General features: G+C 39.9%; 11 protein-coding genes and 2 long non-coding RNA genes across 16 annotated transcripts in view; 9 read left to right on the top strand and 4 right to left on the bottom strand.

The window, feature by feature from the left end:
* Positions 1-17434: 17434 nt before the first annotated feature.
* Positions 17435-47561, top strand: LOC119771331 (inactive rhomboid protein 2-like). 2 transcript variants are annotated; one of them, XM_038267200.1, is made up of 17 exons: positions 17435-17606; positions 21725-21876; positions 23883-24066; positions 24145-24366; positions 26913-27035; positions 27123-27232; positions 27426-27641; positions 29111-29222; positions 30963-31037; positions 31504-31665; positions 32693-32778; positions 34130-34193; positions 34327-34421; positions 37676-37751; positions 37837-37937; positions 38183-38336; positions 46189-47561. In XM_038267200.1, exons 1-17 carry the CDS (start codon positions 17472-17474, stop codon positions 46618-46620), a joined length of 2499 nt encoding a protein of 832 aa, XP_038123128.1. In that variant the 5' UTR covers positions 17435-17471; the 3' UTR covers positions 46621-47561. The 2 variants fall into 2 exon arrangements, with proteins under 2 accessions (XP_038123128.1, XP_038123127.1); XM_038267199.1 differs by having other exon boundaries at positions 27423-27641; positions 46189-47560.
* Positions 47562-57496: 9935 nt separating this feature from the next.
* On the bottom strand, positions 57497-65414 carry aanat1 (arylalkylamine N-acetyltransferase 1). Its single transcript, XM_038267194.1, has 3 exons — positions 65114-65414; positions 61092-61246; positions 57497-58021 (listed from the first exon to the last, which is right to left on the bottom strand). The coding sequence occupies exons 1-3, from the start codon at positions 65256-65258 to the stop codon at positions 57716-57718; spliced, it is 606 nt and encodes a 201-aa protein (XP_038123122.1). The 5' UTR covers positions 65259-65414; the 3' UTR covers positions 57497-57715.
* Positions 65415-71202: 5788 nt separating this feature from the next.
* Positions 71203-176526, top strand: LOC119771316 ((E3-independent) E2 ubiquitin-conjugating enzyme UBE2O). Of its 3 annotated transcripts, none has more exons than XM_038267185.1 (23): positions 71203-71769; positions 101045-101104; positions 103414-103524; positions 105060-105157; positions 105294-105357; positions 107063-107206; positions 108143-108252; positions 108369-108519; positions 111257-111317; positions 111412-111568; positions 115386-115541; positions 116314-116468; positions 120021-120133; positions 120200-120328; positions 122076-122165; positions 122246-122555; positions 125183-125538; positions 125622-125802; positions 127595-127731; positions 127926-128129; positions 128215-128272; positions 132242-133022; positions 176451-176526. In XM_038267185.1, the coding sequence occupies exons 1-23, from the start codon at positions 71332-71334 to the stop codon at positions 176509-176511; spliced, it is 4125 nt and encodes a 1374-aa protein (XP_038123113.1). In that variant the 5' UTR covers positions 71203-71331; the 3' UTR covers positions 176512-176526. The 3 variants fall into 3 exon arrangements, with proteins under 3 accessions (XP_038123113.1, XP_038123114.1, XP_038123115.1); XM_038267186.1 differs by lacking the exon at positions 176451-176526 and adding an exon at positions 133204-134762 and having other exon boundaries at positions 71204-71769; XM_038267187.1 differs by lacking the exon at positions 176451-176526 and having other exon boundaries at positions 71204-71769; positions 132242-134762.
* LOC119771318 (sphingosine kinase 1-like) lies at positions 138240-224252 on the bottom strand. Its single transcript, XM_038267188.1, has 5 exons — positions 223721-224252; positions 188277-188426; positions 162550-162644; positions 156861-156976; positions 138240-140741 (listed from the first exon to the last, which is right to left on the bottom strand). Exons 1-5 carry the CDS (start codon positions 224139-224141, stop codon positions 139892-139894), a joined length of 1632 nt encoding a protein of 543 aa, XP_038123116.1. The 5' UTR covers positions 224142-224252; the 3' UTR covers positions 138240-139891.
* A 10374-nt stretch (positions 224253-234626) lies between these two features.
* Positions 234627-235052, top strand: LOC119771322 (histone H4). Its single transcript, XM_038267193.1, has one exon. The coding sequence runs from the start codon at positions 234738-234740 to the stop codon at positions 235047-235049; it is 312 nt and encodes a 103-aa protein (XP_038123121.1). The 5' UTR covers positions 234627-234737; the 3' UTR covers positions 235050-235052.
* A 1178-nt stretch (positions 235053-236230) lies between these two features.
* LOC119771321 (histone H2B-like) lies at positions 236231-236746 on the top strand. The gene has a single exon (XM_038267192.1). The coding sequence runs from the start codon at positions 236273-236275 to the stop codon at positions 236645-236647; it is 375 nt and encodes a 124-aa protein (XP_038123120.1). The 5' UTR covers positions 236231-236272; the 3' UTR covers positions 236648-236746.
* Positions 236747-240358: 3612 nt separating this feature from the next.
* LOC119771320 (histone H1-like) lies at positions 240359-241088 on the top strand. The gene has a single exon (XM_038267190.1). It carries the CDS (start codon positions 240418-240420, stop codon positions 241033-241035), a length of 618 nt encoding a protein of 205 aa, XP_038123118.1. The 5' UTR covers positions 240359-240417; the 3' UTR covers positions 241036-241088.
* A 3743-nt stretch (positions 241089-244831) lies between these two features.
* Positions 244832-248843, top strand: LOC119771327. The gene is made up of 6 exons (XM_038267196.1): positions 244832-245164; positions 247275-247397; positions 247466-247738; positions 247836-248514; positions 248633-248780; positions 248837-248843. Exons 1-6 carry the CDS (start codon positions 245123-245125, stop codon positions 248841-248843), a joined length of 1272 nt encoding a protein of 423 aa, XP_038123124.1. The 5' UTR covers positions 244832-245122.
* Positions 248844-251773: 2930 nt separating this feature from the next.
* On the top strand, positions 251774-252197 carry LOC119771326. The gene is made up of 3 exons (XR_005279137.1): positions 251774-251821; positions 251927-252045; positions 252138-252197. It is a non-coding gene; the product is annotated as an uncharacterized LOC119771326 (long non-coding RNA).
* A 3776-nt stretch (positions 252198-255973) lies between these two features.
* Positions 255974-256656, top strand: LOC119771324 (histone H3). The gene has a single exon (XM_038267195.1). The coding sequence runs from the start codon at positions 256155-256157 to the stop codon at positions 256563-256565; it is 411 nt and encodes a 136-aa protein (XP_038123123.1). The 5' UTR covers positions 255974-256154; the 3' UTR covers positions 256566-256656.
* Positions 256657-257627: 971 nt separating this feature from the next.
* On the top strand, positions 257628-258292 carry LOC119771330 (histone H2A-like). Its single transcript, XM_038267198.1, has one exon. The coding sequence runs from the start codon at positions 257648-257650 to the stop codon at positions 258029-258031; it is 384 nt and encodes a 127-aa protein (XP_038123126.1). The 5' UTR covers positions 257628-257647; the 3' UTR covers positions 258032-258292.
* A 2702-nt stretch (positions 258293-260994) lies between these two features.
* Positions 260995-261525, bottom strand: LOC119771328 (histone H2B-like). Its single transcript, XM_038267197.1, has one exon. The coding sequence runs from the start codon at positions 261484-261486 to the stop codon at positions 261112-261114; it is 375 nt and encodes a 124-aa protein (XP_038123125.1). The 5' UTR covers positions 261487-261525; the 3' UTR covers positions 260995-261111.
* Positions 261526-279054: 17529 nt separating this feature from the next.
* The window catches only part of LOC119771332, an 18687-nt gene continuing 9383 nt past the window's right edge, over positions 279055-288358 (bottom strand). The window contains exons 2-4 of the long non-coding RNA XR_005279138.1: positions 282024-282101; positions 279578-279627; positions 279055-279454 (exon numbers count right to left, since the gene is read on the bottom strand). This is a non-coding gene — a long non-coding RNA (uncharacterized LOC119771332). The remainder of the gene's footprint in view (positions 279455-279577; positions 279628-282023; positions 282102-288358) is intronic.

Genomic DNA, 288358 nt, shown 5'->3' with positions numbered 1-288358 from the left:
TTTTTTTTGACCAGGGCTTAAGTGCTGTTTCTGAACATAGATTATAGATATAGATATTTCCCATTGCTGCTATCAAGGGGAGATCATTGCTGGTTCATTCAGTCTCCTTCCCCTTTCCTGTGTAGGCGGAGTCACACATCTCCAACAGTGGATTTATTTGTGCTGCTTTGTAATAGTTATGTTTAGGAGGGAAAAGCCTCCCTTACTTTTACTCAAATGTAACATTTTAAATCTAGTCCCTTGCCAAATAAATCTTAGTTTGTCAATTTCTTGGAACATAGATTTTGCTGTTTCTGCTGGTAGTGTCTGAAAAAAGTATAGTGGTTTTGGCAACATCATCATTTTTATAATAAACACATTTTTTCCCCGCGAAATTGTTCAACGTAGTTGATCGTTGCTTTATTCACTTGATATATATTTGTGTATCATCAGATAATGTCAGACTGAGCTTTGCTGCTAGTTTCTTCTGCAGTTGCGTAATCAGAAAGCATGCATACAGTTTGAGGAAACGGCCACTCTCGTTTCTAAATGTTTAAAAAGACAGAATCTGTTTGGGTTAAAGTTCATCCTGGCTGCCAATATTACAGTTCCAGCTTCTGTTGTACAATTAATTGATTAACTTTAGGTCCAAGAATAATGTAAAAAAAATATGCAGTTGGATACAAATTTAATATAATTTTACACGTTTTGAGTAATTAAGCGCTCTGCCAGTAACTCTGAGGATGCAGAAACATTAACTGAGGTATGCACTGTAAAAATTCTCCAAATATCTGTTTGTTTTGCCAAAGATAACTTTTTGTGTTGCAGCTTCCAGCCTATTTATGAAACGGCCTATTTTGTCCTGCTCGTGGTGCAGAAAACAGCTAAAAAATAAATAGATATTTAAAATGACTCAGTTTGAAAAAGGCTACATTGATAAAGCTGCAGGAAACCCCTCCTATCAGTTCAGTTCACATCTGATTATCTGTAAACACCAGATGGAACTCTGAGGACCAAATCATCAATAAATCAGATCAATATAGAGAAGAGGAAAGTAACCTTTAACCTCATCGTTCAGTAAACTCCTCCCAAACAAAGATCCCTGGTAGAATTGAGATGCTCATCTTTGTGATCGTGTGAACCAAGTAGGACAGTGTTTTAGTGCTTTACTGCGGCACAGCAACAATCAGAATCAGAATAACTTTATTAATCGCTTGTGGGAAATATTTTCATTCAGTGCAACCGTTTACAGAAGAGAAAAAAATAAGATTCTAAGTAAAACAATAGAGCAAAATAAAATATAATAAGGCAAATCAAATAGATAAAATTACATACAACCCTTCGCAGATAAACACTGTAAAAACAGATATAAGAATGAAATAAGGTAGGTTCACATTATATACCATCAACTGTATTTACAATGCTGCTCAGCACCTAAATTACTATTATTGCACATGACCGGGTTATTGGGCATAGGGAAGTAATGAAATAAATACACAAGTAGTAATGGAATAAAATGACTGTCGGAGAGATTTTCTATTCAGTTTATTTCTATAGCGCAAATTCACAACACATGTCATCTAAAGACACTTTAGAGTTCACCAGATCATCCAGTCAGATTGGTTGAAAGTTTTCTATCTAAGGAAAACCAGCTGATTGCATCGACTCATTGACTCTTCAGCAATCCCTCACACTAAGCATGCTTGTAGCGACAGTGGAGAGGAAAAACTCCCTTTGAACAGGAAGAAACCTCCAGCAGAACCAGGCTCAGTGTGAGCGGCCATCTGCTGAGGCCCACTGGGGTTCAAGGAGACAGAAGCAGAGATAGAAAATGCAGCTGTAAAAGGCGGCTCTGTCCAGGAAACACAGCCAGGCAGACGAGCTCCGAGCCAGCTCCCATGTCAGAGGGTGAAGAGAGCACATCCAGTTAGTCACAGTCAGAGAAACAGGACTACACTGGAAAACAGGCAGCATCTATAAACAAAGGTGTTGATGGCAGCAGCACAGCTGATATTTCAGCCAAACAGGAGAGATTAACTCTACAGTTTGATTGCAACATGCAGGAATAACTTCCTGTGACGCAGCATGGTGAAATGAGTGCTTCTGATCAAGATGCTTCTGTGGGTGACCAGCACATCATGAAGAGGATGTGCAGAATTGCTCAGCATGAATGGATTCAGATTGCTGCCTTTCTGTGCCTTTCTTGCTCTTTCCCACCGTCCATGTTGGGGTTCTCTTGGGGTCTCCAGCCTACGTTTTTTAAAAACGTAGTAATCTTAGTAACTGAACCAAGGAGAAGATGGAAATATATTTTTATCAATAAGTTCTGATGTAACAAATATTTACCTCAAATGACTGATCAGCTGCTGGTGTCCTGAATTCAGCCTTAAGCCTAATTTATACCTCGAAACCAGGTGCATAGGTGTCACGGTGAATGCCGAGACGTTCCCGCCCCCTCCGCAGACACTCTGCTGCACCTCTCCCAAATTGTAGGTGACCATGTCGCAGACAGAAGGCCTCTGATTGGTCAAATCTACATCCGTTCTACACTATGCGTATTTCTTGTTTGGTTCCTTACCGGCTTTTTTTTTTTTGTATGACCGCCATTGTGGAAAATGACTAATGAAAAAGGACCAGCTTGAAGAGCGAGGTGCGCAAGAACACTGGGACCCTTTTCCCACCTGGATCCCTGCTCTTTTTCACCATCATGTCCCTCCATTGTCGGGCAAACTTGCCCCCACTTCCTCACTGCCTCGGCCGTATCTAGACCCACAGCTAGTTCATGATAGTCCCTCTGGCATTGTGGCATGGAATAACATAGCGCAGACCACGCTTTGAGCATAAATTAAAAATGTCTGCATCATACCTGCAACAAGCTACTGCGACACACTGCTGCGGGAGGATAACCAGCCCTTTAGCATCACATCTTTCTCTCTATGTCTGGATGGCATGAACCATTGCTAATACCAGCTGACCAGGGGTGGAACGGTTCACAAAATCCTCCGTTCAGTTCACGGTTTCGTGTTCACTGTTTTCGGTTCGGTATATGTTGATTGTTAGCCTGACATGTTGGTCATGTTGCTGTTAGCATAAACAAAACGTGTTGCACAATGCTCGCACACTGTTGCACTTTTATCCACAACTTTCTTTCCGCCGTCATCGTAGGTCACTCTAAATGCAAAGTGGTCCCATTCAGCAGACCTATAAAGTGCTGCTGGCGCGTCTTCCAACTCCTGTTCTTTCCTACTCGCCATACCCACACAATTCTCCACAACAACTGATTTTTTTTTGCTACACCCGGCTACGCTGCTTCGCTTCTTCTTCTTCTTGTTTACTACTGGTGGTTGGCTTTTGTCGCAGTACCGCCACCTTCTGCTCTGGAGTGTACACTCTTTGCCTATGAGAAAAAGGAGCAGCGCATGAACCGAACGCAACACGCGAACTGAACCGAGACAGTCGAACCGAACGGTTCGGACGGTTTTCATAAACCGTTCCATCCCTACAGCTGAAATGATACGGTACGGACAACTTGCCTGATTACGACACATTCATTAAAACCTCGGTCCATCGCTGGTCTGCGGCTAACTCTGTGCTGTTTAATACAGCAGAGTGTAATATCATAAGACGACATTACGCTTTCATCGCCTCGTTCAGTTGCTCCAGTGGATTGAAACATGTTTAATTTCCCCTTTTTTACGTTTTTTAAATTCACATCACATTTAGATGCGAGCAAAGCTGATGTAGCTTACAGTAGCACCTTTAACATGTGAGTGGGTGGATGGCTGAATGTTGTGTAAAGTTCTTCGAAGTCCTTAGAAGTACGAACCATTTACTGTACAATCTGGTATATTTTTCAAGTTAAATTAGAAAGCCTTAGAAAGCCTCAGTTCAATGGATCTTTATAAGAAAGTGTTTTCTTCTCATCAGAGCTAGTCAATAAAATCCACTCCTATTCTCTCCCTTATTTCTTCTCTTGAGAGGAAATATGATATGCTGGGGGATTGCGTTTTAGTGGCAAATTGACCACAAAGCCTTGAGGGATCAAGGTAAATGGTGAACAAATGGGTCTGACTGTTGATATTGAATATTCATGGCAGTCTGCCGCTGATTCTTTAATGCGCCGTCTCAGAATAGTCTTTTGTCCTCAGCTGTTGTGAACAGGAACAGCTGTAGCCATTGTAGCCAACAAACAAACAGTACCTCATGTTTTCACCTTCCAAATGTACTTATATCTACGACAGTTAAATACTCTTTCAAGTAAAAACAGAAATGGGATAAGTGGGGGAAAAAAAACTGAACTTGGCAGTTTCAGATACTTTGTTTTTCCTCCACACAGAAAGCAGTAAGAGCGTGCTCCTTACTGCTTTGAAGGCGGATGGTGTTCATCTATTCCCTTGGTTCAGATGTGTGAAGAATCCTAAAAATACACACCAAGTGAAAGAAAGTTGTTTTCTGCACAAAGAGCACTTGTTCATATCTGCTTTAATATTTAATGCATTTGTGTTTTTATCCACATTCACTTTCATGCTCCTGGGTTTTTTGAACAATACTTTTAATCTTAAACTGACCAAACTCGATTGAATCCTTATAAGCCTTTCTCTAGTTTGTTTGAGGTATTATCCTGGCTTTAGAATAACGTGGAAGTCGCTCAATCACCTGGATATATGTTCATGGTCAGGTTCTCCCACGTCAGCAGGAGCGGCCGACCAAAACCTGGCTGCATACACTTATGGGAACCATGTGACATCACCACCCACAGGAGGATGAATTAGCATCCATGGTTGTACACTGTTTGAAACTTAAATATGCTCTTTGTCACATGAGTCATAACAACCTGGAAAATCCTTTGATATATCTCAAAATAAGCGGATATTAGGCTCAAAACTTACAGTATTGTTTTAGCACATAAAAAAAAAATTGTTCTAAGACAACAAAAAAGGTTCATCTGCACCTTATGGACCAAAAACATTCTTTTGAGGACCAGAATGTTCACATTTTGGACAAAGAAGACAGGTGGTTTGAGAGGGGCGTGAAGGAAGTAATCTATGTTTAGAAAGAAAAACCAACCTTAAACACTTGCCCAAAGGGCAAGTGACTTTCGCTTTTCATTTGCCCAGAAACAGTTTTTACTTGCCCAGTATAATGTTTGATAAATGTAGTTCCTAATATTAATTTTTGTATATATATCAATGAAACATGTTTGTTTTTTAAATGTTTTTTGTAATTCAGTATTTTTTAAGTTTCCAGGTTCCTGGTGTGTATCTGCATGCGTCAAATAATGAACTCAAGCCTACATTACCGTGTTAACATGCTTTTCAATCCTTCCTGCACATTCTTTTCAAACTAAACTTTGCTTTAAACTGTTGTGTGCTTGGAAAAATAGAAATTATATTGTTTAAAATCAAAAAAAAAATTTGACAGGATAAATCACAAGACAGAAGTCAACGTCACAAATGAATAACTATTATTTTAGAGTCACGGTATGTTTATACAAGATAATACTATTGTGACTTTTCTAGAGAATCATTATCCATAGTTATTTTATACAGGGTTTCCACAGTCTCACATCATTTCAGAATTCCCTGACCTTTAACTGACTCAGGCCCCGTCCACACGAAGTCAAAACGAACACGAAACGCTGATATTTTCCAAAACGTTTGCCGTAAAGACGGAGACGTAAAATAAATGTGATCGTCCACACGAATGCATGAAAACGCTGCAAAATGTATGCCAGGCCTGTAAGTGGCGCTGTGGTGCCAAAGCAAAAATAAGCGACGAAATGTTGGGCATGCGCACTAACATTTATACATGTTTGCCCTGCGGGCCCATTTTCGTGGTTAAGTCAAATTCAGGTGCTGAACTATGTCGTCGATATTGCTCTGTTCTTCCTGGAGATATTCCAGAAGAAGAAGATTCTGTTGTAAGCCCGACAGCAGGGTGAGTAGCATTAGCAGCAACGGCGCCATCGTTGTTGTGATGTGTCGCGCATGCGTGTTTAGAGGCGACGCTATGACGCATGCGTGTAAAAAAATATATGCGGTTAGAGCGTAAAGATGGAAACGCGAAAACGGCGTTTCAGAATCTTCCCACTCTGAAGGCTGAATAAAAAAAAGATCGTTTACAGACCCCCGAAACGCCGGCTTCGTGTGGATGAGAGGCTGGTTTGGTGAAAAATTTGTGCGTTTAGGCCAGGGTTCGTCTTCGTGTGGACGGGGCCTCAGGATTAGTTTTCCCTGACAAAATAAATGCAGCCGTTTGTCGGTTTGGTAACTACATCAAAATTACCACTAGGTGGACAAAAATCACGCCATCTGGTGGAAAATCACCCGGCTTTTTCAAATCAAGCGAGAATGTGTACAAAACAACAAAAATGGCGCCGGCAACGCTTGTGGGTCGTTTTCATCGAATGTCGGTGATTTTAAAGTAATTTTGAGTGATAAAAATTTTTTTTTTTGCCATCATTGCACTTGCCCGACGGGCAAATGCAATGAAAGTTGTACTCTCCCAACAATAAAAACTACTTGCCCTGGGAGATCGGGCGATGGTTAACATCGAGCCCTGCCCCCTATCAGAGACATAGACAGGTATGGGACATCGCACGCTAACAAAGAAGCCAAACAACCCCCATTAAGAAGGGGCAGAGCCATTCGTCCGGTTCAGTTTGCATGTTTTCTAAGCAGAAACAAGGCTTTGGTTTTGGTCCACTCTATAAAGCCTCGAACTCGAAGCTCTTTCTGACATTTTGAATTGAAAAAACTTCCTTTCAAACTTGGAAACAAAGTCCAGTGAATTTTTTTTATTTTATTTTTATTTACATTTTTTGGAATAAAAAGACACATAGAAGCAGTTTTTAATTTAGCTTCTGTTGGAAGGTAAATTAAAAACTGCGCAGAAGTACAGTTCCTATTTTACGGTATTTAGGTTGTAAATTGCAAACACAATTATTATCTGCATTTCTAAAGATTATCTTAACATTAGTTGTCATTAAAATAAAAGAAAATCAGCCCGCTGTGACATTGGTCCTGCAGAAACATCTTCAGGAAGTAGTTTACCAGTAAGTCTGCATCATCCATGTCAGAATTGGTTCCTGTTTTGTTTTTTCCTTTCAGGGTTTTTAGCAGTTGAGAAACTTCCTCAAAGACAAATAAAGTCACAGCAGTTGAATTTGCTCAGTAGGACGAAAGTGGAAGAAGAAGTGGAAGTATTGGCTGCTAACTGAACCTCTCTGACCTTTTCTTGACACATATAAGGGCTTAAAATTACTTTATTCAATGGCTGTGAATACAACAGTATTTTTATTTAATGTAACTTCTCCTATTCCTGTTATATTATTGTTTTCTAAAGAATAAGAGGGATATTTTAACTGTTATAGGAGTTTAAAAGTACATGATAGGCTGCTGTTTCTCTTTTTAGGCGTATTAAAGCTGTAATGTGTTTTTAGAGAGCTTTCATCTCAGCCAAACAGTTTGAGGGTAAATATTTTAACTGCCTCCCTAGAGAAGGGGAAGTCTCATGATTATTATCTGAATTATCTGAGAAATACAACAGTGTATAAAAGTATGCCATTAGTCAGGAGTGGCTTTGTCTATCAAGCTCTAGACAAAGATCAATAAGAGTTTATCTAAGAAGCGGCAAAAAGAAAGCCGTGGTAGAATTAGGCATGAGTTGATTATGGTTTCCAAGGCTTTTAAACTGTAATAAAAAGGCCTTTATGTTACAAAACTATCAGTGGAAACTTACAGGAAGTTTTTTATTTGTAGTGTCATTTAATCAAATAGTTTTACTAAATTTATTTAATTTCCAAATTTTTGGAAAAATTAGAAACATGCAGAATTTGCGATGATGTTGGTTTGGTGAGGACCAGGGCTGATTTGTACGGACGGTTTAATAATCACCAGGCCACCTGACCGTATGCACGTGGCAAACTGCTTTTTTTTTAGTCATGGTGGCCAAACGAGGCTTAAAACTATATTCACTCCTTACAGCTTTCTTCCTTTTCCTTCCGTTTCAGATCATCAAATAAAAGCTTGATGCCAGACAGACAGCTTATGCTAAAAACATTAATGATTGAAATGATTATTGTATTTATAAGTGGAGTATGCCATCCGTAGCATTGTGGCCCAATGTTACAAAATAAATAAATAAGGCATTTTAACATAAGAGGATTAGGGCCACTAAAAAGAAAAAAAAAAAGTTTACTGATTTTTTTTAATTTTATTTCAGTTTAACATAGGAAAAAAGTCAGAATTCTGACTTTAGTCTCAGAATTCTGACTTTAGTCTCAGAATTCTGACTTTAATCTCAGAATTCTGACTTTAATCTCAGAATTCTGACTTTAGTCTCAGAATTCTGACTTTAATCTCAGAATTCTGACTTTAGTCTCAGAATTCTGACTTTATTCTCAGAATTCTGACTTTAGTCTCAGAATTCTGACTTTAATCTCAGAATTCTGACTTTAATCTCAGAATTCTCACTTTAATCTCAGAAATCTGACTTTAATCTCAGAATTCTGTCTTTTTTTCTCAGAATTCTAACTTTAATCTCAGAATTCTGACTTTAATCTCAGAATTCTGACTTTAGTCTCAGAATTCTGACTTTAGTCTCAGAATTCTGACTTTAATCTCAGAATTCTGACTTTAATCTCAGAATTCTGACTTTAGTCTCAGAATTCTGACTTTAATCTCAGAATTCTGACTTTAGTCTCAGAATTCTGACTTTAATCTCAGAATTCTGACTTTAGTCTCAGAATTATGACTTTAATCTCAGAATTCTAACTTTAATCTCAGAATTCTGACTTTAATCTCAGAATTCTCACTTTAATCTCAGAATTCTCACTTTAATCTCAGAATTCTCACTTTAATCTCAGAATTCTGACTTTAGTCTCAGAATTCTGACTTTAGTCTCAGAATTCTGACTTTAATCTCAGAATTCTGACTTTAGTCTCAGAATTCTGACTTTAGTCTCAGAATTCTGACTTTAATCTCAGAATTCTAACTTTAATCTCAGAATTCTGACTTTAATCTCAGAATTCTCACTTTAATCTCAGAAATCTGACTTTAATCTCAGAATTCTGTCTTTTTTTCTCAGAATTCTAACTTTAATCTCAGAATTCTGACTTTAATCTCAGAATTCTGACTTTAGTCTCAGAATTCTGACTTTAGTCTCAGAATTCTGACTTTAATCTCAGAATTCTGACTTTAGTCTCAGAATTCTGACTTTAGTCTCAGAATTCTGACTTTAATCTCAGAATTCTAACTTTAATCTCAGAATTCTGACTTTAATCTCAGAATTCTGACTTTAATCTCAGAATTCTCACTTTAATCTCAGAAATCTGACTTTAATCTCAGAATTCTGTCTTTTTTTCTCAGAATTCTGACTTTAATCTCAGAATTCTGACTTTAATCTCAGAATTCTGACTTTAATCTCAGAATTCTCACTTTAATCTCAGAAATCTGACTTTAACCTCAGAATTTTGTCTTTTTTTCTCAGAATTCTAACTTTAATCTCAGAATTCTGACTTTAATCTCAGAATTCTGACTTTAATCTCAGAATTCTGACTTTAATCTCAGAAATCTGACTTTAATCTCAGAATTCTGTCTTTTTTTCTCAGAATTCTGACTTTAATCTCAGAATTCTGACTTTAATCTCAGAATTCTGACTTTAATCTCAGAATTCTGACTTTAATCTCAGAATTCTCACTTTAATCTCAGAAATCTGACTTTAACCTCAGAATTTTGTCTTTTTTTCTCAGAATTCTAACTTTAATCTCAGAATTCTGACTTTAATCTCAGAATTCTGACTTTAATCTCAGAATTCTAACTTTAATCTCAGAATTCTGACTTTAATCTCAGAATTCTGTCTTTTTTTCTCAGAATTCTGACTTTTTTCTTTGAATTCTGACAGCTAACAAACATGTTAGCATCAAGCCGTAGCCATGTCTGTTTTAGAGACTAGTTCTCTTGTTTTAATCACCAACTGCTCCTCCATTAATGAGGGGACCCCTCGGGCACGTAAAAAGTTGCCTAATTCCGTCATTTTCCACCGATGTGTCACTGGCCACCTCAAACAACTCACATCTTTGTCAGTGAAGCTGAGTGCTCCACATCTCTTCCTTCATGGTGCCCATCTACAGTAAAATCCAAAATTCTGAGATTAAAGTCAGAGTTCTGAGAAAAAAGTCAGAATTCCCATATTAAACTGAAATAAAATTTAAAAATCTGTTAACTTTTTATTTTCAGTGGCCCTAATCCTCTGCCGTACATTTTCCATTAAAGAATATGTAGAGAAATTTTGAGGTAGATTAATTCACTTTTTTTTTTTTGGACTCTTTGGTTAAGACGAAAAACCCACGACGAAAAACTGATTTGATTTTAAACACAACAAATACAAAATTAAACAACAACAAATTAAAAAAAAGTAAAATTCTCCGCCCAAGTTGTCAGTCTTTGTATTTTTCATTTTGTTTCAGATAAACAAATAACTAACGATAAAAAAACTATAATGTCTCATAGCAGAACAACTAGAAAAGAGGAACCTACTGTATTCCCACTGAACAAACCTTTATGACAAGCATGTTTACCTTACTGGGTTTTAGCAGGCTGCACAGGTGGTTAATATTACCTGAACTTTATCACCACGCTTCCATTGTTTTAGCTTAACAACTTTACAGTCTGATGCTGTTTATGGATGTGCACCTCTATGTAGTGAGACACAGACTGCTGCTAAACAGTTTCCTCTGTTTTCACTGCGCTCTAAATGAGAGGCGGCCATATTAGAGTCCATCCTTGGAGCTAGACTCTCCCACACAGCGTGCTGTTCTTGGCAGGCGTCCTCGTTACATTCCTTAGAGCTCAGATTTCCAAGTATAAAGAAAATGAAAAAAAATGCTGCCTAATATATGATATTAAGTCTCTAAATCTGTAAGATTAGAGAGTTTTTTCGAAATTTTAAGAGCAAATAAACTGTGGCTGAAAGAAAAACTCGTAAGATCCAGATGCACATTTAAAAAAAGTTAAAAAAAAAACCAAAACAATCCACTGGACTTTGTTTCCAAGTTAGAAGCTATTTAGAAGAAGACAGGTGGTTTGAGAGGGGCATGAAGGAAGCCATTTATATTAAGAAAGAAAAACCAACCTTAAACGGTGGGGGAGGGGACTTCAAAAACCTACAGTGCAGCAATTGAGTTAATCCCTTTCTGCTATCATCGCAAATGGTAAATGTCCTGTACTTATATAGCGCTTTACACTACATTCATTCACCCATTCATGCACACACTGATGGTGGCAAGCTACAATGTAGCCACAGCTCCCCTGGGGCTCACTGACAGAAGCGAGGCTGCCGTACACTGGCGTACCTCTGACCACCATCAGTAGACAATTCAATTCAATTTTCAATTCAGTTTATTTATATAGCGCCAAATTCACAACATGTCATCTCAAGGCACTTTACAGTTCAACCAGATCATCCACTCAGATTGATTCAGTTTTCTATCTAAGGAAAACCAGCTGATTGCATCGACTCATTGACTCAAATACAATCCCTCACACTAAGCATGCTTGTAGCGACAGTGGAGAGGAAAAACTCCCTTTGAACAGGAAGAAACCTCCAGCAGAACCTGGCTCAGTGTGAGCGGCCATCTGCTGAGGCCGACTGGGTCAGGTGAAGTGTCTTGCCCAGGGACACGACGAAAATGAAAGTCGGAGTCGGGGCTTGAACCGTCAATCCTTCGATTACAGGGCAAACTCCAACACCCAACGCCACTGTCGCCCTAAGGGACAGAAGGGACAGAAGACCTCGGCTATTCAGGCAGCCCAAAAATTTAACGACCCCCCTATCAGAGACATAGACAGGTATGGGGCATCGCAGGCTGACAAAGAAGCCAAACGACCCCCATTCCAGAGGGGGGGACCCGTTCATTCGTTTCTATTTGCATGTTTTCTGAACAAAAACAAGGCTTTGTTGGGCTGCTGGATAAAACCTGATACTAAACGCTATTTCTGACATTTTGAATTGAAAAACTTCCTGGATTGGAAGCGAAACGTCTTCAAACTTGGAAACAAAGTCCAGTAGATTGATTTTTTTTTTTTTTACTTTTTTTGGAATAACTATGACCTGGATTACTGAGAAACTTCCCCAGCAGGTGGAGATTTCTTTGGATCACTGAGAAATGAAAGACACTAAAGAACAACCTGTATCTATAGACCAAAAACAGTCATCAGGAGTTTTTAGGTTTGTTGTATTTATTATTTAGGAATGAAAAATCAGAATATAGTTTTGACTATAGACCAGTGTCATTTGTGTCTGTGTTCTGTTATTTAACTCAGCTCTCTATGCTGGTTTCTATCGGTTTTAGAAAAATAAAAACATCCAAGCGTGATGGTTCTGTTTATACTAACTATACTGAAGGAGTCTTCACTCCCTCTTCAGATCCTCCACTTTAGCACTCTCAAGTTTTCCTTTGTGGATCCTAACAGCCGCCTATCTGGTGTCTGCACAGATGAACTGTGGTCGGCAGCAGTCTGCCACTCCGGCGGCCTGTCCATTAGCCACATTCCTTCTATTTCATTATCTAAGTGGGTGGGGAGATGCCCCCCCCCCCCCCCCCCCCCCCCCTCCTAACCGCAGCCTGGATTTCCTGTAACCTCCTCTCTGCCTGCTTGGGCCTTGAATTATTGTGCACTCTATGTGAGAATAAATGGTGACCGAATTGAAATGTGCACCATTGCGACTGTAAACCATCGTAGAAATGTGGTTTTTGAGTCACGGGTCATAGTAAATGTCAGGGACATTCTGCCATTCCTGGGCTCGGTGATGGCAGCCGGTCGATGTGCTGAACCGGTGTCGGGTTTCTGTGCTGCTGGCGTTGCTGTCACAGACACGCTGGCATTGATTTCAGAAACCGCTGAAAGCTTTGCAGGACCGCAATGAGCTCCTTTGGCAAAGCTTGAAATCTGGTGGCTTCATGTTTGCTTTTGCTTTGATTTTTATTTTATTTTCTTACTGAGAGCCTTTCATCACCATCTGAGCTCCAGGATTAGACCAATTATTTTTTTATCCTGATTTCTAGTCTGAAAGAAGAAATTTCGGTTTTATAATTCATCTCGCACTATTAGATCACTAAGTAAGGAATTACTTTAAATGTGTTCTTATTTTAGCATCGTGTTTATATCATCTGATTTGATAAATGTGGGATTATCAGGAATTATCCTGCAGGATAATTTTTTGTAATAATGTATAAACAGATTTATTTTAAGTTGTTTACATGAGATCTATCCTCAGTGGAAATTCATTAATCAGTTAGTTTGTAATCACATGATCCCAGCCCCTTTATTCACTCTGATCTGTGATTGGCCGTTCAAACACAAAGATCGACCTGTACGTCCGTTTCCATTTGCATGTTTTCTAATCAAAAACAAGGCGTTGTTGGGCTGCTGTATAAAACCTGGAACTAAACTCTATTTCTGACATTTTGAATTGAAAAAGCTTCCTGGATGGAAGAGAAACGTCTTCAAACTTGGAATCAAAGCGCAGTGGATTGATTTTTTACTTTTTTTTTGGAATGATTATTTGGGTCAATCGTTTTTTCCTCTTCATGTTTTGATCATAGTGAACACAGAAGCACCTCACCCTAACTGGTATGTACATGTGAAGGGAACGACTCGGCCTTCCTGTTGTGTGTTTTTCATTCTTAGTTGGTTATTTGCTTTAGGGATGCACGATATTGGGATTTTGGCCGATATCCGATATGCCGATATTTTAAAACTCATGTAGCCAATAACCGATATCGATACCGATGTTAAAGCTGGACAAAAATAAGTAGTCATTGAAAATAGCAGTTTTGTTATCCATTTCTGACACTTTGAAAAATAATATACTCAAATATATTTTCATATGCTGATATCAAATAGATTTTTAAAAACGCTGCATCGATTTATTTTACTTTCAAAATCTCGTGAAATTTCATCGTTCTGTTACAAACTCTCGTGATATTTTGCAAATTCTTGTGAGATTTTGTTAGTAAAATAGATCGATACCGCGTCAATATATCAACATATAAAAATATGGCAACATTTGATGAATTTTCGGGGGATTTTGTAGCATAACGATGACATATAGCAATATTTCATTAGTTAAAGAGATTGATATGGTGTTTTTAAATGGCAATATATCAGCATATGAAGATATTGGGATATTTTAATGTATCAATATTTTTTCCCTCGTCTTTAGAAGTTTTTAAGTCTGTAAAAAAGAAGTTTTTCAGGAAGAAGTAGCAGTATTTATTATAATTTTTTTTAAACTTTAGAAACTCAGAAGCTGATCAAATATTGGGTTAAATATCGGTGGGGTGGCCGATGTCCGATATTCAGTTTTAAGGCCGATACCGATAGGGGGCCGATTATATCGTGCATCCCTAATTTGCTTAAAGGAATAGTACACCCAAAACATGATTAGCCTTCATTTTCTACTCACCCCCATGCTGAACAACACTCTGGAGTACTTTTTTGATATCTCAAATGCATCTGGAGATCTGGGAGGCTTCTTGCTGTCTGCTGACATTCAAATAATGGAGGTCTATGGTGACCGAGACAGAAAGGTCCATAAAAGTCCACAAAAAAAGTGTCAATATTCCTCCATACTGCTCGTCCAATGTATTCCAAGTGTCCTGAGTGGGTAGCGTCCATAATTTACTCGAAACGAAGTCATTTAGAATGTATTTAGAGCATAAACAGTAGTGTATAGGATTTCCTGAAAGTGCGCACATGCGCGTTCACGACGCTACGGAAGCCGGCAGACCAAACCAGATGAAAGTGCGCATTCAGCGTCTGCTCTGCCGATAATGCAAGCGTAGAAGAAGAAATGTGCTGTTTACCTGTGCAAAGAAAGAAACAACGAAAGAAAAATGTCTGAGGACTTCAGTGTTGAGGAAGAGCATGAGTTCTTTGCCGAGCTGAATGCGCTGGTTTGGTCTGCCGGCTTCCGTAGCGTTGTGATCGCGCATGTGCGCGCTTTCAGGAAATCCTATACACTACTGTTTATGCTCTAAAAACATTCTAAATGACTTCGTTTCGAGTAAATTATGGACGCTACCCACTCAGGACACTTGGAATACATTGGACGAGCAGTAGGGAGGAATATTGACACGTTTTTTGTGGACTTTTATGGACCTTTCTGCCTCGGGCGCCATAGACCTCCATTATTTGAATGTCAGCAGACAGCAAGAAGCCTCTCAGATCTCCAGATGCATTTGAGATATCAAAAAAGTACTCCAGAGTGTTGTTCAGCATGGGGGTGAGTAGAAAATGAAGGCTAATCATGTTTTGGGTGTACTATTCCTTTAATTACCGGCTTTTTACCGGCTCCTTATTCCTACCTTAGCAGAATTCCTAAGATAAACAGAGTAGTTTTCTTTTCCAGGTGTTATGAGTAGATTGAGGATGACGCCATTCGTTGCCTGCATTATGAGCTCATTTTGGTTGGTTAAATATTCCTCTTGTTTTGTGGATGTTTGTTGTAGGTTATGTGTTTAACAGAGTTTAAAGGCCAAAAGACACGAGGATCCAGTTTTCGATCCATTCTGTCAGAAAATGGTTTCATTATTAGAATAGGTCGAAGTACACTGGCCGGGTTGACCTCTTGACCTTCTCAGCAGGTGTGTCTATTGTTTGGAAAATGTTCAGCAGTTTGACTGAAATCTGTTTGGTCAGACTGAAAGAGAGAAGTAGTGGCACAGGAAAACACATCTGCTTTGAGGGAAATGCAAAAACCAAAAACTCTGAACCTTAAACTCTACAGGTTGTTCCCCATATAGGTTTGTATGTAGCAAGCAGGCCAGACTTGGATGTAATTAATCAATAAAACATTTCATCAAATGGCTCCTTAATCACGTTTGGTAATCAGGGTTACAGAAAAAAGAAAGTGAAACAGTAAAATCTTTGAGCTTTCAGAGCAACATCTCCTGCTTTATCTTAAGCCGGGCATACTTGATACGCGATATTTTCAATTGTAAATCGCAGGATTTAAAAGTTCACAGATCACGATGTAAGTTCTAATACATCGGCCTGACGTTCTGGTGTGATCTACCTGCTCACACTGTACGTCTAAAAACTACGTCTGACTCAGTGCCTAGAAATGGCGCTGGTCGGACTCGTGAATCTGGAAGAAGAAGAAATTTAAATTGAATTCAGTTTATTTCTATAGCACCAATTCACAACACATGTCATCTCAAGGCACTTTCCAGTTCACCAGATCATCCAGTCAGATTGATTCAAAGTTTTCTATCTAAGGAAAACCAGCTGATTGCATCGACTCATTGACTCTTCAGCAATCCCTCACACTAAGCATGCTTGTAGTAACATTGGAGAAGAAAAACTCCCTTTGAACAGGAAGAAACCTCCAGCAGAACCAGGCTCAGTGTGAGCGGCCATCTGCTGAGGCCGACTGGGGTTCAAGGAGACGGAAGCAGACATAGAAAAAGCAATCCCTTGTTTGCACATGCGCAGTGCTCGAGTTTCTTGTAAATCGGCTCGTAGTCCTGCTTCTACAGCAGGATTTAACCATAAACACCTCACAACGGTCGACTGAACTTCAAAGACGTTTGATTTTCTCTTAACCTCACGATTCCTGATCGGGAGTTGGTCGTTAGAGGCTGATCGCCCCTCGTTACCCACCGGTACACTACATGACGCACCATGAGGCCGAAACTTGGTCCGACTGAAAAATTCCTTGGACGACTGGAAAAATCTGCCCAAAAAGGCGAAAAATCGTGCGGTGTCCTAACCTGACTCCGCCAGATGGATATGCGGAGCAAACCTTCCGTAGAAGTAATTTTGGGAAGGGGCGAAAATACTGGTTAGCTGATTGGCCTATGTTGGTGATAGACGGGCCAAATAAACCTATCAGATCAACGAAGCATATGACGTACTAACAGAGCGACAACGAAGAGGAGCCAATTGATAGATCAAACTCTTGCCGAAACCAGTCGGGAGAAGAGCAAAAACATCTTTTCCTCTGAGAAAAGCCTCCAGAGCAGTGTTTTGCTCTTCTTTCAGTGAAGAAATACTCTGTTATTCCGATAAAACTTGCTCGATAGCCACGCTAACGCTAGTTTCATCGGCTGAAGCCGCCATGTTCTTTAGACTGAACTGTCGCGCTTCTCGTTGCGTCACACCTCAACCCGCCTCAAAGCCAACGCTGATTGGACGTTCGTTTGGTGAACGGCTCCAAATTTTCTTTAACGGAGAGTCTCCAGACTGATCTGCGAGTGAAACCTTGAAAGCTCGCGAGATCAGGATGGTCTCACGAGGCTAACAGTGAACGCCTGGCTTTAAATGCTAAATGCTTGTTTATGTTGGTGGAATATCTGGAATAGATTGTTTTGTTTAAATTCTCGCATAAATTCTCGCTCTTATTCTCCTGAAACTATAAAGATGTTCAACAGTAGAACATTTTAACCAAATTAACTTTTTATTTTCTAATTGCAGCACTTTGATAGGATGGACTCTCAGGGCGGGGAGGAACCTTCAAACGGAGAACAGAAGGACAGTCGTCTAAAGAGCAAGAAACCCCCCAGCCTTAAGATAGCTATTCCTCCCTCCAACGAAACCATGACCAGTGATCCCGCCACACAGGTAGGCTCACTCATTACAGGACCACTTGACACCGTTTGTTAAAAAAATCCCTAATGATTTTTAAACATTTGCAAGAAGCACCGTGTTAATAAAGTATTTTCAAAAGGGAAGATTTTTTTTGATGCCTTGAATATTTCAGCTATCCCAGATCCGAATCGCCGAAAATCTACGTAATAACGGTACTGAAAATACTTATTTATACACTTAAAGGCATACTATGCAACATTTTTCTGTTAATTAATGTGTTCCATAATGTTTTGGATGATTAAATGAGTCATTTCAGGTTGAACAAAGGTTTTCTCGGCCGCCCTGGTGGTCTGTAGGGGAAATACCGTACTTGCAATTGTAGGAGCCCTCGGCCCGCACCCACAGGCTCAGAAGTCTCCTGCATCACGAGAGTCGGTCTTGCTTTACGGCGAGAACTGCTACACGCCCCCAGTGAAAGGCATGCTCGTTGCTAGCACAGTGGCGATATTTGTGCAGTTATCATGGCGGAACCAGCGAGAATTTTCAAACTCGAAAATTGGAACAAAATAGTCACTTACCGCAGTAGACATGGTGATTCGTTGCGTTCGCCTGTCTGCTAAGCTCAAAACAACCACGCCTGGCTTGACGGCGAAACCAGGAGAACAGCTGAGCATATTTACGACAGTGCACTTTTACTTTCGCCCTCTGGGGGGAGCCTCGCTGGAAAATCAACACCGGTTGCATAGTGTACCTTTAAAACATTAAAGAATGCTAAAATACACTGTATAAAAAAAAATAAAAAAAAGAAGAAATGGAAACGTTTTACATTCACTCCATTGTATTGCGTCACATCATCATTAGACATGCTCAGAGCATTCACAGTAACGTCCAAAAGGCTATTTATTAAATGTTTTGCTTTTTCTCACTATTAGAATATGCAATATTTATGCAAATACAAAAATATTTGAAAGGAACCCCCTGCTGGAAAAAGACAAAGGAATAAAAAAAAGTAAGAATACTAAGTATTGCCTCCCTGGAAGTTATTCTGTTCACGCATGCTCAGGACGGATTGTGCTTCCGGGACGGATCGGGTAGTGACAGCAGCAAACACATTCAGGGAATATCTTGGTTCGTACAGGTTCAAAACACCAAGTTTCTAAAAATTTATGAGAATTTCAAGAAAGAAAGGTAAGAAAGGCAGAGCGAATTCCTTAAATATTCAAATGTAAGAAGAACAGTCTCTATTTTTAAAGATTCTTGTTCAAAATAAGAAAATAACTGTTTGCTACTAGTTTTTAAAGCAGTTTACCAACCAATGACTTCACAAATACTTTAATAAAGTTCAGCACGATCTGGGCGAAATCTCCACTGATTAACTGGGCCTTTTGGTAGCTGACAAAGTTCAGCACAATAGAATAGAAAAAATCCCTTTATTGTCCCACAATGGGCAAATTCTGGTGTTTACAGCAGCAAAAAGATGTTAGAAAAAATGGTCACACAAATGTGGTCCTTAGAAAAATGTTTAAGATTAACATTATAGTGAATAGTTAAAAAATAAACAATACTGTACTGTAAAGAGTTTTAACAATTTAAAAACTGTGAACCTGGAGCATAAATAACCAATATGCAGCTATGGCCATTTTTACAGTAATGGATATTTGAAAATGGCAGCAACATTAGAGACGAGCAAAATGATCGCAGCGTGTTATTTAACTGAGGGCCCTGTCGCACCGTGCCGATTGAGCCAGCGTCTGCCTGGCGTCCCAGAATCTCCTAAAACGCTGGCATACGCTGAACTTTCTATGTATTTTTTTTTTTTTCAATTTTGGGCGTATACATAGAGTATTCATACCGAGTCCAGAACTTATGTCCAGCAACAGCCTAACTTATGCATAAAGCAAGGCAGCATTATGAAGCATCAGTTAAAGCTTCTCCCCTCAGGCCCATCCCTGTTCCTGAGGGGAGCAGCGATGTGACGTGCATATAATGAAGTTTTTGATCTCATTATTAACCTAACTGCTGTTTACTGTCCACAAAAACAAAAAAAAACAAAAAAGAAAGAAAGAGAGAGAGGTTTGCAATCACAGCAGATTCAGCATCATGTCTGCTAGGAAGTGTGTTGGTGGTGGGCGTGAACGCAGGGAGGATCCATCACTCACCTTCTCTCTCACCCTATGATGGGGATGAAGTCTGGAGGAGAACTGACGGTTTCCTCTTGTGAACCCCCTTTATACCAAAACGCTGCCAATACGCCATTATACAGTAGCTGGAAGTTAGAAACGCGTTCAGCGCTCGTCTGGAACACGTCAGATACCTTGATATGCGTTGGAGAGAAGTTCTGGATAAGTTAGGCATCAGTTATCAGGGATTGACGTCAAGGATTTTTACCACTTGCACAAAGGGCAAGTGACTTTCACATTTAATTTGCCCAGAAACAACTTTTACTTGCCCAGTATAATGTTTGATAAATATAGCTCCTAATATAGGCTTTTCCAAATCACGAACCTTTTTCAAATCACGCGAGAATGTGTACAAAACAACAAAAATGGCGCCGGCAACGCTTCTGGGTCGTTTTCATTGAATGTCTGTGATTTTTAGTAATTTTGTGTGATAAATTTTTTTTTGCGATCATTGCACTTGCCCGGCGGGCAAATGCAGTGAAATTTGTACTCTCCCAACAATAGAAACTACTTGCCCCGGGCGATCAGGCGATGGTTAACATCGAGCCCTGGTTATGAACAAGTTACTCAGAGGTTTTGGATAAGCTAGACGACACAACTTATGAGGAACTGACACTGTGTCATCGATCGGATAACTGACCTGTTACTTATGGCCCATGTATGGCATACGATGGCACACTTCGGGAAATTTTTAGCATGTTCAAAGTTTCTCAACCTACTTGCCGTATGTCAACGTGTGCCAGCGTTTTTCTGCGTGCTCATAACTTACACTAAACGTGTCCATAACTTATCCAACCTATTCCAGTGTTTGTGCCAGATTTTTCGTACATCAGGCACACGCTGGTCTAAATGTTCAAGGTGTGTCAGGAGCTTGACTAAGATGGAAACTGCAAGAGACCAAAACTGCTAATGTTGAGAAATGGCAAAGTGGTGAAATATCCGTCCAACTTAAAATCATTGTGGTGGAAATGCAAACAAAAAAAAAGATGAAAAAAAATCCCTTACTCATTCACTAAGTTCATATAAATAGGAGGATGCTGCTGGATTTATCTGTATGTGGCTCCAGGTGCAGGACGCCAAACTTTAGAAACACTTCAAGACATGCCACAAAGTAAAAGGTCCTCACTTTACTAGTAAAATGTGGTAAAAACGTCCTCACTGTCCAGTAAGTACAAGCACACATGCACGAACGCACACACAGGAGCTAAACAAAGGAAAACATTTCAGAATGAAGGCGGAAAAACCCCGGTTTCTCTGTAGGTGACATTTGTCTTCCCAAATATCTGCTTCTTTTTAAACGCTACTTCCCTCCATGCACTATGATGCTGCTTCTCAGTATGCAGGGTCAGCAGACCAGAAAGGACACCAACTATGGGCTGTTTAAAACTCCACATTTTATGCTTCTTTAACCTTAACTTGTGTTGTGCTCGTTCAGAACGGCACATTTTAAAGCTCTCTGGCAGTTAATGAGCAGAGGAGGGCTAATTTTATCCCTCTGGGCGCCACGAACAGAACACAAGCAACAGCTTTCAGCTACACAAAGCAGTGGGTGGATCAGGGTTCAATCGAGCAAGCTGCACTTGAACGACTTCCTAAAGTAGTGCAGTTAAAACGCAAATGTAATGTGAAGTCATGCATGTGCTTTAAACTCGTATTGTTGATTTGCTGCATTGCTCGTCACGGCATAGGGTTTATCTGCATGACCTTGAAACTCTCCGTAATCATTAGTAATCATAGGTTGATTGAAAGAGCCAGTTCATGAAGAATCAAACCATTTTTTATCCCTCAGATTTTTTTATTGCGCAGATTTTAGTTTTCTAATTATGTGGTGAAATCTCTGATTTGATTTAGTACGGTAAATATTAAGATTTTTATTTCATCGTTATGTTTACAATTGTGACATGGTGAGATTTTTCCTTCAGAAACCTCCAACCTGTGTTGACCCCTTATTGCATCCTTTCTGTCTGTCAGCCTCTTCGGCCGTCGCTGAAGAAGAGCGCGAGCGCCCGGGGTCCTGGTTCAACATCCGACAGCATGGCTGGAGGCGAAGATGGCAACTTTTCAGCCAGAGAGAGAAGGCCCAAGTTTGGAAGACAAACGTCTTTATCCCAAAGCATCCGAAAGTAAGTAAGCCGCTGCTGGGGGCCTTAAAAAGCATTAACATTAACGCTCAGCATTCAGAGAAATCTTTCCAAAAATAAAAAAAATGTAGCCCATAGAGCTGAATTGTTATTAAATCCGTTGGTTTTGTAGCTGGTAATTATACACCACCTAAAAACTGGACATTATGACTTTTCCTTATTTTTCTATAACAGGTCATTCATCTACAGATTAATTAGACTGATTTGAGATAAACTGCTCAATTGATTTATTTTGTCCCATTTAATGGGACGTGCATTGCAGCAAGAAGGTTCTGGGTTCGATTCCCGGCCCAGGGTCTTTCTGCATGGGGTTTGCATGTTCTCCCTGTGCATGTGTGGGTTCTCTCCAGGTACTCTGGCTTCCTGCCACAGTCCCAACCTTGTCCTGTTTGTCTCTGTGTTGCCCTGCGATGGACTGGTGACATGTTCAGGGATGGATTTCCCCTTACAGATAATGACAAATACAATTACTGTAATACATCATTAAAGAAACATGCTTGATACAGAACTGTGAGCTGATTGTCACGTATGTTTGATAAAAATTTATTAATTAGCTTCTAATTAATTAGATCATAGTAGCTTCCCCTCATCTATTCCTGTTTGGCTGTGACTCCATCCTGGAGAGAAATGTTAGCAGTGCTGCTGCCATCAACACTTTTGTTTATAGATGTTGAAGATTGGCCTGTTTTTCAGTGTAGTCCTGTTTCTCTGGGAGCTCGTCTGCCTGACTGTGTGTTTCCTGGACGGGGCCGCCTTTTACAGTCATTTTTTCTATGTCTGGCTCTGTCTCCTTGAACCCCAGTGGGCCTCAGCAGATGGCCGCTCACACTGAGCCTGGTTCTGCTGGAGGTTTCTTCCTGTTCAAAGTAGGGCTGTTGTAAATGGATATTTTAGTAATCGAGTAATCTATTGATTATTCTTACGATTAATCGAGTAATCGGATAAAAAAAATTTATAAAATAAACTATTGGCAAATCTTAAGTCCTGCATAATTTCTCAGTTCCACCCTCACATACAATTTACACTACACCCGGTTAAGTAACCGCTATGTTTAGATGTAACGTTAGCAAAATAATGTGCCTCAATTTACATCTATAACATGGCAGATTATCATACAACGTAGTTAGCAAAGAGAACATAAACGTTACCTGTTGGCAACCGTGTACGAGTTGGATGCATGTAGCGGGTGTTTTCTCTTCAGATGCTGCAACATTGATGTCGTGCTGTTGTGGTACGCCAATTCTGCTTTGCAGTGGATGCATTGCGCTGTGTTGTCCTTTCTGTTTAGCCTAAAATGTTCCCAAACTTTGGACATTTTTTGTCGCTTTCGGGGTTCTCCTTCTGAGCATTCTCCGGTTCCCTCCATAGCTACAAACTTAGCACAAGCGCTCCAGGCGCTAACGGAAGTGGTAGCGTTGTGCAACACAAAAACCCTCCAGCTAGACCAGTGTGCTGCGTATTTAACAGCATTGCTTATTACAATACAATAAATTTAGCGAAGCTTCGAGGCAGATAAATTTCCTCGAGGATTTTTTGTAATCGAATTACTCGAGTTACTCGATTAATCGTTTCAGCCCTAGTTCAAAGGGAGTTTTTCCTCTCCACTGTCGCTAAACGCATGCTTAGTGTGAGGGATTGCTGAAGAGTCAATGAGTCGATGCAATCAGCTGGTTTGAATCAGTATGACTGGATGATCCGGTGAACTGGAAAGTGACTCGGGATGACGTGTTGTGAATTGGCACTATAGAAATAAACTGAATAGAATTGAATATACTCTTAATAAACTGCAGCTACAAGCTATCAGCAGTATATCCATCTATCAGCTGCTAGATCAGGATGAACAGTTTAAGCTTAACAGGAGTGATGGGAAGCCTTGTTTGTTCACATGTAGTCGGCTCCTTTCAGCCAGCTGACTGACTGTGCTCAGGAACAGGTGGTTCATCAGTAAAAAGATAATTATTATATTTGTTCTCTGTTGTGCTCCTCAGAAATGCCGCTGAGTGGTTCGGCGTTGGTGAGGACTGTGAGACGAAGCAGCAGGTATGGCACAGGAAGAGCCTGCGCCACTGCAGTCAGCGCTACGGCAGGCTAAAGGCCCAGTACAGGGAACCAGAGACGGCCTCCACACTGGACCAGAATCCAGACTCTCCGGCCACCAGCAGGCTGCCAAGGGTAGGCCGGCTTTCATCACCTGGATAGACTCAAACAGGACTTTTTTGGGTTTAAAGCTATTTCTGTGTTCTCATTTAGATCGTTGACCCCCTGGCACGAGGCAGGGCTTTCCGTTACCCAGACGAGATGGACGGTGGTTTACCCAGAACCCCTCACACAACCCACGGGGGGCCCTTCACGCCCGGAGTCGCCTCACTGAGCTCCTTCACCAGCCAGCGCTCCGGATACAGCCGCTTCCCCAGACGGAAGAGGGAGTCTGTGGCCCGGATGAGCATCAGAGCTGCTTCCAACCTGCTGAGGGTGAGCCATCCAGCTCAGGGGTGGGCGATATATCGGATACACTCGATGTATCTAAAGTTTTCCCACGCACAATAGTTAAAATGACTCTATCGCAGCCATCAAATACAAATTCACATAACATTTAGCCGTCTGCATCTATTTCACTGAGAATTTTTCCCCCCACACACTTTAAATGCTTCATAAGCCCCTCCTCCAAACATTGTCATTTTCCGTGTTGCACGGATGCACGCTACAGCAACCAGTAAACAAAATATGGCAACATCAGGTGTTTCAACTGAACAATATCACAGTGGATTTAACGGCGATGATGTCAAAGTAAAGGCGCTGATTTGTAAGGCGTGCCACTAAAAAACAAATTTAAATTAAATAACATAAATATAATTTATTCCACCACCTAAAAAGAAATCCGCTGCACAATGAAGAATGTTGTAAGCCGATGGCGTCGGCGTCGTTGTTTGAAAAAGCGATCCCAGGGAAATCAGACGCTATTTATTATGTTATTTAAATGTTTTTGTTAGACGCACTAATACATGTGATGTGATGAGGTCTTGTTCAAAGGTTTTGCAGGAGTTCTCTAAACTTTGCAGCGTTCTAAAGTTTATAACTCTTCTATTAAATTCCCAGCACGTAAAGATCAGTGCTAAAAGTCTGGAGATGCTCTGATAATGCTCTAGTTTTAGGAAAGTATTTCCAGTTTTGTTCTAGTAATTTTGGGTCAATTTCTGTTTTCATCCTGCAGTTTTTTTTTTTTATTATGCACAAAAAAGCCCTTTTTTATTTAGCATTTTAATTACAGGGTTCCAGCGGGTCCTTGAAAAGTCTTAAAAGGCATTGAATTCTTCAAAATAAAACTAAGGCCTTAATTGGTATTAAAATGTCTTAAATCAGTCTTTCGTAGGTCTTAATTTTTAAAACATCATAAATAGGATTATTTTTATTACGATTTATTTTTGTAATCTAAATAAAACATTAAAATTGACAATTTTTTTTTGTTTTTTTATTTGAAAAAAACGGCTCTCCATCATTGGTTCCGTCCCGATAGCGGAACCAATAAAGCGTTGTTGCGGCCGGGACATTTGGGAGATGCACCATTAACTTTTTGTCTGGAAAATATGAGCAAGTGTAAATGGAACCAAAATTGTCTCCAGCCAAGAGTTTTCTCCATGGCTAAAACCAGGGAACATACATGAGGCTCAGTGGATTTAGTGCAAGAAGTCATTCAAGCTCAGAACGATGGGAATTCTTCGGTGGCCCTGAAGTGCAAACTAAAACTACAAATCTAAAAGTGCAACTACATTAAGGAAAACACAATTACATTAGCCTACCGGAAAAGGCAGGTACCAGTGGGAAACATGAGACATCACTGATTGGACGACGGCGCCGTTTGACCCTTGAACCGGAAGTTGTGTGGTCTGAACAGTCCAGCTTCTTTTAAGTGTGTCTTCAGTGTACGCAAACTAACTGAAATTTCGTGATTAGTCTTGAGCATATCCAGTATCACCTCGTACGTGTGTCCTGATTCAAAATATTCCTGGATAACGGCAGCTATGTTTGGGGCGCCGACAATATCCATGTTTTCAAACGCAGGCAGAATGACTTCCGGTTCAAGGGTCAAACGGCGCCGTCGTCCAATCAGCGATGTCTCATGTTTCCCACTGGTACCTACCTTTTCCGGTAGGTTAATGTAATTGTGTTTTCCTTAATGTAGTTGCGCTTTTAGATTTGTAGTTGCAGTTTGCACTTCAGGGCCACCGTAGAATTAAGGCAGTGGAGTCGCACATGCGAAGCACGAAACACAAAGCGTCAAAATGGAGTTACAGAGAAACAGCCGGTATTTCTCAGTTTAGTTCCACCCTTGTCTCTGCAACGCCTCCACTTATCACCAAATCAAACATACTAAGAAAACCATACAAAGAAAAATAGCTGCAAAAAAGACTTAGCACTGGTTATGTTGGGGCTTTAAAACTGATTTGTTTTGTTCCCTGCTAAAACAAAGTTTGTGAATTCAGTTAAATAATTGTTCAAATATATCTGTCATTTGTGTGTTTTTAGCTTTCTGTATGGGAAGCTTTTCAACATTTGAAACATTAGTGCAGTGGTTTATGTTAAAATAAACCTTTGGGTTAAGTTGTCGCAAGCAGGTTTTTCTGGTGTTTCTTGAGAATTTGGTCTTAAATTTTTCTTTTAAGTGGCATTAAAAAGTCTTAAAAAGTCTTGAATTTAACTTGCCTTATGCTGTAGGAACCCTGATTTAATATTGCGTGTTTTTGCTTTTTTTTTCCTGTTGCATTGCTGGGATCTTGTTAAAGGTCTAATACTGACACCCAAAGGCAGAATGTGGCAGAATTATTAGTGAAAAGCTTTTAGTTGGTTAAAATGAAATAAAATTACATTTAAAACCAAAAGTTATGTGTATCGCAATATAGCCCAAATATATGGTGATAATATCGCCCAGCCCTGCTAAGCTTTGTCTCTTCTCTCTCACCTACGACACGAGCTCCTTCCTTATACCAGAAGAAAGCATCAGTGCTTTGCTTTTCCTTTAGGGCCGTAGTGGGTTGGCAGGCTCTGTTCGCAGCGTCCCCAGGAGGAGCTTCATGAGGCCCAGCTGGATGGAGGAGGACACTGTAGACTCAGGAGACATGTCTTCCTCACTTTTCTTCAGCAAGGTCAGCCGCCACCATCCCCTCTGCCACATCAAGCAGCCTCTGTAAGCGACGCAGAGCTTCTTTAACTTCCTGGTTTTGGATGTGTAGGTCGATGCTCATGAGGAGATGTACTCCATGGCTGACGACGTGTTTGAATCCCCTCCCATGTCGGCCTCTCTTGCGTCCAACGAGCAGCTGGACCAGAAGTTCCTCAGCCTGTGAGTCAGTCAGCTGTTTTTGTTTGTACAGCATAAATAAATAAATAGAGATTTTCAAACCCTCAACAGTTTAAGGTAAAAAATAAAACCTGCATTTTGAAAGTCAATCATTTGTATGGATTATATCTTTTTTTTTTTTTTTTTTTTACTAAGGCTTATAAGCCACCTTTACACTGTTTCTGTCCATCAGCAGTAAGGACGAAGCAAGGATGAAGACCCCCACCCCAGTGCCTGAAAAGGCCCCCCCTCACCGCGGCCGACGCATCGCTTCTCAAGTCAAGCATTTTGCGTTTGACAAAAAGAAGCGACACTATGGCATGGGCGTGGTGGGGAAGTGGTTGAACCGAAACTACCGACGCAGCCTTAGCAGCAACGTCCAGAAGCAGCTGGACGACTTCCAGAGCAAAAGGTCAGATCTTAATTTTAATTTCAGATTAATTGCATTACATGAATGATTAATAAGATGTTTGAAACAAAAAAAAACACAGACTTAAGCTACGTTCACGCTGCAGCCTGAAGTGACCCAAATCCCACTTTTTTGCCCATGTGTGACCTGGATCTGATCTTTTTAATGACAGTCTGAACAACACAGTGTGTTTTTTCCAGTGTGACCCAGGCCACTTGGCTCTGGGGTCCCGAATCCGAATCTGATCTTTTCAAATGCGAACTGTGTCTGAACGGCCAGGTCGCATTCATCAGACCTGATCGCCATTAGTAACCCACATAGGTCACTATTCTGCTTCTTGCTACACAGAAGTGGCAAGAAAAACAAACACCATGGCGGACGAGGATGCGGAGAGCAGTAGTTTTTTTTAACCATCTTGAAAAGATTGAGTTTTTAAGGTTTGGAAAGATCGCTAGATGTTCTCTAACAAGCATGACATCCATGTTTACTTTCATAAAGACGAAGCCCGCTGGCTTGTAACATCATTGCATCCTCTACTGTGAATGCGGGACACTTAAGTTGTATGAATGCAGTTAAAAAAGGAGATCACTTACAGGTCCCATACATTTGGAAATGCGAACGGCAAGATAAAAAAATCGGATTTCAAAAAGATATCGGAATCGAGCATCAAGGCCTGCAGTGTGAACGCATCCATAGACAATATTGGAGGCAATGCTGGAAAGGAGAAGCTAGAAATTAAGAATCTCATATTTAGAAATTGGAAAAATTGTAACGGCATCACTAGAGCACTAACTGGAAAAAAGGTTTATAAAAAAGTGAGAAATTACTTGAAACAAGTTAGCATGCCAATAAAATGAGTATTTAAGTACTAAAAATAAGTTAAAGATTTGTTTTTTGTTTTAAACTGTTATAAATTTTCTTATTGTGCACCTGGCAGCACTGCAATAAGAGATTTCAAATCTACTCCTTCTAAAATCAAGGAATATTAAATAATTTTAATAAAAATTAAGTTAGATTCTCAGTTTTTCAGTGAGACAATGTTGTTTTAAAGTAGTTATTTATATATTATAAAGTATGTTGCTGTGGCATCTAGGGAACACTAAAAGTTAAAGAGAATAGAAGAATAGAAGTGACATATTGAAAAATAAAAGGATTATATATTAAAAAGCATAAAATGATAAGTTTAGTTCAATCATGTCTCTATAATATGTATATTTAAAGATTTAAAAAAAAAAATCATATCTTAATCAGTTAGAATTTTTAAATCTTGTTTTTGTAAAAAAAAAAAAAAAAATCAGCCTTAAATAAACTAAAGCCTTAAATCTTTGTCCAGTGTGTTTGTTAAAGTTCAGTTATTTCCTCCTGAAATGTGAAACGACCCGTCAGCTTGTTGTCAGCTTGTTGTCAGCTTGTTGTCGCTCATTACAGTTGATTAAAAGTGATTAAAGCTGTTTTTTCTTGTGTGTTTTCAGGCCCTACTTTACCTACTGGATAACATTTGTCCACATACTCATCACGCTGCTGTCCTGCTGCACCTATGGTTTTGCCCCTGTGGGGTTTTCACAGCACTCCAAAACAGAACTGGTGGGTGAATCTTTAACCTCTAGTTGTCCTGTAGAGCTTTTACTCAGACGTCTCCCTTTGTGTTGAACTACAGGTGCTGGTCATAAAATTAGAATATCATGAAAAAGTAGATTGATTTCAGTAATTCCATTTAAAAAGTGAAACTTGTATATTATATTCATACATTACATACAAACTCATATATTTCAGATGTTTATTTTGTTTAATTTTGAAGATTACAAATGACAACAAATGAAAATCTCAAATTCATCATATCAGAAAATTAGAATATTGTGAAAAGGTTCAAAATTGATGGCCCCTGGTTCCACACTCTAATCAGCTAATTAACTCAAACCACCTGCAAAAGCCTTTAAATGGTCTTTCAGTCTAGTTCTATAGGCTACACAATCATGGGGAAGACTGCTGACTTGACAGTTGTCCAAAAGACGACCATCGACACCTTGCACAAGGAGGGCAAGACACAAAAGGTCATCGCTAAAGAGGCTGGCTGTTCACAGAGCTCAGTGTCCAAGCACATTAATAGAGAGGCGAAGGGAAGGAAAAGATGTGGTCGAAAAAAGTGTACAAGCAAGAGAGATAACCGCACCCTGGAGAGGATTGTGAAACAAAACCCATTCAAAAATGTGGGGGAGATTCACAAAGAGTGGACTGCAGCTGGAGTGAGTGCTTCAAGAACCACCACACACAGACGTATGAAAGACATGGGTTTCTGCTGTCGCATTCCTTGTGTCAAGCCACTCTTGAACCACAGACAGCGTCAGAAGCGTCTTGCCTGGGCTAAAGAGAAACAGGACTGGACTGCTGGTGAGTGGTCCAAAGTCATGTTCTCTGATGAAAGTAAATTTTGCATTTCCTTTGGAAATCAAGGTCCCAGAGTCTGGAGGAAAAGAAGAGAGGCACTTCATCCACGTTGCTTGAAGTCCAGTGTAAAGTTTCCACAGTCAGTGATGGTTTGGGGTGCCATGTCATCTGCTGGTGTTGGTCCATTGTGTTTTCTGAGGTCCAGGGTCAACGCAGCCACATACCAGGAAGTTTTAGAGCACTTCATGCTTCCTGCAGCTGACCAACTTTTTGGAGATGCAGATTTCATTTTCCAACAGGACTTGGCACCTGCACACAGTGCCAAAGCTACCAGTACCTGGTTGAAGGACCATGGTATCCCTGTTCTTAATTGGCCAGCAAACTCTCCTGACCTTAACCCCATAGAAAATCTATGGGGTATTGTGAAGAAGAAGATGCAATACACCAGACCCAACAATTCAGAAGAGCTAAAAGCCCCTATTAGAGCAACCTGGGCTATCATAACACCTGAGCAGTGCCACAGACTGATCGACTCCATGCCACGCCGCATTGCTGCAGTAATACAGGCCAAAGGAGGCCCAACTAAATACTGAGTGCTGTACATGCTCATACTTTTCATGTTCATACTTTTCAGTTGGCCAACATTTCTATAAATCCTTTGTTTTTATTGGTCTTCAGTAATATTCTAATTTTCTGATATGATGAATTTGAGATTTTCATTTGTTGTCATTTGTAATCATCAAAATTAAACAAAATAAACATCTGAAATATATGAGTTTGTATGTAATGTATGAATATAATATACAAGTTTCACTTTTTAAATGGAATTACTGAAATCAATCTACTTTTTCATGATATTCTAATTTTATGACCAGCACCTGTACAACCAAACCTTTCCATCCCCCCTGGTTAACTGTGCCTCTCTGCCGCCCTCTGTAGGTACTAAAGAACAAAGGCATTTATGAAAGTGTGAAGTTTATCCAACAAGAGAACTTCTGGATCGGACCGAGCTCTGTGAGTCTGCCTCGCCAGCGCTGCGTTAGATGGAGGCCTGAAGTCGTCGCTGATGATACGAATTTTAGCACTGAGAAATATTACAATGCTTGAAAATGCTCCGGTTGCATTAGTTTGCTTTGCATCTTTAAAACTGTTTAAACCTCACTTACATACCCCTTATAAATATTTAGGTTTATAAACTACAAAATGTAATTGCCAGAATCAGCATTAATGTTTATTTTTTTCATTAATTCCTTCTAGAAGCACTTTTGTTATTTTTCTTAATATATTCGGGAAAGTTGGCATTTCTTATTACATTGACATTCATTTTATCCATCAAAATATCCATATTTTTTAAATGTTACAAAGGTAATGAGGTCTTGTCCTTGATTCCAATAATACTATTGGCTTAAAGTTTTGACCCTCTGAAGGGTTAAAGCTTTTTCTGACTCTGAATCTAATTATTATCCCTTCTATCTTCCAGGAGGCTCTAATCCACCTCGGGGCCAAGTTCTCTCCATGTATCCGACGGGACGTGCAGATAGTCGCTATGATCCAGAAAGACAAAGATCTGGAAAGAGAGTCTGGTTGTTGCATTCAGAATGACGACTCTGGATGTGTGCAAACCCTCAGTAGCGACTGCTCGGTAGTTTATCTTCCTCAAAAATCCTCCCTGTTTCAGACAAACTAACATGCAGCTTCAGAGGTAGAAAAACTACCTGCACTGATGTATGGCTCTACTGTTAGGATTGGTTGATTAATTATTAACTGGAGTAAAGAGACTCTAATTCATGCCTGTAGCTTATAGAGCAGTAGTTATACTAGCGTTGTAAAAATAATCTGTAAACATTTTGCATTTAAGATGAAAATCTTTTTCATCTGTCAATCTGCTCTTTCCAGAACTCCACACATGGAAGTATTTTAGTTTCTCCTGGTTTAATTTTGTAGAAATTCTTCTTTAACGAGCCTTTGGCTATCCGACTTTTAATTTAAAAAATAAGCGACAGATTAATCGATTAAATAATCGTTAGTTGCAGCCCTAGTGTGTTTACTGTGCAGCTATCGAATATTACATTATATTTATTTGTTTCGAGGCTCTAAACTCGTCAGAACATTAGTCCTGAGGGAGGGAGGCGATGATGCAGGAATATGGCAGAAAAGTTAAAGTTAAATATTTCTTATTTTCAACATCGTCGTATAACAATCTTCGCCACAGTTAGATTCATTACCTCATTGTCGTCCATCGGTCACAGCCACCGGACATAGAAATGTAGTCCAATCTGACTGCAGGTGACCTGGAGATCAGGATTTACCAAGCTTTGGTCTTCACCATGCTGGTCCTCATGGGAAATGCCGTCTTCTTCAGGCAAAACAAGGAGTGGCGGCGTAGTGGTTAGCGCATGGGGCTTGGAATCCTGAGGTTGTGAGTTTGAAACCCACTCCCACAGACTTCCACTCTGGGTCCAAAAACCCTTAACCCCACACTGCTCCCCAAGCGCTGCACAATAGCAGCCCACTGCTACCCAGGAGGTTTAAAAAGATTCTTCCAGGCATTTAGGTCTAAATGTTGGTTGATTGATTGCGAACACATAAATATCAGAATCAGTCCACAGATAAACGTTGTGTGTAGAATTCCTTGTTATCCTGTTAAACGTTGACATTTTTTCATACAGGAAACACTGGCCACCTTTCAGAAATGGACCAATGAGAGTGTGGACATCAACAGGTCTTCTGGGTCCGTGTGTCACCAGGATCCAAGGTGAGGACAGGAGACGTCGTCCCGCAGAATCACTAAATACTCAGTAAAGTTACAGGGTGCCATTTGTAAAGTTGGGCAGCCAAAAACAAAAAGCAATTTTTTTTTTTTTTTTTATTAAGCCTGTTTTAAGGGAACAATAAGAGGGTAATTTTTTTCACTTTATCATTCATTAATTTATAAAAATCAAAGTTCCAAACTCACTATTTAGATTGTCATTTAAAAATGACTAAAAATGTCTGCAAGCTAAATATTTATTTTCCAAAATAAAAACATAGTTTGTTAAATAAATAATTTGTGTGTAGGAAATACTTAATTTGCAAATTAAATATTAAGCTAGCACCAAGCTAACTAAATACTTATCTAGCTTGGTGCTAGCTAAATATTTAATTTGCAAATTAAATATGAAGCTAGCCCCAAGCTAACTAAATACTTATCTAGCTTGGTGCTAGCTAAATACTTAATTTGCAAATTAAATATTAAGCTAGCGCCAAGCTAACAAAATACTTATCTAGCTTGGTGCTATCTAAATACTTAATTTGCAAATTAAATATTAAGCTAGCACCAAGCTAACTAAATACTTATCTACCTTGGTGCTAGCTAAATACTTAATTTGCAAATTAAATATTAAGCTAGCACCAAGCTAACTAAATACTTATCTAGCTTGGTGCTAGCTAAATACTTAATTTGCAAATTAAATATTAAGCTAGCACCAAGCTAACTAAATACTTATCTAGCTGGGTGCTAGCTAAATACTTAATTTGCAAATTAAATATTAAGCTAGCACCAAGCTAACTAAATACTTATCTACCTTGGTGCTAGCTAAATACTTAATTTGCAAATTAAATATTTAGCTAGCACCAAGCTAACTAAATACTTATCTAGCTTGGTGCTAGCTAAATACTTAATTTGCGAATTAGATATTAAGCTAGCGCCAAGCTAACTAAATACTTATCTAGCTTAGTGCCAGCTAAATACTTAATTTGCAAATTAAATATTAAGCTAGCACCCAGCTAACTAAATACTTATCTAGCTGGGTGCTAGCTAAATATTTAATTTGCAAATTAAATATCTATGTTGTTTAATAAACATCTAGTGTGGAGCAAATTTTTTATAAAAAAAAAAACAACAAAAAAACTAAATATTTAGTTTGAAGCTAAACATTTATTTAGCAACAAACTAAATATTTAGTTTAGAAAATAAATATTTAGCTTGCTTACAAATTTTTTAACTGACTAAATATTTAGTTTGGAACTTTTCTCTTAAAACACGCTAAACAAGCATAAATATTGCTCCTATTTGTTCACTGCCTAACTTTTGTCTCTTGTCACTGTGTTTTTTATCTGCTGATTAGAGTGTGTGAAGAGCCAGCCTCCCAGTCGCCTCATACGTGGCCAGATGACATCACCCAGTGGCCGGTGAGCAGACATGCTACTAGTTTCTACTCTCCCCTAATTTATTATTGTTCAATGTTTGATTTGAATCCAGTTATTTGCTTCTTGAGTGCTTCAGAGGACACACTAAACAGTTTGTGATCACATCCTTTGGCAGGTCTGCACATTACCCAGGACGTGGAACAGCACAGGCTACAGACACATGGACTGTACTATTAAAGGGCGGCCCTGCTGCATAGGCACCAAGGGCAGGTGGGAATGATTTGCAGAAATACTTTTTGTTCTTTATTCATTTAGTCACTTGACTACCCCACTGTTGCTGCGACATGTGGAGTAGAAACAGAATCCCGGATGTCAGGGGTAACGGTACAGCTATTCTTACCAAACAACACAGTATCTGGTACCATCCTGTGGGTTCAGTATATATAATAAACACAGAGGGCCGGATCTATCAAAGGTTTGCGTGTATAAAAACGTGAGCTATTTTACTGTGCACGCTAAAAAATGTACAAACTGATCTATCAACAGCGTGCTAAAAGGATTTGGTCTTTAAAACGTGCTAAATAGCGCCTCTTATCCATTTAGTACTTTTTCTGCAATGAATATGCAATATGGTGCGTTTACACGCAAAAGTGCGTCTTGTGGGAGGAGAACATGTAAATATATTAATTTAGCACTCGCAAAGTGATTTATCAAACCTGAAAGCAATTTTGCTAACGGTATCTGACTCTATATTTAACACGTTTCAAAAGAAGGTGCAAATGGTCTGTATGCGTAATTGCGCACACATGGCAGCGGTTATTGTCACAAGAAGGAGACATGGAAATGAAGCAAGGAGACGCAGAGAACGCATTTTTTCACTCCATGTGAATGTTTTTGGAATGAACGAGGAAACGATCATCAAAACATGTCGTTTATCCAGCATTGCCATTTTGGAGCTGCTGGGGGAACTCTGAATGGATTTGGAGCCAGCCACAAGGAGGACCCACGCAATACCAGATATCACAAAACTCCTTGCAACATTGCACTTTTTTGCATCTGGGTCATTCCAGCGTACGGTTGCAGCGAGAGCTGGGATCTCCCAATCTCGTTTTTCAGAAGTGCTGTCTGAAGTTCTAAATGCCATGTCGCCCTGACGCCCTACCGGAGAACCCCGACCTCTGCGCCTGTGGAGCAACATGCCAATGCTGCGGGGATGCGTACGCACAGTCATCTCATCCACAGTCACTTCTTGTGAGCCATTTCGTATGTGCATTTTTCTACAGGCCAATACAAAACACCTGTTTTTTTTTTTTTTTTTTTTTTTTACTGCAGTGAAGTAGAAATTCAGCCACATACCACCTTAGGGAATAAAGGTTGCCAAAGTTTTTATATATATATATATATATATATATATATATTAGAGATGTCCCGATCCAGGTTTTTGTACTTCCGATCCGATACCGATATTGTTTTTGGACTTCCAATCCGATACCGATACTGGCCGAAACCAGCCTATCCGAGCATGTATTTAAGTTTAAGTTAAAGTATTTAGCCTTAGTTGTAAGACTCATGTTGAAAAGGGTTTTAGTACTCTTGATAACATCTAGCCAGCTAAATTAGGTGAGATTGAATAAAACACACTGCTTGGTAACAACAAACTCACCTGTTTATTAAGAGATAAACACAAACTGGACAAAATTATGAATAGCAATCTGAAATTGCACAGTGAGCAGTAAAACCGTAAATAGTTAAAGGTGCAAGTATTACTGTAAGTTTTATTAAAAATGCAAAACAGACAAGAGTGGAAAATATTCTATTAACTTAGAATCAGGACTCTACTCTTGAAAAAAGACAGTGCTTTAAAAAAATCAGTGCAAATAATAGTTACACAAAAATGCCTTATACTCCCCAATGTCCTCCACACCTAGTCTCCATCTACACATCGTGCAGGATAAAATAATCCCACACGGCTGACATTTTCTCAGCTATCTTCCAATTCACCTGTTTTAATGGTTAGGCCGGGAGACAGACCCAAAAAGACCTGTGGGTGTTTGGAAGGTATTCTGGAAAATACGGACCGGATTCGGGGAACATTGGTGCAAAATAGTGGAATGGATTGTTTCAATCGGCGAAACTGGAAAATACGGACCGGATTTTTTTTTTTTTTAAACTGGATCGGCATTTTAACATGCTTTGCCGATACGCATTTTTTTGCCAATATCGGCGTCCGATCCAATACGTGGATCGGATCAGGACAAACCTAAAATATATATATATATATTATTATTATTTTTTTTTTTTGAGGGGTGGGGGTGTCACTGTAAGATTTAAATTTCTTAATGCACTAGTTTGTACAAACTACGAACTACTTTGCCGCAAACCACAAAACGCGCAAAACCATCATTTAAATAGGGTGTCTCCAACAGTTTTGCACCTGCCACCAGTTACGCAATCACTCTTGTTAAATCACCCGCAAACCATGGTTCAGCCCTTCGCGCAAAATTCCAGTTTGCGAGCACAAATTACTGCACGCAAAGTTGGATCTTGATAAATCCGGCCCATACTGTAGTAGACATTCAGTTTCCCCACTTTCCTTGATGGCTCCTTGGCTGGTCCACTACAATTAATTTTTAAACATCAGTCTTTGTACTAAAATATTATTTCTGTCATGATTTGTGGACATTAAGATCTAAAGAGAAGCATCGTCTCCTGGTCAGATCCTATAATTCAGTGAAAGGGTGGAGTTGGCAGGAAGTTGGAGGGGATTTTGCTAGGAGTCTATTCAATTTATTTCTATAGCGCTAATTCCCAACACGTCCTCTCGAGGCACTTAACAGTTCACCAGATCATCCAGTCAAATTGATTCTATTTTCTATCTAAGCTGACTACCAGCTGATTGCATGGACTCATTGACTCTTCAGCAATCCCTCACACCAAGCATGCTTGTAGCGACAGTGGAGAAGAAAAACTCCCTTTGAACAGGAAGAAACCTCCAGCAGAACCAGGCTCAGTGTGAGCGGCCATCTGCTGAGGCCCACTGTGATTCGCAGTCGCAGGGAAACAAGGAAACAAAATATTCTCTTTGCATTTAACCTCAGTGGGCTTCCATTGTGCGTCGCTGCAGGGGCAGCGTGGGGTTTGCTCAGGGACACAGGGTGGCAGTCTGTCGGTGTGGGGCCTGAACTCAGAACCTCTTGATTCCAAGCTCTATGTCCTAACCTCTAGGCCGCCACTTCCCAAAGAAGGCATTAGCGTGAAGGGTGTTTCCTAACGACCCACACTGGCAGCTTATTCCCCCCAGCGGGACGGTTGCCTTACCACTCTAGCTAGCCAGCTGCTGATTCAATCAAAACTGATATCCAGTCAGCTGGTTCTGTTTCTCTCGATCATCTCGACAAACCGGAAAACAAACCAGACGTTAAAAACGGAAATCTGCACCCAGCTGATCTGTGTTTTGTTGTTTTTTTTGGGTGGTGTCTGTTTGTACCTTTATAACTCTACCATCTTGTCTGTCCCTGCTCTAGATGTGAGATCACCACCAGAGAGTACTGCGATTTCATGCATGGTTACTTCCATGAGGAGGCCACTCTCTGCTCACAGGTAGTCTCAGTGTGTTTGCATTTGGACCGTTTCTCTGCAGGTTTTGATGTAACTCTGAGTTTCTAATCTCTCTGTTCTGACCCAGGTCCACTGTCTGGATGATGTCTGCGGTTTGCTGCCCTTCCTAAATCCAGAGGTTCCTGATCAGCTCTACCGACTGTGGCTATCCCTCTTCCTCCATGCTGGGTGAGACCACCAATATCTCTATTTAGATACATGCTTAAAGAGTTATTTAACTATATGCAACTAAAGCATGAGTTTTATTGATTTCAATAAATTATAACTTGGATTCAGACCAAATAAGGAGGAAAGCAGTTAGCTCATGTGAGCAACATAATACTCAGAGCTGATATGGAGCGGTTTAGCTCTTTAAAATGAACGAGTGAACAGAGGCAATGAGCTTAACTTCCTCCCTGTGTTTGTATGTTAAGGCTCCTTCACTGTGTGGTGTCAGTGGTGTTCCAGATGACCATACTGAGAGACCTGGAGAAGTTGGCAGGATGGGCGCGTATCTCCATCATCTACATCTTCAGTGGCATCACCGGTAACCTCGCCTCCGCCTTATTCCTGCCCTACAGAGCAGAGGTAAGTTCACGCACAGGCTAACAGTTAAAGGCGTTTTCAGCATTATATCTCTCCCCTTCCAGATTCCTGCTAAGTTTGTTCTCTTGTTACACTTAATTGGTTCAGATCATGAAACTAATTTTGATATCAGACAAAAAAGATAATCTGAGTAAATGAAATGAATGGTTTTCACATCCTGATCCTATTAATTGGTTAAGAAAAAGGCTTTCCAAACATGTAAGTGACTTGAGCCGTTTCTCAATTCAAGAACTCAAGTTTGGACTCGTGTTCTCACCAAGTACGTTCTTGAAAAGAACATAAAGTATGGATATCAGCACATTCATCTGGAGCTGCATCTCACCTCCTGTTATTAATAGTCTCTAAATCAGGGGTCTTCATCGTTTTCCAGGCCAAGGACCCCAAACTGATGGCGAGATGGAGCGGAGACCCCCTAATTATATATATTGTATGAAATAATGTTCTATCAAACTGGTCCTATAGTCACTCTATTACAGATGGAGTAATGTAACTAAAGTAATCCCTCCCTGGGATTATTAAAGTATTTCTGATTCCTGGTTGATGGGACAGGTGTTGTGAATGAAACGGTGCCCAGCTTGAAAAAGCTCCTGTGTGTCTCTGAATGTGAGCATTGATGACTGAAAGACATCTTCTGCCTCCATTTATCTGTTTAATAAAACATTTCAATTGGTGGAAAAAAAAAAATAAATAAATATATATATATATATATATATATATATATATATATATATATATATATATACATATAAAATGTGTCTGTGCCACCAACACCAAGTAAAATTCGTTGTAAGTGCAAACTTGGCAAAAAACTTGATTCTGATTCTAACAATGAACCTTTGCACAAGGATAGATCAGAAGACCAGAAGACCTCGCCTATTGAGCCAGGCGAACAATTTCCTTTAATGTCCCCCCCTTTATTTAGTGGGGGAATAATAATGAACACAGTCAGATAAACACAAATCAAAAGAACATTTTGCCAAATAAAACAAAGAAGTCTCCATCAGAGCCAGAGGTCCTTCACATATGGCTATGCATAGAGAGGGCTGCTGCAGACGGGCTAACGTTAGCCTCAGAAGAGCGCTGGTTGCCACGGTCCTGACAACTTCGGAAATTTGTTTTTAAACTTACACATTAAATCGGTAAATGGACCATATAATGACACTTAAAAGTATAATGTAACATAACAACAGCAACAGAAAAGAGTTCTCTGTTCTCCGTTCTCTGCCTTCTGTTCTTGGGAATTGGAACAGTACTAGTGCTGAGAATGATGACGTTTCACGAGCACACGAGAACGCACAAGTACGCATATTGAGAAACGGCCATAGACAGGTAAGGGGCAGGCTAAGAAAAGAAACCAAACCACTCACATTCCAAAGGGCTGGGCCAGTTCATCTGTTTCAGTCTGCAGGTTTCTAAGCCTAAACAAGACTTTGTTGGGCTACCGTATAAAACCTCAAGCTCAACACTATTTCTGACATTTGAGTTAAAAAAAGTTCCTGGATGGGAAGAGAAGCATCTTCAAACTTGGAAACAAAGTCCAATGGATTTTTTTTTTTTTTTTACTTTTTTGGAATAGTTGAAAAAAAAAATGTTATTTCACGCAACTCATCATGCATATTATTATCATCTCACCTGATTAAATTCAAAAAATGCTCATTGCCACAATAATTGTAGCTACAAACAAAAACAACATAATTGAACATTACAATGTCATGTTGTATTAGTTTGGTCATGCGGCAATGATTGCGATGCAGCTCCGGATTGTAGGTGTTTAACTGAAGCAAAGAAGCAGCGTCACCACTGTGGCTTTTTTTCCCCAAGTTTGATGGTAATTATAATCCATAATGGTAATTTTAATGGTGGATATTGATCATTGCAAATCAGAGAAGATAACCCCCCCCCGAACCCTTCATTACAGGGTTCCTACGGGTCCTTAAAAAGTCTTAAAAGGCATTGAATTCTTCAAAATAAAACTAAGGCCTTAATTGGTATTAAAATGTCTTAAATCAGTCTTTCGTAGGTCTTAATTTTTAAAACATCATAAATAGGATTATTTTTTTTATTTTTTTTTTGTAATCTAAATAAAACATTAAAATTGACAATTTTAATGCTTCGCACATGCGAAGCACGAAACACAAAGCGTCAAAATGGAGTTACAGAGAAACAGCCGGTATTTCTCCGTTTAGTTCCACCCTTGTCTCTGCAACGCCTCCACTTATCACCAAATCAAACATACAAAGAAAAATAGCTGCAAAAAAGACTTTTTGTTTGTGAATTTAGTTAAATAATTGTTCAAATATATCTGTCATTTGTGTGTTTTTAGCTTTCTTCCTGTATGGGAAGCTTTTCAACATTTGAAACATTAGTGCAGTGGTTTATGTTAAAATAAACCTTTGGGTTAAGTTGTCGCAAGCAGGTTTTTCTTGTGTTTCTTGTGAATTTGGTCTTCAATTTTTATTTCAAGTGGCATTAAAAAGTCTTAAAAAGTCTTGAATTTAACTTGCCTTATGCTGTAGGAACCCAAGTAACAAATATTTTAGGATTTCAGGTTAATCCTCCTCCAAATCGTCCCGTCAGGTGAGCTGATAGAAAGGGGAAGCCTTCCTCTTTGCACACGAGATTAAAGTGTGAGAGAAAGTGATCAGCTGTAGCCATGTTCACCATGTTCACCAGTGGCTGACTTCTCTGCACGGGTAAATCAAGTCTTAATTACCAGGTTTATACACATATGAGGTTGGAAAGACCACTTTCCTTATTAGGAGATTAGCCTAATGCCTTTTTGTGGGTTAACAGAGGCCACAGTACTTGATGAATGGGATTACTTATACTCTGTTTAAATAAACACAATCGTAGCACAGCTCAGACTTGTCTGGTGCTCCCCTATGGTCCAACAAATTAACCCCAAGACTTGCCTGAAAAATATTATTTCTCAGGCCGTTTCTAGTCATGATGTCAAATTAGAAGGAAGCTTGTTGTTTTATATCATAGTGATCTCTGTAACATGGAGGGGCGTGCTGGCGTGGGACGTACCGTGACATAAGGGGCCAGAAACATCGGCCTCCAGCCTCCACCCATCTCTGATCATCCCACGGGTCTTTAAATACCAGGAATAACCAGAGGAAGCACACGACACATGCCGCTCAATCCACTTAAAGAGGTGCTTTAGGTGGATTATACCGTAAGCAGTAAGTCATGGAGCCCTCATAGCTTGTGGAAAAATGACCCAAACAGCAACACATGAGAGTAAATCTGTTGCATGGCGGATCTGCAGCTTATCGCCATTCAGGAAAGTTAGATTTTCCAAGATATAGAACCTGAAACAGATGAAAGGATTCCCTCATCCCTGCAGCAGTAGCATTAGATCCTTTTAAATTTGAAGTATTAAACTCGTAACATTTCCTGGGATTCCTTGTTTTTTTCTACTTCAAACTACAGTAAACAAAACTTTAAAAATATCAGGAATTAAGTCAATTTGATCCCAACTAAATAACAGTATCACTGAATTATAAATCCTTTTTTGTAAGCAATGACTAAGTTATTATTTCTATTGCTCTGGAATGGACACTAACTGCCTTTCCCAAAAGTTATTAATGCTAAAGTCATGATGCTAACAAGTTTGAGCTTAGAAGCATTTAGAAAATGTCACATATGGCGGTGATTTCTGTTCATCACAGGAAGTTCTGAGTCATTCGATGCTCTGGTTTGATAAGTGATGAAAACATGTTGAGCTGCGGTGAATGGAAACAGGGAGATTATGGGCATGAGTTGCCAAAAGGAATTAGAATGAAGAGGACGTGGCGTTCGTCTGGTTAGCGTTGGTTGGTTACAGTTATACTCTGCACCGCCTTAGAAACGGCTAATCCAACAGCAGGTTTTATCCTTCCAGTCACAACCAGCGATGGTCAGGCGTTAAAGGAAGGAATAATTAATGGATCTTTATTTATACTTAAAATTAATATGTTTACGGTGATCTAATGATTTTAGTGTTAATCAGTAAAAAATAAAAGGAATCATTTTCGTCACGATCACAGAGTCTTTGAGCGGCCATTTCTCAATATGGGTACTTGTGCGTTCTCGTGCGTTCATGAAGAATCATCATCCTCAGCACTAGTACTGTTCAAATTCATAAGAGCAGCAGACCGAGAACGGACAAAGTCCCCTGATGTTGTTCTCGCCCCTCCCTCTTTACCCAGCATGCATCAGAGCAGACCTGTCCCTCCCCCGATTGACAGCTGTCCCAGAATGCACTGCGGCAGCAGAATTTTAAAAAAAATTCCGAAGTTGAGAGGACCGTGGCAACCAGATAGCCTCCGAGGCTAACGGCAGCCTGGGCTAATGTTAGCCTGTCTGCAGCAGCCCTCTCTCTGCATAGCAGTGTGCGAAGGACCGCTGACTCCGATGGCCATATTTCTGTTTTATTTGGCAAAATGTTCATTTAATTTGTGTTTATCCGACTGTGTTCATTATTATTCCCCCGCTAAATCGAAAAAGTAATAATTATTATTATTTAGAGACCAATAATAACAGGTGAAATGCAGCTCCAGACGAGCTGAGCGTGTGGTGATGTCATCAGTACGCTTCTGTTCCAACTGACCCATATTTATGCTGCGTAATCCCGTTCTCCAAAAGTCCAGACTTAACTGTGTTCTTCTCAAGAACATACTTGGCGAGGACACAAGTCCGTACTCACAGTCTTGTGAATTGAGAAACGGCCAGTGTAACACCTCATTCCTGACATCTTCCGGCCGGTGCGGTTATGCTAGCGCCATCCTCCACTGGAGTGACCCCCTCCTTCTCCTCTGAATGCATATTTTTATACTCAACCCTTTCACTGAATTACAGGGTCCGACCAGGAGATGGCGCTTCTCTTTTAGATCTTAATGTCTACAAACCATGAACATAGGAAGAATATTTTAGTGCAAAGATTTATCTTTAAAGAAGGAACTGTAGGGGACCAGCCAACCCATTAAGGAAAGTGGGGAAATTATGAATGGCTACTAAAGTACACACCAACATGCTTCTGCGGTCATTGGGTGGGTCAGAGTTGGACAAAAGGCTGAGTTCAGAGAGCTGGTGAACTGCTTTGTGACATGATGTGGAAACAATCATTTGGTACCACTTGTAAAACATCAGAGATTATTGTAGATTTTAGTAGGATCCCTGACTAGAGGTTAACCTGCCGCAGCTCAGAATCATAAAGGAAGAATAATAGTTCCTCTCTAAGTAGTTTAGGAAAGAGCGTCTCTCTTTCCCTGCTCCTGTTAAAGGAAAAGCTCTGTGTTTACACCTTGAAGCTTTCTGTCCCCATTTCTTTTTCCTGGAAAGAAATCACACGGGACAAACTCTTTAAATAACGCTTCATAGCGTATATGTATTAAATAACAGGGCCTCATAGTTTCCATTCCAGCGTAAAAGTGACCTTTGCCTGCGGTGACTGGACCATGTTGTCTCGTCTGTCTGGGCTGTGTGGGCGGAGTAACGTGCTCTTTTCCTGGTTACTGGTGTTGAATGTGTTCAAGGATTACCCATCTAAATAGCCAGCTAAACAGGCCGTGGCTTCAAACTCAGCACTGACGTCACTTTAATCTGCTCACCTTTCCTGCTCGACCCAAACTGCAGCTCTATCCAATTACTCCACACTGGAACTGTAGCCATTAACCTGCAAATTCAAGTTTTATCAATAATAATACAGATTAAACTATCTTCATTTCAGAAATTAATCTCATAATCTACAAATCTGTAAACATTTATTCTGAATTATTGATTTTTCTTTTTGGCAAGTATGAAAGTCCTTTTAAAAAAGATTTTTATCTTTTTTGGGGTGAATTTTGTTTAACAAAATATTTGCATTTGGAAGATGAACACTTCAATTGAAAGTTATAAAAAAAATGAATAAATCTATTCTTAACATGAAGAAATAACCCATAGGAGGGATGTACCAGAGTACTAGGAGTAGTGAGGAGCACTTCATCTACCTGATCGATTGGTTTTGAACTGTTGACTGTTGAATCCCAGGATTCCCGCGGGTCCTTAAAAAGTCTTAAAAGGCATTAAATTCTTCAAAATAAAACTAAGGCCTTAATTGGTATTAAAATGTCTTAAATCAGTCTTTCGTAGGTCTTAATTTTTAAAACATCATAAATAGGATTATTTTTTATCATGATTATTTTTGTAATCTAAATAAAACATTAAAATTGACCTTTTTTTTTTTATTAAAAAAAATAACAGCTCGCTATTATTGGTTCCGTCCCGATAGCGGAACCAATAAAGCGTTGTTGCGGCCGGGACATTTGGGAGATGCACCGTTAACTTTATGTCTGGAAAATATGAGCAAGTGTAAATGGAACCAAAATTGTCTCCAGCCAAGAGTTTTCTCCACGGCTAAAACCAGGGAACATACATGAGGCTCAGTGGATTTAGTGCAAGAAGTCATTCAAGCTCAGAAAGATGGGAATTAAGGCAGTGGAGTCGCACATGCGAAGCACGAAACCCAAAGCGTCAAAATGGTGTTACAGAGAAACAGCCGGTATTTCTCAGTTTAGTTCCACCCTTGTCTCTGCAACGCCTCCACTTATCACCAAATCAAACATACTAAGAAAACCATACAAAGAAAAATAGCTGCAAAAAAGACTTAGCACTGGTTATGTTGGGGCTTTAAAACTGATTTGTTTTGTTCCCTGCTAAAACAAAGTTTGTGAATTCAGTTAAATAATTGTTAAATTATATCTGTCATTTGTGTGTTTTTAGCTTTCTTCCTGTATGGGAAGCTTTTCAACATTTGAAACATTAGTGCAGTGGTTTATGTTAAAATAAACCTTTGGGTTAAGTTGTCGCAAGCAGGTTTTTCTTGTGTTTCTTGTGAATTTGGTCTTAAATTTTTATTTCAAGTGGCATTAAAAAGTCTTAAAAAGTCTTGAATTTAACTTGCCTTATGCTGTAGGAACCCTGATCTATGTTAAGAAAGAAAGACCAACCTTAAACAGAGGGGGTGGACCGTTTAAGGTTGCAGCAATAGAGTTGATTCCTTCCTGCTATCATTGCAACCCCAAAGCCTTTACAGGGGAACAGAAGACCTCACCCTTTTTAGCCAGGCCAACAATTCCCTTTAACGACCCCCCTTTCAGAGACATAGACAGGTATGGAGCATTGCAGGCCATAGGGATTGACCCGTTCGTCCATTTGAATTTGTTTTCTAAGCAAAAACAAGGCTTTGTTGGGCTGCTGTATAAAACCTCTAACTCGGCGCTATTTCTGACATTTTGAATTGAAAATTCTTCCTCGATGGGAACCGAAACATCTTCAGACTTCCAAACAAAGTCCAGTGGATTGTTTTTAACTTTTTTTAAATGATTTTAAAGTCCATTCTCTGAGCTACAGTGAGCCATTGGAAGGACTTCAGAACCGGGCAGATGTGCTCTACTTTCTTAGTTCTAGTGAGAACTCTGGCGGCAATGTTTTAAATCAGCTCTGCTGTCTGAAGGACTTTTTAGCCAAACCTGTAAAGACGCTGCTGCAGTGATCTGTTCTACTAAAGATAAATGCGTGAATGACCTTTTCTAGATCCTGCTTGGACATTAGTCCTGGAGATGACACCAAGATGGCAGCCGTAATCAGTGGATTCTAGCTGTAGTAGCTGAAGGTACTATAGGGAAGGAAGAAGTTCTCCTATAGTGAACGGAATATTTTTTAAACATCTTTGTTTTTTCTGTTTTAAATGTCTGTCTGGTTCTAATAATATTTTGTTTTTTGATAGAGCCATGGTATGATGTCAGAGAAGCTGCTAAATGCTAATCCTGTATCTCTCTTAACTCTTCCCTCATGGTTCCCCCGTCAGGTGGGTCCGGCCGGCTCCCAGTTCGGACTCCTCGCTTGCCTCTTCGTTGAGCTTTTCCAAGGTTGGCAGATGCTGGAAAAGCCATGGAAGGCCTTCCTCAAACTCCTGGGCATCGTGTTCTTCCTCTTCCTGTGCGGCCTTCTCCCTTGGATCGACAACATCGCCCACATCTTCGGCTTCATCGGCGGCCTGCTGCTTTCCTTCGCCTTCCTGCCCTACGTCACCTTCGGGACCTTTGACAAATACCGCAAGCGGATCCTCATCGTGGTCTCGTTGCTCGCCTACGTGGGGCTCTTCTCCTCTCTCATCGTTTGGTTTTATATTTACCCCATTAACCTCCACTGGCTGGAGCATCTCACCTGCCTCCCCTTCACAAGCAAGTTTTGTGAAAAGTATGACATAGACCACAACATCAACGACGTGGTGCACTAACCTCCCGGTGGTGAGATAGTTGGCTTCCAGGTCTAAGCATCTGACAATCAGTTTTATCTTGTAAATAAAACTGGAAGCTTCTCCTGTCTGCCCATTAAAACTCGTTCAGACGTTCCAGTCCTCAGGGAGGAGGCACGATCGGGGTTTTTTATTTGTTCAGCACCAACCAAACCTCCTGGAATCAGTAGAGAAGATGGCTGCACCTCTGGCCGGCAGTCGTTGTTGTCCCTTTGAGTCTCCAGGCAATAAAATCACCTCGGTGAGGAGCTGACTGTTAAAAGATGTTAAACAAACAAGCACCTTCCTATAAGTTCGTCTTTTTTCACAGTATTTGGTGTCAACACTACAAAAGCAGGGAGCTGTTCTTCTTAGTCCTTTAAATACAGTTTGTTTTATTTCTCTATTGGATGATTAATGCTCTGCTGGTGTCCAAAGGTAAAGCTACGTTCAGACCGCAAGCAGCAGAAGCAGCAAAAACACACGTGCTGCTTTATTTTTGATCCTTTAGTTCTGACGCGCGGCTGAAGCATCTTTGCTATTGTAGCTGCTCGGTGGAAAAAGTGGGTCTGATGCGTGTTGGGCGGAGCTACCCAATCCTTTCTTCGACTGGAATAATGGCAGCTATATTTGCGGTCATCAGTCGGTAGAAAGTAGTGTTGTGCCAATCCCATTTTTTGGCCCCAATACAGATACCGATACCATCTGTTTGGAACTGATGTGTGTGAACTGAATACTACTTGGATGTAAAATAATTGCCATCATGGCTTCATGTCAAGCTGCTGCCTACCTTTGTGAAGCAGGAAAAAGACTAAAACAAAGTGAATCCAGTAGAACCTTTTATTGCCTACCTGGAATGGGTGACAATAGTTAAATAAACTTTAGGCTCTCTAAATGGTATCGATGCCCTATTTGTTGGTACTCACCGCTACCGATACCATTTTAGTGCTGGATCGGGGCCCAGCCCGATACTGGTATCTGTATTGGTGCAACACTGTTAACTGACGATATTTCCACCTGAAAACATCGTCAGTTGAGAGATTACCATCCTGCCTTCCAATTTTGTTTCACTTTCGGAGCCGCTCAGACCCCCGTACACCGGCTGTGCGCTGTTACTGGGAATCCCGTTCAACAGCAGCCTCTGGCCCGGTCGCTTCTTTGCGGTTTTCTGCTACACCTCACAGCGGCTAGATGTAGATGTTAACGTTTTTTATGTACGTAATCCAAAATGCAGATACCAGGATAATTAAATCTAACATGTTTTTCCTGCAGATTTGGACATTTTAAGGTAATTTAGGCGTTAATAAACAGTTTTAGAGGAGTGATCATAGCGCTCTGCATCAGCAGTGCTGTGTCCGACTCCCTGCCAGCTCCCAGATCAGCTTCTCTGATCAGCGCTCATAGGGCGCTGCTTTAGCTGCTCAGACGCGCTGCGGGACATTTCGCTGCGCCTTGATGCACGTCAACCATTGACTTCACATGTAAACCAGCTGCTTCTGCTGCTTTAGCTGTTAACGTAGTATTAGAACTTATTCCATTTTTAGATGTTTTCTTTTATCGGCTAAAGTTAAAAAATCTAAATCTGCAGCCAAGCTGTACATAATACAAATTATATTTTTTTTACAGTGTTTGATCTGTAAACCTGCTTTTTCACCTTTTCAACCACTTAGATTAGGTAGGGAGCTCGTTAAAGTATTCACATCCCTCACGGTATTGCACACACACTCAGAGATCAAACAAAAGGGAATGTATAGTTTTGATAAATAAAAAGCCATTTATCTTCAGAGTTCCTTTAATTTATAAATAATCTGTTATTTTATTGTAAATATAAATTCTGATGTGAACCAGCAGAGAGGCGAAGTTTCGGCCCAATGGGAACCACGGTGGTGGTAGCATCATGCTACGGGAATGCATTAGTTATAAAAGGAAATGAGAAGAAGGTTAGGATTTGATGCTGAGGTGGATGGAGGTTCGCGTTTAATCAGGTTTGTTTTTTTGCATGAAACCAAAAATTTAAAACAAAACTAAAAAACAGTTGTTTCGACTAAGTAGCAAGAAATTTTTATTAATTATCTTGTCTTTGCTTTTACAATAAATAAGTCAATTCGGAAGTGCGTACAAAGCCAAAAACCACCTGTTACCACCCACGGCCTTTGTTGGAAATTTTGTTTTTTGAAACAGAAGGCAGCAAAATTATTATTGTTATTTTCTTTTGTTTGCCGTAAACGGAAATGAGCTCACTCCTTTATCATATCGAGACCCGGGAGTTCTCTCTGCCCCGCATACATCCTGTCTTATACACGAATCCAACACAACATAAATTAATTTCATTTTTACTAAAACTTTACATTTAGTTTTGTAATGATTAAAAACACAGTAAATTTCAAGAAGTTTGCTTCTAATCCTGCTGACGGCCACTTTACCGAAACGGGAGATAAGCTGTTTCAACCTGATCTCCATGGCAACGGTTGACATCACTTAATTCTAAGTGTATTGAGTAATGTTAACCAGAACATCACTCAATCCACTTCGGAACAAAACTATTAGTTTTTCCATTTTCAGTTAGTGTAAAAAAAATTAAAATAGGGCTCAGGATCCGCATTGCATTGTGGGACGTGGTGGCCATATTGAGGGCTACGCGAACGTAAACATAGCTCTGATACAACGTTGTTGTTGAAAGAAGAGACGTAGAATTAGAGAGAAAGAAAAAGTTAAAATCCCGAAAAGGATCTGGAATTTACCGGGACACATTGAATAGAGAAGCCAGGGACCGGTATGTTGACAAAATCAGCATTATTAATAATTTGGATCCATATGAAGTTCCAAACAATGAGTGGAGCCCCGATGAGTGAGCGCCTACACTTCAAAACAGTTCCAAAGCTACAAGTCCTTGGAGTCACATGTGCAGTTCATGAATGGATGGGTTCATCCCACACTCTCAATGACATCGGGATACTGTGGAAAGTTATGTTCGGTCGTCTTACAGCCGCGATCCAAGCTAGCCGAAGACTCTTTATCTCTGACACTTGGTCTCCATGGTTACGCCTCCAGGCAGGAAAGCGGTGGAAAGTTAACCCATTTTCCATGTTGTTCCCATGGCGATCATGTGTTGAGCTGTTACAGCCCACAATACAGCAACAGTTTACCATGGTTGAAATCAAGTGAAGGTGAAATTAATCAAATTAAAACACGGCTGAGAGGGAGTACAGTACGTGGTAGTCATAGGCAGTAGCATGAGCAGCGGTAAAGGAGGCCTTCAAGATGGCTGCCACGCAAAGTGCCTATGTCATGACGACCAAGCCCTATAAAAAATCGGATGTTTTTTTCTCATTTTGGTTGTTTGGTTTCAAACAAAAACAAATTCCCTGAACAAACAGAGACCAGGGAGGCTTCTGGATGAAAACCTGAACCTGAGACGAAGCAGGAGGAAACCTAAACATACCAATAGAATGGCCTAGTCAAAGTCCAGACCTAAATCCCATTAAGAATCTGCATCAAACCTGGAAAACTGATATCCAGAGACTTTCTAGCAGCAAAAAGTTTCTTCTATAAAGTCACAGCACACTAAGTTACTCCACCCGTTGTTTTCTTTTTAAGAAACGTTGAAAACGTTTCACTCTTAAACACATAGAGCACATCGAAAAAATAAAAAAACACTGCAAACTAACGCTGAAACTTCAGGTTGTATGAATGCTTTGGCAGAGCTTTAAAACGACACTAAAACCGGCTGCATCCTTCTGTATCATCCTGAGTGGGAAACGGAGATATGGTAGAGATAAAAATGTTAAAGGGAACAACGTTTCACGTTTTACTCTAAATATGCAGCTGATAGATGGAGTCTGAAACCACTTGCTGCCTTAAACCTACAGAGAAGCCTCACTCTGCCTTTGGATCAGATTAGTGCTTTTAAAGTCAGACCTATCTGTGACCGTCCCTCTGGAAAAATTATCTAGAAATAAGTAAAAAAATCTTAAATTAAGTATATTTACCCTTGAATTGAATAGGTAAATCAGAAGATCTGCCAATGGAATGAGTATTTTACTCTTAAAATAAGATTTTTACATAAAATGCACTTAAATAAGACAATGCAACTGGGTTTTCTTATTTTAAATGTATATTGTCTTGTTCTATTGGCAAAGTGTCTCTTTTACCGTCTCAATTCAAGAACAAATGCACTTATTTTAAGAAAAAATTACTTATATAGATTTTGATTTTTTCCAGTGCAGAACTTTAGGCTATTTTTACCAGAGGTGTCTAAGGTAATAATATTCATTACTCAAGTAGAAGTATGAATACTACTGTTTAAAAACACTAGTAGAAGTTAGAGTATGAATTTCAGCTTTTCACTGCAGTAAAAGTGTCATTTTTAAAACTACTTAAAGTATAAAATTTAAAGTAATGCATGAAAAAACACAAATGCTTTAAACCTTATGCTGGTTACTGCGCTACCCTGTTATAGGAATGTGTTTCTACAATTCTGGATGATAATTTCCTTACATTTAAGTTTCTTAGTTTTATAACTAATGGCAACAGTGTCAAAGTCAACTTTGCATAATATTGAAAAACAATTTATTTTGGTATGTGGTGAACAACAAGTTGGGGCAGCACCGAGTCCAACCACAAAGAAGTGAATGGTCTGGATGAAACTAATTCAATTCAGTTTATTTCTATAGCGCTAAAACAAGATCGGAACTTTGAATCAGATTGATTCAAAGTTTTCTATCTAATTAAAACCAGTTGATTGCATCGACTCATTGACTCTTCAGCAATCCCTCACACTAAGCATGCTTGTAGCGACAGTGGAGAGGAAAAACTCCCTTTGAACAGGAGGAAACCTCCAGCAGAACCAGGCTCAGTGTGAGCGGCCATCTGCTGAGGCCCACTGGGGTTCAAGGAGACAGAAGCAGACATAGAAAAAGAAGCATAGATACAAACACAGCTGTAAAAGGCGGCCCCGTCCAGGAAACACACAGCCAGAGAGACGAGCTCCGAGCCAGCTCCCATGTCAGAGGATGAAGAGAAAACATCCAGTTAGTCACAGTCAGAGAAACAGGACTACACTGGAAATGTAACTTTTTTTAATACCATAAGGCCATAATGAAAATAAACTTTAATGAAACAAAACTAATGAGTCTATTTTTAAAATGTAAGGAGTAGGAAGTAAAAAGTTGTCAAAAACTTAATCACTTTAGTAAAGTATTGATTTCTACTTAAGTAATGAAGTATTTGTACTTTATTTGACACCTCTGGATTTTTAGCTTAGCTTTTCAATGCTGCTAACTGTTTTCCCCATCGTCCCGGTCCAGAATCAAATCTTTGTTGTTTTAATCTAAGTTTTATGGTCTAAGTTTTAAAGGCTTTCTTATTTTTGTTCCAGCTTCTTTGTTTGATCCTTGTTGCTTTTTCAACCGCTCCCTGACAATGTGAGCAGGGTTAACCCAACAACCCTGACCAGTCAAACATTTCAAACAGCATCGGACTGTTTTTGTTGTTTCTTTTAGGTACTAGTCAGCCTGTAGTTGCTTGAAAAGCCCTGGTTATGTGTGGAGGATTATGTGGGCGTAATTAGTGAGATTACAGAGGCTGGTGAGGCTGACTCACTGATCATCTGGTAACGATAAACCTGGTGAAAGTGGATTTTTTATCTTCCTGTGCCTTTTTCATATCAGAGCTGGTGAGATGGTTCATGTTAACCGTCATGCAAGCAGCAGCTCCACTGCTCAGTCTGTTGGGACCAAATCATTCATATTGTTTTTAATATTTATTAGAGGGGGGGGGAGGGTCTATTAAACCTAAGGTGATGGCTGTGCTACTATTGTTTTTTTCACTTTTATTAAATATGTTTAAAAATGTTGATTGAAAGGAAGCCATGTTGAAATAAACACCAATTAATGTACTTGTCCTTTTTTTTGTCATTTTCTTTAAAATCAGTAACTAAACATCTGTTTAAAATAAATATTTACGGTTTGTTTTAGGAAACTGCTTCCTCCAAAAGTACTGACCTGTTGCAGGGTTTCCCGGGGTCATTAAAAATCATTAAAAGTCACAAAATTATACATTATTATACATTAAATGTGATTATCAAGGCATTTAAAATGCTTTATTAAAAAAAATAAATAAAAACAATTTAGTCAGATATATTATATGGTGCTATATTTGTGTGAAACTGCTCGTTAAGCCATATCTTTAGAAAAGAAGCTCAAAAAAGCTAGAGAATGGGGGGGAAATACAAATTTCAACAAAAGTTGCTGAAAAACGAGGAATTGGGGACATGGCTGCAGCCTAGAGCATTAAATTAGTCGCTCATTCCTGTATAAACTCTGTGTTAAATCTCTCAGATTACAAAGATTAAAGATTCAGATAAATGGGAAACAAAATAATTTGCACATATTAGTTTGAATTTGTATCATTTTTTGCATATTGGGCATTTGTGCATTTTATTACCCATTTTCTGTTCACTAAATGCGATTGTTTAGATCGGGTCATGAACAGCTCATTGCATTATGAAATTTTATATATATTTTATTATCAGCAAAAGTTCCCAAATTAAACTCCAAGTTTAGTTCTATAAATGAATATTAATTTAGAACGGTAAAAATATGCAGTTTTTAAAAAGCAGAGTTGAATTTCAGCAGCCGGACTGCAGCCCGATAACTGGCTTCAAATTAAGAACTAAAAACGAAACTGTTTTCCAGATAAACTATAAATTGTCCCTTTAAGGTTACCTGAGTGAAGTTGGCCCCCCCACCTTCTTCAAATCAGACAAAATTAGTGTCAAACGTTTGTGCAGCAAAAATTTTTGTTTGTACCGCTTTCATTTTAAAGATATAAAGAAATGTATCTAGAGGTCATCAAAGGTCAACCAGCCCCCCCCACTTTCTTTAAATCTTCAAATCCAAAGCAGCACAAACGAAAATTTTTGCTGCACAAACGGAGCTGAGTTAATTGACACCCATTTCGTCTGATTTGAAGAAGGTGGGGGGACTGGTTGACCTTTGATGACCTCTAGAAATATATCTTTAAAACGATAGCGGCACAAACGACAATTTTTGCTGCACAAACGTTTGACACTAATTTTGTCTGATTTGAAGAAGGTGGGGGGGCCAACTTCACTCAGGTTTTAAGGTTCTATCTTCACGTTATTATGCAAATGTCGACATTTATGTGTATACTTGTTCCTAAAGTGGTCTTAGTGCTGCCCTCTATGTGTTAAAAGTTGCAACTGCTATTTTTTATTTATTTTTTCCTATTGTTTAGAAATTGTAAAGCTCAGTCCATCTCTATTGGTGCCTTCCATTTGTCTTCAGAAGTCTGAATTACCAACTTAAAAATCGCATATGTCATCTGAAAATGCCTAGAATGTGAAAATTAAAAGTCGGTGCAACAGGTTGTCACCTGACTTCTGCATTCAAGATTAGGGGTGTGGGAAAAAAATCGTTTTGGCGATATATCGAGAATTTTGAATGCCTGATATAATATCGATCTTTAAGTTCCTAGTATTGATTTTTGAACAAAAACTGTTTTATCTAAAACAATGAGAGAAAATGGGCCATCTCTTCACCGCCACTTTAGCAGATAGAGCCGTTTTGCTGTGCGGCGCGGCGCCGTTTCTGTAGCCAAGGCGGCCAAAAGTGGAAAACATGGACCGACTCGAACCCCAAAACATCATGGATACCAAAAAAAAAAGTAAATGATCGATATCTTCTGATGCACATATAGAGCACTTGTGATATTTCAATATCATGATAATTTTGCATCGTAACCCAAGTTGTGACACGTATCGTATCAGAACAGCCATGCCAATACTCACCCCTATTTAATATGGCATCACACTGGTCAGCAGTCAAACTTTCCTACTTTGAGCGCTTGCAGCAGTTCTTTATTGGGTGTAGCGTCTAGTTATTCCGGTTCTACTAAATGTGTTTATCTGATGATTTGTTTTAATGCTGTTTAAATTATGCCGTGTTTAGACGTGTTTTTGTCATTATTTTAACATGGAGAATGCAAGGGTCTGCAACAGGGGTCACCAACACGGCGCCCGCGGGCTCCAAGCAGCCTTCGGGGACCACATGGGATTCCCTAAGTGGCCGAGTTCTTCTGTTCAGGGCTAAAACAATCAGATTAATAGATTATTTAAATAATTTAGTCATCAATTAACGGTAAACTGGAGTACAGAGGCTATAAAATGTGTCTTTAGCTGACAGACCTACCCAATAAGAGCAGGAATTATACAAAAGTTGTGAAAAATATGTAGATAATTTGTATTTAAGATAAAAATATTTTTTATCTGTCAATCTGCTCTATCCAGAGGATATAAGTTTCAGTTTGATTGGTTTAACGTTGCAAAAAGTCTTCTTCAAGGAACCTTTACTGTCAGATTACAAATTGATTAATCTAAAAAATTATCAACAGATCAATCAATTTGCAAAATAATCGTTGGCTGCAGCTCTCGTTCCATTTCATTCTCTCATTCTTCTTTTTTAATCATTTATAGAGCATTTTAAAACCACAATATCTGATAGAAAATTAGAAATTACCTAAAAAAATATATATGTATGTGTATATATATATATATATATATATATATATATATATATATATATGTGTGTGTGTGTGTGTGTGTGTGTTTATGAAGATTAATTGACCTCCCGTTCAAAGGTAAGTATTGGTACCCCTACCATGACTCAGCACCAATGAAGTAGATGTGAGCATTAAAAAGGTGAGTCACCCATGGTCTACAAGCTAAAAACTGGAAAACTCTTACCTCAGAGATTACGTTACTGTAATGAGCTACATTTGAATTCTGAGGATGATGGATTAGAACGTTAGTCAGAGTTCTGCCTTCGTTAATTTTACCTCAGAGATGGAGGTTGGAGACAAAAGCGTTCCAGTCGTCGACCCAATCCACCTCTGAACGGTTCAGAGAATAAGAAGGTTTTTGAGTATTTTCATTTTAATATTGGTGATGTAATGAAGTCGGGGTTTTTTCTCTAAATAAATGTAACTAAAGAATAAGTCATTTTAGAATAAATCAACATAAAAAAGAATAAATTAATATAACGTGTGGGGGGGGCATATTTAAAGACAAAAATGGTTGGGGTGATGAAATTAATCAGCATGCTGTATTTTTTATAGATTTTTTTTTCTATTAAAAGAAATTAAGATGAAAAACACAGAAACCCTAAAAACAAAAGCCTTTTTTTCCTGAAATAAATACATTTTATAACGAAAAAACTTTAAACCTTTGAGGTTTTCTGAGGCAAATTTGGTGAAAACCTGTTGTTTTTTTTTTACCTCTCTTCATCCAAACTGCACAGTTTATACGTTAAAAAACAGCATCACTCCGATCATAGTCATAATGAATCTCACTACATTCAAAACTTCATTACTTTGGTAAAATATTTGTGTGCTTACTGTAACGTTACCATTTAAAAAATCTGGACAGATTTATAAAAAAAGTCTTAACATAAATCAATCTTATATTGCAGCTGATTTCACTGTGAAAACTTTATTCTATGGGAAAATAATGACCAGACTTCCCTGTGGTTGAACAGTTAGTAAGCCCAAACAAAGCATTAATAATACATTTAAAAAGCGTTTATTTTATACATCACAGGCTGCTGGTAAAGATTCTCAGTCATCCAGGTCATTCCACAAAAGTAAAAAACAAAAAAAAAACAATCCGTCTATGTTAAGTAAGAAAAAACAAGTTTGATGCTGTGGCTGAAAAAAATTTCCTTATTTGTCAAAACGATGCTAAAGTATAACTTCACATGATGCTCCACATTCCTCATTTTAGGGAAGAAATTGCCTCTTGTAAGAGTCGTCATAAAATACAACTTTATTCTCGTAATTTTATGACTTCATTATTTTTTTATATGTTGTTTTTTAGCCCTATATATGTAATGCACTCAAAGGCATCTCTCTAAATATCTATAGATATAAATATCAGTGTGTCATAGTTCTATTGTGTTTTTGACAATAGAAAGGCATTCAATAAGTATGTGTTTGATCTTATTTTGGGAAAATACAAAAACCTAACGAAAGTGTTTGGGTGGAGTAACAGTAGGTCCACACTGAAAAAAATCTAAATTTAGATAAGCCATTTTTTACTTAAAATAAGTGCATTTGTTCTTGAATTAAGGAGGTAAAAGAGACATTTTGCTAATGGAACAAGACAATTTACACTTAAAATAAGAAAACACAGTTGCATTGTCTTATTTCAAGTGCATATTATCTAAATATCTTATTTTAAGAGTAGAATTACTCATTCCATTGGCAAATTATCTAATTTAACTACTCAAATTAAGGGTAAATACACCTAATTTAAGAAATTTTAACTTCTTTCTAGATTGTTTTTGCAGTGCATCAGCCCCCACCCTTAGAGCGCCCCCACCAGTTTTCATTACAAAGTTACACCCTTGTATGGTAGAATGTGCAAAGGAATAAATGTTGAATATGATGTTTTCTAAAAATATATTAAACAAAATGTTGACAAATATGCTCAATTATTGGTGTTGAATTACTATAAACTATTTTATACTTTCGGAATAATTGGTTTAAAGGGGTGGAAATCGGTTTCATTATTTCACAATATATTAATGTTGTTAATTTCCAAATGTAATAGATGAGCTTCTGTTTCTTTTGAGGTTTTTCACCTATATGACTGGAAGGCTATGGTGACCATCATGGAAAACTAAGGATGGATCAGCTAAACTGGAGGCTCTTAGAGTGAAATCCAGTGAAGATCCATAGTAGAGATTATCCCTTTCAAATGGAGAATCACACAAAACCTGACAAAGAGCCTCTTAAGACCTGATTTAAAGATTAAAATAGCAACAGCTGATGCAAAATAAGGAGTGCATGGAAGGCAAACAGTCAGCTTATAATTTATTAATCGTCCAGCATTTTCTAAATCGGATGTCAGAAGTTCCTGGATGCGTTTCAGTCGTAGACCTGCTGCCCAAAGGTTGCTGAAAAATGGCGGACAGCTCCGTGTTTCCCGCCCTGTAGCTGCCTGCCCAGCGTGTTTCACCCAGAGGTCAGCCTCGTCCCTGTAACGCCACCTCCTCCTGTGTCTGCGGAGGAGCCTCTTCCTTCAGCAGCCGCTGTTGCGTCGCATGAAGGCGTGGCCCCTGACCAGATAGAACATCTCGTTGAAGCAGAGGGGTCCCACGGTGATCTCGCTGGGGCCCAGCATCTTGAACCCTGACTTCTGGTAGAAAGGAACCAGGAAGTCCTCACACATGAGGATGGCGCGTCGCACGTAGGGCAGGCAGCGGAGGTACTGCAGATAACGCCACATCAGGATGGAGCCTTTGCCCTGCTGCCTGAAGGTCCGGTGGACGGCCAGGACGTGGATGTGGACCGTGGTTCCATGAGGTTTATGGAGCGTCAGGGCATCCTGGAGGAAAGAGAGCAACAGAACAGGATTTGAACCCCCCCATAGCCGTTATAGCAAAGATTTAAAGTTAAAAAACATCTCAGATAGGAACCTTTAAGGTTCTTCTCACAGTCCCCTTTTCTTCCCTTCTATTTAACTATATTTCTGACTGTTTTTATGAAAATAAACTGTCAGCTCTGTTTCCAGTCTTTTCCTTTGTAGCAACATCTCTAAACCAGTCATTGCTTCCCTACCATCATCATTGCTGTGATCTCCATCTACTGCAGGGGTCTGCAACCTGCAGATCCAGAACCACAAGCGACTCTTTATCAGAGCTAAAAATTGTAAAGAACCAAGTAATGTTTTTAAATTTAGTACAACAAAAACCAGTTTTAGAAGCTTTAGCAGTTTTTGAAAGAATAGTTGCTTTGAATTTCTGCAGCAAAAATACATTGAAAGAAACAAAAATTAGCTTAGAAGTTATGATTGTTTTACATTATTGTCACCAGATACCAACATCTGGAAAATTCACATGTCCTCTTTAGAGCAAATTGCAAACGAAATGTTGGTCCTTTTGGTTATAATAAGCATCATCTACTGATAACTGTCGATTCATTAATATTTTCTAACATTTCATTTTTATCCACAGAAAAAAATGTATTTAAATGAATGAAGCTCTTTTATTTTTGTTCTTTCCTTCTCAGTATATTGATGTATGCTATGTACTCTCTAAAAATGTTTTTTTTTCTCAGCTAGTTTGTCTCACTTGCAAGGCCACCAAATGTCTGAGTGGAAGATGGTTATAGACAAGACATACCTTTTTCCCATAACAAAATCACATACTTTTTCAAGGTAACTATTTAACCAAAGTGTCTGTTATTGTTTTGACTCTGCCTTAAAAGTAAGGAAGCAACTTTGTCTAGGTTAGAACCTGGCAGACCATCATGCTGTGAATGTGAATGTCTTGTTCTCCTTTACTTTGCAAAGTAAATAAAGTGCTGACTGACTAAATCCATCGATCTCCTTTATTTAACAAAAATTTTTTTCACACAAGCACTTTTACCTGTTGTTCTGATGTCACTACAACGTGAGGTGTATTTATTCCAAGGCTTTATCAATCCGTACCTGTCCAGGTAGAAACCTTTGAGTGAACTGCCAGGAAGCCACTCTTCCCTGCTGCTCCTCTCTGTGGCTGATAAGAAACCAGGTGGACTCCATCTTCCTAGCCATGCAGGTACAGTACCGCCTGTTTTTCAGTGTAGTCCTGTTTCTTTGACTGACTGGCTGGACTGTTTCTTCTTGTTAAAAGGGAGTTTTTCCTCTCCACTGTCGCTACAAGCATGCTTAGTGTGATTGATCGCCTTCAAGTCAATGAGTCGATGCAATCAACTGGTTTTCCTCAGATAGAAAACTTTGAATCAATCTGACTGGATGATCTGGTGAACTGGAAAGTTCCTTGAGATGACATGATGTGAATTGGAGCTATAGAAATAAACTGAATTGTAATTGTAATTTCTGCAGCTCTAATTGACTTATATTCATAACTGGAATGGCTCTTTGGGTTTTAAAGGTTGCAGACCCCTGATCTACTTCATCCTCATTACTTCATGTAACATGATAAGGCTCAGGTTTGAGGCATATATGAGCATAATATCTTACTTAGTCCATCTCTTTACATGAAATTATAATGGCTTCTATGCACCACTTCACTACTTCCTGAAGGCAGCTTTTGTGTTTCCTGTCTTTTTCTACTGGATTAACTGATTAATCCAAGTGTGCCTGACCTCAGTAACCGTGTCTAGAAACACCTGGATTAATCAATTAATCCAGTGAGGAAAGACAGGAAACACAAGGATTGCCTTCAGGAAGCAGTGAAGTCGTGCATAGAGCCCATTTATGTCAGAGGATGACAAAACTTTTAAAGGAAAAGTCCGCTCACATTCAGAATACAAACTTCTGAAAGTTCTTTAAATCTGAAATTATTCCATCCTGTTCAATAAATGATCAGCGTTTTTAATTCAGAGTAATTTTCATGTGAATGTGCTTTACTGGAGGCATCCATGTTTGTCAAAGAACACTACTGCCACCTACTGGTTAGTGACGTCACGGTGCGGTATCGGCTGTTGATCAAGTCCCAGTGCTGTATCTGGTGTTTGTCACAACGCGCTATTATCCAAGTCATCTTGAAAACATTCTTCTTCCAAATGTTGGCTACATATTACGGGTTTTTTCTCTGGCCAGAAGTTCGATGGCAAATCCTCCCTCTTCAAGTTGGCGATCCAACGACCAACCCGTCCGTGGAGGATCAGGAATCAGAAAGGTGGAATAACTCTTTTTTTCACTTTTACCCGATGTATTCCAGCATCCAGCTGCCATGCACGTGGGCATTGTCAGTTTCACTATAGCTCTGGTGAATTTCAATGGTGAAGTTTCAATTGATTGCAGATGTGTCTAGTAGTTCCCATTGATTTAGCTTGTAAAGCGGGGAGAATGGCGCCAGGCTTACCGCACCGTGACGTCACTGCTGGAAGATGGCAGGAGGGAGGGGCTACTATATTTGGGCAAAAATGGCCGCTCCCAGACTCAGTGATCGCCATCAATATAATGTTTTTTTTTACTGATTAACACTAAATTCAATAAATTATAGCGAATGTATTACGCAGTTTTATTTATAAATAATGATCCATTGATTATTCCTTTCTGACTGGACTTTAACTTTAACCTTAAAGGTCATTACTACAATTTTTTTCAAAAATGATTTGTTCTTATAAACATAATATACATCCACATAACATCTAGAGTGTTGCAGAATAACAGTATTAAATTTGGTGTTTCTATATGTTGACGTGTCCAATGTATATAAATAATTATATTACATAAATAGTTGAAATAAAAGTGTGAAGATAAAAATGTGACATAGTTTTAAGAAACCTTTCAATGATGGTTTATATATTCATAATATATTAATAATATATTTAGCTTTGCATTGGACCACTGGTCCGTCTACAGCCGCCCGTCCTCCTGCCTTTAGGAGTCAATCAGCCAGAGGTTGCCAACCGGCTCCCTGCAGGTTGCTCTGCTTTTCTCTCACCATTGTGAGCCTCTCCTGGTCCCACAGAGAGCCGATGATGAAAGCCACCAGGCGTCCCTCCTCAAACCAGCCGAGGGAGAGCTCAGGGCACAGCGTGAGGAAGTGACGCACCTTGTCCAGGTGGAGAGGACACTCTCCGGACACCGAGATGAAAGCTGAGAGTGGAGACAAGGGAAAAGTCAATATAACAGAATAGAATCACTTCTTACATGAGAGGAAAATGGAAAATTGCCTTTGATTCACCAAAACGTACAAAAAAAACAAAAAAAACAATCCCCATTATAATTCTAGGCTACATAGAGGTGCAAAGATGTTAAAAGGAAAGGTTTAACATCTAAAACAATAAAAAACTTTAAGGACAAAAAAAAAAGAAAAAGAAAGTTTTTCATTAGAAACATTGATTCAGTAAGATAGATTTAATGGTTTGTTTTGCTGTTAATTATTCAATATTTCAAATTGGAAAAAATAGCATTGGCAGTTTAACAAAAACTCAAAAGAATGAGTTATATTTCAGCGATAGTTATTATCTACAAAATCACAGCGTATGCGTTTTTCTGTTACAACAGAAATATCAAAGATAACAGAAAAAAATTCAAGCTTCTCATTTGAGGGATAAAAGTTAACAAAATGACTTTTAAACATTTTAAATTTAGTCTAAAAAGGACGACCATGTCATCAGATGCGATGTTCCTTAGCAACGGGGCTGCCTCAGGCTAAGTTTGCTAGCATGTTTGACTTAAGCATTAGCAATGTGGCTAATCAGGCTTATTTCTTACTGAATTGATAGAACTCAAACACTTCAGCCTAACTGTTCCCGCAAAATAACGCACACCTGTGAAAACTAAGCTAACTGAGCTAACAACTCTCAATCAACTGTACTTTTTTTTGTTTTTTTTTTACTTAGAGGAAATCCAAAAAAATCTCTGAAGGGGGATCGTTAGGGGCAAAAACAACCCCTAACGACTCCCCTTTCAGAGGCTTAGCCCAGTATCAGGTAGGGATGCACGATATTGGGATTTTGGCCGATATGCCGATATTTTAAAACTCATGTAGCCGATAACCGATATCGATACCGATGTTAAAGCTGGACAAAAATAAGTAGTCATTGAAAATAGCAGTTTTGTTATCCATTTCTGAAAAACAATATACTCAAATATATTTTCATATGCTGATATCAAATTGATTTTTAAAAACGCGGTATCGATCTATTTTACTTTCAAAATCTCATGAAATTTCATCGTTCTGTTACAAACTCTCGTGATAATTTGCAAATTCTTGTGAGATTTTGTTAGTAAAATAGATCGATACCGCGTCAATATATCAACATATAAAAATATGGCAACATTTCGTGAATTTCCGGGGGATTTCGTAGCATATGATGACATATAGCAATATTTCATTAGTAAAAGAGATTGATATGGTGTTTTTAAATGGCAATATATCAGCATATGAAGATATTGGGATATTTTAATGGATCAATATTTTTTCCCTCGTCTTTAGAAGTTTTTAAGTCTGTAAAAAAGAAGTTTTTGAGGAAGAAGAAGAAGTAGTATTTTTTTTTTTTTTTAGACTTTAGAAACTCAGAAGCTTAGATTAGATTAGATGAGCTTTATTGATCTCACAGCAGAGAAATTCACTCATCACATATTGGCATAGAAGTCAAAGAAGGTGCAAACAAGGAGGAAAAAGGTGCATTAAGAATAAACAAACATACAGTATATCAAGGTATATACAGTATATCAAGATAAATAAGGATTAAGGTGCAAGTGTACATGTATCACACACAATGAAAAACTAAATAAAAATAAGAAATAAAGAAATAAAAAATAAAAGTACAATCCGGATGGCTTACATACAGGTGGATTTACTTTTACGTTAAAGTGTAGTAGGTAAGGAACTACGGTGAGGTAGTGGTATGACTATTCTATGTACCTCCTGTTCTTCAGCTTCAATTTGCTTGTTTTCTGAGCCAAAACAAGTTTTTGGGGGCTACTATATAAAGCCTCGAACTCAACGCTAATTCTGGCATTTTGAATTGAAAAAGCTTCCTGAATGGGAAGAGAAACGTCTTCAAACTTGGAAACAAAGTCCAGTGGATTGTTACTTTTTTTTTTTTTTTTACATTTTTAGAATGACTCTGACCTGGATGACTGAGAATCTGCACCAGCATTTAGAGGAAACCTGCAGTTACAGTACAAACTTAGTCCAGACACCAAACTTGGAAATGTTCCGTTGTTTTTTTTGTTTTCTTTTGTTGCGATTTTCATGATTGCTTTTCATATTTTGAAACCTTCTGCACCTGCAATAAAACGTTGTGAACTGCTACTTTAGAATATGGAGCACTATTGTAAAGTAAAAATAATAATAATAATAATAATAATTTAACTGTAGCCCAATATTCTATTTAATATAATTTTGAATTTATATTGTTCTAATATAGGGTGACCATATAGATGTCTGTGGCATGCACTCACTTAACATAGACCTACGTAATCCAACAATAACATGATATCTACAGTTGATTTATTAAAAATGCTTTTCAGTAAAAGTCAACAGCAATAACTCCAATAACAAATGATAATTTAATTCAAAATGTATTTATTAAAAATGCTTAACAATTCCTGTAATGAATGAATAGCACAATGAAAGAAAAAATGTCTTATCTAAACACTTACCAATAAAAGTTAACAATAACTCTCAACTCTCAATAACAGATGATACTCAGCCTCAGCAATGAACGAAATACTGCCTGTTCTGTAGGCTATTGGAAAAAATTAATTAACAAATAATATAACAAAAATATCAATAGACTATCTTTACTTTCGGTGTCCAGGTGGCTTTTCAGATCCCTTGCACCGCCATTGGACACCGAGACATATGTGCCTGCTTTGCACACTGTGCACAAGGCATTCCATTAATCTCGACCCGCTCTGAAAGCGGGGAAACTCTTCATAAATCGTCGGTAAACATACATTTGCGCTTTTGCATGTTGTTGGCGTACTGACAGCCACGCTATCTATATTCTGATTAAGAACAGGGCTGCCCGCACTGACGCGGCTCAGGGATTACGTCAAACGCAGCGCCGTGCGCAGTTAGCCTGACGTAGTCCTACTCAATTCTAGTCAGAATGAGTCTGATGCTGCTCCATAGAGCTGTGATTATGGGGCGTGTTTCGAACGAACCAGGAAAAAAAATGACTGCACTCAATTGGATAGACCTACAACCAATAAGAGCAACGGAGTGCGTGACGTATGTTAAGCGACGCATAGTTGTTGTCAACAAAAATCAAAGCGTGCAGTTGCACGCCTAGAATAAGAAGATGAGCCTTGATCGCGTTTCTCTGTTCCTCTTTTAAAATTAATTTGCTGTCGATATCTTCTAGAACAGACCTAATAGCAGAATCTACTCACCTCAACTCTCCGGCAGCAGCCATTGTTGTTGTCACCCAAGTGCGCTTTGGTCACGTGGTTGATTACGTTACTGTTGATCATCTGTCGATCATCGTATAAAGCCCGCCCTGACAATTTGATTGGATCGCCAGAGAGTGGGCGATCATACTCGCGCTACTGTTGAGCAATGCCAGACCGAACTTCCCGACCTCAAACCTTGTGGGCGGGACTAAGTTCGGAATGGCGCCCAGGCTAGTGCGCAGTGCCCTAGTGCCTGTAAATGTATTGGTCCAATTAAGGTAATTTAAAAATCAGGACATTTTTGCTCACTTTCTAAAAAAAACCCGGGACGCCCGGGACAGGACGTGAAATACGGATATGTCCCGGGAAATATGGACGTTTGGTCACCCTATTCTAATAAGACATTTTAATTTTATTTTAATTAAATCTAATTGAATAGAAATTTCACTTCATGCTGTTATATTGATATATTTGAATCCCTTGCCTTGTTTTTTTATTAAATGCTTTTCTTTGCCCATGTAAACTCCTTGGCCCCCTCTTGGCCCCCTTGTACATTTGGTCCAGAACCGCCAGTGTATCAAGCTGTTGCTCTCCGGGTTTAAACCTCCTTACCTTCTCTCTCTATCTCGAACACGCTGATGGCATCCTCCGGGCTGAGGGAGCGGAACTCGCTGGCCGGCAGCGTGTGGCGGCGGCCCCGCGGGGAGCGCACCTGGTGCGGCGGCTTCATGAACGGCGCAGCGCTCAGTGCGGACATCCTTCCTCCAGAACCCACCCAGATCAGGACGCGCTGACACCGATGCCTCCTCTGATTGCTCTTGGTTGAAGTTTTTTCGTCTCCACCCTTGGAAAAAATGATCTTCTCAGACAGACAACCCCACGCGCCACAGGACGCCGCGTAAAGACTGAGCTGGACGCGGCGCGTGGGGAGGATTTATAGCAGCGCGCAGAGGCGGCTGTCTGTAATCCCCGGCTGAGTTGGAAGCCCAAAGCCTCCTTTCCCGTTGGGCAGTTGGAACAGTAAACATATTTACCCGGGAATGAGTGTAGAAGGATCCCTGTCACGCAGGGCCGGTTCTAGCCCTTTGGTTGCCCTAGGCGAGATTGAGTTTTGCGCCCCCCCCCCTCACTTTTGCCGTGCGAAATACCAGTACTGTTTTCAGCATCTGTTTAGTGCTTCATTGAGTTGTGTTTACAGTTCCACAAAGAGTGCTGTGCGGTGAATTGCGCCTACAGTTGTGCAAAGTGTGTGTTACAAAATTGCAAATTGAGTGCAAAGCAGTGTTTGTTCTTTTAGTTTTGTGAACTCATTGAGTGGATTTGCTATAAGTATTAATAGTTTTAGAAATTGTGCTATAAGAATCAAGGTTGTGTTTAAGCATTCAGAAAAAACTGTAACTTAGCATGGAGTGATGCATAGACAAATACCAGAATAGGTTTCAGTACCTTTTCTTTTTTATTATTTTAAATAATTTATTACACACTCAAAGTTAGGACTGTGCAAAAACACTTTTAACCATCTGTAAGGACACTTAGGTAAAGTATAACTAAAAAACTGGATTGAATCATTGAATGAATTTATTTCAGACAATTAACAAATTTAACACACATTAAACAAATATTAAATAAATCAATTTCAGAAATTACCAAATAACAATAAAAAATAATAAATTTAAGAAATTCTTCAACCAAGGACTACATAAAAAAGTAATTGATAAATATTAAATTAAATTTTCTGTTCCAGTTCAATTAAATAATTTGAACATAAATAGAAATGAGATAAACAAAATTTTCCTCTAAATAAAATATATCAGGTATATTTACCATGATTTCTGACATTGATTAGTGATTAAAGAAAGGATTAACCCTCTACAAACAAAAGTGCTTTTATGAATACCATTACAAAATTAAATGTTTGAAGTTGTTGTTTTTTTTGTTGTTCACATATTCTATGATGAACAGCCATAACTTCATATATTTTGATGATTATTTGTACATCCCTTTTGAATACTCAATGCAGATAATCACTACAAAATATTTTATTTATATTAGTATCTTCTACCCATTCTCAAGCTAATAATATAGCACATAATTCTGCTGCATATATATACTGAGGAAAAAAATTATGTCAACATTAGGGATGGGGATCGTTAATATTTATTGATATCGATACCTTTATCGATACTCCTTATCGATCCGAGTCTTTATTATTATTATTTATACCACTATCGATACTTTTCTGTTATTTGGTGGAAAGACGATGCAACAAAATTTTTTTAACAGAACTGGTATTGCTTCTATTGCTTAACACGTGAGCATAACAAAAACGTTTCTAGCCTTCAATAAACATGGCTAATGTAATAGGCCACTTTGAAATGACATAAAACTAACTAGAATATATTTTCACAATTGTTTGTTAATGTATTGTCTACTGTCACTTTTCATCATGTTTTTAGTGATTAGGAAAATATTTAACAAATAAATAATTGTATTTTAAATTAAATGTAATTTTTAATAAATGTTGGCATCAGTAGTTTAATTATATATAGAGCAATATACAACTGTATTACTCGTTTCTCGCCAAAAACAAAATTTCCCGTTTTCTTTACGTTACACTTGAACGCATCATGATAACCTAATTGTCATTTTACTGAGCCAATCTGAACACATCATCACGCAGCACGTCTGAAACTTTATTTACTTTTCAAGCTAACTAGCTTCTTTGCTTTCGATTACAAGACGTATTTCACAATTACTATTTTTAACTGACCGGACAAGCTACAAAGTCTGTGTGCGCGCTTACCAGTGGTACTCTGAGTGGATGATGAAGACGGGCCCGACTGCGGTGGCAGGAGGAGGAGGAGGAGTCTTTTCCGTTCAGCCATTCTCGAGTCGCGAGCTAAGTTAAGTGCAAGACTTCACTTGTTTTACTTTTAATATCTGTTTGCTTACAATTTCATTCCAAAATATTGGTGTACATGCTGCAGTGATTGACGTCACGACTTCCGGGTTGGAGGGCGCTTGAAAAGTAATCAGAATCTTTTCCGATTTTCTCTTAAATGTGAAAAAATAAATAAAAAAAACGGTGGTATATTTATTTGTTCATATTTTGCTATTTATATATACGTAAGGTTAAGTCAAACTGACGGACGCTTCATAACCGGTTTAATTCGCTTTTTTTTCTAATTCTATGATTAATGGGAAGTAAGCCTAAGGGCGACGCTAGAGGGCGCCCCCAACACATTTGTCGCCCTAGGCAATTGCCTAGCTGGCCTATAGCAATCGCCGGCCCTGCTGTCACGCATATATCATCAGATTTAGATTCCTGGATCATGTGTTAGAGGATAAACAAGCTTCCTTATCCATTAAAGTTATTCCTTTCAGTTGCAGCATGAAAGCATAACATTAATCCCACTTTAATAATCTATCAAACTAATAAACTTCATTTCCCCAGATAGTTTCTGTGACACAAACAGGTCTGATTTCTCTCTGCATGTCTTGGTTAATTGGACTTAAGGACATGATCTTTTTTTCTGGAGACTTTCAGTCAGCTGAGTGTTGCTCTTTTTATCCCGGTTTATGTTCATTTCCCTGCTTAATTTTCCAGTCTGGTAAGAGGATTACAGGAAGTGTAGGAGTTTGTTTGTCATCTCATCAGCGCTCAAGCTGCAGCACTAAAGGCACTGAACTTTATTTATGTGACAAATCCACAGCATAAGGTTAGAAGCAGGAGTAATTCCTAATGTGACACAAACACCATAAAAACATTCACACCGACTCATTGAAGAAATAAAAACATCAAAACGTAATCTTGAATTGAACTGAACTAATTTTATCATTTAAAGGAAAAGTCCGCTCATATTCAGAAGTCAAGCTTCAGAAAGTACTTTAAATATGAAATTATTCCATCCTGTTCAATAAATGTTTTTAATTCAGAGTAATTTTCATGTGAATGTGCTTTACTGGAGGCATCCATGTGTAACCGGTTCCCTTCTGCGTTGTGCTGGTTATTGGTAATTAGTCAGGCCGTGACTCGGTTTGGCTTTCTTCGATTTATTCTGACGAAAACATTAAAGAGAAAAGCAATCGTTTTACAAGCTGCCCGCTCCAAGTCCTCTCCCGCAGGACAACATGACAAAAGGGGCGATCATGTCTCACAACATTAAACAAAATAAACCTTCTTTACACAACATACCTGACGAAAACATTAAAGAGAAAAGCAATCATTTCACAAGCTGCCCGCTCCCAGTCCTACACAAACAAAAATACATAACAGAAATTAACTTAATAAATCTATAAATAAACTGGAAGTATTTAGATAGGAAATAAATAGGACACACCTCTCCCGCAGGACAACATGACAAAAGGGGAGGGCCTAAGGGACGCAAACATTTTAAAGACAAAACCATAAAAGAAGAAATAAAAAGGAGGGGCTACCGTTCTTAAACTAACACGTTCAAAACAATGACAGCTTTTCGGTCAGGTAGAGAACAATACAAACAACCAAAAAAAGAAGACATTTTGTGTAATTATAACAACAACCAGGTTATATTCAGAATTCAAACTTCTGAAAGTCCTTTAGATATAAAATTATTCCATCCTGTTCAATAAATGATCAGTGTTTTTAATTCAGAGTAATTTTCATGTGAATGTGCTTTACTGGAGGCATCCATGTTTGTCAAAGAACACTACTGCCACCTACTGGTCTGTGACGTCGCGGTGCGGTATCGGCTGTTGATCAAGTCCCAGTGCTGTATCTGGTGTTTGTCACAACGCGCTATTATCCAAGTCATCTTGAAAACATTCTTCTTCCAAATGTTGGCTACATATTACGGGTTTTTTCTCTGGCCAGAAGTTCGATGGCAAATCCTCCCTCTTCAAGTTGGCGATCCAACGACCAACCCGTCCGTGGAGGATCAGGAATCAGAAAGGTGGCATAACTCTTTTTTTTTCACATTTACCCGATGTATTCCAGCATCCAGCTGCCATGCACGTGGGCATTGTCAGTTTCACTATAGCTCTGGTGAATTTCAATGGTGAAGTCCTCTGGAAATCTTCAATAACTGTTGTTGATTGCAGATGTGTCTAGTAGTTCCCATTGATTTTGCTTGTAAAGCGGGGAGAATGGTGCTAGGCTTACCGCACCATGATCGCAAGAAAATTATTATTTTTATTTTTTTACTAACACTAAATTCATTAAATCACTGTAAACATTTTAGTTTTAGGTATAAATAATGATCCATTGATTATTCCTTTCTGACCGAATTTGTCCTTTAAAGCATTTAAGTCTAAATATTTAATTTTTTAGAATTACATCGTGTGGAATTAACACTATCCAGCTGGTATAAGTCTGTGTATATTATTTATTTTCGGGTTTTGTTGGGATTTCTTCTCCAAATTTAATAACCAACTGATGATCGGAGAAAAATATGTCAAGTGTCCCAGAAAAGTCAGCCAGGTTTTAGCAAATTGGATCAGAAAGGAGAGCATGGCCAGTTTTCACTTTAGCTTCAAGCATTTGCTATCCTGAGGCGAGTGAATATTACATCATCTCACACTAAATAATGATGCATTGATTATTCCTCGCTGACCAGGACTTTAACTTTAAATGATTTAGGCAGAGAGGATTTCCAAAGATTATTAAGAGAATAAGGAACTAAGAAAAAATGTATTTCAAGACTTTTTTTTCTTCAGTTGTGACAAATTGTTATAGTTCATATTGTATATTTTTTATGGGTTACTATAGCAGATGCTGCTCAAAGGATAAAAGTGTTTTCCACCTTCTTTTTATCTTGCTCCAAACAATAAAACATTTTAGCCATTTTTCTGATGCATTTAAAAAAAAAAAATATTTCTTCCCTGTAGCGCACAGATTGTTTACATTGCAACCGGTGTAACTAGGGAGTACCAATATGGTGGCCGGTGGCTTCACTCCACCCTGTACAACCAACAGGCGATCAGCACCGCCATTTTGGTACTCCCTAGTTAAGCATGTATTTATAACATTGCTGTGGTAATTACATCTTACATATAATTTTAAGGTTTTATATAAAGACTGAATTGCAAGCACATGTCTCTTAATTATATTGTATTTTTTTATTTGCTTATTGTGTATGCATGATGCCATATAATTTTATTCTGTGTCTGTGCATTAGCCTTTAGATAATTCCCCAGAGCTTCGGTTTCTACACTAACAAAATCAAATCAATTGGTAAAATAACAGGAAACACCAAATTCATATTTTGCTTTTTGCTCTTAGTTACAACAATAATCTGATAATTTAAAAAAACTATACATACATGTATGAACACGCAGACACTGATTGAAATTACCTGTGAAACATCTCCCTACAGCTGAAAAACTGCTTGTTTTTACGGAAGAGGATTTAGGCCACCGAAAAATTAAAAAATGTAACTGATTTTTTAAATTTTATTTCAGTTTAATATGAAAAAAAGTCAGAATTCTGACTTATTTCCATATTAAACTGAAATAATATTTAAAAATCAGTTCATTTTTTTTTTATTTCTTCAGTGGCCCTAATCCTCTTCCGTATGTTTTGGAGCCAAATGTTTCACATGTAGGCATTTTTTCTCAGTGGGAGTACCAGCATGGCGGACGATGGCTTCCAGTGAATAAATAGAGATCAATTGTGTTTAAGGGCGCTCCCTGGTGGCCGTACAGGGATACTGCGTGATGACGCCCTAACAGCCACAGACTACGTCTCCCTCCGTAGCTACGTAAACACGTGCACCTCGCTGCTTCCAGTTTCAGCCTTTTCATCTCCACCGTCATCCTCGCGCTCCTTACATCTCTTCTTGACAGCAGCAGCGATGGCAGACTCTGTAGCATCGGATGCAGCGGCAGCTACGGACCAAACAGCCGCGGCATCCTCACCGACACACGGCCTTTCTCCCGCACCGAGCCCGGGATCCGAGCCTCCATCCATGGCTCTGTCTCCCACGGCCAACGGCTCCCAGCGGCTGTTGTTCTCCCACGACCTGGTATCGGGGCGGTATCGCGGCTCGGTCCGGTATGGCGTCGTACGGATGATCCACGGAGAGGAGGATTTTAACTCTGATTCGGACGTCGATGATGGCGGAGGGAGAGGCGGCGGCGGAGGAGGTGGTGGAGGAGGAGGAGGAGGACGAGCGCCGGGCGGTTCGGACACTGAGAGTGCCGTGGACACCCCGAGCCGGCCTCTCGGTAGGGGATTTGTCCGCGTGCAGTGGTACCCTGAAGGAGCCAAGCAGGACATCCGAGAGACAAAGGTACCACCTGCAGCAGCTTTTTCTGGCAGCGGGGGCTGTCGCAGCCTGACCCCTAATGTCGCTCATTATTCTGGGTGTTTCTGGAGGAGATAAAACAGTCAGTCAGGAACCAGGCTCCTTTAATCCATCTGCCTGTAACTACAAACCTAGCTCGCTAATTGGCTAACACACTAGCTAGCTAGCAGCGTAGCTCTCTGTCTCGCGCCTCAGCTGCTTCTGGAAGCACATCAATTAAACACAGCGAACCGCGTCCAGCTAATAGATCCACACTCATTGATCAGCTCATCATTGTCCCTCCGCTGGGTGTGACCAGGCTCAGGGGGGGGGGGGGGGGGGGGGGGGGGCTGCCTCCTGGACAGGGGCGGTTCTAGACGAACTTTATCAGGGGGCTGAAGCGTATTTTCATGGAGGCACAGAAAAGCATGAAACATACAAATCAGATTTGTATATATTAAGAGAGCTGCATGACGTAACATTTCCATTCAAATAGGTTTAATTAAAGTTGTAGGGAAGCAGCTTTTTGGTGTCAAAACCCGATCCGTCCCGGAAGCGCTGTTCTGCGCATGCGCCATCAGCTCATTTGCCTATCCAGATATACATCCGGGTCACCCTTGATTTTACTTTGTTAAAAATACCTAAATGACGTTTTCCTTCACCAAAGATAGTGAAGGTACTAAAAAATAATATGTTAAAGGTTAACTATGTATTTCCTGAGAAAACAAATGCCTTAAAATCCTGTTTTATCACCCGTCTCTGTGCAATCTGCACCGGAAATGGGAGCCTACGCTACTTCCGGTGGCTAACGTTTTCGGCTTTAGATCTAAACATAAATCTAGTCTGTTTGAGTTGTATGTTTTCGTTTGGTGTTATTATTATGGTATATAGTGCGTAATCTAAAAAAAGAAACAACTAAAATGCAGATAAATATGGTTTAATCATATTTTGCCGGACTGCTCTGAGCATGACTGATGATGACGTCAGAGAAGCAGTTTAACAAAGAAAATGTAAAAAGCCTAATAATTCCCTGACATAAGTCCTAAAGCATTTTTTAAAGATGTGTATTAGCATTATTTGGTGAGTTAAAGATAGAAATAAGTAGCTTTAGGACCATAATTACATTATCTGTTTGAGCAGGACGGATCCCATAGCTATATAAATGTCTAAATTTAAGTTAAAATTACAGTTTTCTATAAAATCAGAATTAGAAGAAAAAAAACCCTGAAATTCAGCTGTAAAAATCAGAGTATTTTGTTTTTATTTGTTAAAAAAAAAACATTTAGGAGATAAAAACTGGGATCCAATCTCAATAGCACTGAAGCTATCACTTAATTGTTTTAAATAATTAGTAAACCAGAAATTGTAATAGAAAATGAATTAAATAGATCCAAAGGATGCATCAGTAACCATGTCTGCTCCAGCGCATATCATCATTAGAATTTCTTTGAGTATTATGTCTTCAGTACAGGGGCCAGGACATGATCTACAGGGGCACCGGCCCCCATTGGCCCGGTGGGGTGGGGCCGTTGTTTTTAATGGCGACACAGAACAAAAATAACAATGATAAAGACCTGGTTATATCTCAGTGTTTGTATCTAATCAGGCTCGCGTATGGAAGCGAGAGAGGATCGCTTTCGAGAGGATTCGACTTAAAATAAGTGCAATAATCTGTCAATGCAGTGAGGCATTTGCACTTTGCAAGACTTCTTGAAATCATGACAGATATTCTCATAACAAAAAGTATATAAATCTCAAAACAGGATCTAACATTTGAGGGAATTCCATTATGTCGATGGATATAATCGTATGATTTATTGTGTATGACACAGCAAAAAGTAATCTAAAATGTAAAAACTCCTCAAAATGAGCGGGTAAATAAGATGTTATGCCAAAGAAAATAGCATTTTTCCCTCAAAATAAGATAATTGCATATAAACTACTTGAAATAAGTAGAGGGATTTTCTTTTTTATTGTATATTGAAAAGATCTTGTCTTACACACCCGTTCAAATTGATGCAAAATATACCCTTTTTTTTTCAAGAAAATTGACTTGTATGTCAATTTTTTGTAGTGTATGGTTTAAGTACAGGGGCCAGGAGGGGTGCTGGCCCCTGTTGGCCCCTGCCTAGAACCGTCTATGCTCCTGGACAGTCCTGGACAAACGCACAGAAACCGAGCCTCCATCAGAACCGATGTTGACATCAAACATTGATTGCTGGTGGAGGGCTGTTGACAGAAAACAATATGGCTGTTTACATATCTATATGGTAAACAAACATGACCCAGATTCACTAATGGTCACCAATCTGGAAAGCAGTTGACCTCCATGTTGCTTCCAGTCATTGACTTTAATTTTAAGGCTATGATTGTGTTGCCGTTCCAGATCTGCTGTCATGATTGAAAAGAGCAGTTCCTGTTGAACCCGTTTCAGGTGGTGCATTGTCCTCCTGCTTAATTAAGAAATGGGGAAGCACCTGCTTCTAGTCTGTTCATCAGCTTTTCTCATGCTCTCCTAAGCTATAATGAGAGGTCATCAGGTCCAGTGGAAATGTGTGTGGAAAATCCAAGCAGCCTGCTCTCATCTTCTGGATGGGACCAGGAGAAAGAAGCCTCTCATGGTGCTGCTTTGCAGCGTTATTGTTAGTTTGGAGCTGAATGAGTAAAGTTCTGGTTGCTCATTCAGTCAGAACAAAGGTTTTCCAGAGTTACTTCAACAATAACGTTCAGACACCCCATGACCTGAAAAAGGCTGTCATCAAAACCTTCTCTGTGCAGTTATGAGCGTATATTGTTCGTCTTTACATTTTCGCTTTAACAATTAGTCTTTTAATGCTTCTGGATCTTTTTATTTCAGCCTTTAAAGGAAAAGCCTGCTTCATATTCAGAATTCAATCATCTAAAAGTACTTTAAATATGAAATTATTACATACTGTTCCATAAATAAATGTTTTTAATTAATAGTAATTTTCATTTGAATGTGCTTTACTGGAGGCATCTATGTTTGTAAAGAACACTACTGCCACCTACCTAAGTAAGTTACCTCTGGAAGTTCATCAAGCGAATGATAAGAGTGTGTGAAGCAGTAATCAAAGCAAAAGGTGGCTACTCTGAAGAACCTAGAATATAAGACATATTTCATTTGTTTCACACTTTTTTGTTAACTATATAAATCCATGTGATAATTCATAGTTTTGGTGCCTTCAGTGTGAATCTACAGTTTCAGTCATGAAAATAAAGAAAAACTCTTTAAATGAGAAGGTGTAAAGAAAATTTCCTGATTTTACACATATTTTATAAAACACCTGAACTGACTGTTATTTTTTTTCTTTCTTTTTTCTGTCTTAATGTTGGCAGTGGGCTTTAGGCTGCCCTGCAAGGCTTTAAACCTGGGTTTAACCAGAGACTAAGCCATTCTCAAGCACATATCAAGGAGCTCATTTTGAGCCTGGATCCAGATTTATTGTTGATTCTGTTCATGGTGGAGAATCCTGCTTCACAGCAGCAGGTTGAGCCAAACATCCTCTAAATGTGCAGGGTCATCTTTGAGCACGCCATTTCACTTTTCTTTCACCAGTTCACCGCAGTTCTTCCAGCAGTCCACACTTTCTCTGCTCTCTTTTTCTCATCGTCTTCTCCTTCTTTCCCATCGACTGGCTTGCTATATATATATATAAAGCTATATGTCTCAGACAATGTGGAAGAACAGAGTAGATGGTGCCAGTGGCTCCTTCAATAGAAGATAAGCCCCTACATGAGATGTACCACTGAACAATAATCGAAGTGGCAGATATCAGGAAATCCTGCCTTTATTGTGACACACTTGAATAAAACTTGTGAAACCAGTTAGCTAAAGGTGGATCCTCCTTGGTAACTGCTTTGAGTTTCAGTATAAATCCAGCTGTTCTCTGTAGAGCCATTGAAACACAAATATGTCAGAGAAGGTAGGTTGAAGTCCAGTATAATAAAGGGTTAATTTTTTAAAAGACCCACCCTCTCCACTTAAAAAAAAGAATACACGTGTGAGAGAGTGAACAAGCCAATTTCTCCTCGTGCACGCTCTGTTTAGAAGTTGCTGTTCTCATAGCTCGTACAAGCTTACTGTGCCTTAATGTCCACAGTATAGATCAGGGATTATATAGTGGACTTTATAGCAAACTCTGTTAACTGGCCGTTCGGACAAATGATCACTTCCCCATTGGTCCACTGTCCCTGGTGCCTGCGCCATCTTTGTTATTAGTTGCCGCTATCAGCGGCAGCCTATGGCGACAGTGGGCTGCTGTGACAGTAAATCCCATAATGCTTTGCGTCCTGGGATATATCTGCCTCTTCTGAAGCTTTTCTTTTCTTCTCATACACTTCGTAGACACTTTTTCTCCCTCGGACGTTTTCAAAGAACCACGGTGAGAAAGGTGAGCTTCAACGACTGTCTGAAACAGTCACTCACCACAGATACACGCCTGAAAGTTCGCATGCGCGGAAAAAGATAGCTAACGGTAGTAGCACGTAGGATGGCCTTACGTAAACATCACCAGAATGATTGACAGTTAGGATTGACACAATCATCCAGCATATGCTCAGTTTCTGCCCAAATATTTTCCTTTTGTTGTGGATGTTTGTAACGTGGATAATTAGGATCATCCATGGTTTGTTACAACTATGTTTGTTCTTTGCTTCCAAACTCAGCATCTCTTCATCCAAGCCTGAGATTAGAATTTTTTTTTTTTAATTATGAGAGGCGCTCTTTGGCGTTTTAACTGGATTTGATTAAAATTTTAAGGCTCTTAGTATAAAATAAATATTTTGATTGAGATGAGAAATCTGCTTCCTGGTATGTAGAAGTAATAATAGTTTACATCCAATCGTTTAATTAAACATTCTTAGTTTTTGGGAATAGGTATATAAGCTCATGAATGAGCCTGGAGTGGCTTAGTCTCCGGTTAAACCCAGGTTTAAAGCCTTGCAGGGCAGCCTAAAGCCCACTGCCAACATTAAGACAGAAAAAACAAAAACTCAGTTCAGGTGTTTTATAAAATATGTGAATCAGGAAATTGTTTATATACCAAACTGAATGATTGTTGTTCTCTACTTCAAAAAACACTTTAGATTTTAAAATGGAAAAATAATTTTTTTATTTACAAATTCAATGTCTAACATGGATGCATTAAAACCTCATTTTATTTCAGTGTTAAATTCAGTTTAAAGTAACAGATTATATTTAAAAATGTCTCCAGACCTTTACTGGTTGATTTTCTTTATTCGGACCCCGCTGATTTTTAATTAGTTACCCCTAGTCTACATACTTGTGCTTTGTGCAAAATAAAATGTTGATAAAATCACAATAATGGTTTAAAATAATTGCATTTTTTATTGTTAAACCCTATTTTTGATTTGACTTTGACGATTCGACCGATCATTTTTTTGTTGGTCAGAAGCTGAACCGGTTGGGAACCATGTATTTTTCATGGTTTTGTTGTATTGACTGAAAGTTTAGGATGCATATCGTTTAGAAGCACATCAGAAATCTGCACACATTTAACTTGAATCCTTTCAGCATAGATCTTTCCACTCAGTTGGCCATTTTATTGACTAGTTGTTTTCTATTTGAGAAAAACAAGCTGGCTGATTTTAAGCTTTATCTCTAGTTTACAGACAAGCTAGGAACACAATGCCTGACTGATTGAACCACCACACTCTCTGAAGGTTCGCTTATAATGATATAAACACTAAAAACACGTTGGCTGTGATATGGTGGAAAAATGGGCGTATGATGATGTTCCAGCTCATTAGAAAGCAAACAGACTCCTATTAGACCTACAGAAAGTGTTCATTCATAAACATGGCAGTGAAGACGGAGAGAGAGACTTTTAGCAGTTTGGAGATCAAGGTTCTGCTGACTGAGAGCTGAGCAGCAGAATGAACTATGCAGTGAAAGCCAAGCAGTGGAATCAATCACCAGAGCTGGAAATTACGTGGCTGCACTATTATACATGTAAAAATAAAATAAAATAAAAAATTTGATCTGAAAACAGTCAATGATGGGGGCTAGAGGAGCAAAGTATGATGTAAATGCTTAATATGATTTTGCCAACAAACATGATGCATCATTCTGAAAAATCTCCTTCAATACGCTCACACATGTTTACTTTACTTCCCCAGACCACGTCTGTCATCTCTCTCTCTCATGCTTAAACATAAAAATGTTTATGATAAAATCCTAAATCGATGAGCTCAGATGGATCCAAACCTTCCAAATTTTATGTAATAATGAAGCCAAAGAGATGCCATGGAGTCATATAAATGCAAATCCTATCGTCTTAATTTCTTTTTTTCTTTTCCAGATTTTATTAATTCAATTCAATTCAGTTTATTTCTATAGCACCAATTCAAAACACGTCATCTTAAAGGATCTTATTATATGCAACGTTTTCCACCTAAGGAAAACCAGTTGATTGCATCGACTCATTGATTCGAAAGCAACGAGTCAATGCACACTAAGCATGCTTGTAGCGACAGTGGAAAGGAAAAAAAACCCTTTTAAAAGGAAGATACCTCCAGCAGAACCGGTCTCAGTGTGAGCGGCCATCTGCTGAGGCCCACTGGGGTTCAAGGAGACAGAAGCAGAGATAGAAAAAGCAGCTGTAAAAGGCGGCCCCTTCCAGGAAACACACAGCCAGGCAGTCAGAGAAACAGGACCACATTGAAAAAACGGGCCGATCTTCAACATCTAGAAACAAAGGTGTTGATGGCAGCAGCACAGCTAATATTTCTCTCCAGGATGGAGTCACAGCCAAACAGGAACAGACCAGATGAAGCTACTATGAGAAAAAGCAGAGAGAGCAGAACGTTAGAGATTGAACTAACAGATTCTGCAGAGTGGGAGAATAGAGATAGAATGATGAAAAAGGGGTTCCTATCACCATCTATACCGCAAAAAAGAATTTTTTCCCACACCCCTAGTTGTCATGCGAATTTGTACTCAATGGTTGCGATGGAGCCATTTTAACTATTCCGCATGGGGAAACTCGAGATACATCGAATATGTTCGATAAATATCGCCCACCCCTAATGGTGAAGCCTGTCAGACCGGCAGGATCTTAATCTCCGACTCTAATTTCGCTTTATTTACATGGAAATAAGTTAGAACACATCATTTGCAGGAATTTATTAATTAAAGAAACTGTTAAGAGCTTGTAATTGTGTTGCAGTTTCTCACAGATTTTTTTTTTCCATAAGTAAAATTGAAGGGAAATCTCTTGTTACCTTTTGTTCCTCTGGGTTGTATGTCCTGCGAATGTGGTTAGCGTAACTATGGAAATAAACTTTGCTTCTAGGTTGTAGCAAATAAGACATGACTGCCGGCTGGGATCAGTCGTCTGTGCACAACTTTCGATCACTTCTGCTCCAACATCTTCAGCAGTTTTTAATAACCAAGGCCTGTTCAGTTATATAACATGAGTTGGTGGGTTTAGAAACTGGGACACCTGAAAGGAGCACCGACTTAATAATGTTAGAAAAACAAATTACTGCAATTATGCTGGATGATTTTATTTTCCCAGCACCTGGGATGTGTGTCGCAATGCAGGTAAAAAAAAAAAAATAAATTTATACGGAGAGATTATTTTGGGATTATATTTTACCCACAGAGTAGAGATGAGTTTAGTCTTTTCTCCAGCTGAGAACATAAAACTGATCAACGTATTGTTTAATTACCTTTCTTTCTTTTTTTTAAATACCTGACCTTTGTGAACTGATTGTAAGTAAGCGTTATTGTATTACAGTTGGGCGATGTAAATATGTGTTTCTGTCACTTTAAGGTTCTTTGAAGCTGGAAGGAAATGTTTGCAGGGTTTGAATGGTGACGTTTTCTGAGCTGTGCGTAGTTTGCAGCTCAATTAGGGGTGTTACACTGTATAAAATGTCTGAGTTTTCTTTTTCTCACTGTTATTTTGTAGAAATGGTTTGTTATGGAATAATTGAAATATTCACTTGTGCTTTTAGCAGCATTCTCTTTATTTTCAGTATTACGTTAAAATAAGAAATATCCTTTTTTTATATTGGTCAATATTAGGGCTGGGTAAAAAAATCGATGCATTTTTGCAAAATCAATGTCCAGGGAATGAGATCGATTCATTTTATAGTGTCCCACGTGACGTTCACATTTAAATTAGCAGGAAAGATGCGCTCAAGATGACTTCAAGCCAGACAGCTGCAAATATAGCCAATAGGTTGACTGAAGATATAAAAAAATTGGGGGCTGACCAGAAAACCCCCTGTAGCTGTTACAGACAACGCTGCAAATATGGATTGTGCATTGAAGATAATGCAGCTCATGCATGTCTGCTGTGTCACGTCTGTTTGCTAGAGTGAGGCTTCACTTTTTCACTTTTCACAAACAAGTTTGCACTTTTGAGACAGTTTTATTCAAATCTCATGTTTAAACTGTCTGATTTACAAGTTTGCACTTTGTGTTTAATGTGACAGGAAAAAACAAAATACATGAGTATTTTGAAACAGTTGGACTACTTTCATTATTGTAAAAACAGATCAAATCGAAATTAATCGATTTAGAACCCTATAGCCTCATTTACACTACCCTTGAAAAACCGTGCCGAGACCGGTCCGAGCTCAGTAACTGAGATAACTTATCGAGTGTAAATGGAAAGCAAACTGAACCGAGCTAGACACAACCGGACCGAGCTAACTGCAGACCAGTTCCAGAGGTGGGCTCGGCTCGGTTTTTCCCTGGCTCGGTTCTCTGGTAACAAGAGCGCATGAGCAGAACGCGTCAACTCTGTCTGGCTGCACATCCCGATTCACACTCCATTCCACTAGTTGGCGGTAATGTCGCTCCTGAAACAGAAGAAGAAGAATGACTTCTTCTTCAACTATAAACAACAATCGAAATCTTCTCCAAACAACGTTTTAAATAATGGCATTTTAAATAATAAACACCCGAAGTACAGCAATAATAATCAAGCATAACTTTCTGAATGTGACGAGCACCGCCATTTTGATTTGCTTGATTCCCTCCTTCTTCGTCTTCTTCTTCTTGTGTTTTATGGCGGTTGGCAAACAATTTTTGTTGCATTACTGCCACCAACTGCTTGATTTCCTCCTTCAATACTGGCAGTAATACCGCAGATCATCACTAGGAGGCAATGAACCGAGATAGCATGATGTGTAAACGGTCGTCAGAACCGAGCTCAGCCTGGTTAACTGATCCAAGCTCGGATCGGTCTCGGCATGGATCGGTTAGTGTAAATGGGGCTTATGAATCAAAATCGAATCGATTCAGGACTTTGGTGAAAATACCCAGCCCTATGTTGCTTTGCTCTCATGTTCTGTGCTATAAATAAGGAAAAAAAGCTTAAGTTGATCTAACCTGCAAGGGTTAACTGGAAATCTATGGGAGTGGATGCAGCTAGAGCCCAACCCTTCCACTTCCCCAACTATTATCCCCAGATATCCCCAAATATTTTTGATTGATGCCTTATATTGAAGCGTGGTCTGCACTGTTATTCCACGCCACAATGCAAGGGGGACAATCAGGGACTAGCTGTGGGTTTAGATATGGTCGAGGTGGTGAGGAAGTGGCGGGCAAATTGTGCTTCAAAGGAGGGACATGAGGGTGAAAAAAGTGGGGATCCAGGTGGAAAAAGGCTCCCAGCGTTCTCACGCACCTAGTCCAACTTTACGAGTCATTTTCCACAGTGGCGGTCATACAAACAAAACAAGCTGATAAGGTATCAAACAGGAAATACACATCGTGTAGAGAGGATGTAGATTTGATCAATCAGAGACCTCCTGTCCTACCTACAATTTGGGAGAGGTGCAGCAGAGTGTCTGCGGAAGGGGCGGGGCTTATCTGCATTCACTGTGACACACGTGCAGATGACCTGAGCATAAGCCTGCCTTCACTGTGTGCTGCTGTGCGTGGGGCTGCACCAGTCTTGTCTCCTCAGGTTAATTGATTTTCTGGTCTTGTGAGTGAGGACGAGTCCAGATCAGCGGACTCGTCCTCTGTGGAGGCAGCAGCTTTCGTCCGGTTGGGGCGGCTAGAAGTTGAGGAGAGTACGGTGATAAAGATGACAAGGAAGGTCACAGCGTGTCTGAGTGCTGCCAACTCCACCGCAGACAGAAATTTGTTGATGGCAAAGGTTATTGAGAGACGGGTGGAATAAATGAGGGAAAACGACTCGGACAGCAGGTTCTGTAAATGCCTTCAACTTCCTAAAACTGGATAAATGTAACATGTTGGATTAAAGATGAATAAATCCTGACTGAATCAGCCCGGCTGTGTTTGGAACCAGATGGCTGTTATGGTAATGTGCTGGTTTCTGCCACTTCAAATGGTATCATGCCACCTTCTGTTCCCTGTATGATTTAAATTCTCATCAGCTTTTGCTTTGTTTCCTATTAATGAAAACAGAGACTTGCATTCTTTTCTATTGCTTTCTGTTGTGATTTGTTGGCCTTCCATACAGTCCAAAGCTCTAACAGATTTCTCTGGTTTCTGTATTGTTTAGAAACTAACACACATCTCTTTCTGTAACCCAAAATGTCTGATCTTTCAGAAGCAGATGGGGTTATTTTGTGTTGAAATTAGAGATTATATCTCTGATTTCCCAGTTCTGAGGTCAATGGAAGACTGTGATGGCGTTGTCTCCCTTTTTTAAAGCTACAGTGTGTAATTTTCAGCGACCTCTAACGTCCAGACTGCAGACTGCAGCAAAATGAACGTCTCCCCCCCACCGCTTCTCCCCCCCAACAGTACGGCAAGCGTTAGGGGACAAAATGTCTTCCACGACGTCGGAATCACCTACCTTCTCAAGTGATGAGGTTTGTTTACATAGATAATTTTACAGATAGTATTTCATTAGTCTGGGTATAGATTTCATGTAGACTTAAGATAATAAATATACCCGTTATTTTTTCTACATCGTTGTGACGTTTTGGTGAGCTGCTTTGCATGGTGATATAAACAGACGAAGGAATTGTAGTCATTAGTTTAACAGCAAGATTGTGTTCGCTGGAAGAATATATATTCCCCGTTTACAGAGTCTAAGTCTTGTTTGTGGCACGGGGGTTACAAGGCGAGGAAGAGGGCGAGGGCAGAGAGGCCGGGGTGGGCGTGCAGCTAGGGCCAGGCGAGGGAGGGGAGCCAGCGGGGTGAGAGCAGAGGAAGAAAGGCTTGAAGATCTCCAAAGGAGCCGGAGAGAAGTAACCGAGGTATATATCCAGAAAATTATTTTACAGAAAATTACTGAATCATTACCTGTGAAACGTCAGGGACGTTGCTGAATAAGTATACTGGAGAGTAACAGCATCATCACGCAGCATGTTATTGTTTTAGACAGGTCTGAGCATTCTGTACTCCAAAAACTGCAGTGATATTAGACAATTGTGTGTGTAGGATTAATTACCTGTCCAAGAGAAAACTGGCAACTTGAGCGTCACTTTGAAAACCTTTTTCCTCCATCAGTGACTTCCATCGTGTAAATGCCGTGCCAATGTTGATCCGTGTTTTTTGTCGTTTCTTGTCACGCTTGCGTTTATTCTCGTCGTGTTTCCGCTTCTTAGATGACGGGGGTTCGGTGCCCGCCGCTTTTCGTTGTGATACAGAGTAGGCATGATCCTCCATTCGTCTGATGTTTGGCCACACAGTGCCAAACAGTTTGCAAAGTCACTCACGCCTGCCGCCTTGTTCACCTTTCTTGTTACTGAGGCGCAGTATACCTGCTTCTTCTTCTTCTTTGGTTTCAGGCAGACTAAACGCTTCTCAGGCATAATACTGCCATCTACTGTTCAGTACCGTCTCAGTTAATCTCTCTCAACTTGCCGTAGTTATTTTCGAGCGTAATGGGCGATCTCGCAATCGCTAGTTTGTTGCCTCTGCGCTTGCCGTAGCACAAAGATGTCAGCCTCCATGGCTGCGAGACCCGCTCCTATGTAATTATAAATAACGAATTCTAAGGCAACGCAAATATTATGGTTAAATGGCTGAGCTCATAGGTGATGATAAATAACATGTATAATATATTAAATTTCTGACTTTATATCCCTGTAATTATTACACACTGTAGCTTTAAAGCGATTCCTGTAACGTTTGCTGATTTAACACCCTCATTTTCAGAGTTGTCTGCATAAACTGGTTGATTCAGGTTTTACTCGGACATAAAAATACCTGAAATGTTTGATTGAGAGTGGAGACTGAGCTGCTTTTATTGTATTTTAACATGTTTCCAAAACCACACATTGGCAGCTTCAGGAGGGTTTTACAGTCTTTCAGACAAATGCATATTGCTATGGTTTTGCTTAGAAAATATATTTTACTTATTCAAAAGCACTATTTGCTTTTTTCCCCATGTTTGAATTTAATCCAGAGGCTCTTTGTTCTCTAAATGAGTGCCGTATAATAACAGAGCTTGTGCCTATTTTTTTTCTCCTGCATTGAAGTTTGCAGGTGCTTCAGGTGGATTGACAGACGTTATAATCTGGGACACGAGGCTGCTTCCAAGGCGAGCCTCTAAGCGTTCTGGAACAAAAAAAAACCTGGTTAGCGGTTTTAAACAAGTGCCAGGAAGCTCAGAAACACAATCAGATATACATACAATTTTAGCACACAGTTTTCTCTCCATTTAACTGTAATCATCATGTTATCTAAAAGCAAAACCAGAAGAAGTGAAGTCCTACCTACTGTATGCAGGCCATCATTCATTTATTACAGTATTGTGGCCCCACACTTGGTGACTCTGATTCCCAGGGGGGCCCACGCCCCGCTTTGGGAACCCCTTCAGGGCTCGATCATCTACCGATCTCCCGGGGCAAGTAGTTTTGTTGGGAGAGTACAAATTTCGGGCAAATGCAATGATCGCAAAAGAAAATTATTTATCACTCCAAATTACTTTAAAATCACAGACATTCGCTGAAAACGACCCACAAGCGTTGCCGGCGCCATCTTTGTTGTTTTGTACACATTCTTGCGTGATTTGAAAAAGCAGCGTGATTTTCCGCTAGATGGCGTGATTTTTCTCTCCTTGGGGAGAGAATTCTGCAGAGCAGCAGCTGGATGATGAATTAATCTATACTATAATACACGCTAGATTAAAAATGATCAGTCAGGGATTAGGAAAATAATTGTATGCACACAGTGTAAATATTTCTATCATATGGCAGTCTTCTGTACAGTGATGCAGGTCATACATTAAAAAATGTTCATTAAATTTTTCTCTTAGACATTGGAGTGGTGCATTTAAATGTTATAGAGCTAAACATGTTAAATTGGTGAGTAGTAGTAGTGTAAGTTTTTAAACTGTCAAGTTTTTTTTTGTTTTTTTAACATTACAATTTATATTTTTCCAAGCACACAACAGTTTAAAGCAAAGTTTAGTTAGAAAAGAATGTGGACAAGACTAAAGTGTGTCTGAAACAGAAGCAGTGGGCCCTTCTGTCACACGTTACATCTGGAAAACTTTAAACCGTGTAAAAACATAATGAAAATAATTAATTTCGTCACTACAAAATGGCCGTTGTGAGCCTTTGTTGTTTAGCTTTAGAAGCGTCAAGATGGGAAACCTGCCAGTATGTGTCCTGCTATACTGTCATCAGAGGCCGTAAAGGTTTATAAGGGTGTCCAGGCAATAACCAATGTACACTGGGGGGGGTGGCTGGAAGCAGATTGGCCCCAGAACCTCAGGGTCATTCTACACGGTTCCAATAGAAAAATTAACGAGCACAACATTCATTTTTTTTTCTAAATAAGGACAAACTATACTTTCCTACAGCCTTTACTAATAAATGGACGCATATATTTAAACATCCGTTTAGATAAAAGGCACAGTGAACATTTTCTAGCTACTTTTATCAATAATCATTCTGCATAAAATTAATATTAACAAGTACTAATATCTACATAAATTGATGAAGTTCTTATTAAAATAGTCATTTATCTATGATTTCACTGAAGATTTCTAGATGACTTGCAGAGACGCATTATTAAACCATATAGCACAAAATCTAGTTCTGAAAAGAGCATGATTTCTGTACTTATCATCTTTAATGTTAGTATATTGATGTCAGAATTAATCAGTGTTTTTGTTGTCATGTAATTGTTAATGTATGAAAAACCATCTTATTAGAAGGATAAAAATGGTTGGGGTGGCCATGGCCCCCCATCTAGCTCCGCCCCTGATTGTTGTATCTTTTACTGACCAACTCTGTTTTTAAGCTTGTGATATGAGTAAACTGATGTACACATGTGCAGAATGTCACAGTATTTGCATATCAAGGTTTGTTTGAGGTCCGTTTCAGTCGGCATGTGCGTTTATCTCCAGTGTAACTCAGGTAAACGCTCCTAAATGATCTATTCTCACTTAATGGTTACCGTTCTTCTAAAGTGATCCTCAGTTATGTTTTTTGTGTTGTTATTACGGTGGCTTATGAAAGCAGCCAATCAGAATCCCCTAATTCTCTTACTGCTGGACCTGCAGGACTGAACTAAAACATACCCAACATTGAGTGCTAATGAGTGCAGGCAGACATGAAGGAACAGTAAAACTCTGCTCTCCTTTTGTCCTCCTTTTTCGACTTAGTCGCACCAGTTTTATCCTCCTGTTTGTATCGCCCTCATTATGCACTGCACCCTCCGTCTTGTCCTTCAGTTAGTTGATCAGATGCTGAGCCAGGATGACGCAGGAGTCACTGGAGGTGAGGAAGTTGTTGAGGTGAAGGTGTGATCTGAAACACGCCGAATATTAACATCTGAAACTACTTGTTTTGGATTCAGCACTTTTAGAAAGTGGATTAACTTGTGTAAAATATAAACCCTCTGCTTTTTCTCAGTTTTACACTTTACTCAACACTTTCCTGTTATTTCTTAAAGGCAACCAAAACCAGTTTAACATTTTATTTCCCCTTGTTTCTTTCCCTACAACCGTCAGCCTTTGTTGGGCTCCTGTATAAAACCTGGAACTCAACGCTATTTCTGACATATTGAATTGAAAAAGCTTCCTGGATGGGAAGAGAAACGTCTTCAAACTTGGAAACAAAGTCCAGTGGATTGTTTTTTTTTTAGTAATGATTATGACCTGGATGACTGAGAACCTTCCCCAGCATGGTCTGTCTCTATTTTACGGAGCCCCCTATGGGAAATGGGAAATTTTTTTTTCTTTTGCGTTCCCTCGCGAAAGTATTGCGTTACCTCGCAAAACCTTTTGCGAAAGTTTTGCGTTCCCTTTTGCAAATTAGAAAGATATTCACAGATTCGGACTTCTGCAAATGGTAAAACAACAGCAAAACATTGCAAATAAAAATCAATAACTCCACTGCCATAAAGCGCAGAGACTCCAAAACAACCACACACATCAAGGGGCTCTTGGTGATCGCACTACAACAGCTGGTTTGGAAAAATACACCTTATTTTTAAGCATTTTGTTATTATTAAGCATTAATATCATCCTATTCTGATCAATAACTCTAAGACTGTACAGTGCAGAGACTCCAAAATCGCCACAAAAACCAAGGAACTTCTGATGATCATACTACAACAGCTGTTTTGGAAAAAGACAACTTTGCTTATTTTTTAGATTTTTTATTGTTATTAAACATTAATATCATCCTGTTTTGACCAATAGCTCTGTGTTTATACAGTGCATACACTCAAAAATCGCCACACAAACCAAGGAACTTCTGATCATACTACAACAGCTGTTTTGGAAAAAATACACCTTTTTATAACTTTTTGTGAATGAAATACACAGAGATGCTAGGCAGATGGGAGTTCTTTATGAAGTAAAATAGGATGATATTGATGCTTAATAAAAAAAAAAAAAAAAAAAAGTAACGGTGCATTTTTCCAAACCAGCTGTTGTATTGCGATCACCAAGAGCCCCTTGGTGTGTGTGGTGATTTTGGAGTCTCTGCACTTTATGGTAGTGGAGTTATTGATTTTTATTTGCAACGTTTTGCTGTTGTTTTACCATTTGCAGACGGTCCCTAACCACTGGCCTGCCCGCTGTCTGTGCATAGAGATCAATGTAATACATCCAGCTCGGAGAACAGCTTGTTTTTCTCGAAAATAACGCTTTTTGATTCTTGTAATACGTAGTCTGTGCTATCGGGACATGAAAGAGGCGCCATTTGTGTTTAAACAACGAGAGTTATTGATCCGGGAAGTCAGAATCTGTGAATATCTTTCTAACTTGACCGAAGTAAGGTTTTGCGTTCTCACGCAAAAGGTTTTGCGTGGGAACGCGAAACTTTCGCAAAAGGTTTTGTGAGGTAACGCAAAATTTTCCGAGGGAACGCAAAAGGAAAAAAAAATCCCCCATGTCCCCTAGGGGGCCCTGTACTATTTGGATGTTTGTGGGACCTTTTCTTGCCAGAACTTCAGCAACAAAGCGTCTTACTTTTTCACCAGTGTTGACAGTGAGCGGAGAGTCCATCTACCCTCCGAAACGAGCTACTGTGACGTTAGGCCTGATCCTGCAAAAATGAGCTTTTACCATTTTGAAAGCATCCGGTTGCAAAAAACTAAAACAAAACAAAAACTCTATTCATTTATATTTATTCAAAAGTCTATGCATTACTAAAATAATTTGTAGCCTGCTTGCTGTATTTACTCTGGTTGTCTGATCTAAAACGGTGTGACCAAAAGTAAAAATAGGAGAAATATGTAAAGCTTCAATCGTTTTATTTTTTTTTAGCAATGCCTCTATGCTGTGTTCAGTTCCCATTTCCATTGTTGCAGAGCTTAGCACCATCATTAACTGTAATCACATTACAGATTTAGTCACCCTACACCACTGAGGTTTGATCCATCTAAAGCTGTTATTACATCCACACCCATCAAACATGGTGATGCTCTCTGCTTCGTCAGATGAATGTCTGGCATTAGGTTGTGAAAATGTCCACACCAACCGGATTATCAGAATCAGCAGTTCTTCTATTTAGCAAACTCTTCTAAGTTTGCAATCAACCTGCCATGACTTAGCTTAGACTTCTGGCCAACCTGCATTGATAAATGGATATAAAAATTGACATAATGGTTTCAAATGTGCATAAATATAAAATTAATGCTATGCACAGAATTTTAAAATATCTATTTATGAATTAAAAAAAGCCGTAACAGCTTATTCGAGCCATTAGTCCTTGTAATTAGAGATGCACTGATCCGACGCCTGCATTAGATATTTGCTCTAATATTGACTAACTAGCTGGATCAGATATATGATGAATGATGCCGATTAAGCATTTAGTCTTTTTTTTTTGCTTAATATCATACTTGGAAATTCAATTATTTTATATATATTCTATGTTTGCAGTGTTGTTACAGCATACCTCAGAGCAGCACGCACTGCAGCTAGTGATGACTAAGGCTACGTTCACAATGCAGCCTGAAGTGGCCCAAATCCGTTTTTTTTTTTTTTTTTTTTTTTTTGCCCACATGCGACCTGGATCTGATCTTTTCATGGCAGTCTGAACAACACAGATCCAATTTTTTCCAGTGCGACCCAGGACCGCTTGGCTCTGTGGTCCTGAACCCGATACGAATCTGATATTTACAAATGCGACCTGTGTGTGAACGGCCAGGTCGCATTAATCCGTCCTGAATGCCATTAGTACCCGACATAGGTCACTATTCTGGGTCTTGCTATGAAGAAGCAGAAAGAAAAAGAACAAACATGGTTGATGATGATGCAGAGAGCAGCATTTATTTATGTTTAACCATCTTGAGAAGATTGTGTTTTTATGGAAAGATCGCTAGACGCTCTTCCGCATCCATCCAACTTTACTTCCGTAAACACAGAGCATGCTGGCCTGTGATGTCATTGCGTCCTCTACTGCGCACGCGGGACACTTGCGTTGTATGACTGCAGTTCACAGAGGAGATCACATACAAGTCACATATATTTGGAAATGTGAACGGCAACGCAAAAAAAAAAAAAAAATCGGATTTCACAAAAAAATCTGAATTTAACGTCAAGGCCTGTGGTCTGAACGTAGCCTAAAGCCACGTTGCAGAGGCAGCAGAAGTGGCTAGCTTACATGCAAAGTCAATGGTTGACGTGCATCAAGTCGCAGCCAAAGGTCCCGCAGCATGTCTGAGCAACTGAGGCGCCAAAAGTCCTTCAGAAGGAGCAGCTGCTGGAGTTGGAAAAATTGAACTTTTGCTGCTCGAGGCGCCAGATTAACCAATCAGAGAAGCTGATCTGGGAGCTGGCAGGCAGACAGACACAGCACTGCTGATGCAGAGTGCTATGATCACTCCTCTGAAACTGTTACGTATGTTATATTTTATTATTCTGGTTCCTTCAGTTTGGATTATGTACGTGAAAAACGTCTTCCAGCCGCTGCAAACCGTAGCGGAAAACCGCGAAGAGGCGACTGGGCCAGAGGCTGTTGTTGATCGGGATTTTAACACCGCCAGTGTATGGGGGTCTGGGATAATATGGGGGTCTGGAATAATATTTGAAAGCAGGATGATAATCTGGATGAACTGACTGAACAGACGATGTTTTCAGGTGAACTTTCTCACTTAAAAACATATTCAAATTACTTTTTACCCACTTGTAACCGCAAATATAGCGAAGCCGCTTTCTGCCGTTGAGCACAGGAGCAGCAGAAGCATCTGGACGCACTTTGGTGGACGCATCAAACTGAAGCAGCTTCCATTACTTGCAGTCTGAACGTAGCATTATTCATTATAATAAGCCCAGCTAGGGCTGTTGTAAACGAATATTTTAGTAATCGAGTAATCTATCGATTATTCCTACGATTAATCGAGTAATCGGATAAAAAAAATTTATAAAATAAACTATTGGCAAATCTGCAATAACACCAGTTAGTCCAGATCAGTCCAATATCTCCTTTTTGAGCATCCCTAACAGTTAAATGTTTGTAGTTTAGAAAGTTTACTTGTAACAGTAGTTTGCTTTAACCTGAAGAAAAGTTATAAGATATTAAATGATATTCAAATAATAAAGTGGCTGGCTCACAAATATGCTTATAAAAATGTCTATACTCCAACTTTTAGTTTATGTATTTATCTTCAGTGAGTAATACACATACACGTAAAAGAACTAAGTAAACATTTATCATTTATGTGTGAGTTTTGAGGATGCTTTAATTAAAAGCATTATTTTTAACCATCACAGAAAAATCTAAATGCAGTGAAATGTTTTTTTATGTATTGGAAAACAGAATGTAATCTATATGTTAGGAAAAAAATAAACTTACTCAAAATGTAAAGGTTTGAGTTTGTACAGAGTTCTGCAGCCTTAACTAGTCATGATAAAATGCAAAAATGTTGCTATTTTTATTAAGACGATGCTATTATTTATTCTTGATTGCTTAGGTATAAACAAATATAGAATTACTACAAAAAATATTAATCAAAAATTTCTAATTCATACATAACAGTAGCGAGAAGAAAAGACTGTAACTTTTCAGGATGGAAAGACACCAATAAATAAATGCTTTTCAGCTTATGCCTGTAATCTGTTGCTGCATATTTTTATTATCAAACTTACATTAAGTCCTGCATAATTTCTCTCAGTTCCACCCTCACATACAATTTACACTACACCCGGTTAAGTAACCGCTATGTTTAGATGTAACGTTAGCAAAATAATGTGCCTCAATTTATCATCTATAACATGGCAGATTATCACACAACGTAGTTAGCAAAGAGAACATAAACGTTACCTGTTAGCAACCGTGTACGAGTTGGATGCATGTAGCGGGTGTTTTCTCTTCAGATGCTGCAACATTGATGTTGTGCTGTTGTGGTACGCCAATTCTGCTTTGCAGTGGATGCATTGCGCTGTGTTGTCCTTTCTGTTTAGCCTAAAATGTTCCCAAACTTTTGACATTTTTTGTCGCTTTCGGGGTTCTCCTTCTGAGCATTCTCCGGTTCCCTCCATAGCTACAAACTTAGCACAAGCGCTCCAGGCGCTAACGGAAGTGGTAGCGTTGTGCAACACAAAAACCCTCCGGCTAGACCAGTGTGCTGCGTATTTAACAGCATTGCTTATTACAATACAATAAATTTAGCGAAGCTTCGAGGCAGATAAATTTCCTCGAGGATTTTTTGTAATCGAGTTACTCGAGTTACTCGATGAATCGTTTCAGCCCTAAGCCCAGCGACTCTCTCGATTTTATGCGCAATTGTTACAGGCAAAGAAAGGAAAGGGTAGCTCCGGCCAACCTGTATCAGACCCACTTTTCGACCATGTAGCAAAGATGCTAAAGCCACACGTCGGAACTAAACTTGTCTAAACTCATCAAAAATGAAGCGGCATGTGCGTTTTTGCTGCTTCTGCTGCGTGCGGTCTGAACGTAGAATAAGCCTTCTGGTAAATTCTCTCTAGTTCAGCCTGTATTATCTGCTATAGAGTAGGGATGCACGATATAATCGGCCCCCTATCGGTATCGGCCTTAAAACGGAATATCGGACATCGGCCACCCCACCGATATTTAACTCGATATTTGATCAGCTTCTGAGTTTCTAAAGTCTAAAAAAAAAACTACTACTACTACTTCTTCTTCTTCCTCAAAAACTTCTTTTTTACAGACTTAAAAACTTCTAAAGACGAGGGAAAAAATATTGATCCATTAAAATATCCCAATATCTTCCTATGCTGATATATTGCCATTTAAAAACACCATATCAATCTCTTTTACTAATGAAATATTGCTATATGTCATCGTTATGCTACGAAATCCCCCGAAAATTCACAAAATTTTGCCATATTTTTATGTCGATATATTGACGCGGTATCGATCTATTTTACTAACAAAATCTCACAAGAATTTGCAAAATATCACGAGAGTTTGTTACAGAACGATGAAATTTCACGAGATTTTGAAAGTAAAATAGATCGATACCGCGTTTTTAAAAATCTATTTGATATCAGCATATGAAAATATATTTGAGTATAAAGTGTCAGAAATGGATAACAAAACTGCTATTTTCAATGACGACTTATTTTTGTCCAGCTTTAACATCGGTATCGATATCGGTTATCGGCTACATGAGTTTTAAAATATCGGCATATCGGATATCGGCCAAAATCCCAATATCGTGCATCCCTACTATAGAGTGATGTTAGCAGCTCTTATTTACTGTAAATCTGGAATGATGTCACAACATGTCTCCTCTTCATCATTGGTTCACCTTTCAAACTGTTTTATCTGTTTTATTGTTGTGCTGCTTCTTTATTCCATGTTCTCCATCTCCTCCCATGTTCATGCCTTCTCTTATGTTTCCATTTTACCCCGCTTCCTTATTTAGTACCTTCCCCACTCATCCCCTCTCTCTAACCCTCTCAGTCCATATTCAGCACCTTCCTCCCCACTCAGCGTTCCACTCTTCAGTTGTCCAGTTCCTTCGATAATGGATCCCGGTCCTCCCAACACACCAGATTCTGCAGCGACTTGCCCTCATTCCTGCATCCTATGATGCTCCCTTTTACCTCTGCAGTATCAGTCCTGCCCATTTGGGAGCCCTACCCAGTTGCACCCCCTCCCAAACCTCTCTTCCTGTCACTACCATCTACTGCACTTGCTGCACTCTTGTCTATTTCTGGCTCTTGCTTTTCTTCTTTCCTCTCCCTCTCCGTCTCCCTCCTGGGATCCGTCGTGATCTCCCACTTGTTGGACAGGCAGCTGCCTCATCTTAACCTCGATCTGTGCTCGCCTTCTTCCCGTCAGACTCCTCCGACCCCTCCCTATCACCTTATCTCTTTCTATCGTCACAATCATGTTCCTTAAATGTATTGCTTGTCTCATTTCCATCTATGTCGGACGCCTGATTGTGTTCATCCAGCCTATTTATATTTTATCGTTCTTCTTTCTATCCTCTGATCCCTGGAGCTTTGGTGTCTTTCAGAATTTGCTGCATTTTTCCTTATTTTTGATGTCAGGTTTTCTAGTGGTTGTGCTTCCTTCTCCTATTACAGTCAAGAGATTGCCCAGTAATAGACAGTCTCTGCATTAGTCCTCTCGTCATTTCCCTTTGGACTTGCAGGATAAAAGGCCTTGTGCCTGCTCTCTCTTTAATAGAGCTCAGCATCCTTCCTGTGCGGTCCAATCAATAGGCTTCAGTCGGACTGCAGGAGGCTGAGAGGCATTCCTCCGAGATTTCTGACTCACATTTATGGCAACATCAACCCCGGCAGAAAGACGTCCTCTCTGATTGGATATTGGTGAAAAAGCAGCAGGGGGGTCGCATGATGTTGGTTCTGCTGTAATGAGACAAACACAAAAATGGTTCAGTTTGGTGCTGAGGTTTATCCACCCCCATTATGGCTCTGTACAGGGGCGGATTTAGGAAATTTGGGGCCCTAGGCAAAGACGGGCAGGGGACCCTCTGAATTGAGAAGACGACACATAATCAGCAATCAGCTGGTTTTTCTTTGATAGAAAACTTTGAATCAATCTGACCGGATGATGTGATAAACTACAACGCCGGGCGTACACTGTGATTTTTTTTTTTTCATTCATTGCACGCAGCTGCTGTATGACTAAACTGCATGATTTAGTCGCACGGTGTGAGTTCACAGCTCACGTTTATGTTCGACCCAACGTTCTCATGCGATCTACCTGCTCACACTGTATGACTAAAAAGCAGGTCGGACTCGGCTCCGCAGTGAGATGGAGCTGCTCTGACTCGTCTATCTGGAAGCCAAACAAGGGGAATATAAAGCTCACTAGAGTGAAACACGCTGCCTTGGCAATTGTGCAATTTTGTGCTGAAAGCCAGTGGCGGCTGGTGAAAAATATTTTTGGTGGGGCTGATATAGCCTAGTGTATGTCTCCAACTAATCCGGAATAAGAATTCAAATAAACAATTGGACAATACATACAATTTAACAGTAATGATTGAATTTACTATATAATAACTAACAGTGATGATTTGGGTCACTGTGACGGGGTTCTTTGGCCTCCAAGAATCCAGTCTCAGTCGGGTTACCGGTGTTGGTGATTTATTGTGCTCAAAAACTCAAAACAGGGTGCAAAAGAAACTAAACATATACAAGATCCTCTGGGCCTCAGCCTCCCTCCAGTTACCAGCAATGGAACAAAGAAACAGAAAACAAAAATTGCTGCTTTTCTTCCCACAGCCCTCATTAAATAGTTTAAGCCCCTCACATCAGGCTCTCTTATTTCTGATTTCTTCTCATGAATCAGTTTTGTCCATATATTACCTCCACAAACAATTGATGTACAAAAACAAATAATTTTTACAACTTAATTCTTTTACACAGATTCATTGACTTATTCAATTACACCAAACTGGGTTTGAACCCAGCAAAGACGCAGCCAGACGGAAGATGACAAGTCCCCATAGCATAAACATGTACACACCCACACCCCCCACACACCCACACACACACACACGGCTAACCCCACTGAAATATTAAGTGTGCACCCTCAATATGCCAGCAGGTAACCAGGAACAGCTTGTGTGTTTTAAGTTCATGGAGCTACTGGGCTCAGCGCGAGTGTATTGGTCCTCACAAGCACAGTATAACAGGAATGTGTGTGTGTGGCGCGCAAAGTTAGAGAGGTTGTTTTAAGTGACGAGGTGGATTCGTCACAGTCACAATAACCATGACATGAAATTTTCATATCCTACAACAGGGATGTTCTTCTGGCAAACGGGTAGATAAATAAGGATCTCACCGAATTTGGTGGAAGCTGCATCTCGGTCGTTACATTCGCCATCTTCCCTCTAATTGTCTGCACCTGCGCTTGGGTTCAGAAGCCTGTTTAAGCGCAGTATTTTCAGCGCCCCAAGACCATAAAGTTCCGAGACGCTGATTGGCCATTAAATTCACCTAGCAATAGTACATGATTGACAGATTCTCTGCAAATGTGGGGCTGTCTGGTCAGCGCCCCCAGAACAGAGACGGTAAGAGTCTGTCTGTGGAAATCCACAAATTAATGACAGTAGATAGGGAAATGTAGTTTATATAATTTGTTTTGCTTATAGGTACACAGTCTAGAGAGTAAAACTGACATTTATGAGTTAATTTGTAAAAATATATTTTACGTTTCTCTCTTCTTATCAGGGGGGGCGGTGCCCCCGCGCCCCCTATGGGCCGGCCGCCACTGCTGAAAGCCCTAAAAAGAAAAGGCGACGACGTATTTGGAAAAAAGACATGGCTGCGCAAACGTAGCTACTATGGTCTGTCAATTTACAGACAGAACTGCATTTCACTCATTGCATCCCAGCCAGGCTGCTGTGTTTACAGAAGAATCCTTGTTTATGCATGTGCACTGAGCGATTTGCCCACGACGTCGGGAGAAAATCAAACATGATTTTTTTTAATGTTACGATTCCTGATGGGGAGGTGGTCGTGAGAGGCTGATCACCCCTCGTTACCCCCTGTACACTACACCACGCCAGATCAAGTTGAAAGTCGGGCAGGATCGAAATATTCTCGAACAACTGGATAATCGCACTGAAAATGTACGCCTGGCTTAAAGTGCCTTGAGATGACACGTGTTGTGAATTGGTGCTATAGAAATAAACTGAATTGAATCTCACAATAGAGAAATTAATTATCTGCCTTGGGCTGCTACTGTGCAGCGCCCGGGGAGCAATCAGGGTTCTTGCTCAGAGAGCCACAGTGGAGGTCTGTGGGAGTGGGTTTCAAACTCACAACCTCAGGATTCAAAGCCCTATGCCCTAACTACTAGGCCCCCAGTGCTGGTTCTAGACCAAATGCAGCATGGGGCCAGCGTATTTTCATGGGGGCAAAGAAAAGCTTGAAATAAAAAACAGGCCAAGGGATTCAAATATATTAGTATAGCTGTGAAAGATGTGAAGTTTCTATTCAAGGTCTGTTTAGGTTTCATTACAATTCTATGTATTATTAGGTCAATATTCATTCATAATTTAGGAATATTACTTATTTTGACTAAATTTAAGTTAAATTGCCTTTTTCTATAAAATCTGAATTAGAACTCAAGAAAAACTGATAAATTCAGCTGTAAAAATTTGAGTATTTTTTTAAATTTGTTTTGAAAAAACAAACATTTAGCAGATGAAAACTGGGATCCTATCTGAATCCCACTGAAGCTATCACCTTATTGTTTTTAAAAAATTAAACAGAATAATAATAAAAATAAAATAAAATAGAAATAGATCCAAAGGACCATAACGGGGGCCAGGACATTATCTACAGAGGCACTGGTCCCCGTTGACCCTGTCTAGAACCGCCCATGCCAATGCCCTAAAAGTTAACCCTTTCCTGGGCCGTATAATGATCCTAGACAAACTAGTCAGGGAGGGGGGGGGGGGGGGGGGGGTGTCGGATTAGAGAGACTGTAGTATGGGACTGGCATCCTCTATCAGTAACTGCCTAATCTTATTCCACCTTGATCTTAATTGAGAACAAATACCAAAGTATCTTTAATTCAGGAGGAAAAAAAGAAAAGCACAGATGGTTAACGATGACACCATAAACTTGATTATTGGGAGGTGTGTGGATATATACAGCTTGTGTCCTTAAAATGTCTGTTTGATCCGCCTTATTTTCTTGTCTTCATGGCTCAGATTTCTTTACACTCTGAAGAAGAAAGTGGATGATGGGGGGGGGGGGGGCATGGTTAAAAACCCATCTGAGCAAACAGGCGTGGTTTCAGGCTGCAGTTTGCTGCAGTCTCTCCTCATTGTGCTGCACCTGAATAACGACTCGACTAAATTAGGCTGGGAAGTGGAGGCGAATCCTGGCTGCTATCGATTCCTGTAATCAATCTGAGCCCTTCTGTGCTATCAGTTTGGATGGAGAGGCAGCCAGGCAAGTCTTCATCTCAAAGACAAGATAAGATGTAGTTCTGCTTCCACCTGCCAGAGGCCACTGTTTCCTTGCTGCCCTCATTATTGTACTAGATTGGTTTAAAGAGCTGTGGCGTAAAAATGTTGATGTCTGCTCTTAGCCTCACAGGCTCCAAACGAAGGTCATGAGAGATGAGAACGAGTTACAGAGCCTCCTTCATGGCATGAAGGGGAGGACTGATGTTTTGAGGAGATCCATCTGACCAGTGAAAAATATATTAACCTAACAGGGATGGCCCTGATGAACTCAAGTTGTTTTCCCTCCAAATGTTCGTGTGTGAGAAAGTTCTTTATGTATGGGTGGGATAGTTCCAAGGGAGGGTGTGTATGTGTTGGAAGTTTCTGTTTAAATGCATGTAATGAAGTTGCCTCAGTAAGAGCTATTTTTCTATTTGTGGACATGAAATAAGTTTGAACATTCTCTTGCAAGAAATGCCTTTGTCAGGTTCTCCAAACCTTCACAGAGCCAGAGCAAACAGTTGTTTGGTTATCATTCTGTTGTCTGGATCTAACCTCGTCTTTACCTGCCGTTCATTGTCTTCTACCTTGACATGAAGTCGTCATCGGTAGCCAGCTTCTATTCATCCTCAAGTTTAGGGGTGTGGGAAATAATCGTTTTGGCGATATATCGTGATATTCGGCTGCCCAATATAATATTAATCTTTCACTTCTTAGTATCGATTTTCAAAAAAAAAAAGGTAACATAAAACATTGCTGGGAAAATGGGCTACCTCTGCACCACCACTCTGGCAGAAAGCGCTGTGGAGCTCTTTAACTGTGCGTGCAGCACCAAATCTGTATATTTGAGGCAATCACAGTGGAAGAAAACCCCAAACAACATGGATAATAATACCTAATCAATATTTTCTGATGAAAATATACAGCACTTGCTGTTTTATCTCATCATTTGATTTTGATAGCTGGGGAAAATATGGCAATATATAGTGATACTGCAATATCGTGATAATATCGTATCCTGACCCAAGTATCGCGACAGGTATCGAATTGCAACACTCATGCCAATACTCACCTCTACTCAAGTTATCAGGACACGTAATGCGACTCTGCATTTGCTGCCTCACATCAAGTTACACCAAGACACAAGAAGGGATGCATGATCTAGGAAGTTTTGTGAATTTTAGTGGATCCTCTACCCCAGGCCTGGGAACCTGAGGGTTCTGCCAGTATCTTTGCTTTTCGTAGAACTGCTCTCTTCTGGACCGAGATGTCTGATGTATTTCCACTCCTCCAGTTTGAGGGTCACTGCACCGAGGGCCTCAATGACCACGGCTTCCACTGATGCCTTGACCTTCCAGGTTTTCTCCAGCTCTTCTCTGAGCCCCTGGTATTTCTCTAGTTCCTCATGTTGCAGTCACTTGGTATCGCTATGGCAACCACAACAGCTTTCCTCTGCTTTTTGTCCACCACCACAATGTCCGGTTGGTTTGCCATCACTATCCGGTCCGTCTGTATCTAGAAGTCCCACAGGATCTTGGCTCGGTCTTTCTCTACCACCTTTGGATTTTTTCCCACTGTGACCTTGGGGTTTCCAGCCCATACTCTGCACTGATGTTCCTGTACACTATTGTAGCCTCTTGGTTATGGCTCCATGTAAGCTTTCCCTGCCAGCATCTTGCACCCTGCAGTTATGTGCTGGAGGAAATTTTTTTCTGGCATTGAAGTCGTTTATAGAAGAGAGAAAAATAAGATTGTAAGAACAAATAAGATATAAGAATAAAAGGAGATAAGAGTGACGTGTGTGTGTGTGTTACCTAAATAATGAGTAAATAAATAAAAGTAAGTAAAGTCTTTGAACAGGTTCCTCAAGGAACTCGGCCTCCCTGATTCATAAAAGGGTTAATAAAGGTCAGATGGTGAAGAACAAAAGTTTTTAAAGCTGATTTCTAACCTCGGATCATTTTATTTACACGAGATAACCGAACTACAGCGGTTTCTTAAATATTTAGTCATAATGTCAGGTGACTATATTGAACGGCCTTTTTAGGGCTTTGATTAAATCCAGCTAAATCGTTGTCTCTTTAACAGGTTAATAAGAAGTGCTGCGGCCTACATTGTTCAGAGGCCTAATGATTTCTCTATCAGGCCGCTCTTGACTCTTAAAGAGGGGCTGTGAAGGTGAGGAAATGTGTTACTATAGAGGCGCACTGCAGCATGATGCACTGAAAGAATATTAATGAAGCAGAGCTGCGAGTGTTGGATGTTCTGTCTGCTCAAAGCTGTGGACGGGCCGCTTTACGTGTTTGGTAGAGTGTGTGTACCGAGGCATAAAGCAGCGGAGACAACAGAAAGTCGTCTGTCGTTCAACAGATTACAAGGGAACACGGCGACTGATCGATCGGGTCCTCTATGCACACCCACACTCCTATTCTTCTGTTCAGGAGGCGGTGGGATCTGGTTACAGTGACGAATCAGAGATGCTGCAACAACCCAGGAGTGTGTCTGTTCACATTTGCAGTTCTTTTCAAATATTTAGTTGAAAATGGGGAAATCTACAAAACAACCTGACATCTTTGCTGCACTAACTAATGTTTCCTATAGAGATCTTTAACATAGGCAAAATAAATAAAAGACCCTAACCTAGTTCAGTTCAGTTCAGTAGCTTTTATTTGTCCCAGTATGGGCAATTTTGTCCAGTAGTAGTACACCTTTCACACACATGTTCACATTTCACAAATCACAGATAAAAAATAAAAGATGACACTACCACTTCTGGTCGCTGCGTGCGCATGCGCCCTCCCTAGACTAAGGCTACATTCACACTGCAAGCCTTTATGCTCAGTTCTGATTTTTTGGTGAAACTCTTCTGCGTGGTCGTTCACATTTCCAAATATGTGCGACTTGTATGTGATCTCCTTTGTGAACTTCATTCATGCAGCTTATGTGTCCTGCATGTGGGGTAAAGGACGCAATGACATCACGAGCAAGCGTGCTCTGTGTTTACGGAAATAAAAATGGATGGTAGTGCTGGAGCGCATCAAGTGATCTTTCATTTCTTTTGCAACTTCAGCCGCTGCATTAAAGGAAAACTTACCTGGAACCTATGGCCCACTGAGGCATACCCTGGCATACCTGGAGACGTACTTGCCGTATGTCAATGTGCTCCTGTACTTCAGCGTGCTCATAACTTATACAAAATGTACCCTTAACTTATCCAACATATGGCAGCGTTTGTGCCAGATTTTTCGTACATCAGGCACACGCTGGTCTAAATCGTCAAGGTGTGTCTTAGAGGTCATGTAATCCCTGATCCTGTATGTTGTGATGATGTGATGAATCGCATTGGCCCTGCTGTCGTCATCGATGAGTGGATATATTTATACAGAACCTACAGGGAATTTGATCAAAGTTTATCTGTAGCTGTTTTGAGGAAATACTGATCAGGTACTTTCCTGGCTTTGCTCTCTCTTCCAGCTGAAACTTGAAGACCGATCTATTGTCATCAGAGACATTGTGCGAAGGAGCAATTCTGCTGTAAGTGAAATTTATATTCTCTCCTTTCTTCTATTCTATATTTTTTTCCTGTTATTTCCTTTATATTTTGCAGCTGTTTCATTGTTCAGAGCTGTGCTCTATCTTCTGCATGACTTGAATATAATTGGAACAAGATGTTTCCTTAGGAGCAAAGAGAGGCTCTTTATTTTGCTCATGTTTAAGTCATTCTGAAAATAAAAACGGCACTAAGCTTTAAAATGGCCTTTAAGTTTAATTTTCACCTTAGTTTTTACTGCAGTTAAGCGGTTACTGCACCTAATTGTATATCAGTTCATGATGCACATGACGTATTATATAACAAAAACTGAAAAATGCAGAAGAGTCTGCTGGAAAACAGGATCAATTACAGACTGATTGGGGGAATCACACAGATCATCCCAGAGAATGTGTGATTCATTTTAATTTAGTTTATACACTATAAGAGATTTAATCCAATAATAGTTTTCTGCCTGAGGAAACCCAGCTGATTGCAGTCAGTGACTGACTTTGCAGGATGAGCATCATAACGACAGCAGATGATGCACCTGCATTCAAGGAGACGTAAAGAAAGAAACGGCGATACTAAAGGCAACTGTCAACCAGCTCCACAGGCGGCTCCCATGTCAGAGGATGAAGAGAGCACATCCAGTTAGTCACAGTCAGAGAAACAGGACTACACTGAAAAAAATGGCCGATCTCCAGCATCTAGAAACAAAGGTGCTGATGGCAGCAGCACAGCTGATATTTCTCTCCAGGATGGAGTCACAGCCAAACAGGAACAGACCAGATGAAGCTACTATGAGAAAAAGCAGAGAGAGGATAAAGAATTATGCAAAGTGAGAGAATAGAGATAGAATGAAGCAGAATGATGAAAAAGGGGTCCCTATGTCCTCCAGCAGTCTAAGCCTATAGCAGCATAACTATAGAGATAGCTCAGGATAACCTGAGCCACTCTAACTAGAAGCTTTATCAAAAAGGAAAGTTTTAAGCCTAGCCTTAAAAGTAGACAGGGTGTCTGCCTCACGGACTAAGGCCCCGTCCACACGAAGTCAAAACGAACACGAAACGCTGATATTTTCCAAAACGTTTGCCGTAAAGACGGAGACGTAAAATAAATGTGAGCGTCCACACGAATGCATGAAAACGCTGCAAAATGTATGCCAGGCCTGTAAGTGGCGCTGTGGTGCCAAAGCAAAAATAAGCGACGAAATGTTGGGCATGCGCACTAATATTTATACATGGTTGCCCTGCGGGTCCATTTTCGTGGTTAAGTCAAATTCAGGTGCTGAACTATGTGGTCGATATTGCTCTGTTCTTCCTGGAGATATTCCAGAAGATCCCCGAAACGCCGGCTTCGTGTGGATGAGAGGCTGGTTTGGTGAAAAATTTGTGTGTTTAGGCCAGGGTTTGACTTCGTGTGGACGGGGCCTAAAACTGGTAGTTGGTTCCACAGGAGAGGAGCCTGATAACTAAAAGATCTGCCTCCCATTCTACTTTTAGAAATTCTAGGAACCACTAATAAACCTGCAGATTGAGAGCGAAGTGCTCTGTTAGGAACATAAGGAACAATCAGATCTCTGATATCAGATGGAGCTTGGCCATTTAAGGCTTTATATGTGAGAAGGAAGTAATTTAGTAATCGATTTATCATTAACTGGAGAATAGAGACTGTAATACATGTCTTAAGCTGACAGAGCGTCCCACTTAAAGCAGTAATTATACCACAATTGTAGAAAAATATATAAACATTTTGCATTTACAATTTAAATATTTATTTTTATATCAATCTTCTATTTTCCTAACCCCTCAAGTGTGGAAAACTTTTAGTTTCACCTGGTTCAATTTAGAAAAAAATCTAATTTATTATTATAAAATGCGTCGTTTACATTCCAGTTTTATTTTGTTTTTGTCTTTTTAAAGCTATTTTTAACAACATCGGAGGAATTTTATAAATTTAACAAAAGTCCTGCTTGTTTTTCTTGGCTTTTAATTTGTTAATATTGATATTGAAAGTCGAGTCAATGAGTCGATGCAATCAGCTGGTTTTTCTTATATAGAAAACTTTGAACCAATATGACTGGATGATCTAGTTGAATTGTCTCTTTAAAGTGGCATGACGTGTTGTTAGTTGGCCCAGTACAAATAAAATAATTTGAAATAATTTTGAATCAACCCAAAATAAGAAATGTATCACCCAGCCCGAGCTGTGGAGCTTTATGGACCTGCTGGATTATTTTATCTCCTTAAAAGCAAAGGGCCTTTATCAGATTTAACTGTGAAATAATTTATGTCTGTTTTTTCTGCTATAGGACAACCAGTGTGGGATTGTGACCAACATAGATATCGAGTGTGCTGTGAAGTTTGTGGGAACAAATTGTGTGCTTTATCCAGTCAACAGCAAAGACCTGCTGCACATCTGGGTAAGAGCGCTAACTTTGCTTTGCAGCTCGGTCACCTTTATACTTTATCTAGTTTATTTTATCTTAGTGCATCACCTTGATTACTGTTGAGTAAAGGCTGGTTTATACAGGTTTCCCGCGGGTCCTTAAAAAGTCTTAAAAGGCATTGAATTCTTCAAAATAAAACTAAGGCCTTAATTGGTATTAAAATGTCTTAAATCAGTCTTTCGTTGGTCTTAATTTTTAAAACATCATAAATAGGATTATTTTTATTACGATTTATTTTTGTAATCTAAATAAAACATTAAAATTGATATATATTTTTTTATTATTAAAAAAAAAATGGCTCGCCATTATTGGTTCCGTCCCGATAGCGGAACCAATAAAAGCGTTGTTGCGGCCGGGACATTTGGGAGATGCACATGTGAAGCACGAAACACAAAGCGTCAAAATGGAGTTACAGAGAAACAGCCGGTATTTCTCCGTTTAGTTCCACCCTTGTCTCTGCAACGCCTCCACTTATCACCAAATCAAACATACTAAGAAAACGATACAAAGAAAAATAGCTGCAAAAAAGACTTAGCACTGGTTATGTTGGGGCTTTAAAACTGATTTGTTTTGTTCCCTGCTAAAACTAAGTTTGTGAATTCAGTTAAATAATTGTTCAAATATATCTGTCATTTGTGTGTTTTTAGCTTTCTTCCTGTATGGGAAGCTTTTCAATATTTGAAACATTAGTGCAGTGGTTTATGTTAAAATAAACCTTTGGGTAAAGTTGTTGCAAGCGGGTTTTTCTTGTGTTTCTTGTGAATTTGGTCTTAAATTTTTATTTCAAGTGGCATTAAAAAGTCTTAAAAAGTCTTGAATTTAACTTGCCTTATGCTGTAGGAACTCTGTTATACTCAGAAACCAGGTCGTCTGCGTGTGTCGCAGTTAACGCAGATATGCCCCGCCCCCGCCCCAGACACTCTGCTGCTCCTCTCCAAAAATGTAGGTGACCGCAGACAGGAGGCGTCTGATTGGTCAAATCTACATCCGCTCTACACTATGCGTATTTCCTGTTTGCTACCTTACCGGCTTTTTTTGTTTGTATGACCGCCATTTTGGAAAACGTTTCATAAAAAGGACCAGCTAGAAGAGCGAGGTGCGTGAGAACGCTAGGTCCCTTTTTCCACTTGGATCCCCGCTCTTTTTTTCGCCCTCATGTCCCTCCATTGTCACGCAACCTTGCCCCCAATTTTCACCGCCTCGGCCGTATCCGTTTTGGCGTGGAATAACATAGCGCAGAGCACCCTTTGAGCATAAATTAAAAATATCTGCGACAAGCTCACTGTGACACACTGCTGCGGGAGGATAACCAGCCTTTTAGATTGGCTGCTGTAAAAGAAGTTTATGACGAAACTTTTGATTGTTCTAAAAAAATGTAGCCGTCTGTCTCTAAATGTAATCAAGTGGTGTTTGTGGCAGATCTGGTCTGCAGCCTCCTCATTGTTCTCTGTTGGTTCCAAGGAAATGTTTGCCGAAGATGTAAAACTGTCTGTTTGTGTTTCTCTCAGTCTTTTATGTACGGCGACTACATCGCCTACGACTTCTGGCTCGGCAAAGTCTACGACCTGACCAATCACATCATCCTCAAGCTTTCTAACGGAGCCAGGTGGGCTGTCCCTGTGTGCATGAGTGTGGCGTACAGCTGTCTCTGATGACGTGTGGGAAGTGAAGTCTTGATTTATTCTGTAAGTCCCACATCAGTTCAACATCATCCTACTGTCCTGCTGTCTTTCTCCCTCCAGATGCTCCATGAGTGTGGAGGACGGTGCCAAGCTTTATGATGTCTGTCCACATGTCAGTGACTCGGTATGTAGCCTCTCTGTCACCTTAGCTTTTATTTAAGAGTAAATGTTTTATCTCGGAGGAGCTGATCCACAACTATTCAATTCAATTCAGTCTATTTCTATAGCGCCGATTCACATCACATGTCATCTCAAGGCACTTTAGTTCACCAGATCACACAGTCAGATTGATTCAAAGTTTTCTATCTAATGAAAACCAGCTGATTGCATCGACTCATTGACTCTTCAGCAATCCCTCACACTAAGCATGCTTGTAGCGACAGTAGAGAGGAAAAACTCCCTTTTAAAAGGAAGAAACCTCCAGCAGAACCAGGCTCAGTGTGAGCGGCCATCTGCTGAGGCCCACTGGGGTTCAAGGAGACAGAAGCAGAGATGGAAAAAGAAGCAGAAATTCAAAAGGCAACTGTCAACCAGCTCCACAGGCGGCCCCGTCCAGGAAACACACAGCCAGGCAGACGAGCTCCGAGCCAGCTCCCATGTCGGAGGATGAAGAGAGCACATCCAGTTAGTCACAGTCAGAGAAACAGGACTATTGTAGGTTTTTTGAAAGCTGAAATCTGAGTCCACCCCCTCTGTTTAAGGTTGTTTTTTCTTTCTTAACATAGGTGGCTTCCTTCACACCCCTCTCTAACCACCTATTTTCTTTGTCCAAAATGTGAACATTCTGGTCCTCTAAAGAATGTCCTTTGTCCATAAGGTGTAGATATATCCCAGAGTCTTGTACCTAGGAGGGTGCTCTTCTGTGTTGGGTCATGCGTCTGTCGAGAGGTTGTTTGGATTCTCCAATATAAAGATCAGAGGATTCCTCACTGCAGTGAGCTGCAGACACCACTCCGCTCAAATTTGAGTGAATGCAAATGTGCCCCTGCCCTTGATGCAGACACTCTGCTGCACCTCTCCAAAGTTATCGGTGACCGCAGAAAGCAGGCCTCTGATTGGTCAAATCTACATCCTCTCTACTCTATGCGTATTTCCTATTTGGTTCCTTACCAGCTTGTTTTTTTTTTGTATGGCCGCCATTGAGGAAAACGGCTGGTGAAGATGGAGCAGCTAGAAGAGCGAGGTGCATGAGAACGCTCGGACCCTTTTTCCACCTGGATTTACCCTCTTTTTCGCCCTCATGTCCCTCATTTGTCACACAAACTTGCACCTTGCATTTTTTTTCCAATTCCTCACCGCCTCGGCCGTATCTAGACCCGCAGCTAGTTTGTAATTGTCTCTCTTGCGTTGTGGCGTGGAATAACAGCGCAGACCACGCTTCGATATTGGGCATAAATCTGAAATATCAGTGACGAGGTCACTGCGACACACTGCTGCGGGACGATAACCAGCCCTTAAAGGTGCTGTTAGCGCTACAGTATTTAATGAGGCCTATAGCAGGATGTAAAAAGGTTAGTTTCTAAAAACACTTCAAGGTTTTTAATCCTTAGAGCCATGTCCTCTGGTCGGATGAGCATAAAGGAAATAGTTTGACCATAATGAGCATCAACATGTTTAGAGGAAACGACAGGAAGCTTTGAAGTGAGAAATGCAAAGAAGAGCGCATCTCACTGGCAGCAGCTTCACTTGATTTAATTTTTTTTTAAGGATTGTTTATTTTAAGATTTTCTGCCAATGTGTTTTTGATTCAAACTGAATCATTTTGTTCAGGAATTATCAATAAATGAAAAGTTTCTTCCCTTCCTGCGGCCATGTTGCTGCTTTTTCAGGGTTTGTTCTACGACGAGGAGTACGGCTTCTACCCCGGTCAGGTCCTGATCGGTCCGGCTAAAGTCTTCTCCAATGTGCAGTGGCTGTCGGGGGTCAAACCTGTCCTGAGCAGGAAGTGCAAGTTCAAGGTAGTGGTGGAAGAGGTGAGAGGATTCTCAGAATCTGAATTATTAGTTCATTATTCTAAAGTCGTATGGAAGTCATATTTAAATGACAAATCATTCTTGCTTAAACATGTATATAAATGTACTCTTTATCAGATGATATTGTCCCAAATGTTAGAGAATTTCTATTTTATTCAGGCTAGGTAGTTATATGTCAGCTTGTACACGTAAATTCTGCCAATCATATCAACGGTCATCTGTCAATCAAATTCTTTCAGTCGTAGCATCTTGATTCATATGTCGCAGCTAATATACGCAACGGTTGAAATCAGAATCCTTTCCTTTCCCATTGAGTTCCGTCCCAGTGTTCACGGGGATGGACGTCTGTGTCTTCGGCAGGCGTAGAGCTAACAGAACTGGCAGCGTTGCGAGGCGAGGGCTCAAACATGGACGGCTGGAAGCCTTCTACACCAAACCAAGCTTCTGCCGCCCTGGCGTCCTCTTCCACAACATCTTCGTCCCCGCTTTCCTCCTCTAAATAAAAAATGGATGACGGAGGAGACTCATCCACGACCTCCGACACTAAACTCTCCTCCTCTTTCATGTTTCCGCTGTCCATAGCGTTCCTTGACAGCGTCGTTTCTAAGTCACCAATTTAGTGCTACTTTGTCCCAATGGAATTTCCCATTGGGAACCTGCTAGCACTAAGCTGCTAACTGGTTAGCAAAATGCTTACGAGACACCAGCTACAATCAAACTTGCTTGCGAACCTTCCACCACACAATAATCGACCAATCATATTCACTTTATTCACTCGTGTAAAGTCGGGCACCACTTTGGAGAATTCGGAAATGCAACGGTTAGAACAGCCGCTTCCCTACAACTTTAAATAAGTTTTTGTGAGCTGTACTTCCTCATAGTTTTGCATGTTATATTGTGTAAATCCTTACTTCGGGAGTCTTGTGCTTCTCTCAGGTGAAGGTGGTGGAGCTGAAAGTGACGTGGATCACTAAGAGCTATTCTCCTAAAGGCTCTGACAGCGTATATCCACCCCCCTCCACCATCACACAGGAAAATCTTCACAGGTCAGTCAGTCCTCTTCAGACAGCTTGTGTGTCCCCCTCCTTCCTCCCTTATGCTAGGGTACTGTCTCATTTGATGCCGTCTCGCTTTAGCAAAGCATTTTCTCTGTTGGCTGCAGGGTAAGGCGCCTGGGCTACTACGACCACACCCAGAGGGAGCTGGGAGAAAGGGCTCTGTACATCATTCCTGCCAAAAGCAGCGACACTTCCATGGCCTGCGACGTTCCTGATGGCGTCCCTTTCCTACCAGAGGACCCAGTTGCCAGCAAGGTGTGGTTCAGTATTTACTTATTTGATCTTTTCTTTGGCTAAACATACACCACCATAAAAATCCCCAGACAAAAAAATGACCTGTTGGTTTGAAGAGATGATCCAATTAGGCAGGTTGATCTGTGATAACTAGTATAACCTTAATGTTATCAGGCTATAAAACTCTTCTCTTTTAGGCCTTATTAGGGTTTAATAGATAATTGTTGTAGAATATTTAAGCCCTTGAGCCTGCTGGGTTCGGTACCAGGCCCAGCTGATAACAGCTGATGTTTGTCCATTTATAGAAATGGCCAAAACACAGTCACACGGTGTTTCATCCACACACCTTTCAGATGGGGCTTTAACTTTTCTAAAACATGTGTTTTTTTAATTTTTTATTTTACAAATATTTTGTTTTATAGCTGTGTAAACAAATAAAATGAGATTCAAAATTCCACCTGACATGTGTGACTCCGCCCCCTAATGGCCGGCATCATCAGAAACTAGAGGCTCAGACCTTTTCAAGCAGGGGTCAGAGGTCATTGTGCGACCATTTCAGGTGATGTAACTGGAATGCGTTACATAAGCTTGCTCTTTTATTCTTATTTTCTATTCAGTTGGGTGATATTATCGGTAAATTTCAATGAAACAACGGCTAAATCTTAGCAGCAAAGGCTTTTTCTTATGCAGAAGGTCTGCAAAAATGTAATATATTGATGACCTGAAATGTAAACTCACTGAATTTAGAAAAAAAAAACTATAGGATATAATAATTTCTTTATCATTTTATTTACTAATCTTACCTTAAAGTAACCCATAAAATAAAAAAACAAAACATATTATACTTGACCATATAGTTTACTGAGACAATATTTGTGAGAGACCAAAAATGACCCAGTGTATCAAAATATGTAAAAACTGATATAATAAAGGTGATTCAAAAAGTCATGTCTAATAAATCATTATGAAAAGGAATTTAAATAATTAGGGATGTCCTGATCCAATATTATCGGATATTGGTCCGATATTTGCCAAAAAACCAATATTGGATTTTATCCACCGACATCTTAAATCTCTGATTTTTTCTTTATAATATAAAAACTCTGCTTCTGTTAGGTTTCTGTTACTCATTGGTTAATTTTACAGAAGTCAGTTGTTTTCGTACCATTTGATGTTGATTTGTGTTTCCTGTTTTTAGTAATATTAATTTATCAAGCCTTTTCTAACATTCTACAGTATAAAATAGGGATGGAACGGTTTATGAAAACCGTCCAAACCGTTCGGTTCGACTGTCTCGGTTCGGTTCGCGTGTGTTTCGTTCGGTTCATGCGCTGCTCCTTTTTCTCATAGGCGAAGCGTTTACACTCCAGAGCAGAAGGTGGCGGTACTGCGACCAAAGCCAACCACCAGTAGTAAACAAGAAGAAGAAGCGAAGCAGCGTAGCCGGGTGTAGCAGAAAAAAATCAGTTGTTGTGGAGAATTGTGTGGGTATGGCGAGTGGGAAAGAACAGGAGTTGGAAGACGCGCCAGCAGCACTTTATAGGTCTGCTGTATGGGACCACTTTGCATTTAGAGTGACCTACGATGACGGCGGAAAGAAAGCTGTGGATAAAAGTGCAACAGTGTGCAAGCATTGTGCAACACGTTTTGTTTATGCTAACAGCCACATGACCAACATGTCATGCTAACCCCAAAATCCCTCATACTCCGTCAGCGCTCCGCCCCGCTGCGCTCCAGACCGGCTGCTCAGAGCAAAGCCTACAGCCTCCACTGTGGCTCCCGTCCGCTCCGCTCTGAGTTCCTCGAAGATCGTAGAGGGCATGCGCCAGATGATTCAATTCAAAGCAGCAAAATATACGGAAATGATCCAGGGTTTCCGTGGATCATTAAAAATAATTACAATTCATTAATTTTTTTGGATTTTTTCATAAATATTTTTATTTTTCGGTGTAACAATTAACATATACCGAACCGAACCGAAAACCGTGACCACGAAACCGTGAACTGAACCGCTGATTTTGTGAACCGTTCCACCCCTAGTATATAATAAGTCATAAAAGCCGGTGTGGTTCATGCTAATATCGTATCGGGTCAATGTCGGTATCGGAAATGAAAAAGTAGTGTTGGGACGTCCCTAACCCTTTATAGGGTTACTTTGAAAATCCAAATTTCAAGCCAATAGTGTTATTTGAATCCAGGACAAGACCTTATTACCTTTGTAACATCAAAAAAATATGGATATTTTGATGAAAACAATTTATTTAAAAGTAATAACAAGAAACACCAACTTGCCCGAAAATATTAAGAAAGATAAAAAAAAAAGTGCTTCTATAAGAGATACATGAAAAACACTCAAAAACAGTAACTTGACATAAAAAGAGTAAAAAAACTCACATATTAAAGCAAGTTTTTAACAATTGTAATAATAATTTTCTTTACTTTTTGGGTTGGTTGTTGGGGATAAAATTGTCAACGGTGATCCAAATATAGAGCATCTCATTGCAGAGCAGATTTAACTGAAATAAAAGTTTTTTAATTGTTCTGTTTCTTTTAGGCCAAAGTTTGATTACTTGAACAGAACTACTGTAAAGTCAAAGCTCCATCCTGAATTTAGAAAACGCTGTTAAAACATCCATTAGATGGAGAACTTTCCTGAAACTCTGATCCCAAATGATTCAGTGTTTACTGATTTCACCCCAGCCGTCGATTAAAGGATTTGTTTGGCTAGTTTTCAGACTCTCTCTGTATTCCTCTGCAGCAGCTAAAATGGGTTTTCAAAAAGGAGCCTGGAAGGATGGCGGACCGCGGCGATTTACGAGGTATCCAGCAGCTCTGTTCCACTCTGCAGAGAAAACCATCAAACATCTAGAGACGAGTCACTGAGTCCTAACAGTGCCTCTTGCTTTCCACCAGGTGAGCTCAAAACAGAGCAGACAGACCAGCCTCATCTCAACAACGGCCCTTTGATGGCGGCGCAGAACCCCGGGGACAAGAACGCCGACGAGGGCACGGCTGAACACGTAGAGCAGGATGCAGATGACGAAGGGGCAGAGGATACCGATGACACCAGGTTCAGATTCTCCTCTTAAGGGTTCAAACTTGAAATTATTTTTAAAACATAGATATAGATTTATTTTCTTTTTTTTTTTTAGGGGTTATTCCCTGATTCTATCCTTGTTCATCGGAAAAGTAAAAAGTAAAAAGGAATTAATTTTACCAGGACATAAAAATAATGGTAGCAGCTTTGATTCAAATAACATTTATTTTTTCTAATTCGGTAGATTTGCAGTGGGTGAGGAAAAGTCTTTATCAAGTGGAACAATTAAGACATTTTAAAGGGGATGTAAGCAGCAGACGGGGAAATAATTTAAAGTTATTATTAGTAGTGATTAAAAATGCAAGTTATTGATTAATTTATCTAAAGTGGTTTGATGTCATTGACTAATGACTGACTTCTTTTTTCTCTTGTATCATAACATGAAAGTTATAAATAATTTTTCTTACAAAATGTTGAAATAAGAAATGAATAGAACATTATTTTTTTAACAATTTATTGTGCCGTCTGTACTATATGCTGACTTAATACACTAAATGTGTTGTATTACAAATTCCTAAACTAAAACTAATCTGTATAAATGAAAACAGGAACTTTGTGGATTACTGCATTAAAAAAAGGTGAATGAAAAATTGGAAACACTAATGATCTCCAGTGTACAGAGAAGTAAAACCATAATTAAGACATAGTATGTGGGTTAGGGTTTCACTTTGATTTGATGAAGTGGACGCTAGCTGTGACATAGCCATTTGGTATAAGGGTAACAAGAGGGGCGAAGTTACCATTAGACAATTCTAGGCAGTTGTCTAGGGCCCCAAGTTCCTGGGGGCCCCATAAAACCCTGTTTACATGTATGGCTAATACAACTATTCCTTATTTGTGCACATTAATTATGTTTCTCGTAAAAATCCTTTGGCTAAAATGCCATCAGAACGCTGATAATATTAAGTGTAAGTCTCAGCCCCCCCTTCAGTGTCCACCATATTGGATCAGTCCATTTGCTGCACATGTTCAGAAAGGTCCAAACAGACAGCAGCAAACCATTTGAAAACAAACCATGCAAAGAGCAGTGTTGCCAACTTAGCGCTTTAGTCGCTATATTTAGCCACTTTTCAGACCCCTCTAGCACGTTGATTTCTAAAAAGCTCCTAGCGCCAAATCTAGCGACTTTTTTCTGCTACTGGAGACTTTGGAGACAACATCTAAAAGCAGCGAACTCGATTGGTAACCCCGCCTCCTGCTCTCCTCTATCTTGTCTGTTAACCCATTTAGGCCTAAAACGCCTGGAAAAAACACCTTAAAAACCTATGGCCGATTTTAAAAAATACCCCTAAAACCTGAAGTTTTTCTGTAAATTCAGCAACTGTGTCAACGCCTAAATTATTGATATCTCAGCTTCTGTAGCAGATAGAACTCAAAATATATTTTATCTTTGAAATTCTTCCAAAAAAAAAATGTGAAAAGCAGTAATCAAAAAAAAAAAATTCAACCTTTTATTTTTTCCATATGTGATCATGTCTTCATTGAGAATGTGCAATATAAAACGTTTTCAAAATAAAGAACAAACATTACATAAATAACTATCTGATGATTACTTATTAACAGTATTATTATGCATAATAATGCATATGTCTGTGTTATAAATTGCATACAACCTACCTCCAGATGGCCACAAATCTGTCCCGGGACATATTTTGGGGGAACTGCGTCCTGAAGAGAGGTTTACATACACAGCCCAATAAATGTCTTCATCTCCGTCACAGTCACGGGTGACCACTTTGCCATCTTTGCTCTTGTTGGAGTTTGGTTTGTTTGGTCACTGTACCTATTCGTCTCGGTAACAAGATGCATCCAAAGTTCTTCATTAAAAATATGCTCAAATGCCTGCAGCGGTGTGGCGTCTGCAGGCAAATCAACTTTCACTCCAGGTGTGCGGTTGAAAACACTCCGTGCATTGCGGTGGTAGTTCGATTGGTTCAGCGCGTTCAAAGTCATCATTTTCATCTATACCGTCATCAAAGCCGACACACTCCTCAAAATCACTGCCTTCCGACAACTCTTCTCTGTCAAACTCCTCCATCTTTGCTTGAAAAAAACTTCTTTCTTCTTGCTTGACTTATATGCTCTCCCGGCGTCAATGGTAGAATGACGCAACAGCACCCCCGGCTTGAATGGTAGAAATGCGGTAATGCTTTCCCGGCCTAAATGGGTTAAAAGGTCAGCTGAGTACAAAACATAGAGAGGAAACAAGAAGAGAGGGACAAAACGTATGCAAAATGCGTGGTCTTCTCAATTCAGAGGCCCCCCTGCCTGTCTTTGCCTAGGGCTCCAAATTTACTAAATCCTCCCCTTGAGTTAACATTACAACTTTGATTGTTTATATTTATAAAAAAAACCCACATAAAGTTAATTCCTTGTTGCCATTAAATTGCATAAATAATTGAGGGTTTCTGAAACGATTCATGTTTCTGCTCCAGCAGAATACCAGTGAACATTCAGGGTATGGAACTCTCCACTTAAAAAAAATAAAATAAATGCGCGTGTGAGAGCGTGCACAAGCCCATTTGTTTTTGTGCGCTGTTTAAAAGTAGAGACTGACATTTTTTCGGGAATCCCACGGGTCCCTGGATTCCCGTGGGATGGGAGTCAGTATTAGTAACGATCACGTGATTGGGACGGTACAGGATTAAACATTAACGGGAGCAGACGGGAGCGGGAGCAAACCAATAGTAACTAAAAAAAACTAGGATAGATGCCAAAAAATAAAATAAAATAGAAAGAAAAAAAATCCAGTACTGGCGCCGCCATTTTGCAGTTTTTTTCCTTGAAGCCTACACTATAATGCGAGTCAAAAGAACTACACGACCCAAAAACCAACAGTGCTTCCGCTCTTTTTCACCCGTGCTCAAAACAAGAATGGGAGTGGTGCGGGAGCGGGAGTCATTCTGAATGGGAGTGGGAGTAATTTCACCAGGAGTGGGACGGGACAGGATTTAGATTTCTACTCTGGCCCGGGATCGGGACGGGACACAATTTTTTTTCTGTGGGAGTGGGACGGGACAGGAGTGAAATCCACTCCCGTGTCAGTCTCTGTTTAAAAGTTGCTGTTCTCATAGCTCATACAAGTTTACTGTGCCTGAACATCCATCCTAACCCCTAAATTCCTCCATCACTGTATACAGCAGGGACTATGTAGTGGACTTTATAGCAAACTCAGCTAACTAACCATTCAGACAGATGATCGCTGCTTTCTGCTGCTTTGGTCACATAACTCCTCCCCCACTGTGCGGTGCCTGCGCCATCTTTTTTATTAGTTGTCGCTGTCTGGTAGCGGCAGCCTATGGCGACAGCGGGCTGCTGTGACAGCAAATCCCATAATGCTTTACACCCCTAACGAGGACTTAGGTAAACATATCACCAGAATGATTGACAATTAGGAGGACCACTTATTTAGATGATCCACTTGGAAATAAAAGATCGTCCTCTATACCTCTCAGAATAAACAGTGGTGCCCTCTAGTGGATGGGAGAAGCATTACAACACTGAAAGAAATTCCTTTAAAGCGGATGTTAAAAGTTAATCAAATGAACCATCATCTTATTTCTCAGTTTGTGTCACAGATTCGTTTTTAATAAGTGATCGCTTCTACTTTAGAGAATGTCCAGCAAAACTTTTTTTCCCCCTCTAAAATAGTGAATCTAGATAAAATAGATCATCAGCAGTGAAGTAGGGACTGTTCTGCTTATTTTCATCAAGCTCACAAATTTTTTGTGTTTAAGTATAAGGATTTGAAGATTTGAGGTTTAACCACTTGTCTGCACCCTGGCTGCAGCTCTCTAACGTCATCAGCCAGCTCCACCGCTTCCTCCCAGAGCGGCGGCCTGGGAACCAACCGCAAGAAGAGCATCCCGCTCTCCATCCGCAACCTGAAGAGGAAGCACAAAAAGAAGAGGACCAAATTCTCCCGCGAGGTCAAGATCGGAGACCGGTGGGTTACAGTGGATCTTTATCCTCAACTTTATTTCTCTGGCCACAGTTGGGATCCCATCCAGGCAGAAACAGGATGGAGGCAGTTTGGTTACATTACTGATGCAAAGAAGAGGTTTTGGTTATTTGAAATTTGAGAAAATGTGGAATCTGGAAATGAGAAAAAATGTTGTGATGAATAAAAAAAATAAAAAAAGGTTTTAAGAGTAACTTAGCTGGTATTATTTCCCCATTTCTCTTTTATAAGAAAGATACTGAAACTGAGACATTGATCTCATATTTATGAGATAAGCTGTCTGATTATTTTTCTTTGGTGAATGCAATATGCTTCCATATAAAACAGCCAAGTTACAATTAAAAACCTTTTTTAGAGAGGTTTTTCAAAGGTTTATATCTGGATTGATTTGTTTTCTCCATATTTTCATGTAGAAATGGAAATATGAGAACACTTGGAACAATAATGGAACAAAATTCATTTGATAAACCAGCCAATCTCTGGGTTCTGGTGTTGAGTCGCTAAAATGAAAGCACTTAACAAAAGAAACCCAGGTTTTTGTTACGATTTTTTTGTTAGGATGATGATGATGATGCTGTAGCAGTAATCGGCCTGATGTTGATGTCTGAACACGCAGGGTTAAATGTCAAGTGGCTACAGTGCGTTCTTACTGGCAGCATTCCTCACTGTATGGCGACGTTTCAGGAGGAGTGAGGATGATCAAAGCTTATTGGATGTTTTCAAAGCCAACCTCTTTGCTTCTTTCTTGTTGCGTCAGGGTGGCGGTGGAAGTTGTATTGACGAAGACCACAGCCGACGTGATGTGGAAGGACGGGCGGGTGGAGCGAGGGATCAGGTCAAACGACCTCATCCCCATTCAGCACCTGGACAGCCACGAGTTTTGCCCCGGAGACTTTGTGGTGGACAAACGACGTGAGTTTGATTTCTCTTCCTCACAAACTTTTGATTTTCTGCTTTACTGCTTTTGATTTCGGTTCATTTTTCCGACTGTCAGTCTGTCAGGGGCTGGAATGGTCACAGCGAGGTAAAGAGACAAGGAACCTCAATGTTTGAGGGACATATGCAATCTTTGTGGATCAGTGGTGGAAAAAAAGATGATATATTTGGAGATTAAGAGGAAAATGAGTAAATCGAGTTTTGCTGGTGCTGACATCTAACCATCAAACAATATTCATTAAAAGGTTAGCAAGGAATAATCAATGGATCATTATTGATACCTAAAACTAATACTTAACCCTATAATACCAAATGTATCATATTTGATACATACGGTTTCTGAAATATTTTGCGTCTGACACCTTTTGCATAATTTAATGGTAAATACTTTGCTTAAAATCCTATTGTACACAATCAGATATACGTGATAACAGCCAGCAGAAGACTACACAAAAAAATAATCTTGACTTATTGCATAGTAATAAATTATTAATATCAAAAATATATTTCTGTTTTTTCTTTTTACATATTTTGTTAAAAGGCCAAATAAGGAATTCAAGCAAAAAAAAAAAAAAAGGAATTTTCTGTTTTGTTTTATTCTTGGATCGGGCTTCAAAGGGTTAATAATATGATGAATGAAATGAGAGCTGTTCTAAACGAAATTTCTTTTTCTTTACACTTTTGTATACAAAATGACCAAATAAATCTGTCTATTACCCCATTTACACTACCCTTGAAAAACCGTGACGAGACCGGTCCGAGCTCAGTAACTGAGATAACTTATCGTGTGTAAATGGAAAGCAAACTGAACTGAACCGAGCTAGACACAACCGGACCGAGCTAACTGCAGACCAGTTCCAGAGGTGGGCTCGGCTCGGTTTTTCCCTGGCTCGGTTCTCTGGTAACAAGAGCGCATGAGCAGAACGCGTCATCTCCGTCTGGCTGCACATCCCGATTCACACTCCATTCCAGTAGTTGGCGGTAATGCCGCTCCGGAAGTTGCTTGTCAACAGCACAAAACAGAAGAAGAAGAACAACTATAAACAACAGTCGAAATCTTCTCCACGCAACATTTGGATTTGCTTGATTCCCTCCATCTTCTTTGTCTTCTTCTTCTTGTGTTGCTGCTTGATTTCCTCCTTCAATACTGGCAGTAATACCGCAGATCGTCACTAGGAGTCAAGGAACCGAGATAGCGTGATGTGTAAACGGTCGTCAGAACCGAGCTCAGCCTGGTTAACTGATCCGAGCTCGGACCGGTCTCGGCATGGATCGGTTTTTCAAGGGTAGTGGAAATGGGGTATAAGTCTAAGATCCAGATTCTAGATCTAGGTGTCTGCAACCTGCGGCTCTAGAGTCTCAAGTGGCTCTTTGGAGCCTCTGCAATGGCTCTTAAAGGAGAAGTCCAGTCAGCAAGGAATGATCAATGGATCATTATTTATACCTAAAACTAATACGTTCAAGGTGATTTAATGAATTTAGCGTTAATCTGTAAAAAATAAAAATAAAAACAATAATTTTCATCGCCATCACTGAGTCTGGGAGCGGCCATTTTTGCCCAAATATAGTAACCCCTCCCTCCTGCCATCTTCCAGCAGTGATGTCACGGTGCGGTAAGCCTAGCGCCATTCTCCCCGCTTTACAAGCTAAATCAATGGGAACTATTAGACACATCTGCAATCAACAGTGGTGTCAAAAGTTTACACATTTGTTACTTCAGTAGAAGTATAGATCCTGCAGCTTAAAAAAGCTCTGGTAAAAGTAAAAGTCTCAACTTGACCTCTTTACTCAAGTAAAAGTGAAAAAGTATGTGCTCCAAAAACTACTTAAAGTATAAAAGTATAAAGTAACCTTTAAGAAAAAGGCCAGATGCCACTATATGGATTGAAAGCACAATTTTTCCACTACTTCAAAAATTTCTTTGAGATAGGGCCAAGGATGAGGGAGGTCTTGTTGGTCTCCGTCTCCCGATACGCTCTCGCCTGTGTCCAACCTTCCAGACATTTAGACATGTTTTTCTGAATCCCACATTGTAGCATGGCATAGACAATTCACGTTAGCAGTTTGAAGAACACCTGCTTGCTTCTGATGATTTCCTTTAGCTAACCAATGAGTGTTTGCGTTCTATGACTCATCCAATCACACTAGTTTTCACTAGAAGTGGATGGAGCCAATGATCTGCATTGGATGGAGCACATGACGGGAAATATATATTTAGAAACATTAAACCTGGGGTAACTAATAAAAAATCAGTGGGGTCCGATTAAAGAAAATCAACCAGTAAATGTCAGGAGACATTTTTAATGATCTGTTACTTTAAATAGAATTTAACATTCAAATAAAATGACGTGTTTATGCATTCATGTTACACTGAATAAAAAAAAAAAAGATGAAAAAATAAAAATAGAAATTGCCAAATATTGCATCCTGTTCTATCTGAGAGGAGTTTACACTGTATGACTGTATTCCTGTATATCCATCACTAGTTAAAAGACAAGATTCAGCAAATGCAAATTCTGCCCTGTAAAACAATGACAGCGCAATTGTCCCTGTACGATCCGAAGCTCCAAATTAAGCTTTTAAACAGGCTTTTGAAAAACTTTGATAATTTGCTGCTGTTATATTATAGATTTTTTAGAATAAAAAGCTAGCAGATGTGAATAATCAAAAAATAACAGAAACACAATTATAGAGCATTCAGTATTATAAGAAAGCCTAGACTGTTTCTGAATAATTACATTATTTTATGAGTTCTGTTCCGTTTTTGTCTCTTTCCTTGTAAGTCTGAAATGTCCCATGCTCCTGAATGCACCATAGCTGTCTGACGCTCGCGAATGCATCACACTGGTCTGTGTAGATGCGCGTTTGATTTTCAGCTGAAGACAAAGCTTTGCAGTTTTAAAACCCACGTCGGCTAATCGCTGTTTATTGTTGTGTGTGAATAACAAGAGATTACAACAAATAAATCAGCTTTACCTCGGACAAAATCTTTGGATTTAATGTTGTTCATAACATCGCAGTCCACTAATCTGTGACCTGTGCTTTAAACCGAAGCCAAGAGTAACGAGTAACGTTTGTTTTAAAAATGTAAGGAATAGAAAGTAAAGATACATGTGTGAAAATGTAATGAGTAGAAGTCAAAAGTAGGAGAAAAAATAAGTTATGGAGTAAAGTATAGATACCTAAAAAGTGTACAGTACAGTAGCATTTGTACTTCGTTACTTGACACCTGTGGCAATCAACAACAATTATTGAAGATTTCCAGAGGACTTCACCATTGAAATTCACCAGAGCTATAGTGAAACTGACAATGCCCACGTGCATGGCAGCTGGATGCTGGAATACATCGGGTAAAAGTGAAACTGCCACCTACTGGGCTGAAGCGTCGTCATTGGGTTATGTTAATTTAGGGATCTGGTCATAGTTAAGACGCCACCTCGCTGCTGAGACCTCCTTATAGGTTGTGATGTTAGAGCGTATTAAAGAGGTCTTATTGTCCGTTTTTATTCCTCTGCTCCATCTCCTCAGCCCAAGCCCTGCAGGATCCAGGAGTCTACGGCGTGATCCAGTCCGGTGATCACAAGGGAAGGACGTGCGTCGTTAGGTGGATCAAGCTGAACACCACGGGCGACGATGTGGAGGTGGGTCAGAGCTAACATCGCTGCTAAATCCTCTAGAAACATAGAAGTAAACATTTTTACTCTCAGGTTATCGGTGTGGAGGAGGACGTCAGCGTTTACGACATCGCCGATCATCCAGATTTCCATTTTCGCACGGCAGACATCGTCATCAGGATATGGAACTCTGAGAACGGACAGAACGACTGTGAGAATGAGGTAAACCTGTTTCTGAACATCACACAGTTAAGGAGAAAGGAAAAACCCAACAGTACCAGAGGCGCACTGGTTAGAACTGAATCCAGTGAAACTAAGCTCAGCATGTTTGAACAAGATTTAATCATTTAGCATTTAGCGAAGCTACGCCCATTCAAGAGTTTTGGGCTCAAGAGATACTAAAGAAAAAAAAAGTGGGACCTTTTCTCTTTAGTTTACTTTCTCTTTCCATATTAAGATAAACACTTCTCATTTTAAAAATGACAGTTTGAGTCTGGAGGAGGAATGAGGAAAATAAACACCTCCTCCTGTGTGAACTTTGAAGTCGCTGATGGTGGTTTTAGGCAGCTATCAAAGTTCCTTTAAGCCAAGCAGACACTGTTCGGGTGTTTGCCATTTTATGGCCGATTCTCCAGTTGTGAAAGAATTTCTCGATGGGGCGACTTTCAGCCCGATCGTGCGTTGTGTAGTATACAGTGAGTAACCTCTGCTTTGTTTTTAAAACATATAAATATAAAAAATATAACAGCGAATGTCTGGGGGACAGTGATTGGCCTACATGTTCTGAATGCTGGCGTACCATAAATGACAAATTACGAACAGTTTAGTTTGGGCCTTCAAGTCGTTGCCCATAGGAAGACGTTCCTTGGATATAACCTAACAGAATATCTTCAGAACGGCTCCATATGACACAAAACTAATATGGGTGAGTAGAACATGATGGAATAACGTAAAATCAAGGGGGCAATGTAAAAAAAATCGGTGTTCCCCTTTAAATACAGTAACGAAGTATTTGTACTTTGTTACTTGACACCTCTGGCAGCAGCACAGCAGATATTTTTCTCCAGGATGGAGTCACAGCCAAACGGGGAGAGACGAGGCAACTATGAGGAAAAGCAGAACGATAGAGATTTAATTAACAGATTCTGCAGCGTGGGAGAATAGAGACAACAGATTAATGGAGGCAGAAGCTGGCCTTCAGTCAATAAAACACATGCAGCGACACTCTTTCAATCTGGGCACCGTTTCATTCACAACACCTGTCCCATCAACCAGGAATCAGAAATACTTTAATAATCCCAGGGAGAAATTACTTTAGTTACATTACTCCATCAGTAATAGAGTGACTATAGGAGCAGTTTGATAGAACACTATTTCATACTATATATATAAAATAAGGGGGTCCCTGCTACAGCTCGCCATCAGTTTGGGGGTCCCTGGCCTGGAAAACGTTGAGGACCGCTGTTGTACGGTTTGAGCTGTTGCTGCGTGAAACGATTGAAAATATCCTACAGTGTATGGCCTGCCTTCCTAATGCTGGTGCTAATCATCAAAACTAACAAAACTAAAGGCATGGAAATCATCCCATGTCTAAAGGATCTAACACACAAAATAAATCTGAAATAAATTACTTCATTCCCATAAGTCCCTAAAAATCCTAGAAAGTTTTTGAATTTCAAATATTTAATGTCGAGGCCTTGAAAGATTTTGAAAAAAAACGACCATAAAACAACATCCATCCTTGAAAGTCCTTGTAAGTTTTGGGGTTTATTTAGGTTTGATATTTAATGTAGCAGAAGTAAATGCTAACACGCATGGTAACTAGTTCTTTGAGGAAACTAGTTCTGGAAAGTCCTTGAAAGTGCTTGAATTTAATGGTACCAAAGATGGACTTTTAGACAATGAGTCTTAGTTTCAGTGATGGTGTGTCTGAAAGCATTGACTGTTCTGTACTTAACCCCGCCCCCAGACGTCAGTGGGCCAGGTGTCCCGGGTGGATGTGAGCAGTAAAGTGGAGGTTGTTTGGGCCGACAACTCGAAAACCATCGTCCTCCCGCAAGTAAATATTCCCAACTCAAACCTGCTTTTAATGAATAACCTGTTGGAGCCGTGCTTACAGTCCACCGCCCGCTTTCACAGCACCTCTACAATGTGGAGTCTGAGATCGAGGAGACGGACTACGACTCGGTGGAGGAGACGAGCAGCGTCCTGTCCACAGAGGAGTGGGAGGACGAGAGCGACAGCTGGGAGACGGACAACGGCGTGACCACCGAGGACGACAGCCACGCCAACAACTTGGACGCCACCGTCACGGCGACGCCGACCCCCACGCCCACCGGGTCCTCGGTGTTCATCATCCCACCACAGGAGGGAGGCAAGGCCGACGTGACGAGTCCCACCCCCAGAGAGGAGGGGGAGGCGTCTGTGGCCTGTCCTGCTTCTGGAGGAGGTGATCATAGATGGTGTTTAAACAGAGCCTGTCCTCTACATAGTGCTGGGTTCAATGCTGAGACTTTAGTTTGTTTCTGTTGATCTGTATCGCAAGTTAAATTTAGGTCTGGACTTTGACTAGGCTATTCAGACATTTTTTAAATGCTTTGATGTAAACCTTAGGAAGCTCTGGCTGTTTGTTTAGGGTTCTGGCTGACCTTTAGCCCACCCATCTTCCTGGTTTCCTAATTAAACTCATACATGATACAGACATATTGCTGACTTGACATCTTTTTGCAAATTCAATCATTTTAATCAAATTTATAGACAAATTACAATTTCAATTTCTACAGGTCATTAAAAATCATTAACACTAATTTGTTATCATTTTTTTTTTTAAATAATGCCTTAATTGGCATTGAAATTCATTAAATGTGACTATTGTGGCATTTAAAATGCTTTATTTAAAAAAAACAAAGCCAAAAACAATTCCGTCAGATAATTTATATCGTGATGTATTCGCTCTAACTTCTTCCGGTTGATCGTAAAGCCGTATGTTCAGTAAAGAAGCTCGAATCCTCGCTGGGGAGGAGAAAAATAACATAAGCTGCCAGTGTGGGTCCTTAAGCAAGACACTTTATGCTAATGCCGACCTCATACGATGATGAGAGACAAACAAGGTCTGCGTCAGCTACTGGAACGCTTTCATTACGGTTTGTGTAATTTCCCAAAATAAGCTCAAACATATATTTATTGAATGCTTTTCTATTGTTGAGAACACAAGAGAACTATAATAAACTGATATTTATATTTATAGATAGTTTAGAGAGATGCCTTTTAGTGCATGTTTTATATATAGGGTCCAAAAACATTTAGCTCCACATGTCTAACCAACGGAGTTTTCGGTGGCATCTCTGATTTTTTTTTTTTTTTTACCAAACTGTCTATTAAACGTCAAAGTAGCTGCTGGTTAATATTCACTGAGTGCTGCTGTTTGCCTCTCCTTCATCCACATAGCTGCTTTGTACGCAGTGAAATACGAACACAATTCAGATGTCTCAAAGCGACAGATCCAATGATGTCAGATCAAGAGGCGGGACATGGGAGCAGCGGGAGAGAGAGGAAAAAAACCCGGACTGAAAACACTCTGGAAAAAAGTTAGCTGCACCCAACTGCTACCTTTGGCTCAGACTGGGAACGATTTTCAGCCCTGGCATTTTTCCATCTACACCGGCCCACTTATGGACCAAAGTCTATTGATCGCTTAGGCAATAAATCTAAAGAAAAACATTTTTTACCTATAGACGGCCATCCTGAACAGATTGGGAAACATCACAACCTGGCAACAATGCAGTTAAGACGGGAAATGTTAGGCTTTATATTCAATACCCCATCATGGACTGCAACATATTTCTGCAAAATATTCTAACATAAATTCGCCAAATATAAGAGGAACATCGTAGTTTGGTTTAAAGAAAGCATTTTAGTTTTATTATAATTTAGTTTGGTGCAAGGATTTTACTGTTTGAAGAAATAGAAAATTACACCATAAGCCAACCGTCACAAGGAAGGGCTATATAGACCAGGGGTGGAACGGTTCACAAAATCCACGGTTCGGTTCACGGTTTCTTGGTCACGGTTTTCGGTTCGGTATATGTTGATTGTTAGCCTGACATGTTGGTCGTGTTGCTGTTAGCATAAACAAAACATGTTGCACAATGCTTGCACACTGTTGCACTTTTATCCACAACTTTCTTTCCGCCGTCATCGTAGGTCACTCTAAATGCAAAGTGGTCCCATACAGCAGACCTATAAAGTGCTGCTGGTGCGTCTTCCAACTCCTGTTCTTTCCCACTCGCCATACCCACACAATTCTCCACAACAACTGATTTTTTTCTGCTACACCCGGCTACGCTGCTTCGCTTCTTCTTCTTCTTGTTTACTACTGGTGGTTGGCTTTGGTCGCAGTACCGCCACCTTCTGCTCTGGAGTGTAAACACTTCGCCTATGAGAAAAAGGAGCAGCGCATGAACCGAACGCAACACACGCGAATCGAACCGAGACGGTCGAACCGAACGGTTTGGACGGTTTTCATAAACCGTTCCATCCCTAATATATATTGCATGCATCATTTAGGTCGTTAAAATTGGATTACTTCTTGAGCTCCTTGAGTCATTTACTGTCACAGGTAGGAGTGTTGGGGCTGGTATGATTTAAGGAGGACTGGCCCTCGCACGCTGAAATTGGGACCGGCCCACCGGGCATTTACTTTGCCTTTGGCTAAAGTAAATGAGCGGAAAGGAAAGAGGAAATTATTGGCGGGGAGATGTCCGCACCCGTCCTTCAGAAAGTTATGCCTGTGAGTGGGACGGTTTAATGTTGTTCTGCCAGAGGCCGTCAGGGACACTAAACCGGAAAGTTAAAGCTCTACTGACCCAATTAGCTCATGGTTACCAACATCTGTGGGATATAAAGCTCTGCTTGTGGGTATAAACAGTAAGAAGTAATTTTAGCTGCATAAAGTGGCTGCAGATCCTAACATTTTCTGCTCTTTGTAAGTTCAGTAAAACATAATAAAAGAATCAACAGATTAATTCCAACATGTGGAAAAGCAGACGACCTAAATCTTCTTCTCTCTGCCTGCAGGTTCTGCTCCAGGAGGAACGGTGAACGGAGCAGAGAAGCCCAGCAAGGACGGCGCCCCTCGAGGCTTCAGAGAGCTTAAAGAGGCACTGAAGATCCTGGAGAGCTTAAAGAACATGACTGTGGAGCAGCTGTGGACGGGCGGCTTGCCGACCTCCCCGACGGCGGCCGAGCCAGCCTCCGCCGCCAACGTAGATAGCTCGGTGACGCCAGCGGCTCCCGAAAAACCCACCAAGGAAAAACGCTTCCTGGACGACATCAAAAAGCTGCATGAAAACCTGAGGAGGACGCTGGAGGACGTGGCTATCGTGGAGGAGGAGAAGATGGAGGCCGTGGGCAGCGGAGGCGGGGGAAGCGAGGTGAGCGTTGGCAGCGTGGTCGCTGACGCCCGTCATGATGTCATCTGTTGGTTGGAGGTGTTTAAGCTTCTGTTGCTTCTCAGGCTGAGAGAAGTGGAGAAGAAAAGCCGCAGCAGGAGCCACAGACACCAGTGGGGGGGCAGGAGTGGCCCAGTGAGCGTCTGAGTGACACACCAGTGCTGTGCCAGCAGAGCGGAGGGAAGCCTGGAGTGACGTTCACCAGCGCCAAGGGAGAAGTGTTCTCAGTGCTGGAGTGGGCACCGGGTGAGAGACGCACAGGAACCAGAACTGCTCCGTCATAGAGCTGCTTCCCTTTCATCTGCTGTAGGAGTTAGAAAGTATTCAACCAATTTCAATATTCAGACCGTCGCAGCTGCCATGAATTTAATGAAAGTTGCTGTAAAGCTCCACCTTAAATGTGTTTTATCTCTATTCTGTGACACGCCCAGCTGCCTGTGTGATTAGATTAATGTGCGATTCCAGCTAAAAGGAAGAGTTATATTCAGAATTCTGAAAGTACTTTAAATATGAAATTATTACACACTGTTCAATAAATGATGTTTTTAATTAAGAGGAAGTTTCATTTAAATGTGCTTTACTGGAGGCGGACAAACATGGACTTTACAGTCACGCGATAATTCCGTAAAAGTTCAAAAAATATCCACTGGACTTGGTTTCCAAGATTTGAATACGTTTCGCCAGGAAGCTTTCTCGATTCAAATGTCTGAATCCGCAGTGAGTTTGAGTCTTATATAGACAAAGCCTTGTATCGATTGGAAACATGCAAATTAGGGATGACGGTTTTTGAAAACCGTCAGAACCGTTCGGTTCGACTGTCTCGGTTCGGTTCGCGTGTGTTGCGTTCGGTTCATGCGCTGCTCCTTTTTCTCATAGGCGAAGCGTTTACACTCCAGAGCAGAAGGTGGCGGTATTGCGACCAAAGCCAACCACCAGTGGTAAACAAGAAGAAGAAGCGAAGCAGCGTAGCCGGGTGTAGCAGAAAAAAATCAGTTGTTGTGGAGAATTGTGTGGGTATGGCAAGTGGGAAAGAACAGGAGTTGGAAGACGCGCCAGCAGCACTTTATAGGTCTGCTGTATGGGACCACTTTGCATTTAGAGCGACCTACGATGACGGCGGAAAGAAAGCTGGGGATAAAAACAGTGTGCAAGCATTGTGCAACATGTTTTCTTTATGCTAACAGCAACACGACCAACAAGTCAGGCTAACAATCAACATATACCGAACCGAAAACCGTGGATTTTGTGAACCGTTCCACCCCTGATGCAAATGGTAACCTGGTAAATGGTAAAATGGAATGACTATGACCTGGATGACTGAGAATCTTCATCAGCTCATGTGATAATTCTTCCTTCCGGCTGACTTTTAGCTCGCTGTGCGTCATGTCGTGTACAAGGGGTAACGAGGGGCGATCAGCCTCTAACGACCACCTCCCCTTCAGGAATCGTGAGGTCGGGAGAAAATCTTACGTTTGTAATGCAGTCGGCCGTCCTAAAGTGGTCATGGGCAAATCCCTCAGTGCACAAACAAGGATTCTTCTTCTTCCTCTCAGACAAAAACCCAGCAGCATGGTGGGGGTGCAATGAGTGAAATGTAGTTCTTTCTGTAAAATTGACAGACTGTAGTAGCCATGTTTATCCAAGGCAGCGCGTTTCCCTCTAGTGAGCTTCATATTCCTCTTCTACTGCTTTGGCTTCTGGATAGTTCAGTCCGAGTAGCTCCATCTCACTGCGGAGCCGAGTCCCACCTGGTTTTTAGATGTACAGAGTGAGCAGGTAGATCGCATCAGAGCGTCGGGCTGAACATGCATCGTGAGCTGTGAACTTTTAAACCTGCGGTTTTGTCGTACCGTGTGAGCTGTAGCTGTAGCTGCACGTTATGAATGTCTCATCAGAATCTACTGGATCACAGGCTTAAGGGGTTTGAATAATTTTTCCCGGCTTTTCTGTAGCAGAGAACTCTTTTCCTTCTTCGATCACATTTTGATGCATTTATAATCAATCTACTTCAACAAGCTGCTGCTTTCCTTCCTTACAGACACTCATTCGTTTAAGAAAATGGAGTTCCAGCCGGCAGAGGCCAAGAAGTTTTTCAGCACCGTGAGAAAAGAGATGGCTCTGCTGGCTACATCGCTGCCTGATGGGATCATGGTGAAAACATTCGAGGACCGCATGGTGCGTTTCATTTCATTCCTGCTAAACTGGACTGATCCTCAGTCTGTTCAGATCCACTTTAAGGCTCCAGATATTTCAATAATACTAAAGCATGTTGCTAACAGTTATTGTTTGGACGGTTCTGCGTTGCCTCAGTCTGAACACCAGCCTCCTTTAGAGTATCTGAATATGTCTTCTTTCCTCCTGGGGCCCAGGACCTGTTTTCAGCGCTGATCAAGGGGCCAACTCGGACGCCGTACGAGGACGGTCTCTTCCTGTTCGACATCCAGCTGCCTAACATCTACCCGGCCGTCCCGCCCTTGTTCCGCTACCTGTCCCAGTGCAGCGGGCGCCTCAATCCAAACCTCTACGACAACGGAAAGGTCTGCGTCAGCCTGCTGGGCACCTGGATCGGCAGGGTGAGCGCCGCTGCGTCGAGCCTCGCTTTATCCGTCCCTAACTGCTCATTAGGTCTGATTGTTGTGGTTCTGTCCTGATTGACAGGGAACAGAGAGATGGACCAGCAAGTCCAGCCTTCTGCAGGTCCTCATCTCCATTCAAGGTCGGTCAGACTCACTCCTCGCTCTGTTTATTCCTGTTGGTCTGTTTACAGGAGCAGTGACTCCTTCTGCCTTTTAGGAAAACTCAGCATGTTTATTTCTCCTGAATCAATTAGTTTGGAGTAAATGTTTAAATATGGACAAAAATGTCCTTCTGTAGTTCTTCCTGTGTACAAACTGTGAGATGTATCGATAATTATAGTAGATATTCCAAAAAGTTAAAGAAATAAACAATCCACTGGACTTTCTTTTAAAGTTTGAAAATGTTTCTTTTCCATCCAGGAAGCTTTTTCAATTCAATATGTCAGAAATAGCGTTGAGTTTGAAGCTTTATAGAGTGGACCAACAAAGCCTTGTTCTGGCTTAGAAACCTGCAAATAGAAACGGATGAACGGGTCCCCCCCTTTGGAATGGGGGCCGTTTGGCTTCTTAGTTAGCCTGCAATGCCCCATACCTGTCTATGTCTCTGAAAGGGGGGGTCATTAAAGGGAATAGTTGGCCTGGCTGAACAGGTGAGGTCTTCTGTTCTCCTGTAAAGGGGTTGTGATGATAGCGGGAAGCAGTTAACTCAGTTGCTGCATTGCAGGTTTTTGAAAGCTGAAATCTGAGTCCCCCCCCCCTCAGGTTAAGGACCTGAGTGAAGTTGCCCCCCCAACTTCTTCAAATTAGACAAAATTAGTGTCAAACGTTTGTGCTACGTTTGTGCAGCAAAAATTGTCGTTTGTGCCGCTATTGTTTTTTTACAGTTTAAAATGATATAATCAAAGGTTATCAACTTAGAATTTATATGAAATTCAGAGTTTCAGAATGAACAAATGTTCACTGACCTTTGATGGCTTCTACAAACAATTATTAATATCATTAAAATGATAGCAGTACAAAAAAATGTATATATTTTAAAATATGCATTTTTAAAATTTTAATCTATTTAATTTAAATATTTTAGATTTAAAATAGATTTTAAAATTTTATATTTTTGTATGGCAAAAATTTTAATTTGTACTGCTGTCATTTTAATGATATTAAAGGTATACTATAGCCTGACGTAGTCCTACTCAATTCTAGTCAGAATGAGTCTGATGCTGCTCCATAGAGCTGTGATTATGGGGCGTGTTTCGAACGAACCAGGAAAAAAAATGACTGCACTCAATTGGATAGACCTACAACCAATAAGAGCAACGGAGTGCGTGACGTATGTTAAGCCACGCATAGTTGTTGTCAACAAAAATCAAAGCGTGCAGTTGCACGCCTATAATAAGAAGATGAGCCTTGATCGCGTTTCTCTGTTCCTCTTTTAAAATTAATTTGCTGTCGATATCTTCTAGAACAGACCTAATAGCAGAATCTACTCACCTCAACTCTCCGGCGGCAGCCATTGTTGTTGTCACCCAAGCGCTTTGGTGACGTGGTTGATTACGTTACTGTTGATCATCTGTCCATCATCGTATAAAGCCCGCCCTGACAATTTGATTGGATCGCCAGAGAGTGGGCGATCATACTCGCGCTACTATGGAGCAATGCCAGACCGAACTTCCTGCGAACTTCCTGCGAACTTTTCCAGCGAGGCTCCCCCCAGAGGGCGAAAGTAAAAGTGCACTGTCGTAAATATGCTCAGCTGTTCTCCAGGTTTCTCCGTCAAGCCAGGCGCGGTTGTTTTGAGCTTAGCAGACAGGCGAACGCCCCGAATCACTATGTCTACTGCGGTAGAGAGCCCTTTTCCTCTTTCTTGCTTGCTCTTGGTTGACCTTTGATGACCTGTAGAAACATTTATTTATACCTTTAAAATTAAAGCTGCACAAACGACAATTTTTGCAGCACAAACGTTGGACACTAATTTTGTCTGATTTGAAGAAGGTGGGGGGGTTCAGGTAACGCTTTCTTTTACAGTACATCAATAACCTGGTTATAACATAAAGTTACACTTTATTACTTGGTAACGAGACAAACTTGATGGAGAGTTTTGGTAAGTTTTGTGCTTTAAATTTTAGGCAAACAAGGTAAAGTCAGAGTTCTTATATTTCAAACTATTATTGCCATTTAACTCTATTAATTTCCCAAACAGCAATAAATGAATGTGTTAATATCTGGTAAAATGCAGTTTATTACCTGGTATATAACAGAAAACCAAACCTAGAAGACAGAAAACAAATATTCCTAACTAAGCTCTTATTTATATCTAACTTTAGTTCAATTAATTAATGTTTATTTACCTGATCAAAAGTTCCAATTTACTTTCTAAGCCATTGAAAGGTGGTGGCCAATAATAGAAACTATTATGTGGAACCCAATGGTTATAATTTAGGTTATTATTTTGAAATGATATGCCTTAATTTGGGGGTACTTACCCAAAAACAGTTTTTCTTGTTACCAAGTACTGAAGTGTGACTCATTATGTTCTAACCATGTTATTAGATGGTTATTGATGTACTGTAGTAGAAAGCATTACCGGTTTTTCTTTCTTACATAGATGCCTTACTTCCCGCTCCTCTCAGACCACCTGTCTTCTTACTCTGGTCCTCTAAAGAATGTCTTTTGTCCATAAGGTGTAGATGTAGCGCTGAGTTGTGTCCAGAGGAGGGCGCTCTTCTGTTGGGCCATGCGTCTGTGGATATAATGCTGCGTTCACACCGGGGGCAGCTGGCGCGACAGAAGCAGCGAGTTTACATGCAAAGTCAATGGTTGACGCGCGTCAAGGCGCAGCAAAAGGTCCCGCGGCGCGTTTCGAGCAGCAAGCGCAGCGCGTCTGAGCAGCTGAAGCAGCGCGTCGGGCGCGTTTAAGCATCTGATGCGCGTGACGCGCCGCAAACGCGTTGCTGCTCGAGATGGAAAAATTGAATTTTTGCTGCTCGACGTGCCGCGTCAACCAATCAGAGAAGCTGATCTGGGAGCTGGCTGGGAGAGAGACACAGCGCTGATGACACAGACCGCTCTGATCGCTCCTCTTAAACAGTTTATTAACGCATAATTAACTTAAAATATATACATCTGCCGGCAGAATATGTTCGCTTTTATTATTCTACTGCAGATCGGATTATTTATATGAAAAACACCTACCAGCTGCCGCGTTGAACCGCGAGGAGGCGACCCGCCAGAGGCTGCTGTTGAAGGGATTCCTTCTGTCGGCGCACCGCCGGTATGTGGGGGTCTGAGCGGCTCCGACAGAAATAATATTGGGAGGCAGGATTGTAATCTGGATCAACTGACTGCACTGATGAAGTTTTCAGGTGTATTTTCTCACTTAAAAACATATTAAAACTACTTTATTCCCACTGATCACAGCAAATATAGCTGCAAGGCAGAGAAAGGATAGTAAAGCTCCGCCCAACGCGCGTCAGAGCCACTTTTGCTCCGCGCAGCCAGAGCAGCAAAGCTGCTTCAGCCGCGCGTCAGAATTAACTGGTACAAGCAGCAAAAAGGAAGCAGCAGACGCGATTTTGCTGCTTTTGCAGCGTCCGGTGTGAACGCAGCATAAAGATCAGAGCATTCCTCACTGCATTGATCTGCAGACACCAGTCCGCTCATTCCTGATGTTTAAATTAATAAAAGCTTCCTGGATGGGAAGAGAAACGTCTTCAAATTTGGAAACAAAGTCCAGAGGATTGTTTTTTTTTAGTAACTCTTTTGGAATATTAATATATTTAAATACTTTAAAAAAGAATCAGGGGGAAAGCCTTATCTAAACCCTAACCTTATTTACCTGTAATGGATCAGCTCTACCACCAACGCTGCATAGATTGGCAGTGAGAGGTTGAGAGTTTGAATCCTTTGCTTTGCTCAAATACCACCTGGTTCAGGATGGAGTTGGTTAGAATTATTGAAACTGCAGTCTAATGTATTTTGCATAGATTTTAAACAGGATTTAACCGTCATCTATGTGAATATTAATCTTTCCTGGTCCGTTTGGCCGAGCTTTTGGCCGGTGCAGCAGCTGCTGGGTGAGCTAACGAGCTAACGAGCTGCTCTGCCTGCAGGTCTGATCCTGGTCAACGAGCCGTACTATAACGAGGCCGGCTTCGACAGCGACCGCGGCCTGCAAGAGGGCTACGAGAACAGCCGCTGCTACAACGAGATGGCGCTGATCAAGATGGTGCAGTCCATGACGCAGCTCCTGCAGAACCCCGTGGAGGTCTTCAGGCAGGAGATCCACGAGCACTTTATGTCCAACGGCTGGCGGCTGGTGCACCGGCTGGAGGCGTGGCTGGAGCTGAACGATTCCTCCGAGGGCGGCCACTCCTCCGCCAGGAGCCACCACTCCAAGGACGAGCAGCTGCCGCCCGGTTTGCGGCTGGTGGCGGTGGCCCACAGCAGCCCCAGCAAACCCTGCGAGGAGGGGGTGCCGGGAGTTAGCAGTATTCTGGAGGAGGAGCTGGAGGACTCAGGGCTGAGTCCCTCCACCACAGCGGCTCCTCTACAGGAGCTGAGCCAGAACTCAGACTGCGATGGTTCTCAGGGGAGCGCCCCTCCGGGCGGAGATAAAGCCGCCCCCTCGGGTCCTGGGTCCGTGATCCGCAGCGTTGCGACAGATTCAGGTCCTGGCGCAGCTGGGAGCTCCTCGGGGGGCCAGCCTGTGGTGCGACCAAAGAAAAGGAGAAAGAGCTACCGCAGTTTTCTCCCAGAGGGCAGCGGATACCCAGACCTGGGCTTTCCGCTCTTCCCGCTCTCCAAGGGCTTCGTGAAGAGCGTCAAAGGCGTCCTGCAGCAGTACCGCGCCGCACTGGCCGCCGCCGGCGTCCCTGAGCGCCCAGAGGACAAGTAAGTGCCTCCCCACCGTCACTCTGACACACACCTGCACTGCTCCTCCCCTCTTTCACCTCCTCAAGTCTAGGAGGGGGTCTGTCTCCTGCATCCGGCCCTCCTCAGCAGCACCTCCCACCCCAGAACCGGAGCAGAACCTGATGACTCCGCCTCATTAACGTGCTTTCCTTTCCTTCAGTTACGCCTCAGATGAGTGATGCCTAACACCCCCTCCCCCCCTCCTCCTCTGAGAGCAGGTCAAACCAACCAGAGCTGCTCTGACTGACCTTTCCCTGCAGCTCTCTGTAGCACCATCATGGAGGACGCCGCCGTCCCGCCTGGGAACAGAACCGCGGAGCGTTCGCCGGATGGAAGCCGCCTGCCAAACTTTCCCAGGAGAAAAACTGCCAGCCGACGCCGCTTCCAATGCTGCCGGCGCCGCTTTCCTCGCCCTCACGTTTACACACACCTCCTTCGCGGGGACGCCTCCTCCTGCAGGAGTGAAAACCCAGGCGTGCAGGATCTTCATGCTTTGGTTTTTGGGGTGTTTTATTTTTTGTTTGATTTTTTTTTTTTTTTTTTTCTTGAAGCTAAAGTTTTCTGATAGAGCTGATCTGTTCATCATCTCACGTCGACACATCGCCTTACTTGAATAGTTCCTGACGACCTCAGAGCCGCCGGTGTCGCCGCCACTCAAACGTAATATCTTCCCGCTGCATTTCCTCAGTGTTTGATTCTCCGTCTAAGACTCGTCGCTTTGCTGCAGAATGTGTTGAGGACTCACCTGTGGGTGCTTCCTGTGGGGGGGCATCAGCAGTCTTTGTTTACATCTTTTTGGATGACATCTTCCATCGGACTCGTAACCTCCCCCCCTCCCCCGTGATCAGTAAGGAACCGCGCTCGCTATGACCCGACCAGAGAGCGACGGCCCTCTGATGACATACTTGAAAAACGGACTTTGATGCTGAAAAGTGTTTTTGATAAAGAGCACACTGTGCCATTCTGGACCTCCTAGAAGAACTACGAGCTGCTGCGTTTTAAAGCGAATAAAAAAAAGATGAATGATTGAGTGTTTTTGTTTTTCCCTGTGTGGTTTTTTTTCCCTCAATGTCCCTTAAACCCCCCCCTCCATGTGTCCTTGTCCTCTCAGGATCTGACTTTATCCTTGGTCTGCCTGTAACGCTGAGCGAGCGGCCATGTTGGAGCCTTTCTTTCCTTTCTGCATCGCTGCCGATCATGTCAAAGGAAAAAAAAACATCTAGAAAAGCTGGATCTAGACTTTTCGTCCTCCACCAAACAGAAAATGTGAAGCCGGCAGAACATGCAGCCTGTGAAGACTTTAACCCATTCTTCTTATTTTCCCTGCAAGCAGTTTGATTTTTCCAGCCAAAGCATGTTAACATGTTGCTTTAAGGCCCTTTTTTTCAAACGGGCTCCACCAAGAACTCGCCTGTACGATGTCTGCATTTCCACAGTGGCCTGTTGATATATAAAAAAAAAAAAGAAGTAATAAAGTTATCGTTTGTAGCCTGATTCTCTCTGTACAGACATCATAACTCTATTGAAATATACAGGTGCATACAGAATATATTTAACACAACCTTTGGTTCTGATGAGTCACTCGGATGCTGGGGGGTGTGTGTACATACTGCTGAGTTTACTGTACTCAACATTTCTCTTTTTTTTTATGGTTTACTTTGTTGCTTTAAAACTGACTGTATAGTGATGTATTAAACTTTGCAAGCAGTAACGTTAAAATGTTGTTGACTTGTTTGTTTGCATCTGCGGCGTGGAGAGAAAGAGTCATCGGTTATATTTCATGGAGACCTGTGGATGTGTCGCACGAAGAACCGGCCGTTCATCAACAGGTTTGCTTCATGTAGAAAATCCTCCTGTTGGAGGAGATCTGCAGCATGTTGCTAAAGTAGAAACACTCCAGGAAGCTTTTTAAATGTCTTATTATGGCTGCAGATTTAATGATAAATTGTTTGGAATAAATGTGACTGACCTACATTAATGTAGAGTGTGCAGCCACTAGGGGCGCTGTACCTTTAATGCAGGGGTCACCAACTTTTTTAAGGCTGAGGGCTACTTTATGGGTACTGAGTCATAGGACGGGCTCCCAATACTGACCTATGACCTAGAAGAGTCAGCGTTCACCTGAACTTCATAGATAATAAACATATTTCTATTGTTTTTTTTTTCATTTTTAATTTGCTTTTAGATATTCTCATTATGAAATCCATATAAATCCTCAAATGTTCTAATTTATTGATGTGATAAAATGCTTCATAAATGCCTTAAAATAAGAACTTCAGTAAAATATAACATTTCAGATTTAGTCCACTGGTGAATTGTTCTGTTTTCAAAAGATGCTGAGGGCCCCCCATGTTGTCGTTGAGGGCCCCTTGGTGCCCACGGGCACCACGTTGGTGACCCCTGCTTTAAGGTTTGGTGTCCCTGAAAGCGACTGGAATCAGGAATCTGTGTTCTCCCCATTAGGTCTGGGAGATTAATCCCATTTTCCAGCTCTGATATTTTTTATATTGGAGCCCATTTCTGAAAGAAACTTAAGTTTCTTCCTGTTCAAAGGGAGTTTTTCCTCTCCACTGTCACTACAAGCATGCTAAGTGTGAGGGATTGCCTTCCAGTCGATGCAATTTTCCTAGATAGAAAACTTTGAATCAATCTGACTGGATGATCTGAACTCTAAAGAGCCTTGAGATGATGCATGTTGTGAATCGGTTCTATAGCAATAAGTTGAAGTTTAACAACAAGTAGATCAGAAACAAATGGTAAGAAAATGAAAAATATCAATAATAGAAAAGCTACTGGTGAGAAAATCTGTAAATTCACAATAAAATCTCATTTAATCAAAAGCTTAGAATAAACAATTGTAATTAAATCTTCGTCGTGAAGACTAAGAAGCAGCAATAAGGTCCAGGAGAACTTTAAGCTTCTAAAACTCTTCAGCCTTCAACGTCTTACTGAGGCTGGAAAGGATGGAGGAACTTTGGGTCCACCTTAACTGATGATCTCTACCCCGTATCATCTTCTCCTTGTCCCCTCCGTCTCGTGCTGATGTTCCTATTGGCCAGGCACTCCAGGTTTTGCACCCATTGGTTGGTGCATGAATGCTGTCCTGCAGCTTTTAGATCACTCTCTGCTTTCATACTTGGCTGATTTACCTCTTCAGTTTGAAGTCCTGCTAAATAAACATATTATTAAAGTCGGCCATATTGAAGCAGAGACGCATCTAAAGAAAAAAGGTGAAGCAAACCGGACCTGCAGGACCAGGACTGAGTAACCTGTGGTTCTAGATGTTTCTGCTCCCTGCATCCAATGATTGCATTTCCTCTGAGACTTGGTAACCATTCTTGAGTTCAGGTGTGGGGAGGAGGAGAAATACCTGAAACAAGCGGAGCAGATTTCCCTCATCATCCTTCAGAGCTGCAGGTTTGGGCTGACAGACAGGGAGCCTCGAGTGGCCCCAAACAATTCTGGGATTTTTTTTAGGATTAAACTGCAAAAAACAGACAAACGAGGCAGAATCTTTTTCTTTTATTCAGGTTTTCATCAAACCCACTCGTGCAGCTTCTTTAATTTAATAGAAAATATACAGACATTTGTCTAAAATCAAGAAAATAGATCTCTGAGAATAGAAATACAACTCATTCATTTGGTCAGTGTTCCAGAGAAAGAAGGAAACTTTCCTTCAGCATAAACATCTAAACGCAGCAGAGCTGGCGAAGTTCTCCAGATAAACTGCAGCGCCAAGCAGGTTGATTATATTCCTATAAACAACCCTGTGATTTAACATAAAAGCATGTTTAAAAAAAATCCTCAATTGTGATTAAAAACTAAATGTCAGCAGGCGACACAAGTCGGTGCAGCGGCACATTTTAACCAGCAGGAGGCAGCAGATTCAAGGCACAAATACTAAGTTGCAAACAAAAACACCAGCTCAGGGAAAATGGAGGAAGGATAAAGGGTAAAAGTGCAGCTCTTTGCTAAACTTGTTAACTAAAGCAGAGAAGATGGAAATCTGACTGAGAGATTAATTATCGGTTAATTTGATCTCATGCTTTGCTGCAGACCGACGTCCTCAGATAGGACAGAGGAGGCAGGTTTCTATCTCACTAGAGCAGCAGAGTCATTCTGGAGTTTGTCCCAACAATGATGGCAACTACAGACAAAAAAAAAAATGGTCTTACACTGCAAAGACATTTAAATCTAAATAGTCTTTTTTTTTTTTCATTAACCCTTTAAAGCCCGATCCAAGAATAAAACAAAACAGAAAATTACTTTTTTTTCCTTTTAAGTCCTTATTTGGCCTTTTAACAAAATATGTAAAAAGAAAAAACAGAAATACATTTTTGATATTAATAATTTATTACTTTGCGATAAGTGAAGATTATTTTTTGTGTAGTCTTCTACTGGCTGTTATCAGGTATATCTGATTGTGTACAATAGGATTTTGAGCAAAGTTTTTACCATTAAATTATGCAAAAGGTGTCAGACGCCAAACATTTCAGAAACCGTATGTATCAAATATGATACATTTGGCATTACAGGGTTAAAATAAAGGATTTTTTTTTTCTTGAATTTAGGTAAGAGAGATATTTTGCCAATGGATCAAGAAAATATACATTTAAATTAAGAAAAAAACAATTGCATTTTCTTATTTCAAGTGCATATTCTCTAATTCTGAGAGTAAAATACTAATTCCATTGGGAAATCATCTTATTTAGCTACTTAAATAAATACATTTAAGATTTTTTTAAAAGTCAGTCAGCGGTGTTCCAAAAAAGTAAAAAAAAACAATCCATTGGACTTTCTTTCCAAGTTTGAAGACGTTTCTCTTCCCATCCAAGAAGCTTTTTACAATTTAAAATGCAAGAAATAGTGCTGAGATCCAGGTTTTATAAAGTAGACCGAAAACAAAGCCTTGTTTTTCCTCAGAAGGCTTTTGCTGGGCTGCTGGATAAAACCTGGAACTCAACGCTATTTCTGACATTTTAAATTGGAAAAAGCTTCCTGGATGGAAGAGAAACGTCTTCAAACTTTAAACCTGTCAAAATGTGTGTTAAAGCTTTACCTTCAGCCTCACTGCATCGGGACAATAAATCTAAAACATGTTTAAACGGCTTTATGTTCCTCAGTTTAATGTTAAAGACACCTTGGTAACGATGAGTGTAGGAACTCTGAATACCCGCAGACAGACAGACAGAAAGCCCCTGCAGCAGAGCCAGCAGGTTCTGGGTTCGAGGTACGTTCACACGCCTGCAAGTCTCTGTTTTCCTGCAGAGCATCGACAAACGAATGCTAACGTACAGCTAATGCGTTTAGCTGCTGCTTGGCAAAGAAGGACGTGATTTACTTCTGTCTGTTTGGGCTTTGAGCTTAGCGCTGCACTCAGACAGCGTTTAATAATAAATAAATATGATCGTTAATATTTTAGATGGTTTTAAAGTTTGGCTCAGAACAATGAAACATGAAGGGTGTGTGTGGCTTTCTAAAGAGCAGAGGGGAACTGTTTAGGTCTGAAGGATTCACACCCTTTAACCAGCAGCCTCATGGAGGCAGTGGCTGTTCTAGAGTTAATTTACTGCCGGGGGGGCAAAAACTACGGAGTATTGGAGAATAAACTCATAAAATTCCAAGAATAAAGTTGTATTTTATGACAACTCTTACTAGAAGCGCTTTCTTCCCTAAAATGAGGAATGTGGATCTTTTAGCAGCAGCATCAAACTGGGCAGGATGTCAAAGTGGACTCTGGTTGCTGATTGGTGGAGCTGGTTGGCCGTCATCTGCTGGGCGGAGCTCCAAGCTTTCTTTCTGAAACGGGTTCTTGTATGATGAATTTATCCTTGTAATATTACAACTATATTCTCTAGCCTGGCCCTAATAATTCATTCATAAAAACAGAGCAAGAACGCATGTTTTAGTTTGATAAGGAGCAACACGCTGGTAATTTCTATAATGTTTAAACTATTGTTCAAATAAATTTTTAAGTTGAAACTCTAAATCAGCTAATTTAATAAAAACCAGATTAAATATTACACTGCAAACTGATCTAAATAAGTAACATTCAGTTTATTTGCCCTTAATTTGCGTCGATAACTGAGATGATCTGAAAAAGGAGGATTTTGGCTCCAAAACAAGATAATTAGATAATTTACACTTGATATAAGATCTTCCCTACCTGCTTAAAAAAAGGTAATAGACATACATTTAAAGAAAAACTGACTTAAATTATATATATTTTTTAGAAGTTTATGTTTTCAGCACAGGGGCGACAACAGACCAGTCCCACAGGGGCACTGGCCCCTGCAGGCCCACCCCTACAGCCACCCATGCAGGACAAAGAACACACTAGTTATGGTTAAACCCCAAATTATTAATAACTAACAATAAATGTCTCTCTGTGCAAAACAGGGAGAGAATCATCCTCAGAAGGCTGCCATCATTTTCTGATTTAAAATTTAGAAAAATTATCAAAAGTTTGTATTTTCTGCTTCCACTTTTTAACGAGGCTCGACTTTACGCCAGACTCTGAGTCGGTGGGTGTTCTAGGTGTTATTTATCGTTAGAAGGACTGATCTGACTCCTGCAGACTGTCTCTTTCAGGCTGTTTTCTGCAGGTGAAGATGCAGCCATCCACAGGCTGTTTAATGCACCCAGAGCATTCATGCAGCTTCTGCTCCAGCTGCTCGTTTTAAGGCGGACCAAACTCTAAACAGTGCGAAGAAGATGCTGCTTGTAGACATGAACTAGATGCCTGATCTGTGATGGAAAGAGATCCTCCTGGGGAATCTGATCTCCATCAGCCTCATCAGATGAAGCTGGGATGAAACGCGGCTTCCTGGAAGCTGCCTGGGTTGGTCTCATCCGCTGATCAGCCTCCCCAGGCCTCTGTGCACCTCGGCCTGTATGGGGCCGTAGTCCACCACTTCTCCGTCCACTGTTATCACCCCTTTGCCTGAGCCGGGCTCCAGCCTGAGCGCCCTCACCTTCACATGAACCAGCTGCTGGCAGTTTGTATCCAGATGTGCGCCCTTCTCCATCGCTAGGAAGAGTCGGAGCAGCGCTTTGCGAGATATTCCAGCTGTGACGTAGAAGAGATGAATGACGCCGTCGTCCAGGCGGGCGTCAGGCGCGGCCAGAAGGTCCTCAGCCAGGTGGGACTGGAACATGGCCAGCATGAGGACAAAGTCTTCCTGTGGGACCAGCACCCAGTCAGACGGCAGCGGCTGATCCAGAGGCGGCAGCAGGCTGTCGGGCGGGCCGTGGACGTCTTTGGGGGCACTTTGGGGACACCTGCCCTCCGACCTCCTCAGCTTTAGAGAGTTGTTGGAGTGGCAGGTGTTGGGGAAAGAGTCTTCCAGTGGCCTGGGGGCAGAGGACGGTGTCGAGCACGCCGCCGCGCCGTTCTGCAAGCCTTTGTCCGTACTGCTCCCCCTGCTGGCGGGAAGGTAGGCCAGCCTGCCCTTGTAGATGCGGAGCGATGCCAGCCTCACCAGCGTGCCGACGGTGAACCGGGCGGCTCCGGCGTGCCGATACTTTTCGCTCTCGACGTCGACATCCGCCACGAAGCCCCAGGCCAGGGAGAGGAAGGAGAAGAGCCGCTGGTTGGAGGACAGATGGAGGGAGACCAGGTCCATGTGAGACACCTGTCCTTTACAGAGCAGGAAGCCGCAGCTGACCAGGAGCTCCTCGCTGGTGACCTGAGATACTCTGAAGGAGAGAAGAGAAAACTTAAAGCAGCTGACTCACAGTCTACTTTAATCTGATAATTTACCACATTTGGTTTATTGGCCCCAGAATAGGAGGAAAATAGGTTGAAATCAATCTGTTTGGCGCCCCCTCAAGTTAAAGGTGGGTTACTGCATCCAATGTTTGCAATTGGCTTTGCTGCTCTCTGCTGCCCCCTCCAGGACATGGAGGTTTCCTTAAGGCTGATTTATACTCAGAAACCAGGTCGTCTGCATGTGTCGCAGTGAACTCAGATATGCCCCGCCCCCTCTGCAGACACTGCTCCTAAATTGTAGATGACCGCAGACAGGAGGCCTCTGATTGGTCAGATCTAGATGGACCGACTAGAAGAGAGAGGTCCGCAAGAACTCTGGGACCCTTTTTCCACCTGGATCTCCGCTCTTTTTTGGCCCTCATTTCCCTCCGTTGTTGAACAAACTTGCCCCCACTTCCTCACTGCCTCTGCAGAGAGGGAGGTCTTTCTAAGTGCAGGAGGTGCTCCTAAACACCTTCTCTGACTCGCCGTCTGATGGAGCAGTGGCTCATCTGCAGCTGAGAGGAAGCGTCTGGATCAGCTGATCAGGAAGGCCAGATGTGATTGGATGCTCTCACCGTGAACGTATTAGTTTTAGGTATAAATAATGATCCATTGATTATTTCTTGCTGACTGGACTTTTCCTTTAAAGCAGAGCTGCTGTGCAGCAGAGAGCTAACTGTGACCTTTTAGTATTGAGGAGATGTAAGTGGAGGGGGGAGGGGGAGGTCCCCATCTGGAAGGATGCAGACAGAGGTGAAAGGTCACATCAACGCGCACAAATGGATCTGCTTGCTTTAACCGCCCAAACCATGTTCAATCGTAATGGGAGAAATAGGTTGGATTTTTATCTGCGATGAAAGAAAAACTCTGAACATTTTGAACCTTTTCTTTGATTAGGTCCAGTCTCGTTAATGTTCTATATTGTTGTTGTATGTTATACATTTTGATTTATTATTTCTCAACCTGTCTGGGGTGGCAGATGGAAACAAGTCCTGTTTAAGAATATTTATTTTAAATAAGAGTGAAAGTAAAACTAAGGGATTCGCATCAGGTCCTTCAATAATTGATTGTTGGTAAAATGGCTGTTTGATAGTTAAAATAAATTAATAAGGGATTTGAAAATTATACATATATATAAATAAATGAAAATATGAGACAAAATTGGAGTATTTTCCTTCTTTTGATGTTAAAGCTGAATGTTTGTTGTTTACTAAAATGGTTCTGACCAAAATAGAAGACTTGTGATGTGGTGAGATTTACATTTTGCTTTGTAGAAAAAATAGTAAAGTTTTTGCAAAATCAGTGCAGAATATACTGTGTATGCTTTTGGTATATTTAGATATTTTTTTTAATAATAAGGTTTTATTTTTGTATGTTTTTAGTAGAAAAGTGCCACCTAAAGGACGTGATTGAAAATATATGGAAAGTGCTTTAATGTCAGTTTAGAAAGAAAACAGCACTGCAAAAAAATGAAATCTAAATAAGTCATTTTTTCTTAAAATAAGTGCATTTTTTCTAGAATTAAGGATTTAAGTGAGACACTTTGCCACTGGAACAAGACAATTTACACTTAAAATAAAATAAAAAAAACAATTGCATTGTCATATATCAACTGCATAATATCTAGATACCTTATTTTAAGAGTAAAAATACTCATTCCATTGGCAAATCATCTTATTTACCTGCTCAAATCAAGGGTAAATACCCTTAATTTAAGACATTTTTACTACTTTTGAGATCGTTTTTGCAGTAAGAACGTGGTTAACTGAGCTCTACGTGGTTTTTGACCGTTAAATGAGGAATGCTGAGCAAGATTAAAGAATGCTTCTGTAATATTTGCTTAAAGAAAAGTAAAGTTTGTGTGGATTAGTTAGTACTTCTTTAACGCTCAAGAACATTTCGTCGGACATAGACGCGTCAGCTGAGAGAAAAGCTAATGAACATCAAGAAAGAAAGAAAATCTAATCTTATTGAGCAATATAGTGGCTTTGAACCAGAACAAATAAGCAGCCACTATATACTGCATAATAACACCCAAAATGATTAAAAGGTGGAGAAAGTTGGTAAGCTGTCGTTTGGTACGGACAGAGGTGATAAAATGAGAGAGAACTCAGAGGATGACGGTGAAAACACGCCTGTTAAAGCTACAGTGTGTAATTTTCAGCGACATCTAACGTCCAGACTGCAGACCGCAGCAACATGAACATCTCCCCCCCCCCCCAACCCCCCCCCCCCCCCCCCCCCCGCTTCTCCCCCCCAACAGTACGGCGAGCGTTACGGGACAAAATGTCTTCCACGACGTCTGCATCACCTACCTTCTCAACTGATGAGGTTTGTTTACATAGATAATTTTACAGATAGTATTTCATTAGTCTGTGTAGGGTATAGATTTCATGTAGACTTAAGATGACAAATATACCTGTTATTTTTTCTACGTCGTTGTGACGTTTTGGTGAGCTGCTTTGCATGGTGATAAAAACAGACGAAGTAATTGTAGTCATTAGTTTAACAGCGAGATTGTGTTCGCTGGAAGAATATATATTCCCCGTTTACAGAGTCTAAGTCTTGTTTGTGGCACGGGGGTTACAAGGCGAGGAAGAGGGCAGAGAGGGCGGGGTGGGCGTGCAGCTAGGGCCAGGCGAGGGAGGGGTGCCAGCGGGGTGACTAGAGCAGAGGAGGAAAGGCTTGAAGATCTCCAAAGGAGCCGGAGAGAAGTAACCGAGGTATATATCCAGAAAATTATTTTACAGAAAATTACTGAATCATTACCTGTGAAACGTCAGGGACGTTGCTGAATAAATATACTGGAAATATACTGGAGACTAACAGCATCGTCACGCAGCATGTTATTGTAATGGGCGATCTCGCAATCGCTAGTTTGTTGGCTCTGCGCTGCCGTAGCGCAAAGATGTCTGCCTCCATGGCTGCGAGACCCGCTCCTATGTAATTATAAATAACGAATTCTAAGGCAACGCAAATATTAAGGTTAAGAGGCTGAGCTCGTAGATGATGATAAATAACATAGTTATGTATAATATATTACATTTCTGACCGTATATCCCTGTAATTATTACACACTGTAGCTTTAAGCTCAGAAGGTTTAAGGAATAATTTCCAGCTGAAATCAACATTAAGATTGAGAATAACTTTCCGGGTCTTATTGCAAACATTTGTTGCCTTTTTAAAGTTCACACATTAAACCTCGTCTTTCTAGTCAAAGCAAATTAGTATTTTTCCCCTTATGGATTTGTAATGAAGCAGAAAAGCTTGAAAGGACCTCTGAGACTCACTACGTTAAGTCAGGAGACTTCACACTACATCCACCCATAAACGCGCTCACTGATGGTGGTGAGCTTCACTGTAGCCACAGCTGCCCTGGGGCACACTGACAGAAGCCAGGCTGCTGTATTCTGGCCCCAACAGGCCCTCTGGGCTAACCTGACTCCGCCAGATGGATTTGCTCTGCATATCCATCTGGAAACCTTCCGTTGAAGTAATTTTGGGAAGGGGTGAAAATACTGGTTAGCTGATTGGCCTATGTTGGTGATAGACGGGCCAAATAAACCAATCAGATCAACGAAGCATATGACGTTCTAACAGAGCGACGACGAAGAGGAGCCAATTGATAGATCAAACTCTTGCTGAAACCAGTCGGGAGAAGAGCAAAAACATCTTTTCCTCTGAGAAAAGCCTCCAGAGCAGTGTTTTGCTCTTCTTTCAGTGAAGAAATACTCTGTAATTCCGATAAAACTTGCTCCATAGCCACGCTAACGCTAGTTTCATCGGCTGAAGCCGCCATGTTCTTTAGACTGAACTGTCGCGCTTCTCGTTGCGTCACACCTCAACCCGCCTCAAAGCCAACGCTGATCGGACGTTCGTTTGGTGAACGGCTCCAAATTTTCTTCAACGGAGAGTCTTCAGACTGATCTGCGAGTGAAACCTTGAAAGCTCGCGAGATCAGGATGGTCTCATGAGGCTAATTACGATGTGCGATCAATACAACGCGATATCTTCTACCTTTTAATTATTTACATTTCTATAATAACAATAATAATAATTTAACTTTATTGATCTCACGTTGGAGAAATTCACCTCTCCATTTAACCCATCCCTTTGACTGCCATTGTGCGGCGCCCAGGGAGCAGAGTGGGGTTAAGGGTCTTGCTCAGGGACCCACAGTGGCAGTCTGTGGAAGTGGGACTCAAATTTAGAACTTCTGGGATCAAAGCTCTATGCCCTAACCACTAGGCCGCCACTGCCCAATATCAAATCATATATTTTATAATTTTATTCCTAAAATCTTGCAGGCATCTTTAAATAAATAAAAAACTGTATTTTTATAACTATAAAAGTTATCATAATCAATTGATTGACTTCAAATTAAAAGTGTATCCTGACAATGTGGACCAATGTTTCCTTTATCTATGCAACAGGGTCATTAATTATTTAATCGATGCATCAGGGTAGATAGAGGTATTGTTACACCTCTAATTAAACCCCTGCAGTCATATTTAGAACAAACTGCTACTCAATCTTATAAATATAAGTACTAAAAAATTGTTCAATGTCTGGTTTAGCTGTTTGCCCCAATGATGTTCTTCCCTTGTTCACATCTACAGTAGATGTGGAGCAATGTCAGATTCTCACAGAATAAAATGTATGACACTGTTTCATACAAATATATCTTAACATGTCTAAACTCCTTTCATTAAAAACAGATACCACATTTTTTTATTCATTTGCAGCTTGTCTTTGGCCTTGAATATATTATATTAAACCTGGGCATTATGGCTGAAAAATCTCATTTTATATTTTTTTGTGACAAAATCTGTTTAAATTATTTATTTTCTTCACTTAAGTTTCATAATAAAAGGACAAATAACATATATTGTTTTGGAAAAAATCGGATCTGATTTCAATTGTTGAATTGATCTGAATTTTAAAGGCAACAAAATTCAAGCTGTGAAACATCTAAAATAACCGTGTTTCACCCTGGCCCTTTAAGGGGGAGGATTATAGAAGAAAAACAGTCTCATTGGAATCTGCCTTTTTTTTAACACCAAATTTTAAGCATCATTTTAAACACTGAATTTTTTTAACACCGAATTTTAAACACTGAAATGTTTTAGACATTGAATTCCTTACACTCAATTTTTATCTGGTAAATTTTAAGCTGCAAAAGTGTTGTTTTGCTGAACTCAAGCCAAAGCAATCTACACTCGATAGAGTCGAGCAGCTTCTAGCCAATGAAATCAGCTCATTTGGTCACGTGACACAACGGCTGGGCTCAGCGCTGTTCCCGGCTCAATGAGGAATTTTTTTTGTTAAACAGAATTACAAAACGTCAATTAGCTACTAACAGACAGCTATTAGAGTTTTTCCTCTTATCAGACTGGGTGAAACAACTAAGCCGATCACAGCTAGTACGGCACCCCTGTCTGTTTTCCACCGCCATGTTGCCTCTGGCCGAAATGAAGAACAAAAAAAGTTTGCCGCCGGCCGCTTCTTCCGGATCAAACCGAGAGCTTTGGCAGACAGGGATGCCGTACTATTAACTATTCTGCCTAATTACTGGTTTGCTCTAATTATTCTAATCAAAAATATTGTCATATTCTAATTGATCTGACATTTTTGCTCTTATCTAGAAAGGTCCTTGAAATTTCATAAAAATTTTCTTCAACGGAGAGTCTCCAGACTGATCTGCGAGTGAAACCTTGAAAGCTCGCGAGATCAGGATGGTCTCAGGAGGCTACCTCTGGGCACCATCAGTTGGGACATTACGGGACCTGGAAGCTAAGGACCTCTCGTCTAGATAAAGGATTAGTTTGTTTTTTTTATCAACCTAAAGTATAAAATATATATATATATATATATATTTACATTACAACATTTTTAGTCCCTGTAGAAAGAGGAAAAAGGAGCATTTATTGTATTTAATTGTAATTCAGGAGAAATTTGAACCTGGAAACTTTCTTTTAATCACAGCAGAAAGAAACCGATTCTGTTCTGACTTGGATTGAATTAGAGATCCATCCATCCATCCATCCATCCATCCATCCATCCATCCATCCATCCATCCATCCATCCATCCATCCATCCATCCATCCATCCATCCATCCATCCATCCATCCATCCATCCATCCATCCATCCATCCATCCATCCATCCATCCATCCATCCATTATCTAACACGCTTGTCCTGAGTGGGGTAGCGAGGGATGCTGGTGCCTATCTCCAGCATTAGAGATGCATTGATTCCATATTAATTATTGTCATCGCTTCTGGTGTTCTTGTTAAAAATGGGCCCGATCCAAAGTGACATGAATTCACTCTATTTCTATAATAATTTAAGTTCGGTTAAAAAAAGAAAAAATCTCTTAAACAGAAGGAAAGTTTTTAACCTTTAATGGGCATCAGTCTTTGATTCAATAGATTCATTCAGTTTAAACCCTTCCTCTTTCTTGTAATAATCTAAGTTTATGACAGCCTCGTAAAAACCAACGGCAATGATGAGAACAATAAGGAAAGCGGAGCTCTCGGGATTAGCACATATCCTTTGGCAAGCCGTTTTGACATTTATTAGCCTGACTGAATATGTAATCCAGATTTCTCAAATGCATTTCTAGTAAAAATTGAACATTCCAGATATCTAAAATAAGATTCTTCCTATCTAAAATAAACATTTCAAATATCTGAAATGTAATTCTTACTGGTACAAATGACGTTACGTTTTCCATTCATGTGCACTGGGCTTAAAATAACATTCTTCCAATCTAAAAATGAATTCTGATGAGGATGAACTCTAATTCCAGATCTCCATAATAGAGTTACTAATAGTCATAATTACTATTTCAGATATCAAAAATGAATATAACATCTCAGATATCCAGAAAACCAATTCTTGACAGAAAAAACTAAATAATTACAGATATTAACTTTTGATATGTGACTAGTTAAATAGAAATTTCAGATATCTAAATTTTACTAATAACTATCCAAAATGCAGTTTTAGATACTTAAAACATATTTTATCTAACATTAATTTTTTTTTTTAAGTTTATAACTTGTACAATTATATTTTTGCATGCTGAATTTTAATTTTTGCTGGCAAAAATGTAACTTAGGATATCTATATGTACAGTTCTGACCAGTAAGAATCTAGTTTTGAGCAGGAAGAATCTGATTTTAGAGATCAACAAATAGAATAGAGGGAACAGCGCTTCTAATAAATGTCAAAATGGCCTGCCATACATTCCAGAATCTATTATTGGAATTAAATCTAAAGTGCATGCAACACGGTGGAAACACGTCCAAACTTCCTGCTAACAGGCTACAGCCAGAAAATTCATCCTCCACCTGCATTAAAACAGGTGGATGATTAAACGGATATTTATCTATTTACCGTGTCTCTATGGTCCAATCAGTAGAATAACCACCTGCAGCTTTCTGTTTGTATACAGCAGCAGGAGGCCGTTCATGGGGTCGTTACATAACGACGGACACATTCTCACTCTAACTCAGTTATTTCTCAAAGCTGCAGCGAAGTCAGCGTTCAGCTGGGAATAATAGCACATAGCATCTGGCTCTCTGGCTGGAACAGGAGCGTCAGAGGAGAGCGAACAAAGCAGAGTCTGGTCCCTTCCTCCTGTTGTAGCTGCTGTTCTGGACAGAGGAGCTTTGTTTGATGAGAGGCTGACTGGCAGATAAAACCAGGTGATGAATGAATCTGAGGGAGAAATAATCTCCACTGAGCCTTTCTTTATCTGTTCACTTTTTATGTACTTTGTTCAGCTCAGTTTTCAATGTTTTTCCAGGTCTCAAAGAAGAAAATAAATCCCATACAGTAGCAGCCATTTAAAATGGCCCTTCCAGTCAAACGCCAGCAGAACGGCAGACAACTTCCCTCCAACTTCCAGCCACTGGAGGGACCCCATCTTGCATATGTTTTTACTCTGACTCCACCCTTCATTAATATCATCTAAGATCATGTTGTGACCAAAGTACTGTGACACGTATCGCATTGCATCACCCACGCCAATACGCAATCTTAGTGTGAACTTTACACAGGCGACAAGTTAATTGAAATCTGAATGTTGAGATTTCAACATTCAACAGAAAAGACAGAATATTATCCAGCAGTGATGCAAAGAAATAAACTGAACACAATCGTTTCCATTTGCATTTTGATTTTCTTTATTTGATTACTTTAAAATAGACACAGAATGACCTAAAGTTTCATATCTTGACTTCAAACTCAGTCGTTATGAGATCATTGAATTTACAGGGTTTCTAGAGCTCCACCTGGTGGATTTTTTGGGTAACTACAATAATGATGGCTGGAGCGAGTTAAACATCATTAGGAGAAAAGTAATATTCTTCTTTTAAATACATTTTTAACAAACTTACTAGCCTACAAACAAGAATCTTGGCAGACTGGGAAGAGTTACATGTTGGTCACTTCTGGAGTTAACGGTAAAAATATCTATGATGAGAAAAACAGTCCTGATGCTGAAACAAGAGGAAAACCCTGAACGATTATTACAATTTACATTTTCTGTCTCTGAGCCATTTCTCTTCCCTAAGGTTGAATAAGGTCCTGACTTTTTTCTCAGAACTCTGACAGCTAACAAACATGTTAGCATCAAGTCATAGCCATGTCTGTTTTAGAGATTAGCTCTCTTGATTTAATGACCTTCTGCTCCTTCATTAATGAGGGGACCCCTCGGGCACGTAAAAAGTTGCCTAATTCCGTCATTTTCCACCAATGTGTCACTGGCCACCTCAAACAACTCACATCTTTGTCAGTGAAGCTGAGTGCTCCACATCTCTTCCTTCATGGTGCCCATCTACATTAAAATCCACAATTCTGAGATTAAAATCAGAATTCTGAGATTAAAGCCAGAATTCTGAGATTAAAGTCAGAATTCTGAGATAAAAGCCAGAATTCTGAGATTAAATTCAGAATTCTGAGATAAACGCCAGAATTCTGAGATTAAAGCCAGAATTCTGAGATAAACGCCAGAATTCTGAGATTAAAGCCAGAATTCTGAGATTAAAGCCAGAATTCTGAGATTAAAGCCAGAATTCTGAGATTAAAATCAGAATTCTGAGATTAAAGCCAGAATTCTGAGATTAAAGTCAGAATTCTGAGATAAAAGCCAGAATTCTGAGATTAAATTCAGAATTCTGAGATAAACGCCAGAATTCTGAGATTAAAGCCAGAATTCTGAGATAAACGCCAGAATTCTGAGATTAAAGCCAGAATTCTGAGATTAAAGTCAGAATTCTTGGAAAAAAGTCAGAATTCTGAGATTAAAGTCAGAATTCTGACATTAAAGCCAGAATTCTGAGATTAAAGCCAGAATTCTGAGATTAAAGCCAGAATTCTGAGATTAAAGTCAGAATTCTGGGAAAAAAGTCAGAATTCTTGGAAAAAAGTCAGAATTCTGAGATAAAAGCCAGAATTATGAGATTAAAGCCAGAATTCTGAGATTAAAGTCAGAATTCTGGGAAAAAAGTCAGAATTCTTGGAAAAAAGTCAGAATTCTGAGATAAAAGCCAGAATTCTGAGATTAAAGCCAGAATTCTGAGATTAAAGTCAGAATTCTGACATTAAAGCCAGAATTCTGAGATTAAAGTCAGAATTCTGAGATAAAAGCAAGAATTCTGAGATTAAAGTCAGAATTCTGAGATAAAAGCCAGAATTCTGAGATTAAAGCCAGAATTCTGAGATTAAAGCCAGAATTCTGAGATTAAAGCCAGAATTCTGAGATAAAAGCCAGAATTCTGAGATTAAAGCAAGAATTCTGAGATAAAAGCCAGAATTCTGAGATTAAAGCCAGAATTCTGAGATTAAAGTCAGAATTCTGAGATTAAAGCCAGAATTCTGAGATTAAAGTCAGAATTCTGAGATAAAAGCCAGAATTCTGAGATTAAAGTCAGAATTCTGAGATAAAAGCCAGAATTCTGAGATTAAAGCCAGAATTCTGAGATAAAAGCCAGAATTCTGAGATTAAAGCCAGAATTCTGAGATTAAAGTCAGAATTCTTGGAAAAAAGTCAGAATTCTGAGATTAAAGTCAGAATTCTGAGATAAAAGCCAGAATTCTGAGATTAAAGTCAGAATTCTGAGATAAAAATCCACAATTCTGAGATTAAAGTCAGAATTCTGAGATAAAAGCCAGAATTCTGAGATTAAAGTCAGAATTCTGAGATTAAAGCCAGAATTCTGAGATTAAAGTCAGAATTCTGAGATAAACGCCAGAATTCTGAGATAAACGCCAGAATTCTGAGATTAAAGTCAGAATTCTGAGATTAAAGCCAGAATTCTGAGATTAAAGTCAGAATTCTGAGATAAACGCCAGAATTCTGAGATAAACGCCAGAATTCTGAGATTAAAGTCAGAATTCTGAGATAAAATCCACAATTCTGAGATTAAAGTCAGAATTCTGAGATAAAAAGCCAGAATTCTGAGATTAAAGTCAGAATTCTGAGATTAAAGCCAGAATTCTGAGATTAAAGTCAGAATTCTGAGATAAACGCCAGAATTCTGAGATAAACGCCAGAATTCTGAGATTAAAGTCAGAATTCTTGGAAAAAAGTCAGAATTCTTGGAAAAAAGTCAGAATTCTGAGATTAAAGTCAGAATTCTGAGATTAAAGTCAGAATTCTGAGATAAAAGCCAGAATTCTGAGATTAAAGTCAGAAATCTGAGATTAAAGCCAGAATTCTGAGATTAAAGTCAGAATTCTGAGATAAAAGCCAATATTCTGAGATGAAAGTCAGAATTCTTGGAAAAAAAGTCAGAATTCTGAGATTAAAGTCAGAATTCTGAGATAAAAGCCAGAATTCTGAGATTAAAGTCAGAATTCTGAGATAAAATACACAATTCTGAGATTAAAGTCAGAATTCTGAGATAAAAGCCAGAATTCTGAGATTAAAGTCAGAATTCTGAGATTAAAGCCAGAATTCTGAGATTAAAGTCAGAATTCTGAGATAAACGCCAGAATTCTGAGATAAACGCCAGAATTCTGAGATTAAAGTCAGAATTCTTGGAAAAAAGTCAGAATTCTTGGAAAAAAAGCCAGAATTCTGAGATTAAAGTCAGAATTCTGAGATTAAAGTCAGAATTCTGAGATAAAAGCCAGAATTCTGAGATTAAAGTCAGAAATCTGAGATTAAAGCCAGAATTCTGAGATTAAAGTCAGAATTCTGAGATAAAAGCCAATATTCTGAGATGAAAGTCAGAATTCTGAGATAAACGCCAGAATTCTGAGATTAAAGCCAGAATTCTGAGATTAAAGCCAGAATTCTGAGATAAAAGCCAGAATTCTGAGATAAACGCCAGAATTCTGAGATTAAAGCCAGAATTCTGAGATTAAAGCCAGAATTCTGAGATAAAAGCCAGAATTCTGAGATTAAAGTCAGAATTCTGAGATAAAAGCCAGAATTCTGAGATTAAAGTCAGAATTCTGAGATAAAAGCCAGAATTCTGAGATAAAAGCCAGAATTCTGAGATTAAAGCCAGAATTCTGAGATTAAAGTCAGAATTCTTGGAAAAAAGTCAGAATTCTTGGAAAAAAGTCAGAATTCTGAGATTAAAGTCAGAATTCTGAGATAAAAGCCAGAATTCTGAGATTAAAGTCAGAATTCTGAGATAAAAGCCAGAATTCTGAGATTAAAGTCAGAATTCTGAGATAAAAGCCAGAATTCTGAGATTAAAGCCAGAATTCTGAGATTAAAGTCAGAATTCTGAGATAAACGCCAGAATTCTGAGATAAACGCCAGAATTCTGAGATTAAAGTCAGAATTCTTGGAAAAAAGTCAGAATTCTTGGAAAAAAGTCAGAATTCTGAGATTAAAGTCAGAATTCTGAGATTAAAGTCAGAATTCTGAGATAAAAGCCAGAATTCTGAGATTAAAGTCAGAAATCTGAGATTAAAGCCAGAATTCTGAGATTAAAGTCAGAATTCTGAGATAAAAGCCAATATTCTGAGATGAAAGTCAGAATTCTGAGATAAACGCCAGAATTCTGAGATTAAAGCCAGAATTCTGAGATTAAAGCCAGAATTCTGAGATAAAAGCCAGAATTCTGAGATAAACGCCAGAATTCTGAGATTAAAGCCAGAATTCTGAGATTAAAGCCAGAATTCTGAGATAAAAGCCAGAATTCTGAGATTAAAGTCAGAATTCTGAGATAAAAGCCAGAATTCTGAGATTAAAGTCAGAATTCTGAGATAAAAGCCAGAATTCTGAGATTAAAGCCAGAATTCTGAGATTAAAGTCAGAATTCTTGGAAAAAAAGTCAGAATTCTTGGAAAAAAGTCAGAATTCTGAGATTAAAGTCAGAATTCTGAGATAAAAGCCAGAATTCTGAGATTAAAGTCAGAATTCTGAGATAAAAGCCAGAATTCTGAGATTAAAGTCAGAATTCTGAGATAAAAGCCAGAATTCTGAGATTAAAGCCAGAATTCTGAGATTAAAGTCAGAATTCTGAGATAAAAGCCAGAATTCTGAGATTAAAGTCAGAATTCTGAGATTAAAGCCAGAATTCTGAGATTAAAGTCAGAATTCTGAGATAAAAGCCAGAATTCTGAGATTAAAGCCAGAATTCTGAGATTAAAGTCAGAATTCTAAGATTAAAGTCAGAATTCTGAGATTAAAGTCAGAATTCTGAGATTAAAGTCAGAATTCTGAGATTAAAGTCAGAATTCTGAGATTAAAGTCAGAATTCTGAGATTAAAGCCAGAATTCTGAGTTTAAAGTCAGAATTTTGAGAAAAAAGTCAGAATTCTGAGATTAAAGTCAGAATTCTGAGATTAAAGCCAGAATTCTGAGATTAAAGTCAGAATTCTGAGATAAACGCCAGAATTCTGAGATAAACGCCAGAATTCTGAGATTAAAGTCAGAATTCTGAGATAAAATCCACAATTCTGAGATTAAAGTCAGAATTCTGAGATAAAAGCCAGAATTCTGAGATTAAAGTCAGAATTCTGAGATTAAAGCCAGAATTCTGAGATTAAAGTCAGAATTCTGAGATAAACGCCAGAATTCTGAGATAAACGCCAGAATTCTGAGATTAAAGTCAGAATTCTTGGAAAAAAGTCAGAATTCTTGGAAAAAAGTCAGAATTCTGAGATTAAAGTCAGAATTCTGAGATTAAAGTCAGAATTCTGAGATAAAAGCCAGAATTCTGAGATTAAAGTCAGAAATCTGAGATTAAAGCCAGAATTCTGAGATTAAAGTCAGAATTCTGAGATAAAAGCCAATATTCTGAGATGAAAGTCAGAATTCTTGGAAAAAAGTCAGAATTCTGAGATTAAAGTCAGAATTCTGAGATAAAAGCCAGAATTCTGAGATTAAAGTCAGAATTCTGAGATAAAATACACAATTCTGAGATTAAAGTCAGAATTCTGAGATAAAAGCCAGAATTCTGAGATTAAAGTCAGAATTCTGAGATTAAAGCCAGAATTCTGAGATTAAAGTCAGAATTCTGAGATAAACGCCAGAATTCTGAGATAAACGCCAGAATTCTGAGATTAAAGTCAGAATTCTTGGAAAAAAGTCAGAATTCTTGGAAAAAAGCCAGAATTCTGAGATTAAAGTCAGAATTCTGAGATTAAAGTCAGAATTCTGAGATAAAAGCCAGAATTCTGAGATTAAAGTCAGAAATCTGAGATTAAAGCCAGAATTCTGAGATTAAAGTCAGAATTCTGAGATAAAAGCCAATATTCTGAGATGAAAGTCAGAATTCTGAGATAAACGCCAGAATTCTGAGATTAAAGCCAGAATTCTGAGATTAAAGCCAGAATTCTGAGATAAAAGCCAGAATTCTGAGATAAACGCCAGAATTCTGAGATTAAAGCCAGAATTCTGAGATTAAAGCCAGAATTCTGAGATAAAAGCCAGAATTCTGAGATTAAAGTCAGAATTCTGAGATAAAAGCCAGAATTCTGAGATTAAAGTCAGAATTCTGAGATAAAAGCCAGAATTCTGAGATAAAAGCCAGAATTCTGAGATTAAAGCCAGAATTCTGAGATTAAAGTCAGAATTCTTGGAAAAAAGTCAGAATTCTTGGAAAAAAGTCAGAATTCTGAGATTAAAGTCAGAATTCTGAGATAAAAGCCAGAATTCTGAGATTAAAGTCAGAATTCTGAGATAAAAGCCAGAATTCTGAGATTAAAGTCAGAATTCTGAGATAAAAGCCAGAATTCTGAGATTAAAGCCAGAATTCTGAGATTAAAGTCAGAATTCTGAGATAAACGCCAGAATTCTGAGATAAACGCCAGAATTCTGAGATTAAAGTCAGAATTCTTGGAAAAAAAGTCAGAATTCTTGGAAAAAAGTCAGAATTCTGAGATTAAAGTCAGAATTCTGAGATTAAAGTCAGAATTCTGAGATAAAAGCCAGAATTCTGAGATTAAAGTCAGAAATCTGAGATTAAAGCCAGAATTCTGAGATTAAAGTCAGAATTCTGAGATAAAAGCCAATATTCTGAGATGAAAGTCAGAATTCTGAGATAAACGCCAGAATTCTGAGATTAAAGCCAGAATTCTGAGATTAAAGCCAGAATTCTGAGATAAAAGCCAGAATTCTGAGATAAACGCCAGAATTCTGAGATTAAAGCCAGAATTCTGAGATTAAAGCCAGAATTCTGAGATAAAAGCCAGAATTCTGAGATTAAAGTCAGAATTCTGAGATAAAAGCCAGAATTCTGAGATTAAAGTCAGAATTCTGAGATAAAAGCCAGAATTCTGAGATTAAAGCCAGAATTCTGAGATTAAAGTCAGAATTCTTGGAAAAAAGTCAGAATTCTTGGAAAAAAGTCAGAATTCTGAGATTAAAGTCAGAATTCTGAGATAAAAGCCAGAATTCTGAGATTAAAGTCAGAATTCTGAGATAAAAGCCAGAATTCTGAGATTAAAGTCAGAATTCTGAGATAAAAGCCAGAATTCTGAGATTAAAGCCAGAATTCTGAGATTAAAGTCAGAATTCTGAGATAAAAGCCAGAATTCTGAGATTAAAGTCAGAATTCTGAGATTAAAGCCAGAATTCTGAGATTAAAGTCAGAATTCTGAGATAAAAGCCAGAATTCTGAGATTAAAGCCAGAATTCTGAGATTAAAGTCAGAATTCTAAGATTAAAGTCAGAATTCTGAGATTAAAGTCAGAATTCTGAGATTAAAGTCAGAATTCTGAGATTAAAGTCAGAATTCTGAGATTAAAGTCAGAATTCTGAGATTAAAGCCAGAATTCTGAGTTTAAAGTCAGAATTTTGAGAAAAAAGTCAGAATTCTGAGATTAAAGTCAGAATTCTGACTTTTTTCCCACACTAAATTGAAATAAAATTTAAAAATCAGTTAACTTTTTTTTTTTTTCCAGTGGCCCTAATCCTCCTCCGTATTCTGCAGAGGACAGAACTGTTAATAATTAATGGCTGTTAGAGAAATGCATTATATTGTGACAGACGACCAGCAGCTACACGCCTCAGCTGTTCAAACACAGCTTTATCAGCAGCTAAACAGCAAAGGACTCCCGCTCGTCTGCAGATCGATCCTGTTTTACACTTTAGCAGAAGGACGGGGTTTAGAATATTTAAAAAATAAAACTACCTCCACTAAAAATCTAACTAAGAACCTAACTTGCGTGTTGGTTTGTAATAGAAGTCCAGCTGCTGCTATCGTTAGTTAGCTACAAAGGAAATGTGACTCATCTTGGTGTAATTTAGGTGACATCATTAGAAAAGTAGCTCTTCATTTATTCATTGTGGTTCCAGTCATTCGTAGTACGCTTTATCCGTAGATGAAAGTATGTGACCCGGGAATGAAATGCTACCTGACTGGTTCAACTGGTTTCCATTGAACTGTAAACTGGGCGTTTCTCCGTCTCAACTCATAGTAATACAAGTTAAAAAGGATTTGAACAAATCAAGGATAGTTTTGATATATCTAAGTCAACATAATGCTGCTATCTGGGGAGGAAATATATTTTTAAATCTTTGAGGATTAAATATTATGCAAAACAAGCAACCAAACGTGCTTTGATTCATGTTTCCATGAGTGTCTCACCCAGAGTAGTAGTGAACAGATGCAGCCAAAGCATTGCCTGACCCTCCAGGAAGGATACCCAGCGGCGTGCGGATGGCCTCCTCCCAGTCTGCTCTTTCCAGCAGACCATTTATCACCTGGAACACAGAAAATACAGCTTTTTACCCCTTTTTTCTTTTTTCTAAAGAACGGACATCTCTGCTGCATGCAAAGGGGGGAAAACTGATGCTTTAGGATTTATTTTCTAATTTTATGTCAGAATTTTGCTGATTAACTAATGAATATTAATAAAATGCTTATAAATATTAACTATTTCAGTAAAGCTCCAGTATGAGTTGGACTTGTCTTTTGCAGCTGTTTTTTGTATCTCTGCTTCTGTCTCCTTGAACCCCAGTGGGCCTCAGCAGATGGCCGCTCACACTGAGCCTGGTTCTGCTGGAGGTTTCTTCCTGTTCAAAGGGAGTTTTTCCTCTCCACTGTCGCTACAAGCATGCTTAGTGTGAGGGATTGCTGAAGAGTCAATGAGTCGATCCAATCAGCTGGTTTTCCTTAGATAGAAAACTTTGAATCAATCTGAATGAATGATCTGGTTGAACTGGAAAGTGCCTTGAGATGACATGATGTGAATTAGCGCTATAGAAATAAACTGAATAGAATTGAAATTGTTTGAATAATAGAAAATATATATGATATTTATTGATAACGTCTAAATCCATGTTTCAATAACTTTACCGAAATCTTTGGCCTTTATTTCACTTTAGGTTTGACTAATTCCCATTTTAGAAAGTTGATTTTATCATTTCTCTTTCTCGGTGTTCACTGTCCCTTAAGAAGTGTTTTTTAGTCTCTTAGGAAACAGTTTCTTGTTTTGTTGACTATTGATTGATTGAATTTATTGATCCTGCAGTGGAGAAATGTGTTCATTAAATCAATTCAAATAATCAAAAAGAGAAGAAGACTGTGACAAAGGGAGAGAAAGGTGCATCAGATATATACTACAACAGCTTTTTCTTTTTTGTTATACTTATTATACAGGGTTACTGCACAGGGTGTTTACATGGGTATATATATAGATGGATATTTATATTTATATATGCAGTTATTGCACAGGGTATCAGATAATAATTGCACATTCTACATTGCACAAGTTATTGCTATTTTAGAGTCTGGTTGACCTGCGGTAGCGCTCCTTTTTACAAGCAATCAGAATATTAAGGCTAATTTCTTATTTCCTTAGTTTCCTACTTGCTTTGATTCTTCCTGTATTTTAATCATGTAAAGCACTTTGCATTGTCTTTGTACTGAATTGTGCTATACAAATAAATTTGCCTTGCCTTGCCTTAAAATTCTTGACCTGTTTTTGGAGATTCTAATTTCTATGAACAGATCTAAAAATATTTATTTCCAGGCTGTAAATAATATTCTTAGTAAGAAAGATGAATTCCTTTTGTAAAAGAAGAGTAAAGGAGCCGCGTCTTTTATTGACAGTTGGTGCAGCTAGCTTTAGTTAAGTATCTCCCTCCGCTTGATGCGTAAAATAAACACAAAGTATTTTTTTTTAAACTTACTAATAGTAGAGTTGCTCATTTTGCTTTTTCTTCCTGCAATTAGAACGTCTACCTTGAAGAGCTCAGGTTATCCTGAGCTATCTGCATAGTTATGCTGCTATCGGCTTAAGATGCTGGAGGACAAAGGGACCACTTTTCATCCTTCTATCTCTATACTCTCATTCTGCATTATCTGTAAGTTCCATCTCTAACGATTCGTTTCTGCTTTTTCTTGTCATAATATCTGAATCTGGTCTGTTGCTGTTCGGCTGTGACTCCATCCTGGAGAGAAATATCTTTGATTTTAGATAAAGCTAGGTCTGCTTTTAATGTTTAGTCATGTTTCTCTCCTAGACATGGGCTCAGCTATCATGTTAACATGGAAACTGGCTGAGGTCGTCTTCTAAATGGTTTCTTTCATAGGCAGAGCCACCAGAGGAGTTAGCTTACTATTACCTTTCATCTACCATATTTCAGAATCTGAAGGTATTATCTCTACCCTGTTTGGTTCATGGTATTCAAAACAAAAGCACTCTTAAAGTTGGCTGCAGCATGAATTAATTTCTGCTTTCAAAGTTCAATGTGGTTTAGAAAGGTATTTTCATTAAAACAAAAGCACATTTCACCAAATCAAAGCTATGGCAAGATAGTTTGTTAGGACCTGACATTAATGACCCTGCAGGAATCTGTGCAACTGTGTTCAAGATTGAAAAACTCCCCTTCATCACCTGCTGTCAATCTAAAGCTATAAAATAATTTCTTGTTACTCGCTTTGAAATAATTACATTTTTTGTTTTCTTTATGGTAATGAAACCATCAGACACTGAAGCCTTACCAATTGGCAAAAGAACAAAAGGAAACATGTAAGCAATGTAAAATACGGAACGAGCTGGTTGAGAGCAGCTGTAAGTCTAGTTTTCAGCATATTTTTAGATGTTTCTCTGCTCTAAACACACCTGATTCCAGGAAATGAATGACTTCACCTTCCAGTTATCATGTTCTGTGGAAGTCAGTGGAAGGCAACCGACTGAAACCGTGTGTGGGAGCAAAGCAAACATCTGAAATATGCAGCAGGCTGCTACTACATCACCATCCAAAATGACAACAGTGTTGATTTGATAATGAATTAACTCCATAAAATCAATTTAAAAACACTGAAAATATTCTAGCAAACTAGCAAAAGCAGAATAAAAAGGATTGTTGGAATGTTTTCTGAAAAAATACGCCAAAGAAATAGATTTCAATAAAAGGAAAATCACTCAGCAAACAGAAGCTTGCTCTGTTTGGCAGCTAAGACGTGAAAAAAAGGTCTGAAAAGAATTTAAATTCAGTTATTTTGCTGAGTGAGCCTTCAGGCGGAGGACAAACGGAACCACTTTCAAATTTTCCCTAAACTCTCCTTTGGGATCAGATGTGCAGGAATCTCCAAAATCTAACTGGAGGAAAATGAGGCTGAAATGATTAATCAGATTAATCATGATTGGTCGATTATTAAAATTTCCTTCATCTAATTTGGACATAGGATCAAGTTTCTCTACAGTAATGAAATACTCTAAAAAAGGCAATTAAAAGTATTAAAAGCGCCACGTTTTTATCTGTCTTAGATCATGGTGACTTTTTTTTATAAGAATCCTGTTTCTTTATGTCTTTAAAATGTTGGAATCTGTTTCCCGTGCTTCATTAAGGTTCATAACAAACTGTAGAGCTATGACATCACTGTGACCTGTCCTCTCAGGTGAGATGGCCTTCCCTCTCTCTTTAGCTATGCAGCTCATTGTGGTTTTTTGCAAAGAAACTGGAAGCTGACTGAGTTTTTATTCTTAAATGCATTTAAGTTGAAAGTAAAAGAATTTAAAGCAGCCTTAATTATCTGTAATTGTTTTACTTGATATGTTTTTTTATGTACCTGTCATTTAATTTAATGTCTGTTTATAATGTAAATTTGCTGCCTCTTGACCAGGACTCCCTTGAAAAAGAGTTTTTTTTTTTTTTTTTTTTTTTTCAATTTGCGATTTCTTTTCCTGGTTAAATAAAAATAATTAGAGATGCACGATATTGGGATTTTGGCCGATATCCAATATGCCGATATTTTAAAACTCATGTAGCCGATAACCGATATCGATACCGATGTTAAAGCTGGACAAAAATAAGTAGTCATTGAAAATAGCAGTTTTGTTATCCATTTCTGACACTTTGAAAAATAATATACTCAAATATATTTTCATATGCTGATATCAAATAGATTTTTAAAAACGCGATATCGATCTATTTCACTTTCAGAAGATCGTGATATTTTGCAAATTCTTGTGAGATTTTGTTAGTAAAATAGATCGATGCCGCGTCAATATATCAACATATAAAAATATGGCAACATTTGGTGAATTTTCGGGGGATTTCGTAGCATAACGATGACATATAGCAATATTTCATTAGTAAAAGAGATTGATATGGTGTTTTTAAATGGCAATATATCAGCATATGAAGATATTGGGATATTTTAATGTATCAATATTTTTCCCTCGTCTTTAGAAGTTTTTAAGTCTGTAAAAAAGAAGTTTTTGAGGAAGAAGAAGAAGTAGTATTTTATTTATTTTTTAGACTTTAGAAACTCAGAAGCTGATCAAATATCGGGTTAAATATCGGTGGGGTGGCCGATGTCCGATCTTCAGTTTTAAGGCCGATACCGATAGGGGGGCGATTATATCTTGCATCCCTATCTGTAATAATAATAATAAAATAAAAAAGAAAACAGTATTCTATCATTTTTAGCCACTATTAAGAGCCATTGTTGAAGGTCCAAATAGCTGCAGGTTGCAGACTCCTGGTCTAAATCAATCCGCGATTTATTGGGCAACTTAAAGTCTAAATATTGTAAAAACATCAAATTGTCTTAAATGTTATTTATATTTTTTTTTTACTGATTAATACTAAATTCAATAAATCACTGCAAATATATTAGTTTTAGGTATAAATAATGATCCATTGATTATTCCTTGCTGACTGGAGTTTTCCGGATTGACTAAGTTTTCTAAGCTCACTTTTTTCCTACCTTGGTTGAAAACAGTCATGTTTATTTTTCTTATATTGTGTTTAATGGTTCAGCTTGTTTGCGTAAATCCAGCAGCGTACAGCATGCATCGGGTCGGATTTCTCAACTGTTTAAATCTGAGCTCTGAGGAGGAAGAGTGACACTGAAACGTTTACGGATATTTTAATGGATCAATATTTTTTCCCTCGTCTTTAGAAGTTTTTAAGTCTGTAAAAAAGAAGTTTTTGAGGAAGAAGAAGAAGTAGTATTTTATTTATTTTTTTTTAGACTTTAGAAACTCAGAAGCTGATCAAATATCGGGTTAAATATCGGTGGGGTGGCCGATGTCCGATATTCAGTTTTAAGGCCGATACCAATAGGGGGCCGATTATATCGTGCATCCCTAAAAATAAGATCATGAAAGAATAACCTACTTAGAGCAGTAATTAAGACAAAACTCTACAACTATAAAAATTTTAAGTAACTATTTATATAAACATGTTTTGCCATTTTCAATTCATTTAAAATGTGCAATAAGGGTTTTTTCCTATATTCCAAATTTAGATGTGTATTCAGAAATGTTAGTATACAAAAGTATCTCTTTTTACATGAATAAAGATAATAATCCATTGGTTATTTGCTTAGTAAAATCAGAAAGTGAGAACAATACGTTCTGACTTAGCAAATGTTTACCTTACATGGCTGATCAGCTGTTTCTGCCGTCGCTGGCATCCTGAATCCATCATTAGAGTCACATTTCTCTCCTGATGTCTCCAGATGGCATAAACCATCGCTAAGACCAGCTGACATGATAAACTAAGTACGACTTTCCAGAATCCAACGCTAGCATGCTAACTCTACTTCCTGTCTCCTACAGCCAAGCCGTAACGTCAACATGTGGCGACATTATGCTTCACACTGCATCATTAATTCACTCCGATGGATAGAAAACTAGAAACTGTCTAATTTGCATTTTTGTTTTTTTTACTCTTTAAAAGTTAGTTAAAAATTCACGTGACAAAAACCAGTCCCTTCTTAATTATTTGTTATCCTCGACTATTTTCCCTAATCGCCACTTTAGAGGAGTCCCGTTTCAGCACCAAACAGATGCTTGGTATGATGGGTTTTTCTGTACCTCGTGCAGAAGTCCGTCTCCTGATATGATGACTAAAGCGTCCCACTGGGACAGGTCAGCTTCTCTCACTTTCTCCCGGGCATGGTTCTGCCTTTCTGTAAAACATAAAACAAAAGGATAAGATGGGATTCAGGTAAGATAAAATCTTCTGTGTCACAGCTGATCACTTCCAAAATGTTTCATCCCGCTCAAATAACAGATCAGGGTTTTGTCCTCTTGTAGGTCCAGCTTCTTACAGTCAGTTTCAGTCACAGTAAACTGGTTTTATTGGTGAGAAGGGAGGTGCTGGGACGGATAGATGAGACACGGGCAGCATATGGGGGTGGGGGGTGGGGGGGGGGGATGTTAGGAAGATTCTAAGGGCCCTTGAGTGAGGGGGGGCCCAAAAGAAGAAGAAAAGATTTACTACACTTGAACCCCAGTGGGCCTCAGCAGATGGCCGCTCACACTGAGCCTGGTTCTGCTGGAGGTTTCTTCCTGTTAAAAGGGAGTTTTTCCTCTCCACTGTCACTACAAGCATGCTTGGTGTGAGGGATTGCTGAAGAGTCAATGAGTCGATCCAATCAACTGGTTTTCCTTAGATAGAAAACTTTGAATAAATTTGACTGTATGATCTGGTTGAACTGTAAAGTGCCTTAAGATGATGTGTTGTGAATTTGGCGTTATAGAAATAAACTGAATTGAATTAAATTTGTTCCGCTGTACTGTCTGAGCTGTACAGCAGTGAAATAAGTTATTTTTGTACAAGTAATTTTTCTCCCTAATTTTTAAGCAGTAAACAGCAAAACAAAGCATGAATATATTGATCAAACCCCCATCCTGCATCCCATCAGGTATCCCTGTCTGTCACCGGCAGTTTGCTCGTACCGGGGCTTAAGTTTCACGTGCACATCATTTTAAATAGTGATAATGAATGAAACAAATCAATGTGTCTTTAAACTAGTTTAAAAGCTTACATATTTTTTTTGTCATCAATGTATTTCATAGGGCCCCAAATTCCTGGTGGTGCCCCTGGTTTGAGATCAGATGGAGATGATACAGTTAGAGTAAATAGATAGAGAGCTGCACTTTTAATCTCCTTTCCTCTTCAGTGCCTAAATGAAAGGATCTTAGGCCCCGTCCACACGAAGTTAAAATGAACACGAAACGCTGATATTTTCCAAAACGTTTGCCGTAAAGACGGAGACGTAAAATAAATGTGATCGTCCACACGAATGCATGAAAACGCTGCAAAATGTATGCCAGGCCTGTAAGTGGCGCTGTGGTGCCAAAGCAAAAATAGGCGACGAAATGTTGGGCATGCGCAGTAATATTTATACATGGTTGCCCTGCGGGTCCATTTTCGTGGTTAAGTCAAATTCAGGTGCTGAACTATGTGGTCGATATTGCTCTGTTCTTCCTGGAGATATTCCAGAAGAAGAAGATTCTGTTGTAAGCCCGACAGCAGGGTGAGTAGCATGAGCAGCAACGGCGCCATTGTTGTTGTGATACTGTGTCGCGCATGCGTGTTTAGAGGCGACGCTATGACGCATGCGTGTAAAAAAAAAATATGCGGTTAGAGCGTAAAGATGGAAACGCGAAAACGACGTTTCGAAATCTTCCCACTCTGAAGGCTTAATAAAAAAAAGATCGTTTACAGACCCCCGAAACGCCGGCTTCGTATGGATGAGAGGCTGGTTTGGTGAAAAATTTGTGCGTTTAGGCCAGGGTTCGGCTTCGTGTGGACGGGGCCTCAGATGGGAGGAATGTTGATCTGCAGGCTTAAATGAAGCGTGGAGCATCTTGCAGATCAAACAAATTAACAAATTAACCACCAACAAGCTCTTTGTTCAATTGATCTGTGGTTGAGTAGTTTGAGAGAGGACGACACTGGTGACAAGACAAACTGCCCCACCAAAAAGAAGCTTGTGTTTTTAAGGTCTCAAAACAAATGAATTAAGTCAGTTGTTTGGTTAGAAAATCTATTAGATATTAAACTGATACCTTAATGAAAAACCCCACAGCTCTGTCTGAGGCCAGTTAATACGGAAGAGGATTAGGGCCACTGGAAAAAAAAAAAAGTTAACTGATTTTTTTTTATTTTATTTCAGTATAGTATGAATTTCAGAATTCTGACTTTTTTTCCTCAGAATTCTGACTTTAATCTCAGAATTCTGACTTTTTTTTATTGTCAGAATTCAGTCAGAATTCTGAGATTAAAGTCAGAGTTCTGACTTTTTTCTCAGAATTCTGACTTTTTTCCCATGTTAAACTGAAATAAAATTAAAAAATCAGTTTACTTTTTTTTTTCCCAGTGGCCCTAATCCTCTTCCGTAAGTTAAGCTCCCCTCAGCATATTGACCATTTTTCTGTTTACGTTGCGTCACAGTTTCAGCTGGAGGAAAAACTAACCAAAAACTGAAGATGGACAATAAAAACCGGTGCAGGGTTGGCTACACAAGGCACTTTAAATACAGACAACCTTTTTTATTACTGATTGCCAAATTCAACAGAGTAAGGACAATTTGAAAGTTGGTAGCTGTGGTTAGAGCAACGAAATGAGGGGATTGGCCATGGCATGTAGTTGTTTCTTTTGTCTACCGCTGCTACATGGTCGTTTTCTGGCCGTACCACAGCTACGTAGAACTTTGGATCGCTCTCTGTTTCTCTTTACTATTCATTTCCTTTCCAGCGTTTTATTGTCATTACACCGTAACGTGTACAGCACAACGAAATTCACTCTCTGCATTTAACCCATCCCCTTGGGGAGCGGTGAGCTGCCGTTGTGCCTGGGGGAGCAGTGTCGGGTTAAGGGGCGACAGTGGCGTTGGATGTAGGAGGCCTGGAAAACGTTGAGGACCGCTGATGTACAGTTTGAGCTGTTGCTGCGTGAAACGATTGAAAATATCCTACAGTGTATGGCCTGCTTTACTAATGCTGGCGCTAATCATCAAAACTAACAAAACTAAAGGCATGGAAATCATCCAATGTATAAAGGATCTAACACACGATATCAATTTGAATGAAATTACTTCATTCCCATAAGTCCCTAAAAATCCCAGAAAGTTTCTGAATTTCAAATATTTAATGTCGAGGCCTTGAAAGATTTTGAAAACGACCATAAAACAACATCCATCCTTGAAAGTCATTGTAAGTTTTGGGGTTTATTTAGATTTGATATTTAATGTAGCAGAAGTAAATGCTAACATGCATGGAAACTAGTTCTTTGAGGAAACTAGTTGTGGAAAGTCCTTGAAAGTGCTTGAATTTAATGGTGGACTTTTAGACAGTGGCAGTGACAGTTTGCCCTGAAATCGAAGGATTGACGGTTCAAGCCCCGGCTCTGGCTTTCAGTATCGTTGTGTCCTTGGCAAAGACACTTCACCTGCATTGTCTACTGATGGTGGTCAGAGGGCCCGGTGGTGCCAGTGTACGGCAGCCCCGCTTCTGTCAGTGAGACCCAGGGCAGCTGTGGCTACAATGTAGCTTGCCACCATCAGTGTGTGCGTGAATGGGTGAATGAATGTAGTGTAAAGCGCTTTGGTCAAGTCTTCTGACTTGAATAAAAGCGCTATATAAGTACAGGACATTTACCATTTAAGGGTCTTGCTCAGGAACCCAGAGTGGCAGACCGTGGAAGTGGGGCTTAAACTCAGAACATCTGGATTCTAAGCTCTATGGTAACCACTAGGCTGCTATTCCCCCTATTCACGCTCAGATTTTCAATTAGCTGGGTGTAGCAGGCCTATAGCCTGCTCCAACGAGTGAAACTTCATCAGTGCAGACAGAGCAAATGCATAGCGTAGCATGAGGTTGCACAGATTTATCATTGCATCGCTGCTGATAAACCAGTACCACCTGTGTTTCTTAGCAGATACCACTAGTGTCTCTAGTTATAGATGCTTAGTTTGAAGCCTCTCCTGAATATGACTCAAAAAGATTTTACGCCATAAATACTGCAGGCTCAGATTTACAGGAAGAAAAAACTTTAGTGTTATGTATTTAATGAGAAGCATCTTTCTATGCCGTTTGGGCGGAAATATGCATTGCAGCATGTTGGGGGTAAAAATGGATTCATTTAAGCTAGGGCTGGATTATAGATTTATATCAAGATACGTCATGATGCACACATGCAATAAAACACTGAATTCTTCCGTTAAACTTTGATCCAGAACCAGGTGGTTTTCTGGGGGATGCAGGCAGAGACGTATTCAGCATCTCAACCTCTTAGAGCCAAACTAATCAAGATTGGAAGTGTTGGTGTTAGAGGTTAAAGGTCATGTTTAAATATGGTTAAGGTGCTTTTTAACCCCTTGGCTTTATTTCAAATAGGTAAAAAAACTTGAATCAATAATTAATATACTGGTACAAAATACTTTTGTTTTGTGATACATATTCTAGCCATATCACACAGACTTTATTTAAACTATGAATTTACCAGTAGGCCTTCATAGGAAGTGTTGAACAGTAAAACCCTTTTTTATTTTAGGAAAACTCTTGATTGAATTTTGAAAAGAAATTAAATTCTTGGAGTCTATACATACACAGCTGGATTAATGGGCTCTAATAGGAAAGAGATTTAATGTCTGTGTGGTCAGAGTTCATACAAATCAATGTAGCCTTGTCTCAACCAATCACTTTAATTGTTTGCTTTCCTCTTTGGGTAAAAATCCCTGATCGATGTCAGTGGTTAGTCTTCGTCTCTGTGTCTGGAGGTAAATAGCAGAGGGTTTGCTGTGAGGTAAAGAACGAGCGCATCACGATGAACACCAGAGCGTCACAGTTTCAGTCACGACGCTTCTCATTCATGCAGTGAAGATCAGCACATAACCTTGGGTTTCAACACGATCGCAAGTCTAACAACATGTTTCCTCGGTTAAATGAATCAAACATTGTGGACGACATAGAAGCAAAGAATAAAATAAAATAATAAGAAAAAAAATCCATGAGATTTAATGCTCACATTCAGAATTCAAACATCTGAAAGTCCTTTAAATCTGAAATTATTCCATCCTGTTCAATAAATGATCAGTGTTTTTAACTAAGAGTGGTTTTCATGTGAATGTGCTTTACTGGAGGCATCCATGTTTGTCAAAGAACACTACTGCCACCTACTGGTTAGTGACGTCACGGTGCGGTATCGGCTGTTGATCAAGTCCCAGTGCTGTATCTGGTGTTTGTCACAACGCGCTATTATCCAAGTCATCTTGAAAACATTCTTCTTCCAAATGTTGGCTACATATTACGGGTTTTTTCTCTGGCCAGAAGTTCGATGGCAAATCCTCCCTCTTCAAGTTGGCGATCCAACGACCAACCCGTCCGTGGAGGATCAGGATCAGTTTCACTATAGCTCTGGTGAATTTCAATGGTGAAGTCCTCTGGAAATCTTCAATAATTGTTGTTGATTGCAGATGTGTCTAGTAGTTCCCATTGATTTAGCTTGTAAAGCGGGGAGAATGGCGCTAGGCTTACCGCACCGTGACGTCACTGCTGGAAGATGGCAGGAGGGAGGGGTTACTATATTTGGGCAAAAATGGCCGCTCCCAGACTCAGTGATCGCGACAAAATTTTTTATTTTTCTTCCGATTAACACTAAATTAATTAAATCACCGCAAACCGCAAAATAACTCAATAATTGTTGTTGATTGCATAATTGTTTTTATTTTTTTTACTGATTAATGCTGAAATAATTAAATCTCTGCAAACGTATTAGGTTTAGGTATAAATGATGATCCATTGATTATTCCTTGCTGACCGGACTTTTCCTTTAACATATTTGGTATCAATTTGAGGGTAAATCTTGGTGTAGCTGGACTTTCTGTGAATTCAGAGTTTGAAAAAAATATTCAATTTATGCTGAAACATTGAACATATTGAAAGGTACAGTTATTTTCATTTTGATAGAAAAAGATGAACATTATATAGAGCTAAAAGCTTTTCTACCTAAGCATGAAGGAAGGTAGTAAAACCACTGCCTTTCACTGGACGCACACATTAAAGACTTAAAGGAGAAAAACAGATAAAGATGTAAATCTTGTTTCGTAAAAGTTAAATAAATATCCACTGGACTTGGTTTCCAAGATTTGAAGACGTTTCACCACCTCTCCAGGAAGCTTTCTTTTCTGAGAAAGCTTCCTGGAGAGGTGGCGAAACGTCTTCAAAATGACTATGACCTGGATGACTGAGAATCTTCATCAGCCCTGTGTAAATATTGGTACAATGTACTCTGGCTGGAGTGCTTTGCTGTAGTGCCTCTGCCTGGATTTGGACTCAAAAGTTACCATACGGACAGGAATCCAAGAAACTTCAGCTCCTCCACATGAGGCAGAACGTCTCCTCTGACCAGAAGGGGGAAAACATTCTAGTCGAGAACCACAGCCTCTAACCTGGAGGGTCTGATTCTCATCTTTCATTTGGTAAACCGAGGCACAGCTCTCTACCCGATGGTCATGATATCCAAATCATGACTGTAAGAACTAGATCCCCGATACAAGCGGCCAGGGGCGAAATTAGGAAATGTGGGGCCCTAGGCAAAGACAGGCAGGGGCCCCTCTGAATTGAGAAGACAACACATAAAATAGACCCGTTCTACAGATAGAGAAATGTTAATAGAATAGACATCCATTATCTGTTCTAGGTTGTGTCCCTCTCTTCTTGTCCCTTTTCTTCTTGTTTTCCTCTCTATGTTTTGTACTCAGCTGACTTTTCATGCTGTCTCTAAAGGAATGAAAGATTTTTTCCAAGCACTAAGCTCACTTAGCTGATTGCTCCTTCCTGTGTTTCCAAAAAGGCCAAAGTAAATAACCCAGTCCTTCTTTTCACTGTAGACAAGCCATGATCTGCTTATCTGTTCTCCATTTTTCATTTGGATGAAATAATAGCTGCATGAATCATGACAGCAGACAAGATAGAGGAGAGCAGGAGGCGGGGTTACCAATCTACTCGCTCTGGAGAGCAGAGTTCGCTGCTTTTAGATGTTGTCTCCAAAGTCTCCGGTAGCAGAAAAAAGTCTCTAGATTTGGCGCTAGGAGCTTTTTAGAAATCAAAATGCTTTCTTCCCTTTTTAAAGTTTTCTTCAGCATTCATATTAATCCCAAGCACAGTTTCCAAACAGCCAACCATGAGCAGGTGTGTGCGTGTGCTCTTTGAACTGCACTAACGTGCACAGCCGTGAAAGACAACGCCCTTTTAGGAGCTTTTTAGAAATCAAAGTGCTAGAGGGGTCTGAAAAGTGGCTAAATATAGCGACTAAAGCGCTAAGTTGGCAACACTGCTCTTTGCATCGTCTATTTTCTGTTTGGACCTTTCTGAAAATGTGCAGCAATTGGACTGATCCTATGTGGTGGACATACTTAATATTATTAGTGTTCTGATGGCATTTAGCAAAATAATTTTTATCAGTTTTTATGAGCCGGTAATATGATCAAACTCTGCTCACCCTCTGGCTTCTTATACACCAAATACAAGGTATGAAGGGAATTTTCTTTAGAACAGTAAAAGAACAAAATTGAAAGATGGTGGCAGACAGGAAATCCAGAAGGAGGAACTTCATTCCTGTGTGGGAGAACTATTTGCATTTCAAAACAAATGCAAAACTCAGAATCTTGTTGGAGCCAAACAGAGCAGACAGCTCCAGTCACATTAAAATACGTCAATATGTGCGGCTGTAATGTTTGATCTTCTGCCAAGATGGTTCCTCCAGAGATGAATCTAGTTTCCGACCTTCTTTTGTTCCCTCTCCTCCCCAAACTCTGCAGAAGAAAAGTTTTTCTCTCTACATCTCCTCACATCCCAACCACTCATCTGAGCACAAACCGAACTCTGAAATAGATGAAAGCGGTTTAATTGGAGTAGGAAAGATTCACTGTGCTGCTGGTTACTGCTGTGATACTGATAGGAAGTTAGATTTTCACTAATAACAGAATTTTATATTTTTATTTATTTCATTTCAACTAATTTTAAGGGCCCCTCTTAGCAACTATTCTTTACCCTAAAAAAATAAAAGCTCCTATATTAAACTCATATATTTTTTGCAGCATATGGCTCAACATTATGACCCAAACCCAACCATTTTTTAAAAATTAGACTCACACCCATTGCCACTTCATCGACCTAATGACAGGTAAAAAGAGCAATTTAATGATTGTAAATTCATCTAGTATCAATGCTGGGTCTCATCCTTTCCTCAACAGACAACCCTGCTTGTCTTTCAAAATAAGACTCCAGTAACCTTCCAAAATAAAATCCTCTACTTTATACTCATGGGTTAATTGATGCAAATTGCTCAGCCATTATGACCCAAACTCAACCAGCTTGTTTCTATTAGACCCTAGGGACCTATACAAAACACACCCCACAGCAAATTTCAAAACAAAAGCCTCCCATTATCACTTCATCTACTCCCCTAATAACAGGGGAAAAGAGTGATTTAACGATTGGAAAGTCATCTAGTATCATTGTTGGGTCTGACCCTTTCTCAACACACAACCCTGCTAGACTTTCAAAATAAGACTCCAGGGACCCTACAAAATAAAAGCCTCTATATTTTACTCATGTATTAATTGATGCAAATGGCTCAGCATTATAACCCAATCTCCGCCAGCTTGTTTCTGTTAGACTCTAGGGTCCTTTTCAAAACACACCCCAGAGCAAATTTCACAATAAAAGTCTCCCATTTACACTCTAATACGGCATCTTTTCAACCAATTACATGGAAAACCAGTGATTTCACATTTAGAAATGGATTCAATATCATTGCTGGGCATGACCCTTCCCTTGACACACATCGATGGTAGACTTTCAAAATAAGACTACAGGGACTCTACAAAATAAAAGCCTCTTCCTTATGCACACTCATTCATTGTGCCATATGGTTTGTAGCTATGACCCGAACTCAACCAATTTCTTCAAATTACACTACCAAGGCCTGTTGAGAAAACAACTAAGTGTACATTTCTTAATGAAGCTCTAACATTTCCACTGTAATAAAGCATCTGTAAAAAGCAGATGCTTTACTTCCATCAACTTCCAGGTAAACAGATACTTTTGGACTTTTTCTTCTGGTTAATCAACTTTAAATGTTTTCCTTTTAAGATGAGTGTTTCTGCCATTGTTATGCCAAATGATTCTACCCTACAAAATCTTCAGATGATTTTACTTGTTTCCTGCTGTTTGAAGTTTCTGATTACTTCCTATCACATTTTCATATGTTCTTCAGCTTTTTTCTGCTTCATTTCCTTTATGCAGTTTCTTTAGCTCATTTTTCTTTTTTTTCAGTCAACATAAAATAGCATTCCCACTTTGCTGTTTCTCCGAAGCAGCTTTTTCTAGTTCAAACTAAAATATCAAATTTTCTCATACTGCTAAATTCAATCAGAATTTTCCAACTGGCCTGTTTTTCATGATAGCTTTTAGATTACTTATGTTGAAGATGGATGATGGATGGATGATTGATGGATGGATGGATGGATGGCTCTTTGTATTTTGATTGTTCCCTATTCCCACATGTTATATTGAAAAAAACTCATCTTTTAGTAATCTGCTGGGATCTGCTTGATGAATCTCTGCCTCCTCATCCATCCTGACTGCAGCACAGCAGTAGAGCAGCGGTGCTCCTCCTCCTGCGCTGCAGCAGGTGATGACAGTTGACCAGTGCTCCCTTTTAAATGTGCTATTTGTGTCATAAGGAGAAAAAACTGTCTGAACAAGGCTTACTCAGCTGCAGCAACCGCTGCGTACCTGTGAAAACGCAGCAATCCTCTGTCTGACACAGCAGCCCACACAGTCTGGGGGGTTTCTGATAACACTATGTTTTCAGTCATTTTATACAGCGTTCCCCACCAATAAATAATCCTTACAGGAACAAAAATATCTCTCAGTATACACAACAAACCATCAGATACAATGAAACCCCTGGGCAGAGCTGACCTACCTTTTCTGCTTAAATTAGAGAACTTTATTTTTCATCAAAGTAAACATAATAACTTGGTAGTTTTTAAAACCATACATGTTATTCTCAGTCATATATTTAGGCCTCTAGCTTCCTCGTGTTTTTCCACTCATCACATCTCTGCAGCTTTTGTGAGTTTTCCACATCAAGAAATTGATTTATTTTCTAATTCTCTCTTTAATCTGTGTTACTGGTGAAATAAGCCGGCTGGTCGCTCTCTCGTCTCTAAAATCCAGCCTGTAACGGTCAGACTGGGTTAAGCTGTTCCTGTTCTGTTTAAACGTCAGCTAGCTGATCTTTGGTTGTGCTTTTCTCCAGCTGCTCCACAGAGAGCCTCGTGGCTCCTGGGATTACGGGAAAAACAAAACGACAACGAACACTTCAGCATTCTGAATCTTGCAGGACTCTTCTAACAATGCGGTTTAACCGTCTCTCCTCAGGTTAGAGACAGACGTCCATTAAAGAAGAGCCAGAGTCTGAAACTATTTTTACCCTAAAGCCATTACCACAGTGCTGAAAACACACAGCCAGTCAACCTGCAACTCTAACTCTCTCCAGTGCAATGAATTAATTAGGTTAGCACATTTTTCTTTATGCAACAACTAGACCTACCTGTGGGGTAAATATCTTGAATCCTGTGCGCATCAATTTCTAGTTTTGTTAAAGAGCAAACTGCAGGTAAAATTTTTAAGGGATAATATTCGAAAAGTTTGTTTAGGAGTGTTTTACCAATAAAAGTGACATTTCTTAGCAGTGCCTCTAAAATCTTTTGTGTTCAGATAATATAGAAATGAATTGGGTAGAGTGGAAATGTAACTGAGTTTGGTAGAAGTTTGAGATTTTATTTATTGATCCCAAACATGGTCAATCGTTGCATTAGTGGCGGTCGAACAAACTGTAGCCAGTCAAGGAATCCAGTCCGCACCTTCCAAACAGAAAAAAAAAGGCCGTTGTCTTTCACGGCTGTGCACGTTAGTGCAGTTCAAAGAGCACACGCACACACCTGCTCATGGTTGGCTGTTTGGAAACTGTGCTTGGGATTAATATGAATGCTGAAGAAAACTTTAAAAAGGGAAGAAAGCATTTTGATTTCTAAAAAGCTCCTAGCGCCAAATCTAGAGACTTTTTTCTGCTACCGGAGACTTTGGAGACAACATCTAAAAGCGGCGAACTCTGCTCTCCAGAGCGAGTAGATTGGTAACCCCGCCTCCTGCTCTCCTCTATCTTGTCTGCTGTCATGATTCATGCAGCTATTATTTCATCCAAATGAAAAATGGAGAACAGATAAGCAGATCATGGCTTGTCTACAGTGAAAAGAAGGACTGGGTTATTTACTTTGGCCTTTTTGGAAACACAGGAAGGAGCAATCAGCTAAGTGAGCTTAGTGCTTGGAAAAAATCTTTCATTCCTTTAGAGACAGCATGAAAATCAGCTGAGTACAAAACATAGAGAGGAAAACAAGAAGAAAAGGGACAAGAAGAGAGGGACACAACCCAGAACAGATCATGGATGTCTATTCTATTAACATTTCTCTATCTGTAGAATGGGTCTGTTTGATGTGTTGTCTTCTCAATTCAGAGGGGCCCCCTGCCTGCCTTTGCCTAGGGCCCCAAATTTCCTAAATCCACCCCTGAATAGAATCATTACAGTCCAATTCAGTTACTAATTTCTTTAGTAACAAACAACCCAAATACTTTAATACGATGTTGGGAAGTTAGCATATGAGCAGCGAACACTGGTTTCTCATGTTCCTTACTCTCTACATGGCTTTCACACCACAACTCAATCTGTCTCCTTTAGCCATTAATTCATCCCCCGGTGTCCCTCTACTCTCTTGGTCGTGTAACTCAATTATATATAACTACAGGGTTAGAATCCATCATATATGTAGTTATCAATATTTATATTGCCTTTGTTGTCTACATTAGCATTGCATCCATTGTTTACTGCTGTAATCGTAAGGGGACTGGGCCACATTATGTAACTTCTGGTGCCTGTTTTAGAGAAAGAAGTCAAACAAGTCATTCCAAAAAAGTAAAAAAAAACAAAAAAACAATCCACTGGACTTTGTCCAGCGTTCCAGTTCCCTCATTCCAAAGGAGTGAACCCGTTCGTCTGGTTCAATTTGTATGTTTTCTAAACAAAAACAAGTTGTTTTTTTTGGTCCACAATATAAAGCCTAGAACTCAACAATAATTCTGACATTTTGAATTGAAAAAGCTTCCTGGATGGGAAGCGAAACGTCTTCAAACTTGGAAACAACGTCCAGTGGATTGTTTTTTTTAACTTTTGTGGAATATCTATGACCTGGATGGCTGAGAATCTTTAACCAGCATAAACCAAAAAAGTCTAAAAAGTTCACATGTAAGCAAAGTTTGATTCAACAACCTGCGATCTGATCTTTAACCTTTAGCCTCAGAGAAATCAGCTTTACTGACTCGGACACACCCTGAGAGTTTAAACAAACAGCAACCTTTGTTGCTTTTAGACGATGCTAAGGTCAACTCTCTGCAGGGTGAATGTTGTTACTAAGGGAAGGAAATTCAAATTAGTGATTTTAACATTCAGTAAGGTCTTAAAAGGGCAGTTAGAGGAAACAAAAACTGTAAGAGGTTATTTTATAGTGTTTCGTGTAGAGAGGGGTACCGTGTTTTTGACCGGTGCAGGTACCCGATCTGCTCAGGGCCCCGCCCCTTCTTATGACGTCATCATATGGCAACTCCACTCGGACAAATTGCATTGCGTCTCTTATGGAGTCTCAACATATTATTACCCATATTAACTATTATTTTACATTTCATCGGCGATTTAAAGTAGCCGAAAGTAGAAAACAATCCTTGCCAGTCTTTGAAAGAAAGTAAAGCCTTCTAAGACTGAGCTCTGCCATTTAACAAGGAGACAAAAAAAAGTTTCAGCTTAAAAAATGACTTTCGCAGAGATTTTGGACAAATAAAACAGTTATTTTACCTGTTTAAAGTAGTGTAGTTAGCTACTGAGCACAGCTAGCCACAGCGCTATCCAGCTCTCCCCCTTTATAAAACGGTCTAACAGTTACTTTGTTCACCAGAAACATTTTTTATTTTTTTTTGTTTTGTTATCGATCAGATAAAACTTAATTAGACCCGCTAACGATACAGATGCTCCTGACTCAGCACACAGACGCTGCGTGATGTTATTATCGTTGTCTGGGCAACCACTATGTTTTACATCATGTGGCAACTATTAGCCAATCATGTAGCGTAACGTCACTGTCATGAAGCAGGACCCGAGCAGGTCTGGTACACTGGAAAAAATTGTAATCTAGATAAGTCATTTTTTCTTAAAATAAGTGCATTTTTCTTGAAATGAGGAGGTAAAAGAGACATTTTGCCAAAGGAACAAGACAATTTACACTTAAAATAAGAAAACACAATTGATTTGTCTTATTTCAAGTGCATATTATCTAATTATCTTATTTTAAGAGTAAAAATACTTATCTTATTTACCTGCTCAAATTAAGGGTAAATACATTTAATTTAAGAAATATTGACCAATTTCTAGATCGTTTTTGCAGTGTAGCTACAGCGGCTGTTGCTAAAGAAAAGGGAGACACTGATAAATACCAGCTCCGTTTTTCAAATCATTATTTATCCTTTAAGTATTCAGCTCTTTTTCCTGCAAAAACGGAGAAAACTCACCTCTAATCATTCAGGTGTTAATAACTAAAGTGACCTTCTCTGGATTGACATTGTGTTCCTAATATGAATATTTACTGATGCTAAAAAAACAGAAGAAAAACAGATTTTGCACAATCTTAGTGCTTGATAAATCTGAAAGGGATCAAATCAGAATTAAAGCTTTATAAAAACTCTTCCAAATTATAAAGCACAGCATTTAAAAATAAACTTAACAGGGACTTCCAGCAAAATGTAAAATAACCGACGAAGCAGTTCTGTCTTAACTTCACTGATCTGGCTTCTTGTTTGCGGCGCAGGAACAGACACACGCCCCATCACGGACCCACAGAGACTGCTAAAGGTTGGGCCGAGGGCTGACAGACACTTCCTGCTCTGACAATGTCCTCGGCTCGGGCTAAACATGATCGCCTGCAGAAACAGGACTTTAAACACGGGCCCTCTGTGGCGAGCCGCTGGGAGAGAGAAAAAGCATCTAAACTGGGCGACATTGAAGACACGGCTCAACTCAGAGGTTGTGATTATGATGGTAAGCTGTAATTATGGCTGAATGACATCCTCCCTAACATGCACTGCTCTCTTCACAGGCTGCATGGCTTAAAACACACGATTTTAGTTTAAAGCATTGACTCAGACAGAATAAAGTGTTGATTTGACTTGAAAGTAGCTGCATATGAGGTCAGGTGCAAAACAATAAAACGTTTCAGTGTCACTCTTCCTCCTCAGAGCTCAGATTTAAACAGTTGAGAAATCCGACCCGATGCATGCTGTACGCTGCTGGATTTACGCAAACAAGCTGAACCATTAAACACAATATAAGAAAAATAAACATGACTGTTTTCAACCAAGGTAGGAAAAAAGTGAGCTTAGAAAACTTAGTCAGTCCGGAAAACTCCAGTCAGCAAGGAATAATCAATGGATCATTATTTATACCTAAAACTAATATATTTGCAGTGATTTATTGAATTTAGTATTAATCAGTAAAAAAAAAATATAAATAACATTTAAGACAATTTGATGTTTTTACAATATTTAGACTTTAAGTTGCCCAATAAATCGCGGATTGATTTAGACCAGGAGTCTGCAACCTGCAGCTATTTGGACCTTCAACAATGGCTCTTAATAGTGGCTAAAAATGATAGAATACTGTTTTCTTTTTTATTTTATTATTATTATTACAGATAGGGATGCAAGATATAATCGCCCCCCTATCGGTATCGGCCTTAAAACTGAAGATCGGACATCGGCCACCCCACCGATATTTAACCCGATATTTGATCAGCTTCTGAGTTTCTAAAGTCTAAAAAATAAATAAAATACTACTTCTTCTTCTTCCTCAAAAACTTCTTTTTTACAGACTTAAAAACTTCTAAAGACGAGGGGAAAAATATTGATACATTAAAATATCCCAATATCTTCATATGCTGATATATTGCCATTTAAAAACACCATATCAATCTCTTTTACTAATGAAATATTGCTATATGTCATCGTTATGCTACGAAATCCCCCGGAAATTCACGAAATGTTGCCATATTTTTATATGTTGATATATTGACGCGGTATCGATCTATTTTACTAACAAAATCTCACAAGAATTTGCAAAATATCACGAGAGTTTGTAACAGAACGGTGAAATTTCACGAGATTTTGAAAGTAAAATAGATCGATACCGCGTTTTTAAAAATCAATTTGATATCAGCATATGAAAATATATTTGAGTATATTATTTTTCAAAGTGTCAGAAATGGATAACAAAACTGCTATTTTCAATGACTACTTTTTTTTGTCCAGCTTTAACATCGGTATCGATATCGGTTATCGGCTACATGAGTTTTAAAATATCGGCATATCGGATATCGGCCAAAATCCCAATATCGTGCATCCCTAATTACAGACTCAAGGTCCAATATACATTAAAAGAAAACAGATACACTTGGAATAAAAAAGAATAAAAGTACAACAGAGAAGGTGCCTAACCCTTCAGGAGGCAATTATAACAATGTCTCCAAAGCACAGATGAGTATTTAACTGCACTATATTTGACATTGGTCATTGTTAGGTTTATTTAATGATGATTATAAAATTAATGTGTGTTTATGAAACATTTGTGCGAGGGGATGCTCCACTCCTGTCTCATGATCCAGTCAGGAGACCATCCTGCCTTGTCATGCTGATGGAGCATTCTGTCTTCATGAACTGAACAATTGTTCTGTCAGAACAATACTCTGTTTGTAACCATGCGTCATGTTCTGTTAATAAAATGCTCTGCAGAGGAGGTCCAGAGTACGGAGCCCCTCTGATGACATGGACAAAAAAAATGTTTAATTGTGGCCACGAAGTAGTATTTAGCGGCCACGCAATAAGTTTAACGTGCGCGCGAAATACTTATTAATAATATCAATAAATCCGCCCCTGTTTTCAGGCTTATGTTAACTGTAATGACTTATCTTGGACAGGCTGCTATGTAAACGGGCCTTTAGTCCTTCGTTTAGCTATGCTGCGGTTGTTTGCACTACGCCTTTTCCACCTAAAATGGCGTCTTAGCAACAAATGTCACGTGACTGGCGGAGACCGACTGGGTAAGCAAATCGAGCAAGCCTTAGACCTTAGAGAAGGCGCGCTCGATTTGCTTACCCAGTTGTCCAGGAATGATATTAATATTATTAATAAGCATTTCGTGCGCACGTTAAACTTATTGCGTGGCAAAATTTTTTTTGACCATGTCATCAGAGGGGCTCCGTACCAGTGGGAGACAGAGTCTGGGGTTCAACTGTCTCTCCTTCCTGCAGGAATTGTATCCATAAATTGTGTATTTCAGTTCTTCTTAAGCAAAAACCTAAATTTTATGAAGTAAAATAATTCTATTATCAGACTCATTTAGACGACAAATACATTTATACATAAGCTTTCTCAAAACAGCCATAAAAGTCCTGACACTAACAGATACAAACAATTCACTGGCACTGGTCCACCTGGGCTTATTTAACAAAAGTCTGAGTGCATCATCATAAGCCACCTTCAACTTATGAAGACTGGCTTTTTTAAAGTTGCACCACAAATGTGCCGTATGCAGTGATGCGCAATATGATCCGAACAAGTTCAGTTTCACTTCGTCAGAACAGAATCCAAACTTCCGGACAAGGATATTTGCCAAAGCGTATATCATTCGGACCTGACGGTAAATGTCCTCATCTTCAGACATGCTCATGTACTTTAATAACAATGAAAAGAGCCAGAAATATGTTTTTTGAACCATTTTTTTCTTTTGATTAGTTGAAAATTTTGTGTTTTATTATAATTTTTTATACATCAAATTCTATCCTATGGAAGATAAATCCATGCTTCATCTTTATGAATCATATTATGTATTTCCTGACTTTAAAAGCTGGAAATACAAATAAACAGTCGGTTGTTTCAGGTGGAAAAAGATTAACTATGGCAGATATTTAACACAAATGATAGGTTGTGTCTCGTTAAAAAGGCGTGTAATCACTGGCGGTTCTAGACCAGATGTACCAGGGGGCCAGGAGGGGGCCAGCGTGTTTTCATGGGGGCCCAGGAAATCCTGAAATAAAAAACAGGCCTAGGGATTCAAATATAACAGCATAAAGTAAAATTCCCATTTAATTAGATTAAACTAAAATAAAAAAAGGTCTAATTGGATCAATATACATTCATAATTTAGGAATTTTACATATTTTTGACTTAATTTAAGCTAAAATTACAGTTTTCTATAAAATCTGTATTCGAAAAAAAAAGAGAAGAAATTCTTCTTTTTTTATTTTAAAAAACATTTAGCAGATGAAAACTGGGATCCTATCTCAACACCACTGAAGCCATCACCTTATTGTTTTTGAATAATTAGTAAAACAGAATTTGTAAAGAAAGAAAATGAGAGTATTATGTCTTCAGAACAGGGGCCAGGACATGATCTATGGGGGCACTGGCCCCCATTGGCCCCTGTCTAGAACCGCCCATGAGTGTAATATATTGCAGCTCAGCCTGACTCGGGGCAAAACTTCTCTTTGGATATAAAGGATTGTAAATCCTTAGTTTAGGGTTGAATCCTTCAGAACTCCAAGGATCTCCCTCATTGCCATTTTAAATAAATAAAGACACTAATGTGTAGAATAATTATTAAGCCACTTCAATGATTTCTGAGCCAAGGTCTTAGTTCCTGAGCGATTTTACAGGAAACCCAAAGGTTTATATAACATTTATTCTCCTGTTTTCAGCTGACGCTGTAGTTGTAAAGCTGTCAAAGCTTCAGCAACATTACGCCTCTGTTCCAGTGAGGGAACAGGGAGTTTATACATTTTTAAATGGTTTCCTTGCATATTTTTTTTTCATTTCTAGGTCATTTCTCTCATCCTGTAGTTGCCCTGTTAACTTTAAGCTTATACAATAAGTGTTTAAGCATCCCCACATGAAAATAAGAACCTTCAACCCTTCTGGATGAATTATTGTTAGGGTCTCTGGGGGCGTTGTAAAAAAAGGCATAAAGACTACAGGAGAAAGAACAGCAGACAAAGGAGCAGCGCTGTGACGGGGTTTCAGGGGACATCTGATAAATATTTTAAATCACTATCAAACCCACGAGTCTGGACCGGAGAGCAACGCGTGTTTTAATTAATTCTGTCCGACAGATGTCTCGGGAAGCCGGAGCAGCAGGATTACCCAGGAGTCACATCAGCGGGCCATCTTTATGTATTCAGATAGTCACACACGTGCTCTGTATTCAGCAGCAACCCAGCGGTGCAGTCAAAGTTCCCCTACAGCTGCAACACAACCGAGGACCCAGTAATGAGCCGGCGCCTTTTTAAAGTCCAAGAGGCTCTTAGCTGTGTGCAGAGAAACAACTGAACACGCCGTCTGCGTCACTGCAGAACACAATTACCGTACACTTTTCGACAGGAACTGTGGCTCAGTTCAGTAAAGCATTCCATGTTTGCACCACTAAACGCTCTGAGGCAGACTGGATCCTGACCTCAAGCTTTGTTATCGTCTGTCACTTCAGCAGGTCGTTCAGATTAAACTACGAATGTGTAGAAAGCAGGAGGCTGAATCTTTAGAATCTGCAGCTTATTTAAGCTCCTGTCACACCTCGATGATTTAGAACAGCTGGTGCCTGACGTACGGAAAATCTGGCAAAAACGCTGGCATACCTTGGATAAGTTATGGGTACATTTTGTATAAGTTATGAGCACGCTGAAACATGCTGGCACATGTCACCGCAGGGTATGTATGACATGCCAGAGTATTCCAGCGTATGCCATACATGGGCCATAAGGTACAGGTCAGTTATCTGATGGTTGACACACGTCAAAGGAAAAGTCCGGTCAGTAAGGAATAATCAATGGATCATTATTTATACTTAAAACTAATACTTTCGCGGTGATTTAATCAATTTAGTGTTAATCGGGAAAAAAAAAATAAAAAGAATAATTTTTCGTCACGATCGCTGAGTCTGGGAGCGGCCATTTTTGCCCAAATATAGTAACCCCTCCCTCCTGCCATCTTCCAGCAGTGACGTCACGGTGCGGTAAGCCTAGCGCCATTCTCCCCGCTTTACAAGCTAAATCAATGGGAACTACTAGACACATCTGCAATCAACAACAATTATTGAAGATTTCCAGAGGACTTCACCATTGAAATTCACCAGAGCTATAGTGAAACTGACAATGCCCACGTGCATGGCAGCTGGATGTCGGTAAAAGTGAAAATAAAAGAGTTATTTCCCCTTTCCGATTCCTGATCCTCCACGGACGGGTTGGTCGTCATCGAACTTCTGGCCAGAGAAAAAACCCGTAATATGTAGCCAACATTTGGAAGAAGAATGTTTTCAAGATGACTTGGATAATAGCGCGTTGTGACAAACACCAGATACAGCACTGGGACTTGATCAACAGTGTAGTGTAGTGTTCTTTGACAAACATGGATGCCTCCAGTAAAGCACATTCACATGCAAATTACTCTGAATTAAAAACACTGATCATTTATTGAACAGGATGGAATCATTTCATATTTAAAGTAATTTAAGAAGTTTCAATTCTGAAAATGACAGACTTTTCCTTTAAAGCAGAGAAGATGGAAATAAAAAAGGGAACTTTTTGATGGATATGAGGCAGACACCCTGTCTACTTTTAAGGCTAGACTTAAAACTTTCCTTTTTGATAACGCTTATAGTTAGAGTGGCTCAGGTTATCCTGAGCTATCTCTATAGTTATGCTGCTATAGGCTTAGACTGCTGGAGGACATAGGGACCCCTCTTCCATCATTCTGCTTCATTCTCTCTCTGTTCTCCTAACTGCAGAATCTGTTAGTTCAATCTCTAACCTTCTGTTCTCTCTGCTTTTCCTCAGAGTAGCTTTGCCTCGTCTGTTCCTGTTTGGCTGTGACGTCATCCTGGAAAGAAACATCAGCTGTGCTGCTTCCATCAACACCCTTGTTTATAGATGTTGGAGATCTGCCTGTTTTCCAGAGTGGTCCTGTTTCTCTGACCGTGACTGGCTGGATGTGCTCTCTTCGTCATCTGGCATGGGAGCTGCCTTGGAGCTTGTCTGCCTGGCTGTGTGTTTCCTGGACAGGGCCGCCTTTTACAGCTGCTTTTTGTATCTCTGCTTCTGTCTCCTTGAACCCCAGTCGGCCTCGGCAGATGGCCGCTCACACTGAGCCTGGTTCTGCTGGAGGTTTCTTCCTGTTAAAAGGGAGTTTTTCCTCTCCACTGTCGCTACAAGCATGCTTAGTGTGAGGGATTGTATTTGAGTCGCTGCAATCAACTGGTTTTCCTTAGATAGAAAACTTTGTATCAATTTGACTGTATGATCTGGTTGAACTGTAAAGTGCCTTGAGATGACATGTGTTGTGAATTTGACGCTATATAAATAAACTGAATTGAATTGAATTGAATGTACAGATTCCACCTTGTTGTTTCTGTAACCACCGGCTTCATTTTTTTTTTCTTTGTCAGTTTTCAGCAGCAGAATTTATAATTCTGAATACAGCTGCTCTCTTTCCCACTGGGCTGAAAATGCCAATAGGGAAGGTTGGGTTCAAGGATGCGACCCTCTGTTGGTGCTCAGCCCCAGAAGAGACGCCTGGGAATCATTATTTCATTGTTTATCACTAATATCTTATCTGATCTGTCATCATTTCTTTACTGATATAGTACTTTTCTGTTAAAGATAAAATATTTTAAACAGAACAGATGTCTGTTGCTGGAAAAAAAGGTTTTGTGGGTCAGTATTTTAACTTTGTTCCTCACTGTCCATGATGTTTAACGCTTATTAATCTTTTTTTGATCATGAGGCTAAGAAATGTAATGAAGGACAACGCTGAAAATGTTTTCTTGTACCCACTAGGATTTCATACTGAATTTGCAAACTTGAGAAAAATAAAAATAAATAAGTGAAAACTGTTTTTATGAAATTTCAAGGACCTTTCTAGATAAGAGCAAAAATGTCAGATCAATTAGAATATGACAATATTTTTGATTAGAATAATTAGAGCAAACCAGTAATTAGGCAGAATAGTTAATAGTACGGCATCCCTGTCTGCCAAAGCTCTCGGTTTGATCCGGAAGAAGCGGCCGGCGGCAAACTTTTTTTGTTCTTCATTTCGGCCAGAGGCAACATGGCGGTGGAAAACAGACAGGGGTGCCGTACTAGCTGTGATCGGCTTAGTTGTTTCACCCAGTCTGATAAGAGGAAAAACTCTAATAGCTGTCTGTTAGTAGCTAATTGACGTTTTGTAATTCTGTTTAACAAAAAAAATTCCTCATTGAGCCGGGAACAGCGCTGAGCCCAGCCGTTGTGTCACGTGACCAAATGAGCTGATTTCATTGGCTAGAAGCTGCTCGACTCTATCGAGTGTAGATTGCTTTGGCTTGAGTTCAGCAAAACAACACTTTTGCAGCTTAAAATTTACCAGATAAAAATTGAGTGTAAGGAATTCAATGTCTAAAACATTTCAGTGTTTAAAATTCGGTGTTAAAAAAATTCAGTGTTTAAAATGATGCTTAAAATTTGGTGTTAAAAAAAAGGCAGATTCCAATGAGACTGTTTTTCTTCTATAATCCTCCCCCTTAAAGGGCCAGGGTGAAACACGGTTATTTTAGATGTTTCACAGCTTGAATTTTGTTGCCTTTAAAATTCAGATCAATTCAACAATTGAAATCAGATCCGATTTTTTCCAAAACAATATATGTTATTTGTCCTTTTATTATGAAACTTAAGTGAAGAAAATAAATAATTTAAACAGATTTTGTCACAAAAAAATATAAAATGAGATTTTTCAGCCATAATGCCCAGGTTTAATATAATATATTCAAGGCCAAAGACAAGCTGCAAATGAATAAAAAAATGTGGTATCTGTTTTTAATGAAAGGAGTTTAGACATGTTAAGATATATTTGTATGAAACAGTGTCATACATTTTATTCTGTGAGAATCTGACATTGCTCCACATCTACTGTAGATGTGAACAAGGGAAGAACATCATTGGGGCAAACAGCTAAACCAGACATTGAACAATTTTTTAGTACTTATATTTATAAGATTGAGTAGCAGTTTGTTCTAAATATGACTGCAGGGGTTTAATTAGAGGTGTAACAATACCTCTATCTACCCTGATGCATCGATTAAATAATTAATGACCCTGTTGCATAGATAAAGGAAACATTGGTCCACATTGTCAGGATACACTTTTAATTTGAAGTCAATCAATTGATTATGATAACTTTTATAGTTATAAAAATACAGTTTTTTATTTATTTAAAGATGCCTGCAAGATTTTAGGAATAAAATTGTAAAATATATGATTTGATATTGGGCAGTGGCGGCCTAGTGGTTAGGGCATAGAGCTTTGATCCCAGAAGTTCTAAATTTGAGTCCCACTTCCACAGACTGCCACTGTGGGTCCCTGAGCAAGACCCTTAACCCCACTCTGCTCCCTGGGCGCCGCACAATGGCAGCCAAAGGGATGGGTTAAATGGAGAGGTGAATTTCTCCAACGTGAGATCAATAAAGTTAAATTATTATTATTGTTATTATAGAAATGTAAATAATTAAAAGGTAGAAGATATCGCGTTGTATTGATCGCACATCGTAATTAGCCTCGTGAGACCATCCTGATCTCGTGAGCTTTCAAGGTTTCACTCGCAGATCAGTCTGGAGACTCTCCGTTGAAGAAAATTTGGAGCCGTTCACCAAACGAACGTCCAATCAGCGTTGGCTTTGAGGCGGGTTGAGGTGTGACGCAACGAGAAGCGCGACAGTTCAGTCTAAAGAACATGGCGGCTTCAGCCGATGAAACTAGCGTTAGCGTGGCTATGGAGCAAGTTTTATCGGAATTACAGAGTATTTCTTCACTGAAAGAAGAGCAAAACACTGCTCTGGAGGCTTTTCTCAGAGGAAAAGATGTTTTTGCTCTTCTCCCGACTGGTTTCACCAAGAGTTTGATCTATCAATTGGCTCCTCTTCGTCGTCGCTCTGTTAGTACGTCATATGCTTCGTTGATCTGATTGGTTTATTTGGCACGTCTATCACCAACATAGGCCAATCAGCTATCCAGTATTTTCGCCCCTTCCCAAAATTACTTCAACGGAAGGTTTCCAGATGGATATACGGAGTCAGGTTACATCGTAATGTGATATCAGCAAATGTCGTATCATAATAAAAAACAATTCGCTATAACTTTGTGTCACAATAAAGGTGGAGATTTATACTGAGAAGTAATCTGACTTACCGTTCGTCTAGTGACCAATACGAGAGTTCTTTTGCTTTAAGCGTGTTTTTAAAAAATAAAAAAAAAGATAATTTATCAAAAGCAAATAATATTTAAAAATGTAAATATAGCGGAATAATTTCATTGAGAAATACTTTACATATAATTTAGTTCAGTAAGGATTTGTTGTTGTTTTTTAAAGAGTTATTTGGAGGCAGAGAGGGACGTTAATTCTGTTCCAGTGAGCCATTAGTCAGAGTCATTTGGGAGAGATTAGGCAAAAAGGATTTATCTCAGAAGATTGACAATTACAGGAGGATCATACTGTCCCTGCTGCTGGCCATGCTGATTCATAGATGTTTACAATCTGCTGGATTACCAGGTCAAAAATGTCAACTGGTCAAAAAGAAACTGTTTTTATCTTTTTACAAAAGTAAAACCCCTTAGATTATTTCTATTCAGTGACTCTGCTTATTTTTTCACAGATTATCCTTTCCTGTAATCAGACAGATTTCATGGACATTAACAAGCACAGAAAAAAGGGGCAAAACGAGCCCCGTATTAAAGCATTTAGCGCTAATCTGCAGATCAGTAATCAGAGTTCGTAACCAAACGACTTGTTTTATCCATGCAGAGTTTAGAAATCATGCCCACTGGGCTGAAAAAGATCACATAAAAAACATATGTAAAACAGATTTAGGTGTTAATGTTTCTGTGCACTACTGCATCTAGCTGCGTGTAAATGGTTTATTACATAACTGCTCTATTTGCATACGGCTTAGAGGCAGCTGATCGGCATAATGAAGGTGAACACATGAAAACAAACAGAGGATTAAATCTAGACGAGTGAAACACAGGTGAACAGAGACAAACATGGGAAGGCAAAGGTTCTCAGTTACTCAGGTTTCTGGTAAAAGTTTCATTTGAATTTTTGTTGCCATAATCTAATCATCCTTTAACACTTTAAACCTGGACTTCAAACTCTGCTCGCGTTTCATATCTGCTTTTAGTCCATTTATAAAATGGCACATCGGAACGAAAAATATGATGAACCCAAACAGGCCGATGGAAAGATGGTCAAAGTACATTTTATATTAGATGCAGAAAAACGGTTTATCTTAAAGTGCAAAGGAATTAGGGGTGTAAATCACATCCATCATGGCGATTCGATTCAGTATCGATTTCCTGACCCAACGATTCGATTATAATCGATACTCAGGAATACACCACGATACGATTCAATTGTTTTTTTGTTTTTTTTTACCTTACAGGCTAGACATTGTTTCAAATTTCAAATAAATCAATGAAAGCTGTAATATCGTTACGCTTTTTTCTGAGAAACAACAGAAAATAACAGAAGTAGAAAAGTTGCACCCCACCTACTCCTATTAAAACCTCATTCCCTGAAAAATAATAATATCCCTGCGTTATAGATTCTGAAAGGCTTTGCATCAAAAAATCCTGCAAAAATCCTGCACATAATCAGTGCAATGAGTGCAATGTAATACCTCTGCTCCAGACACCCCGCCCCCTCCACAGACGCTCTGCTGCTCCTCTCCCAAATTGTAGCTGACCGCAGGCAGCGCCGCAGACAGGAGGCCGGCTTGTTTTGTTTTTATGACCCAAATTGCGGAAAACAACTCGTGAAGTTTGACCCGCTAGAAGAGCGAGGTGCGCGAGAACGCTGGGACCCTTTTTCCACCTGGATCTCTGCTCTTTTTGGCCCTCATTTCCCTCCGTCGTCGGACTAAACTCGCCCCCACTTCCTCACCGCCTCGGCCGTATCTAGACCCACAGCGTGTAGCTCAGACCACGCTTCAATACTGAGCATGATTTAAAAATGTCTGTGTCAAGCTCACTGCAACACACTGCTGTAAGAGTATAACCAGGAAGCGAGGTAGGACGGCAAAATAGGTTTAGCGCCACCGCAGCACGGGAGGGAGAATTACACCCAGGAGCAAATGGATAAAAATAGACCGGAGGGAAAAAAAACATGAATCGATTCTCTTGCGGACGTGTCGATGCATCGGATCGTCGGCTGTTGGATCGATGCATCGATACAAAACGATTATTATTTACACCCCTAAAAGGGATCATAAAGATGCCCCTGCCTGTCTTTGCCTAGGGCCCCAAATTTCCTAAACCCACCCCTGACTGAGTGTTGTATCTTTTTTTAGCAGTATTATAACTGTATTAGGGGCCACCTGTCAATCACGGGCCCCTAGAATCATTCTTATTTTTCACCGTTACCTGAGGGGATGTGTTGTGTTTTTCCAAACGTAAAATCCAAAGCAAAACAATATTGTTGGTCTTGGCTTCAAATAATCTGAGCCTCAGCTTTCTTTCATGGACGTATACCATTACTGCGCGGTGCATAGTTCAGCCAATAAGTCCACTCACCTGTGATGATGAGCGTAGGTATAACCCCTGCCTCACTGAGCATTGGCTGAATGTGGCTGTTATACAAGGTGAGCGCTTTTCCTTTTCCGCTCTGTGGGTTGACAAACAGCATCAGCCTGCATGGACGAGGTAACGAGCTCAGCAACGCCCCTGGATAGGACAGAGGAGAAGAAAACAAAGGAACAAATCATTTCGCATCCAAGGGGTTCTTCATCAGGCTCATTACAGGGTGGTCACTCAGATCAAGGAACCATGACTCAGCAGGTTTTTGGATAGGAAGGGATGCTCTGCAAACCATAACACTACTGGGACAAAAAAAAAAGGCAGGAGTCGTGGAAAGCTTTCGTCACATACTTTTAGATTTTGAAATATAATTTATCTCTAAAGCTAATCTTGTTCTCTACCTTCCAATTAGCACAAACACACAGAGCCCTTTGTGATTCAAGATAAGTAGATATTTTACTTTATGATTTTTTTTACTCTCAATATGAAAAACAAAGCATAAACAAGTTTGATAAGAAAATGGCACCAACTGTAGAACTTTGATTTAATAAAACAAGACCTGTAGGATGGAGCGATACTGAAGTATGGTGTCAGATTTATTTCAAAATACACGTGAGCAAAATAAACATACTCAAATGTATGTTAAACTACTTCTGCACGTGGTTTATCTACCACTGCACAACAAAATCACCAATGCGCGACAAACTGCCGCTTTGAGAGCAGAAAATCGCTCTCCGCCCGCACCAGCTCCTCCCAGGCGTGCTCGGGATCTCAACGCACGGGGAGAAAAGCAGTCCGAGTGCTTCGATAGCACAGCCATCCTCGACTATGATCCCGAGGGTACCTGGGAGGAGCTGCACTGCAAAAATGATCTAGAAATAAGAGAAAATTTATTGAATCAAGTGCATTTACTCTTAATTTGTCTAGGTAAATAAGATGATTTGCCAATTGAATGAGGTTCTTTTACACTTAAAATAGGATATTTAGAGAATATGCACTAGAAATAAGACAATGCAATATTTCTTTTCCTATTTTAAGTGTGAATTGTCTTGTTCCTTTGGCAAAGTGTCTTACACTGGAAAAAATAAACATCCAGAGAAGTAATTTTTTCTTCAAATAAGTGCAGTTGTTCTTGAATTGAGAAGGTAAAGGAGACACTTTGCCAATGGAACAAGACAATTTACACCTAAAATGAGAAAACACAATTGCGTTGTCTTATTCCAAGTGCATTTTATCTAAATATCTTATTTTAAGTAAAAATACTAATTCCATTGGCAAATCATCTCATTTACTGCTCAAATTAAGGTTAAATACACTTAATTTAAGACGTTTTTTCTCATCTCTAGATCGTTTTTGCAGTGTACCGCCTGAATTCAAGAAAAAATGCACCTATTTTAAGGAAAAAAATGACTTATTTAGATTTACATTTTTTGCACTGTGGTTCACGAGGAGAGCGATTTTCTTTTCTGGAAACGGCAGGTTCTTGCGCATGTTGTGCGATGGTAGATAAAACGCGCAGAAGTAGTTTAACATACACTTTGAGTATGTTTATTTTGCTCACGGGCGTTTTGAAATAAATCTGACGCCATACTTCAGTATCTCTCCATCCTACGCATCTTGTTTTATTACATTAAAGGTCTACAGTTTTTGAAATAAATCTGACGCCATACTTCAGTATCTCTCCATCCCACGCATCTTGTTTTATTACATTAAAGGTCTACAGTTTTTGAAATAAATGTGACGCCATACTGAAGCCCAGAAAACATTATCCAAACAACAAATGCTGAACTAACAGTAGGTCTTAAAATTTATTTTATGTTTTTTTTTTTTTTTTTTGTTGAATTTCTTGAGGCGTTTCATCTTTATGTGAGTTGATAAATGTGACAATAAGACATTTAATGTCCCTCAATAAAAAGAAATACAGAGGAACACTGTAAACATGCACTCCATCGCCGCTCTTATTTTAAACACTTTTTGTGGGGTTGGAAAATATGCAGCACACTCTCGCAAAGTGACTTATTTAACAAATTTCCGCCCAAACACAGACCGCCGCAGTACAGCCTGAATGTCCCGCCTGAACCCGAGGGAAACCTGAAGCTACAGTAATTAATGTCCCCTGCAATAAAAACCATTATTCTGTGGGCTTCACAGAACAGGCTGCAGCTCTGGCTGCTCAGCACATCATGGTGATTCACATTTATGTGTTGATGTATTTTCTCTGCACCAGTTGATTATATTATCAGTTCATCCCATGAAAAGGCTTTAAATGCTGTAAAGTGTGAAAGCAATGGATCATCCACATCTCTACGAGTTCAAACAGGATTGATTCTGTCTTTTTAATCTTGCACAATTTATACAGATTCACATAATAATTCATTTTAGTGACAATTTCCAAAAGCTGAGAGCATCATAGAAGAACTAGTAAAAAAATGCAGTCAATTTTCTCACAGTTCAACGTCGTTGGTTGGGATTTTATGTGACAGGCTGAGAGAGCAGAGCGTCATTAAGTGGAAGATGATGCATGGTTAACATTTTTCTCACAAAGGAAAATATGCAAAGTGTTGTTCGCCTTTCGGTCATCTCCTTCAGAGTTAATGATTTGTAAAACCAGTTATGTTTCAGGGTGTGTCTCTACCTGCTTTATACATCTAAAGACTGAAGTTTTTGTCTGTTGATCTTTTTAAAGGAAAAGTCTGGTCAGCAAGGAATAATCAATAGATAATTGATAATTATCTATTGATCCAACGCCAATCAACAGTGGCGTTGGATGTAGGAGTTTGCCCTGAAATCGAAGGATTGACGGTTCAAGCCCCGACTTCGACTTTCAGTATCGTTGTGTCCTTGGGCAAGACACTTCACCTGCATCGTCTACTGATGGTGGTCAGAGGGCCTGGTGGCGCCAGTGTACGGCAGCCCCGCTTCTGTCAGTGAGCCCCAGGGCAGCTGTGGCTACAATGTAGCTTGCCACCATCAGTGTGTGAGTGAATGGGTGAATGAATGTAGTGTAAAGCGCTTTGGTCAAGTCTCCTGACTTGAATAAAGGCGCTTTATAAGTACAGGACATTTAACATTTTGCCATTTACCAATTTTTATAACTAAAACTAATGCGTTTGCAGTGATTTAATGAATTTAGCGTTAATCAGTAAAAGAATAAAAACACTTATCATTTATTGAACAGTATGTAATTATTACATATTTAAAGTACTTTCAGAAGTTTGAATTCTGAATATAACCGGACTTTTCCTTCATAATGGAATTAAAGCATTAGCCTCGTGAGACCATCCTGATCTCGCGAGCTTTCAAGGTTTCACTCGCAGATCAGTCTGGAGACTCTCCGTTAAAGAAAATTTGGAGCTGTTCACCAAACGAACGTCCAATAAGCGTTGGCTTTGAGGCGGGTTGAGGTGTGACGTAACGAGAAGCGCGACAGTTCAGTCTAAAGAATATGGCGGCTTCAGCCGATGAAACTAGCGTTAGCGTGGCTATCCAGCACGTTTTATCGGAATTACAGAATATTTCTTCACTGAAAGAAGAGCAAAACACTGCTCTGGAGGCTTTTCTCAGAGGAAAAGATGCTTTTGCTCTTCTCCCGACTGGTTTCAGCAAGAGTTTGATCTATCAATTGGCTCCTCTTCGTCGTCGCTCTGTTAGTACGTCATATGCTTCGTTGATCTGATTGGTTTATTTGGCACGTCTATCACCAACATAGGCCAATCAGCTAACCAGTATTTTCGCCCCTTCCCAAAATTACTTCAACTGAAGGTTTCCAGATGGATATGCGGAGCAAATCCATCTGGCGGAGTCAGATTATTAAAGCATCACCTGCAAACAGAAATGTTTAAATCTTTCCACAGAGTTGATTCAGTATTGAACACATGCATGAACTTTGATATAAACTGATGTATAAAAAACCTTGGATAGTTAGTAATGATCCATCCACAATTATTCTGCAGAATAAATGCTATTAAAATACATTGAACTTAAAGGTACACTATGCAACCGGTGTTGATTTTCCAGCGAGGCTCCCCCCAGTGGGCGAAAGTAAAAGTGCACTGTCGTAAATATGCTCAGCTGTTCTCCTGGTTTCTCCGTCAAGCCAGGCGCGGTTGTTTTGAGCTTAGCAGACAGGCGAACGCAATGAATCACCATGTCTACTGCGGTATGTGACTATTTTGTTCCAATTTTCGAGTTTGAAAATTTAGCATGTTTTCATACATTATTTGTCATGCATGTGTCTAAATAACAAAGATTGTAGTTAGCCAAGGTCTCGCCGTAAAGCAAGACCAACTCTCGCGATGCACGAGACTTCTGAGCCTGTGGGTGCGGGCCGAGGACTCCTGCAATTGCAAGTACGGTATTTCCCCTACAGACCACCAGGGCGGCCGAGAAAACCTTTGTTCGACCTGAAATGACTCTTTTAATCATCCAAAACGTTATGGAACACATTAATTAACTGAAAAATGTTGCATAGTATGCCTTTAAGGAAACAAACAAAAAAATGAAGGCGTATGCAAACATTTGCAGGTTTAGCTCTAAAAATGCTAAAAATTAAACGGAAAATAATACTGTAAGGATTCTGTGTTTCATCCTGTGTTTGGTTCTATTGGGGTCCATACGGTTATGTGTATTGTGTTCCTTTCTTTTATGTGTTTCCTTCGCCTGACTCTGCTGACTCCTGCTCCCATGTGATAGGCAGCGGTTTCAGGACCGGAAGTGTTGAGCGGGTTGAGCAAGGCTAACAGAGAAGCTACCAGGTGTGTGCTAGCCATGTTTTAGGGGTGTAAGCTGTAGCCTCAGGAATAACAGCTCGTGTTTTCTAAATAAACATTGACGTCGGCGTTACTGGCATCATTACAATACTATGAAGCAATGAAATGTAACCAGCCTTTTATAAAAACGTCTCCCCTTTGTCATTTTTCTTTAAATATACACTATATTGCCAAAAGTATTTGCTCACCCATCCAAATTATTGGAATCAGGTGTTCCAATCACTTCCATGGCCACAGGTGTATAAATTCAAGCACCTAGGCATGCAGACTGTTTTTACAAACATTTGTGAAAGAATGGGTCGCTCTCAGGAGCTCAGTGAATTCCAGCGTGGAACTGTGATAGGATGCCACCTGTGCAACAAATCCAGTCGTGAAATTTCCTCGCTCCTAAATATTCCACAGTCAACTGTCAGCTGTATTATAAGAAAATGGAAGTGTTTGGGAACGACAGCAACTCAGCCACGAAGTGGTAGGCCACGTAAACTGACGGAGCGGGGTCAGCGGATGCTGACGCGCATAGTGCGAAGAGGTCGCCAACTTTCTGCAGAGTCAATCACTACAGACCTCCAAACTTCATGTGGCCTTCAGATTAGCTCAAGAACAGTGCGCAGAGAGCTTCATGGAATGGGTTTCCATGGTCGAGCAGCTGCATCCAAGCCATACATCACCAAGTGCAATGCAAAGCGTCGGATGCGGTGGTGTAAAGCACGCCGCCACTGGACTCTAGAGCAGTGGAGACGCGTTCTCTGGAGTGACGAATCGCGCTTCTCCATCTGGCAATCTGATGGACGGGTCTGGGTTTGGCGGTTGCCAGGAGAACGGTACTTGTCTGACTGCATTGTGCCAAGTGTAAAGTTTGGTGGAGGGGGGATTATGGTGTGAGGTTGTTTTTCAGGAGCTGGGCTTGGCCCCTTAGTTCCAGTGAAAGGAACTCTGAATGCTTCAGCATACCAAGACATTTTGGACAATTCCATGCTCCCAACTTTGTGGGAACAGTTTGGAGCTGGCCCCTTCCTCTTCCAACATGACTGTGCACCAGTGCACAAAGCAAGGTCCATAAAGACATGGATGACAGAGTCTGGTGTGGATGAACTTGACTGGCCTGCACAGAGTCCTGACCTCAACCCGATAGAACACCTTTGGGATGAATTAGAGCGGAGACTGAGAGCCAGGCCTTCTCGTCCAACATCAGTGTGCGACCTCACAAATGCGCTTCTGGAAGAATGGTCAAAAATTCCCATAAACACACTCCTAAACCTTGTGGACAGCCTTCCCAGAAGAGTTGAAGCTGTTCTAGCTGCAAAGGGTGGACCGACGTCATATTGAACCCTATGGATTAGGAACGGGATGTCACTTAAGCTCATATGTGAGTCAAGGCAGGTGAGCAAATACTTTTGGCAATATAGTGTATCTAATTTCCTCTTAATTTAAGCAGGTAAACAAGGAAAAATTATGATTTAAAATAAATGTATTAGCTTATTTCTAGTGCAAAATATCAATTTATTTAATTTACACAGCAAAAAATACTAATTCTGTTGGCAGATCGTCTTATTTATCTGCTGAAATGAAGGTGAAGAACATTTATGGTGCAGTGCATTTTGTGTCAAAGCTATCAGAGGACAAATAAAAGGAGCTGTCTGAACTGCAGATCCACACATCCGACTAAAGCATAGAGCAGTTTTCAGGTCAGAGAGAGAAACAAAAACCTGCAGCGGTATTCCTTCTGGACAGTTGCTGGTCTTTGTTCTGCAGTCAACTGAATATCCATCATAATAAGACTGACAGCTGATAAATGAGGCAGAAATGAGGTGCAGCAGCTCTGGTTTCAAACCAGTCTCCATCAATCCACAGGGTTACAGAGTTTGAGCTCAGGAATGCAGGAAAACGGGTGAGAAAAAAAAAATTATGGGATGTAAATGGCTCCTTTTGTCTCATTGCAACTGAAGCTTTAGCTGATCTGAGGTTGACTCCACAACCTGCCTGCCTTTATGTTTTACAGAGAATGGGGGTGCGGTTATTCTATAGTGCAAAGACTTTCTGCATCCATGTTAAAGGTTATTGTTGTTCTTTAAAGGAAAAGTTCAGTCATATTCAGAATTCAAACTTCTGAAATTACTTTAAATATGAAATTATGACAAACTGTTCAATAAATGATCAGTGTTTTTAATTCAGAGTAATTTTCATGTGAATGTGCTTTACTGGAGGCATCCATGTTTGTCAAAGAACACTACTGCCACCTACTGGTTTGTGACGTCACGGTGCGGTATCGGCTGTTGATCAAGTCCCAGTGCTGTATCTGGTGTTTATTATTATCCATGATAGTGATGACTAGTGCATTTTGCACAACAGAGAGTAATTCATTAATGAAGTGTTTTTTTTTTCTGGCCAGAAGTTCGATGGCAAATCCTCCCTCTTCAAGTTGGCGATCCAACGACCAACCCGTCCGTGGAGGATCAGGAATCAGAAAGGTGGAATAACTCTTTTTTTCCACTTTTACCCGATGTATTCCAGCATCCAGCTGCCATGCACGTGGGCATTGTCAGTTTCACTATAGCTCTGGTGAATTTCAATGGTGAAGTCCTCTGGAAATCTCATGCTACGTTCACACCTAAAGCAGGAGAGGCAGCAGGAGCAGCTGCTTGATGCGCCTCAAGGTGCAGCAAAAGGTCCCGCAGCGCGTTTAGAGCAGCTGAAGCTGCGCCTCATGAGCTTCTGAGCAACTGACGTGCTGTTTTTCACTTTGTCCAATTCAGCGGCTGCTGGAATTGAACAAATTGAGCTTTTGCTGCTGGACGCACCACATCAACCAATCAGAGAAGCTGATCTGGGAGCTGGCAGGGAGTCAGACACAGCACTGCTGATGCATAGCGCTATGATCACTCCTCTGAAACACTTTATTAACGCCTAAATTAACTTAAAATATAGAAACCTGCCAGCAAAACATGTTCACTTTTATTATCCATTTCTTATCCAAATATTTATTAATCTTCCCTAGCAACATTATACAATTGGTTATTTTCCTACACTTCAGAGGCGCTTTGAATGAGCGCCCAAGAAGAGAAATGATACATTCTGTCGGTGGAAATGCACCGTTGCATGAGAGTCACTTGGTAGAAATGTTATTTTAATAATTCATATTAAATGTAGCCACATACTGTTAAGTAAAACTGACCTGACAATACTTTAAACGTCAATCAGAAGGAATGAATGATTTAGTTTTAGCTTTATTTGTGCAGCTCTACGTCAATTAATGAGTCGTATTTAAACTAAGGAAACATTGAAGTTAAAATATATAAAAAAAAACTCTAGAGATTAGGTTTCAGCTACATTTTAGTCTGAACCGTTGGAGTGTTTACAGCCACAGCAATTGCTAATCTAGCCAAACACCTAGTTTGAATAAACTACATGTAAAACCTTTCTATCAGTAGATAAACAAAATTACAGCATCATGTTTTAAAGCCTCACAGGACTCCTGAGGGAAACACACAGAAATGCCCTCATGAATCAGCTGCTATGGCAGCTGGCAGAGAACGCCCTGACCTCGGTAAGTGTGTGTGTGTGTGTAATCATGTACAAAACAGCCCAGCCTGACTAAACTGTCATGTCACTTCCTGTGTGCCAGTCTATTCCCTCTCCTAGCATTCCTCAGTCAGCTAAGTTGAGGTTTTCCTCCTCCAACATCTGTGCTTCGCTTGCATCATGGCAGCAAACCAAGGCAGAACATACATCTAATTAAGGATTGGACAGGAAACTTTCCCCAAACACTATTAAACCACGTGGAAGTTATATTTTGCTGTGCTCAATGTCATGATGGCAGATAATGCGTGTGGCGTGTCTTATTTGGACTTGGGTGTGGACGTTAATGTTCACAGATGTATATCGGTCTGCACACTAATTCACTGGTTGCTTATACATGTATATATAAATATATGTGGATAAAACAGCAGAGTACATGGAGGTTTGGCCAGATTTTTAGAACAGCTTCAAAATAAAACTCATTGCTTATCTTGGATGTAGTGATAAGGCTGATAAATTCAGAGGCAATTAATCACCGTATTGAAGTTTCGCCGAGGCCTAGAAGATGAAAAATACCAGCAGAAAAGCAAACCACCGCTCTGCATCTCAACTATGTTTACGTGATCTGTGATTACAGGCGTCTCATCTGCTCCCTTCCAACTGACGGCATGGGAACTGTCCCAGATCTGAAAAGAAAAAAATTACCACAAGGTCTTTGCAACAGGAAATAACTGCCTTAATGAATGGGAATCTATAACAGTTTTCTAGTTGCATACGGTGAGAACATGCAGATTCTTAGGTTTGGGACAAAGGACCTTTGTGAATAGGAAGTGCTCTGTTGTTAACTCAGGGTTTTGCTTATCTTCCAACATAGAAGCAACATTTTAATGAACAGAAATTGCAATGTTTGTAGTGAGTTTTATACTATTTTTACTGAAGGTTAGATAACTAATTTTTTTTGCATTTTGATTTTTATCATCATCAGTCAGACATCCACAAAAAATCCTTTTCTAGTGTTATGATAATTATCATTGATGATGTGTGAGTTTATTACACCTTAATATTAGCTGCCTGTTGCGTGTCAGAACTGATGTTTTCCACAATAGTTTATCTAATTATAAACAGTTCCTCGGTCCGGATGTACAGTTATAATCTTCATTCTGTACGTGGCAAATATTTGGGAATGGAACGAGAGCGGCGTCCTTCTAGCCGCGTGAGACCATCCTGATCTCGCAAGGTTTCACCCGCAGATCAGTCTGGAGACTCTCCGTTAAAGAGAATTTGGAGCCGTTCACCAAACAAACGTCGGGTTGAGGTGTGACGCAACGAGAAGCACGACAGTTCAGTCTAAAGAACATGGCGGCTTCAGCCGATGAAACTAGCGTTAGCGTGGCTATCGAGCAAGTTTTATCGGAATTACAGGGTATTTCTTTACTGAAAGAAGAGCAAAACACTGCTCTGGAGGCTTTTCTCAGAGGAAAAGATGTTTTTGCTCTTCTCCCGACTGGTTTCGGCAAGAGTTTGATCTATCAATTGGCTCCTCTTCGTCGTCGCTCTGTTAGTACGTCATATGCTTCGTTGATCTGATTGGTTTATTTGGCCCGTCTATCACCAACATAGGCCAATCAGCTAACCAGTATTTTCGCCCCTTCCCAAAATTACTTCAGCGGAAGGTTTCCAGATGGATATGCGGAGCAAATCCATCTGGCGGAGTCAGGTTAGCGTCCTTCAGCTAAGAACAAAGTATAATATTTTGATAAGGCTGGAGCCATGGATGTCTAATCATCTGCAAATATGTGTGATGTAATGAGGTGATGATGTGGCAGACTGGAGATGTATAAAATGCCTTTTTAACTGTTAATCAGGACCACTTCCTGAGAGGTGAGCAGCTGCCTTCTGTAAACTCTAAGCTATTTCTCTGATCTGAGTAAGATTACAATTTCTATCAGAATCTATTGTCATGTCTAATGGTTATTTAATACATATAAGTTATAAAGTGTTATTTAAAGGTATACTATGCAACCGGTTTTGATTTTCCAGCGAGGCTCCCCCCAGAGGGCGAAAGTAAAAGTGCACTGTCTTAAATATGCACAGCTGTTCTCCTGGTTTCTCAGTCAAGCCAGGCGCGGTTGTTTTGAGCTTAGCAGACAGGCGAACGCAACGAATGACTAATGCTGCGTTCACACCGCAGCTGGCGCGACAGAAGCAGCGAGTTTACATGCAACGTAACGTCAAGGCGCAGCAAAAGGTCCCGCGGCGCGTTTTGAGCAGCAGGCGCAGCACGTCTGAACAGCTGAAGCAGTGCGTCGGGCGCGTTTAAGCATCTGACGCAGGGAGAGAGACACAGCGCTGATGATCACTCCTCTTAAACAGTTTATTGACGCCTAAATTAACTTAAAATGCAGAAATCTGCCGGCAGAATATGCAGTTTGGATTATTTAGATGAAAAACACCTACCAGCTGCCGCGGTGAACCGCGAGGAGGCGACCCGGCCAGAGGCTGCTGATGAAGGGATCCCTACTGTCGGCGCACCGCTGGTATGTGGGGGTCTGAGCGGCTCCGACAGAAAAAATATTGAAGGCAGGATAATAATCTGAATAACTGACGACACGGATGAAGTTCTCAGGTGTATTTCCTCACTTAAAAACATATTAAAACTACTTTATTCCCACTGATCACAGCAAATATAGCTGCAAGGCAGAGAAAGGATAGTGAAGCTCCGCCCAACGCGCCTCAGACACACTTTTGCACCGCGCAGCCAGAGCAGCAAAGCTGCTTCAGCCGCGCGTCAGAACTAACTGGTACAAGCAGCAAAAAGGAAGCAGCAGACGCGATTTTGCTGCGTCCGATGTGAACGTAGCATAACTGCACAAAGATCGCCACTGTGCTAGCAACGAGAATGCTTTTAACTGGGGGGTGTAGCAGTTCTCGCCGTAAAGCAAGACCGACTCTCACGAGACTTCTGAGCCTGTGGGTGCGGGTCGGTGCTCCTGCAATTGCAAGTGCGGTATTTCCCCCACAGACCACCAGGGAGGCCGAGAATACCTTTGTTCAACCTGAAATGACTCATTTAATCATCCATAACGTTATGGAACACATTAATTAACTGAAAAATGTTGCATAGTATGCCTTTAAAGAGTTTGTCCCCAGCGATCTCTTTTCAGGAAAATGAACCGGAGAGATACTTTTTGAAGAGTTTCAGTCTGGCTGATACCCAGCTATATCTGTCTATAAATCCAGATGAAGCTCACCCATTACATAGATTACAGGCATGTCTTGAAGACATAAAAACCTGGATGACTCTTAACTTTCTGCTTCTGAATGCAGACAAAACAGAAGTTATAGTCTTTAAAAAAGAAGCTGATTAGCCAGTCACTTCATTTGGATGGGATTAAACTGATTTCAGATAATAAAGTAAAAAATCTTGGTGTTATTTTTGATCAGGACCTGTCATTTAAATCCCATATCAAAGAGGTTTCTAGAATATCCTTCTTTCATCTGAGGAACATTGCAAAAATTAGAACTATCCTGTCCAGGGGTGATGCTGAGAAACTAGTCCATGCATTTGTTACTTCAAGGCTGGACTGTTGTAATTCTTTACTATCAGGAAGTCCACAAACTGTAGTTAAAAGCTTTCAGCTGATCCAAAATGCTGCAGCCAGAGTTCTGATGAAAATGAAAAAGAGAGATCATATCTCGCCTATCCTGGCTTCTCTTCATTGGCTTCCTGTTAAATCAAGAATAGAATTTAAAATCCTCCTTCTCACATATAAAGCCTTAAATGGCCAAGCTCCATCTTATATCAGAGATCTGATTGTTCCTTATGTTCCTAACAGAGCACTTCGCTCTCAATCTGCAGGTTTACTAGTGATTCCTAGAATTTCTAAAAGTAGAATGGGAGGCAGATCTTTTAGTTATCAGGCTCCTCTCCTGTGGAACCAACTACCAGTTTTAGTCCGTGAGGCAAACACCCTGTCTACTTTTAAGGCTAGGCTTAAAACTTTCATTTTTGATAAAGCTTATAGTTAGGGTGGCTCAGGTTATCCTGAGCTATCTCTATAGTTATGCTGCTATAGGCTTAGACCTTTTGGAGGACATAGGGACCCCCATTTCATCATTCTGCTTCATTCTCTCTCTGTTCTCCTATTCTGCAGAATCTGTTAGTTCAATCTCTAACCTTCTGTTCTCTCTGCTTTTCCTCAGAGTTGCTTTGCCTCGTCTGTTCCTGTTTGGCTGTGACGTCATCCTGGAAAGAAACATCAGCTGTGCTGCTTCCATCAACACCCTTGTTTATAGATGTTGGAGATCGGCCTGTTTTCCAGTGTGGTCCTGTTTCTCTGACCGTGACTGAGTGGATGTGCTCTCTTCATCCTCTGACATGGGAGCTGCCTTGGAGCTTGTCTGCCTGGCTGTGTGTTTCCTGGACGGGGCCGCCTTTTACAGCTGCTTTTTGTATCTCTGCTTCTTTTTCTATGTCTGCTTCTGTCTCCTTGAACCCCAGTCGGCCTCAGCAGATGGCCGCTCACACTGAGCCTGGTTCTGCTGGAGGTTTCTTCCTGTTAAAAGGGAGTTTTTCCTCTCCACTGTCGCTACAAGCATGCTTAGTGTGAGGGATTGTATTTGAGTCAATGACTCAATGCAATCAACTGGTTTTCCTTAGATAGAAAACTTTGTATCAATTTGACTGTATGATCTGGTTGAACTGTAAAGTGCCTTGAGATGACATGTGTTGTGAATTTGGCGCTATATAAATAAACTGAATTGAATTGAATTGAATAGATAGAGCTCCAAGGTGCAGACACAGAGCTTCTCTTTAACACTAATGACCGGACAATTTTGAGCTCTCAATGTTTACTTTTAGTCACTAGGAGCGCTAGACCTGCAACCTCCAGATTTAACCCCCTAAAGTCCAGTTGCAAAACTCTGTAGCTAATTTAAACAGTCTCTCTTGATGTTTTAAAATCTGATAGCAAGGCAAGGCAAGGCAAATGTATTTGTATAGCACAATTCAGTACAAAGACAATGCCAAGTGCTTTATATGATTAAAATACAGGAGGCAATCCTAAACAAATGTGTTTTTAGTCTTGATTTAAAGGAACTCAGGCTTTCCGCACTTTTACAGTTTTCTGGAAGTTTGTTCCAGATAAGTGGAGCATAGGAACTAAATGCTGCTTCTCCATGTTTAGTTCTGGTTCTAGGTCTGCAGAGCAGGCTGGAGCCAGAAGACCTGAGTGGTCTGGAGGGTTGATACACTGATAGCAAGTCTGGGATGTATTTAGGTGCTAAGCCATTCAGAGATTTATAGACTAACAGAAGGATTTTAAAGTCTATTCTCTGAGATACAGGGAGCCAGTGGAAGGACTTTAGAACTGGGGTGATGTGCTCTACTTTCTTAGTTTTAGTGAGGACACGGGCAGCAACAGACCAAATTGGACCAGCAGATTAAGAAGTCATGGGGTAACTGGTAAAGAAGAAAAAAACATTCAGGCCTCGAGATTAAATCCTACATCCAAGAACCAAAAGTATGCACAATCAGGTAAGTTTCATATCTACTATCTAGCCTTAAAACAACTTTAGCTTAGACTGCTATAAGTGGGTCACATGACTCCTTTAGCGACTGATCTGGCTCTCCAAGGTTACTTAGGAGGGTTTTTAAGAAGCGCTATTAGCCCATCAAGCATTATACTTTGGTGAAAACTTGTGTAGCTTTAAGTTGGGAGAGAGAGACAGACTTTTGGCAGATAACAGGAAGGCTTAACTTATGTCATGCTATAGCGTTGAACCTTGTATGTAGTAATGTCTGAAGTCTAAATTTTCACGCAGACTGCTTTAGTAACGTTGGTCTCCTTAGTAACCTAAATTAGATCATAAAGTTGTTTAAAATTTAAATTTTCCTTGAAATATCAGAAAGTATATTTTTTTTACAGTGACTACTCTAAATTCCGCCCCAATGTTACTCAATGGGTACTCATTGCATTTAATATAAAAAGTATAAGTTTTCTTTTTTAATTGATGCAAAAAGGGAAACTGGGATCAACTAAAATAACAATTAGTGTGTTAAAGCAGCACAGCAGTGAGATGGAATCACTCTATGCAGTGATTCTGTGAGTTCTGTCAGTATTTTTAAGTGTTAGACAAATTCTAGCGATGACATGATGAGCCCATCTGCCAGTCCTACTGATGTCTCTCTGTATCAGCAGTGAGGCAAACCTAAGAGACGTTCTAAACTTGACAAAAAGCTGTTTAAAAACTGCCAACATGTCAACATGCGGAGATGAGCTCACGCTGCTCCCAACTCGGCTGAACAGTTCTGGAAAATTTTGATTGAGCCGTCACACTCCGTCAACTTTTAGTTTCACAGGAGATGTAAGAAAAGAGAAGAGGGAAAAGGATGCATTTTGTTTTTTTGTTTAGGAGGATCTGATCATAACTCTGGGACTGTCAGTAAGGGGGGATGGGGGGTGGGGGGATCTTAGGCAGGAATCTGACAGCTATGACTGCAGAAAGGAACTGCAGAAGTTCCAATAAACCTCTGGAGATGTGGCATAGTTAATATCCGACAGCAAATAAATAAATAAAATCCAATATTACCATTAATAAAAAGCTTTCAGGGAGAAACCAAAGGCTGCTTGTTTTTTTTACAGAAAAATGCAAAGCAGAAAACCCTGAAAGGGCTTCAGAAAGCAGCAGGACGACTTCCTTGTCTGCCTCAGCTAAAGGTGTCAGTCTGGGGTGGTGGTATCTGAGGACCCAAACGCAGAGATCAGGAGGCAGAGGTTGCAGATTTAATAAGGCAACTGAGGCAAACATCCAAAGTACAAAAATACAAAGAACAAAAAAACATTTTAGGAAAAACTCATGTTGGAGGCCAGAGGTGAGGAACCAGCACTGAGTGGCTGCAGAGGTGGAGTATATAAGGGAAACAGAACAAAGGATGGAATAATGAGCTGAATATGGAGCAGGTGTGGATGGAAATAACTAGAAGGAAGCCAAAGGGAAACGAAACAAGCACAATGAACAGAGAGTAACTAAAGACTGCTTGAATATAATGGAAAATAAACCAAAGATCAACAAGACTCAGAGTCCCGAAAGGCGAGAACCATAACAAAAGGTGAGTCAAAAATTAAAACAGAAGCTTTGGGATTCAAAAGAAACAGAGTCTTAAATAGTCAACCACTGATTCTAACTATTAAATCATTTTTCCTGCTGATTCTGAGCTCTGAAAAAAAAAGCCAGGCTAAAAAATATACACCAAACAGGAGGGAATCCAGTAGGTAGGATTAGTGGATTACCCTATATTTAACCACGCCCTCTCACTCTTAGACATTAACTCAACTTGTTTTATTAGTTGTTTTTTTCTTTTTTCAAAAAAAAAAGTCTATGTATTCTCTTGCTATACATAAAGTATTTAGGACGTAATAAGGCCTGAAACCTGAAAAATGACTAAAGCAAAACTCAACCTTTTTGCTTTAAACACTTTGTTAATTCAATAGGGATGCACGATATAATCGGCCCCCTATCGGTATCGGCCTTAAAACTGAATATCGGACATCGGCCACCCCACCGATATTTGATCAGCTTCTGAGTTTCTAAAGTCTAAAAAAAAAAACTTCTTCTACTTCTTCTTCTTCCTCAAAAACTTATTTTTTACAGACTTAAAAACTTCTAAAGACGAGGGAAAAAATATTGATACATTAAAATATCCCAATATCTTCATATGCTGATATATTGCCATTTAAAAACACCATATCAATCTCTTTAACTAATGAAATATTGCTATATGTCATCGTTATGCTACGAAATCCCCCGAAAATTCACCAAATGTTGCCATATTTTTATATGTTGATATATTGACGCGGTATCGATCTATTTTACTAGTTAGTTAGTTTGTAACAGAACGATGAAATTTCACGAGATTTTGAAAGTAAAATAGATCGATACCGCGTTTTTAAAAATCAATTTGATATCAGCATATGAAAATATATTTGAGTATATTATTTTTGAAAGTGTCAGAAATGGATAACAAAACTGCTATTTTCAATGACTACTTATTTTTGTCCAGCTTTAACATCGGTATCGATATCGGCTATCGGCTACATGAGTTTTAAAATATCAGCATATCGGATATCGGCCAAAATCCCAATATCGTGCATCCCTATAATTCAATGAAATACGTTTTTAAAAAATTTTTGTCGCTAAGCCTAGCGCCATTCTCCCCGCTTTACAAGCTTAATCAATGGGAACTACTAGACGCATCTGCAATCAACAACAATTATTGAAGATTTCCAGAGGACTTCCCCATTGAAATTCACCAGAGCTATAGTGAAACTGACAATGCCCACGTGCATGGCAGCTGGATGCTGGAATACATCGGGGAAAAGTGGAAAAAAAAACACAAAAAACCCGTAATATGTAGCCAACATTTGGAAGAAGAATGTTTTCAAGATGACTTGGATAATAGCGCGTTGTGACAAACACCAGATACAGCACTGGGACTTGATCAACAGCCGATACCGCACCGTGACGTCACTAACCAGTAGGTGGCAGTAGTGTTCTTTGACAAACATGGATGCCTCCAGCAAAGCACATTCACATGAAAATTACTCTGAATTAAAAACACTGATCATTTATTGAACAGGATGGAATCATTTTATATTTAAAGAACTTTCTAAAGTTTGAATTCTAAATATGAGCAGACTTTTCCTTTAACTTCTATTAAAGCAAAGGTTAAACTCTTATTTAAAGTACTTTATACCGTGTTGCTATATTACAACTTTCATCCTTCACCTCATAAGATAAATAATGGATTAAAACTATAAATATTTGTGTTTCTGTGTTCATATGTTAAGTTATCCAATAGTTTAGAGCAAAAAGTGATGGAAAAGGTTTGACCCCATGAGGGGGAATTGCTGTGTATGGGTCAGGGCTCATGTTTAGGACTATGGTGTGAATTGAGTTTAGGTTGGGGTTAAGTATGAAGCCGTAATGGTTAGGTTAAAGCTAAGGGTCACAGCTGTAAAAACCAATCAAAGTCAATGGAAAGTCCCTGCAAATATAGTGAGACAAGTTTGTGTGGGTGTGAATAGTGACATGTAGAAAGCAGCAGAGGAAAGTCGTTTTACACATGCATCGATGGCAAAGAGGCTCCAGAGTCCAAAGAGGAGAAGAGCCTGGATGAGACATGTAAAGATCGATTCCTGTGAATATCTGTTGAGATGTCCTCAGGGAGACATCAGCAGCTTCTGATGCAGCCTCTCTGCACACAGAGATGCTCTTAGTGCTGCACAGAAACCACTCTATAGATTAGCAGCAGAGTAATAAGCTCCCCCCCCTTGATAAACGGGGCCTGAACCCAGCAGGATTAGGCTGTCAAGGGTTTTTACATTTTTCTTTTTCCTTTTCTGAGAATCAGGAAGTGTGATTATTGGTCACTGGATGGTTTCTATGATGGGCGTGTTTAAAAACATGACGTCAGGATGAGTAAATTATTTTTGGTGTGGAAAGCACCAGATAACTCACACTTATCACCACCAAGCACACATCCCCCCCCTCCTCACACACACACACACTATCGGCTTAAAAAGTGTAAAAGAAAGCTGCCAGTCATCTGCAGGAAGCATTAATTTGATAATTTTGATATTTCTCTCCACTTTCTGCTTTCACTGACTTTTTAACTGCAAGCTTTACATTTTTATCATTTTATATCTTTAAATTGTTTTTCTAGTGAGCGAGGAAGCCAGTTGCACTGCGTTATACGCAATATTTAATTTTAAAAGATGAAAAATAACATTATTCTTTATGTTTTTATTGCAATTATTCACTACATCACAGTTAAATTCATCCAAACCTGTTGAGAAGAATTTGTCAACCATGAATTACTAGACAAGCATCAGGTTCCTCAATATTTCAACTATTACGCTGTTGTTTATTATTATATTTATATGTTTTTAGGCTTAGCAGGTTAAAAGATAAAGCTTTATGTATTTCAGTACATTTGGAAAGTTGGAGGATCACAATCAAATGTATTTTTTTATTCAGAAAGTAAATAAGCGAGATCAACGATCTTATGCCAGACAACTCTTCGCTTAACAAATAAATCCTGTTCAACATACTGATGTTCAGCATCACCTCCATGTTAGCTAGAGGTAATGTATTAATAGATCTATATAGATCTATATTTCCTCCTGTTTTAGCTGCTAGCAGTCCTCCTGAGAGCCGCCTGCTGCTTAGCCTCTTTAATTGGTTACCAATGGTTTCCTAACAGCTATATTGTTCTATAATTTCTTACTTCAAATCTTGATTTAGTCATTTATATTTATGTTTTTGACATTTCAAGGCACAGCAATATTTTTTTATAGCAAAAAATATTAAAATATTAAAAAGTAAGGATGCCCGCTAAAATAAATGCACAAAAAAGAAGTGGATTTTAAGTTTGAGGCTTTTATTTTCTATTGTTTAGCATTTAAAAGAGCTTAGCTTCACAAAAAAGACTCATCAAAGTTGGTTCATTATTTTACACTAATTAAAAAAGACTGTCAGGTAGTTCTCCCTTTAATATTGTTTAAATCTTCTAATTTGTCATCAACATGACCCCAAAACCGTGTATTGTCTCATTGATGTGATGAAGGTATCATCGCAGCTCTACTCACCTGTAGTTTGGTACTAAAAGTGCTAACCCTTTCGGCTTATTAAGAAAAATCAGGCTAAAAACTCCTGCTAGCATCAACACTTAGCATGCTGGTGAAGATTCTCAGTCTTCCAGGTCTTAGTTGTTCAAAATGTCAGAAATAGCGTTGAGTTTCAGGTTTTATCCAGCAGCCTAACAAAGCCTTGTTTTTATTTATAAAACATGCAAATAGAAAGAGACAAGCGGGTCCCCCCCTTTGGAATGGGGGTCGTTTGGCTTCTTTGTTAGCCTGTAATGCTCCATACCTGTCTATGTCTCTGAAAGGGGGGTCGTTAAAGGGAATTGTTGGCCTGGCTGTCCAGGCGATGTATCTGTTCCCCTGTATGGCAGTTGGGGTTGCGATGATAGCTGGAAGGAATCAACTCAATCGCTGCATTGAAGGTTTTTGAAAGCTGAAATCTGAGTCCCCCCCCCCCCTGTTTAAGGTTCGTTTTTCTTTCTTAACAAAGATGGCTTCCTTCACGCCCCTCTCAAACCACCAGTCTTCTTTGTCCAAAATGTAAACATTCTGGTCCTCAAAAAACTATCCTTTGACCACGCTACTTCTGACATTTTGAGTTGAGAAAGATTCCTGGATGGGAAGCGAATCGTCTTCAAACTTGCAAACAAAGTCCAGTGTTTTTTGTTTTTTTTTTCTTTTTTGGAAGACTTAAAGGGATAGTTCAGGATTTTTGACATGAATCTGTATGGCATCCCCATCACCAGTGTCATGCAATCACACTGACTTACCCCTGGCAGCATCCTGTGAGCAGAGTTCTCGTCCAGCTTTGGTCAAGCCGAAAGTAGTCCGGCAGGTTTGCTAGACCCAGCGAAATAAAACGTTTCTCTTCCCAAAACATTATGTGTTCAAAAGAGTGATATTTTTGCATCCCAAAAACATTGTAGTGGAAAAAGTCACACGTCGTTATCACTTGGTCCTATTTTCTCTCTGTTCGTATCAGTGCGCGCCGTCATTCTGACAGCGAGCTCAACTTTGAGGAGGGCAGGGAAGTCGCTGTTGTTTGTGATGCAGACAGCAGCTGCTGCAACTCCGACCTCCTCATCAATGGAAAGGTTCTGTATCTCGGGCATTACTAAATCCCACTCGTGGCAACAGTAGCATCCACCTCTGTCTGCATTAATTCGCACTTGAAACAAGTGCACCATGATTTGTCGCCACCCTGGATATCGCAGCTCCAGCTGAGGCTCCTGCGGCTCCGGCTTCAGCTTCCATCACTTCTCTGTCCACCCTCTCTCTTTCTGCCCGATCTAACTCCATTTGTCGAAGTTCATTGTCAGTGTACTCGGGTTCATAAAGATATCCCTTGGGTCTAAGTGGAAGTCGATGTTTTCCTCGTCGCTCTCGTAGTCAGACATCTTCCCCAGTAGTAAACAATCGCGAATCAAACAGGTAGGCCCTTAACCTGACAACAGCCAGATGCATGCCTCGCTCCGCCCAGCTAGGAGCTAGGCGGAGCGAGACATGCATCTGGCTGTTGTCAGGTTAGTAGGCCCTAGCTGTCAGGTCATGGTGTCGCGCGCACTGATACGAACAGAGAGAAAATAGGACCAAGTGATAACGACGTGTGACTTTTTCCACTACAATGTTTTTGGGATGCAAAAATATCACTCTTTTGAACACATAATGTTTTGGGAATAGAAACGTTTTATTTCGCTGGGTCTAGCAAACCTGCCGGACTACTTTCGGCTTGACCAAAGCTGAACGAGAACTCTGCTCACAGGATGCTGCCAGGGGTAAGTCAGTGTGATTGCATGACACTGGTGATGGGGATGCCATACAGATTCATGTCAAAAATCCCGAACTATCCCTTTAACATCATCTTAAAGGCTCTTTGAATACATTGAACCAGCTGAAGTCTGTGAACATAAATGCGGATTATCTTAGTGTCTTCGTCTTCTTTTGGATTTAAATCAAATCCCCCATTAAGAAACATGCATTGCTTCTTATTCCGTCATAATTATTGCTTTCTGAACTTAACTGAACTACACTGCAGCGCAGTGTAACTTTTAGCCACTAGGAGCACTAAACCTTTAACTTCCAGGTTTGAATCTGATGGCAGACCCATTTGGACCAAACCTGACAACAGCCAGATGCATGTCTCGCTCCGCCTAGCTCCACTCACATACATCTGGGAACCCGCTCATTGAAAGTGATTTCCCCAACCGAATTTATGGTCTGTCCAATCAGGACGCAGGGCGGGTGTGTCCTGGAGTGGAGAAGCGACCGTGAGATTCCAACAACAATGGCGGCTCGCATTGAGGAAGCAAGCGTTAGCATTGATGCTGCTATTTCTTCTGTGTTGTCCAATCTATCTGATATTGTTTCATTAAAAGAACATCAGAGAACGGCTTTGAAGGCTTTTGTTGGTGGAAACGATGTTTTCGCCCTTCTCCCGACCGGATTTGGCAAGAGCTTGATCTACCAAATGGCTCCTCCTCTCACAGCGTCACGGGTTAGCTTCGGTGTGAGTGGTTGAAATAGCACGTCAATAAAGATGACAGACAAGTGGCTTATCCAATCATATGCAAGGAGTTTTGATAAGGCCCAGCCTTCAGTAAAAGCAATTCCTATGGCGGGTTCCCAGATGTATGTGAGTGGAGCTAGGCGGAGCGAGACATGCATCTGGCTGTTGTCAGGTTAATTTGGACCAGCAGATTTAGAAGTTGTGGAGCTACTGGTAAAAAAAAACATTCTACAGACTAAATACTACATCAGAGATCATAAATATTTCTGGGTCAAAAAGTTATGCAGTAAGTGACTGTGTAAGATGTTTTAGACATCTCTGCATGTGGTAAAGACCTTAAAGATAAAATCAAAGTCAGCAGGTTAAACATAGAAGAAAATGGCCGGACCTTTCTCATGCTTTCACTTTCAGAATTAGTGTTAAAGATTAATATAGATCTATAGCGAAATCAGCACTCAGTTTTTCGAGGAAACATGTGGTTGGCATATTTGGAAAGACAGAAAAACCAGGAAGTTCCTCCCTAAAAATGAATCACCCTCCAGACTTGGCATCCTGAACCTTCTGCATAATACATTATTTAACAGTTAGTCCTAAAAGCTCATGCTTTTATCTCTTCAGAGACCTTTTGGAATGAATTAAGGGTGGCACTGCTGCCTTGCAGCAAGAAGGTTGTGGGTTCGATTCTTGGCCCGGGATCTGTCTGCATGGAGTCTGCATGTTCTCCCTGAGCATGCCTGGGTTCTCTCAGGGTACTCCGGCTTCCTCCCACAGTCCAAAAACATGACTGTTAGGTTAATTGGCTTCTCTAAAGTCTCCTTAGGTGTGAGTGAATGGTTATATGTCCTGTTTGTCTCTGTGTTGCCCTGCGATGGACTGGCGACATGTCCAGGGTGGACCCCGCCGATTGACAGCTAGAGATGGGCACCAGCACCCCTCGCGACACCAATTGGGACAAGCATGTTAGATAATGGATGGATGGAGGGAAAAAAAAGCTAAAATCTCATGTTTAGTTTGAATTTACATCGTTTACCTCAGATTATGCCCTAACATCGTATTTGACTCTGGTTTTGACAACTAAAGGGCTGCAACTAACAATTAGTTTTCTAATCGATTAATCTGCTTTCAATTAATCAACCAATAATAATGTAATAAGGCGTTTAATAGAAGATGTTTCCAGAATTTCTACCAAGTGAAGATAAAAGTTTGACTGGAGATAGTGTTGTGCCGATGCCTTTTTTGGCCCTGATATCGATACCATACCGATACTCTGTAGACTCTGTAGCTGGCAGTGCAGTGTCGGACGATACCGATACCATCTGTTTGAAATTGATGTGTGTGTATATATATAGAACTGCAGACTACTTGGATGTAAAATAATTGCCATCATGGTTTGTCAAGCTGCTGCCTACCTTTGTGAAGCAGGAAACAGACTAAAACAAAGTGACTCCAGTAGAACTTTTTATTGCCTACCTGGAATGAGTGACAATAGTTTATTAAACTTTTGGCTCTCAAAATGGTATCGATGCCCTATTTGTTGGTACTCGCTGATACGATACCACCATTTTAGTAATGGATCGGGGCCCCGACAGATACTGGTATCTGTATTGGTGCAACACTAATTTCGACCTTACAAACTGACAGTGTTCCCTCTAAACTAGATCTTTCTGTCGGATCAAGAAAGAATTGGTTGATTTTAATGTCTTTGTAAATGTATGTCTCCAAATAAAAGAAGCGGTTCGACAGACTGGGTGTTTTTTTATCCTCGCAGCCACTTCTAGTCGATGTGGTTTTATTACTGTGTTTATCTCTGGGTTAAGAAGGCAGAAACTGAATCCAGATGATCACAACCACTGAAATAATCCTGGCTAGCATTCAGTTATTGTTTTGTTTTCAGACGATACCAACAACCTGAGTTTAACCTGTTTGGATTAATAAATCAGTCTGAAAGTCCCTTTTTTTGTAATTTTCTTTGTGTAGAACAGGTTCAGCTTTTAGGGTAACTGCACTCCCATCCGGGGGGGGGATTTATCTTTAGGCAATACTAGGCAGATGCATAGGGCCCCAAGTTCCTGGGGGCCCCCATAAAACTCTGTTTACATGTATGGTTAATACAACTATTCCTTATTTGTCTACATTATGTTTTTGATAAAAATCCTTTAGCTAAAATGCCATCAGAATGCTTATAGTATAAAGTGTGTCTCAAGCCCCCCTGTATCTGTAGAATGGGTCTGTTTGATGTGTTGTCTTCTGAATTCAGAAGGCCCCCTGTCTGTCTTTAACTAGGGCCCCAAATTTCCTTAATACGTGCCTGCTCCCATCATTTGCTACTTTAGGTACAGTAGTCCAGAACCCCAAATGTTGAGGTTCTGTAGTTAAAACTCATCCTTCCAGTTGGATCTAGATGGTTAGATTCAGACGTTTCCTTCAGTTTCTTTATCGTCCTTCTTAGTGTCCATGTTAGTTAAACTGCTAATGTTTCCTGGTGGTTTTATTAGCGCAGGATGCTATTAGGTGTCAGAGCGTCGGTGCTGATGTCAGTGGGGAACCTTAGCTCCTTATCAGGCTGAGCTGTCACTGAACAGGTCCTGTGGTCATGACTGATAACCTGATCTGTGTTGGGTGGATCTACACAGTGAGTCAGGCTGCAGCTCTTACCAGCAGCATGCCGTCTGCATGTTTGGACAGCATCTCTACCCAAATCAGAAGAGAAGAAAAAGTCAGTTTATAAAAAAAAATAAAAAATGGACTCGCCCTTAAATGATATATTAAATTATATTTTCTGCAGAACCATGAAAATCTATGTGTCACTCTATCATTAGTTTTTTTTCCAATTTGAAGCTGAGCTTTTTTAAAATAACTTTTTTCTTTTTCAATTGCGTGTCAGCAATTCCTTTGTAGTTGCTTTTTAATTCATTATTTCCTGATAGAATGAATTTGAAAGAAAATAACGTTTCCTTTAGACTTAGACTTAGACTTAGACTTGACTTTATTAATCCCTTGGGATTACTCCCTTCGGGAAATAGTATTTCCAGTAGCAGGAAAAATTGCACATACAAGAAAATAGAGGATGTTTAGACACAGTATATACAATAGAAAAATAAAATTAATTAAATAAGGTGTAGGAAGATGTATTGGGGGATGAGGATAGACAAATAAATACAGAGGGCTATAGCAAAAACAATGACTTAAATTAACAGTTATGTAGTGTATTGCACTTGAATGGTTGAGAAAAAAGAGTGTCCAGATTATAAAAACCAAAGCGAGTATCTACAACTCCTTCACTTCTGTTCTCTTAACTCTATTTCCTGCTCCCCCCCAGAGAGGAGTTATAGAGCCTGATGGCATGAGGGACAAAGGAGTTCCTGAGTCTGTTGGTCCTACATTTGGGAAGGAGCAGCCTCCCACTGAACAGGCTCCTCTGGTTGCTGATGACGGTGTGCAGGGGATGACTGACATTGTCAATAATGTCCAGCAGTTTGTCTTATTTATATATACAATAAGAGCCCAAAAAAATAAAATAAAAAATGATTGTATACAATCGATGCATCTAGGGCTTCAGCTAAGCATTACTTTGCAGATCGATTAATCAATTCCAAACAGACGGTATTGGCCGATACTGCACAGCCAGGTATCGGGGCCAAAAAATGGCATCAGCGCAACACTAGTCGAAATGTAGCTTTAAGGTTTCAATTATATCTAATTGGAAAAAAAACAACATGAAAATACAAACTTTTTATAATTGCCCGAGGCAGCGTTTTTAGACTATACTATTATTGTCTATTATTATTGGCTTGCAATACCCAATAACGACCTCCAGGTTCAATGTGCATGTTTTCTAAGCCATTCCAAGGCTTTGTTGGGCTACTCGATAAAAGCCAGGAACTCAATGCTAATCCAGACATTCTGTATTGAGAAAACTTCCTGGATGTGAAGAGAAATGTCTTCAAAACTGGGAAACAAAGTCCTGTGGATTGTGTTTTAACTTTAACTTTTTGGAATGACTGACCTGGATGACTGAGAATCTCCACCAGCATATTCACCTTTTTTGGTTCCCTATCAAAACATTCTGTGATCAGTTCCTTCTATTGCAGCCTAAATTTATCTGATTCTTCGCAGTTCAGTACCGAAACGCTAGCCTGGGTGCCATTACGAACTTAGTCCCGCCCACAAGGTTTGAGGTCGAGAAGTTCGGTCTGGCATTGCTCAGTAGTAGCGCGAGTATGATCGGCCACTCTCTGGCGATCCAATCAAATTGTCAGGGCGGGCTTTATACGATGATGGACAGATGACCAACAGTAACGTAATCAACCACGTGACCAAAGCACGCTTGGGTGACAACAACAATGGCTGCCGCTGGAGAGTTGAGGTGTGTAGATTCTGCTATTAGGTCTGTTCTAGAAGATATCGACAGCAAATTAATTTTAAAAGAGGAACAGAGAAACGCGATCAAGGCTCATCTTCTTATTCTAGGCGTGCAATTGCACGCTTTGATTTTTGTTGACAACAACTATGCGTCGCTTAACATACGTCACGCACTCCGTTGCTCTTATTGGTCGTAGGTCTATCCAATTGAGTGCAGAGGCATTTTTTTTCCTGGTTCGTTCGAAACACGCCCCATAATCACAGCTCTATGGAGCAGCATCAGACTCATTCTGACTAGAATTGAGTAGGACTACGTCAGGCTACCGAAACGCAGCAGCTCAACCCATTTGACAGCCATGTTGTGATCAATACTCGGCCTCCGCCTAATGCTCCTCTATGACATCCCAGAGACCCTTCATCTGTTAACGGCTTAAAACCCACCGGGTCGCCGGCGACCTGGTGGACCTTCAGTGGCGGTAATAACTCAGAATGCATAAAATTCTACCGGTAAAATTTTACCAGAAGGTAGAGCCATTGCGCGAAGCTCCAAGCTAACACCAAATGCTTCATACTATAGCTAGAGGTCTAAAATTTTCTGCATTTGTGGTTAATATGATGTAGAACAAATATAATACAATAAAACCTGTTTTTTCTCAAGAATGTCTTTATTACTGCTGTTCAAAAAAGATCTATCATTTCCGAGAATTAAAAAAAAACAACTTTGAGTCATGTTTGAACTGATGTAGGTTGGTCTGTGTTCTAGTCACCCATTTTTAATTTATATATTAGGAAACTAGAGGGTGTTAGCTTTCAAATAATGTATCACACATGTAATTTGGGCTTACAGTTCCTAATTTATTTGCTTTTCCATTTGGGTATGCGAAATAGGCGAGGATGTTAAGAGGTTAAGGGCTACCTTTGATCAATGCTTTTTTATTTTGTACACTTGGATTATTATTATTTATTTTTACTCTTAAGAAAAATCCCATTGCAGTGCAGTTATGGTTTCATCCAGAACTGAGAACGTGGGAACGTATTCAAGCTAAATGAGACATGAGCATCCTGACACTTACCGTGACCTGCTGATGCATGCCTTACATCACGTCTGCTCAAAAGGGTTTCCTCTTTCATATAACCCACAAACCACCAACTACTGTGCATTTTCTATTTAAAATAAGGTCAGACGATCTAAAGCATAATCATCATTAAAAAAAACCCAACTATTTTAAATAAAAGATATTAATAAAAGGAAATAGATGCTTAGATGCATGAGAAAAAATAACACCCAATAGGTTTAATTGAAAGGGACTAAATGGATCTTCAACAATGAACAAGAAGAATGGGAAAGCAGGAGGCTTCTTTTAACTTTTTCTTTAAAGAAGGGATCAAAATAATGCAAACAGCTATAGATACGCAAACCTCCATGTGAACACACCTTTTTTCCTCCATTTTATCCCAGAAGCACAAACAGAGCAGCAGAGATCATAAAGGACGCGGTTGGTTAGTCCCGGATAACAAGCTTTTTGAAAAGAGGACTATTCTCTCTTTCAGGTAGCTTTCAGTCTCAGACCTGGGGTTGCATTACAGCGTCGGCCCACTGAGGAAAACGAAGCTGGAAAAAAAGAGACGCTCTGTGAATAATCCTGGGCCTGCAGCAGAAGTCAAAGCCTGCACTGACAGAAATAAATAAATACATAAAGGCCAGCCTTTATTTAGACCAATGGTTTGGATCCTAGATTGATTGTGAAGGTCCTTTTTTCTACCAGAAAATTCCACGGATCCCGACAGCTCCGACGGGATGAATGAGGATGAATGAGGCTGGACGTTAACAGAGGCGACCTTGAGAGTGAAACTGAACACCGCCAGGTTTAGCCGTATGGAAGAGAGGAAAACATGCAGGCTGTTTGAACGCTTTCATTTATTCCCACGAACAGCATCAGTTTGTTACTTATGATTTTATAATAAATATGACAAAATAAAGGATTTATTGATATTTTCATTATGACATCTAGTAGACAGCAAAGATCAAAAAGTAGGAAGAAGAATAATCCCATAATTGTTAAGAGGAGTTTTATCCAGGGTTCCTACAGCAAAAGGCAAGTTAAATTCAAGACTTTTTAAGACTTTTTAATGCCACTTGAAATAAAAATTTAAGACCAAATTCACAAGAAACACAAGAAAAACCTGCTTGCGAAAACTTAACCCAAAGGTTTATTTTAACATAAACCACTGCACTAATGTTTCAAATGTTGAAAAGCTTCCCATACAGGAAGAAAGCTAGAAACACACAAATGACAGATATATTTTAACAATTATTTAACTGAATTCACAAACTTTGTTTTAGCAGGGAACAAAACAAATCAGTTTTAAAGCCCCAACATAACCAGTGCTAAGTCTTTTTTGCAGCTATTTTTCTTTGTATGGTTTTCTTAGTATGTTTGATTTGGTGATAAGTGGAGGCGTTGCAGAGACAAGGGTGGAACTAAACTGAGAAATACCGGCTGTTTCTCTGTAACTCCATTTTGACGCTTTGTGTTTCGTGCTTCGCATGTGCGACTCCACTGCCTTAATTCCCATCGTTCTGAGCTTGAATGACTTCTTGCACTAAATCCACTGAGCCTCATGTATGTTCCCTGGTTTTAGCCATGGTGAAAACTCTTGGCTGGAGACAATTTTGGTTACATTTACACTTGCTCATATTTTCCAGACAAAAAGTTAATGGTGCATCTCCCAAATGTCCCGGCCGCAACAACGCTTTATTGGTTCCGCTATCGGGACGGAACCAATAATGGAGAGCCGTTTTTTTTTTAAATAAAAAAAATTGACAATTTTAATGTTTTATTTAGATTACAAAAATAAATTGTAATAAAAATAATCGTATTTATGATGTTTTAAAAATTAAGACCTACGAAAGACTGATTTAAGACATTTTAATACCAATTAAGGCCTTAGTTTTATTTTGAAGAATTCAATGCCTTTTAAGACTTTTTAAGGACCCGCTGGAACCCTGTATAAAGGTTTTGCCTTGATTATCTTAATTTATTTTGGTGATCTGCTTCTATCTGATTCCATCAGTTATATTTAGGAGATACATTTTTAATTAAACCAATTTCTCTTTTTTAATAAAACAATATTGAGGCACCTGGTAGTTTAGCTTTGAAAAAGGAATTAAGCAGATTAAGCTTTTTAAAGACCATGGTTCGCCAGAGAAGTGCAATCGTTGCATTTTTGGTTTGTTTAATGAAGAAATAATTAATGATAATAATAACAATAATAATTATTCGAAGCCATGTTTCTGTAATGTTTGATTTATTACTGTAGACATTAAGAAGACTCAAGAAAACATCACATGACTGAGAGCTGTCCCTTCAGGGAGTTTTAATTTGGGAGGTTTTTGCTCATTTTGCTCTTTAGTTTATCTCTTTTTTTCTTTTTTTTACTACAACACACCTGAGCGACCTGCACAGCTGCAGACAAATCTACTTCCTGTCTGCTGCTCCATCCTACTATCACTTCTCCACAAAACACCAAGGGCCTATTTCCGCTTTGGGATCCTAAATATCTTTTCTTTTAAATTTGTTCTACTCTGGATTTTAACTTTCTTTTACCTCTTTTTTCCTTCTTCTGTACAGTTTTTGTTTTTCCACTGTGGGTTGTGAAAACCGGGGATTTGGGCTCTAAAACTGAACTAAAATGACTTTTAGATCAAGAAAAGGTTTGTATTGATAAACAGATGTTTGATCATTAAAATCTGTAATGAGTCTCAGACATGTTGCAGCAGCTGAACCGTTCAAATGATCAGAATGATCAATATTCTGAGAAAGATATTCCTCCTTTAATTGGTTTTTAAAAATATAGTCGCTGTTTTTTTTCCCTACAAATTCCAGTGAACCAATGTTTTTTCTCCCTCAAGTTTTATAATGAACAGGGGCGAATTTAGCAAATTTGGGTCCCTAGGCAAAGACAGACAGGGGGCCCTCTGAATTGAGAAGACAACACATAAAAAAGACCCATTCTACAGATAGAGAAATGTTAATAGAATAGACATCCATTATCTGTTCTAGGTTGTGTCCCTCTCTTCTTGTCCCTTTTCTTCTTGTTTTCCTCTCTATGTTTTGTACTCGGCTGACTTTTCATGCTGTCTCTAAAGGAATGAAAGATTTTTTCCAAGCACTAAGCTCACTTAGCTGATTGCTCCTTCCTGTGTTTCCAAAAAGGCCAAAGTAAATAACCCAGTCCTTCTTTTCACTGTAGACAAGCCATGATCTGCTTATCTGTTCTCCATTTTTCATTTGGATGAAATAATAGCTGCATGAATCATGACAGCAGACAAGATAGAGGAGAGCAGGAGGCTGGGTTACCAATCTACTCGCTCTGGAGAGCAGAGTTCGCTGCTTTTAGATGTTGTCTCCAAAGTCTCCAGTAGCAGAAAAAAGTCGCTAGATTTGGCGCTAGGAGCTTTTTAGAAATCAAAGTGCTAGAGGGGTCTGAAAAGTGGCTAAATATAGCGACTAAAGCGCTAAGTTGGCAACACTGCTCTTTGCATGGTTTGTTATCAAATGGTTTGCTGCTGTCTGTTTGGACCTTTCTGAACATGTGCAGCAAATGGACTGATCCAATATGGTGGACACTGAAGGGGGGGCTGAGACACACTTAATATTATAAGCGTTCTGATGGCATTTTAGCGAAAGGATTTTAATGACAAACATAATTAATGTACGCAAATAAGGAATAGTTGCATTAACCATACATGTAAACACAGTTTTATTACAGATGCCTAGTATTGCCTAATGGTAAATCCCCCCAATAATAAATATGACCAATGGCATGTCTTACTAATAAAATAAAAAAATTATTTTACGAAATTTAAGCTGGGAAAATGTTTCACCACAAAAACTGAAAATATGATGAACTAAATATTTGCAGCTAGTGGTGTCACACGGTCAGCTGGTTTATCAGTTATAAAAACACATCTTAAAACTAAACATGATGAACTGAAGAGAAATGCTTCCAATTATAATATTTTATCCATAAAAAAAAATTAGATTAATAGATTTTATTGATAAATCACACAGCCCTGTGAAATATATGACATATTTGATAGTTACCCTCTATCTCTATAGAAATGCTGGAAGCTGATAATATTTCATCTTAGGACGTCGGATGAGGAGAACAAACAGAAAAAGAAGGTAGAATTCGCTAAAGAAGCTGTTATTCAAGTAATTATTAGTTTTTAGGTTTAACAAAGGGCAATTTTGAAGGTAACAGGAAAATAACAACATATTTAGGTTAACATGTTCGACCAGAACCAGGGGAGGAAACGCACCTTCGTCCAATCAGCTGTGGCGCTCCTCTGCGCTTTTTGAAGACAGAGACAGAACCATGTGACCTGCAGGACGTCTGATGTTTGCATCTCGCTCACATTTAAGGTTCTCAACTCAAACATTAACGAGTCTTTGGGCTTCAAGAGATAAAATCTAATGAATTATTCAAAAGTAGCAAGAAATACAGCAAACTGCCTCCATTTGAATAAAAGCAGCGAAGTGAAAAGCAGCTAATGGAGAAATCTGTCCCCGGGTCCCATTGCAATTATGGAACAGCTTACATCCTCCTCAGACAATGGCACACAGAATGGTAGCATGTTTCATTTTTATCCAAAAATGTTGAATAAAGCTAAGTGGGCGACAGTGTGCTGTACGGGTGCGGAGTGGAAGAGATGACAAATAATGAGATCAGTTTTCTGCAGAGTTCAGAGCAAACGGCTGCAACAGCAGGTCAGTCCCACCTGCTTCTACCTGATCGATGTCTTCTATGTTAAGCTGCTTTGATCACTGCTGGTTCTGGTTTATTTAGTGCAGAGGGAGCAAACCAAAAAAAGAACAAAGAAGAGGAGGTGCAGCAATCAATCAGCCAGTTTCTCAGCTCCTTTTTGATCACCTCAATACCGATAACATCTACAAAGTTTTTCCTTTAACAAAGTTAAATTCATTAAACGGTCCTAAAATGCATTCAAATACATCTAAAGAAGCCACTTTCAGTATTTAGTGTAACTATAAGTATTTGTTCTGAGATAAAGGCTGAGTCAATGTAGGATTTTTCATAATTAATGTTTCTTACAGGAGTGAAAAAGCCTGATATCTGTAGCTGAAGTTAAAAGCCTCTGATTTAAAGCTGAGCTCTATCACTGGATCATTATGTATACCTAAAATAAGAATAATAATTTTCGTTGCAATCACAGAGTCTGGGAGCGGCCATTTTATGCCCAAATATAGTAGCCCCTCCCTCCTGCCATCTTCCAGCAGTGACGTCACGGTGCGGTAAGCCTAGCGCCATTCTCCCCGCTTTACAAGCTAAATCAATGGGAACTACTAGACACATCTGCAATCAACAACAATTATTGAAGATTTCCAGAGGACTTCACCATTGAAATTCACCAGAGCTATAGTGAAACTGACAATGCCCACGTGCATGGCAGCTGGATGCTGGAATACATTGGGTAAAAGTGGAAAAAATAGTTATTCCACCTTTCTAATTCCTGATCCTCCACGGACGGGTTGGTCGTTGGATCGCCAACTTGAAGAGGGAGGATTTGCCATCGAACTTCTGGCCAGAGAAAAAACCCGTAATATGTAGCCAACATTTGGAAGAAGAATGTTTTCAAGATGACTTGGATAATAGCGCGTTGTGACAAACACCAGATACAGCACTGGGACTTGATCAACAGCCGATACCGCACCGTGACGTCACTAACCAGTAGGTGGCAGTAGTGTTCTTTGACAAACATGGATGCCTCCAGTAAAGCACATTCACATGAAAATTACTCTTAATTAAAAACACTGATCATTTATTGAACAGGATGGAATCATTTCATATTTAAAGAACTTTCAGAAGTTTGAATTCTAAATATGACCAGACTTTTCATTTAAGTAAAAATATTACAAGATACTCCAGTCATCTTTGCTGCAGTGGGTGGAGGATTTAACCCAGAATGGGGCCCCATGTTAACATCTGCTCAGGGCCTCTAACACTGTAGGAGCAGCTCTGTAAACTGGAAGATCGCAGCAGGAGAAACAATCATGTTGTCAGAGGATGGATGCTTCTGTTTATTTATATAGAGTAATGGGACATTTTTGCAAAGCTGCTCATTGGGAATCATTATTCTGGCTTCCAGGACTCATTACTGAACAAACAAAACATTAAATAAAACAAGATAAGAAGGTTTGCATATAATGAATAGATTATTTAGAGGAAGAGAAGATAAATCATCTCACAGTAGGTCATTGTTTACCCGTTACCCTTGTGACTGCTTCAAGCAGGCAGCGGTATCAGATCAGGGCCACTAATAATCTTTGGGTTTTACGCCAATAAACACAAACCACAGAGTTACATTTTAGGAGTTTTACTTCACTTTTCTAGTGGAAGTTTAAGTCGGATATAAATAACATTTTTGATCTTGATAAGGGTTCCATAACAACCTAATAATCTATTAGTTCATGGCTTCCATAAACTCAAAAATGACCTGACTGATTAAAGCGTTTGTAACCAAAACGTAGTGTCATGATAATGTAATCATGCTACTGTCTATTATGGGATCCTTTTATCTTTTTAGGGTGGAGGAAGGAGTGAGAGACAGTCAGAAAAAAGCCCCATGAGGCGTAGTAACAGAAGTGACATAAATAAAAAAATACACAACCTAAAGTCATGCAAACTAGGTAGTTCTATATTTTTTGAGTGATGTCAATTTCCTTTATGATGAACTAAATGTTTGCAGCTAGTGTCACACAGTCAGCTGGTTTATCGGTTATAAAAACACATCTATAAATAAAACATGATGAACTGAAGTCAGCCTGAGCTACGGAAGCCAGATAAATGCTTCCATATAATATTTTATTCATAAACAGAAAACTTGATTTATAGATTTTATCGATACATCACCCAGACCTCTAAAATATAGAACACATTTGATACTTATAATCCAGTAACTGGCCAATAGAGGGCGCTAGGGCGCCGCCCGACCAAATGACCCTGATTAATACATTTAAATATATATATATATATATAATAATATTATATATTATATAATATATTATATTAATATATTAATATATTAATATATATATATTAATATATTAATATATATATATTAATATATTATTATATTAATATATATATTAATATATTATATTATATATATATATATATATATATATATATATATATATATATATATATATATATATATATATATATATATATATATATATATATATATATAATTTAAATTTAAACTAAAAACTAAAATATTTGGAAATATATTGATATATCTTTTAGATGTTCAAGATAAATATTGAATCTTTAATGACAAGCAAAGCGTCATTTAATTTTTTGTCGGATTGGTGACGTATTTCCGCCCTAGGGAGCAAAAATCTTTGTAAAAGTTGTACATGATCTCTGTAGTTATGAGCCATTTTTTTAGGTGCAATAAATAAATGCATGTTGGGTATTTAAAGAATACGTTTTTATTATGAAGTTCTTCCCCTGGATGGATGTTTGGTTGTTCATGAATGATGACATGTTCACCTGTTTTATTTTAAGAAGTGTTTTGCTTGTAGAAATACATTTTGTTATTTGTTATTGCATATTCATTGGTTTAATATACATCATAATTATTATAAGTAGGCTAAATGATTATTATATATTTGCTAAATTTTAATACTTGGGTGTATTATTTCAAATATATAAAGTTTAGTCCCTTAATTGCATAATAATCAGGTTACCTTTATGCAATTCAAACAATAAATGATGTATTAGAAATAAATAAGCTTTATTAAACTAAAAAATGCATCATGCAAGGTCTGTGCTGCTGCCATGCTGGAGATCAGCCTGTTTTTCAGTGTAGTCCTGTTTCTCTGACTGTGACTAACTGGATGTGCTCTCTTCATCCTCTGACATGGGAGCTGGCTTGGAGCTCGTCTGCCTGGACGGGGCCGCCTTTTACAGTTGCCTTTTGTATCTATGCTTCTTTTTCTATGTCTGCTTCTGTCTCCTTGAACCCCAGTGGGCCTCAGCAGATGGCCGCTCACACTGAGCCTGGTTCTGCTGGAGGTTTCTACCTGTTCAAAGGGAGTTTTTCCTCTCCACTGTCGCTACAAGCATGCTTAGTGTGAGGGATTGCCTTGGAGTCAATGAATTGATGCAATCAACTGGTTTTCATTAGATAGAAAACTTTGAATCAATCTGATTAGATTTGTGTTAAATTATCTAAATTATCTAAAAAACATTTTATGGAATTTGTTATGTAATAAAATAACAAATCTAAAAAATTTGGTGAAATGATTCTGAGAGTGTATGGGGTAGGCTTGCATCATTTGGTAAACTCATATTTTGCCACTTTGGTCAAAATATAAACAGGACGAGAATAACTATGTTTTCATTTATGAATAACACGGAACCATAATAATAATAAATTACATTACTGTTTAATTAGAGAGAGGTGATTATTCCCATGGTTCCAGAGGGTTACCTGTGGCACAGGTAAATGGAGCCTCTGTAATCAAGCATGGCGGACCCCGCTGCTCTTTGAAGTGCGGTAACTTTAACCTAAAGCTTTGAAGTTTCTCCTGGTTGCTAGGGACCACTCACCGTCTCTAAGGTGCTGTTGCCGGGCAGAGCGTTCTTGAACGGCGCGAGCCCACTTCTCTGCCTCCTCCAGGTTAGCGCGCGGGTCCTGGAGCGCCGCGAGCCGAAAGCACTGCTCCACGCGCTGCCGAGCCGGCGCAGCTTTCACCCAGCGGCGCTTCTTCAGCGGGTAGAAGTAGGCAGCAAAGTACGCAGAGGGGTCTGCCCCGTCATCCCCCCGGTAAGCCTGGGAACCAACGCAGTCCCTCAGACTCAGCACCACTTTGCGGCAGCTGACAGGTGCCGAATCGAGCCTCTGGATGATGAAGTCCTTCTCGGTCAGATTTACGGAGCACCGGGCTTTTCGGTTGCTGCTCAGTGTAAATTCTCCAAACAACGTGACGGGACCTGAAGCGTTCCTAAAGTCGGATCTCCTCTGATCCATCCTGATCGGATGTCAGAGGGTGAGACACGGACGGGATCCGGGACAGAGCTCCAGCTGCGCTGTCTCATCGCTGATGCGGAGCAGAGCGGAGACTGCAACTGACAGCCTCCCACTGATCGGACGTCTGTCAAGATATACGGAAAAAAAAACTCCACATCCGGGTAGATTTCAAAATAATCTGATGCCACTTCAGAGCAGGGTAGATTTAAAAATAATAGCTACTTTACAGCAGGGTAGATTTCAAAATAATAGCTACTGTACAGCAGGGTAGATTTCAAAATAACAGCCACTTTACAGCAGGGTAGATTTAAAAAAAATAGCCATTTTACAGCAGGGTAGCTTTCAAAATAATAGCCACTTTACAGCAGGGTAGATTTCAAAATAATAGCTACTTTACAGCAGGGTAGATTTCAAAATAACAGCCACTTTACAGCAGGGTAGATTTAAAAATAATAGCCATTTTACAGCAGGGTAGATTTCAAAATAATAGCTACTTTACAGCAGGGTAGATTTCAAAATAATAGCTACTTTACAGCAGGGTAGATTTCAAAATAATAGCTACTTTACAGCAGGGTAGATTTCAAAATAACAGCCACTTTACAGCAGGGTAGATTTAAAAATAATAGCCATTTTACAGCAGGGTAGATTTCAAAATAATAGCCACTTTACAGCAGGGTAGATTTCAAAATAATAGCCACTTTACAGCAGGGCAGATTTTTTTTTTTAAATAGCTGCTTTACAGCAGGGTAGATTTCAAAATAATAGCCACTTTACAGCAGGGTAGATTTAAAAAAAAATAGCCGCTTTATAGCAGGGTAGATTTCAAAATAATTGCCACTTTAAAGCAGGGTAGATTTAAAAATAATTGCCACTTTGCAGCAGGGTAGATTTCAAAATAATAGCCACTTTACAGCAGGGTAGATTTCAAAGTAATAGCCTCTTCACACCAGAATAGATTTCAAATTAAAAGCTACTTTACAGCAGGGTAGATTTAAAAAATAATTGCCACTTTGCAGCAGGGTAGATTTAAAAATGATAGCCACTTTACAGCAGGGTAGATTTAAAAATAATAGCCATTTTACAGCAGGGTATATTTTAAAAAAATAGCCACTTTACAGTAGGGTAGATTTCAAAATAATAGCTACTTTACAGCAGGGTACATTTCAAAATAATAGCCACTTTACAGCAGGGTAGATTTCAAAATAATAGCCACCTTACAGCAGGGTAGATTTAAAAATAATAGCCACTTTACAGCAGGGTAGATTTCAAAATAATGGCCACTTTACAGCAGGGTAGATTTCAAAATAATAGCTACTTTACAGCAGGGTAGATTTCAAAATAATAGCTACTTTACAGCAGGGTAGATTTCAAAATAACAGCCACTTTACAGCAGGGTAGATTTAAAAATAATAGCCATTTTACAGCAGGGTAGATTTCAAAATAATAGCTACTTTACAGCAGGGTAGATTTCAAAATAATAGCCACTTTACAGCAGGGTAGATTTCAAAATAATAGCCTCTTCTTACCAGAATAGATTTCAAATTAAAAACTACTGTACAGCAGGGTAGATTTAAAAAATATTAGCTACTTTACAGCAGGGTAGATTTCAAAATGATAGCCACTTTACAGCAGGGTAGATTTCAAAATAATAGCTACTTTACAGCAGGGTAGATTTAAAAATAATAGCCACTTTACAGCAGGGTAGATTTCAAAATAATGGCCACTTTACAGCAGGGTAGATTTCAAAATAATAGCTACTTTACAGCAGGGTAGATTTCAAAATAATAGCTACTTTACAGCAGGGTAGATTTCAAAATAACAGCCACTTTACAGCAGGGTAGATTTAAAAATAATAGCCATTTTACAGCAGGGTAGATTTCAAAATAATAGCTACTTTACAGCAGGGTAGATTTCAAAATAATAGCCACTTTACAGCAGGGTAGATTTCAAAATAATAGCCTCTTCTTACCAGAATAGATTTCAAATTAAAAACTACTGTACAGCAGGGTAGATTTAAAAAATATTAGCTACTTTACAGCAGGGTAGATTTCAAAATGATAGCCACTTTACAGCAGGGTAGATTTCAAAATAATAGCTACTTTACAGCAGGGTAAATTTAAAAATAATAGCCACTTTACAGCAGGGTAGATTTCAAAATAATAGCCACCTTACAGCAGGGTAGATTTAAAAATAATAGCCACTTTACAGCATGGTAGATTTCAAAATAATAGCCACTTTACAGCAGGGTAGATTTCAAAATAATAGCCTCTTCACACCAGAATAGATTTCAAATTAAAAGCTACTTTACAGCAGGGTAGATTTAAAAATAATTGCCACTTTGCAGCAGGGTAGATTTCAAAATAATAGCCATTTTACAGCAGGGTATATTTCAAAATAATAGCCACTTTACAGCAGGGTAGATTTAAAAAAAAAAGCTACTTTACAGCAGGGTAGATTTCAAAATAATGGCTACTTTACAGCAGGGTAGATTTCAAAATAATAGCCACTTTACAGCAGGGTAGATTTCAAAATAATAGCCACTTTACAGCAGGGTAGATTTCAAAATAACAGCCACTCTGCAGCAGGGTAGATTTAAAAAATAATAGCTACTTTACAGCAGGGTAGATTTCAAAAATAATAGCTACTTTACAGCAGTGTAGATTTCAAAATAATAGCCACTTTACAGGAGGATAGATTTAAAATTAATAGTCACTTTACAGCAGGATAGATTTAAAAATGATAGCCACTTTACAGCAGTGTAGATTTCAAAATAATAGCCTCTTCACACCAGAATAGATTTTAAAATAATAGCCACTTTACACCACAGTAGATTTTTAAATAAGAGCCCATTTTGTTTATCTATGCAAAAAAAGAAGAAAAAAATCAAATATTTAATGTATGATATACACTTTTTCTTTTTTTTCTTCTTTTTTTCATAAAGAAAAATCTCTGTCTTTGCCTAGGGCCCCAGATTTCCTAAATCCGCCCCTTGTTAAATGCATGTTACGTTAATTGAGGAGGTGCAAGCATTCACTGTGGAAAAAGGTTATTTTTCTAATTTATTTTTTTTTCAATCTCAGTAATGTAAGCGTAACAAATAAAAGGCTAAATCAGTGGAAATTTAGGCATATAAAATTTATTATAGGATTGTGCACATTGTTATTAAAGCTATTGCTTCCCTTTCTGTTCTTTTCCTGGGAGTAATCTACTTATTTTAACCACCTTTCACTTAAGGCTTGGTAAATCTATAAAAATGGAGCCTAGGCGGAAGTTCAACTGAAAAAAATTATTACTATTTTCCTCATTCACCGGCCAATCAGCATCCATAGTTCATCCTAAAAGGGACTCCAGTCCACATCTTATAGAAGGCGCCTTTGATTCAGAGAAGCCCGATTCAACCCGCCTCCAGCCCCTTCTCCACCATCGTAGCTAAAGCTTCATCAGAGTGTCATTTCTAACAGACTCTTACTGTCTTATCTCAATGGTCCGACAGAAAACTGCCATATTGAACCTGATTCTACCACAGGTTACTTCCCTAAGGGGAGTTTTTCCTCTCCACTGTCACTTCATGCTTGCTCAAACAACCTGCGTTATCCAACTGGACTTCCATGTTCTGGTCCCAGAGTGAAGCACTAGTATCAGTTCACGGAGCCCACCGGATTTCTTCGTATAGCTCACCGTCCAGCTAACCAGCAGTCTACAGACTGACCAACTTCATCTATCTCCACTCCACCACCAGTTTCAGGCCTGGGGGGGGAAACATCCCTATTATTTACTCCTGTTCACGCTTATCAAAACAAAATTTAGCGCTAATGTTTCCTGCCAAGGTCTGAGCACCAAAGACTAAAGTAATTGTATGAATAAAGTTCTTCTCATTGTCTATTCCTTCCATGTGAGTTTTTCATATTGAAATGACTATAAGCAGGAGTAAAAAGATCAGATCACAGAGAAACTGCAGCAGTTGGCACAGCTGTGAGCTCAGGTCTTCAGCAGGCGATGGCATCCAAAAACTGAGGCCTGAAAAATGTCATCTTCTGCTTCTTATACCTCATGAGTCTATGTGTTGCATCAGGTTGAGGTTTAGAGGTCAGTTCCTGAAACGCCATCAAAACCCTGAGCTTGCTAAACTTGACATACACAAGTTCACCCTCACAAAGAATTACAGGTGCTAGGCTTCAGGTACTTAGAGATTCACTTCCATACAGAAACCCCACATTCATATCTTCAGGTAACACAGAGTACATGTCAGACTTAATAATATTACTTTAGCGATAGTTTCAAGGTGTTGATTTATTGTATGTCTCGTACCGTGTCTTTCGGTTGTGCTGTTCTTTTTTCATCTCGTTACAGGTGATGAAGCAGACTGAAAATGTTTTGTCATTGTCTCCTTTCTATCTCTTCTTTCTTTCATCTTTTCTCCTTTTTTCCCCTTTCTTCTTCTGTTTTTCTGCTCTATTTATGTTGCAGTGTCCATATAAACTGTAAAACTCCCTGCATAATTATAATAAAGCAATTTATATGAAAAAAAAACAAAAACAAAAAACCCTGAGCTCGTTCTCTGCTGCATCTGCGCCTCAGGATCACAGCTCTTCTTTATCAATCCGGCCTCTAGGATGAACTGTTATTTGTGCTCATTGTTCGAACAGAAGGTCTGTCCTCATTAGACAGCCTCTGTTACACTATGTGATGGGAGACTATGTAGGACTCTATCAGATAGATAATATAACAAAAACATACATGACCAATAAAGAACAATCCTAACAACAGTTATTATCATGTATTTCTCACGTCTGATTACAAGTGTCTTTCCCTAATAAAGCTTGTTAATGAACACAACTGTATGCAACGATAAGCCTGGAGCTTCCTGCAGTTCTGTCTGGTTGTTAGACAGAATCATGCTTTTATGATTAAGGGTGCACCCATTTTTTTTATTTGATTTCTTTTAATTTTTTGGCTTCACTTTGTTTAGCTGAAGATCTTTAAAATGAAAGCTGTGTGGTCTAAGAACAAGGAAAAGAAAGGCTGTGCTTCCCCCTAGTGGTGAACTTATGAACAACAAAACAGAAAGGAGCACAAAGCAAACTTTTTGTTCTAAAAAGATTAAGTTAAGCATAATGTAAGACGTATAACGTTCAGTTTGAATGCATATGTGACTCAGCAGAAGCCGAATTGTAGTTTAAGCTCAAAGAACAGCCAAGCTAATCCATAAACTGTTTAAATTCGGAGTTGGGGGGGTCTGGGGGTCGTAGTACTCTGAGTGCTGATGTACAGGGGTGGAAATGTAGATTTTTGCCTGATGTGTTTATGTAGGTATGTATATGTTCATATATATATATATATATATATATATATATATATATATATATATATATATATATATATATATATATATATATATATATATATATACTCCGAACACCCTCTCCCAATTAGAGGGAGAGGGTGTATGAATAATAGGTGTTTATTCTTCATACCTCTTTTAAGACAATTTCTTTTAATCAATGTAATTTCTCTGGCTGTATATACTGACAGGTTTATTTGGTGGAGGTTTTGTTTTCTATTTATGTTCAGGTGAATTTAGTTAGTTTGGAAATATGTGTCTGGTTTGGTTGATGTTAACTAGTCTCTTTTATGTGTATTTGGTTCATTCATTTATTGTTGTTTTTCAAATTGTCTGAAATAAATTCCTATTTATTCATTAATTCATTAAAACTTTCAACAATGAGGATGAAAACTAAAAGTAACCATAATGGGGCCATTTTTTTATTTTGAAAACTGAATTTTTATTTTAAGAACATAATTTTACTGTGATTTTTTTTTATGGTTTTATAGTCAACAATAGATATATAATATTTTATATTCTATATCTATATATATATTCTATATATACAACTATATATATATTATATATACAGGTGCTGGTCATAAAATTAGAATATCATGAAAAAGTAGATTGATTTCAGTAATTCCATTTAAAAAGTGAAACTTGTATATTATATTCATACATTACATACAAACTCATATATTTCAGATGTTTATTTTGTTTAATTTTGATGATTACAAATGACAACAAATGAAAATCTCAAATTCATCATATCAGAAAATTAGAATATTGTGAAAAGGTTCAAAATTGATGGCCCCTGGTGCCACACTCTAATCAGCTAATTAACTCAAACCACCTGCAAAAGCCTTTAAATGGTCTTTCAGTCTAGTTCTATAGGCTACACAATCATGGGGAAGACTGCTGACTTGACAGTTGTCCAAAAGACGACCATCGACACCTTGCACAAGGAGGGCAAGACACAAAAGGTCATCGCTAAAGAGGCTGGCTGTTCACAGAGCTCAGTGTCCAAGCACATTAATAGAGAGGCGAAGGGAAGGAAAAGATGTGGTCGAAAAAAGTGTACAAGCAAGAGAGATAACCGCACCCTGGAGAGGATTGTGAAACAAAACCCATTCAAAAATGTGGGGGAGATTCACAAAGAGTGGACTGCAGCTGGAGTGAGTGCTTCAAGAACCACCACACACAGACGTATGAAAGACATGGGTTTCTGCTGTCGCATTCCTTGTGTCAAGCCACTCTTGAACCACAGACAGCGTCAGAAGCGTCTTGCCTGGGCTAAAGAGAAACAGGACTGGACTGCTGGTGAGTGGTCCAAAGTCATGTTCTCTGATGAAAGTAAATTTTGCATTTCCTTTGGAAATCAAGGTCCCAGAGTCTGGAGGAAAAGAAGAGAGGCACTTCATCCACGTTGCTTGAAGTCCAGTGTAAAGTTTCCACAGTCAGTGATGGTTTGGGGTGCCATGTCATCTGCTGGTGTTGGTCCATTGTGTTTTCTGAGGTCCAGGGTCAACGCAGCCACATACCAGGAAGTTTTAGAGCACTTCATGCTTCCTGCAGCTGACCAACTTTTTGGAGATGCAGATTTCATTTTCCAACAGGACTTGGCACCTGCACACAGTGCCAAAGCTACCAGTACCTGGTTGAAGGACCATGGTATCCCTGTTCTTAATTGGCCAGCAAACTCTCCTGACCTTAACCCCATAGAAAATCTATGGGGTATTGTGAAGAAGAAGATGCAATACACCAGACCCAACAATTCAGAAGAGCTAAAAGCCACTATTAGAGCAACCTGGGCTATCATAACACCTGAGCAGTGCCACAGACTGATCGACTCCATGCCACGCCGCATTGCTGCAGTAATACAGGCCAAAGGAGGCCCGACTAAATACTGAGTGCTGTACATGCTCATACTTTTCATGTTCATACTTTTCAGTTGGCCAACATTTCTATAAATCCTTTGTTTTTATTGGTCTTCAGTAATATTCTAATTTTCTGATATGATGAATTTGAGATTTTCATTTGTTGTCATTTGTAATCATCAAAATTAAACAAAATAAACATCTGAAATATATGAGTTTGTATGTAATGTATGAATATAATATACAAGTTTCACTTTTTAAATGGAATTACTGAAATCAATCTACTTTTTCATGATATTCTAATTTTATGACCAGCACCTGTATACAACTTTTATGAGTAAATCATTGTGGATTGTACGGAAGAGGATTAGGGCCACTGGAAAAAAAAAAAGTAAACTGATTTTTAAATTTTATTTATTTATATTTATAAAATATATAAATATTATTTATAAAATTTTAATTTTATTTCTCAGAATTCTGACTTTAATCTCAGAATTCTTACTTTAATCTCAGAATTCTGACTTTTTTCTCAGAATTCTGACTTTAATCTCAGAATTCTGACTTTTTCCCCATACTACACTGAAATAAAATAAAACAAATCAGTTAACTTATTTTTTTTTTCAGTGGCCCTAATCCTCTTCCGTAGGATTGAAAAAAAAACTATATTTGCCTCAAAAAAATTAAAATAAATTAAAATAAATGTACGGTTGTTTGTGCTGGTGGAGATTCTCAGTCATTCAGGTCATAGTCATTCTAAAATGTTAAAGACAACAATCCACTGGACTTTGTTTCCCAAGTTTAAGACGTTTAGCTTCCCCTCCAGGAAGCTTTTTCAATTCAAAATGTTCGAATAAGCGTTAAATTCCAGGCTTTTATAGAGTAGCCAAACAAAAGCCTTGTAATAAAACATTAACATTGACGCTGGAAAACCAGCTCCATCCCTTAATAATGGGAGTTGCTGAGGTCGTTATTGGCCTGCAATACCCGATCCTTATGGAGGACCAACTCTGCCATATTTTAAAATAAATACAGATATAAATAAATGAAACAGAAAAGAGAACTTTTAACTCAATATTCTGAGCTCTGTGAGTTAAGAAGATGGGCCTCCAAGCAATGGGCAGAAGTTCACCCTTTAAGACACAGCCCTCCTCATTTACATAATGAGGCAGAAATGCATTCAGAAATGTAAAAACGACAGGCAGAAATAAATACAGTGAAAAATACAAAGGAAAAATAAACAAACATATTATCACATGCCGAAAAATAAATACTTAAAAAACAGTAATAAATACTCGTACTCGTACTCGTCGTCTCCCGCTTTATCCGGAACCGGGTCGCGGGGGCAGCAGACTAAGCAGAGACTCCCAGACTTCCCTCTCCGCAGACACCTAGGCGCTCCCAGGCCAGCCGAGAGACGTAGTCTCTCCAGCGTGTCCTGTGTCGTCCCCTGGGCCTCCTCCCAGTGGGACGTGCCTGGACCACCTCCCGAGGGAGGCGTCCAGGGGGCATCCGAAGAAGATGTCCGAGCCACCTCAACTGACTCCTCTCGATGTGGAGGAGAACCGGCTCTACACTGAGCCTCTCCCGAATGACCGAGCTCCTCACCCTATCTCTAAGGGAGAGCCCAGCCACCCTGCGGAGGAAGCTCATTTCAGCCGCTTGTATCCGGGATCTCGTTCTTTCTGTCATGATCCAAATTTCATGACCATAGGTGAGGGTAGGAACGTAGACCGAACGGTAAATTGAGAGCTTTGCCTTTTCGCTCAGCTCTCTCTTCACCACGACAGACCGGTGCAGCGTCCGCATTATTGCAGCAGCCGCACCGATCCGTCTATCGATCTCCCGCTCCATTCTTCCCTCACTCGTGAACAGGACCCCAAGATACTTGAACTCCTCCACTTGAGGCAGGGACTCTCCTCCAACCTGAAGGGGACAAGCCACCTTTTTCCGGTCGAGAACCATGGCCTCGGACTTGGAGGAGCTGATTCTCATCCCGGCCGCTTCACACTCGGCTGCGAACCGCCCCAGCGCACGCTGTAGGTCCTGGCAGGAGGGAGCCAGCAGAACTACGTCATCCGCAAAAAGCAGGGATGAGATCCGCTGGTCCCCGAACCAGACCCCCTCCGGTCCTTGGCTGCACCTAGAAATCCTGTCCATAAAGGTTATGAACAGGACCGGTGACAGAGGGCAACCCTGTCGGAGTCCAACATGCACCGGGAACAGGTCCGACTTAATGCCGGCAATGCGAACCAGACTCCTCCTCCGATTGTACAGAGAACGGATGGCCCCTAATAAAGGGCCCCCCACTCCATACTCCTGGAGCACCCCCCACAGGGCAGCACGAGGGACACGGTCGAATGCCTTCTCCAAGTCCACAAAACACATGTGGACTGGTTGGGCAAACTCCCAAGAACCCTCAAGCACCCTGCAGAGGGTGTAGAGCTGGTCCACCGTTCCACGGCCAGGACGAAAACCACACTGCTCCTCCTGCAGCCGAGGTTCGACAATAATAATAAACAGTAATAAATAAATAAAGTTAAAGATTAATGATATGCTTATTTATTTATTGAGCATTTATTTATTTCTGTATTTATTTTTCAATATGGCAGAGTTTGTCCTCCATAGATACTGGCCCATTCCTCTGAAACGGCAGTGGTTAAGGGTCATTGTCAGCCTGACTGACCTGGTGAGATATTCTGTCTCCCTGCATAGCGATGGGAGTTGAGATGGTTTGGGGGGAAAAAACAACCTTAAACAGAGCGGGTGGACAAAAACCTACAACGCAGCGACTTATGATTCATCCCCATCCTGATGATGTCTAGATGTAGATGTATAGAATATGGCCCTGAAATAGTATATCATGATTATACTTTTTTTAAACTGGTTTGTGGCTTTTTTACTGTGGTAATGTTTGCCTGATGGATGCAGTTCTAATAACTGGTGGAGAAGGTGAGATGAATCCCTTTGGTGCCATCAGCACCTCTGGCTCATATCCTCTGCAGGATTGCTTCTGTCAGAGACGCTGCAGCTTCAGCACCATATTGAGATGCAGGATTCAGAGCACACAGCTCTATGAAAGGTCCTGAAAGGGGAAGAGTTCTTCTGGAAGGTTTATTATCAGCAGATGTGAGGATCATGATAAATCCTGAAACAAACAGCGCGACAAGTAAGAAAGCAAAGCAGCAGAATCAACGAGATGCGGATCACTACCAAGTTATAACAGTGAATGGTGATAATTTGATCTTCTGATCGGTGGGTGGCGCTATAGGACCACCATGGAGAGGTGGAGAAGTAGAACGGAACCACCTCTGTCTTCTAGCACGTCCTCAGGACAAAGATAAGAGCGACTGAAGCCTCCATCTTTATCACTTCTGTTAGAATAACAGCGAAACCATGAGCGGAAGAGGCAAAGGAGGTAAAGGACTCGGTAAAGGAGGCGCTAAGCGTCACCGTAAAGTTCTCCGTGATAACATCCAGGGAATCACCAAACCCGCCATCCGCCGTCTGGCCCGCCGTGGTGGAGTCAAGCGGATCTCAGGTCTGATCTACGAGGAGACCCGCGGTGTGCTCAAGGTTTTCCTGGAGAACGTCATCCGTGACGCCGTCACCTACACCGAGCACGCTAAGAGGAAGACCGTCACCGCCATGGATGTGGTGTACGCTCTGAAGAGGCAGGGCCGCACCCTGTACGGCTTTGGAGGTTAAACTCTCACTCCTGCTCAACAAACACAACGGCCCTTTTAAGGGCCACACATCTGCTTCCCTTCAAGAGCAAAATCTCCAAATACGAATCATAAAACATTAGATAAATAAAAATAAATTTCCAGAATGTAATAATTTAGGCACTCTGCCGTGGAGCTGAGTGGCTACAAACACTAAAGTAGTTAAAACATTAACAATGCAAAGGAAAATTGACCATACCTACATGATTTTACGGCTTGCTTCTTGAGGGGCAAAAATAAAATGAAATACTTAAAAATGTATGTATTAAATGGCCAAGAGAGTTTAACAGGATTCATCGTAAGACCAGAGAAATTTAGTTTATGCAATGGTATCATCAGGCCCACTTTGACTGGAAGTTTTGCCCCAATAAAAATAAAAATCATTGACTGCCACATTATCACTTCATTACATCATTCACATATTTCTAAACGTGACTACGTATGTCGTTTTGTACACCTTTCGTATTTCCCTTTTTTAGAGGTGCAGCAGTGATCAAATGTAAACTGTGGGAGAATAAAAAACATGGTGCGCATTGATATGGAAGATCAGAGCAATAAATAATTATGATGCAGTTTTGCAGTGTTGGTTTGGTGTGGGTCTGATGCAGAGGAACATGATTTAGTTTTTCCAACAGTTCAGTGGTCTGATGGCAGATTGCTGAACTGTTGGAGACATCACTGGCTCCAGCCATATCATGGTAACAGTGGTCTAACTCTAGGATCATCTGGATGTAGTGACAAAGCTCTCTGTTAACATTTATCCTCTCTATGCTCTCATTTCCAAATGTTCCTGTTAGAAACCTGCTTGGAAAAACATCCTTAAACTCCAGGAGAAATGTGGAGCCAGAGTTATATTTAATGGCTCCTACCTAAATGAGCAACATTCAGGTTTTAGTCTCAATGAAGCCTCTGATGGATTTAGATATGTTTCTTTTTTTACTCAATCAGTCCCCAAATAAACACATTTAAACGCTGTTTTTCTTTGTTTCTTTGGGCTCTGAGGATGTGGCGCCTTTTGTGTCGCTGCTAAACAGATCGGGCGGGAATTTTCAAACCCATGTGAAGCTCCGCCTCCTCCGGTAAACCTTGTGGGCAGCTCAGCCAATCACAGCCAGGGAACGGTACAGCTCAGTTTACACTCAATGTGTTTATAGAGGAGTGTTTGGCTCGCTGCAAATCATTGCTCTCTGCTAAGAGTGAGGAACCATGCCTGAACCCGCCAAGTCTGCGCCCAAGAAGGGCTCCAAGAAAGCCGTGACCAAGACGGCCGGCAAAGGAGGAAAGAAGAGGAGAAAGAGCAGGAAGGAGAGCTACGCCATCTACGTGTACAAGGTGCTGAAGCAGGTCCATCCTGACACCGGCATCTCTTCCAAGGCCATGAGCATCATGAACTCCTTCGTTAGTGACATCTTTGAGCGCATCGCCTCAGAGGCTTCTCGTCTGGCTCACTACAACAAGCGCTCCACCATCACCTCCAGGGAGATCCAGACCGCCGTGCGCCTCCTGCTGCCCGGGGAGCTGGCCAAGCACGCCGTGTCTGAGGGCACCAAGGCTGTCACAAAGTACACCAGCTCCAAGTAAACTGCGCAACCAACATTACAACAACCCAACGGCTCTTTTAAGAGCCACCCACTGCCTCTAGAGAGCTATGATCCTACTTCCTCTATTGTTTTCATCTTTGCTAACCGTTAAACTAATACACACACTAAATGGTGATTGGTGCTTTCCAAAAGTGCACTGATCATACTTCCTGTTGGCAAACTGTCCTACATTCACTTGGGGACATCAGTATCAAACAGGTTGTGAAAACGTCTGTCAGACTAATGCCTGCAGTGAATGGTGAGGGTTTGGGTACAAAGGGTGTGCTATGCACTGGCGGTTCTAGACCAGACATGTACCTGGGGGGCCAGCATGTTTTCATGGGGGCACAGAAAAGCATGAAATAAGAAACGGGCATAGGGATTCAAATATAATAGAATAAAGTGAAATTTCTGTTTGATTAGATTTAACTAAAATAAAGGTCTTATTGGATCAATATACAGAATTTGGGTAGTTTACATATTTTTGACTTAATTTAAGCTTAAAATTAGTTTTCTATAAAATCTGAATTAGAACAAAAAAAATGATAGATTCTTATTATTTAAAAAAAACATTTAGCAGATGAAAACTGGGATCCTTTCTCAATACCACGGAAGCTATCACCTTATTGTTTTTGAATAATTAGTAAAACAGAATTTGTAACCATGTCTGTTCCAGTGCATATCATTGGAGTATTATGTCTTCAGAACAGGGGCCAGGACATGGTCTATGGGGGCACTAGCCCCTGTCTAGAACTGTCTATGGCAGACTGTTTTATCATAAAAATCAACTTCTGACTATCTGTCATTTTTAAGTTGTCAAAATGTTAACTAGGGGAAACTACGTTTTGACTATCCTAATGATGAATTAAGATATCTGAAACTATATTATGACTAGTGAAAATAACACTTAAAGATAACTTCACCCTCTTCTCACTGAGGGTGTCTCTTTTGGGGACTGTCAACCAGTTCCTGAAACAAAGACTGTTGCAGAACAAAATCAACATATCCCTTGTCTTGTGTCCAATTCTAACACATCCAATAGTAAATCTTGCTACTATATTACATAAATGAGGAACATCCTTTTTCATTTAAAATCCTTATACTTATTTTGGACAAATTTCAGATATTTTTCCTAAAGAGCTGCTGTTGTATGAACAACGAATCAAAATCTGTGTGAAATTGCTCTACTAGGCTGGTAACATGACACACTCATTTGTTTTTACATTTTTAAGCCTAATTTTTTTTTTTTTTTTTTTTTTTTTTAAATAGCAAAATTACAGTTTTTCTCAAATAGCTTTTGGTCATGTAAACCTTTCTACTAAACTAGACAGATGAGGTACACCCTGAAATACTATTGAAAGTACAAAAACATAAAGTTCATCCTCTATGTGCTCAGCAGTATTGTAAAACAATACATTCTCCTCCCCTTTCATCCAGTAATTTTCATTTACTTGCTTGTTGAATGAATTTTCTTACCTTGCAAACAAGGAAAACTATATACTCTACTACACTACTATAATTACTAATATACTATAATTTTCCAAAAATACATAAACGTATAACTTAATTAAGCCTAATTTATATAGCATATGCACTTTTTAGATTTCCACCAAAAATGCAACGTGATTTTGACATGATAATTCAAAATATATTAAATACAAAGTCGGTCTCTAGATTAAAAAAGAAAAACAACTAGTTTTTAGATCTTGTGTCTTGAATAACGAGGTAATTTAAGATATCTTTAACCTGATTTATTACTAGTCAGAACATAAGGTGAGATACCTGAAATTGAATTTATGACTAGTCGTAATTCAATTGATATCTGAAATATACCTTTCAGATCGTCACTAATGTTTTGCAGATATCTTAAACTGGAGAACCCAGACAAATGAATAGCAAATCTTGCATTATTTCGACTAGTCAGAATAAAAATACAGATATCTTCATTAACTTATATGTCTAGTCAAAAACCAATTCAAGATATCTTGAACGTAAGTTTGCTAAAGCTGCTTTTATGATAAAAAGGCCTGCCAGAGTAACCCTGCATCGGGGCGTCTGTTTAAATGCACCCATGCTGTTTGTTTGTTAAAGCATCTGGATCTAAAAACAGGATATATTTAAAAAGTCATAATTCTGCCCATCCAGACATCTTGATGTAGAGAATGTTCTGATTGTGTGGATCTATTACATAAAAAGATGGCAAAGGGACATTGCATTTACAAAACTTTAATTTACATACATATAGAAAAAGCAGTTAATACAAAATTGAAGGGATGAAATGCTTAAAAAAAAAAAAAACTTTTAAAAAAAAACAAGTAATACACGTTCAAAGCGTAGGAAATAAAGATATGCATGATCCTGAACATGCGGTCTACCTAAAAGCAAATCTGAATTTTGATATCCGATTCTTCAGAGGTTTTAAAACATGAGCAATTCAAAATAAGAGAATAACCTGGAAACCAATATGATTAACAATGATTTTTTAGAGTTACTCTTAAAAAATGTAAAAAAAAAAATAATAATAATAAACAAAAAATAAAAACTCTTTAGAGAAATTGCAGAAATGTTCTGAGTTCTGTTAGGATACATTTAGTAGATAATCATAGTTAGAGCAATGATCACATTTTCATTTAATGAGTGGAGCGGTCCCCTGTGCTGGTCCTCAGGGCCCAGAGTCATTCATGCTTTTAGAATAGAAAACAGAAAAGAAAATCCCTCTATTGTCCCACATTGGAGACATTCTGGTAGTTTTAGATGCCTCCATAAACATGTTTTCTTCATCTGGTCTCCAGTCCAATTTATGTTTAAACAATGAGTAAGAGCTTTCTGATAGTTACCACATGGTGAAAGCAGGTGATAATATTCAAACCCATTGTTTCTATCCCAGGGAGTCACCCAGAGAATGGCTATTACAGAAGTTAAAAATTCAAAAAATGAATAAATAAGTTAATTAAATAGAAATATGTTTATTGATATTGAATGTGTCACAGAAACTGAGCTAAAATCCCAGTAATCTATGGCAGTAAACCAGTGACAGGTTGCAAACTGTCACTGGTTTAGCTCCACATGAATCTGCCTCAGACTAACTGTGTAAAGGAAGCGCAGACTGACAAAGCGCTGAGAAAACTTTATCCAGACAACAATGTTTAGTTCAAGCACAACTATCATTTAGAAGTGAAGTTTTCTTCCTATCAGGAGTTTAAAGCAGAAAGGTTGACTTTGATCAACGTTGTTAGGAAGTGTGGCTGCGTCACCAGCCTCCATCTTCAGTGTGTTTGCTGCTGCTACTATATCTTCATTTTAGGACTAAATGATGCTCAGCAGATTGTTGCTTTTGTTCCCAATCTTTCCATGAACTTGTTAGGAAGCCTCCAGACCGTGTTTGGTGTGGATGAAAGGTTTAGAGGAGGAGAAAGGAGGAAAAACCCAGAGATGATCAGCCTGTTCCGCTGTGAATCGGTGCAGTTTAGGAGCTCCAGTAACAAAGTGCGGAGAGCCTGAGAGATGTTCATGAGCTGAACATGAAGAGAAACAAGTCCGCTATGGAGGCATTCCACTGTCAGCCTGTAGAGCCGAGAAAACACAGAGTTTTCACCTGTTTTATGCTGCCGAGAAAACACAAACACAAGCCGTCCATGTTGGAGAGAGGAGCCCAGAGCGGGCTGAGTCTCTACGGTTCTCACGGTGTGTTTAAGAGCAGCCTGCTGCTCAGGATTTCTCATTCACCATCTGATTGAGGTCGAAGAGCAAACAGACAGAAACAAGAAGAAAATGGCAGAAGTGGCTCCAGCTCCCGCCGCGACTCCGGCCAAAGCGGCCAAGAAGAAGGCGTCCAAGCCGAAGAAGAGCGGCCCCAGCGTCAGCGAGCTGATCGTCAAGGCCGTGGCCGCCTCTAAGGAGCGGAACGGCGTGTCTGCTGCCGCCCTGAAGAAGACTCTGGCTGCCGGAGGATACGATGTGGATAAGAACAAAGCCCGCGTTAAGATTGCCATCAGAAGCCTGGTCACCAAAGGCACCCTGCTCCAAACTAAGGGAACCGGAGCCTCTGGCTCCTTCAAGATGAGCAAGAAGGTGGAGAGCAAGGCCAAGAAGCCCGCTAAGAAAGCAGCCGCTCCTAAAGCCAAGAAGCCCGCTGCCGCCGCTAAGAAGCCCGCCGCAGCGGCCAAGAAGCCCAAGAAAGCGGCAGCAGCTAAGAAGCCTGCAGCCGCCAACAAGTCCCCTAAGAAGGCCAAGAAGCCTGCAGCGCTCAAGAAGGCAGCCAAGAGCCCCAAGAAGGCAGCAAAGAGCCCCAAGAAGGTCACCAAGAAGGCTCCTGCAGCCAAAAAGTCTCCCGCTAAGAAGGCAGCCAAGCCTAAAGTCAAGAAGGCAGCAGCAGCCAAGAAGAAGTGAGCTCCATCCTGCACACATCAACAGCCCCACAAAGGCTCTTTTAAGAGCCAACACCTCGTTCTTTAAGAGCTTATTCTGCCTTATCACTAAATGCACATCAGCTTTTATCTCCAGGAACAACAGGAGCCTAACCAGATAGTGAGCCCACAACAGCTCTGATTACACTTCTTCTACAAGTTGAGTCATTATAAGGATATGATGGAATCAGTTTATCTATTTTTCCATTTAATAACATATTCCCAGCAATTTAATCTGTTTATCTAGCCCATATCCAGATTTTGATATTCATGTTTAACTTTATTTTTTTATTTGCACTAAGTGTAGCTACAGAGTAATTATCTTTTTACCCTACTAAATCAACATACAGCTTTGTTTAAGCAACACATTACAAGAGTACTACTAATAATTATACTAGTAATAATACAGTAATACTAAGATATTTGTGTTATGCAAAAAAAAAAAAAAAAAAATTAAGGAAATGTTCTACAAAGATTGAAACTTAAGGCAGTCTCAATTTGCACACAAGGATATGATGTCATTCTAAAAATCAAAGCACAAAAAAAATTCATGCTTTCCACAAAAAGAAAACTTACAAATTTAGGAACATCTACAGGGGATTGTTATTATAAATACAGAAGAGGATTAGGGCCACTGAAAAAAAGTTTAAATTTAATTTTTATTTCAGTGTAATATGGGGGGTCAGAATTCTGATATTAAATTTAGAATTCTGACTTTAATACCAGAATTATCACAGAATTCTGACAGCTAACAAACATGTTAGCATAAAGCTGTAGCCATGTCTGTTTTAGAGACTAGCTCTCTGGTTTTAATCACCTTCTGCTCTTCCATTAATGAAACAGCATTATACCAGGAACCCCTCTGGCACATAAAAAGTCGCCTAATTCTGTCATTTTCCACCAATGTGTCACTGTTCCTCCCAAACAACTTCATCTTTGTCAGTGAAGCTGTTTGCTCCACATCTCCTCCTTCATGGTTCCCATCTACATTGAAAGCCAAAACACTGCATGAAAAGTGGGATTTTCGTCAATATACGGCACTGTAGATTGTCGTGGAACTTCAGGTTAGCGGCAGTATACGTCAATTTGCAGGCTTCGACGAAAACTCCCGTAAATTGTCAGAAATTGACGTGGAATTTCTTAGGCAGTGTTCCCCCCATGCCTCCCCCCCATGGAATTCTAGGGGAGGCTTTAACATGTAAATGAACATGCTGTGAGCTATACAAATGCAAACCAGGGTTGCAGGGGGGGTTTTACCCCCCCCTGCAACCCTGGGTAAGAAAATCTCTGATACAAAGAGATCAGGTATAGCCTCTTACATTTTAGCTTGAATTGATTTATTTAATTAAAGTATAGAGACCAAAACAGATCTTTAGCTGACAGAGCAATACATTTAGAGCAGTAATTATTTTTTTTTTAATTTGCATTTAAGATAAAAAATAAAATGTTGTCTGTCAATATGCTCAATTCACAATTACTTAAGTGGAAAAGTTTCAAGAAATGATTCTGAGATGATTCACTTTATAACATGGCGCATTATCCTGTTGGAAGTAGCCATCAGAAGATTGGTACACTGTGGCCATAAGGACATAGGTCAGCATGCTAAATTGGTATTAAGTGGCCCAAAGTGTGGCAATAAATATCCCCCAAATAGATGGTAGAAATAGATCAGGCTCAGTATAGCCTAATTATAGACTCTTACATTTTAGCTTGAATTGATTTATTTAATTAAAGTACGCTAGATTACTGTGTATGCAAATGTTATGTAAAAAAAATACACAAAATAATTTACTTCAAAAATTAGTTTTAATCAGAATCAGTTGGCTGTAATGGTTAATTTTTTTTTTTAGATTTCCACTTTTTTTTTTTTTTGTTATTGAATATATAAGAAAACAATAACAATCTCAAATAACAAGTCAATAACAAATATTTCAATACAAGAAGAAATATCACAACTCCTGCTTTTGAAAAATAAAATTAAATGCACAGGCTGGAACAAAGTATAAAATAAAATAAAATAAATAAAAATAAATAAAATAATAATAGTAGTTAAAGTAAATTAATCAGTGGGGACTACCAACTGAAATTCTTCAATTAACTCAAACAATTTAATTGCATTTAAATTCTGCATCTTTCTCAGACATCTTTTGAAAAGGGAAAGTTCATTTTTGAGAGCAGAGATTGAGAGGGAGCATTTTGCATAGCGACATTTATGGATATAATACTTTGTTACAATTATTAGAATATTGATTAAAAATTCCAAATTTTTTTTTCTTTAATGGATAAACCGAATTGAATGTTTTGCCGGGAAATAAAATCTAAATTTATTGTTTTAGTTTTTGGGAATATATACAAACTATGCTCTAATTTCTAGATACCGATCTGTTTTTGCTATAATTAAATTTGACAAACCGGGTCTTCTCTACATTCTTTTTTCTGTTTGGTGCGATTGCAATAGCGGGTCTTGATCTGGACGGACCGGAGGGGAGCAAAAAATAGCTCAGCTCCGTATTTTGACGGTGAAGGACGGAGAAGACTGTCACATCAGCTGCTGTGACCCTCACACCTGCAGGTCATTCCCTAATCAGCAGTGGACTCAATATAAGGACGGAGCCTCCACCTGCTCGCCGTCAGATTGTTGTCTAACCCCTAGTGGTAAACACTCTCAGGCCATCTGTCTGCTCAAGTCTAGTTTGACTAAGCCAAGTTTGTTCCCTCTCCTAAACCTGCCTGTTTTCTTCCCCCAGTGTCTCGTCTGATTATCTGGACCCTCATCCTCGCTTGTTATCTTGGACCCCCTGGTGACGACCTCCTGCCTGCCCGACCACCGATTCAAGGATTGCCCCCAAACTCTGACTGGTTTCACGGATCTGACCCTTGCCTGTCTGACCAAGAGTAAAATAAACCTCCTAACTGTGCCAACTGCTCTGTCTGTCCATCTGTGCCTGTAGAGCGTGACAGTACAATCTGACGGACAACATGGACCCGGCTGAGCAGCTGTCTGCCCCCACCTCAGAAGTCCAATCCCTGAGGGATCTCATATCACGGCAAGGGAGAGCTTTGGGACAGAGCGAGCACAGGCTTACTGGACTGGAGACAGCAAGCCAGACCATTCACATGGAGCTCGCACAGTTGACGGCACAAGTAGCACACCTCACATCTTTGCTTACCTCTGTTGCAGCTCCACAACCGCCTCTAGTCCCCCAGGCTCCAGCATCCGAGGTTCCTCAGCCACAACCGGCTTCTCCTTCGGTTTTTTCCCAAGCCGCAGCCCCATCTGTGAACCACAGCGGAGCGTATGTTCCTGATCCACCTCCTTTTTCTGGTGAGCTCTCCAAATGCCGAGGCTTCCTGCTACAGTGCCAGGTGGTCTTCAGCCAGCAACCCTCGGCTTTTGCTTCTGACCTTTCAAGAATATATTATGTTATGGGTTTGCTGCGGGAACAGGCTCTAGCATGGGCGCTTGCTTTCTCTTCCTCCAACCCTCTAACATCTCTCACCTTTGCTCAGTTCTCCTCCGAATTAAGCCGAGTGTTTGATCATCCTGACCATGCTGGAGATGCATCTAGGCGCCTATTAAAGCTCCGCCAAGGTCCCCGAAGTGCTGCAGAGTTTTCTGTGGATTTCCGCACCGTGGCAGCCGAGTCCGGATGGAACAACAGATCTCTTAGAGGAGTATATTATAATGCCCTAAATGAAGCCTTAAAGGATGAACTCTCCCTCAAGGAAGAAGCAGCCGATCTTAACTCTCTAATCACCCTGTCAATCCGACTAGACAACAGGCAGCGTGAGCGACGCAGAGAACGGAGCGGGCGACTTCCTGTTTCTCGGTCTGTCCAACCAGTCATTGGGGCCCACAGCGCCCCCTCTGTCACTTCCCCAGAACTGCCGCCTACCCCTGAGCCTTCTGGTGGAGAACCAATGCAGATTGGAGGCACACGTCTGTCAGCTGCAGAAAGACTGAGGCGACTCCAATCTGGAGACTGTTTCTATTGTGGCAAGCCTGGCCACAGAGTAACCAGCTGTCCTCAGCGGCCAAAAGACAGCGCTCATTAGAAGTGGGGAGTCTAATGAGCAATAATGAGTTCCCCCAATCTTCTAATCGTCTTCAGGTAAAAGTTAAACTGTGTCTTGACTCCTCTTCCCATTCTCTAGCTGCCTTGATAGACTCTGGGGCAGAAGACAGTTTTATTGATGCTGAATTGGCAAAGCGGCTGAATATTCCCATTGAACCTGTTAGTCCGCCATTGTCAGCAAAAGGTTTAAATGGCAAACTATTGTTTTGTGTTTCCCACCAAACAGTCCCAGTTTTGACAGTAACCTCGGGTAATCACAGGGAGTTAATCCAATTTAAGATTATTCCCAACTCCAGTTTTAGTATTGTGTTGGGACACCCCTGGCTGGTTCTCCATAACCCTCATATAGATTGGTCTATGGGGAGGATAGTTAGTTGGAGTTCGTTTTGTTCAGGCAATTGCCTTCGCTCTGCCCTACCCAACTCTGACACCAAAGACGAGGTTGTAGAAACCCCGGATTTGTCACAGGTTCCTTCTGAATATCACAATCTAGCAGATGTTTTTAGTAAGACCCAAGCCCAGACACTGCCCCCACATAGACCATATGATTGCTCCATTGACCTTCTCCCAGATGCCCCACTCCCTTCCAGTCGCCTGTACCATCTCTCTAAACAGGAACTAGGGGCTCTGGAGAGTTACATAAATGATTCCCTGGCGGCTGGTCTTATTCGCCGCTCTTCATCCCCTTTAGGGGCAGGGTTCTTCTTTGTAGGCAAAAAGGATGGTACCTTACGTCCTTGTATTGATTATCGGGCCCTGAATGAAATTACCATTAAAAACAAGTATCCGTTACCCCTCATGTCTTCAGCATTTGAACTGCTTCACGGTGCAACTATCTTTTCTAAACTAGATTTGCGTAATGCATATTATTTGGTGCGCATCCGTGATGGGGATGAATGGAAAACTGCTTTTAAGACTCCTGTAGGCCATTTTGATTATTTGGTGATGCCGTTTGGTCTAACTAATGCCCCAGCAGTTTTTCAGGCTCTAGTGAATGACGTCCTCAGGGACTTCCTGAACCATTTTGTGTTTGTCTACCTAGACGACATATTAATCTTCTCCAAGACCAAGGAGGAGCATGTCAGTCATGTTAGGCAAGTTCTCCAACGACTGCTGGAGAACAAACTATTTGTCAAGGCAGAGAAATGTGACTTTCATTGTTCAACCGTGCATTTCCTGGGTTTTATTATTGGAGAGGGACAGATTAGATCAGACCCAGCTAAGACAAAAGCAGTGGTGGAGTGGCCAGAACCCAAGACCCGTAAACATCTCCAGCGTTTCCTGGGTTTTGCCAATTTTTACCGTAAGTTTATCAAGGACTACAGTCTAGTGGTCCAACCACTGACCAAACTCACATCCACCAATCAACCATTTGTGTGGTCACCAGAAGCAGCTGCTGCTTTCAATGCATTAAAACAGTTGTTCGCCTCCCCACCAGTTCTTATCCAACCAGATCCTTGTAAACAGTTTGTAGTGGAGGTGGATGCTTCTGAGACTGGGGTGGGAGCAGTTCTGTCCCAGTATGGCAATCCTGCAAAACAGTTGTTGCCCTGTGCTTTCTTTTCAAGGCGATTAACAGAGGCCGAACAAAATTACAGTGTGGGAGACCGTGAGCTGTTAGCTGTTAAACTGGCCCTGGAGGAATGGCGCCATTGGCTGGAGGGTTCCTCCCAACCTTTTTTAGTCTGGACAGACCACAAGAATCTGTCTTATATACAGACTGCTAAAAGGTTAACACCCCGTCATGCCCGTTGGTCCTTGTTTTTCTCCCGCTTCAACTTTATTCTAACCTACAGACCAGGCTCCAAAAACGCCAAACCTGATGCATTGTCTCGTCAGTTCGACCCCAATTTACCCAAAGAGGAACCTGAGACCATTCTGCCAACCTCTATTGTGGTGGCTAACCTCTCCTGGGAGATCGAACAGTTAGTGAGACAGGCCCAACAAGAACAGCCCACTCCCAGCAACTGTCCCACTGACCGCCTGTTTGTTCCCGAAGGGGTTAGGTCTGAGGTTTTGCAATGGTCCCACTCCTCCAAGTTTGCCTGCCACCCTGGGGTACAAAGAACCATCTCCCTCTTAAAGAGGCACTTTTGGTGGCCGTCAATGGTTCAGGACACCAGTAAATTTGTCTCTTCCTGTACAGTCTGTAATCGTGGGAAGTCCAGCAACCAGCCACCCTCCGGTTACCTTCAGCCGCTTCCAACCCCAAGCAGACCCTGGTCCCACATCTCATTGGACTTTGTTACTGGTCTCCCTCTCTCCCAAGGTAATGCAGTCATTCTAACCATAGTAGATCGCTTCTCTAAGGCTGCACATTTTGTCCCCCTTCCCAAGCTGCCCACTGCTGCAGAGACTGCCGACCTCCTTGTTCTCCATGTGGTCCGGCTCCATGGCATCCCTCTAGACGTAGTTTCGGACCGAGGACCACAATTCACCTCCAGGGTGTGGCGAGCCTTCTGCCAGGCTCTAGGAGCCACAGTTAGCCTGTCTTCTGGTTTCCACCCTCAAACCAATGGTCAGACGGAAAGGGTGAACCAAGACCTTGAAGCTGCCCTCCGTTGTATCATCTTGGACAAACCAACTTCCTGGTCCCAATACTTACCATGGGTAGAATATGCCCACAATTCACTTACCAGCTCAGCTACAGGTATGTCCCCGTTTGAAGCTTCACTGGGTTATCAACCCCCTCTTTTTTCCCTCTCAGGAGCGGGAACTCGCTGTCCCTTCAGTTCAGCATCACCTTCGAAGGTGTCACAGGGTTTGGCGAAGAACTCGAGCAGCACTCTCCAGAACTGCAGAAAGAAACCGCCGTCTCGCCGACCGTCACAGACACCCAGCCCCCAACTATCAACCTGGACAGGAGGTCTGGTTGTCCACCAGGAACTTGCCACTGAAAGACACTTCGAAGAAACTCTCGCCCAGGTTTGTTGGACCCTTCACTATTGACCGAATCATAAACCCTGTTACTGTTCGCCTTAACCTCCCCAGGACAATGAGGATCCACCCATCCTTTCATGTTTCCCAAGTGAAACCTGTCCTGTCCAGTCCCTTGTCTCCTCCTGTTCCGCAACCCCCACCCCCCAGGATCATTGATGATGCCCCTGCATACACAGTGCGGCGGCTGCTGGATGTTCGCCGCCGTGGACGTGGTTTCCAATACTTGGTAGACTGGGAGGGTTACGGCCCGGAGGAACGCAGCTGGGAACCACGTTCTGCCATCTTAGATCCTCAGCTCATCCGGGACTTCCACAAGAGGACAAGACGCCACCGGGCGCCTTGGAGGAGAGGACCTGTCACATCAGCTGCTGTGACCCTCACACCTGCAGGTCATTCCCTAATCAGCAGTGGACTCAATATAAGGACGGAGCCTCCACCTGCTCGCCGTCAGATTGTTGTCTAACCCCTAGTGGTAAACACTCTCAGGCCATCTGTCTGCTCAAGTCTAGTTTGACTAAGCCAAGTTTGTTCCCTCTCCTAAACCTGCCTGTTTTCTTCCCCCAGTGTCTCGTCTGATTATCTGGACCCTCATCCTCGCTTGTTATCTTGGACCCCCTGGTGACGACCTCCTGCCTGCCCGACCACAGATTCAAGGATTGCCCCCAAACTCTGACTGGTTTCACGGATCTGACCCTTGCCTGTCTGACCAAGAGTAAAATAAACCTCCTAACTGTGCCAACTGCTCTGTCTGTCCATCTGTGCCTGTAGAGCGTGACAAAGACGTACGTGGGCGGTGACGAGCGGAGGATGTGGAACAGCTCTCATTGATTTACATGACAGACAAGTAATACAGATAGTAGGATGGACATTTTATTAGAAATAAATCATACACTGTTCAGAATACGAAACATGGGGCTGATAGTTACATTTGTGTGGGTTCCAGTCAGTGATGGGACTAACGGCGTTGAAAGTAACGGCGTTACTAACGCCGTTACCTTGTTTTAGTAACGAGTAATCTAACTAATTACTTTGACTGTAACTATAACGCAGTTACCATTGCAGGCACCCCGTTACTGCGCGTTACTCAGGTCGCACAATGAACCTTTTTTCATGATAGGACTCGTGCGCAGCTGCGTGAAGCTGACACCCCACCCACGTCAAAAAACTCTGCAAATAGACTGAATGGTTAGTGCAACGTTAGTGCAGATTTGTGCAGAAAAAAATATTGTTTGTGCTACTTTTGTTTAAGAGATATTAAAGATTTATTTTAGGTCATCCAGAGGTGCGCGCCTTGTCCTGAGAGGGGAGGATGAGAATGGCTGATGAATAGTGAGATTCCGTCTGTCAGTTGAATAGGTGGGTGTTTCTGCTGGCGGGTGTTAACGTACAGCACACACAGAGAGATGGAGAGTGAGGATGACTCCAGCAGCAAAACAGCGTTTTCCACATGGAAATACCGGTGTTACGTAGAGCTGCGTTTCCCCATCACATAACGGTTTCCTCTGCATCTCCACACAGCGCAGGCGGCAAGAGTCACCGCGCAAGCGACAGGAAACGAGCATGCTCGCTAAAGGCGCGCAACAGTCGCCCTGTGCTCGCGCCACAGGAGAACTATGGAGAGCGTGAACGATCAAATGAACCTGACAACAGCCAGAAATGATAGCCTATATGGAGAAAGGGAGAAATCTGGATGGATGGTTGGATGGATGGATGAATGGATGGATGGATGGATGGATGGATGGATGGATGGATGGATGGATGGATACTCTGCCTTCTCAACCTACTGTTTTTTTTTATTTTAAACATTATTTGATGGCCTTTGTGGCAGGGATGGAGATCCATATTTTATGTCACACACAGAGTATACATCTAGATAGATAGATAGATAGATAGATAGATAGATAGATAGATAGATAGATAGATAGATAGATAGATAGATAGATAGATAGATAGATAGATAGATAGATAGATGTTGCAGTATCTATAACAACCCAAACACACAGGATTTCAGAATTAGACATCCCCAGTTATTAATTTCATATACTCACCAGATCTGAATGTCCTGTTATAAAACTTCACATGGCGTTCCCCCCTGATGTCATTTACGTTGAGTTGCAATAAATGCTAAACTCTCTGCAAGTTCTTGTCTTTGTCGTCCGCTCTATTCAGCTGGCTTTGGAAACACACGGCGAGAAGGTGGGGGCTGGGTGGTGAGGTTTACGGGGGCGAGAAACTCAAAAGTAACGCAATAGTTACTTTTACTAGTAACTAGTTACTTTTATTGTGGAGTAACTCAGTTAGTAACTCAGTTACTTTTTGGGAGAAGTAACTAGTAACTATAACTAATTACTTTTTCAAAGTAACGTGCCCAACACTGGTTCCAGCACATATTGGGGTGGAAGGAAACGAGAGGGCAGATAAAATGGCAAAAAGGGCAATTAAACATTCTATTAGTTTTATAGTTAAAATAAGTAAATCAGAAGGAAAGAGTATTATTAAAGAGAAACTTATGGAAATTTGGCAAAAAAGGTGGGATGAAGATAAAACAGGAAGATGGTTTTATAAAATTCAGAAGATGGTAGGAGAAAGAAGAAATGGAAGAAGAAATAGAAAGGATGAAAGAGTGATAACAAGGTTAAGATTTAATTAATAATTTATTTAATAATATTTAATCATACACTTTTTAAAATACAAAAACATAAAACGGGCAAATGTGATTTCTGTGATAAATATGAAACCATAGAACATGTTATATTAGAATGTCATAAATATGAAAAAGAGAGAAGATATATGAGAAGAGAGTTTGAAGACATTAAGGAGAAGGTTAATTTATTAGATATACTGAGGAAAAATTTAGGGAGTAAACACATACAAATAATTATTCGATTTCTAAAGAAAACGAAATTATTCCATAGAATTTAATTATAGTAAGTGTGTTTGTGAGTGAAGGAATGATATACAAAGCTGTGCACAAATATGTTTATATTTTTAAGTGTGAATGTGTGAATGTATGTTTAGAAGAAGTTAGGGTAGAATGTATCAGGATCAATATTTAAACCATCACGAACCACACTCCATACCAGTAAGTGGCGGTAATGCTACTAACAGTTTGTTGCCAACCGCCATAAAACTCGACAAGAAGAAGAAGAAGAAGACAGACAAGTACTCCGTACGTGAGCGGGGCGGAGCGCTGACGGAGTATGTGGAATCTGGGGGTAAAGGAGGACAAATACACGTCCGGCTGGGTGCAGCGCCGGACGCCGGACAGTGCAATGAAAATCCGGACTGTCCGCCCTAAAGCCGGACATCTGGCCACCCTATCTGCAGTCGAGCAACTTTGCGGGACTCGAGGAAGAGAAGACGGGTGCACAACGCCACGCTAGCGGTAAATATATGATTACTGGTAGCTATGCTAAAAGCAGCCTAGCTTAGCTAGGCAAGCTAAAGACAGCCTAGCCTAGCTAGGTAAGCTAAAAGCAGCCTAGCCTAAAGCTTTACTAAAGTGTATTTTTTGTGATTCACAGGAAGCATTATGCCGTCTTAACAACTCGGAGACTAATTGCAGGCGCTATGAACCGGCAGGGGTAAGGTTTAAAGAATATGCTTTCATTCTGCGGTAAAAGGACATGGATACGGATGGATACCGATCATAGCTTTACTTTTTTTTTTCCACAGACTACAGTCGCCTCACAATGAGGCGGTGACCTCCTATTTGCTCGGATTTGCACGATGTTGATAAAGACGACATTGTGTGTAAGTGACTTGTTTTAATGTTTTCTCCTTCCTTGTTACTGTAACTTGCGTTTTATTTTTTTTTTTTTTTTTTATTCATACCACTCTCATTTAATTGTTTTCCAGCTGCCTGTAAGACGTATTATGAGACGGTATGCAGGAGCTTCAGATACACGCTGCTAGCCAGCACGCTGCGTGCGGAGGCCGCCAGGTTATCTGCTCGGAGCCGGGCCAGACGAAAGAGGGTAAGACTTTATTTGGTGACTATTTTTCGGGTGCATTGATAGATGTGTTGTGTCCATATGCAGTGCGCTGATTCATGTTTTTTTTTTTTCAGCTGCTGAAGGCGAGGCAGAGTGTGCTGGCAGATGAGGAAGTGGAACTCTGTAAGTCCGCCACCGTCGACCTCGTGTCCGACGAAGAAGATGGCGTCGTCGGCGGTGTCTCTGGATGGATTGTACGGTCGTCGCCATTTCGTAGGCCGGATCTCACTGAACTCTGTGTTAAGCTGCAGTCCCGGTTAGAAGCGATGTCGAAGTACAAGGCCACGCACAGTAGGCGTCTGCACATCGGACCTGCCTCGGAGGGAATGCTGCCTGTTACCTCCAACCCCGAGGAAGCAAACGGACCGTTCACGGAGTTGTAATTTTTAGATACGCATGTGTTTGGATACGCGTTGTATATAGTTGTGTGTGTTTTAATAAAGCTCTTTCTTTGCATAAACAGCTTCCTGGCAAATCTTCATTTCCTGTATAAATTCATTCATGTCCTTGATGGTAGCATAATAATTGTGTAGTAGTGTAGGATAACATAAATACACAGCATATGAATGAATAAATATATGAATGAATAAATATATGAATATATATATATATGAATGAATAAATATATATATCTGAATAAATATATATATGTAAATATATATATGCCAACCAATCACGAGTGACTTCACTTGTTTAAAAAGAAGTGGTTCCGTCCAATACTCAGTAAGAAAATTAAAGCCTGGCGTGGCCACGTGTGGTTTTGCTGCCAATCACGAGCGATTTCATTTGTTTGAGAATAGTGGTTTCAGCCAATACTGAGAAGGTTATTCAAGCCAGACCTGGCCAGCCGCGCGGGTTTGCTGCATTCATATGCTAATTAGGGCCATTAGTACAGCTGATCGCTCTCCACCTACGTCACTGTCCGTTTCCGACAATTTGTGGCACGACAAACGCGGACAAGCACGGGTTGCAAATTGTCGGAAACTGACGAAAATCAGGCAGATCTGCGGGAGTTTACGGGAGTTTACGGGGACGAAAATCTCACTTTTCATGCAGTGAAATTCTGAGATTCAAGTCAGCATTCTTAGAAAAAGTCAGAATTCTGAGATCAAAGTCAGAATTTTCATTTTTTTCATATTAAACTAAAAATCTATATATATATATATGTATATATATATATATATATATATATATATATATATATATATATATATATATATATATATATATATATATATATATATATATGTGCTGTATTGTTTCAGGGGCATCTTTGCACAGTCTGCATCGGGGGTCCTGCCTGGTGTGGTAGACCCTGGCCTCTATTGATCTTGTACTGAGTGCCTGTTCTTGTGCTGCCATGATTAGTGCCTCTGTGCTGTCCTTCAGTCCAGCCTTTTCCAGCCACTGGTAGGATTTTTTGATGTCAGCCACTTCTTCTATTTGTCTGTGGTATACGCCGTGCAGCGGCTTGTCCCTCCATGATGGTTCTCCTTCCTCTTTCTTGTCCTCACTTTCGGTTTTCTCCTGCCTGAGGTGCTCACCCAGCCATTTGTCTTTGGGGGCCATCTTTCTGATGTACTCCTGGATCTTAGTTGTTTCATCCTGGACAGTGGTCCAGGATGAAAAATCTGTGAATTGTGGACAGTGTTTCAGTGCCCCTGAAACAATACAGCACATAACAGCGGGGTGTAAAATGCAGGCAGGAAGTGCATACATGGAACGCCACAACCAGGTAGCTGTCATAGTGTACAGGAACATCTGCCATGAGTATGGGCTGGAAGTCCCAAGGTCAAAATGGAAGACACCTCCTAAGGTAGTTGAGAATGACCGAGCTAAGATCCTATGGGACTTCAAGATCCAGACTGACAAACAGGTGATGGCTAACCAACCAGACATCGTGTTGATCGACAAACAGCAGAAGAAGGCAGTAGTGATAGATGTGGCAATCCCAAGCGACAGCAACATCAAGAAGAAAGAACACGAGAAGCTTGAGAAATACCAAGGACTGAAGGAGGAGCTAGAAAAAATGTGGAAAGTAAGAGCAGCAGTGGTGCCAGTGGTAATTGGAGCACTGGGGGCTGTGACCCCCAAACTGGGAGAGTGGCTACAGCAGATTCCAGGTAAAACATCAGAGGTCTCTGTCCAGAAGAGCGCAGTCCTAGGAACAGCTAAGATACTGCGCAGAACCCTCAAACTCCCAGGCCTCTGGTAGAGGACCCGAGCTTGAGGATGACACATACCACCCCACGAGGGGTGAGAAAACAGTTTATATATATATATATATATATATATATATATATATATATATATATATATATATATATATATATATATATATATATAAATATAAATTTGCGCTCCCTCAGCATGCGTGGGTTCTCTCCGGGTACTCCAGCCCCTACAAAACACAGAGAGGAAAACAGCAAGAAAAGGGACAAGAACAGAGGGACAAAACGTAGAACAAATAATTTATGTCTAAAATTTTAAAATCTGTATCTGTATAATGGGTCTGTCTTAGGCTACGTTCACACTGCAGGCCTTCATGCTCAATTCCGATTTTTTGGTGAAATCTGATTTTTTTTGCGTGTCCGTTCACACTTCCAAGTATATGCGACTTGTATGTGATCTACTGTGTGAACTGAAAGCGTTCAACCGAAGTGTCCCGCATGCGCACTCGAGGACGCGATGACGTCACATGTAGCAAGCGTCCTCAGTGTTTGCGGAAGTAAACATGACTCGTAATACCGCAGCGTATATTGCGTTCTTTAAGTTATTCTCCAACAGGAGCAGGCACATTACGAAAGAAATCTTTTTAAGAAGATCAAAAAAGAAAGACCCTCCCCCGGTTCCGGTAAGACCCTTCGAGTTTGGTCTGAATCGAGCTATCTTTCCAAATATGAATTAAGTCAGCAACCTCACTTTCTCTCCATTGACTGCTTTCTGTGTTATCTTCCGCCATGGTTGTTAGTTTTTCCCGCCTCCGCTTAGTAGGACGCAGATTAGTAACGTTTAGTAACATTTGTCAAGTATCAATAACGTGTAGGTCGGATGAATGCGACCTGGCCGTACAGACACAGGTCGCATTTGAAAAGATCAGATACGTATCGGATTCAGCACCACATATCCAAGTGGCCTGGGTCGCATTTGAAAAAATCCGATCTGTGTCGTTCAGACTGTCATAAAAAGATCAGATACAGGTCACATATGGGCAAAAAAATCGGAATTGGGTCACTTCAGGCTGCAGTGTGAACGTAGCCTTATGTGTTGTCTGCTCAATTCACAGGGCCCCCTGCCTGACTTTGCCTAACTATTTGTTTATTTATTTATATATCCATACATACATCCATCAATCAATTTTCTAGCATTTGAGGGAGTATTTGATCAATTATCACTTTATCTTTTTTTCCCCCTTGGATTATTTCATGATCCTATTGCTAACTAGTGGCTCTCCAATCGGCAGCCATGACTGAGCAGCAGCTCTGAGCTCCAGGCGGAGCTGACTCTTCCCTATTATTTTATTCTTGTACATTTTTTCTAAGGTCCACATTTGTGTGACCATTTTCAATAATCTTTCTGCAGCAGTCTTACTGAACATTATCTAAACTTTACAGAATTATTATAAAATGCACATAAATAAACATTTAAAAAAATAAATAATTATTAAATAAAGTTGAAGATTATAATGGTCAATAAATACATAAGGTAATTATTACAAAGGTGAATAAATAAAGAAGCTAATTTATAAAAGTATTATATATATATATATTTAAACTTGGTAGAGCTGGTCCTCCATAGAAACTTTCCCCTTTATTCGTTTAAATGAATCATTAAGGGCGATTTTTGGATATTGTTAAATCAATCATTTAAGATTCTTCCCCACATTTCCGCCTTTCCCACATTTGTCTTAGTCCGTTAGTCATTTCGCGCCTTCTTTTAAAATTTCTGACTTAACCAATCGCTGAGTTAAGATGGTGGTACCACGTGCTCAATTTGGTCCAATCAGCAGCCTTCTCCCGTCACAGGACTATTTATAAAGCCGCATTTTTCCTCAGACCTTCATTCGCATAGTGTGAAGCAAACATTTCGTGATGGCAAGAACCAAGCAGACCGCCCGCAAATCCACCGGAGGAAAGGCTCCCAGGAAGCAGCTGGCTACCAAGGCTGCCCGGAAGAGCGCCCCGGCTACCGGCGGCGTCAAGAAGCCTCACCGTTACAGGCCCGGTACCGTGGCTCTCCGAGAGATCCGCCGCTACCAGAAATCCACCGAGCTGCTTATCCGCAAGCTGCCCTTCCAGCGCCTGGTCCGGGAGATCGCTCAGGACTTTAAGACCGACCTGCGCTTCCAGAGCTCCGCCGTCATGGCTCTGCAGGAGGCCAGCGAGGCTTACCTGGTCGGTCTCTTCGAGGACACCAACCTGTGCGCCATCCACGCCAAGAGGGTCACCATCATGCCCAAAGACATCCAGCTGGCCCGCCGCATCCGCGGAGAGAGAGCTTAGATTACGGCTCCAGCTGCTCCAACAAAACAACGGCTCTTTTAAGAGCCAACTAACTACTCTAGAGCAAAATCCACTGAATTATAAATTAATAACTTATCTGGACGTAAACAAAATAAATGGTTACTAATTTCAATATACTTATCGGGGTTAGAAGTGATGGTGTATTCTGTTCAGGTGAATACATGTTGCCCCTCATACTATTATACTATTTCTATACAGAAACCTTTATAGATTTGTGTGTACAAATACCCCTCTCTTTTTGGTTATTAACACAATTATAAATTGTCTAATAGGAAAAGCAATATGTGAATTGTGGAAAACAGTTTCACTGGTCCACTGTCTGGCATTTGAAATACACAAACACACGTTTATGGCAAGCTATTTTATCATAAAAGCTACGTCTCCCGAATATACGTATTTTTTTTAAGATGTCAAACAGAAATTTTACTAGCAAAAAATACATTTTAACTATCCTGAACAATTCAATTATCAGAAATTTACCTAAGACACCTACATATGATTCTGACGTCATTTAGACTAGTCAGAATTGAATTGGAGTACACATATTTTAATTAACTTCTCCATCTCTGTGGGTGAGAGGCAGGGTACACCTTGGACAGGTCGCTAGTCCATCGCAGGAAGACGGAGACAAAAAGGACAAACAACCATTCACACACACAGAAGCCAATTAACCTGAGTTGAGTTTTTGGACTATCTACTGCCCCACTGACCAGCCCCTCTATGGATCAATGAGGGGAAAAAAAGAAAAGGTCTTCATAAATCTGCAGTTTTCCTCCATGAGAAGAAGCCAGATATAAATAAAAAGATTTTATTTGATCAGTTCGATCACTGGGCAGTTGCAACCCCCCCATCAATCAATAAATAAACAAATAAATAAAAACTAAAGCTGATTTCATGATAAAATGGCCTGCCATACTCCAAAACGTATTTGCACTGTTCTGATTGGACGACAGGGGTTTTTGCTACATGTAACCAATCAGTGAGCAGATAAGCGTCTATAAATACTCCCAATGCGTCGCACTCTGGTACATTCTATCCCTTCTCAAAGATAGAGCTTGATCATGTCTGGACGCGGAAAGACCGGAGGCAAAGCCAGGGCTAAGGCCAAGAGCCGCTCCTCCAGAGCAGGGCTGCAGTTCCCCGTTGGCCGAGTTCACAGGCTGCTGAGGAAAGGGAACTACGCTGAGCGCGTCGGTGCCGGGGCTCCTGTGTATCTGGCTGCGGTGCTGGAATATCTGACAGCTGAGATCCTGGAGTTGGCTGGAAATGCTGCCCGCGACAATAAGAAGACCAGGATCATCCCCCGCCACCTGCAGCTGGCTGTCCGCAACGACGAGGAGCTGAACAAGCTGCTCGGTGGAGTCACCATCGCTCAAGGAGGAGTTCTCCCCAACATCCAGGCGGTGCTGCTGCCCAAGAAAACCGAGAAACCCGCAAAGAAGTAAAGCTACGTCACCTAAAACCAACCAACGGCTCTTTTAAGAGCCACGCAAATATTCTCAAGAGCGGGATTCAATTAAAATTAAACTTTCGGTGCACTTGTTTCCAGAAAGTCATGTGACCGATACAGGAGTTAGGGCCATACTGAAAATTTAGTCTGTCAACATGATGAATCTGCTAAAAAATAAAGATTTTGCGGTTTCTGATGATTGGATGTAGCTGCTTGAAAGGAATAGGAACGCTTCAGCCTTTGCTTATTTTTATTTTTCTCGTGTATTTACCTAGTTATCACCCAACTTATCTGAATTAAGTTTAGTTCCTGTTTTTGCTGAACTTAAAATGATTTAAAATCCTAGTCCACAAACATTTAAATTTCCCCCTAAATTTTCACCTTACAATTACATTATTTGACTGCATCTAAAAATATCAAATATTCTCAATTTATATTGAAAATGAAAACGATACAATATAACCTATAACTTAAATTATATTGTACTAGGTCATCAAATCAATTCAGTCTAGTCTGTAAATTAAGCTGCCTGTAATGTCTTTAAATGTCCAGCAGGTGTCGGAGTTCTGCGAGACGGCACCAACGCAGCATCAATACACTTTCAAAGGTGTAATCAGTCGCCTTTTTTGCACTTAAAGGAATAGTACACCCAAAACATGATTAGCCTTCATTTTCTACTCACCCCCATGCTGAACAACACTCTGGACTACTTTTTTGATATCTCAAATGCATCTGGAGATCTGGGAGGCTTCTTGCTGTCTGCTGACATTCAAATAATGGAGGTCTATGGCGCCCGAGGCAGAAAGGTCCATAAAAGTCCACAAAAAACGTGTCAATATTCCTCCATACTGCTCGTCCAATGTATTCCAAGTGTCCTGAGTGGGTAGCGTCCATAATTTACTCGAAACGAAGTCATTTAGAATGTTTTAGAGCATAAACAGTAGTGTATAGGATTTCCTGAAAGCGCGTTCACGAGTCTACGGAAACCGCGGCAGACCAAACCAGATGAAAGTACTTAAGAAACATTTCTGAGTACTTTTTCCACCACTGTCTGAATTATGAAAAAGCCCCCTATTGCTGTCACTGAGCTGTCCAAACATTTGCCTGCAGGATTTTGGGTTGCTGCAATGGTGCTGGCTGTTCTTGACAAAAATGTTTGAAAATGCCATAATGTAGAAAAAATTCAGCACTATGTGATGTGCAGAGAACGAAAACTTCATGTATCCGAAGACTACTTCAGAAATCTGCATTGGATTATCCTGAAAAATTTGCTCATTTACGTCAACAAATTATGACCAGCTGAAGCGAATCCGATGGTAAATCCTGCAACTGGATGACATAAATGAGCCCGTTTTCATTTTTAAGCTTTTTTATAGTTTAAAATACTTTTTTTCTTAAAATTTTGATTTTTCTTCAAAGCTTCATGGTTATATGAACCACTGATCCTAAATCTGTGTGTCATTTATCTACTAGACTTCTACATTTTTACTTCAATAGCTTCACAGGCATGTGATGCTATATATTAAAAAACAGAATGGTGACATGTGAGGCAAATAAATGTGAGCATAATTTAACACTATTTCGTGCTTTATCTGGTTAATCAAGCAGCTGACATCAACAGTGTGAGATTTATTAAGCATTGCCCGACAGAATAAGCTGATATTTCTCTCCAGGATGGAGTCGCAGCCAAACAGCAACAGACCAGATGAAGCTACTATGAGTGTTACTCCTCTCAAGATTATCAAGGCTCAATGCGTTCTTTTGGTTTTTACACCCATTTATTTTGGACATATCTTACAAAGCCCCCAAATTAGCTCAAAACAAATATAAAAGTTTACACAAATAAAGACAAAACATTAAAATCGTACCTCATTGGCAGCATAAACTCCAGAGGAATAAAGATTTCTACACCTTTCTGCTGAAACTTCTTGAAAAAACAGTCCCTTATGATTGAATGTTTTATTGTAATACTTTTATGTAACTCCTGTTTTTAACTAATTAAAATAATTAAAGGAGTTGACTCGAATGGCAGCTACAATGAGAAAAACAGAGCATAACAGAGATTGAACTAATAGATTCTGCAAAGTGGGAGAATAGAAGGATGAAAAAGAAATACCTATGTCCTCCAGCAGTTTAAGCCTATAGCAGCATAACTAGAGATAATTTTACTCCATGAATTTAATGGTTTCACACCATTTTAATTTTATACCACCAGCTCATATTATACTCGTTAATGTTTGCAATATCACCTATATGAACTCGTAATCGAGTGCGATCAGTGCTCTTTTAAGGTAGTGAGTGGCTCTTAAAAGAGCCGTTGGGTGTACATGTACCTAAAGCTACTTTTAACATTCCTAAGAAATATATGAAGTCTAAAAATGGAACATTAAACGAGTGTGTAGCCTAATAGAGCAATTTCACACAGATTTTGGATCAGTGGTTCACCTAACATGAGCTATAGAGGAAAGATACATAATCTTTAAAAATACTTATAGAAAAAGACTAAATTAAAAAGGGTGTGCCTCATTTATATAATCTAGTAGCATGATTACCCTTGGATTTGTCTCATTTGGTCATAAAACCAGGGATATTTTCTTTTTTGTTCAGTTTAGGAACTTGTTTGACAGTCCCCAAAACAACCTCAGTGAAAAGAGGGTGAAGTTTAGGTGGCATTTTCACCAGACATCTAAAATTATCATTCAGGACAATCAAAATGTAGTTTTCCCTTGTTAAAAACTTCTATGATACAGCATGCGAAGGATTTTAAGTAAAAAAGGATGTTCCTCATTTATGTAATATAGTAGCAAGTTTAACCATTGGATTTGTTACAATTGGACACAGGACAAGGGGTACATATTGACAACTTAAAAATGACGGATAGTCAGAAGTTGATTTTTATGATAAAACAGTCTGCGATAGCTTTCCTTTCTAACCGAACCGTCACCATTTACTGCATGTATTAGTTTAACGGTTAGCAAAGATGAAAACAATAGAGGAAGTAGGATCATAGCTCTTTAGAGGCAGTGGGTGGCTCTTAAAAGAGCCGTTGGGTTGTTGTAATGTTGGTTTTGCAGTTTACTTGGAGCTGGTGTACTTGGTGACAGCCTTGGTGCCCTCAGACACGGCGTGCTTGGCCAGCTCCCCGGGCAGCAGGAGGCGCACGGCGGTCTGGATCTCCCTGGAGGTGATGGTGGAGCGCTTGTTGTAGTGAGCCAGACGAGAAGCCTCTGAGGCGATGCGCTCAAAGATGTCACTGACGAAGGAGTTCATGATGCTCATGGCCTTGGAAGAGATGCCGGTGTCAGGATGGACCTGCTTCAGCACCTTGTACACGTAGATGGCGTAGCTCTCCTTCCTGCTCTTTCTCCTCTTCTTTCCTCCTTTGCCGGCCGTCTTGGTCACGGCTTTCTTGGAGCCCTTCTTGGGCGCAGACTTGGCGGGTTCAGGCATGGTTCCTCACTCTTAGCAGAGAGCAATGATTTGATGCGAGCCAAACACTCCTCTATAAACACATTGAGTGTAAACTGAGCTGTACCGTTCCCTGGCTGTGATTGGCTGAGCTGCCCACAAGGTTTACCGGAGGAGGCGGAGCTTCACATGGGTTTGAAAATTCCCGCCCGATCTGTTTAGCAGCGACACAAAAGGCGCCACATCCTCAGAGCCCAAACAAAGAAAAACAGCGTTTAATTGTGTTTATTTGGGGACTGATTGAATAAAAACAGAAACAAATCTAAATCCATCAGAGGCTTCATTGAGACTAAAACCTGAATGTTGCTCATTTAGGTAGGAGCCATTAAATATAACTCTGGCTCCACATTTCTTCTGGAGTTTAAGGATGTTTTTCCAAGCAGGTTTCTAACAGGAACATTTGGAAATGAGAGCATAGAGAGAATAAATGTTAACAGAGAGCTTTGTCACTACATCCAGATGATCCTAGAGTTAGACCACTGTTACCATGATATGGCTGGAGCCACTGATGTCTCCAACAGTTCAGCAATCTGCCATCAGACCACTGAACTGTTGGAAAAACTAAATCATGTCCCTCTGCATCAGACCCACACCAAACCAACACCGCAAAACTGAATCATATAAATTTAATGCTCTGATCTTACATATCAATGCACAGCATGTTTTTTATTCTCCCACCGTTTACATTTGATCACTGCTGCACCTCTAGAATGAAAATATGAGAGCTGTACAAAACGAAATGCGTCACATTTACAAACATCTGGATGATGTCATGAAGTGATAATGTGGCCTTTTATTTGGGCAAAACTTCCAGACCAAACAAACCTGATGGTACCATTGTATAAACTAAACCATTTCTCTGGTCATTTATCTCTGCTATTTAATACATATGCATTTTGAAGTATTATTTAAAAAGATTTTTCCTCAGGAAAGAAGCAAGCAGTAAAAGCATGCAGGTGTGAAAAATTTTCCTTTGCATTGTTAATGTTTTAATTCAAGGGTGGGGACGCTCTAATGATAGCGGCTGATGGACCTACAGCTGCTCAACCTGAACGCTTTCTATAGGGTTTATATTTTACAAAAATGAGCTCAAACATATATTTATTGAATGCTTTATTATTGTTGAGAACACACTAGTACCACAATACATTTGTGGTATTTATAGTTAGAGACAGATGCCTGCCTTTAGTGCATTATTTTTTTAAAGGGCTCAAAAACATTAATGTATAAAAAATTAACAGCTGATGCCAACATCAATGGACACAACTTCACTTCCATTCATCCATGCATGGCTTCCCTTTAAGCTGCATCAGTGATTCTCGTCCTTCACAAGCAGCAAAATCAAATGTAGAAATTTGTCCCATATGTCATTGACATCCTATTGAACCTTATATTTAAAAAATCATTCATACACTGATTTTTATTATTTGTGCTTTAATTCTTACAGGTTTCTTATATGTGAGTCTGGCTGTCTCTGGGTTGCAGCTATTTCTGAGTCTCGTTGAACTATAAAAGACAAAAGATATGTTGTCGCTGCTATGCTTAAAAACAGATTTATGAACCAGTCTACCAATATAATGATGCCAGAGAAAATCATTTTCAGGATCTCTAGAAGCTCTGCAGCCTGATTCTCTGTTCATCAGAAAACAACAGATATTTGTTCATTTTAACTCTGAGTAACGTTCCTCTGAGAAGCCCAATTTTTTAACTCATAAATGTTCACTCTGTTGCCATTTTAAGCTAAAAAAGGTCCATATGTGTAACTAACGGATTTTTCGGTGGCATCTCTGATTTTTTTTAACCAGACATTCTCGTAACTTTTACTTAAACATTTATCGGAGTAGCTGCTGGTTAAAATTCACTGAGTGCTGCTGCGAATTTATGTAAAATTGGCTTGCCATACCTACGGAAGAGGATTAGGGCCACTGGGAAAAAAAAAAAAAAAAAGTGAACTGATTTTTAAATTTTATTTCAGTTTAATATGGTAAAAAGTCAGAATTCTGACTTTTTTTTTTTTTTTACCAGAATTCTGACTTTAATCTCAGAATTCTGACTTTTTTCTTAGAATTCTGACTTTAATCTCAGAACTCTGACTTTTTTTCTTAGAATTCTGACTTTAATCTCAGAATTCTGACTTTTTTTCTCAGAATTCTGATTTTTTTCTTAGAATTATAACTTTAAACTCAGAACTCTGACTTTTTTTCTCAGAATTCTGACTTTTTTCTCAGAATTCTGACTTTAATCTCAGAATTCTGACTTTTTTCTCAGAATTCTGACTTTTTTCTTAGAATTCTGACTTTAATCTCAGAATTCTGACTTTTTTCTCAAAATTCTGACTTTAATCTCAGAATTCTGACTTTTTTCTTAGAATTCTGACTTTAATCTCAGAATTCTGACTTTAATCTCAGAATTCTAACTTTTTTCTCAAAATTCTGACTTTGATCTCAGAATTCTGACTTTTTTATTGTCAGAATTTAGTTAGAATTCTGAGATTAACGTCAGAATTCTGACTTTTTTCCCATACTAAACTGAAATAAAATAAAAAAATCAGTTAACATTTTTTTTTTCCCAACTGGCCCTAATCCTCTTCCGTACACAACAGTCAGACGAAACCGACTGTATGTTAAAACGGCTTGCCATATCGGTATCTCTTCTCATCCTCGTAGCGATTCTGTCCGCAGTGAAATTCGACCCCAAATAATATTATGTCCTAAAGCGACAAATCCAATGATATTTCACTGAGAGGAGGGACTGGAGAGCAGCGGGAGAGAGAGGAAAAAACACGGACTGAAAACCCTCTGAGCACAGTTAGCTGCACCAAACTTACAGTTACTGTTGGCTGAAGTAAATCAGCGGAAAGGGGGAAAAAGCGGAAATTATTGGTGGGGACATGTGGGGACATGTCCACACTACGTTTATTTATAGCTTTTATATATTTTTTTCTGTTTTGAAAGATTTTCCATTTTAAGAAATGGAAAATTGTCATTTGTTAGTAGATAAAAGCTAAAAAAAAAAAAACAATCAAACGAGTCTAAATAAAACAATGTCGCATTGGAATAAGTACAAAGGGTCATTATTGTGCATTCAGACCCAGGCGGTGTAAGATTGAATTCTTCTTATTTTATAAGAAGAGAAAATGTGTTTATTACCGTATCAGCATTTTATTCAGTAGCTACTTTTTAACAGCGGAACACCCCACTAAACTGACACCTCTCGCGAGACTACCGTACATGCCCCTGAAACCTGTTGCATGCTGGGTATTGGAGTTCTACGCCTTCCGAGCTCATTACGTCACAGCCTCCCCCCTATAAACAATGCTTAGCTAGCGCCTAAAACATACCAAGAAAAAAGCTTTTCTTGTAAATAACTTTCCCATTTATACAGTTTGTTTTCTTTTCTAAAAATGTCTCTAAGCCTCAAACACCAACTCAGGACTCAACGTTCAGTTTCAGCTTTATGTGTCTAAACATCCCTTCATCACATCTTAACAAATTCATCCTGATTTAATTCAAAGAAGGTTTTGTTTCTGAATGAGTCTTATCTGCTGCTTCTGGGTCCAGTTAAACAAAACAATCTCATTTCCTGTTAATAAAACATTGGTTTGCTTGACTTGACAAAGCAACCAGCAGATGGCGCCCTCAGCTTGGCAAACATTAAGTCCATCACCATATTTCCAACCGGATGTCTGTAAAATGACTCTAATTACTGCTTTTCTTGTCTTTTCCTCTTGTTGAACATTAGGTGCATTGTTCTATTTGTGTTTTGCCATTCATAGAGTAAAAACTAATTGTTAGATTAAGCATTGCGTTCTTGATGGCTTCATTTTTACTGTATAAAATCCTGATCATACAGTTTTGTATAAAATCAGCGTATCTTGTAGTTTTGTTTTGTTTTTTTAATTATCAGAACTTTCTCTCAAGTCATTAAAAAACCAAGTTCTTTATATCCTTGAAAAGGTGTCTTAGAAATCAACTAGAAGTTTCCTGACTTCTCCTTGGTTGAAGTCAAAGTCATTCCTGCTCAGTGGTTTGGCTCCAGGCGATGATATATGATCAACAGAGAGGAGGAGGGGAGGGGTTGAGCTGATATACAGATGGGAATTACTGGTCCCAGTAAACACCTGGAGCCTGAGGGGAAATAACATCTTATTCACATGCAGGTCTGATGCTTCTTCAAATGACACTAGAAGATAAGAAGGCATCTTTCCCCAGCGTATTTAGGGTTCACTTGCTCTTTTTTTTTTTTTTTTTTGGCACATGAGTATATTATGTAATCTGCTGCAATGGGTGGAAAGGCCTCCGAGATACATGCACGTTTCTTCAGTTCGAGATTATCTCCTCTTAACAAAAGAGTCCCTTTCAGCCCAAACTGCAGGGTGCGCATTGATTTCCTAAAAGCCATTGATTGGAAGCGGCGCAGCTGAGGAGCAGCAGAGGAGCCATGAATGGAGACAGTGGAATCTCATTTCTATGTTCTCCAGCTGTGAGCTCCACTTGTCAGCGCTGAAGGAGGGGAGGGGGCTGGCCGTTCCTGCATATGCTAGCTGCCCTGATGTTTCAGGGATAATAACCAAAAGAGATCTGATCTAAGAAGTTTCACCCTCACTAACTTCTTCTTTTATTTTTAAATGTCCTGTTTCCCAACCTTTGGCTCATTATTGACTCATAATAGGTAATAATCAGAGTTTATCTGGGATTAGGGAAATTCAGGTGTCAAAAAGGAGCACATCAAAGGAGGCAACACATTAATATCGTTACCGCTTATATAACAGAGCTCAATAATCCTGTTTGTGCCCCATCAGCACCCCACACAACCGACAGAAAACCGAGTGGGAGGAAGAAATGTCATATACATCAGCATTTTTCTCTCATTGGCTTAGAACATGACAGATTCCCCGTCTGGGTCGCTTAGCATTGACGGCTTGCAGGGAGGTTTCGCCTGTCTGTTTGGCTATCCTTCAGTTGCCCCTTAATTCTGCTCTGTTTCTCCAAGTGCCCCCCCCCCCCCCCCCCCCCCCCCCAACACACACACCCTCTTTCCCATAATTATATGAGACTTACATAAACATTTCTTTAGCTGGCAAACAATAAGATTGCTGTGAAATGATACAGTGACAGCAGTGAGAAATGCATGTTGTGAAATTTATCATATTAGAAGTAATAAAGTTGTCAGAAATGGGAGGGGGGGGTCATTGGAAGCTCATGTGTTTCTGTATAATGAAGGAGCGACGTGAAGCTGAACTCAGGACTGAGCAGAATTTTAATTCCTGCATGCAGAAACACTCACTGACAAATTATACAAACACATTTATACATTTTTTCATGTCACAATCACAAGTTTACATAAATATTTAAATGGATAGGGTGTCATACATCGACACAGAGTTGTGCACAACGTGGAGCTGGAATTCATAAAATATCCATTTTGTAGAAGTTCCTGTTTTCTTGAAAGTATACGCCTCGTTTTCCTCTATTAATGCATTGAGTGAAAACTGCAATGGCTGAGGGGTGCAGAAGCTGTGCAAAAACATGAGAATTCAAAAAGTCCTGCAAACACAATCCTTAGAATAGCAAACCCAAAAAATGGACAAATACAGAAAACGTGCAAAAAAAGTAGCAGCAAGGTTGAAATTGCCTTGCAAACATTGAATTTGATACAAATACATAATGTATATTAATGCGCAAAACACGTGCACATAAAAAATGTTGAAACCAGAGAAACAGGCAGACAAATACAAAACAGACTCATATTTAAATGATGCAAACTAGCTCTGCATCAGCTAGTTTTCAGCTTTGCTTAATTTCTTCCTTTGAATGTGTTTTATGCGTTAGTATCATTTTATATTTGTAGTGGGTTTTGTGTTTGCAGGTTTTTCCTCTTTGCTGCTCTTAGTTTCCTGTGCGTGCTGGATTTCTCCTTCACAGCGTTTCTCTTTGGTATTTATTTTCATTGTCAGTCTCATTTTTGTGTTTCTCTGTATTTTCTTCTTCTGTCTGTAAATCTCATTTTGGTGTTAGTACTAAACTTAGAAATTCGAGTTCTTCCAACTTTTCTTTTTTTTTTTTTTTTACAGTGTTAATCAGTAAAAATATACAAACAATCATTTTCGTTGCGATCACTGAGTCTGGGAGCGGCCATTTTTGCCCAAATATAGTAGCCCCTCCCTCCTGCCATCTTCCAGCAGTGACGTCACGGTGCGGTAAGCCTAGCGCCATTCTCCCCGCTTTCCAAGCTAAATCAATGGGAACTACTAGACACATCTGCAATCAACAACAATTATTGAAGATTTCCAGAGGACTTCACCATTGAAATTCACCAGAGCTATAGTGAAACTGACAATGCCCACGTGCATGGCAGCTGGATGCTGGAATACATCGGGTAAAAGTGGAAAAAAAGAGTTATTCCACCTTTCTGATTCCTGATCCTCCACGGACGGGTTGGTCGTTGGATCGCCAACTTGAAGAGGGAGGATTTGCCATCGAACTTCTGGCCAGAGAAAAAACCCGTAATATGTAGCCAACATTTGGAAGAAGAATGTTTCCAAGATGACTTGGATAATAGCGCGTTGTGACAAACACCAGATACAGCACTGGGACTTGATCAACAGCCGATACCGCACCGTGACGTCACTAACCAGTAGGTGGCAGCAGTGTTCTTTGACAAACATGGATGCCTCCAGTAAAGAACATTCACATGGAAATGACTCTTAATTAAAAACACTGATCATTTATTGAACAGGATGGAATCATTTCAGATTTAAAGAACTTTCAGAAGTTTAAATTCTGAATATGAGTGGAATTTTCCTTTAAGCTGCTGTTGGATTTAAATGAAGTGTGGCGCTGATTTTCAGTTGTTAAAGTTCAACCTAAAGCTGAAATAAAAATGTATGTTGTTTTGATTTTCAGTCAAAAGTAAACCTATAAACCACCAGTATGAAAAGCACTATCTTTATACAACAACAGTACAGTGAGAATCACAACCAGCTCAATCAATATGTTGTATTTTTATTTGATGAATTAAAGCATAAAATAAAATCTGATATTCTTTTTTTTTAAGCTAGAAAGACGAAAAAGGAAGGTTGTCTTAAAAGATTTAGCCACTTTTATTTTGTAAATGTGTCAGGTCCAGGAGTCATTTGGTGGCCACCTGTTCTCCCCGAGGTTTACCTGACCTGCAGCACAGCCAGGAGCAAATCTTTAACACGCTTCTGGTGCATCTGCAAGCCAGCAGTTTTGGGACATCCACAGGCCTGAGTCATCCACTGAAGTGAAGTCATGCCAAGATGAGGAGACAGGGAAAAGCCCAGGCCTCCCTCTCAGCCTTAGGAGGGGGGCGGGGGAATCACTTCTTGTTATGTATGTCCATCTGGGTTTTTTGGGTCACCCCCATTCTCACAGCCTGATTGCTGGAGCATGGCGGCACAGGACTCTGACCTGTGTGTCATAAAGTTGTCATGCACAGTCTTGCATAACAAAACTCATCCAAACTGCCTGAGCTCATCAAAAGGAGTTCAACCAACTCTTAAATTGCAGCGATATCTTGCTCAGTAAGCATCACTGGATTATAACAGAGTGAGAAGTAGTGATGTGAGAACCGGACACTTAGATGCAAAGGGAGGCAGAATTAAAAACTGCATATTCCTGTTTCCCTTAGGATAAAGTAGTGTACTTGAAGTAAATTCTATTAAGAATACTTAGATATAAGTTTAGAAAGTTTACCGAACAATGTACTTTTAGTGTACTTGAAATATTACTAAAGTAATACTTCTGCGAACTAAATTTATCACATTCTTAAGTTAACTAAAGTGTACTTAAAGTATACTTTAGTAAAAAATAAAGTAAACAATGGTATAGTCAAGTGTACTGGACTATACTATTGTTTAGTATATGAAATATAGTTTAGAATAGGTAAACTCTAAGTGCACTGCCTGATTTTAAGTATGAAATTAGTGCACTTTTAGTATACTTGAATAAACTACTTTTTGCTAAGGGTTAGCCTGCCAGCTAGCTTTAGGCAAATACATTTTTACATTATCTCATGTGGGATAGATAAAAGGGATGGATAACAATGCATGCAACACTTTTAAGATTGCCAAGATTGCAAAATATAGAAAAGGTTGAGAACTGTGAATACATTAAAAAGGCACTGTGAGCAACATTAATTCTGTTCAATTAAGTTTATTTCTATAGCGCCAATTTACAACAAATGTCATCTCAAGTCATTTCACAGTTCACCAGATTATCCAGTCAAATTGATTCAAAGTTTTTTATATAAGGAAAACCAGCTGATTGCATTGACTGGAAGGCAGTCCCTCATACTAAGCATGCTTGTAGCGACAGTGGAGAGGAACAACTCCCTTTGAACAGGAAGAAACCTCCAGCAGAACCAGGCTCAGTGTGAGCGGCCATCAGTGTGAGCGGTTTTTTATTGAGAGTGAATGAGATGAATCCAGTGCTGCTCTGAACACTGTCAAACCGGAACTGGAAAGTGAAGGGGAAGATACTGCGGTGAGTTCAGGCTCAGTGGGAAGTTAGTGTCTTTGACTTGAAGAAGAGGATTTAGGTTGCAGACTCACGTTTCCAGGAAAAGGTGTCTATTATTGAATCCAGTCGGTGTGGGCAGTTCCAGTGAATGTCTTGTTCGTTGGAGGACGGACAGGGTTAACCCAGATTGCGGTTGTTCCTTGGTGAATGGAGAAGCTGACTGCCACTTAGATTTCCTGCGGTACTTGAACGGGTTATAGTGGAGATGAATCCCCTGCTCAGAGAAGCCCCAAACAATCCTTGGGGGGAAAGTTGATGCAAAACACAAACTTGAATCCTCAGCTCAGTTTGGTGCTCAGAGAATCCTTCCGAGGGGAGAAGGTCCAAAACATCCAGTTTGCAGGATGACTTCCTGCCGAGAGGCAAAGACAAAAACAGCCAGAATAAAACTCAGGTTGACAAAAAACTCAGTTTGACTCAGCAAAACTCAGCTTGGCTAGCGTACCCAAAACTGGCAAACACTCTGGTGTCGAAGTAGTGGCAGTCAGCAGCTTAAGAACACTTCGTTAATGAGGTAAACATCCGCAGGTGTGTGAGGAGGCCAACCAGAACCAGGCGCCGCCTGGTGGAGGAGGGAAGACAAACACAGACACAACCCACACAAAATGGATTCCTAACAGAATTATACATTTTTCCACAGATGAAGACCTAATAGGTCACTATGAGACTTTTTACAAATTTGGATTTTCTGCAACATGTCTAAATGTGGCCAAATAGTGTCTTCCTGCATTGAATTTTGTTTTCTCTAGTGACTCTTCTTTCTCTTCATAGTTCATTGGGTTCCTCCTCCTTTCAGCTCATATTTTCTATTTTTCTGCAACACCAAAAAAGCTATTTTCTCACTTCGTACCTCTTGCTCTGGTTGATAGGATTGTTTCTCCTTCTAGGCTCTCCTTTCTCCAAGCAGGGAGAAAATAGAAAATTAAAGCTTTTTCTCCCCTGGAGTTGATTTTCATTCATTAAAACAAATAAAAGAAAGCAGAAAAAAGATTACAGTTACTGAAATATGTTTTTCTTTTTTTTTTTAAAGTGTGCAAAGACCTTTAAACCTTGACCATCGCCGGCATCATAATGCATATTGTTTTAGTGCCTCCTCATATTGGTACTGTGAAATACTCGGATCTGTATCAGTGCCATCACACGTTGCATTCCTAATGTTACTATACATCAGGCTGTTCATTTGTGGAGTTGATCATGGCTCCAAATGCCAGAGGGTTTGATGAATGGGCAGCACTGTTATGCATTAAAGATGAATACAAGATGCTGTACAAAACATAAGAGAATGGTTCTTTTAGATACGGAGAAGCACAACAAAAAGAGGAAGACAGAAAAATGAAACCTCTGAGCTGAAAAACAGAAACAAAACAGATGGATTTAAAATGATGTTAAGAAAAACAATGACTGTATTTCATAAACTATATCCGGATTAAAACCAAAGCCTCTGAGAAGCAAAGATAAGAGCAGAAAGATAAACTCACTAACAAAGATAGCCTTTAAAAAAAAATACTTACAAAATGATAAGACTAAAGCACCAAAACTGCAACGCTGTGTAAAATGATCCTCCCACCCCTCTGAAACTTTTCAACATTTTCTCGCATTCAGCTTATTTTAATGGGATATTTTGATAAACAGTGAGTGATTGTGATGCTTATGAAACATTATGCTTGTGCTTTAAAGAAAATGACAGAGTAATAAAAAACTGAAAAGGTTGGTTTGCATTTAGCTCAGTTTATATCGATAATCGATAATCATCAGTCAAATTCAAGTATAAACCGGCACATTTTGAATTGAAAAAGCTTCCTGGATGGGAAGCAGCTGGTGGACTGGTGCAGAGATAACAGCCTGATGCTGAACGTGGAGAAGATGAAGGAGATCATCGTCAACTAACCATGCTCCACTGCTCATCAACAGCTCAGCTGTAGAGGTGGTCAGCAGCACCAAATTCATCACAGACACCCTCACCTGGACTGGAAACACCACCTCACTGGTCATAAGGGCCCAGAAGCACTTGGACTTCCTGTGGAGGATGAGGAGAGCCCACCCATCCTCCCCACCTTCTCCAGAAGCCCCATAGAGAGCGTTCTGAGCAGCTGTCTCACTGTGTGCTGTGGAGGCTGCAGCGCCTCAGACTGTAAGAAGGTGAGAACAGCAGAGAGGATCATGGGGGCTCCTCCTCCCTCCATTAAAGACATTTCATCCCAGCGCTGCGTGTCCCGAGCCCGTGACATCATTAGTGAACCCCCACCCCCTTCACAGAATTAAATGCAGGACCAGCAGGTTCTGCAACAGTTTCTTCCCCACCGCTATTGCTGAACTGCTGAAAAAAACTAAAAATTATGTCACAGACTCTGCATCAACCTTATAACACCAAACCAAATACTGCAAAATTGCTCCATATATATTTAATACTATGATCTGTTCGGTTAAAAAATGTAGGTTCATAAAAGAGGAACTGAGTCCACACAGGAAAGAGATTCTCAACAGCTCCTGCAGGAGGGGAAAGAGCCAAACCCAACTTTCCAACTCTCCTGCAAAACAGAGTATTCTTCTGACAGGACACTTGATCCGGTCATAAGACGGAGTGGTCCTCTGATTGAATCATAAGACAGAGTGAAGCATCTCATTTCTTCAATTCTGGAGGACATATGGACCCCCATTTCATCATCCTGCTTCATTCTATCTCTATTCTCCCACTCTGCAGAATCTGTTAGTTCAATCTCTAACGTTCTGCTCTCTCTGCTTTTTCTCATAGTAGCTTCATCTGGTCTGTTCCTGTTTGGCTGTGACTCCATCCTGGAGAGAAATATCAGCTGTGCTGCTGCCATCAACACCTTTGTTTCTAGATGTTGGAGCTTGGCCTGTTTTCCAGTGTAGTCCTGTTTCTCTGACTGTGACTAACTGGATGTGCTCTCTTCATCCTCTGACATGGGAGCTGGCTCGGAGCTCGTCTGCCTGGCTGTGTGTTTCCTGGACGGGGCCGCCCGTGGAGCTGGTTGACAGTTGCCTTTTGTATCTATGCTTCTTTTTCTATGTCTGCTTCTGTCTCCTTGAACCCCAGTGGGCCTCAGCAGATGGCCGCTCACACTGAGCCTGGTTCTGCTGGAGGTTTCTTCCTGTTCAAAGGGAGTTTTTCTCTCCACTGTCACTACAAGCATGCTTAGTGTGAGGGATTGCTGAAGAGTCAATGAGTCGATGCAATCAACTGGTTTTCCTTAGATAGAAAACTTTGAATCAATCTGACTGGATGATCTTATGAACTGGAAAGTGCCTTGAGATGACATGTGTTGTGAATTTGGCGCTATAAAAATAAACTGAATTGAAAATTGAATTGAATTCACTGTTTTATACGTACATACATTAATTTTATAATCATCATTGAATAAACCTAACATGAACTTCCACATAAATGCGTTTTTTTTGTTTTTTGCACCATTTTTTTTCTCCCACACTGTTAACATTTGATCACTGCTGCATTTCAAGAAATAGAAATGTTACGAGAGCTGTTCAAAACGAAATGTCATTTTGTAAACACACAGTGTATACAAAATGACAATAAAAGTTGTCTAAGTCTAAATTAAGCAGAAATGTTTAAGTGAACAGGATGAAGAAAAACAAGGCAGATTTTTTACTTTCTACAGCTGAATTTCCTCATTTTGGTTTATGAGATAACAATAGAGCGTCAACATCCTCACAACAGCAGCCAGGCTGGAGAATAGGTCAAGGAGAAATTTAAAGGTTAGATTATTAAGAAATACCCCAAGCTATGAACTACTGACTGAAATTTGTTCAGTTCGTCACTGGAAAATAAAAAGAAAATCAAAAAACATTTTGGCTTCAGAACACTTAATGAGTTTATTAGAGTCTGTGAAGAAAGCAGATTAGTTTGACAATACTCTAATATCAAAAGGCTCCTTTAAACACTATGTACAACTAAAGTACTGAGTGCTTAAAAAAAAATGCAACACTGCTGAACTCCCAAAAACATTGAAAGAAACTCGTGACACTCTTAACACTATTTGTCTATTTCAGCTGAAAAATATCTCGTATTAAAAACCTAAGTATTTATGTGTATTTTCAGGACAAATACCTAAAACCATATAAAATCAACAACAATAATCTTGCAGAGCACCAGACTGACAGACAAGTCCAAGGTGTTTTGCATAAAGAAATAAATAGTCTCTGCCTCTCACCATTATCTCTGAAAGAGCAAGAACAGCTTCTGCTTATGAAATGGATTAAATTTCTTTAGGCCGCATGTACGACCTTTACATAATAAAGCAGTTATTGCCACAGATGGAGGACCAGTGCATCAAGAAATTATATTTAATATCAGCTTTTCTATATTTTGTCACCCCTTTGCAGTGTTTTAGTTGATTCACTTTGATTTCCTGAGCTAGTTTGGGCTGTGATTTTACATATTTATATAGCACCAATTCACAACTGGTTGTATCTCAAGGTCTTTAAAAAAATATATAATAATATATATAATTCAAGCAGATCACGCAATCAGACTGGTTAAAAGATTTCCATTTAAGCAAAAGCCGCTGCATGCATGAAACCATTGATTCTCTCCTCCTAGATGAGCAGGATTTGCTTGCATTGTTTTGTTGACTTTGTAGCATCCCTCACACCGAGAAGGCATGCTGCGATAGTGGAGAGGAAAAAGCTTTAATCCTTTAACTTCCTTGTCATCTTCCAACCTGCATTTTGCTGAGCTGAAGCAGCTCAACAGACGCTGGCAAATCCTCTCTCTTAAAGGTTGCAATCCAGTGACAAACCCGTCCGTGGAGGATCATGAATCGGAAAGGTGAAAAAACATGTTTATACAGAATTCGGACTTGATCAACAGCCGATACCGCACCAGGACGCCACAAACCAGTAGGTGGCAGCAGTGTTCTTTGACAAACATGGATGCTTCCAGTAAAGCACATTGAACTGAAAATTACTCTTAAGTAAAAACACTTATTTATTGTAAAGTATGGAATAATTTCATACTTCAAGTACTTTCAGAAGTTTGTATTCTGAATGAGACCGGACTTTTCCTTTAAATAGATCACTGGGAAATTATTTTACTCAGCATCACAATTAAGATTTAAAACATCCTCATCTGTTGGGTCTTGCCCTTGATTCAAGTCATTATCAGGCTGTTGGAGTTATTTTTGGATACAGACAACCTACTGTTATGGTTTCCCATCATCTAATTTCCTTCATTATAGAGTCAACTACCAGGTCAACTCTCACCACACTTAGACAATGATGAGAAAGAGCTCCCCTGTGGATTGCTGCCCATTTTCTCATGAGGCATCCTGATGGTAATGAAAGCAGAGAACAAACATATCATGCTGTTTGAGAGGATAACTCAGGACTCTCATGAATCCCCTCCAACACACTCAAGCCCACTGACAAAACTACATCCCATTAAGCTGTGGCGGAACAGAGAGCTGGTGGGTGTTTGCACGTAGGTGGCTGGACTAGAGTTATAGAGACTGTTGTTTCTGAGTGACATCCTGTCAGAGTTTTTCTGTATTAGCAGCGAATCACAAATAGCTGCTGTGTAAACCTGCTGCTTTTTAAAAAACGTCCTTTCACTGCTGTGTGGATTCCAGCTGCAGGAGAACCTTTAAAGGTGTTCTCACTAACATAAAAGCTTAAATGAAGATTGGGTAAAATGAGGAAATGCCAGAAGAACATCCTCTCTCTCAACTTCACAAAGATGTGATAAACATTTCCAAAGACAATCAGCAATGGTGCTATTTCTATTTTAGACAATCAATCTCCAGATTTAAGGATAAAGTTTTTTCCCTAATTCTGTCTGTCTGAAAGTATTTAAATATAAAATTATTACATAATTATTACAAATAATAAGTCATTTTCATGTGAATGTGCTTTACTGGAGGCATCCATGTTTGTCAAAGAACACTACTGCCATCAACACCTATCGGCTGTTGATCAAGTCCCAGTGCTGTATCTGGTGTTTGTCACAACGCGCTATTATCCAAGTCATCTTGAAAACATTCTTCTTCCAAATGTTGGCTACATATTACGGGTTTTTTCTCTGGCCAGAAGTTCGATGGCAAATCCTCCCTCTTCAAGTTGGCGATCCAACGACCAACCCGTCCGTGGAGGATCAGGAATCAGAAAGGTGGAATAACTCTTTTTTTTCACTTTTACCCGATGTATTCCAGCATCCAGCTGCCATGCACGTGGGCATTGTCAGTTTCACTATAGCTCTGGTGAATTTCAATGGTGAAGTCCTCTGGAAATCTTCAATAATTGTTGTTGATTGCAGATGTGTCTAGTAGTTCCCATTGATTTAGCTTGTAAAGCGGGGAGAATGGCGCTAGGCTTACCGCACCGTGACGTCACTGCTGGAAGATGGCAGGAGGGAGGGGCTACTATATTTGGGCAAAAATGGCCGCTCCCAGACTCAGCGATCACGACAAAAATTATTGTTTTGATTTTTTTACTGATTAACGCTAAATTCATTACATCACTGCAAACTTACTAGTTTTAGTTGTAGATAATGATCCATTTATTATTCCTTGCTGACAGGACTTTTCCTTCAAAATTGTGCCTAATTTTGTGATGAAGATTCTCAATCATCCAGGTCATAGTCATTCCGTAAAAGTTTAAAAAACAATCCACTGGTTTCCAAGATTTAAAGACGTTTCGCGAAAAAGTCTTTAAATCTTGTAAACCAAGTCCAGTGGATTGTTTTTTAAACTTTTACGGTGTGGCTAATTTTTAACAATGATTTTTGTATGACGGACCAATCAGATTTATCCTAAAAACCAACGTCTAAATGACGCCTGGTGTTCGGGGGGTATGTGCCTCTCTCATCCCTTTTGGGACAAAAAGCAGCTCAGAGCTTGTCGGCTTAAATGAGTAGAGTGACCTATTGAGCTAGTTTACAGTTTCCTTTTCTAACATCAGATGACTTATTGATCAGGGCTTCTATGTTCCTTTTGTGAACCAACTTCTGAACTCCAGTCGGTTGAAGACCGTTCGCCCTGAGTCTGGTTTTGTTGGAAGTGTCTTGCTGTTTTTCCTCTTGTGAGATAGACTGGCCAAAGTGGCTCAAAAAGGCAGTAGGCAGATGTAGCTGTGTACACTGTGGCAGGTGGTTTATTTGGATATGCACTGCCACTACATCGAGGCCAGAGTGTTTGCCAGTATTGGGTACTCTAGCCAAGCAGAGTTTTGCTGAGTCAAACTGAGTTTTTGTCAACCTGAGTTCAACTTTGTTTTTGTCTTTGCCTCTCGGCAGGAAGTCATCCTGCAAGCTGGATTTTTCGGACATTCTCTACCTGGAAGGATCAACTGAGCTTCAAACTGAGCTTGGGTTCAAACAGGAGGTTTGGATCCACTTTCCCCAAGAGATTGTTTGAGCTTCGCACTGAGAAAGGGATTCATCTCAACTATGACCCGTTCAAGTACCGCAGGAAATCTGAGTTGCAGTCAGTTTCACCAACGAACAACCGCATTCTGGGTAAACCCTGTTCCGCCCTCCACCGAATCAGACAAACACTGGAACCACAGCACACAGACGGGAGTCAAGGATTCAACAACTTCTCTGGAAACGTGAGTCAGCAACCAAATCCTCTTCTCCTAGTTCACGAGTCAAATTCCCCACTGAGCCTGAACTAACCGCTGTGTCTTCCCCTCACTTTTCAGTTCTGGTTGAGCAGTGTTCAGAGCAACACTTCTCCCTCTGTTTAACCTCTTCAATAAAACCTGTTAAAACGTTTTCCTGGTCTCTCTGTTGGGTTTTCTGCATTTGGGTCTGAACTTTGTAAAATCATGACACCGAGGTCTGAGTGCCAAAGACCAAGTATTGGTATCAATACATTTCTTCTAATTGTCTTTTCTCTTCATCTGAGTTTTCCAGATTGAACTCTCCATTGTCGCTGCATGCATGCTTGTGTGAGCTATTGCTGCAAAGTCAGCAACACAATGCGAATATCTACTGTTTCCACAAGCTCATCCAGGAGAGGCAAATACTGCCAAGCAAAGGCTGGACGTAATCAGCTGGTTTTCCTTAGATTGGCTAAAAAATAAATTGACACTTTCTAAATAGACTGAATTATTTAAACTGAGAGAAAAAACTTTTCTTCTATAGAGTTTTATTAAGATCTGTTTTTTAATGCATTTTTAGAGTGAACATTGCTTAAATACTTGAATATGACTGAAACCATTTCCTCTTTCTTGTATGCAAAATACATAAAAAAAAAAAACAAAGGCTGCAGACGATTATTGTAGGATGCATGATCCCCTGAAGACAAGACACATTAATGATGTCCAAATATACAACGTTATTTCAAATGTTAGGAACTTATTCAACTTCTTTTGGTTGTTTTTTTCTGTTTCAAGTTTTTTTCCAGCCTTGATCTTAGAGTGTATCACAGACATGATCAAATCTGCAGGGCAAAGAAAAGAGGACTGTTTATTCGAGTCACCCTCAGTGCCCTATCCTTATGCATCTCTCTGTGCCCATTAAGAACCGTAGCTCTGTCCCCCGTCATTAGATTAACTCCCATGGTCTGCCAGAGTGTTATTACCCGAGCTGCTCTGCTTTGCCGAGCGAACAGAAATCCCGCTCTCACCTAGTAATTTGAGTCAGACAGGCTCATCGGGGCAGGAGACAACAGCGAGAATGGAGAGTGCTGCTGCTATCGGCAGATATTTGTGTGCTCCAACGCTTTGATTACACAAGCAGATAGAGTGCATGCCTGGCAGAGCCGGCGGTCCTAGGCACACATCATTCTCATTAGGTCCCTGCCTCCTGCAGGTACAGACACTCTGTACATAGTTGTCCTGATGACAAAGAGCCGCTAATAGGGAGGATGCAAGACCCCCAATCAAAGGCTCATCCATCTTTTCAAAAAAAAGTTTAGTTGCTAGCTCTGCAGATCATCAGTAGAAAAGGGTCCTAATAAAACCCAAGCGTAAACTTTGAGTCAGTTATTTGTTCAGTCAGACAGAAAATAGAAGAAAATGAAATGGCTCATAGAAGAGATGGAAATCAGCTTTAATTGCATAGGAGCTCAGTTGTTCCTGTACACAATGCAGTTATTATTAGATGTGCATGAGAAGCAATGTAAAGGGAGAAATCAACATTACAACAATCCAAGCATCATGTTTTAGAGTCCCAGAGAGCGGGGGAGTGGATTTCCCCTCAAATGAGGAAGCAGCAGGCCGTGAATGTGCACCACACAAACACTTTATTTCTCCTCTAGAAGAATTGTTTCTTTTTGTCAAGATGGCTTCTCTCCCCTGGTTCTAACAGAAAGGTTTAACAGAGGAGATCGACGTGTTCTTTCCAGATCAGCTCGTTGGCAGGGCGTGAAAGCTGCTGTGGCTAAGCTGGTTCCACTTTGGAGCACAAAGCATTTTTGGAGAGAAGCTTTCTGGAAACAAATGAGGATAATTCAGATTGACAGATCCCCACCGACATTATCATATAAAATACATTATCAAAAAAAAAAAAAAAAAAGGCAGAGGTGTCACTCAGATATCTGGCATCAACTCACCTGTTTAATTCCCACTGATCTGAAGACAACCTGCATCTAAAGCCCAGCTCCTGAACAGAGGATAGGGGAGACAAATGATGAGTTTCATCATTTATAGAGGAAATATTGGAATTTAGTTTTTTTGCTCTGATGCTTTTGATCATAGCAAAGCCAATTCTGAGTGGACCGGATTGCTTCTCATTTCAGTTGATAAAATATTAAACAGACTCCAGGAAGAGCGTAACCCTCCCAGCACCTAAAACACACATGTGGAGGTTGTGAGATCTTTTCTCCTTTTATTTTTATGTGATCATTGAAGTACATAAAAGGCCAAAATACTGTATATATTACATAGAATTAATGTTGTGGAAGAAACTATTTACCATTACAGTGTTTTATCACATAATGTTTAGTATCTCGCTGCTTTTTCTTATTTTCCACATCAGCGAAATGTTCATACAGAAGGTCTTTGCCGAGAGGCTGAGTTCTCCTTCATTAGCTGTAACCACATCATGCTGTGCATGGTCACTGTTCTCACTGTTTTTGATAATTATCCAAGCTTAATTACTAATTAATTGGTTTTACAAAGGAAATCATAAAGTCTGTTTTATTTTTTACATGCTTCGTCTGCTCTTGCTTTTTTGTCACACTTTTTCAGATGATTAACCAATTTCAGCACCATGGAAAGTTAAGCTGCTTATCGAAAATGTATTTTCAAATTCTGATTACATCACTTTATGTAAAAGTGTATCAAACTTTTATCAAGCAAGGCCTGCTGTAAAAATTTTATTCTACTTCAGTTTTATTTGTTATATTATTTCTCCAGGCATTTAAGATTTTAGAAATCTCTTAACCGCTTTACCCCCGCCCCTTTATAGCTGCACAAACGAATTGCATACCCAGTAACATAGTATTATAAATCTCACATGTTTGTTTTTTGTATCTTATTTGTTATGTAAAAAGGCGCTTTACAGAGACATTTTAACCAGATCATCCAGTCAGATTGGTTCAAAGTTTTCTATTTAAGGAAAACCAGTTAATGGCATCAACTCATTGACTCATTGACCCAGTCCCACACATCCCAAGCATGCTTGTAGCGACAGTGGAGAGGAAAACTCCCTTTGAACAGTAAGAGTTAGAACTTGGGTATTGGGCCTTGGGTATAACTCATTGTTGGCCTGTCAAACTCACTAATCTTGTTGTGGACGACATATGTAACATTTTAGATCTCATTCCTGTTGGGAGCTGGAGAAGTTCCACCTTTCTCCAGCAGAGTCCGCCGTGGATCATCTGAGGAAGCCTCCTGCACAGCTGCAGTTCATCAAGATCATCAGAGGATCCACTACTTAAGCTGTCTTCAGACCTTGCCTCAACGCCGCAGTGTTGTTCCAGTTGGTCAGCGCCTAAGCCTAGATCCTCAGTGAAACTTTTGACTTTGAATCCAGCCTGGATTCTAACCATTGTCTCTGTCTTCCAGGAAACCAGTGTCTCCTCTGAGAAGCTCAGGAAGAGCTAACCTGCCGAGCCGACCCTCTGAGCCAAACCTGAAGAATCCTAGAGAACCTCCAAGCAGCTCAGGGCTAAGAGCTGGAAAACCTAAAGCCAAGGTCTGTGCATTAGTAGAAGTGAGACGCTGAAGCAGCTAGCGGACTCTGCTGATGAACCCCTCTCCAGATCCAACAGAGACTCTCCCAAAGCTAAACCTCAAGAACCCTCAAGGTACAATCAGTAGGCTTCAGGAAATCAAACCTCTGTTGGCAACGCTAACTGAACTGTCTCTCACGCAGACTCCGGTGAACCAGTATCCAGGCCCCGAACCCGAACCAGTACATTCTGTGTGCTTGAGCAAAATAAACTTGTTAAACTTTCATCCCTGTGTCCGTCAGTGGTGTTCTGCATACTTGGGTCGCTTTTAGTGAACCCATCATGACAATTCCAGCTCTGAAATTCAAGCAATTTCTTTTATAATGTTTAACATTTTCATCTTTAAGGATTTTAACTATGCATTTTCTGTCATGATCTTGGTGATGATGACTGGCCTGATTACTCATTTCACTCACCTGCCTAGCTCCGCCCAGTTTATCATAATGTTCATCTGACCACCTGATGCAGCCTTTATTTAACCCGCCTTCTACCAGTTCTCAATGCCAGATTATTCAAGCACTTGGTGAGAGTTTTCCAGCATATCATGGCTTTGTCAAGCTGCTCCCTACCTTTGTCAAGCAGGACAAAGACTAAAACAAAGTGAATCCAGTAGAACTTTTTATTTCCTACCTGGAATGGGTGACAATAGCTGAATGGTATCAGTGCCCTATTTGTTGGTACCTGCTGATACTGATACCACCATTTTAGTGCTGGATCGGGTCCCCGCAAAATACTGATATCGGTGTCGGTGCAACACTATCAAAAATCCAGACAGAAAGTTACAGTAATAACCTTGTGACCAACAGTTTTATTAATGTGGTACCTGGTAATGTGGTTTCATTTGGTAGCATCTTGGCTGTGCACTGCAAGTGCATCTTTTCCATCCAAGTTCTTTGGAAAGCTTAAAAACAAAAAGAGAAGGAAATCCTGGTTAAAAAGACATTATGAAATGTTTACAAGGCTAATAATATAAAGAGGAAGTTAAACATCCTTATAGACTTCAGGATTCCACAGAATGAGACTGGTTTTCAGTAGCATGATGACATTTTTAATTTTGAGAGATAACGGTGAGAGATAACCATTGCTGTGTTGTTGTGGTGTGATTTGCTAGCCTCGTGAGACCATCCTGATCTCGCGAGCTTTCAAGATTTCACTCGCTAATCAGTCTGGAGACTCTCCGTTGAACAAAATTTGGAGCCGTTCACCAAACGAACGTCCAATCAGCGTTGGCTTTGAGGCGGGTTGAGGTGTGACGCAACGAGAAGCGCGACAGTTCAGTCTAAAGAACATGGCGGCGTCAGCCGATGAAACTAGCGTTAGCGTGGCTATCAAGCAAGTTTTATCGGAATTACAGAGTATTTCTTCACAGAAAGAAGAGCAAAACACTGCTCTGGAGGCTTTTCTCAGAGGAAAAGATGTTTTTGCTCTTCTCCCGACTGGTTTCGGCAAGAGTAGCCTGGCTTGTGGTTGTGTTTTCGTCGTGCTCTGTTACTACGTCATATGCTTCGTTGATCTGATTGGTTTATTTGGCCCGTCTATCACCAACATAGGCCAATCAGCTAACCAGTATTTTCGCCCCTTCCCAAAATTACTTCAACGGAAGATTTCCAGATGGATATGCGGAGCAAATCCATCTGTCGGAGTCAGGTTAGTGATTTGTATTCGTGTCTTCTGAATCACTGGGCCTCATGCAGCAACACGTTTCTTTTTCAGTCATAAATTTCTCACACTTTTTCTGCTTCTGTTGGCTCTTAGCAACGCCCCGCATAAGAATAAAAGAAAATTATTAACTTGAAAATTCCAGAGAAATGTAAATCTGCAGATTTACCAGCTCAATAATGCCATATAAGGCTATAACTTCACACGCTGTCAGAAGGTGTGCTTTCACAGAAAAGGCATTTCGAGACCAATAAAGGAGACATTAGTAGTTTGGAGATCAAGGTACTGCTGACTGAGAGCTGAGCAGCAGAATTAAAGGACTAGTCAAAGCCAAGTAGGGGGGAATGAATCACAAGAGCTTTAAATGCTGTGGTTGCACTGTTACGGAAGTAAAAATAAAATAGAAAATAAAAAAAAATAATGAAAACTACTGGTGGAGGAAAGAGGTGCAACATATGATCTAAATTCTTAATATGAGGTCTCCATCCACCAACCTGACAACATTTTGCAAAATCTTCTTTTGATAGACATGCATGCACATCTCCGACCATGTCCATCATCCCTTCACAGCATTCTTAACATCTTTTTTACAACATAAACGTCAAAAATGTTAGGAGCAAAACTCTAATTGGACAAAACTCAGACAGACCCAAACTGAAACATTTAACATTTTATGAAATAACAAAGCCAAGAAGCTGCGATGGAGTGAAATGAATCTTATCGTTAGAGGAGTTTTAACAGCAAGTTGCTAAACTTTATTTTGAACTTCCTATGAATTTTCTGTTCAAGATCTTATTTCAAAATTAGCTTGATCTCACACAGAGCTCAATAACTCTTCTTTTTTTTTTTACAACATAATAAGCCAGAGTCCCCTGGATACCGACATGCAGGGAGAGATTTACCATTAGGCAATACTAGGCAGTTGCCTAAGCCCCCAAGTTCCTGGGGGCCCCATAAAGCTCTGTTCCATGTATGGTTAATACAACTATTCCTTATTTGTGCACATTAATTATGTTTTTGATAAAAATCCTTTTGCTAAAATGCGATCAGCACACAAAGAGCATTGTTGCTAAATTAGTGTTTTTTGTTCCTATATTTAGCAACTTTTTTAGACCCCTCTAGGAATTTGATTTCTAAAAAGCTCCTAGCGCCAAATCTAGAGACTTTTTTCTGCTACTGGAGACTTTGGAGACAACATCTAAAAGCAGCGAACTCTACTCTCCAGAGCGAGTAGATTGGTAACCCCGCCTCCTGCTCTCCTCTATCTTGTCTGCTGTCATGATTCATGCAGCTATTATTTCATCCAAATGAAAAATGGAGAACAGATAAGCAGATCATGGCTTGTCTACAGTGAAAAGAAGGACTGGGTTATTTACTTTGGCCTTTTTGGAAACACAGGAAGGAGCAATCAGCTAAGTGAGCTTAGTGCTTGGAAAAAGTCAGCTGAGTACAAAACATACAGAGGAAAACAACAAGAAGAGGGATGAAAAACGTAGAACAAATAATGTATGTACTGAAATTTATCTGTATAATGGGTCTGTTTTATATGTTCAATTCAGTTTATTTATATAGCGCCAAATTCACAACACATGTCACCTCAAGGCACTTTACAGTTCAACCAGATCATACAATCAAATTGATACAAAGTTTTCTATCTAAGGAAAACCAGCTGATTGCATCGACTCCTTGACTCTTCAGCAATCCCTCACACTAAGCATGCTTGTAGCAACAGTGGAGAGGAAAAACTCCCTTTTAACAGGAAGAAACCTCCAGCAGAACCAGGCTCAGTGTGAGCGGCCATCTGCTGAGGCCGACTGGAGTTCAAGGACACAGAAGCAGAGACACAAAAAGCAGCTGTAAAAGGCGGCCCCGTCCAGGAAACACACAGCACATGGTGTCTTCTCAATTCAGAGGGCCCCCTGCTTGTCTTTGCCTAGGGCCCCAAATTAACTTAATCCGCCCCTGCCGACATGCCATCTGCAGGTGTAGTGACTGCTGGTTTTGTCATCAGCAAATAGAAATGTCATTTATAATCAAAGAGTTTCATATGATGTAATGATGTAGACTAATAGATTAAACAATTGTCTCTAAGTCAGTGGTGAAAAACCAGGTTTGGATAACAGCTGCCTGATTGTGTAAGACTCCTACCTCAAGTCTGGAGAACTTGTAAATTGTGTCCGTACCTGAGAGAAGATTAGCAATATGAGAAAATGGTGAGTGCACCATTTTAGCTTAGATCACACATACAAACAAATTTGTTAGTAAAAACACTTCTTGCGTGACCTCGGTGTGAGGGGTAAACTGAACTTTTATTTTAAAAGTTGGACTTCTAACCCTGAATCAGCAGCATAAACACTGTTTACACAACATTTAGCAAGACAGAGCAGGGGAAACCAACTCTTCTCTGCTTCAGCCATCCAGTTTGCTTAAGCTACAGTTCCTTAAACAGTTCTGGTTATTTCAGGTCTTCTTGCAACACAGTGCTCACATCTTTGTTTAAATTCCATCTGCAACACAAGCTTCAATTTCACCTTCTGATGCAAGGTGACCACAGCCATAAATGGATTTAGAAAACAACGAGAGAAATAGCCCCTTTTTCCACTGACAACCCCAGGATATTAAGCTCCTGGTGTTGTCATTCTTTACCTTTTACCTTGGAGAATGAAATTCCTGGATAGTTATGTGACACATTTCCGTTGCTCTGAAAGACCAAAAATTAAATATCCTTAATGACATATGAGGAAGTTGTGAAGATAACTTGGCTCCTGTCAGGGTTCTGCTCCGTTGTTTAGGTTTCTTTTTAATTTCACTGTTAATTTTGTGTCTTTGTATTTGTTTTCTGGCAATGATGTGTTTTTATGTTACTCTCTGTTGCCCCCTAGTGCCAGTTTCCTTTCCCCCTTGGCTCCTTTCTAGCTGCTTCTGTCCACACCTGCTCCCAATTAACTGATTACTCCACTCTTGGTTCTGCTTCCTATATTTAATCCACCTTTGCAGTTCATCAGTGCTGGTTTCTCTTCTTTGCTTTGCTCCCTGTGGGTTTTTCTCCCTGGCATCTCCTGGTTTTTGGTTTTGTTATTTTGTTCCGGGATTTGTGCTTCTGTTGCCATTTAGAATTTAAATAAATCCCTGCAACTGGGTCCTCAACCAACTTCCACCAAACCCTGACAACTCCATGCTCAGTCCAGCAGGGGTGGTAGTAAAAAAAAATGTCAAAAAGGAAAAGGTGATAATCTTTAAGGTGGCATGAATAATGTAAAATATCTACCAAACAGTGATTAGAACATTATGAGTAATTTGTATTTTACTCTCATCAGGTAAAATTATTTAAGGTTTCTACAGCCCAACCAGACACTAAAGGTTTAATTATCTATTGTAATAATTATACACACACACACACACACACACACACACACACACACACACACACACACACACACACACACACACACACACACACACACACACACACACACACACACACATGTTGTGTCACAATATCCTTGTGGGGACCTTCCATTGACTTCCATTCATTTCCCACTAATTTATATGGCCTAACCATGACCCTTGCCCTAACCCTAACCATTACCGACACATACCTATCCTTAAACCTAACCTAAACTCAATTCACACCTTAGTCCTAAACCTAACCCCCACCCCAAGAAGAGAAACTTTCCTTATGGGGACCAGTTGTTGGTCACACATATTGCAAAAGATCTTGTGACAGTGGGCTTTTGGAAACTGCATCTAACATGAAAACTGTCTCCTCGTATATTTTAACACTATAATAAATTAGAATTACACAAAATGCCAATTTTATAAATATATGTATTTTTTTGTAAGGAAAACTGAAAGTGTTTGATAATCTTTCTGTTAAATTTTTTTTCCTTATATCGATATAAATGTCAAGATAAAACCTTTAATGACAAATATAATAGAGGTTTAGCATAAAATATTAATGATAACAAAATTTATAAATTAGCTTAAAACGTCAAAGATTTAATAGAGGAATAACATAACAGGACATTTTCTATTTTAGTGCAATCAGCTCTTCACTTCATAGAATAAACACTTTATTTCACACTTTGTTTTGATGCAAATAAAAAGTTGAGAGAAATGAACAAGTGACAGTTTGACATTTCAGCTGGAGAAGGAGACGAAAAACCTGCTCCAACAGCTGGTTGAGTCAACAGCCAGACCTGCCCGACAGCACAAAGCTTTGCTGCTCTGATAACTCCAAAAGCATATTTCAGACTGACTGCACTTTTGACATTTTTAGGTCCTTTTTCTCACTTAAAATGACTTTTTGAGACAAATTTCTGCTATAGAAATGTTATACATTGTGTGCATTCACCTGCAGTTATTGGTTTTGATGACTATATTAGGGGCATTCTCAGCTCTTCAACTATACTGGGGACAATTTAAAACCCCAAAACAGGTTATTTTAGCTGTAAAACTGGGAAACCGAAATGATCGGATAAAGCAAGACCCTGAAGCTTAATGAAAAACTTTTCAAAGGCAATGGAAAGAGGGTTATTGATTTAAAGGGCCTATGACTATAAAATACACAACAACAAAAAAACTGTTAGGAATAATCTTTATTAATAATAAAATACTAAGGGTAATAAATATGTTTATAAATAGGTTGCTAAATATGATAGACTTTTACACTTATTCATTTATTAGAGACAGTTTAATAGTATTATATGTACATTTAGAGTTCTATTTAGTTCAAACAGAAGTTCCTTTTCAAAATCAGAATCAGACATATTTTAATAATCCCAGAGGGAATTTACTTTTGTTACGCGCTCCAGTTACAGTTTTATATAATATATACATACATCCAACTATACAATATAATAAAGATAAAAAATAAGAATAAAAAGAGATAAAATATACACACATATAGCTCTTTTGTATATATATCTGTACGTATATCTATGCATATGTAAAAACTAAATCCAAATAAAGTGAAAATCCAAGTAAAGTGATAAATCCAAGTAAAGTGAGGAGAACAGTAATCACCTCTATTGCCTGATACTTTATTTTAACAATAAGTGAGAATTCACTTTATTTATATAGCACCAATTTACAACACATGTCATCTCAAGGCATTTTACAGAGACAATTCAGACATAGTGGTTAAAAGTTTCTGTCAAGGAAAACCGCTTTATTTCCATAGAGCCATTGACTTGCAATGACTCCATTTATAATATAACTATACTATTCAATAGTAAACAGCATATTGATGCCATTCCCACCAGATAAAAACTAAAAGTATAAGAAAATCTACAAAAATCATACATTAATATTCTTGATGAAATATCTAAATTAATTATATATAATTAAATATAATAAGAAACAGGTACGGAAGCCCAGAGCAGTGTTTCCCCCCGATACTTTTTCACGGTGTTGGGATCCGGAGGCTTGCCCACCAGAGGGCGCCGAGGATCCCTTCCTGAGGGCTTGTGCTCACCTGCAACACCTGTCTTCCATCTG

The sequence above is a fragment of the Cyprinodon tularosa genome, unplaced genomic scaffold, assembly GCF_016077235.1.
Source record: "Cyprinodon tularosa strain WSP-4 unplaced genomic scaffold, ASM1607723v1 ctg665, whole genome shotgun sequence".
Classification (NCBI taxonomy): Eukaryota; Metazoa; Chordata; class Actinopteri; order Cyprinodontiformes; family Cyprinodontidae; genus Cyprinodon; species Cyprinodon tularosa.
Note: the sequence above shows the minus strand (reverse complement) of the source record. Positions and strands in the feature narration are given on the sequence as shown.

Bases quoted from the DNA above. Each gene is read 5' to 3' on its own strand.
- LOC119771331 (XM_038267199.1), top strand. From the start codon at position 17,472: ATGGACTCTCAGGGCGGGGAGGAACCTTCAAACGGAGAACAGAAGGAC. The intron at 21,877-23,882 runs GTAAGTAAGCCG...TGTGCTCCTCAG, and splicing joins TTATCCCAAAGCATCCGAAA to AAATGCCGCTGAGTGGTTCG. The intron at 34,422-37,675 runs GTGGGAATGATT...TCCCTGCTCTAG, and splicing joins TGCATAGGCACCAAGGGCAG to ATGTGAGATCACCACCAGAG.
- aanat1 (XM_038267194.1), bottom strand. From the start codon at position 65,258: ATGTCCGCACTGAGCGCTGCGCCGTTCATGAAGCCGCCGCACCAGGTG. The intron at 61,247-65,113 runs GTAAGGAGGTTT...CTCCACTCTCAG, and splicing joins GTTCGAGATAGAGAGAGAAG to CTTTCATCTCGGTGTCCGGA. The intron at 58,022-61,091 runs GTGAGAGAAAAG...TCTTTCCTCCAG, and splicing joins ACCAGGAGAGGCTCACAATG to GATGCCCTGACGCTCCATAA.
- LOC119771316 (XM_038267185.1), top strand. From the start codon at position 71,332: ATGGCAGACTCTGTAGCATCGGATGCAGCGGCAGCTACGGACCAAACA. The intron at 103,525-105,059 runs GTAAGAGCGCTA...TGTTTCTCTCAG, and splicing joins AAGACCTGCTGCACATCTGG to TCTTTTATGTACGGCGACTA. The intron at 105,358-107,062 runs GTATGTAGCCTC...CTGCTTTTTCAG, and splicing joins GTCCACATGTCAGTGACTCG to GGTTTGTTCTACGACGAGGA.
- LOC119771318 (XM_038267188.1), bottom strand. From the start codon at position 224,141: ATGGATCAGAGGAGATCCGACTTTAGGAACGCTTCAGGTCCCGTCACG. The intron at 156,977-162,549 runs GTACAGAAAAAC...TCTGTGTTCCAG, and splicing joins GAGACGGACTTCTGCACGAG to GTGATAAATGGTCTGCTGGA. The intron at 140,742-156,860 runs GTGAGACACTCA...TCTCTCCTTCAG, and splicing joins TCTGTTCACTACTACTCTGG to AGTATCTCAGGTCACCAGCG.
- LOC119771322 (XM_038267193.1), top strand. From the start codon at position 234,738: ATGAGCGGAAGAGGCAAAGGAGGTAAAGGACTCGGTAAAGGAGGCGCT.
- LOC119771321 (XM_038267192.1), top strand. From the start codon at position 236,273: ATGCCTGAACCCGCCAAGTCTGCGCCCAAGAAGGGCTCCAAGAAAGCC.
- LOC119771320 (XM_038267190.1), top strand. From the start codon at position 240,418: ATGGCAGAAGTGGCTCCAGCTCCCGCCGCGACTCCGGCCAAAGCGGCC.
- LOC119771327 (XM_038267196.1), top strand. From the start codon at position 245,123: ATGAGCAATAATGAGTTCCCCCAATCTTCTAATCGTCTTCAG. The intron at 245,165-247,274 runs GTAAAAGTTAAA...CTTCCTGTACAG, and splicing joins AATCTTCTAATCGTCTTCAG to TCTGTAATCGTGGGAAGTCC. The intron at 247,739-247,835 runs GTAGAATATGCC...TTTCCCTCTCAG, and splicing joins GGTCCCAATACTTACCATGG to GAGCGGGAACTCGCTGTCCC.
- LOC119771324 (XM_038267195.1), top strand. From the start codon at position 256,155: ATGGCAAGAACCAAGCAGACCGCCCGCAAATCCACCGGAGGAAAGGCT.
- LOC119771330 (XM_038267198.1), top strand. From the start codon at position 257,648: ATGTCTGGACGCGGAAAGACCGGAGGCAAAGCCAGGGCTAAGGCCAAG.
- LOC119771328 (XM_038267197.1), bottom strand. From the start codon at position 261,486: ATGCCTGAACCCGCCAAGTCTGCGCCCAAGAAGGGCTCCAAGAAAGCC.